The 288,358-nt window shown below is 41.5% G+C and overlaps 2 protein-coding genes, 1 non-coding gene and 1 pseudogene across 3 annotated transcripts; 1 reads left to right on the top strand and 3 right to left on the bottom strand.

Moving 5' to 3' along the window:
* Positions 1-54,795: 54,795 nt before the first annotated feature.
* LOC134384371 (NEDD8-conjugating enzyme UBE2F-like) lies at positions 54,796-109,247 on the bottom strand (annotated as a pseudogene).
* A 1,461-nt stretch (positions 109,248-110,708) lies between these two features.
* UCK2 (uridine-cytidine kinase 2) lies at positions 110,709-192,255 on the bottom strand. Its single transcript, XM_063106042.1, has 7 exons — positions 191,928-192,255; positions 130,639-130,798; positions 129,687-129,783; positions 124,807-124,949; positions 118,683-118,780; positions 116,158-116,206; positions 110,709-114,668 (listed from the first exon to the last, which is right to left on the bottom strand). The coding sequence occupies exons 1-7, from the start codon at positions 192,024-192,026 to the stop codon at positions 114,529-114,531; spliced, it is 786 nt and encodes a 261-aa protein (XP_062962112.1). The 5' UTR covers positions 192,027-192,255; the 3' UTR covers positions 110,709-114,528.
* Positions 117,704-117,845, bottom strand: LOC134385359 (small nucleolar RNA SNORA66). The gene has a single exon (XR_010024340.1). It is a non-coding gene; the product is annotated as a small nucleolar RNA SNORA66 (small nucleolar RNA).
* Positions 192,256-241,239: 48,984 nt separating the features above from the next.
* Positions 241,240-279,572, top strand: TMCO1 (transmembrane and coiled-coil domains 1). Its single transcript, XM_063105973.1, has 7 exons — positions 241,240-241,414; positions 241,804-241,881; positions 248,231-248,290; positions 255,748-255,794; positions 257,154-257,221; positions 264,346-264,490; positions 278,973-279,572. The coding sequence occupies exons 1-7, from the start codon at positions 241,345-241,347 to the stop codon at positions 279,069-279,071; spliced, it is 567 nt and encodes a 188-aa protein (XP_062962043.1). The 5' UTR covers positions 241,240-241,344; the 3' UTR covers positions 279,072-279,572.
* The last annotated feature ends 8,786 nt before the right edge of the window (positions 279,573-288,358 follow it).

Raw genomic sequence — 288,358 nt, 5'->3', positions numbered from 1 at the left:
CTTAAAGTAACTGTAAAGTTCCACGTTAAACTCTGTAACAATTTGGAAGAGGGAACAAGGATGTTTGATTAAAAAAAAAAAAAACAAATTTCACATTTAAAGAAAACACGTGGGGAAGCAAAGACAGACGATTCATCCAAAAGTATGCATATGTTGTTACCTACATGAAGACATGGTATAGCCTTGCCTATTCAACTTGGGCTACAAATATGATCACATTTCTTCTACTTTCAGATTAATTTCTTGAACCCTCTCACATCCTGTTAGCAGTGAGCACAGTAATCCCTTTTTGAAGTTTCCCCAGACTACCCACTTCCAATTTCGCAAAAACCCTGGGTCCTGAACTCAGTCCAAAGAGGGTCAAAACACCAGGCAGAAAGAATGGGATTGTACTAACCTGTTCCTGCCTTCCCCGCCCACTGCCTGGGGGAAGATCGCAGTTCACTGCAGCAGGGATGCCCAGGACACAAGCCTTGGTTCAGCTTTGGGCATGATACTATGCCCATTCACTGCTGTCAAAGCACAGTGATGTCAAGTGGGCTGGGACCGGAGGCCCTTCGAGAATCAGTCCTTTGTTGTGCTGAAACTGCCTTCCTCACAAATCCCTAAGCCTCTTCATTACACCCAGGTCAACGAGCTAAACCCCTGTGCTTCCCAAGTCAGTGACTTCATCACTTTTCCTGGGCTCTGAGCCCAGGTCTGGGCCCCTTTGGAGATCCCAATGGGCATCCCAATTTCATACCTTGGGGAAGAGGAGTTGAGCTATCATTCCTTGCCTTACAGAGTCCCAGGTTCCCTTTGCAAGTTAATCCACTTCTTTCATACTCTGTATGCCCTTCTTCTCCCTGAAACTCAACATTTGCATAACTAAAGAGACCACTGGAGTGATCTGCAGAGCAAAAGGATTTATTATTTCACAAACTCTTACTGACTGCTATGTGCCAGATTATTCTAGATGCCAGGAATTCCTCAGTGAACTAAATAGACAAAAGTGTGTCCCTCCTGGAACTTCCATTCTAGTGGGAGGAAAGGTGGACAATAGATATAATAAGGAAATTGTATAATATGTTAGGCAGTGAGAAGTACTATGAGAGAGAGGAAAAAGAATAGATAAGGGGTACAAAGGGCTGGGAGAGTTGCTTCCACTTGGTTTTCTGTCTGAGCTATACCAAGAAGCAGCTGTCAATTGCATTTACTCTCCAGGCACCCCCTTTAATCTCTGCACAAACGGGCATCCTGTTCCATTGAAGGTTTCAGATCTATGCTTTATACATTCCAAAGCAGAATCAGGTTTATTGTCTCCTATCTTTATAGCAACCCATGGAGACTTCATTTACTGCAGCTGCAAGAGGTGAGTGACTTCCCCAAGGTCACATGGCTGCTAAGTGTCAGATTGAGGATCCCAGTAGAGCTCTTTTGACTCCATTGTATGATTTTCTCAGTACACTTATAAAGAGCACAAACCATGAAACCAGAAGATCTAAAATTAAGACACAGCATTGCCTCTTACTAGGTGTACAAAACCTTGAAAAGTTCCCTGCAAACATAAGATTAAGACTGGATGTAAAATTGCATAAGTCATAGGGCACAGTACAAATGTGAGACTTCTGGGCAACTCTGCAGGCTGTATCAAAACCCCACTTACCTACTATCTGTGTGATTCATTAAGTAAATAAATATAATTAAAAGGAGTTATTTTATAACATACTGCACACAACTCCCAAAACAATCCTTACTCAAGTTGGGAAAATTGAAACAGTATATACTTTCTGTCTATAAACTAATTATCTGATTCAAATAGATTCAAAGCACACCCACTTCTAAGGTGTTCTCTAAAGCATGTGTATAACTACACTAAACGTATCAGAGAAGCCCTGAGGCACGGCCCTTGTTAGGAGCCTCTGTGTGCGTACATAGCACAAGTGTGGCGGAAAGGACACTCATGAGACAGATCCCAGGGGTGTAGGTATGGCTACGAACAACCAGTTGGATTTATTGTCCTATTCCAGGCTCCTGTTCCTCTTTGTTATCCCAGTCATTGGGGAATGCCCACCAGTGAGCAGAAAGGAAGTGTTACATTGGCCTACAAGGCAGCTGGTCCTGAGTCTATCAGTTAAAGCTGTAAATAAAACTGAGTTCCACTTCTGAGAGAGCTTAGAAAACGCCAACTATATGAAGAGAAGCATGCTCTACTTTCTGAAAACGTTCTAAAATCTGGCTGCCTAATTCTTGTGCTTCTACAAAGGGAATGTTCTTGCCCTCAAAAAAATCTGTAAAAATTAGTAAAGCACACCTTCATAAAACTGCCAAATGTTGCCTGCTCTGTTTTCTGCCTGGTCAGGTGGGAGGCTTTAGAACAACAGGGAAAGACGAGCAACCTCCTCACTCATTCCTCTAGCTTGGGGATGTATTGAAGGGTCCATTCCCAGCCTCTGAAGAGAAGATAAAACCACCCAGAGGACAGAGATATCTTGATGAGCTTCTGTTCAAAATGAAGGGAGTGGGTGAGTCTCATTGTCAGGGGGAGGGACAGAGAATAAACCAAGATAGAAGATGAAAGAACTCCAGAATAAATAAGGATATGGGAGATGCTAAAATCATGATGATCATAGTTTCCAAACCATAATTTCATGGGCCAGCCCATGGCTCACTTGGCAGAGTGTGGTGCTGATAACACCAAGGCCACGGGTTTTGATCCCTATATAAGGATGGCCGGTTAGCTCACTTGGGAGAGCGTGGTGCTGACAACACCAAGTCAAGGGTTAAGATCCCCTTACCAGTCATCTTTTAAAAATAAATAAATAAATAATAAAAATAAAAAATGCATGTCCCTAGCCCAAAGAAGACACAAAATAGTTTGTCAAATCTATCCCCCAAATTCTGGAACTTTTGTTTTTGTCTCACCCCAACAGCCATGTCTGTGGTGTAGCAACTGTTCACTCTAGTGTGATTATCTGCATAGAAGATGATGGAACCCATTGCTTCCTATCACTGAGGAAAGAGAGAAAAATGGCTGCAATGGAAGCTGGAGGCATCCTTTGTTAAGGGTCTGAGAGAGTGGAAAAAATGACATCCCTCTACCATGTGGAGTAAATGAGTCCACAGCACAGTGGCAAACCCAGGACACTGGAGAGTTTGTCCCTGGGCAATTCTGAATTCACTCTGGCTCTTTCTTCTGAATTCCAAGATATAACTGATGGCTAAAAGGACCCTCAAAATCACACTTATAGAAAGCCCATCCCCTGGGGGAGCAGTGTCCCTCAGTGGAAAGTAGGAGAACTTAGAATGCTCTTGACCAGCTACATTTCGAGGTTGGCTAAAGGTGGGCTGGAATCAGATTCTCTTGAGTGTTTAGTGATGCACAAATATCTCCTCAATGTCAAATAAATAGCTACCATGAGACTGCCATCCACTTGGAGAGATAAATAATTTAGCTTGAGAGAGAAGTGAACAAGCCCAGCTCCCCAAGAGTTAAGGTCTACTATGTCCCCTGATTTCCATGTTCCTCTCTCAGATTCAGAGATTCCTAAGCGTTTTCAGTTGTATGAAGCCTGCGGTTTACAAAGTTTTGTCAAATATAGTACTTCACCTCATCCTACCAACAACTCTAGGGAGTGTTACCAGCCCTGATCTACATATGAAGAAAACAGGTTCCGAGAGGTTGAAAGACAACAAATAAATGTCAGAACTGGGACTTCAGTTGGATTTTCCCAGTCTTTAGTCCATCAAGTGTGCTTTGTATGGCTCCTGCCTGGAAAGCTGGAGGTGGGAAAGGCAGTCACGCCACTTTAGAGGTGAGAACACTGAGGTCCAAAAAGTAATTCCATTAGCTTAGCCACATCTCTTGCCCTGGGCTCAGCAGACAGAGGTGCCTTCCTCCCCAGCACTCAGTTGGCCGGGTCCCTTCCCACCAGCTCAGAGATGGAGAGACCCAACCCAAGGAAAAGGCCTTTGAGAGGTGACTCAGCGTGGGGTCAGTCTCAGCCTGGGCTTCCCTACCCTGTCCAGTGGGAGACAGGCAGGAAAGCTCCAATGTTCTTCCCATGGGCTCTGTGCCTCCCTGGCTCTGCTGCCAGGAGAAATAAGCCCTCCAGGCAAGAACTCATTGCAGCCTCTATTGCAAGAACCCAGCCCAAAGCTATAGTTCTCTCTGAACCCTGGAGCCTGGGAGGGCTGAGGGGCCTCTGAGAGGTAACAGCCAGTCACCTATTCCATGTGTGGCTTCTATTCCATGCTGAAAGCTACCATGGAAATGGGAGTCCCCCAGGAAGCCACCTCCTTTTGTGATGCAACCCCTGTGTTTCCCCCTCTCCAAACACCACTGAAGCCCCATAGAGGTCCTGCCTGCATCAGGATCAGCAGATTCACTAACTCATCCATGTGCCTGCTGGGTCAAAGATTGGGTTCCCCACCCCCACTCAAGTTTCATTCTAGCTGAAGTCTCCCCGAGGGCGAGGTTCCCTCTGCCGTGGGAAGTGGGTGCTGAGGAGACCGTGTCAGGGATCCTTCAGACTGCCTGGAAGCCCTGCCAAAGCCCTGAAAAGGGTGAAGGGCACCTCCCATCCCCAGCCCTGAGGAAATCCCCATCACCTGGCCAGTTCTAGGAAGGTTGATTTTAAGGGGATTCTAGGCTGGCTTATGCGCTTTATGAGGGAACACATTTTGGGAAAAAGGCCCAATCCCAGACCTAATTGCAGCTGGTCTCTGTCGTACTAATCTTTCCCCTTGCAGTTTGCTCCTGCATCCTCCTCTCCCACAGCTCCCGTCTCTCCTAAAGGCAGAGGAAGGGTACCGGGAGGTCTAGAGGTGAACGGAATGAAGACCAGCTTCATTCCAGTGACTGTGCACATACAGTGAGTCTGGGAGCTGAGTTACTCAGTAACCAGACAGCCCAGGATCCCAGGGGCAGGGAGGCCACCACAAAAGCATCAGGGAAAACAGTACCAAAGCTGATGGAGGACCCGTCTCTGTATTGCCTCCTTCCCTCCTAAATGAAAGATCTTCCTACTGGTGAGTTCAGGTAGACAGACGCCAGAGGCTGTGGATGAGGAAATTCTCATATCTCTGTTTAACACCTTTGTTGCCAAGTTACCCTAGGAAAATACAGCCTGTGGTAAGGCAGCCCCTCAGACGGCAGTGAGAGGGTGGCCCATTCAGTTTAACAAATATGGACAGGTACCTACAGTCCAGGGTTGCAGGTACCTACAATCCGGGGGTTGCAATGAGGGCAGGACACTGCCTTCCCAGTCCAAGGCCCCTGAATGAGCCTGTGAGGATGCCTATGACCTGGTTCTGATAGAGAGACAGACAGGAGTCCTCAAGGAAAGAGGACAATGGGCCTTAGAGTCAAGGGAGCAGGGCCTTGGAAACCAGGTAAAAGAGTTTCCCAATTATTTCTGTTGCGATCCATAACCCTTTTCCAGAACCGCCCAGCGGAGGTGATGGTGGGCCCAACTAGCTCCCTTCATTCCCATTATTCAGGCCTCAAAAATACCCATTTCTTTATTACTTATTCAACAAATATGTAGGGCACATTCACTATGTGCCAAGCACTGTTCTAGGTGCAGAGGCCACAGGAGTGAACAAAGAGATCAAAATTCTTCCTGCAGGAGTTTGCATTCTGCATGGGGACTAGAGAGTGATAGTTAACAAAACTGGCAAGTAAAATATATGCTGTGTTAGTGATAAGTGCTCTGGAGGAAAGTAAAGCAGGAAATGAGGATGGAGATTGATGAGGGATTTAAAATAAGGTGGTCAGAGAAGGTAGCACTGAAACATAGACTTAAAAGAAGGGGGTGAGTCATGCAGATACCTAGGGAAGGAGCTTACCAGGAAGAGGAAATGAGCCAGGCAAAGACCCTGAGGCTGGATTGAGCCTGATGTGATTGAGGAACTGCAGAGGCCCAGTGTGACCCGAGTGGAATAGGCCTTACCTTGAAGACCCATCTCACCAGCGGCTCATTTGAGCACCCTTCTGAGTTCAAATTGACACTGTCGACTGGTTTTCACCAGAAGTGAGGATATTCTTGCTGGCCAGCCAATTTCTCCATGAAAATAATTCAGTCCAGTAGTTCCTAGTTCACCAAAAGGATGAAAGTGAGTTTAGAACTCTTATTAGAGAAAAGAAAGAGGAGAAAAAATAAGAAGCAAGTTTAGGACACTCAGCATAGTGGACAGACCATGGATGTCTGGACAGAACTAAGTGCTGTGAACATGCTGTGCTCTTCTCTTCCTGCCTCTGCCCAAGCTGCACCCTCTGCAATGCCCCTTCCTGCCTCGCCCCGGCTCATGCTGTAGGGCTTGGTCATCCCACCTACTGTCGCATACCTCTGTACTCACACAACTTGTTCTGCAGTTTGTTTATTGTGAGTTCCTTAAGGTCAGGAGCCACACCATGTCCCCAGAACCTCAGAATAGATGTTTGTTCAGCGAATGGAAATGAGATTCCAGGATCCCTGAGCCTAGAACCTGTGCAGATGTTGCAGCCATGTAAAGGAGGCATCTACACTGGAGCAGAACAGTTCCTTTCTGGAGTTACTTCCCTTTCCCGTTGGGTCTGTGGGCTGACAAACAAGCCAAACATAAAACCCCTGAAACAGTCAGTCTGTCCCATTCCCCACAGGACTTGAAATGCCTACGGTGGAGCGGGGCCTCCACAGCTGGAATCAACTGGTCACAGCCTAGCTCCATGTCTTCATGAGAGCCCCAGCAGGAGTCATGTGGCTGGGTCTCTCCGTGGGCAGGGTGGTGGTGGTGGTAAAGAGTGGGGGATCCCATTGTTGGTACTAAGTGCCTGTAGGATAAACCCAAACAGGAATCTACATCAATGTCATTTTTAGGGGCCCAGAGGAAACACTGGCTTTGGCTGCTTATCTTCTGCTAAAGTGAGATTTGAGCTGTGGCATCCGCTACTTCAAGAGCCCAGGGGCTTGCTCTCAAATGCCCCTATCACTAAAGGCTGTTTTGCAGGAGCCAATTACCAGCCTAAGTCACACTTCAGTGGGAAGAGGCAGCTGCAGCCCCCCACGGAAGCCCACTGCCACATGGCATCTGCTTTTCACACATTATGAACTCACCGCACTGGCTTCTGCCTCTTGGCATCACACAGAAGCGCACCAGCAGCCGCTTGAGGTGCCAGCGAAGCAGATGTATTTGTCTGGGGCACCAGGGCATGGGAAAACAAATCCTTAGTAGAACAAATGATGTGGGGAATGCTTATTTACTTGTTAGACATATCAAATCATGTGTTCTGTAGAACTGGCTCTCAGGCAAGAGGAAATGCATTAAAAATCTTGGAGGTTGAAATAATTAAAGCACAAGAATGAAATAGAAGAGCTTCTGCAACACAGTCCTTCAAACAAAAGGGAGAAACCTTACCATCTTTTGGGAGAGGGGGCTTGGGAACTGGGAGTATGGGTAAGAAGGGACTTATTTTTATAGAATACCCTTTGTCATATTTGAATTCTTTCTATGTATATGTAATATCTTTTCAAAAAGTTTTTTATTTATTTTTTATTAGTGTATTCGTTGTTACAAATCATACTTGTTCTTTTTGCCTCTTATCCAATCTCTCTCCTCCCTCTCCTCCTCCACCTCCCCATCTAATAACCACAGATTTGTTCTCTCCATCTGATAGATAACTGTTCCTCTGTTGGTTTGTTGCCTAGATGATCTGTCCAGTGCTGAGACAGGTGTGATCAAGTCCTTTCCTATTATCATAAATGAGATCCTTCTTCTATTACTCTGGAGTGTGCTTTGTGGAGAGAGAGAACCTCTACTTTTTTTTTTTATCTCCACTGGTGCCTCTCCTTGTGTCACTGCAGTTGAGAGTCTGGCGTGCCACCTGCATGGTGACTGTGACTGCTGCTATAGAGGCTACCTGCTTTTGCAGCATCCATGGCAATTGTGGTGGCTATGGTGGGCTACTTGCATGGTGGAAGTGGTGTTTTGGGTGTGCTCTTTACCTGGTTGCAGCTGGGTTCACCTTCCCCTGGCTTTTCAAAAAGTTTTTAACTCATCATATTGAATATATCTAGGCTTTCTCACATTTTATAGTGATATTCATATGTTCCTATGTATTTCCTTTTCAAGAAGCAGTGAAAACTACACTTATTGAGCTTACTAAGTGCCAGCTCCTCCAACATTCCTCAGTTCATCTTCATGACAACCCTGCAAGGTAATGGAATGACCATCAGTTTTACAGGTGAGGAAACTGGGGCTCACTGACATTAACTCACCCCAGAGCACACGGTCGGTAAGTGGCAGTATTGTACTTAAACCCCAGGCCATCTGACTGCAAAGCCCATGTCTGACCATGTTCTGAACTCCTGTCTAAATCTTGAACAAAGGCAATCTGGGTGAGAGAGAATGTGGGTTCCAGAGAGGATGCTCTGTTTAGTACTGACTCAGAGGCATGAACATGAAATCCAACCATCTCCTCCCTCCTCTGGCCTAGAAATAACATTTCCTTATTTCCATCTGACATCCCCTCTAGGGTATTTGCTTCCCCCTGAGTCTCAGTAATACCTAATTCTGCGTTGTCTTCCAGACTGCTGTGGTGTGGACAAGACAGCAATTAGTGTTTCTCACCTCCTGTGAACTTCTAGTGTTGAAGTGTCTCATAATTCAAGCCTACATCCACAATCCTTTCTCTCTCTCTCTCACACACACACACACGCAAAATTTTTGCACCCACTTTCAAATCTGCCACATCAACACTCTTACACCAGAATATTAGCTCTACACTCAGAGACTGAAATTAACCCTTGATTCAAGTATAAGTAGGAGCAGAATGAATAAATTGGATCAACAGTGAAGACCTCTATACCCAAAACTACATTCTTGTGCACATGGACCTAATGACACGCTCATGGTGTCCTTCCAGGAGCCCCAGAAAACCTCACTGCCAGCAAGCACTTCCCCCCAAAACTACCCATTCCCTAGCCCCAGTCAGCAATGCCATGATTTCCTTCTGTTTGAGGCTTTGATCCTGTTAGAATGTGCCTGCCCCCTAGAAGGGCAGCCTGGTGCACTGTTTCCCATCTCCACTCGGGCTGCTGTGTGTGGTTCTGCAGTCTGTGTACAACACAACTCTAAGGGTGCCTTTTACATCATCACCATCAGTGATTTGCATATTTTTGTGACAAATTTCTGGCACATGGCAGTCAAAGTTGTAATACTGGTGCTGCCCACCACAACAGGGCAGACCCCGCTTTATCCTGACCACCTTACTGCTTGACTCATAAAAGGAGCGCAGCACCATCAACCTCTTTGCACTGCTTTCCTCTTTCCTCCAGGACTTCTGCTCCCTGATGGCTTCAATCTGCCTTCATCCCTGTGAGCTCTTTCTGCATCTTGACTGGAACCAGTGTTGAAGGGAGTCTTGTAGGGAGTGTTGAACTCCCCACAAGAGACCTTGCCTGGAGGAAAGAGAAATACTGCATGTTCTTATTTATAACAGAGTGCTAAGAAAGAAGGAAAGAAAGAAAGAAAGATGGAAGGAAAGAGAGAAAGAAAGAAAGAACCACAACAATTTGTTGACCTTTCAGGAGGAGAGAACTAACTTAAGGTTACTAGAGATGGGGGGAGGGAGGGAGGGGGTTTGGGGAGGGATAGGTCAGGTAAAGGGCATAAAGAAAATCATTATTCATGATTTGCAATAACGAATATGCTAATAATTCGAAAAAATAAGATAAAATATGAAAATTTGAAAAAGAGAGAGAGAGACCTTGCCTGAGGACTCTAGCCCAGGACTTCTCAGTTAATCAGAGTCAGGGAGAAGGGGTTGGAGAGGGGCATGGGAGTGTGTCAGAATCATGGGAGTGGAAGAAGGAGGAGTTTTTCAAAATATTCAGCGCTGGTACCCCTCACCTGAATTTCCTACTGGCCCTTAGGAGAGGAACCAGGCCCCTGCATTTTGAAAAGCTCCCCCAGCCCCCCAACTCCACTTTTAAAGTCATCTCTCTGGCCTGTGAGAAGGCAGAGTAGACACAAGCCTGAAAGTCTTCAAGGTGCCAAAGCATCTCATCCCTGCCTCCCTCAAGGCCCAGAATCTTCACATAGCTCACACCTTTGGGTTAAGACATCAAATGTCAATGTTATGTTGGAAATAGGGACACTATCATTAAGTGGCTTTTGTTTATCTCATTGTTGTTAACATTTACCACCTCTGAGCAGAACATCTTGATAGGTCATCTCACTCAATTTTCCTAGCACATGCTATCCTCATTCCCTTCTTACAGAAAAGGGAACATGCGTTTTCCCAGTCTCCCTGACTGCTCCTTCTGATTTGGTAGCCCCAGATCCCAGCATGGCTCTCTTCCTCACCTCCAAGTCTTTGGTCAAATGTTCCCTTCTCAATGAGACCTGTGCTGACCACGCTCACTAATATTGTCCTCCCCAGTGTCCTGCTCCACTTTCTCCTGGAGCACTCAGCACCTCCAACGTGCAGATACTTTGCCTGCTATGTTTACTGTTGTTATCCTCTATCTCCAGCCCCACCCCCATCCCAGCAGAAAAGGAGTTTCATAAGGAAGTCTTGTCTGTTGTATTCACTGAGTATTCAAGCTTCTAGGACAATGCCTGAGGCCCATAATTGGTACTCAGTAAATGATAGTTGAATGAATGAGAAAGAGGCTAAGTGCTTACTGGGATGATCCAGCAGGAAGCGTGGACAAAGGTCTGGGCTTGAGCTCTTATCCACACTATGCCACTATTCTGATGAGACACCTGCACCTCCTGCCCTCAGTTAGAACAGAGATTTGCTCAAGTAGCCTCAAGGAGGAGTTTACAGTAAGGAGACACACAAATGGGAACCAAAATTAGAACTGGAGATTTCTCAGTGACCAAGTTATCTATGGGGACTTCTTGTTTCACTTCGCTCATGGGCCACTTGGAATTTCTCTTTCACAGCATCTCTTCTTCCCTTCAAGTGTCTGCTCTGTTCTCTCTCCTGCTGAGTTTCTCCTCCTTTACAGGTTCAGTCTGCCCATGGACCACATGGCCTCTCTGGTTATTCTCCTTTGGTCCTCACAAGCCTTTCCGCATCAGCCCTGAATTTTCCTTTCAATTTGCTGGGAGAAGCATGATCTAACTGGCCAATGCATGTCAGTGATGGTAGACCATCCAACTGTGGCTGTCCTTGGTTTGGAGGACCCCCCACCCCCAGAGAAGCCTGAGAACTGGGGTCACATAGCACAAAGCACAGGCAATGAGCAGCCAGGGCTGTAGGTGTGACTTGGTCAATAATTTCTTCAGTAGAACTATTTACCAGATCAGTTCTTGTGGAGATGATGGTCAGAAGGCAAGGGGATAGATAGTTTTGATGGAAAAGGAGAGCTGGTGAAAGGTCTGGAAGCCACATGTGAGGTTTGTGGAATCGTGGGCAGCTTGGGGGTGTTGAGTACCCAGAAGCACCAAGGCATAGGCAAGAAATGGGCAGAGCAGGTTCCAAAGAAGAACGGAGGATTAAGAAGTCTATAACTCCTTTACTCTTACCTCAAGCTAGGCTTGTTCTAACAGTTACCCTTTGTCTTTCTTTAGCCACCTAGATTCTGATGACTTTTAAAGAAACCCAGAGGAGCAAAGATTCCACGTGGGGTGATAGAATTCAGACACTGGGAGGGGGAGGAGGGTTAGGGAGTACTTGGGTAAGGGACACAATGAATAATTACGATTTGTAATATGAACATGCTAATAATATTGATTTGATCACCACATATTATACACAAATACTGATAATCAACTATGTACTCCATAAATATATATAATGAAAAGTAAATAATTTTTTTAGAAAAAAAAGGAAAGAAAGAATTCAGACACTGAAAGGAGAAACAGGTGTAAGACAGTCCTTATCTCTTGGTTCCCCCACCTCCTTTCCAAAATTCCTCTTCCTTCCCAGGGACCTCCTCATGTTTGAAAGACCCTGGCTCAACCTCTGGAACAACCCCAGCCTCCTGTTCAAACCCCCTCTGGTGCTAAGAGCCTCTTCTTTTTACCTTGAACTCCTTCTGACCCATTAAGGAAGCCTGGCCCAGGACACTGAATGGAGAGTACCCCCTGCTTCTGCCTGAATGCCTTGACTGGGCCAAGAGCTTCACCTGAAGGAGGGGAAATACCTGTGTGTGTCCAGGGACAGCAGGAACTGTACACCCTGCTTGACCCTCGATTCACCAGGGCTAGACAAGCCTTCCAGAAACAACCAAGTGTTGTGGCTGTCCATCTCCCTGCCACACAGGTGGTAGCAGAAGAAACACTGGCTCTGAGTCCCACCTGCTGAATCTCAGTAACATAAGACCTCCAAGCCTCCTCCCTTCCTAGCAGGGTCTGAGGGAGCTCAGTCTCCTTTTGACCACCACAGTCCTCTGGCTCTCAAGTCAATCCCACTCCCCAGCCTGAATGCATTTGGCTGCTTCTGCCATGCCCCTAGTGTCCCCTGGCTCTTCTCATCACCACCAGATTTGGTGTAGTCCTCTTTGGAACCACAGTGATAACCGGAGTTATCCAACAATCGAAGTCCCAGGACACACTCAAGTCACCTCCACTCCCTGCTGTCTCACCAGCCCATCAAGGTCATCCTTTGTGAACCTAGGGTCACCTCTCAGTCAAAACATGTATATCCAGTGCCTTAGAATCTTTCATTCTCAATGTCCTTTTATATACATGGAATTTTTCTTCTTATAAGGTTTATTTTTCTATTTATTTTTAATGAAGGAAGGCACAAAACTACCCCCATCATCACCACACACTTTTTTCTGTACCTCTGCAGATAACAATATACCCCAAGCAACGCTTTGGGCTCTCCCTATAAATAGGGTCTCTAGCAGCTGCCCAGACCTACGGACACACTCCTTAGGGAGATATAAAGCCACGTTCCCCCATACACTAGGCATCCTCTCCAATAGCCCTTTTGGGGGACTTCTCCCTTTGTTTCACACACAGAGCCCCCCAAGGCGGGCTCAGCCTCTGTTTAGATGGGGCACATGCTCTGCCACAGGTTTTGGGAGATTATTATTTACGGTTCCTTAATGTCTGCTTTTCATTCCTGGCTCCTTAAGAAGCAATAAAATGGGAAACACACTTGCAGCTGCTCTAAATACTCACCTGGCTACAGACAGTGGCTTCCGGTAACTGAGTTCCCACCCTCTCAGTGGGTGCTGGCAGGGGTTTCCACACCCCTGTAATTACACTTCCTGTTCCAAAGGAATCTGAGGCCCGCCCCTTCGAATTGTCTAAAACAGCATGGTGTATTTATGTGTGAGCAAGCCAGCAAGCGAGCAAGGGCAAGCCCACTGGCCTGGGAGGGTCGGGAGGGTCCTGACTGCATGGATATATCTGGGAGCCTTTGAGCGCTCAGAGCAGGGAATCCATCAATAAAACATCAAAGGTCCGTACCATTAGAGCAGGCAAAGAGGGATATTTTATTCATGACTGTATTTTGAAGGGGCTTGTTCATGACTCACAAATTATTCATGAGCTTCTTTCTATTTTTAAATGTAAATTACAAGGGTGTTTAAAGGGGCAGAAGTCCTATACCCTCCTCCCTGGTGCTACTCTGCTATTTGGGGGAAAGGCTGTCCCATTTTGGGTAAAGTCCTATACCCCAGCACAGCCACTATTGTTTCCTCTGGGGGCCTCTACTAACCATGCTAAGGCAGGCTGAGCACCGCCCCCAGGCCCGCCTTTTTGCTGTTCATTGTACCAACAGCTCCTGGCCAGTCAGAACCAGGGGCCGTCACTGTGACAGGGACCTCAGTGGTAGTCTTCTGCAGCGTTAATGAAAGGACAATCTGTAGACCTGCTTCTGAATCTCCCAGGGTGCTTGTTCAAGGTGCAGGTTCCTGGGCCTCTCTCTGACTTTGTGAATCAGAAATTCTGGGGTGGGTGTCCAGCGATCTTCATTTTAAATAAGTTCCCTCAACCCAAATAATTCTTATACAGAGTGTAGTTTAAGGAGCATGGAGCTAGTTCAGTGGTTTTCAGCCTTTAATGTGTCTCAACATTACCTAGAAAACTTGTTAAAACACAGATCACTGGGCCCCACCCCAGAGATTCTGATCCAGTAGGTCTAGGATGGGGCCTGAGGATTGGCATTTCTAACAAGTTCCCAGGTGATGCTAATGCGCTGGTCTGGGGACCACAGTTTGAGAACCACTGATCTAGCCCTCCTGAAGTCTCTTGAAGCATGGGTTTGACAAAGGCACACACCTGGGGAAGGGAAGAGTCCCATGAGAGCCCAGATCTCCAAGCCCCCAGGTCTATAGGCCACTATTGACCACTGCCTCTCATTGCATCCCAGCTTTCCCCACTTTTGAGCCTGTTTCCAGGTCCCTCTGACCTGCTGGAATACAGCTAGAGCAATGACATCATTTAAATATTGTGACAGATTGAAAAAAAAATATGCAAAGCCCTTTTCTTCAATCCCTCATCCCAGAACTTTCCACATATATTACAGAGGCACCTACTTTATACAGTGCCCTGCCTGCATTTCTTCATCCAGCAAGCACTGGTTAAGCACTTATTATGTATCCACCAGGAATGCAAACATACGGAGTTCCTGTACTGTCAAACTGACAGTACAGAGAGGGAAATGCAAGCAGATCATCTTAACATGTTGCAGTTCTGGGCAATGATGGTGTGTATGGGGTCCCTGAGAGGGGAACATAACCCAGCCTGGGTTGGGGGTGGGGGTCCCTAAGAAGAGGCAACACTGGAGCTGAATCTTGTAGGATGTAAGGAGTCAGCCTGTCGAGAGGTGTGAGGGGGAAGGAAACTCAACCTAAGCAAAGGAACAAGATGAGAAATAGCTTTTGTGACAGGGCCAGGAGCAGGGAGGTGGGTTTCTGCCAGTCCTCAGTCTGTGGTGACAGATTCTCTGCAATTTTAGAGTGACTGTATGTTACTCATAGCAGAATACCTGAAATGGGTAATTTACAAGAAAATGAAATTTATTTCTTACTGTTTTGGAGGCTGGGAAGGCCAAGGTCCAGGGGTGCATCTGGTGAGGGCCTTCTGTTTGGTGAGGACTCTACAGATCCTGTTGCACTGCAGGGTTCACATGGCGAGGGCTGAGCAAGAGTGCTATTTAACACACTCACTTTCTCTCTTTGTAAAGCCACCGGTCTACTCCCCAATAACCTATTAAGCCCTTAACCCATTAACCCATGGATGGATTAATCCATTCTTCAGGGCACAGTGCTCACGATCCAATCACCTCCTAAAGGCCCCACCTTTCAAATACCATAGTCGGATTTCCTGCCCTCCTAACACTGTATTTCCTACCCTCCTAACACTGTTACGATATGGATCAAGCTCTAACGTGAGTTTGGGGGACTTTCAAACCACAGCAGTGACCCATCCAGCCCTTGGGGAGGGAATAGTGGGAAGTGAGGAGGTGGGAGTTGGCAGTGGGGCACTTCTCCAGCTTTTGGGAGCTGAGTCAGAAAAGAGAAGAAAGTGGAGCTGTGAGCCTATGACATGTCATGATCATGAACTTGATCTTGAGCATCAGCTTCCCGAAGAGCACTGCTCTGGTGGGGAGGGGGTGAGGATTGGAAGTGGCAGATGGGAGGTGGGCAAGGTTTTCTGGTGAGACTATGCAGCTTGCCTTGAGGAAGCCAAGATCCCCTGATTGACCTTCAGGAGAGTCCTGCAGACTCATTTGCACAATGGGCTTCTTCTGTCTCCTGCCTCCCTATGTCCAAATTAAATCCATTTTTCGGGTCCAGCTTAAATGTGTTCTTTCTCAAGAAGACTTTCCTGCTCTGCCATTTAAAAGTAAATTTCCCCACCTGTCCTCTGAACTCGTACAGCATTTGATTTTTGCCTCCCTTACAGCATATACAATTATCTTATGTGCTTATCATTTCCTCAACTACACCAAGGTTCCTGAGGGCAGAGGCTCTGTCTTATTCATTTTTGTTTCAGGCAGATAGCATCTGGCATAATACCTAGCACATAGTAGGGGCTCAAAAGATGTTGAACAGATGAAGGAATGAATTAACTAAATAATTGAATGAAATGATTTCCCATCATGGCCTCATTCCCAGGAAGCAGACTAGCCATCATGGGGTTGACTCAATTTTCTTGTGTTCTTACCCAATTGTCTTCATTCATCCAAGAAGAGCTTACTTTTGATCACTGGCTGTTACTCATAAACAACCAGCCTTAGTAAGGGATGGGGACCATTACTGAACCTCCCATATGCCAAAACCCTGAGTGAGTGTTGAAAGCTATCCAGCCAGAGCACCTAGTACCCAACCAACAGACAAGGCTTGCAGAGCCCCAGATCCATCAGAAACTGACAGATCACTCCATAGATGCTCTGCAGATAATTAGCTTACACACACTGGGGACTGCAAGCACTTTAGGAAAATAATTATAACAGGTCAAGGGCTCAGCCAAAGCAAAATCAGAATAAAATCATATGGACTGCTGAGGTCAGGAAAGGGATGCTCTGGTCTGAAATTTCACCAAGTAATTAGGAAGGGAATGTGGGGGTGAGAAGGGGAAAGGATGTGAGAGAAGAGAAGCAAAAGTCAGATTTCTGCCCCTAATTAAATTGGGGAATTCTGGGTACATGCAGACCCAGCCTGCCAGATAACATTCCATTTCTGTCTTCTCACAGTCAGGGGTGGTGCAGGTGTAGGTTTATCCGCGTGCATCATTCGTCTTCCTTCACTACATACACATGCACACACACACTCACTCACACGTGAACACTAGCTCCAATCCTTCTCCTCCTTGAAGTTGATCCGGACGGACAGTTTTAAGGGAAAAGATTGAAACTGCAATGCGTTGCTGTGGACTTACCGGCAATGGAGGATCACTCTAATTACTCACTCATGAAATCAGGCAATTATGTGTTAAGCAGCCATTGCATGCGGAGGTTTGCGCCAGGCTCAGGAAGAGTGGGTACAAATGATGACTCATCTCAGCCATCAATGATTTATCCCTCGATTGGGGGAGAAAACAAAGGCACAAGAAACAATTACAGAAGCCTTGTGGCAAGCTGTGAGTCATGTTAAACAGCGGCATGCCCAGGGGTGGGGTTCACTAGAGCATCCGTCCACCCCAGCGCAAGCAACATGGGGGTGCAGCATGCTTAGGGGATTTAGAAAGAACACAGGCTGACTCAAGGCAGGTCTGCTTTTTATTATCACATTGTCACAACTCTAAACAATAATCGGTGATAAAATATTCTTCCTCAAATGAACAGATGGCTCTACCATCCCTCCCCCCACAAGCCCCTGCTATTAAGATTGCCAAAAAAGGGGAAATAAACATAGGTCTGAATTGTTTGGAAGGACTTAGGTGAGCAGGGTCCAAGGTTAAGCCTTGACCAGTGGGGAGGAGTTGAATAGTGAGGGATAGCATAGGAATTCCCATCAAGATTACACTTCTGTGTCTGCCGCATTGAGGAACATTCCCCAAGCCGAAGACTCCTCGCTGGTTATCTAGCAATGAGTCAGTGGAGGAGGAACCTCCTGACTGGAGCTCTGGAGCTCCTGTGGGACTCTGACGGAGAAGGGAGACACGTGTCTCTACCAAGCAGGCCCTGGGATGTGCCAGGGGCACATGAGAGGGTGTAGGCAAGATTCCTGCAAGAGAAGCAGAGTGTAGTAAGAGAGCTTTGATTAGGATCCCAGGGCACTGAAATGAAAAGAGAAAGCACTTTAAGAAACAGAAAATGGAACAGACAGCAGAGTATATTTCCCGTAATTCACAGAGCCAAGAGCAAAAACTAAGAGTTTTGTCTCCAGCTCAGAATCAGTGTCATTTGTCAGCAAGGGGACCTGGGGGGACCTGAGAGGTGGCTCCAAGAACTGAAGGGCTGTCATGAAGGAGAGGAATGGGTCTCACTGTAGTGCTCCAGAGGTGGAATTAGGCTCCGTGGGTAGAAATTATAGGGAGGCAGATTTGAATACATTACTCTGTTTTCTTGCCATTAGAGATGTCCTGCAGTAGAGTACGCCGTTTGAGAGGTAGTGAGTGCCCAGTCACTGCATGTGATTAAAAAGTAGCTGGACAATCAGCTACTGGCAGGAAGAATGAGTAAAAACGACAAGACTTTTTGGAGCAATGAAGAATGCTGTAGGAGACATTCTAGCAATGAGCATGGATCTCGGAGGCCACTGGAGGTGCCTCTTTAAGTCTGAGATTCTGTGATTTCAGGTTCCATCCTTGACCAAGCTCTTGGATTTAAATCATGCTACCCAATATCCAGACTCACCGAAGCCAATTGTGGAAATAAGAATGACAATCCTCAGAGACACACCCTTCCTGTTAGCCCCCCTGGAGTCCAGCCAATGATCACTAGAGGGAGGCCAGAGAAGCATATGTGTTCTCCTGTTTATTAGGGTTAGTAAACAGGCAAACCTAGGTCTTGGAAACAGGAGACTGAGGTTCTGCTCTTAAACTGGTCATTAACTAGCTTGCTCTGGACCCTTGGGCAAATCTCTTCTCTGGTCCTTGATTTCCTTACCTATCAAATGCAAGAGATGGTTCAGAGTAGTCCTCAGATTCTCCCCAGCTCAAAGCAATTCTCTTACTCTCATCATATTTTATTAAGAAAATAAAAGCATTCAGATAGGAATCACCTGCCTGCTGCATATCCTGCCTCCTCCTCTGCTGAGGTAGAAAAATATCCCCACTCCTCTCTAAAGTCAACTTCTCTACTTATGCTCTGGACCCTGCATCCACTAGAGCACTTTAGTGCTGAAATTATCCTCTTACCTTCCTGCATCAACAACTTTCTCCTCCTTACTACATCATTCCCATTGGCATACACACCTGCCAAAATATCAACAAAATATATTGTGTGGACCTCATTAGGATCCTGATATTAAGAAATATACCCCATAAAAACATTTATGAGACAATCAGGGGAAAGTGAACTCTGACTAAATATTCAATAATATTAAGGAACTTTTAAAAATATTTAGGTACAATAATACAATTGTGACTACAGGTTTTTGTTTTTAAGTTTTTTCATTTAAAATAATAAAATAATCCAGGGGGCAGGGGGGAGGGGAAAAGAAGAATTGGTAAAGGGACATAAAAATCAACTACATTGTATATTGATAAATTAAAATAAAAATAATAAAACAATAAAAATAAAAATAAAATAACCCAGGGGGCAGGAGGAGTAGGTATAATTATGACTAAAATGAGATTAGATATGTATTGATCATTGTTGGCATTGGAGAATGGGTACATGGGGGCTCATTATACTATTTTCTCTACTTCTGTATATGTTTGAAATTCTCCAAAATAAAACTTTCAAATAATAAACAAAAGGGTCAAGGCTCTCAGCAGATTTCACACCACATCTTGGTAGGGCCCTCCGATGATTCCAGATGACTTGGCAGGAAGGAGAGATAAGTGACGTCTACAGAGAAGAGGACCCATCCCCCCAAAATGTGGTCTAACAGGCAGAAAGACAGAGGTGGGGTGGCCCAGGCTCCCATCCTATAGCCCTGAGACTGCAGGACCCCCAGATCCCAGCAGGGGGGCAGCCAGGTCTCACTGAGAGAGGTGCAAACCAGGAGGTCTCAATCAGCCTGCCCAACTCTCCACCCACCTGGTGGTCCAGGATAACCTCCATTTAACCAGTGCTTTGCTGCCTCCTTACAAAATCTCTCAGGTACCTTATCTCACCTTACACTCACCATCCCTTCGAGATTGTTCTCGTTCTCCTCCATTTTGTTGATGAGGAAATGGAAGCACAGAGTGGAAAGGTGACTGCCCAAGGTCATTCAGCTGCCAAGAGGCAGAGCTGGGACCTGAACTCAGGTCTTCTCGCTACAAAAGCTGTATTCTTTCCTTGTCTCCTCACTAACTGTAAACTCTTGAGGGTAGAGACACATTTTTATCTTTGAATCCCAAGTGCGAAAAACCATTCTGGGAACATAGTAAGAGCTCAGCAAATGTCTGCAGAATGAATGAGAATGGGAACATAGTAAGAGCTCAGCAAATGTCTGCAGAATGAATGAATGGGTGTGAGTTATGCCCCCATGTTCGTTGTAAATCTCCTCAGCAGGCGTTTATCACAGCCTTGTGTTACAGGCATAATGAGCACTCCTGCTATTTCCCCTAGTGGATTGTAAATGCCCCAGAGGCCAGGAGGATCCTGCTTTACATGCTTCTGCGGCCCCTAGCAGACCTGGGCCAAGAGGCAGTCTGAGTAAAATGACTGGAAAAGAGGGACACAAATTTTGGGGGCATGGTAATAGTAGGTGTCTCCATAAGAAGACAGCATATTTACTTTCCCGCTCAATGAAAGATTATAGTTTTATTGTCATAGAATAAATAGAACCATAATTTACTATTCACATGTTGATTTCTTAATCTGTTGAAATATATTACTTTTCTGACTTTTATAAACTATTCCCTCTCCACGGATGAAAAGTCAAATTGGGATGTTGGCAACCATACCTTTTCTCTATAGGCCCCACTCACCTCGGGTCAGACACCAGGCAGTCTAGGATCTTGTCCATGCAATAACACTGGAGTTCTCAGAGCCCGTCAATGAGCTGGCAGAGGCTCAATGGGCATCCGAGTTCACTGAGAACTCCAAGTGCCATGGTCCTGGCAAATGGCAAGACTTAGCACTCTCAGGCTCACATTGAACAGAGTCAATAAGTTAACAAGAGGTAGGGAGGGCTGGGGAAATGCAGAGTTTAATTTCCTCCTCTGGCTCCCCGCCAGCTGGATATGATGGCAGCTGCTAATATATTTCCAACAGCCAGTTTCATGTAATGCTTGTAGTGTAAAAGCCGGGAAGCTAAAATGGTGCATTGTGAAAGCCATAGCTTACAGAGTCTGGGTGGGCATGTTCACAGGCCTTGACCCTGGCAGTTCTAGCCGGTAGCTGCTTTTCTCCAGCCCTGGCCTGAGGTCCTCCCGCCCGAAGCGAGGTATCAGAGTGTCTTCCAAGAGCAGCATGTCACCAAAGCTACCATGCATTTTCAGTCAGGCTGGAAAATTCCTAAGGATTTCGGGGACAAAAGACATCAGGAGGGTTCAGACACAAGTTATGCACAGAGCAATCAGGGTTTTTAATAAACAATTACATGTCCATGTGCCTCTGACCTGTTCCTGACACATCCACAGTGTCTGTCCAGGAGGAGAGGTGAACCAGCCAGGGTTTGGTTGATCTCATTGAAACAATGACCAATCAAGATGGGCTGATATCTAACCACATCATTCTAAGAAACTCTTCCTCCACTAAGGAATCGGTGGAAACGTACCCCCAAGTCCCCTTAACACCACTGAGGAAGGAACCTATGGTAAGACAGAATCGGGTGAATGGAGAATCCTCACTCAGCCCCTCGAGGAAAGTTTGCCAGGTTTGAGAAGGGCTGGGGTTAAAAGTGATGCAAATGGAGGTAGGTATCCAGCACTTGAGGCATTGAGCACTCTGTGGACAATGACAGAAAGATAACACTCTCCTACGTCCCACCTCTGCTTCCGTGAGGAACGGAACAGCAGGAGAGGCCATTGCGCAAACAGAGAGCTGGAGCCACAGCTATTGGCCTTTCCCCAACCCAGCCCCGACCTATGTACTGCTCATCACCAACCCTAAGTGAGTTGTATTAGTGACACTCTAGAGCAGACAGTCAGATCCACTTCATTCCAGATTAAGGGGACTTTCCAGGTTTCAGTTCTGGGTCTGTTTGCCCCAACAGATAAGATCCAGCTACAATGTAATAAACACATCAGAAAAGTTTTCCTTATTAATGCATGGGTTCAATACTCTTGCCCCTTATCAGGGGTGCTCCAGGAACTAAAGTGAACTAAACTAAACAGATGCCCAAATTTACCGTGGGCCCTCAATCCCATTACAAAGTCACTGATATGCACATAAATTCTGTCTCCAAAGCAATGAAAGGAGTTCGGTGGGGGGACCACCTCGGGAAACAGACATGTGGCTCCACTCCAAAGTCCTCAACCCTGACTCTGGGAATCCTCCTAGGAAATTCTCCCTGTACATGAATGCAAACATGCTGAATGTACATTTTCCTGGGGAGAGGGTTCGTTGCTTTCAGCAGATTCTCCAAAGGGAATGTGTTCCATAAAAGGCTAAAAATCACTGATCTGTGGGTAGAAACCAGTTGGTTTACAAACAGGCCCAATGGTTTGGCAGCACTGCCCAAGTACAGATTGATACTGTTTACCTTAGATATGGAAGATAAACAAATTAGAAGGAGTTTCCAGATTTTCACTGCCTTTGTAATTCATCAAAACGACTAAACTGATCTCACAAGAAGCTCCCAGGATTTGTTTCCTCAGCCTGTTTATTACAAAGGCTGTTGACATCACATTTGCATTGCAAATAGCTCTTTCGTGTTGACATTTCATTTGGTCTTGAAGGGCCCATAATATTTTTCCACAGTTTGGGTGGGGCTCGTGGCTCCCATCCAGAAACTAGTAGATATTCATGTTCTCAAAATATAACAGATGCTTAATAACTATGATTTGAATGAATGAATAAATGAATGAATGAATTTGAAGATAAGTTTAGAACTGCACAGTAGCAACACACATTCAGTTGTCTCTAAACAATAAGCTAAAAAGTTTCGCTTTTTTTAAGATTCGATACTTGTATTCATTATTCATTTGTTCATTCAACAAATGTTTGCTTAATACCTCATTTAATTCCTGACTGAAAATTCCTGACAATAGGAAGCCTGAGACTATGTCATATTCAACTTTACAGGTCTAGTATCACCTGCTAAATATGAAATACTCAATAAATATTTGTTAGGTGAAAATAGGAATTCTGGATGTCTTTTTTTTTACAGAAGTACCAAAACACATTCGAGCTAAGCATTTGATTTATGTACCACTTCTGAAATAACAGTAGAATATTAGCAAGGAGGCGGCCTTGGTGACCCTTTGGATATTCATTGTACATAGACTTGAAAAGTTGTAGCAATCCGTTCGTATGTTAATTCAACACATATTTGTGAAGCACCGGTTGCTACATAAACACCAAGGATATAGAAGTGAGCCTGATCTGTCAGATGAGGAGTCATTTCAACAAAGCCTTATTGATTCAGGGAGAAGGTGAGGGGAGATTAACCAGCCTGACTGAGGGACGAGGTGAGGGGAGATTAACCAAGTTTTGTAGTTTGAAAAGAGGAGATAAAACATCTTTATCTGATTTCACCTCTACCTGCCTCTCCCTTTCTTCCTCAGCAATAAGATCTATAGTAAACACTGAGAAGCCACCTGACAGTAGAGACGTTTCTTTGAAGAGGGAAAATCATATGTGAGGCCTGAAGGTAAGAGACAGTGCGGCCCATCCGAGGAACCGAGAGACGCTCCAGAGGAGGAGGGGGTGGAGAGAGAGGCTGGAGAGGGGGCAGGGTCAGAGCCTGTGGAGCCCTTCAGTCCACGTAAGGAATTTGTTCCAAATCCTAGGGACAAGGGGATGTGAAGGCTAAGCAGGGACGTGACACCACTCACATCTGTACTTTGGAAATACCTCTCCAGCCGCACATTCTCCTCAGGAAGCACTTGTACAGCTGAGCAATGACGGTGACTCAGACCAGGGAGTGGCAAATGTAAAGAAGCGGGTGACATCAGGAACTATTGAGGAGATAGAATCCAAGGATCATAATGATTCTTGGAGCATTTGCTGAGCTGTTGCGGTATGCCAGGCATGGATTATCTTATTTAATTCTCCTATCCACCTTCTTAGATGGCTTCTATTATTATCTCCATTTTTACAGAAGAAAAACCTGAGACATTAAGCGGAGCTAGTTTCCAAAGACCACCCAGCTTGTGAACGGCAGAGCTGGGATTGGGGCCAGGCGCCCACCCTCCTCCCTCTTAACCATCATGTCATACATTTAGGTTTCTGGCTTGGACAATGGGGAGTATGGTGGTGCCATTTACTGAGGTGGAAAACATAGGAGGATTCAAGAATTTGGGCAAAAAGAAAGTTATGAGTTCATAGCTCACTGGCATTTTCAACATGCTTGTGAGACATGCTAGTGAAAATGAGTAGTGAACAGGCTGAAGCTCAGGAGACAGGTTGGTGGGGTGGGGGTGGGGTCAACGTATAGATTTGAAGGTCATCAGCAAGGGGCTGGCCTGTGGCTCACTCGGGAGAGTGTGGTGCTGATAACACCAAGGTCACAGGTTCGGATCCCATATAGGGCTGGCCTGTGGCTCACTTGGGAGAGCGTGGTGCTGATAACGCCAAGTCAAGGGGTTAAGATCCCCTTACCGGTCATCTTTTAAAAAAAAAAAAAAAAAAGGAAAGTCATCAGCAAATAAGCAATAATCACATTTCATTGAGGATGATGCTGAGTTTGGAGCAGACTCAATGCCTTCAAGGGAAGAAGACCCAGGAAGGCGTCAATAGTAATGAGCCCAGCTGGGCGAGGGCACTGGGAGCTCCCGCTATGTCTCAGATCAGCCCCATCCACATCTGCTCCCAGGTCATGCCCAGCTGCCACTCAAAGGGCACAATGACAGGCCACAGGTGCTCTGGAACCCCAGCCTTCCCAGGCAGCCTTTTAGCACTGTTTCATGCCTGTGCTACAGGAGCTGCTTTAATACTGATGAACTCCTCCTTTAAAAAGTCACGTTTCCACGTTGCCTGCCAAAGTGGTAACAGACAGATAATGTACTGTGTCATTAACACATCCCTGTCTATTTAAAAACCTCCAGAGAAGCAAGCAGATGAGCCTTGGAGTTAGCTCAGCGGTGGGAATTGTTGCTCAGCTAATTATAAACAGTGTTCTCAGAACTCTAGAAGACACGAAGGGGGGTACAGCCCCTGTCTTCCCTGAGGATCCGAGGGGACTATCCACACCACTCAAGACACAGGAGGTTAAGACGGGCCGTGACACCCTGGCACAATTGTGAAACCAGGAGTAGAATCTCCTCCGCGGGTCATTGTGTCAGTCAGCCTGCGGTGATCGTCATCTCCTCATATCTGTGCCCTTTTGTGGTCCCATCGCCCTGTGAATCATGGTTGGTCCCCTGTGGCCAGTTGAATACAGCAGAAGTGTGTGAGTTTCAAGGATAGATCACAAATGGTATTGCGGATTCCACCTCGGTCTCTTGGATCACTCATTCTGGGGGAATCTTATTGTGAGGACATTAAAGCAGCCCTGTGCAGAGGCCCATGTGGCCCAACTTGAATGTTCCAGCCTCAGTCAAGCCACAGCTGACATCTGACTACAACCTCATCAGAGACCCCCAAGCCAGAACCACACACCCAAGCTACTCCCAAATTCCTGATCAACAGTAACTATTAGAGATAATAATGTTATTTCAAGCCACTGTGTTTTGGTGTGATTTGTTACATAAACTAATACAGTGGATAAAAAGACTGGATCCTGAGTAGGGAGAGGAATAATATTAACTGAGTCTCCGCTATGCCCCAGAAACTCACATACATTATCTCATTTAATCCTCATGACATCTCTATGAGGTGGGGATCAGGCCCATTTTACAAATAGAAACCAAAGTATCAAATATGCAAGACTGAGGGCCAGCCCATGGCTCACTTGGAAAAGTGTGGCTGATAACACCAAGGCCATGGGTTTGGATCCCTATATAGGGATGGCCGGTTCGCTCACTTGGGAGAGCGTGGTGCTGACAACACCAAGTCAAGGATTAAGATCCCCTTACTGGTCATCTTTTTAAAACAACAACAACAACAAAAATATGCAAGACTGCAAGCCTACCTTGTCCCACAGCTAGGAAATACAGAACCAGAATTTGAATCCTGACCTGCCTGCCTTTAAACCTCCAGCTATTTCTACCACAGTGCTCTGCCTCTCTGGAAGTAAGCAGGCCAGGACCCTGGTTCTCGGTCTGTCCCTAAATAGCACAGTGATTTGGGGAAATGGCCCATTCTCTCTTGGATCAATTTTTCTCCTGGAAAGTGGGGGAGTTAGAGTCTTTGGCCTTTAAGGCCCAGTTAGCTCTAATATTCTTTGACTCTGTTGCTCCGTCTCACTGCCAACAACACCTACCCTCCTTCTAGGACAGGTTGTTCTCAAACACTTTTCTCTGGCTCTGGCTCTTCCCCACCCTTCATGAAGAGTTGACTACAATTATAGCAAGAGAGTCTTAGGTGAGCCTTAAGAAATCCCTGGAAGTTCTGGGAAAATTTTTACCAAGAAAACCTAAGAAATTTCTTTCCCTGGAGGCTTTACAGAATAGCATTACTAACTGTCGAGGAGCTTTTAGGCTAGCTGAGCAAATTAAAAAGAAATTAAGTTAAGTCTGAGAGAAATGGGGTGGTGAGCTTCTAGTAATTTTTATCTTGCACATAGTAAGTATCTGAAACAGAATTCATAGAGTAAATGAATGGGCCTTTTTTTCATTATTTATTGTATCAAGTAGAAATGAGATGTGCAACAGCAGGCAAATTACTTAACCATTCTGAGCCTCAGTTTCCTTGTCTATAAATAGTAATTAACTCAAAAGGATTGCAATAAATATAAAACATAATAGTGCATATAAAACCTTTAGCAGCATGTCTGGAAGACAGAATAATAAAAATTGCTTAATAAAAATGTCATTATTATGTTAAAGAAGAAAGGCTATATTGATTCATGAGAGGTACAGGACACGTCATCAGTATCATCAACAGTTGGAGCACAATTTCTTTTTGTTTCTGTGAGTGCTTAAAAAACATTGGCATCTGTGGAAGAAGGATGAATTTTTTTATATAAGAAAAGAAATTTACTGCTTACAGTTTCTGAGGCTGGGAAGTCCATCTGGTGGTGGCAACAGTGGCTCAGGGGTCTCAGATTGCAAGATGGTGGAAGCAGAGACAGATCCTCCTCTCCTTTTAAGGCCCTCAGAACCATGCCCTACCTCCATTTTTAATCCATTCACTACTTCATGGTCCTACAATCCAATCATCTCTTCAAGGCTCCACCTTTCAATCACCTTTATAAGATTTCCCACCCTCTTAACAGTCACCCACAGTGGGGACCAAGTTTCTAATACATAAAACTTGGGGGACACAATTCAAGCTTCAGTGAGTTTGGGGGGGATATAATTCAATCCACTACATGAACTTTGGAAGGAGAAGGCCAGATGGTAGACTTAACAGTCCCTCCTGCTGCCCTCCAGCTGCGTTGGCAGCACCTCCCCACTGGGGCTTCTCCAGCTCCAACTCCACTTTTGCCGTGTCCACCCCCAGAACCTATCTGTGACCTCATCACTCAGTACATTTAAGTGCCACCCACCTCGTTTGCCCTTTCCTGGCCCGAGACTGGGAAATATATCAACTTTACCAGTCCAATTAGGAACCTAACTCTGAATGGCGGCCCCTTCAGTAAGGACTCCATAAGTGATCAAAATCAGAACCTTCCCTTCACAAAAGGGACTTTCATCCCCACCAGCTGCATAGTGTAGCAGCCACCTACCTACATCCCACAGGGGAACTCTGGAAAGGGGCTGCTCAGCCTCCTCCCTGATGCCTATCTCCAGATCAGACCCTCCACACCCACCCACTCAGAAGCCTGATTCCTCAGTTCTGGCCACACAAAGAATTTTCCAAGAGTGTTAGATCCTCTATGGTGTTCTAGGAGGCAGACTCCTAGCTAGCAGTAATTCCATTTGGACTCTGAAGATATCATAAATGCTTTCTATCACTCACCCAGCACAGGAAAGTGAGCGTGGAAAAAGAAGGTGGCCCTGGCATGACTGTTATCGAGTTTGTGTAGTCCAAAAAGAGATCTGTCAGGTTTCATCAGGGGCTGCTGATGGGCTAAGCCAGTTAAAAACCTCTCATTTCATTTGGGGGAGGAGACCATAGACCTGCTGAAGCCCATAAGTACAGGAACATAATAGTTAAATAAGTGAGGAAGGCTCCAGAACATTCAATAACACAATCAGGTTGGGCTCGGGGAGAAAATATGATCATTGGATCAAAGATGTCAGTTGTTTTTCATTAGTCCTCACTAACATTGCCAGTGGAGATGGTTGGTTTTCCAGTCCTCTCATTTGTCTCTAAGGAGTATCCTATTTCCTTCAATATCCTGCCCTCAAAAAATACCACGAACCTCACCAAGGTTAACCCCGCCCCAAGAAAAAACAAAAAACAAACAAAAAAGTCTCCCTTTAACCATGAATCTCATACCCAATTTAGGGATAAAGAAATCAGCTCAGAGTTAATATGACTAGATCCTAGTCTTAAATCAATCCCTTTTATTCTGCATTGTTTGCCCTTTACCATTTACAAAGCCTCATCATTATCTCATTTAATTTATCCTTACAACAGCATTTTTCCACATTTTTCAGGTGTAAAAAATGAGACACGGAGATGCTCAGTTTATTGAGCAGCTACTGCCTGTTAAACAATGTCAGGTGGGAGAAGGGGGGTATCACACAGATGACTTGCCCGAGGTCATAGATCCAGTAAAGGTCAGGACTGGGACTTGAAACTTGCTCTTTTGTTTCTTGATATGGGATCCAACTGTGGCCTATATAATCCATCATTACATTAAATGTAAACAGACTCAATGCTCCAATTAAAAGACAAGATTATCCATCTGGATATAAAAAGAAAGCCCAATCATGTGCTCTCTGCAGGAGATACCTGTAGAACATAAGGAAACAGAGAAGTTGATAGTAAAGTAATAGAAGCAGCTATGCCGTACAAAGATTAACTCAAAGAAAGCTGGTGAGCGCTATCACAGAGCTGAGAGCAAAAAGCATTACTAGAGATTAAGAGGGTACTTCATTATGGTAAAAAGCTTAATTTACCAGGAAGACATAACACTTTAAATTTTTTATGTACTTAATAACTAAGTCTCAAAATAAATGAAGCAAAATCTGACTGAACTACTTAAAGACTAAACAAATCTATTAAAAGCAGTGGGAGATTTAAACACACCTCTCACAAATTGATAGAACAGGCAGGCAAAAATCAGTAAGGATACAGAAAATTTGAACAACATGTGTAACAAACCTAACCTAATTGACATATTTAGAACACTGCACCCAGCAACCGCAAATTACACATTCTTTTCAAACACACTCAGAACACTTTTTAAAAATTAACCATATGCTGTGGCATAAAACAAGTCTCAACAAATTTCAAAGGATAGAAATCAAACTGAGTATCTTTAACCACAATGCAAGTAAGCCAGAAATCCATACCAAAAAGATTACTGGAAGCTCCATATGTTTAGAAATTAATGAATACACCAACTAAATACCTAATGAAGAAATCACAATTAGAAATATAATTTAAACGATAGAAAAAAATATTACATATCAAAACTAATTTCTGGGATTCAGCTAAACCACTAATGTATTAGAAAAGAAGCTAAAAATCAATGAATTCTCAATGATACTGTACAATTGCAACTTTTGCCCTCAAAAAGCCTGTCCCAGTCTAATCTCCTGAGCTAGACTCCAGTCCTCCACAATGGACTTTGCCATTTTCCTTGGGTTGGAAATCCTGGATCCCATTTCCTTCTCTTAGTTTAGTTCTTCATTTAGATGTGGTACATTCTCAAGCAACTTCCTAAGAAAAGGTACATGGCAGATAAAAATTTCCTAGTCCTTACATGTCTAAAAATAATTCTACACTACAGTTGACTATTACTTTATCTAGGTATAGAACTTTAGGTTAAAATTATTTTTCCCCTCAGAATCCTGAAGACATTTCTCCATGGATTACCACCATTCATTCCTGCTAGGTCTGGTGCTGGGCTGTTTCTTATTTCTTTGTGGGCATCCTATTTTCATTTGTTTGTTTTCTCTTTGGAAGCTTTTAGGAGTTTTATCCTTGAGTTTTGAGTCTCACCGTACGTCAAGGTTGGAGTCATTTTGCATTCGTTATGTTGAGAATGTGGTGGGCTCTTTCAATACAGAAACCTTGCTCTTCAACTGTTGGAATTTGTTTCTATGATTTCTGTGACAATTTTCTCTCCTCAATTTTATCTGCTTCCTTCTTGTAAGGTGCCTATTAGTCAGATGTTGAACTTCCTGTATTGATCTGCCATGTAGTTCATTGAATTTCTTTAAAGATAACCCATATTTTTTGTTTTTATTTGTTTGCCTGAGTTGAGGGAAAAAGTGCTTGATGCTAGTGTTTAGGGTAAGGAGCAAGTGAGAGGCTGATGGCTCCATATAGAGTTCCAATTAATTCCTCTCTTTACAGCCCATATACGGTTTCCACCCTCCATTACACCTGATGTCTTCGGTTCCGATGCCTCCTTTTAAGTTTAACTTAACATTTAAGTTTCCTCATTAGTTGCAGCCCCTCCTTTCTTCCACTTGTCAGGTGCCACTATTCCACCTCTTTTCCCTCTTCAAGAAATGTGTTGACATTTCTCATTCTCTTCACTGGAGGGAGATTAGAACTTTTTTGCCATTTTACTATTATTTTAAAGGATCCTGCAGAGAAAGGAGATACATCTGTGTACTCAGTCTTCCATCTTTACTTGGAAGCTCAGCTTTTATTTCTTTACCTGTTTGCCCACTATAGGACACTAAGTAAAGAGCAGCATGTTTTTCATCTCTAACTTTAGTGTATAACACATACGTGGCCAGCCATTATTCCCTAAATGTTTGATAAATTGAATAGACTTGCCTAGTGCATGTTATGCACGCTCAGCCACCCTAAGATAATTGTCAAGTCCTATAATTGTCAAGAATATGCCTATAGTAACCACAGTCTTCAGACCAAAATCAGGATAAAATTTCCAACAAATTCTAATGCACTGATGAGGACCACATAAGTGAACATTTTAAATGTGGATGATCCTGAGAAATCTGGGACTTAACCTAATACCCTGTTGAATCTCCAGCACCTTATACAGTGTGCTTTACATACAGGAAACGCTGTTGGTGGTTTTGTTTGTTTGTTTTATGATAAATGAAGTTCAAGAAATGTCAAATCTTAATCTTGAGATTATCGGGCATTGCCCAAGTTGAAAGCAAGAACTGCTTCTTCTCTTAGAGTGAATAAGTGCTGAGTATTGTCCTAGACGTTGTTGCTTTTATTTTATTTGAGTTGGTGAATTCTCAAGATTTTGATCAATGAAAGGGGGGGGTCTCTCTTATCAAAGATTTAGAATCCAGCTAATAGCTGATGAAAGAGTTTAATTCACAGATTGATTTTCTAGGTATTTATAAGGAAGCAGACATTTGACTCCCAGGAAGCATGACAGCTCATTTTTCCCCCTTTGTCTGAGCTGGCTGGTAACCTGGGAGAAGCAGCCTAGATCAAAAGGTCAGGCTGGCAGCATAGACTTAATTCTGGGAGAAGAGAGAGTGGAAATCTTTGAAAGTCTTAAGATAACAAAAACCCAGTAAAATACAAATAAAATCATGTGGGTCAGAATCTGAATCTGCTAGCTGGTACAGATGCTCCACGGAATGGTAGAAAAAGCAAGAGCTCTGGAGTTGCACAGATTCATCCTCCAACTCTGCTACTTTCCAACTGTGTGATCTTGGTGAAGTTTCTTAACCTCTCTGAGCTTTGCTTTTCTCATGTATGAATTAGATGAGAGAATGAGTGTTAAAGAGCATATCCAGTGATCAGTACATAGTAGTTGCTCAGTAAATGCTAGTTTTATCTTTCCTTCTATGTCTCAGGAAAGATAACTATAGCACCTCATTGTGAAGCCATTCCCATCGATAGACTGCATTCTTAAGCATCACCCTCTGCTCTGATGATCGGAGCTTGCAACTCTTTAGTCAGACTTACTGCTGCTTTCCCATTTGGGGGCATCCCTCCACTACTCTTCTTTATATTCTTCTGTTTTTCTCTTCCTTTCTTTTCTCTTTGCCTCCCCCCCTCGCCATCTAGTCCCATGTCATCTAATAAGAAAGGACATGTAAAACAGTCAAAACATAGAGCCAAGAGTCAGGATAGGGCTGTCCAGTTAGCTCAGTTGGTTAGAGCATGGTGTTATAACACCAAGGTCAAGGGTTTGGATCTCAGGCTTCTGGACAAGATGGCAGAATAGATGTTCCCCAGCGTCACTCTCTCCCAGAAATCAACCAGTTTACAACTATATAAAAAAGCAACAACAGCCAAGCTGGGGCTGCTAGAGCTAGGGGAAGAGGAGGAGAGACCTAAGGAGTGCATGAAGGTGGGAGAAGCCATGATGAGAGAAAGAAAAACTGCTCTGACCATTTTGTGCCATGGCTGCTTTAAGGCTGGAGCTACTGAGCACATGGAGCAGGAGCCAACGAAAGCCTCAGCTGTGCCCTTCAGATGGAGTTGCTTGGAGGTGGCAGGGGAGAAGAGGGCCTTTGTGACCCCTAGGCCAGCAAGACCAGTAATAGTGTTCCCATGGATCTACACAGGAGTGAAGAGCCAGAACAACTGAAAAAATACAGCCACTCAGAGGCTGATGAGTCATTGCAAGGGAATGGTGCATGGCCCATCCCACGAGAAGTGTTGGCAGCACAGGCGGTGGGAGAGATGGGCCCACCAGGGGGAACACTGGGACACAGCAAGGACAGCTGATCTGCACCCCAATCAGCACAGGACCACTCAGAGGAGACTGGTCAGGAATATAGAATTCCATGGGGTGCAGTTTGATGAAAAGACTCAGCCCAGACCGGAGTTACTACACAACCCAGGTGCACCAAGTCTCTGGAGAGCTGGAAGTACCTATAAAGTCAACCATTAAACCCTGAGCTGCACAAAAAGCCTTCCCTAGGGAATCAGCAGCAAAGCAGCAATTTAGCTAAACCACACAGCTCAAGTACTGGTTCCAGCAGGAAGTTCCCCCACTTTAGAAGTAAGCAAAGGACAAAAAAATTAGTTCCAGCTCAGAAACACCACCAGTGCCTCAGGTTTCCCTGGGGATGTGAGGCATGGAGCTGTGGTCCAGACCCCCCTCCCACAACCAGGCACACCATGCCAGTGCCTCGAGGCCTGCTCGGAGACCCAAGGCATGGAGGCAGGGACCAGACCCCCTGCAACAATCAGGCACACCACCAGCACCAAGGAGCATGCCAAAAACATCACCTCCATGTGGGTGGCCCACCACAGCCACCACAATAACCATGGCTGCCGCGAAAGCAGCTAGACACCGCAACTACCACACAGATGGCCTGCCAGCCACTGGAGTGCATTGACCCAAGGAGAGTCACCAGCAGAGACAAAGAAAAGAAGAGGAGGTCTCTCCAGAAAGCCCATTCCAGACAGAAGAAGCATCTACTCTATGATAATATCAGGGGACCTGATCACACCTCTCAGCATTGGACAGATCATCTAGGCAACAAATCAACAGAGTAACCATTACTCTTTCACAAGGAGAGAAGAAATTTAGGGTTATCAGAGGTGAGAGGGGGAGGGAGAGGGGGGTAGGGAGGGAGAGATGGACAAGGGGTGTAAAGAATAATTATGATTTATAACAATATATATGCTAGTAATATTGATTTGATCAACATATGTCAACCTTGAACCCCAAAAATATGTATAATCAATTTTGATTCAATAAAAATTTAAAAATTAATTAAAAAAAAAAACTGAACATACACTTATGATACAACCCAGAAATCGCACTTCTGGGTATTTATCCTAGAGAAATGAAACTTATTCCACACAAAACCTGTACATGAATGTTCACAGTAGCTTTATTTGTAAGAGCCCCAAACTGAAAACAACCAAAGTATTTTTCAATAAGTGAATGGTTAAACAAACTGTGGTATATCCATACCATAGACTATTACTCAGCAATGGAAAGGAATAAACTACTGATATTTGCAACAACCTGGATGGATCTCAAAGGCATTATGTTGAGTAGGGGGGGGGAGATCTAAAAAAGGATATACTGTATGATTCAATTTATGTGACATTTCAAAATGGCAAAATTATACAAAATGGAAAATAGACTAGTGGTTGCTAGGGGTTAGGGATGGTAGGGAGACAGATCTGACTCAGTGGAAATGTTTGTGATGATGGAATAGTTCTGTATCTTGATTGTTGTGATAGTTGTATGACTCTGCATGTGTGATAAAACGTCACAAAATTACATACACACATTTTACCAACGTTAATTTCCCAGTTTTGGTAGTACACTATAATTATATAAGACCTAACTACTGAGAAAGAGTGGGTGAAGGGTAAACGGAACCTTACTGTACTATTTTGTGATTACCTGTGCCTCTATAATTATCTCAAAATAAAAAGATTTTTTTTAAAAAAGGGTTTGGATCTCCATACTAGCTAGCCACCAAAAAAAAAAAAAAAAAAAGAAAAGAAAAAAGAAAAAAGAGAGAGTGGGGATAAAAGGGGAAACAAAAGAAGAGGATGATCACACTGCCACATTGGTCCATGCAGGTTTCTTTTTCCTCTCACCCCATGCACTTTCATCTATGTCCTTTATTTCCAGGGCATTAGAGGTTGATGGTTTCCAATTCTCTGTCTCTAGCCCAGACATCTCTGCTCTGAGCTCTAGAACTACATATCCAACAACCATTCAATGCCTCCACTTGTGTATCCATAAGCTCTTCAAGCTCAATCCTTCTATTTTTTTTTTTAAAAGATGACCGGTAAGGGGATCTTAACCCTTGACTTGGTGTTGTCAGCACCACGCTCAGCCAGTGAGCGAACCGGCCATCCGTATATGGGATCCGAACCCGGGGCCTTGGTGTTATCAGCACCGCACTCTCCCGAGTGAGCCACGGGCCGGCCCAAGCTCAATCCTTCTAAACTGAATTCATCACTCCCCCCCTGCTACTCTGCCCCAAAGTAAGCGATTACCCTCCAGCGTGGCCTATTTCAGGTACAGGCACTACTGTTCATCAACTACCCAAAACAATAGCCTAGGTGACATCCTTGGCATTTCCTTTCCATCAACTCCCACTTACATACATCTTCGAACTCTCCCGAGTCTACCTCCTCTGGACTCCTATTAGTCACATGTTAGTGCTCCTGGATCTGTTCTCCAAATCTCATTTTTTATCTCATGATTTCTGTCTCTCCGTATTTTTGATCTGTGCTCTAAGATATTTCTTTTACTTGAACATCCAAGTCATTGATATGGTTTTCAATGTGATCGTCCTCTTAATTTTTAAATTTAAAAACCATAGCTGCTGTTTGTTTTGTTTTCATTTTGTTTTTTGGCTCCAGGAAGTCTTTTTTTTTTTTTTTAATGCTGTATTAAATAAGATCAATGTCTATCTTCTCTAGCAGCTGTATTCAAAGGAGTTAACTCTAGATGTTCTTGTTATTGCTCTCTGTGGCTATTGAGAACTGCTAGGTGCATTGAACTTCCTTTGTGAGCTCTTGGCTCTGTCCTGTCTTGGGACCCAGGTCAAGCTATCAAGAATGGCAATGAACTTGGGAGCATGGAAAGCACAGCAACCTCTGATCCTAGGGTCAACCCAGGTGGCATGTTGCCTCTCCCTGATGAAACCTCTGGAGGAAGTTTCTCTGCTCTTCATCTCATCAGCAACAAAGACCACATGTCTCAGGGGTGGGGGAGCCCAATGCATGCTGAAGGTATACCTCAGCACCCCTGGGAGCAAGGAGACCAGCAGGTGTCCCTAGGACAATGGCGAGCTTGCTCTGATCTTCTGTGAGCAGTGGATCTTGAAGGCTCAAGTGCAGGGGTGCTCCTGGGGTCCTCCCGAAGACCCAGAAGGAGAAGGAGCCGACAGGGTTACCCCCGGTGTTGGGACCGAGGGATCTTGGGGAAAAGTGAGCCTGCTGCCCGCCAACCCAGCCCCATGAAAGAGACACTCAGACGCGGCAGGGGTTCTGTCAGGGCAGTTCCACTTTATTGCCGTTACACTGCAATTTATATAAGCAAGCAAGTAGGGGCTTTCCATGAACTAACCAATCAATTAAAGGATCATGTGGGCATGCATTTTGTACTAACATGTTGAGCATAGCGATCACACAGGGTTCACGAGTGTGGAAATACTGGAGGACCAATAAATACCTTTTGGAGCTATCTTGGGTTACGCCTCCCCTACTTCCCACGGGCGCCATCTTCATCCTCCACCCATAGGCACCATGTGGCTCACAGATAATGTTTGCTCCTAAAAAATGGCCCAACACTCAAGCTCCCTGTAAGAACTCTAATTTTTTCCTAGGGATTTCCCCTATCTTCAGGCTCCAGTCTTGCCCAGAAGGCTGAGCACTACTCTTAGAATGCTGTAGAGCACAAACCTTCAGCTGGTGGTTGGACTGGAGCTTGGGCAGGAAGACAGCAGGATACGTGCTCCAGCCACCATCATCCCAGAAGCCCCTCTACCTCTCTCGCATCCAGTGTCATCTCCCTGGATCAGGCACCACCGTTTCTTGCCTGAACTACTGCAATAGCTTCCTAAATGTTCCTACTCCTAACTTCTTACAATCCATTCTCCCCACTGCATCCAGATATTTGACAAATAAACAAACAATAATCTGTTCATCTTATTCTCCTGCTTAAAATCTTTCAATGACTTCCCAGGGCTCTTGGAGTAAAGACCAGCACTCTGACATATCCTACCAAGCCCTGAATAATCTGGCCTTCTTTGAAGCCATTCTAGTCACAGACAAGGGAAGAAGTTGTATGAAGGGGTCTCTTTCTCAGAAAGAGGGACACTGGCTCCAGAATCTGAATACCGGGAGTCGGGTCCTACTTCCTCCACTAACCGAGTGTCCTGACGGACTTACCTCTTAGTGGACATCTGCTTTCTCGTCTGAAAAATGGTGACAAAGTCTGCCTTGCCTACTTCACAGGGTTTTGTGAGGCTCTGATAAGAAAATGTTACCAATGTGTGTTTTGTAAACCGCAAAGTAGCATAAAAATTGACTTGCTCCACTACGCTGTGTGATTTGAGGGAAGCAATAAACTTAAAACATGACTTCTACCAGCTTGTCACTGATGCCTGTAATTTCCACCGTGAGAGTTTCTCCTTTGGACTGAGGCATTAGGACTCCAGTAAGCCACCATTAAAATGCACATGATACGAGAGAAGGAAGGATAAAGCATAAAGTCATTAGGATTCACTGCTATAGAGGATTCTCATGTAATTATTGCTCAGTTTGGCTAGTTCTGAGCACATAGGAGACAGGAGAGGTAAGTTTTATAGGTGAGAGAAGAAAGGAAAATGTCCAAGGTGATGCCAGGAAGGTGACCCAGGTAGGTACACCAGTGGCGTTCCCTGGCCAATAGAGGGCAGCAAGAAGGCCTGTGTCCTTGCTGGTCTTCCTGTTAGTCTTATTTGGGGAGGTGTTTCATCCTTTCAGACAATTATCTTCCACCCACAGGGAAAAATATTTCATGTATAAGGGAGAGAAATGAGAAAAAACCATTCTAGTTCCTTGCTTCCCCTCGAAAAAGAATGTTGTATAATATTTGACTCTCAAATTTCATCTAATCTAAGATGCCATCAATTATAAGACACATCTTATGTAATTCTAAGAAAGGAAAATTATTTCCAGTTTAAACTATGACAAGATATTGATTATAAGATTTATCCCAATTTCAGAGATGATAAATGTGGAAAAAAATGTACATCTTAAAATCCATGAAATATAACATCCATACATTGATTGGGTCAATATGTCTAGTCTGCTGCCACTGCCTGACATAATACCATCCATCTGCTAGGGTGGGGATTACAATGTGGAATTCTCCACACAGTCAGAGGAGAAAATAGTTGCTCGCTGCTATGGTCTTTTTGATAATGATCATGGTGATGGTAATCTGACACTTCAGTTTCTCCTGCAGTAAAATGGGGGAAATCCTACATGCATAACAGATGTAAAGGATTTTTAGAAAGGATACAAATAGCTTTATTTTCAGTCATGAGAAACAAATTTGGTTCTGACCACTATCCTCAGATTGTGGCTCAGAGCCCATCTGCAGACCTGAAGAACCCTCTGAGGGACCCTGATTGCAGTAAGCATCCCAGACCCCATGTGAAATCCTGCAGAGGGCCCGCTTCAGCCCGCAGGTCCCAGAGACCTCACCCATCACCCTCAGGTAGGAATTCCCCTGTTCCAAGGGTCCTTGTGTACCACAGGGACATTTTAGTTCATCTATTCCTCATTGAATAATGACTATGTGCGAGGTGACTGATAGGTGGAATTGCCAAGATTCTATTTTTTGAGTCCTGTTCCCAGAACCACTACAGGTGTCAATTGCCTTAGCTTGGGTTCCTGGAAACAGACTGAGATGAACAGTTGTGTACAGAAGGTTGACTGCAGAGTTCTCCATGGGATATACTGGAAAGAAAGTGAGGAAGGCAGGAGGGGGCAGAGGGAGAAGCTGATCTTCAATGAAGCTGTAACCAAGGCTCCCACCTACTGTATAGGGAGCTCTGTCGCTGATGGCCCTGCAGAGTGAATCCACACTGAGGCAAGGAGGCTAAACCTTTGTATCCCCAACTCAGCTGGCCATTGGCTGTGAGACAACCCCTGGGAAGGGATAGGATCTTGAGGAGGCAGCTCCCTGTGGCCCAGAGTGAATCTCGGTGAGAGCTGCAGCAGTTGTAGACATTCCCGGCAGCTGGTAATGAGTGCACTGACCTTAAAGAGGGCATCTGGGCAGAGCGCCACAGTGTCCAGTGCAGAGAGGTACTGGACCCAATCAAGAGAAGGGGTCAGGAAGTCAAAAGGGAGGTGGGTGTGAGAAGGAAGGTGGGAGTATCGCAGGCAGAGGAAGGACCACGTCCCCGGTAGGAACAGCAGGTGCAAAGATCACTCCAGTGAGTCTGGAGTGATGAGTGGTGCAACTAGAAAAGGAGGCAGCAGAGAGGGAGGCGCCTGGGCTCCATCCTCCCGTGGAGCGTGGTGTGCACCGGGGTGTGGTGTGCCGACGGCAGCGTTTCACCTTTCACAGGGCGCTCCTGTTTCTCTCACTTCTAAGTTTTGGTGGCAGTGAGTCCCTATGCCCCCAAGTATTAACAAAAGAGTATCTCTTGAAAAACTAGGGCTTATGAACAAAAAACAAGTACTCGACACCTGACAGTGTAAGGATGGAATGCCCCAAGATCCTGCCCTGTAACACCCTCCATTGCCTTCTGCTGTGGTCTGTGGGAGAGGCTGCAATTATTTTCCTGCTTTAGTGCCTCCAGTTACAGCCAGAGACCAGAGGAGGGAATGTACCTTGGCTCCCCTGGACCACATGCAGTTGAAGATCAGCAGGCCACATGAAGAGAGCTGAGAACAGACAAGGGCTGCAAAGCAAGGGAGAGGGTGATATGAGTGAAGGACCTGGCTGGGGAGATGAGCGGACATCAATTCCAAGCCTGGCTCTGCAGGACTTTGGGGAAATCCTGATACCTCTCTGGAGTCCAGAGAAAACACAATTCAGCCCTTTGACTTCAATGGAACTTGGCTTCTGTATTTCTTGGTGTATATTTTATGACTTTTAGTGAAAGCGAGACATCACCCTTTGATGCCAAAATCAGTCCTGAGTCTGTCTTTCCTTCAGGTGAGGTTTGTGGTCTAAGGTCCCTTTCTGGATGGTTCCAAGGTGGCATTGCACCCCCAAAAAAGAGAGTCAAATTCACTCGCCCATCCTGACTTTCAACTCTCACATTAGCAAGCAAGCCTCCCTTTGTAATCCCACCCCAACGTCTTCCCTGGACTTTCTTCTCCACACTCTCCTCACTTCACCCCTGCCTTGCTGTACACATCGCTTAACTCACAAAAATACCACATTCCCAACCCAGGCAAGCATGTGGCAAGGCTTAGCTTAAGCAATGGTTCAGAGACTAATACTGAATTATAGATTTAACATTGTAAAACAAAGTTCCATCTATTATTTATAGCTAAGAAGAAACCTATTAATTCCCTGTCCTCAATTTGGGATAGAGTATATCTTTACCTTAAACGGGTTGGTTCTCTTAATAGACGTCAGCTTAAAATTGGCTTATTGCGTTAGGTACCAACGCACATTAGCAGCTTACACGTGTTATTTATTTAACCAATGTATTTCTTCAGTGGGTTCAACTAACGATATATTAAAACATAACATCTATTTAGCAGGTGTGCACCTGCATCAAATATTTATTCCCAATCATAAATTTGCTTTACAAAAAGCCAACCGCCTCCCACAGCGGCCATGTAATTCTGGACTGTCAGCAGCAGCAGCAGCAGCAGCAGCAGCAGCAGCAGCAGCAGCAGCAGCAGCAGCAGCAGCTGGCAGTGTCTCCTGGTCAAGCCACCCGAGAGGCTCCCACATGGAGGATTCTCTGTGTGGTGTTAATAACCATCCTTCCTCCCATCAACAAGCACGTGATGAGCATCTGTTCCATGGCCAGGCTCTGCACGGGCAGGAGATGCAGTAGGAAGCAATAGAAAGGACATGGGCTTCTGGAATCCCCAAATCTAGGTACAATCTCTTGCAGGCTGCCTAAGCTTTGACAAAACTCTTCACTTCTTTAAGCTTCGATCTCCTCACCTGAAGAACAGGGCTCCCTACAGCTCTGTCATGAGGATCGACCACCACAATGAAGTGAATGTGATTGGTAAGACTGAAAAATACCTTCTCAGAGTTGTTGTTGTTTATATAAGACAGGAGACAACTTCTGCTCTTTCAGTTTTCTATTTTCAATTATGTCACAAGTTTCTCCACGAAATAGCAGAGATTGTCTTATTCACTTTATATCTTCGGTGCTTAGCACAGTACCTTGCACATCTTGGACACAATATTTATTGAGTAAATGAATTTCTTTATTATTAGTGATCATTTAATTTTATTTTTAATTATTAAATAAGTTCCAAACAAAATAACTATAATAATATGAATGCTAATTATTAATTATTAATAGATAATCATGTGACACAATTAAAGACTAGTGAAATATCATACTACACACTCATTTATTCAATAAATATATACCAAGCCCCTGCTAAGCACTATTCTAGGTTCTGAGGAAAAAATGAGAACAAGACCCACAAAGTTCTTATTCTAATACCAGGAGCCCTATATATAAAGGGGAAGACAATAAATAAATACATAGGTAGTAAGAACATTCCGAAGGGTTGTAAGAGAGGGAAGTTACAGCTACTTTAGAGTGACCTCTCAGAGGATGTGATATTTGATCTGGGATTGGAATTTTAAAAGGGAGCTTGGTCCCTGGTGTTTTGGAGTTAGAGTGTTCCAGGCAGAAGGAGCAAGTGCAAACGGCCTTGGACAGGAGCGAGTTGGTAAGTTCAAGGCTCAGACAATAACCTAGGGCGGCTGCAGCGACGTGAAAGAAAGAATGGTAGGAGATGTGGTCAGAGCCTATACCATGTTGAAATATATTAGAGATGTGGAATCTTAAGTGGAATGGGAACCAAGCAGAGGTTTATAAAGCAGAGAAGACATCACCTACTTTACATTTTTACTTTTATTTTTTATTTTTTAATTTTTTTCTGACCGGTAAGGGGATCGCAACCCTCCGCACGGTGTTGTCTGCACCACGCTCAGCCAGTGAGCGCACCAGCCATCCCCATATAGGATCCGAACCTGCGGCCTCGGCGCTACCAGTGCCGCACTCTCCCGAGTGAGCCACGGGGCCGGCCGGCCCCCACTTTACATTTTTAGAATTTCATTCTGGCTGATGTTTGGAGAAAGATTTGTAGGGGGATAAGGGGCTATTTCTGTAAACCAGAGTCTTCATTTGGGTTCCCTCAGAAGCAAACCCTGAGACCTGGATTCAAGGGCAATTAGTGTATTTAGGAAATACAGAGAATGCCTTGGCAGAAGCGTAGGGAAGTGATTTGGGAAAGGGAAGGCAAACAACAAAGGGTATGACATTAACCCAGCTACCGCAGTGAGTGACCGGAGCTTACTCCTGCAGAGAAACGCAGGGAAATGGTTCAAAACACACCTCAGACTGGTTACACCTGGAAGGCAAGGGAGCTGGGGTATTTATACAACTCCCAAGAGTCATTGATTGAGGTTGCTGTTAGGAGGTGGTGGGTGCTAATTCCCCAGCCCTTCCAGCCAGTGGCAAGTGGTCAGGTTGGCCTCTCAAGAGTGGAGGAGAGATGCAAGTACTGGCAGTGGGAAGTTGGCAGGAACAATATGGAAAGGTCTGAGGGATGTGAGTGCACACAGACATCCCTGCTACATCCGGCCAGATGTCATGCTGACTTGAAATAGGAGGTAGTGATGGAGATGGCACGAAGTGAATGGATTTGAGGTCGAGCTGACAGGGCCTGCTGGATATATGTGCGAAGAGATGGAGAGACAGGATTCAAGGATGGCTCCCGGACTGGGGGTTGAGCTACTGGGTGGCTGGTGGGGCTATTTTACGAAATGAGAAAGATTGGAGGAAGAATCAGCTTTGGGGGCAGGGATCAAGAGACTTGCTGTGAGGTGCCTTTTAGACATTAAAATAGAAGTGTCAAGTAGACAATTGGATTTGGAAGTTGAACTCATAGAAGTTTCAGTAATGCAAGATGAATAAGTTCTAGAGATCTGCTGTATAACATTGTGCCTGTAGTTAACAGTACTCTATTGTCCACTTAAACTAAGATGGCAGATTTCATATTAAGTGTTCTTACCACAATAAAATAAAAAAATTGTGAAAAGAAGTTAAGCTCATAGACAATGTCCCTGTATTCAGCCTCTTACCCCCAACTCCAACAAGAATAGTACAGCTTGTACTCATTTTCTAACTGAATTTCCTTGAAAGATGTCATCTGAATGATTCTGTCACATTAGAAGTATTTGCAGACCACCTACAAGTGAAAACAGGTTGACAATGAAAAAAAAAGAAAGAAGAAAAAAAGAAAACGAAAACAGGCTGGCATCAGGAATTGGAGATCTGACACTTACTGAACAGCTATTACGTGCCAGGCCTTGGACTTGGCTATGTCACATACATTTTCTTATGGAAGCTTCCAATAACCCAAGATATGGGTTTTATTATTGTTGTTTCAGAGCTGGGCAAACGGCCTCAGAGAGGTTAGGTGACTTATCGAATATCACACAGCTAAGAAGAGGAGAGGAATCCAGTTCCCAGGTTCCAGATCATTCCCCTGCCCACATTGCCTGGCTCGATAATCAAGAGCTATCCATGCGCTCCAGCTTAGATCTGAGAGTTTGGTTACTGAAGGATTTTTGGCATTAGTTTTTAATCATTTGTTAGAGACAGAACCACCCACCTCCCCCGCCCCGACCATCCCGAAGAAACTAGAAAGGAATGTACCAGATGAGCAGTTCCCAGGCTGGGCCTGAGGAACAGCGTCTACCAGATAAAGATCCCATGATCATCAGTCTGAGGAAAGACTACATAGCAGATCCTTCTCTTGGAGAGCCATCCTGCACATCAGAATGTCAACAATGCTAATAACACTGTTGCTAAAAACAAACAACCCAGTTTACTTCTTTTTAATCTAGTGCTCCCGCACCTGCTCTGCCATTATACCCTGATTTTATGAGAGCCCCATTCCCACCCCAGAATGAGTGTTCAGAGGAACAACTTTGAAACTCCTATATGTAACTAAGTCAGCACAGCCTGGTTTTCATCCCATCACCTCGGTCCTCGACTGGCTCCATGACCTTGGACATTTGGTGGGGACTCTCTGGAACTCTGCCTCCCCCATTCCTGTGACGGCATTCACAACTCCTTCATCTGACTAACATCCATGGAGCTGTGCCAGGCCCTGTGCTAGGATTCAACAGTGACACCACGGTTCCTGGTGCTCGCCGTCCAGAGGAAGCGGCCACGTGCTTGTCACTACACAATCCCCAAGGCTTTCTCTTCTATAAGAATCCACTCAAGGCTTTTACCAAAGCAGACAAGAAAAATGATCACCTTTCCACAATGAATCCTATGGCCAGCTGAGAAGTTACTCTGAGAGCACAATTTGTGGGGCGAGTGCAAAATAAAAATGCTGGGTTCCTTATCCAAAAAGCAGCAGGATGGGGATGGGGGTTTGGGGAGTGCAGTTCAAGGTGCTAAAATATAAAGCTGTTTCCTTTTAAAATATTGTATTACTTATAAAACATCATAGTGATAATGTGTAACAACATAAATTCGCAATTGCAAAAAGATAATATTTTGGTATCATAGTTTTAAATAACACAATAAATAATAATATTTTATCGATGTGATATCTTGATTGACCATAGGAATTTTTGACTGGCTCTCCTGGAAGTTCATTTACTGTATTAAGTTATCAAACCTTTTGCTTTTAGCAACTTCATTTTTAATTGATATAACTGAAACCAATATGCCCCTTTTGGCAAATGCAAAATCACAAATAATTTTTGGTAATTTTTCATTTTGAGAAGAATCTTTCTGCTGATGCAACTTTTACTGGAACTGTTGAGTATTTTATAGATTGTGCCAACACTGGGATAAATTGCTAATAAATTATTTCAAAATACAAATTTTAGAACATCTAGAGCTGATGATTCTTGCAAAACACCTTTTCTAAAAAGATTGAAGTCTTCGTACAATTCAGTTTTGTGTAAGTCTGAATTTAATTTTAAATGTAAATTCCTACAATGGCATTTTAAAGTTTCCTCTGACATTTCCTATAACTTGTGGAAGATGTACAAGAAACCAAAAATGGCACCATGATTTCTATACCATTCAAAACATCTGTGTATGCATTATATGGTTGTGTCTTCAATTACCAGGAAAAATTAATTTCTAAATTGTCTTCCCCATTAATAAGTGGTTCATCCAGAGTGTCATGTGAAAATAGTGTACTTTTCCATTGAATGAGATGCTCTTTAAATTTAATTCCTATTTCTAAGCCTGTGGAATTGGCTTTGCAATGTTGCAGCAGTTTCCAAACCCAGAAATTCTTAACTCTTGGAAGAATTGCAATCACTCTCTCGCATGCTTTATCATATGCCCATGTGTACACTTTTATTTTGTTCTAATTTGCAGACAAAGTTTACTGCATGTGCACCTGCAGTTCCTGTCCTGGTACTCAGGCTGAGAGTTAGTATCTGTGCACATGCCACAGGGACAGACTCCAGGGATGGACAAGCTGACCTCCCACTGCAGGCCCCATCACTACCCCCTGTGGAGTTCCTCCTCTCTCCCACAGACACACCACTGCTGCTGCTGCTGCTGCTGCTGTTGCTGTTGCTGTTGTTGTTGCTGCCACCATCATCATCACCAAGCTGGGCCTAGGTTGTGGCGCAGCCGACCCTTTGGAATGCTGCCGCAGCCCAGACTCCTCGAGGCATGTGTGGGTGGCTGGGCTGCCGGCTGCCTGTGTGCTGAGGGCCTGGGCCTACCCTTGCACACGTACCGCCTGGCATATCTCCTCGGCTCACACACATGTTCCATCGTACCACCAGGCTTTCTCACAAAACACGAGTTCAAAGATAAAACTAGTGAGAATTTCAGGACAGTAACAGCAGAGCATTAAGCCAAGCACCCGGCTCCTGCTGAAAGTAGGGTCCTGTGTAATCGCACAGGTCTCATACCCACACAGCCAGCCCTGCTGAGAGACATTGGCATTAACATTATTCTTCAGCTTGGCCAGAAACCTGATGACATTTTTCAGCATCAATCTTGCAGATCCAACATATGAGCCTGCCCCCAAAGAACTCCGCTGACACAAATAGATTGGCCTGGGGCTGTTTGTCAGATCCCTCCCTTGCCTGGGTCAAGCCTGGGGGTTTCCCCTGCTGGATTCTTTAGGACCAACTCTTAGCCTATATTCCTTTGACTTCTAATTTATCCCCTGCCTAGTAGGGTGCTGTCTCTACTTTTGAAAGCCTCCACTGATGGGTCCATCTGATCCTAAGATTTCTCCTCACTTTGCTTTGCTGGGTTCCAATTTGGTTTTTCTAAAGGCACTAAGATTGGGTTTAAAAATAAACCAGAGAAATCATAATTCTGATAAGAATTAGCCAGGAGCGGTGACTAATGGAGGTGACTGGAGATTAAGTGACTAAGCAGTCAGTGGGCCAAGTAGCTATTATAAGACAAATTTCAGCTAAGATGAAGAAAAAACACCCTGCTTCTCTGGCCCTTTTCCCACCAGCTCTCTGCTCTCCATTCCTGTTGAAATGTTGCATTTTAAATATCTTAACCTCCCTTCCAGAAAGGCAGAGGCCAGGCATTCAGTAAGCCTGGTTCATGGTGACTCACAAGGCTGGTTAGGCTCTAGGCCTGTTGATATTCCTAAGAAGCTATCTGGCCAGCACCAAAGTGGCAGGCTAGGGTAAGGTCACCAAATCCCACTGGGCTAGCCAAGAAGAGAGATATTCAACCAAGAGGGTGAAAGGTCCAGGGGACTCCCCACAGCAGAACGTTTGATGGGCAGGATTTACATAGTGGCTATAGCTGCTCTGTGAAAGAAACTACAGGAGAGCATTCACACAAATAAGGGTTTTATCACCATTTTATAACTGAGGAAACAAAGGCTCATAAAAGTTAATTAAGTTGTCCAAGGTTATGCAGAGCTTAACTTCCAACCTGGACCTGCTACATGAAGCTTCCACCATGGACTGGATATGACATTGGAGCAAAGCGTTTGTTTTGTTAGCTTCCCCACCCACTCCCGCATCAACTAAAGTACATAAGAATATAATCCTGTACTCTGGTCTTAGCAAATGCTCCATTCACCCAGGCTAACCTGGCCAGTCTAGGATCTCTGACACTGAGTTAAGAAAAAAATTCTAGTCCAACTTACCCAACTCACAAAATGAATGAAAGTAGACCAAGTTTGTTTCTAGGGCTGCCAACAAACCTTGTTAGTCCAGTTCTTGCAAATCAGGTTTCAGAATACTGTCTCTGCTGTGGACTTAGACTCTATTGTAAAACAAAATTCTATTTTAAAACAAAACCGGCAGTGACTCCTTTGCCTAGGCTGTGTTTGTCTTCTTCCAGAAGCAATAAATACCATTGACTTAATGGGTGGGGGCCCTTGAGGCAATTAGGAACTAGGAACAACCAGGACTGAGCAAGAATGAAAAATAAATCTGTACAAAAATAAATAGTTCAAAAAAAAATTACCCCATTCCATATTTATAGGGAACCTCAATGTGCCAGGCAGTGACTAAAGAAAATAGCTGGTGAAGGAGGCAGACAGGTAAATGGAAGGAAGGATGGGGCACGGTGGCGGACAGTGGAAGGATGACATCTACCAGGGGGGACCTCTTCCGGCTCCTGCTCTTTCCTTCCACGTGCAGTTATGACACTCCTGGCATCTCCCGTCCCTCATTGCTCCTCCCCAGGAGAAAAGTAGTGGCTTACTGTGATTGGTGACACTAGGAGGAATAAACTGGGTGGTCTTATCTCAGCTGCTGCTTTTTTCTGTTAGGAGGGAGCCACCTACAGAGGGCACGCGTTCTGCTCCTCTCTCCAGGATCCCACCCTCGTCCTTGTGGCCTTGTGGCCGAATGGATAAGTCATATATTGAGGGGTTTAGTTGGCTCTCACACTAAGCTGAGTTCTCCATCTTAGCCTCTGTCAGTCATAGAGGTGATATTTTGGTTCTCATCTGCTTGCTCTTTTGTCTCCTTTCTCGGTTTGTTCAGAATGCAGATTGAGGAGGTGGGCTAAGCATGGGGCCTCCTCAGAGATCCCGCTCTCAGGCCATTTGCCAAGACACCAAGTTAAGTAGGTTGTCCATTCCAGTTAGAATGGATGCTCAACTCACCTCCCCCCAGAGGTGCCATGCGGGCGGGCCATGCTGCTTCTCAGTCACAGGTTCATTCTGAGGAAGAGTATCAACTTCCTGGCCTATGTCATGCTTCTCATCTACCAGTTAGCGCCCCCTCATGAAAAGAGCTAGTGGGGTTACCCCAACGTGCCTTGCCAAGAACTCATGCCAGTTCCAACGGGACACCATCTCCTCTGCTAAGCCTACCTCTACTTAATGATATGCTCTGGAATTTTATCAAGTGTCAATGTCAAGTCTCAGGAACTTAACCTTCTCCCTTTAGGGAAGCTGGGGAAGTACACAGCAGCGTGGCCCCTGCCTTCTCCATCACTGCGGAGTTCAGGGTGGTAGTTCTGAGTTCCAGCTCCCTTGGAAGTAATTCATCTGGGTTAGAACCATTTAGACCCCTCTGCACCATCGCCTTGCCTGTCTTAGATTTCAGTTCCCTCCTAATCATGTTTGTTCAACCCTTCCCAGTTTTAAGGTCATTCTGTTTGATAGAGAACACAGAGGCAAAATAGGACTATCCTCTCTGTCATCTGTTAACATTATCCTATCTGCCTTATAGGTCCTATCTGCCTTATAGGTCCTATTATTTGCCACAAGCAGTGGGACTATCATTTAATTCTTATCTCAGCTTATCATTTCGAAAAAAACATTTTTTTTGGTTCACAATAATTTTTGCAAGCCGCAGCTCATCCTGGGCTTTACCCATGGGGTACTATTTTGCACATCTGTACCACTCAGATTCCTCTGGTTATCTGGCCATCTTTCCATCTCTCATACATGCCTGCAACATCTGAGCTCATCCAGGATGCTTCCATGTGGTCACTTAGCTCCCCTGGGTGTCCTTCTGCCTCCAACCCACACTTCTGCTTCCTTGTCTCGGTTCTTTGTGCTGGCATATTCTCAGAGATCTTTCCTACCACATTAGTTTGTGTTAAAATCTTGACATTTCTTTACTTATCCTCCATATCCTGCATATTATTAGGCCTGTGTCAGATCCATAAGTATTATTATCTTTGTCACACTTCCCTGTTTTGTCCTGCTTAGAATAACTGGACACCTCCACTATCCCTCTTTCAATGCCAGACTCCGTGTCGTCCACAGTTAACAGCTGATAGTCTGGCATTTTTCTCCTTATTCCTGAATTCCAATTTGAAGCCACCTCAGTGAGGTGAACAATTCTCTTGCGAACCACCTCCTCCTCCACCTTCTAAGCATTCTTGCTTGCTGAGTAGGTAGCGAGCAGCTGGGTGCTCAGGGGGTAAGCCATGCACTAGGTGTTCAGGTGAACAACCCTTGCAAAGTCACCTCTCCAAAGACATCAGCTTCGTTGTCTGCAACATGTATAACTACCTACTTCCTGATGCCTATTGTTTTGTGACAATCAAATCAGGAGAAATCTATAGCAGTCTATGCAAATGCTCCCACAAGTCCATCTGTCTTTCTCTGTCATGTGCCCTGAGCAGCGGGCCTGTCAGTCCAGGTTTCATTCTACTGAGTGTGTTACTAAACCACACCCTACTCTCTGACACTGTCTACACAGCCAGAATCTAATAAAGATCTGAGGTCTAGTCATGCTCTGTTCTTATAATACCAGAGAGTAGAAGACAGGAATATGGGGTTGCCCCAGGGCCTAGACTTTTTCTGAGAGGTCCAAGGTCTAGTGTCAACTGTTATTTCGGGAAGTCCCAGTGACTCTTCTCATGGGAGAAAAAGAGAAGTAGGCCCTCTCTGTCCTTTGAACATCACCCCCCTAGGGAGAGATGGGCAGCTATTGAAAAAGGGAACACCTGGCCTGGTTCCAGAAGTTTCTGGAAATGTTCTCAGACCACATCCTAAAAGTTACTGTAATGATGTAAGGAGATAGACGTTCCAAAGACAAACATGGCATCTACGTAGAATGTTGCTGTGGTTTGAATGTGTCCTCGCAAAAGCATGTGTTGGAAATTTAATCCCCAATGCAACCATGTTGGGAGGTGGGGCCTAATGAGAGATGTTCAGACCATGAGGGCTCCACCCCCGTGAATAGATTAATGCCTTTTTAAAAGGGCTTGAGGATGTGAGTTCAACCTCTTGAGCTCTCTTGTGCTCTCTTGCCCCTCCACCTGCTGCTGTGGGATGACACAGCAAGAAGGCCGTTGGCAGATGAGGGCCCCTCAACCTTGGACTTCCCAGCCTCCAGAACTGTAAGAAATAAATCTCCATTCTTTATAAATTACCCAGTCTTGGATAATATGTAATAGCAGCATAAAACTGACTAAGAAAAATGTCTAGAGGGATGCACAGTTTCTTAACTGTTAAGGTGGGAGAGAGAGACTTACTTTTCACCCTTTACATTTCAATACTATTTGAATTTTAATCATGTTTAAGGGCAAACTTATATATATTGGTATGTTATTGTACTTGACTGTGAGTCCTTCTGGGGAGAAGAGGGTCAGTCCTGACCCAGTGCAGCAGGGTTGACATTATGATAGGCAGCTCACGCTCTCCTGTGATAACTGCTGAGATTTCTGCAAAACCGTTTACTGAATACTTAGCTATTGTGCTAAGGGCCTTACGTGTTGTAGTAGTTTGCTCAGGCTGCCATAACAAAATACCATAGACTGGTTGGCTTAAACAATAGAAATTTATTTTCTCACAGTTCTGGATGCTAGAAGTCCATGATCAAGTTTCCAGATGATTCAGTTTCTGGTGAGGGCTCTCTTCCTGGCTTGTAGACAGCTGGCTTCTCACCATGTCCTCACATGGCCATTCCTTGATGCGTGTGTATGCAAAGAGAGAGAGCAAACTCTGGGTGCCTCCTCCTCTTCTTATAAGGTCACCAATTACATCAGGTTAGGACCCCACACTTATGACCTCACTTAATCTGTATTACCTCCTTATAGGTCCTATCTACAAATACAGTCACACTGGGGGTTAGAGCTTCAACATATGAATTTGGGGAGAACACAATTCAGTCTATAACATTCTGCCCTCTGGTCCCTCAAAATTCATGCCCATTCTGCATGGAAAATACTTTTATTTCACATCAACAGTCCTAAAAGTTTTAACTCATTCTAACATCAACTCTGAAGTCCAAAGACTCATTTAAATATCATATAAATAAATAAATGAATACAAATTTTAAAAATAAATAAATATCATCTAAGTCAGGTATAGGTAAGACCCTATGTAAGAGTCATCCTGAGTCAAAATTCTTCTCCAGCTGTGAACCTGTGGAACCAGACAAGTTATGTGTTTCTAAAATACAATGGTAAGACAGGCATAGGACAGACATTTACATTTCAAAAAAGACAAGTTGGAAAGAAGGAAGGGGTGACAGGTCCCAAACAAGTTCAAAACCCAGCAGGGCAAATTGGGTTAGATGTTAAGGCTAGAGAATAATCATCTTTGGCAGGATGCTCCACCCTCCAGGCCCAATGGGGCGGCATTGTCACCCCCATAGCCCTAGGCAGTGGTCCCACCCCTGTGGCTCTGCAGAGTGGTCCTGCCCCTGTGGTTCTGCTAGGTCCTGCCCCAAGGCTCTGGATGGTTTCATTTAACCCCACTCCTGGTACCACAATTTGTATTAGTCTGTTCGGGCCACCATAACAAAATATCATAGACTGGGTTACTTAAATATCAGAAATCTTTATTCCCACAGTTCTGAAGGCTAGATGTTCAAGATCAAAGTTCTGGCCCATTTTAATCCCTAGATGTTTGCCCTTTAAGAGTTCATACAAACTAGCACACTTCCTGTGGGCAAGAAGGAAGTATCCTGCTTCTCTAGCCTCAGCAAGGCGAGGTGTCAGAGTTCTGAAGGGAGAGGTCTTTGGAGTCATAAAGACTTGTCTTCATGTCCCAGTACTGCCTCTTCCTAAATAAATGACCTCAGAAACATTATTCAAAACCTCTGAGCTCCAGCTTCCTCATCAGTAAACTGGGCATAACAATTCCTACTTCATAGACTTATTGTGAAGATTAAGTGAGAATATGCATGTAAAGTGCTTAGAGCCTGGCATGTGCACACACACACATACACATACACATGCACACACACACATGCACACACTCAACAAATTGGTAGCTGCTGTCATTCCTCACAGTACCTAGCTGGGAGCACAGCACAGGGTAGGTCTTTAATACATGTTATGCTTCTTTGATTCATTGTTGTGTTTCCAGTCCCCTGAAACCCAGTAGAGAAAGAATGTCACCAAGTATGTAACTCTGGTGAGATCTGGCCAACACTGCTGGTTCTAGAATAGAAAAGTGTGGGTAATGGGGAGGAAAGAAAGAAGCTCCCACTAGTCACTTATGCCTCTTAGTATAAGGACAGGCAGAGAAATCCCAAAATGGTTATCCACACCCCAAAAAGCAAAAATTATTGATTCAGAAACTCAACTAACAAAATGCCCCAAAGAGAGACTACTGTACATGCCAAATAGGTGAGTGATCTAAGCATATTTCGGTCTGTTCCATTACTGGAGGCCTTGGGGTCTCAACTGGACCAGCATTTCCCCAGCACAGTAGTCGTTACGTATTACTTGGGGGATGAAAAGGACACCATTAGTTTGCACAGATAGAAAGGAAGGAATGAAACCCAATGCACTGGTGTCTGCTTGGGCAGAGACCACACTGGGGGGCCATGCTTTATTATGTCCTTCAATTTATGAGACAAGCCTTGGCCTTAAATTCAGCGAGAGTGAGGAATAGCTCCACGGAGGAATATGTTGTTTGAATCCAGCTGCTGAAATATGACAATTTGTGAGTAATTAGATGATTTGCTCCAGACGATGGACTGAAAACACCCAGGATTAAAGCCCAGGTTTCACCATTTGTTACAGAGTTCCAATTCCCTCTTCCAAGCCCTCGATAATTTAATATCTATTTTTTACTAAAGTATTGCCTAGTCCTAGGAGCCTTCTCTCCTATATTATTTGGCATCCATGAATATTCTAAAGGAAAAGCAAGAAAAGTAAATAGCTACATTCTCCATTCTCCCCCATCCCTCTTCCTTTAACTCCCAAATATTTGGTCAAATGATAACTTCCAGCATTTATTGGGAATTTACCATGTGCCGGGCACTGTTCTAAGTAATTTGCAAGTACTGTCATTAATCCTCATAACAACTTTATAAGATAAGTATTATGAATAACCACATTTAATGGATGAGGAAAACTGAGGCACAGGAAGTTAAGTAACTTTCCCAAAGTCATAAGAATAGAAAGATTCAGAATTGGAACACAAGCTAACTCCAGACTTCACAGCCTTTACCATTACACCACATGCCTCTGAAAGTGTCCTGCGCTGCCACACCTTCGTGCCTTTGCCCGTACTTTTCCCTCTGTCTAAAATACACTTCTTGCTCCGATCCATCATTTAGAAAGCTACTTCTCATCCTTCAAGATCACGAAGCTTTCCCTGAGTCCACTGGGAGAGGTAGACCCGGGCTCTTCTCTTTGCTCCCACAGCCTATTGCACACAGCACGGCCACAGTTCTCTCGCACTGTTGCACTCATAGTTCATGTATCTGTCCTGGCTATACCAGATAAGGCAGGCTCCTCAGAGGTAGGTGTTTATAGTCTTCATCTTTTTACCCCAAAATCAAGCACATATGGGATTTAGAAAAATGTTGGCATTCAAAAAATTGTTGTTGAAATTAAATTAAAAAGCAGGATTTGGTAGTAAACTGAATTCAGCAAACTCAGTAAACTGCTTGAGTTCCAGGTCTGAACCTCATCATGAAAAAGCTGACATCTAATTTTCGTGCTGCAGATTTTTCAAGGATGAAATAGGATCCTGGGTCCTGTAAACTCCTCCTTAGAAATGTTTCTTCCTTTCCTTTACCATCTCCCTCCATGGCTCTTGTCTGAACAATTGCAGTGGCCCTTCTTGAACCCCCGCCTCTCATCTTACCCTTTACAATTTGTCCCCTTCAGCAAGACTGGAATAACCTTCCTAAACAGATTCAACCATGTCATTTGCTGACACCTTTTCTTTCTTTTTTTGGAAGCCAGACAAATGTTTATTTTGCATTTGTTTTCACTGGTTCAAACGTCTGAACTCTGAGTAAATCCACTTGCCTGTCTACAGGGCTCTTCCTCTGAAGTGCAGAAGTGCATTAACCTGACGAGTATGCCTATGTGCCACTGTTAATTCCTGGTCCTCCGAGGCCCAGGAGGCTCACTCTTAGAAAGGGCCCAGGCCACAGCAAACTCAAAAGGAGGCCACAGGTACACTATCAGTGTCATCAGACATTGTTTGGGCTGATTTCTGATGTGTGTCTCCTGTCTCTCAGAACAGCGAGGGTCTGGTACTCTGATAAGTAGATACTGGCTGACGGTCACATGACCACTGCAGAAACCCCAACCCCCAGTGGTCTGGGCTCCAGCCAGTTTCCTCTGGGCAGCATGTGAGAAAGGACTCCCTGCCTTTTTGTTTGTTTGTTTGTTTTTATTTTTATCATCCCAACCTAGGTTCAAAGGGCTCTAAAACGTCCTTGCCACATCTGAACCTGAAAGCAAGAGCTGATTTTTAAAAGCTAGATTCTCGTTGCATTTGGACAAAATGAACAATTTGTCTTTCATATTTCCTTTGTGTTTCTCTTCAATAGTTCAACATCTTCCTCTCTGCTCTATATAATAAAAATACAAACTAAATGAGAATAGAAAAAAAATAATTAAAGCATTAAATTGTACAAATTACAAATCTGTTCCAAAATATACTGACATTAAATAAAATATGTATTTCAGTAAGAGATCTACAGGTGAATGAATCACTCTATGCATTCTGAGAAGCTCCATAACATCTAGGCAGGGCCAATATTCATGCAAAAAGCTAAGAAAATTTGCATCCAATCACAGTTTGTAGTGGGTTTCTATTGCCAATCTGCGAGTTACACTGAACACATCATTAGCATCACTTGTGCAGGAAATCGATTTTGTTTAGGAAAAGGGTAAGCAAGTTCCTGCCTCAATTTTGAGTTCATTACAACTTCTCAAGAATTTCCCCCAACAGCCTATACAGTACAGTTTCTAAAAAGCAAACTTATTAAGGTAAGCAGACAACCCTTTAGAAACCCGAACACATTTTTTTTGTTGTATTTGAGTTGAATTCTCCATATACGAAAGGCAGTCATGAAAATGGTCTGCTTCAGGACAACATGGTCACAAGACTGGGGCAATCCAGTGGGACTGAGAGGGAGCATGAGGATAGGGGAGAGTGGGGCTACCTCTTGCTGTTTCACATTAGAAAGTCCATGGGCCTGCAATCTTCTTTTATCATCTAGCACAACACTTGATGTAGTCACCCACTTTATTCCGGAAGTCTGCCTTGTCCCACAAATGATGTTCTGCAGCTTCAAGATTGAGTGGATCATCAAAATTCAAAGGATCAGTAAACAAAGAATTTAATCCACAACCAACATCCTTTAATGTTCTCATGAGAGCCCAGCCAGTGCCATAGAACAGTCAATAGAATGTTCTCTCAGTAAGCTTAGACATATTTCACCTGTCTCTGTGATGTTGAGGTGCCAGAGCCTGGTAGAGCATTTCACTTTGGGAAACATCATGTTTAATGCATCAGGAACTTCAGTTTCAAAACTGAAGTTTTCTATCCTGGAAGTAACCCTCATCTAGGGTTACAGCTAGCTAAAAGCAGTGAAGCTTGTTTGGATCAGGAAAATGCACTTTACATGTACAAGGTAAATTAGCTTTAAGTTTTGCAACCTTTTTAGCAACTTGTCTCTCACGGAAACCCTCCAAGTGGAATCAGATACTGTGGCTGCTGACCGGGACCCTTTGAAATGGTCATCCCATTTCAGCTTGCTTGCCAGAGTTAGCTTTACTACAACATTTACCTTGGTACCTAGAGACAGGCAAGGGGGAGCCCAGAGACCCATGCATGCCCAGCCCAGGCAATGGCAGCTAGATGCAGTACCTCACAGCCACACCAGCTCCAGTGGCCTCCTGTCACCCATCCAACATGCCCACCTCCACTTTCACTTCCACACACCCAAGGGTACCCAACATACTTGTGGGTGGGTACAATCCCATTTGCCCAGCTACAGCTATGCATTTTAAAATATTTAAATATCACAATTCAACATCAGAATGCACGTTTGGGGGAAGATGCTGAAATCATCTTGCAGGCTCAAAGTGGAGAAATTTAAAACTCATTGGTTTTCCACGCTGACCAGGTTCTATTTGGCTGGAAGCAAACAAATCAATCGCATCATTTTTCACTTAATTAGCCTTGAAGCTGCTGGCGTGTACATTCTCACTGCAGAGCCAGCACAAGCACTGGTTACTTCATTCCCTCCCCATCAGTCAGCAGAGGGTGTCACCTCTCCACAGTTAACTCCCAGTCCTACAGTCACTTTCCCTGGGCTCCTGTAACCTTTGGCCCACTTCTATCCTGGAAGCTTTTGCCTCATAAAGTAGGTGTCTGTCTTCCTACTGGGCACTGAGTTCTGAAGAGGCAGAGACAACAGTCACTCATCATTTATCCCCAGGACCTGGCATAGAACCAGTATCCAATTATTTTCAATAAGTGATATCACATCCTGGAGTGAAATTCCCAAGGACCATGCTTAAGAATTAAATTTAAACTTCTTGCTCTACTCCAATAATTGACTTGGGGTCCTGCTGGCCAGCAGGGCAGGACACCCTCTCCAGCTTTTCTCTTTAGGTAGGTATGGAACATGCCTAGCTGCCAGAAGTTAAAGCCAAGCTCTGGCATCTGGTATCCTCTCCCATTCATGTGGATAAACTCCTCCTTGGGTTGTTAAAAAAAAGAAGTAACCAGCCTAATATCTTGCTAGTCTTAAAGGCACTCAAAGAGTTAGAAAACAATTATGATATGTGTGGTGAAGAACATGAGTGTTCTTTTTATGGGTCAGTGGTCTTTGGATGGTCCTAAGCAGAATGCAATCCACAGCCTCTCCTTGATCCTAACCTCACAAACACAAATGGTTGCCAACAATTATTCTATTTGTGCTCCTAAAATAAGGCCAACTCCTCCATTTACACACTGGGTCCCATTCCCTGTCACTTATGGAAGGACATCAAGCCAGTCACGATAGCAATTTTCCTTATTCTCTCCGGCATCATTATATTTTCTCTCTCAACTGGATCATTTTTACCATTATACAAATGCACTGTCATATCTCCTATATTTAAAAAAAAAGTCATATCTCCCATATTTTAAAAAAATTCATGTCAAAGCCAGTGCCATTTCTCAGTCCTATCTTACTTGACATATCAGCAGCATTTAACACAGTTGGTTACTCCCTCCTTCTCTCACTTTGTTTTTCAGATCCCATTCACTTGGTTTTCCTTCTGCCTCACTGGTCACTCCTTCTCAGTCTCATTTGCTAGCTCCTCCTCATCTCCCGTATTTGGGCATGTTGTACAGCCCCAGGGATCAATGCTTAGACCTCTCATCTTCCTTATCTACATGCATTCCCTAAGTGATTTCATTAAGTCTCATGGTTTTAAATACCATGTAGTGCTGATAATGCCCAAATTTATATGTCTCTTTCTCAAATGCCTTCCTTAAACTTCAGACTCATCCAACCAGCTGCCTACTAGACATCTCCCCTTGAATGCCCAATTAACACCTCAAACCTCACATAACTACTGGTAATTGACCTAAGCCAAATTGATCATGCACAATGTTATTTCTTTTGATAAAAAATGGAGGCTTTAAGGCAAAGGAAGGTAAGCTCCTCTCCCATGAACTTACTACAAGCTATTATCCATCATTACTAGGGTTGGTCACCATGTTATTCATAGCATCATTTAGGGCATGTGCCTATGTTTAACTTATTAATAATATAATAATTCATGTCATAATTTCCAGCTCTTCAGCCTGTACCCAGGAGGGGAATGATCTGCGTTCTAGACTCACAAATAAATGTTTGGTGACTTCTATTCCCTAGAACAAGACCTCAAGACTAAGGTCCCAAGACCTCAGTTCCCTAGTCTATAAAATGGAAATGATAAGATCAGATCTGGCAACAAGGCAGACTGCACTAATTCATCCCTCCCTCAGGGCTCTACACAGGAATGCAAGGTAAAATGTAACCGAGAAAAACATTTACACACACAGCCAAGCTGGAAAGAAAGCAAACTCCTCAAGCACAGAAGCAAAGAGGAAATTCAGAGCCAAAGCAGTACACTTCAAAAAGGCCCACAGAGAAGAGCCACAGGGACATGTACCTAGATGTGGGCTCAAGGGGCTGAGACTTGGAAACTTGAGTCCATCACAGGGATAGGAGATGAGGCTCTGTGGTGAGCCAAGTGACCACATTCAAGGTAAATTATGCCAAGTAATGAAATTCTGATACATGCTACAAATCAGGTGAACCTTGAAATCATTGTTAAGTTAAATCCACCAGACACAAAAGGACAAATTGTATGATCCACTTACATGAGGTACCTATAATAGTCAAACTCACAGAGACAGAAAGTAGAATGGTGGTTTCTAATGGCTGAGGGCAAGGGGAAATGAGGAGCTGCTGTTTAATGGGTACAAAAGTTTCAGTTTGGGCTGATGAAAAAGTGCTGGGGATGAACAGTAGTGATGGATGCACAGCATGGAGAATGTACTTAATGCCACTGAACTGTACACTTAAAAATGGTTAAAATGGTAAATTTGATGTTATGTATATTTTACCACCAAAAAAAAAAGTATTAAATACCTGAGGAGCCACTATGCCTGAGAATCAGTTGAAACAAGAAGCAATAGATTTAGTCCTCTAAGGATCCCAAGGCTGTGAGTCAGTGATATGCAGAATATTTTTTAAAAAAGCAAAATAGCTATGCATAAAAATTTTGAAGAAATAATAGATGTGATTAAAATGATAAGCATTCAATAAGAAGTTATTATAAAATGAGAAACCAGTTTGGAATAGAATGAAACTATTAATGATGAAAAATATAAAAATTTAAAACTTGATGGACTGGCTAAACAGTAGTTTTAGACTCAACTTAGAAGAGAATTAGTCAGATGGAAAAATTTATCTAAAGATTTGTCAGAATATAGCAAAGTGAAATGAAGAAGAAAATCTAAAGGAGAAGTTAAGAGGCATTGGGAATAGAATTAGACAGTCTAACATATATGTAGTCAGGATTCCAGGAGGAGAAAACAAAGAGAAGAAGGAAAGGCAATAATTAAGATAATAAGGATACCCCAGATTCTGTAGAGATAATAAAAAAGTATGAACCAAAAAATCTAGAAAAGCTTCCAGTCAAGATGGTGGAATAGATGGTCCCCAGCATCACCCTCTCCCACAGATCAACTAATTTTCAACTATTAAAAAGCAATGACAGCCAAGCTGGGGCCGCTAGAGCTCAGGGGAAGAGGAAGAGCTACAGAGTACATGAAGGTGGGAGAAGCCATGATAACAGAAAAAAAAACCACTCTGATCATTTTGAATCCCAGCCATTTCCAGGCTGGAGCTGCTGAGTGCACAGACCAAGAGCTGACAAAAGCCACAGCTGTTCCCTTCGGATGAAGTTGCTTGGAGGCAGCAGGGGGGAGGAGGGCCTCAGTGGCCCCCAGGACAGCGAGATCACTAATAGGGTTCCTGTGGCCCCACATGGGACCAAGGAGCCACAGCAACTGAAAAAAAGGAGCCACTCAGAGGCCAGTGAGTCATTGCAAGGGATGGGTGTATGGCTTGTCCCATGGGAAGTGTTTGCAGCATGGGGGATGGGGGAGACAGACCCACCAGGGGAACACTGAGACACAGCAAGGACAGCTGATCTGCCCCCCAATCAGCGAAGGACCACTCAGAGGAGACTGCTCAGGAAAATAGAATTGCATGGAGTACAGTTTGATGAAGACTCAGGCCCAGATCAGAGTTCCTACACAACCCAGGGGTACCAGATCTACAGTGAGCCAGAAGTACCCATAAAGTCAACCATTAAAACCTGAACTGCCCAAAAAGTCTTCCCTAGGGAAACAGCAGCAAAGCAGAAATTTAGCTAAACAACACAGCTCAAGTACTGCTTCTTACAGGAAGTTCCCCTGTTTTAGAAGTAAGCAAAGGACAAAAAATTAGTTCCAGCCCAGGCACACCACTAGCACCTCAGGGCCCACCAGGGGATCCAAGGCAAGAAGCCAGGGACCAGACCCCCCCGCCCACACCCAGGCATACTACCAGTGCCTTGGGGCCTGCCCAGGGACCCAGGCCATGGAGCTGTACACCGAACCCACCCCCCCCACAACCGGGCACACCATCAGTGCCAACGAGCATGCCAAAAATATCACTTCCACATGGGTAGCCCACCACAGCCACCACAATAACCGTGGCTGCTGCGAAAGTGGCTAGATGTCACAACCACACAGATGGTCCAACAGCCACTGGAGTGCATCAACACAAGGAGAATCACCAGCAGAGGCCAAAGAAAAGAAGAGGATGTCTCTCTCCACAAAGCCCATTCCAGAGTGATAGAGGAAGCATGTGCTCTATGATAATATTGGGGGACCTGAACACACCACTCAGTATTGGACAGATCATCTAGGCAACAAATCAACAGAGTAACCATTACTCTTTCAGAAGGAGAGAAGAAATCTAGGGTTATCAGTGGTAGAAGGAGGGAGGGAGAGGGGGATAGGGAGAGATTGGACAAGGGGCATAAAGAATAAGCACAATTTATAACAATATCCATACTAGAAATATTGATTTGATCAACATATGTCAACATTGAATCCCCAAAATATGAAGAAATCTAGGGCAATTAGAGGGGAGAGGGGGGGATGGATAGGGAGATGGGGAGAGATTGGACAAAGGGGCATAAAGAATAAATATGATTTTAACAATATATATACTAGTAATATTGATTTGATCAACATATGTTAATGTTGAACCCCCAAAATATGTATAATCAATTATGATTCAATGAAAAGTTTTTTGTTTTTTTTTTTTAAAAGATGACCGGTAAGGGGATCTTAACCCTTGGCTTGGTGTTGTCAGCACCACGCTCACCCAGTGAGCTAACCGGCCATCCCTATATGGGATCCGAACCTGTGGCCTTGGTGTTATCAGCACCGCACTCTCCCGAGTGAGCCACGGGCTGGCCCCAATGAAAAGTTTTTTTAAATCTAGGAAGTAAAACATCCCAGATATGATAAATAAAAAGAAATTCACACCTAGTACAATAATAAAACTGCATAACACAAAAGACACAGATCTTAAAAGCAACCTGGTAACAATGACAAATCACTTATAAAGGAGTGGCCATTAAAATTACAACTAACTTTTACATGGCAACAACAGAAACTAGAAAACAATGGAGTTACAACTTAAATGTGTTGACAGAAAATATCTGATAATTAAAATTATATACCCAGCAAAATGACCTTTTAAGAAAGAGGGTAAAATAATGTTTATGATAAACAAAAACTGAGGGACTTTACTCCCAAGAACCTGCTGTAAAGAACATACTTTGACAAAAAGGGTGGGGAGGGTTACATGAGGACAATCTGATCTGAAATATACAAAAGAATGGAGAGCAAAGAAAATGGAAAACACATGGATAAATCCAAACAGACACTGTCTAAATAATACGATAGTAATAGCGTCTTATTTGTGGGATTAAAAATAGTGTCTTACTTGCAGGATTAGAACAGAAAAAATTGAACAACAATAGTACAAACATTATGAGGGGAAGATTGGAAAAACAGTGATTCTTAGACTATTTGGAAATGGGTGTAAAGATACTGTTTAAGTTTTTCTAATGATGGAAGTGTAGGAAGACTGGACATTTGGAGGCCCATTGACAGGCTATTGCAGGAGTCCAGTGGAGAAGTGATGGTTCCCTGGACTAAGATAATTCCAAGATATATTTTGGACAGAAAAGAAATGGGAAAAACCAAGGAAACTTCTATGTTTTGGGTTGAGTAACAGGGTGGAAGGTGGAGGTAAATGAGATGGAAAGCCTGAATCAGCCTGAATCAGTAGGGTGGGTGAGAGAGAAGTCAAGTGTCCCATTTGGACATGTTAAGTTTGAAAAGTCTGTGAGCCTATCAAGAGGTAGGTGGTGGGTAATACCATAGTTTTAAATAAAGTTCTGACCTGGGGAGATCAATATGGGCATCATCAGCTTAGAGATGTCTTTTTAAATTCATGGAATTGGATAAAACCACTTAGGGAAAGAATTTGGAGAAATATTGGAAGAGGGCTCAAGGCAAGTCCTAAGGCACCCTGGCTTTTAGAGGTCAGGCAGAGTAAGAAAAGCCACCAAACAGACATGCAGAGAACAAGTAAGGTCAGAGAAAGAGAGGAGAAAGGGTGCCACTGGATCCAAGAGGGGAGAGGATTTCAAAAATGATTTTAGGATGCCAACAGGTCAGGGATGATGGGCCAGAAATAAGTACAACCCTGAGGAAAGTTCACTTAGAGAAGTGTGGTGGTGACTGGATTGAGTGGGAGAGCAGGAAGCAGAGAAGGTGCGTGAGACCTGTTATGAAGGCTGGGTATAAAATGGAACAGAGGAACGTAACAGCAGCTGGACAGAGACGGGAGGTCAATAGAGAGTGTTTTTATATTGGGAGATATCGGAGTGTTCCTGTGCAGCACAGGGATGGTCCAACAGAGGCGAGCTAGGCTGATGGTGCTGGAGAGAAAACATCATCAGAGGTGCAGACCTTGAGAGAATGAAAAGGGGTGAGATCCAGAGGATAATGGAAAGACTGGCTTTAGTGGAAACAAAGAATACATCCTCTGTTGTTAATGGGGAAGAGAAAACGTATGTAAGTTTTTGGATTTGGTGGCAGGAAGAGGAAGGAGTTCACATCTGACAGCTTCTATTCTCTCACGATAGTGCAAGTTATGATGATCACCTGGGGCTGGGGAGGAAAAGAGCTATAAGTAGTTGGGAGGGGGAGAAGGTATGAAATAGCATCCCCTTTAGTCTACATCACAGCATTCTGCTTCTTTCCTTTGTGACGGTAACAACAGTCTTTTAAGAGTTTTGTTCATTTGTCCACATACTCATTTATTATCTGCCTCCCCTACTACGATGTAAGCTTCATGAGGAGCAGGAAACAGACTTGCCTTGTCCACAGTTAGATCTGATGCCCAGCAGAGTGCCCAGCACATAGTATGCCCTGAAAACATATTTGCTGAAAATTGAATGAATAAACGTTCAATAGTATATTCAATGCTCAGTGATTATTAGTGAATAAAAAAACTCCTGAGTGGAGGTCATATTAGAGAGACCATTGTTGAGTCACCACCAGAGACACCTCTGCTCCCAGCCCATTCCCAGCCTCACCACCTACTCCATTCGGGCCCCAAGGATACCTTCAAGACCTTCTTGAAATCCACCACCCTTGGCACCCAGCACAGAGCCTCCTACACAGCCTGACACCTGGCACTGAACCACTCTCGCCTCCTACTCAGAATAACTGGCACCCAAAAAGAGGCAGAATCTAAAAATCCTCGGAACCTCCAACATCATCAAAAACTGATATTTTCCTTTCACTTAGCAAGCAGATGAAATTAAAGATGGTCATAACTGTCTGTTGTTCTTAACTAAATTAAACCAGCATCAGATGCCTCTTTCTCTGAAGAGAGACTTCTCAAAAAGAAGAAAATGTAGCAGTGACAGAATCTCTCTTAAGCTTCCTTATTTAGAAATCAAGCTGGCTTGATCTTTATGCTTCTATCAGCGTCTGAGTGAGGCAAGAGAGTTGCAATTCGATGTCACGACAGGCCTGCAACTTCTGCCCCAGGGAAGGTCATAGAGGGGTCCCGACGCCCCTTCCCCTGTCACCCCCCACCATCCTCACCACTCCCAATGCTGTGTCCACAAAGCTTGACTGGGACTGAGTTGTGAGTGACCCTCTCTGGATCTCCTCCAAGAGTCCCAGACTCTTCGAACACTTGAGGAAATTCCACCTTTAACAGAAGCCTGGAAGAAGTGCAGATGATATCTGACTGCTGCTCAGTGCTGGGTTAGAAAAGGGACAAAGGAGCAGTGGGAACCTCTTAACTATTTCATGGCTTCCTGAAACTTCCATCTGATTGCAGTTAAAAGAATTAAATAAGACTTGGCCCTGGGAAGGGAGCCATCCTTATTTTTGACAGATTCTAAAACAGCAACACACAAGAACACAAATATGTTACACACACACACACACACACACACACACACACACACACACCCCTGCTCCAGCAAGGCTAGGAGCAAGCACAGTAGTCAGAGGGCTTGACTATAACACATCATCCATCACCGGGAATGAAAACATCTTCCCTGCATTGGGGTGGAAAGGACTGCGGCTCACGTGCCATGTGGACTCCGTGCACCCCGTTGCTACTCCTCTTGCCTGAAACATCCACTCCACACTCTCCACCAAAGTCTGCTCATCCTTCAAAATTCTTTCCAAATTTGGCAGCGCTTCTATGAACTTCTCCATTACTGATCCTCATCACTGAGTAGACACTGCCTCTTGATGCTATTTAAGTGTTAGATATTTTTTTATCTCATCTGCCCAACAAGGACAGGAAAACTTTTATATTTTGCAGCCCCCCAGTGCCAATAGGGTGCTGAGCAGACTGTAGATATTTAGTAATAATTCAGTGCCTTTTTCCTGCTAGTAGTATGGTCAAACAGGTATATATTGATGGATAATCACATAATAATAATAACAGCTACCATATTTGAGCATTCGCTATAGAACAGGCACTAGGCTAAGCACTTTCTGTGTATTACCTAATTTAAATTTCTCAGCAACTCTGTGAAATAGATACTATTTTTATTTTCACTTTATAGGTGGGGAAGTTGAGTCAATCTAAATTTAGTGGTTAACTTTTAACAAGTAAATTGATTTCAGTGATGGATACATATAAATTATAAAATTTTAAATAGGGCACTGTAGGCCCTACTAATACCTTCCAAACAGATTCAGAGAATACTAACCCTGAAAGGATTTTAGAGTTCATTCGGTTCCACTCTCTTGTCTCACAGTTGAAGGAAACAAATGCCAGGGATGTGAAATGACTGGCCCAAGACTACACAGCTTGTAAGAAACAGAGGTAAGACGAGAGCTGTGAGCCCCTTACCCCCCGAGGGTGTGTTTCTACCATTCATGGTCCTACCAAAAAACGTTATCTTTTGTTATCTTTTCTCCTCCTCCACACAAGTTTAACATCCTCAGGTTCAGGGATCTCAGGCCCAGAGGCTGTTAACACACCCTGTCCGTAGTGAGCTGGGCTCTCTTCAACCCTCCTTTCCCTTTTGTCCCTTCCCTGACATCTCCCCTCTCACCCTTCTCCTCCCCCTGGCTGGACCCCTGGCCCCAGATTGCATGGTCCCTGCCTTTTCCCTTCACCAAAGCTTCTCTGTGGCCCAGCAGAACCATTAGAAAGCTGCTTGGGCTGCCAAGAAGCAGACTGTGACACAGGCAGCTCAAATAGGGCCTTTGACTTCACCGAAACCAAATTACCCTCCACATGACGCAGGAGATTTATACCCCTTCCTCCATCTGGCCCTGCATGGCAGCCTCTGCCTGCCCTGGGTGGGGAAGAGAGAGAGGCAGCTAATTGCATCGGGGTCCTCTAATCCAGTCACAATCTAATCAAGCTTAGGGCTGTCAGTAGCGATGCAGTTTTCCAAAGACAGTTTGGTCTCCTGAGTTGTTGCTTCCAGGGCTGCCCACATCAATCTCCAGACTCATGTACCCATTAGACCGAGGACTGGGAAAGGCCAGCATCCCAGACACACCAAACCAGATTGGGGCAGCCCCCAGACATTTCGCTTGATGGGGAAATCGGTCCCCTTAGGGAGAGGCATGACAAGAGGAGCAAACAGCTCTCTTCTGCTTCCAGGAAATTCATATTTTGCTTTATTTCTAATTATTAACACTGATGGTCACATACACTAGGAATAACAGAATGTTTTCCAATAGAAAGGCTGAAACAACTCTGAGGAGATCGTTTTCTTTCTTCAAAGTTAACTGGGACAAATACAATAATTGACCTCACCAAGTTTCAGTCTATCCCCTCTCCAACCCATTCTTCAAAAAATAAATTCATTTGTCTCTCTAACAAATCCTGCTTAAGCATCCAGTCTGCAGACAATTGAGGAAAAAAGATGAGTGAAACCTGGGCCCTGGGAGACCAACATGGAGCAGACCATTTCAGTGAAATATGGGCTATAATGGGCATAGGAGGCAGGTGCCCGGGAGGCTCAGAGGGTCACATGCTCTCCCATACCAAAGCTTACAAGCACACCCATGTCCTCCCTAGCTGTGGCAATCAGTGGTTCTCTTCACCAGTACTCCAGTCCTCTTTTTTCCAGGCCCATGGTGGCATTGTCTTTCTCTCCCCTTCCCATGACCATATGGCTAACCTTGGCCAATAAAATGTGAGAGGAGGTGACAAGTTACTTTTGAGTGGAAGCCATTAAGTACTAGTACTAATGTGCAAAATGTCCATGTCTCAGTCTGGCCAGTTAGCTCACTTGGGAGAGTGTGCTGACAACACCAAGGTCAAGGGTTCAAATCCTTGTACCTGCCAGCCACCAAGAGAAAAAAAGAAAGAAAAATTTCTATGTCTCCTCCCCACAAACATAGATAGTAAGAGCTCCATCAGCGTGAGCCCAGCGCAAGGAGGACAGGGAACAGGTTCCCTGCTGACCTGAGATGGACTTGGAGCATGAGTAAAAACTAAGTTTTGTTGATGTAAGCCTCTGAGATTTTAGACTTTGTGCTTGCAGCATAATGTAGCCCATCCAAACTCCTTAGGCTGGCACTCAAGGCCTTCCCATAAATAAGAGAACTTATTCTTCCAGGGTTTCTTTCATAATACTTACATGAATCCTAAAATCCAGCCAAACCTGTCTATTTATCATGTTCCAGTGATATCTGGCACCTTGTAACGCACCAGCTTTTTCTCATACTAGTCCCTTTGCCCAGAATGCTCCTTCCCATCTAAATCCTACCAACCTTTTAAGATCCATCTTAGTAATCCCTCCTCCAAGAGGCTTTCCTGAGTGACCTGAGTTGGAAATGAATCCTTCTGTAGAATATTTGGTCATTTATTTGTCTCTGTCCTTGCTAGACTGTGAGCTGCTTGAGAACAGGGTTTTGGGTCTCGTTGGTCTTTATGACCCACACTCCATGTAAGCTGTGCTTTGAGTGCCTTAGACATGGCAGTCAAATATTACTACCATGTTCCCCAGCCTAGAACATTCCCTAAAGCAGTTTTCATGAATCATTTTGTCTAATTTCTGTATAGAAAATACAGTGAGCTGTCTCAGTCACATTATGACTCTGAGCCACCGCTGAATGCAAGCTTCCAGTTTTTAATCTCTAATTTCTATTTTCTGGCCCACTTTTCTAACCCTCTTCATTTTTCCTTTCACCTACATCCTCGACACTCATTGTTGGCTTTCTTTCAGAGGCCGTTTTTCACTGAGGAACTAAGCTGTTATCATTCCACTTCTGAGAGGTTGAGGTATGGGCACTAAGTGGTCAGCAGGCCTCACTCCCAGCCAGGTAACTCCCTTCTGCACCAGCCTCAGAGTGCGTGACACAGACTCAGCCTCTGCACACTGCAGCTTGCTGCACACAGGACCTCCAGGCTGCTCGAGAAGAGTTGAAGCTGTAAGTGATACATACAGTGATTCCCACCTCGCAGGGTTCCTTTGAGGATTAGAGACTACCCTGGGCAATGCCTGGTACACAGCAGGCACTTGATAAATGACAGCCATTGCTGTGACAACATGCCTTCAGTCGGGCCACACACGGACACACGTGTGCCCTGACATAGTGGCCCAAGCGAGATCTAAGAGATGGCCACCAAGGCCTCCCCCCATCACTCCCTTCAGCCCTGGCTCACTCTCTCCCACACACACAGTCTCCCCCCACTCCCTGTACAGTGTCTGAAATCCCAACATGAAAATTCTATCTTTTATGTTTGAAAATATTATATCTATCCAAGAAAGGCCCCTAGGAAACAACATCTCACAAAAGATTCAGTAACCAGGGGCCAATCCAGGGGAGGTGGCATAGGATCAGGGCCACTATGCCATTGTTGGGATAATGTGGAGAGAAGCCCTAAAATATATAGAGAGAATTGTGGGCCTCTAGAACAGAAAAAAGAACTTGGAAGTCGTTTGGGTCAACCCCTCATCATGTAGGTGAGGATACTGAGCCCCAGAGATAGGAAGTGACCTGCCCACAACCCCAGACGCATTAACAACAATGCTGGCTCCCCATTTCAGGCCTCCTGACTCTCTGGTTACTGGTCTTTCCACACCACCCATCTCCCGGAGACAGAGGTTGTTAGACCCCAAAGACCATCTTGCTGGGACCCACCTGCACCCTGCTCCCTTCCACCCCCTCCCCTGCCTCAGGTGTCCTCATTCTACACAGGTTTACACAGCAACCCTCTTTCCTGTATCACCACCATTGATAAAAAAGTCGAGCAATGTTATTTAAGTTGGTGGGGAGGGGAGAAAGAACATAAAAGGGGGGCTACCCACTCATGTGAAGCCCCAACAGTCCCCTCAAAAATATACAGCTGCTCCAGCTTTCCGACTTGAGCTGTTAGCAGAGATTCCAGAAGCTTGGCTGCTGATAGCAGCAACCGAGTCTTGCCTGCTTGGCCTCCCACATCTGCTCCTGGACTCCAGAAGTGGGAGGGGAGGCCTAGCCCAGGAGGCCCCTGAGCAGATGGCAGCTCCACTCCCTGCAGACGACTTCACTTGGGTGATTACACCTGATGAGGAGGTTAGGAGGCCTCCTTGCCGATGATAATTAGCCAGGATAAATAAACTGAGCCCTGTGTGGAGGTCTGGGAGAACACGAAAGATTAATATTACTGGCTGCTGGTCATAGGCACCTACTGAGTGCAGGCAATTTACAGACCAGTTTTTGGTTAATCCTCCCTACAAGGCTGTGAGGCATAGGTTTTATGATCTTCATTTTACACGAATGAAAAACTAAAGCAACATGCCCAAGATTGCACCAGCAGTAGGGTAACAGCATCAAGGTTCAAACTTTAGTTCAACCGATTTGGGAGCCTATATTTTTTTCTGCGGTGCCATACATATACCCATGATATCATTGATGATCCAACAACATAGATCCCTTTAACAAATGTTAATCCATCCCCTGCTTTATGACAGACACTAAAATGGCCCTGAGCACCCAAAGACAAATAAGACACCGTCCCTCACCAGGGCCTCACAATCTAGAGGAAGAATAAACACAGAGACATCAACAAGAATTACAACACCAAATGGGAAATTCCCTTGCAGAGGCAGTAGTCGCCTGGATAACTTTCATTGTTTTTTACTTCCATTCCATTGTCCTCAAGACCCTGAAGGGCCATAGATAAATAATAAAATGTTTTTGGGAGAAAGGAAGAATGACATAATAAACACAGGAAAGAAATAAAAACAGAAGAGAAAAGGGAAGTCTATACAGTATCTACACATTAGAACAGGAATCTCCAAACCAAACTAAGAGCATACAATAGGGAATTTGTCAGGGCCACTGAGGTCCTGGGCAGGTTGGCTACCAATGACCAGCGCTTCCTTCCATGGCTCAAAGACATTTTGCTGGGTAAGAGATCACTCAGATCAGACATCTGCCTCCCTTGTTTGACAGGAGGCCCTGTGGCTTATGGCTCACCCCATATCTTCCCACCCTTGGTTTCAAAATGTCCTCAGGCCCCCCGTTGCAATCATCTTTCCCCCTGGAAAGTCAAGACAAGATTGTAGGGCTAAAGCTGGAAGTACAGCAATTCCATACTTATACCAGCTCCTAGCATCTGCAGAGGCTGGATGGTCATCTTCCAAGATGGGATAGGAGGCTTCCTGCACTGAATAAGTCAGGGAACCAAATTATCTATAAGGTCCCTTTCCACTCTGAGGGTCCTGTGCTATGTAAGTTGACCCCAGGCACAGAAAAAGATGAGGAGCTGTCCAATTAAAGCTTTGACTTACAGGAAAGCTGGACAAAGGACCAAAAATGAAAAGGTAAGGAATATAATAGGCCAATCTCAGTTGTGAATATATTTATTAAAACTCATTATTTACTAGGCAGCAGTTCCTAGGAGCAGTGAGCTATGTAGACCGTAAATCCATGCCCTCAAGGCACATACCTGCAAGTGAGAAGACACAAGAGAGTCAGCACATAAACAAAGAAATGTAATAAGGTAGTTTCAGCTACTGGTAAATTCTAAGATAATAACATTAGATAATATGATATACGAGAGATGTTGTGAGGTTGCCTAACTAGAAAGCTCAGGCACAGCCTCTCTAAGAAGGTGACATTTGAGTTGGGTTATGAATGATGACAAAGAGGTAGCCCAGAAAAGATCTGGGAGGAAAACATCGTCCTGTGACAGAGTGTAGTTGGCATTTTCCAAGCCGATGCTGCTAGATCAAGGGAGCAAGGAGGAATGCGGAAAGAGAGCTACGTGGGGGTCAGATAACACTCACAAAACGTCTTACAGGTCATGATAAGGAGTTTTATTTTATTCCCATTACAACAGTAAACCACTGGAGATGTTTAAGCAAAGGAATGACATGATCTGATTTATGCTTTCAGAAAGTAATTCTGGCTGCTGTGTGGAGTTTGGACTAAAAGAGTGGAGATGGGAGGACAAGTTAAAATATTATAAGTGGAATTCAGTACATTAAAAAATAATCTCCAATGATGAGGCAAAGTTTATCCCATAAATAAAAGACTAGTCCAACAGTAAGGAATCTATGAGTATATCTTATCACAACTTACATGCAACAAAAGCATACAATTATTTCAATAGGTACAAAAAGAGTATTTGATAAAATTTGAATGCATTCCAAATAAACAACATTTCCAAATGTGAGAACAAACAAGTTGTTTCGCAACATGATAAAGATATTCTATTTGCAATTTCTTTTGGCTGTAAAGTACTGGAGGTCCAAAACAAAGAAGCCCATCATTTCCATCACGGTTTATTATTTTCTATAAAGTTCTAAACAATTCAGTAAGAAATGAAATATAATTAAGAAGCATCAATTTAGAGAGAAGAAAATCGTCATTATTGACAGAGAGTTGGATTTATTTTCCTGCTGAGATTCTAACCCTTGATGTGGGCCTGTTCTGTGCTAGCTGTTTTCCATGTTCTACCTCACCGAATCCCACAACACACTAAGCGTGACATCTTTCTTCTCGCTTGCTGGGTGAAAATTAGTAACTTTCCTGGCTATTAAGCAGGAAGTCTGAGATCTGAATATAAGTTTGTGATTACAAAGCCTGTGTTCTTATACTATGTTGCCAAAACAAAAGAAGAAAGCCAGAGGCTGCCAGCACTCCTTCCCCATGGTCCCAGAGCTGTGGAAATTTCAGCCCGCCTCCAGGATCACGACAGGACCTAGACTTGCCAGCATCTCAAAAGTCTTGGTGCCAGAAGGTGATACGGCTGGCAGCTGCCTCCTTCCCAGCATCTCCTGGGCCACTCCAACTGCAAAGAGGCCTCAGAGCCTCTGCTGCTCTGCATAAAAAATACTAAGGAACTCTGTACTTCAGCGTGTCTTAGCCCTTCCAGGGAATATTTAAATTTTAAAGGAACTCTTTTTACCCAGTTGAATCTACAATAATTTGAATTGTGTAAATAATATTTTAACTGTAGGAGGAGCAGGTCTTTCTAGTTTCTCTTTCCTCTTCCAAGCTTCTGCACATATCACATCCCCTGTGCTAGAAGAAAGCTGGAACATTGGCCCCCCCCACTGGAAAGTGCACTGACCCTGCCCAGAAGCCATGTGTTGCTGCACTGGGTGTCTCAAAGAAAGAGCCCAGGCCCTTGAGGTATGACTGCACACCCTGATGGGTCTCTCTGGACCCAGACAAGGCTCAGCCCTACACTCAGGGATGCTGAGAGTTGTCCTGAACTGAAATCCAAGAGAGGCAAACTGTGTAACTTTTTGGGAAACCTCCAGGGATGGACTGCAGGAGCCACAGAATTCAGCTGCCTGAAGCACTGACTTCCTGCCAAGACCATGAAACTTGCTTTTTTCATTTTGAATTTCAGCATCAGAATAAATATATTTCTTCCCGTTTTCAACAAAAACCCTCAATTCAGGGAATCGAGGCCTATTGCCTCTCCGATATAAAGTGACCGACATCGCTCTACCTTTTCCTCATTACTCTTGAAATGTCAGTGTCGTGGGCAGCAGGCATCTCACCAGCTGCCTCACATCTGCCTAAATACAAAGCTGGCAAGTCCAAATTGGCCTTTTCCCAGTTGCCAGCCATTCTGAAGTTCTTTACTTTCCTGTGGATGTTTTCTTTCCTCCCACCCTGAAAACACAATACCCACCTGCAAGCAGCCTCTGCCTCCTGGCTCTTCTCCCATCTCAGCCCTCTACCATGGAGCAGGTGTGAAGCTTGGGTATGGTGGAAAGAAACGGGCAGGGGTGGAGACGACAGGAGGAGGGGAGGGAAAGAGAAGACGGAGGGACAAGAAGAGCTCCTATAAGGGCCAAGAGAGTGCCAACAGAGGGCTCTGAATCTGCAGAATGGTGGCACATGGTACCAGCTCTGTGCCTCAAAAGTGGGGGGACTAGGGGAAGTTTCTCTATCATTGCATGAAGTACCTTTAACTGCATCAGGAGGGCCACATCTTCTCTGGTTGTCTCAACTCGTATTCCAGCCACGCATCTAGGGACTGAGGAATGTGGCATTTCACTGTTCTGGAACCTTGGGAACTCTCCCTCAGGAAGGTCTCCCCTTTCCTTCTGACAAAAGCTTACCAGACGCCTTGGAAGGATGGTTTGCAGCACCTAGTGGCCACTCTACCCTTCCTCGTAGGACCCTGGACAGCTCCCTGCGGCTCCTGCAGTCCATCCCTGGAGGTTTCCAAAAAAGTTAGTTTGCCTCTCTTGGATTTCAGTCACATCAACAACAAAGACAGCTTTTAAAAAATAAATCTGGAGCCATCTAATCCACAGGCAGGGTTAGGTATTCTGCAGAACACCGAGGCTCTTTAAACATGGCTCCCACGTCCCCTTGAGTTGCCCCGTTTTTCATTTATGACAAGATGTTTATTAGCAGCAGAGCAGTAAACGGTGAGTGAACATCTGAAAACAGGGCTATAAAATCCTGTAAATCACAACTCTGCACAGGAAGCCACCAGCACAACCCCTCCCTTCATGGCTCTGGAAATCATGGTGGTCTCCGTCTGCTCAGATGCCTTGGATGCTTTTTCCTAGGTACACCCACTTTGTCCCCACCCACTACGTCTGCAGAGTTCCTACTGTCTGCCAGATGCTGCACTTGGTGCCAAGACCTGAAAAGGGGCAAGAGCCCTCTGAGCACTCACAATCCATAAGTAAGAGGGAGGGACTGAAACCACAGATGCATTCCTTGCTCTCTGAGGGACTCGGTCCCCTTTCTTTCTGTCTTTCTCCTTCCTCCTGCCACCACGCCCCTAAGCTCCTATTGCTTGTACAGAATGCAGTTTGTATGTGTCCTGAGGTGAACTTGGCCATGGATTACTATTTGGTGTTACTGAGGACCCTCCAGAAGGTCCACCTGACACTACCGCATTCTTGCAGGCCACAGGGAAGACGGTTTGGTCAGGCTGGAGAAAGATTTATTGAGCTTCAGTATTGTCTACATGGCCACGTCCTCACCTGCACAGCTAGCTGGACCCTCTGCTGCAGCTGTGTCCAATCTACCATGTTGCTCAAGCCCCCTCCAAGCCCCTAGGCACACACACTGGCTGACCCACAAGGCTTCTGCTGCAGGCAGGCAGGGAGGGTGTGCCACTGGCTCATGCCACCATCTATGTTATGGGATCTGCTTCCCCAGCAGCTGTCCAGAGGGGCCAAGTAACACAACCTGACTGATCAGAGTAGGAAGATAGGAGGGAGACCGTGGATGAATTCTCCCTTCCTCCTCCCAACTTACTGTTACCAGATGCAGTGTTTCTGCACAGCCTCTTCAGATACAGCCATTTGATGGAGCAATAGTTATGCTTCTTGGTAAACTGAAGCCGGTTTGGTGACACATCTTGGATTTGCTCTCCCTCATCCCCACCTCATTTCCCTTTTTCCCTCACTCTCACTTCCTGGGATTGCATTCCTGTGCTCCTAGACAGCATGAGCTCATAGGTTCTGCCCTAGGCTCCTTTTCCTAGGGAATCCAGGCTGAGACGCTTCTCAACCATAACTGACCTAAAATAACTTCCTCACCACCTTCTATTTCCCCTGTTCAGTTGGTCTCCACAAAGCCTGCTTCAGTTTCTGCCTGCAAACCAACTCCCTGCTTCAGGGCAGAAGAGAAAGCCAGGAAGGAACTTTTCAAAAGGAGTCACAATGGAAAGTGAAGAAAATTTACTCTTTGAAAAATGGAATGAGATCTTTTATCAGCCTGGGAGACCAGGCCCCTCATAGACTGGCAGAAGCATTTCTCAAGCTGAGAAAACTAGCTTATAATTTGCACACATTCACTGCTATCCTGAGTTCTCCAGAGATGACAGTTTGTGTGGGGGAAAAGACAAGGAAGCTATAAGGTCTCCCTCAGTTCAGAGCACCACAAGGAGCCATTTCCCAGCTGGCTTTGATGGGGCAGTTTCAGTCTCAGTGGGTGCTTCTGACATGCTTGGCACTTTGCTGGAGATACGAAAATGAATAAGATAGCTCCTGCCTTTAAAGAGCTTACATTTCAGTAGAATGCATCAGGCTTCAAAAACAGCCATTCTTTGCACACACATCCTTATCTCATCAAAACTGATTGAGACCGTAGTTACATTGAGATCTCCCCTTGTGATGAATGGCGTGCTCTTGCAATACAGCTGTCCAAGAGAAGGGTAAAGTGTCAGTCCATGAAATGGCCTTTTGATTGAGGTGGAAGGTGAAAGGCCACGTTTGCAATATGAACCTATTTTTAAAACATGCATTCTGTGCTTACTACATACAAGCAGGCTAGAGGCTAAAAATACAAAGATAAGTAAGACCCCGATTCCAACTTCAAAAAGCTTATGTCTATTCCAGGGCACCAACACATTCAAAGTTTTAACACGATGTGATCTCATAATAGGAATGTATATTAGGAGCAAATAGGAAGATATAGGCGTTCCTGGGTAGCAATGAGGGATTGGTTCCAGGACCTCCTGTGGATACCAAAATCCACAGACATTCAAGTCCCTGATATAAAATGGTGTAGTATTTGCAGCTAACCTATGCACATCCTCCTGAATACTTTAAAATCATCTCTCGATTACTTATAATACCTAATACACTGTAAATGCTATGTAAATAGTTGTCATATTGTATTGCTTTTTACTTGTATTATTTTATTGTTGTATCGTTTTTTAATATTTTATTTTATTTTAATTTGTCAATATACAATGTGGTTGATTATCGTGGCCCATCACCGAAACCTCCCTCCCTCCTCCCTCTTCCCCCTCCCTCCCAACAATGTCCTTTCTGTTTGCTTGTCGTGTCAACGTCAAGGAATTGTAATCGTTATGTCTTCTTCCCACCCCCCAGGTTCTTTGTGTGTGTGTGTATTTATTTATTTATTTATTTTTAGCTCCCACAAATAAGTGTGAACATGTGGTATTTCTCTTTCTGTGCCTGACTTGTTTCACTTAATATAATTCTCTCAAGGTCCATCTACGTCGTTGCAAATGGCAGTATTTCATTCCTTTTTATAGCTGAGTAGTATTCCATTGTGTAGATATGCCACATTTTCCATATCCACTCATCTGATGATGGACATTTGGGCTGGTTCCAACTCTTGGCTATTGTAAAGAGTGCTGCGATGAACATTGGGAAACAGGTATACCTTCGACTTGATGATTTCCATTCCTCTGGGTATATTCCCAGCAGTGGAATAGCTGGGTCATATGGTAGATCTATCTGCAATTGTTTGAGGAACCTCCATACCATTTTCCATAGAGGCTGCACCATTTTGCAGTCCCACCAACAATGTATGAGAGTTCTTTTTTCTCTGCAACCTCGCAACATTTATCGTTCAGAGTCTTTTGGATTTTAGCCATCCTAACTGGGGTTAGATGGTATCTCAGTGTGGTTTGATTTGCATTTCCCGGATGCTGAGTGATGTTGAGCAATTTTTCATATGTCTGTTGGCCATTTGTATATCTTCCTTAGAGAAATGCCTATTTGCCTCTTTTGCCCATTTTTTAATTGGGTTGCTTGTTTTTTTCTTGTAAAGTTGTTTGAGTTCCTTGTAAATTCTGGATGTTAATCCTTTTTCAGATGTATATTTTGCAAATATTTTCTCCCACTCTGTTGGTTGTCTTTTAACTCTGTTAATTGTTTCTTTTGCTGTGCAGAAGCTTTTTAGTTTGATATAATCCCATTTGTTTATTTTTCCTTTGGTTGCCCATGCTTTGGGGGTCATATTCATGAAGTCTGTGTCCAGTCCTACTTCCTGGAGTGTTTCTCCTATGTTTTCTTTAAGAAGTTTTATTGTTTCAGGGTGTACATTTAATTCTTTAATCCATTTTGAGTTGACTTTAGTGTATGGTGAAAGGTATGGGTCTAGTTTCATTCTCCTGCATATTGATATCCAGTTCTCCCAGCACCATTTGCTGAAGAGGCAGTCTCTTCCCCAGTGTATAGGCTTGGTGCCTTTGTCAAAGATCAGATGGCTGTAGGTGTGTGGGTTGATTTCTGGATTCTCTATTCTATTCCATTGGTCAGTGTGTCTGCTTTTATGCCAGTACCATACTGTTTTGGTTATTATAGCTTTGTAGTATAGTTGAAAGTCAGGCAGTATTATGCCTCCAGCTTTATTGTTTTTTCTGCTCAGTGTTGCTTTGGCTATGCATGGTCTTTTGTTATCCCATATAAATGTCTGGATAGTTCTTTCCATTTCTGAGAAAAATGTCTTTGGAATTTTGATGGGGATTGCATTGAATTTGTATATCACTTTGGGTAGTATGGACATTTTCACAATGTTGATTCTTCCAATCCAAGAGCACTTTCCTAGGATATCTTTCAATCTTCTTGTATCCTCTCTAATTTCTCTCGGGAGTGGTTTGTAGTTCTCATTATAGAGATTTTTCACCTCCTTGGTTAACTCAATTCCTAAGTATTTTATTTTTTTGGTGGCTATTATAAATGGGCAAGCTTTCTTGATTTCTCTTTCTGCATGTTCACTATTGGAGAATAGAAATGCTACTGATTTTTGTGTGTTGATTTTGTATCCTGCTACTTTGCTGAAATCCTTTATCAACTCCAAGAGTTTTTTTGTAGAGGCTTTAGGCTGTTCGATATATAAGATCATGTCATCTGCAATCAGGGACAGTTTGACTTCATCTTTTCCAATCTGGATGCCCTTTATTTCCTTCTCTTCTCTGATTGCTCTGGCTAGTACTTCCAACACTATGTTGAATAGGAGTGGTAAGAGTGGGCATCCTTGTCTAGTTCCTGTTCTTGTAGGAATAGCTTTCAGCTTTTCCCCATTCAGGATGATACTGGCAGTGGGTTTATCATATATGGCTTTAATTATGTTGAGATAATTTCCATCTATACCTAACTTATAGAGGGTCTTTGTCATGAATGAATGTTGAATTTTATCAAATGCTTTTTCAGCATCTATAGAGATGACCGTATGGTCCTTGTGTTTGATTTTATTAATATGGTGTATCACATTTATTGATTTGCATATGTTGAACCAACCTTGCATCCCTGGGATGAATCCCATTTGATCATGGTGAATAATTTTACATATGTGTTGCTGTATTCTGTTTGCTAGTATTTTATTGAGGATTTTTGCATCTACATTCATCAAGGATATTGGCCTGTAGTTTCCTTTTTTATTGGATGTTTTATTACAAATATTTCTGATCCTTGGTTGGTTGAATCTGCAGTTGCAGAATCTACATATATGGAAGTCCTACTTACTATATCTGGTCTAATCACTGGAGGAAAGCCAAGCTCAGTCTTGAAGAATGTACAAGGGTACTTCGAAATGGTCATAGAAACATAGAATTAAAAGATAATATGAACATGAACTTTTTGAAAACCCCTCATAAAAGAAACAATCTGATAAGATAAGATGATATGGGACAAAAGAAGGGCATAAGCAAAAGCTTGGAGGAATTAAGCCATTCTAAAATCTCCTGCCAAACATTCCTTCAGGTGTTGCTCATTCAGAAGTCCCTTGTTGCTGCTACTGCTGCTGCTGCTGCCACCACTACTACCACTTGCCACACCCTATAATGATGTGATCTGGAAATCTCCACATCTATTAAGGGCACTATTTACCTCTGCCTTTTCCCCCAGAGCCTTCATGAGTACTCACTCTACTTGTTATATGGAACAGTGGATTGACCAGGCAGAGGCACAAGAGGTCGCCCATGTTCCCACCAATAACAATGGCTCCCTGAAGCAGTGATTGCCAGTCTAGGAGGGATAGAGTGAGGAATTGGAGTGTGGACATTATGGAAAATAAATAAATCTTAGGGGATGTACTGGGAAGGTTATGAGGAAACTTTCTGGGAAAATGGAAAAGTTCTACATTGTGATAGGGGTATAGGTTACAGAAGCATATTCATTTGTCAAAACTGAATAGATAAAATTTATGCATTTCAATATATACAAATGTTCCCTTTTAAGAAACTGTAAAAAGATAATAAAACCGAATGGGGGGTGAAAGTGGATGGAGGGATGGATGAAACAAAAATGGAAAAATATTCATCATTGTTGAAGTTGGATGATGGATGCATATACTATTCTGTGTACTCTGTATATGGAAAGACCATCTTCTTTGTCATCTGCAGCCACTGAATTCTCTGTTCTGTTAGCTTAATGGTCAACTAGTGATTTGACAGTGATGTTCTTAAACACCTGAAGCCAAAAGAAAAATGAAAACATAATCTCCCAGTCTTTGCATATTGATTCTGTGTTGGGGAACTCCTCCAACATTTAGCCAGGCCATTTACAAGTCTGTCTTAGCCTTCACTTCCTGCTTGCATGGAATCTAAAGGTAAGCCAGAAGGGAAAGCTTTGGACCTTCTCAGGTCTTTTCTGAGCATATGTGTAGTCCTGGGCATGTGGTAGCCTTTTAGATTCCCCAGTATACACAGGAGTTTTTCAAAGTCTTTACTCCCCCCATATATCTCCTTCCCTGACCTCTTCCTTCCCATAATTTCCTGTCTGCTGCTTGCCCTGACTTTTATCCCTTGGTGAAGGTGGCTGGAGCTAGTACATTTGTCTTTAAATGCTTTCAACAAACACAGCCTGGGGAAGCAGCTTCAGCCCTGAAAAAGATCCAAGTTGGGAGAAACAAAGGCAAGCCCTTGAGTCTAACTTTCAGGGAGCCACCAAACAGGTTAAAACATACAACCACACACAATACACCACCACAACTCTTTGAAAAGAAGGTCCATGTTGCTCCCTCTGGTACCAGCAAGCTCTCCAGGATGCAGATTGCCATCTCCACAGTGGTGGCTCACAGTTGCCATCAAGCTGAAGGGTGCTCGGTAAATGGGCAAGTTAAAGCAACAGTGTTCTCTTCCCAACATTCAGCAGTTTGTTTCTTCATTGAGCATTTCCCTGGTCGTTGTAAGTTTTTAACTAGATTCCAAGGTTCTGAAAAGGCTGATTCTGACAGTTTTGCCAACTTAATCATTGCTTTAGAGAAAGGCCACAGTTTGGGGGTTTCCTACTGTCATTTTCAGTGACTTCCCCCCGTTTACTCTGTATGTGTTTCAATTTTTCTATAATAAAAAGTTTTGTAAAAGACCCAAGTAATTCTGACAACTTACAGCCACTTCCCCTCATCTAAATTTTTAAAAATCACTAGTTTACACAACAATTCCTTGAACTTAAGACAAGTGAACAGACACGACGTTGATGGGGGGGGGGAGGAAGGAGAGAAAGGAAGAATTGGTAAAGGGACATGAAAATCAACTACGTTGCGTATTGATTAATTAAAATAAAAAATGAAAATAAAAATAAAGTCACCTCCCCCCAAAAAAAGATAAAATAAATCTTTCCAAGATCTTTTTGAAGTACCCCTATATTTGCTTTTATACAAAAAGCCACTTTGTAAGGTAAAACCTAATAAAAATGTCAGAAGAAGCAAAAAAAAAGAAAATCACTAGTTTAAATGAACTCTGACTTTCCTTCTTCCAATTTGAGTAACTTTAACTCACTGTCTGCAAAGTCTTTGGAGTTAACCATCCCTGGAACGACATTTCATCAGTGTCCCCCCACATATCCAGGCACCTCATGGTATCCTCTGTATCCACCAGGGCCCCCTGTGGCAGCCAGCTCTGCTGATTCATCTCCAGCCCCCGGAGAATCCAGAGATGATGAAGCGTTACACAGAGCCTGTCCAGACTTAGTGGATGGGTGTTGGTTTTCCTCCTTCCCAATCCTAAGCATCCCCCTTTCAGTCTTTCTCTGTCCCTGCATCATTTTTCTCTTATGACAAGCAGTACATAGAGAGAAAAATGGGGAAACTGCAACCAGATAAGCGTATTTGCAGTCCTGAGGACTATTCATTGCTAAACATGGTTTGGTTTTTTTTTTTGTTTTGCTCTGATTTTAATCCCTGTGGATATTACTCACTCCCACTTCCCAGAATCTCACCAGACCCTCAGGAGACGGGCACCTACAGGATTAGGCTCTTTTCCTCCTAACATACTTCCAGGAAACTTCTTCAAATGGCCACATACGCTGTTATCCAACTGAGTCCTTGTGAATCCTTTTTGTGACCTTTTCTCTCTCTCTTTTTTTTTTTTTCATTTAACTATTTTAGGGGCTGTTTCTGGCTGCCTAGAGGAACTCTGAGTAACAAACAGATCTCCATGTGGTTGTTTTCCTAAACCAGATGCATGTAGCACCTGGCAGCTGAATGTTTTGGAAAAACAGCTTCTCGTCACACCTGTCCACACCCCACCAGCCCAGGCAATCATTGGGGGTTCAGAGCCAGCGGCACAGAACTCGGCACTGCCACGCCCCACTCTTCACAGACCTGTGGGGAATACAAAACTCTGCAGTCCCACTTTTCCTTTGCTGCAGTTTCTTGGTTTCATCTCAGAAGAACAAGATGGGGGTTCATCCTTCTCATTCACTAATACTTTGTTAATGTACAACTCTATACATCATGCTACTCCTATGCCAAAAAGAAACCTCAAACATCTCCTCACTGCCAGCAACTCAAATCCAACGTCTTTTCAAGTTTCAAAAAAGCTGAACCTGTCTATTTTTCTAATACTATTTCATATGGCGCAGGGGGCTATGTTCTAGGTAAAGTCAATCATCAGCCACTTTCCGAACTTGCCCAGTGATGCCTCCTCTGTTTTACTTATGCTGTCCCCTCTGCCTCGAGCGCCTCTCATCCCATTGTGCCTAGTCATCCTTCTGGAGGCAGCACAAACCCCAACCGACTGTCACCTTCTCTTAACTCCTACTGTGGTCTGAATGTTTGTCCCCTCCAAAGCTCATGTGGGAGTTTGATTCCCAACGTGGCAGCGTTGAAAGGTGGGGCCTTTAAGAAGTGGTTGAATCATGAGGACTATGCTCTCGTGAATGGATTAATCCATTCATAGACTAATGGGTTAATGGTTTGATGGGTTGTCATGGGTGTGGACTGGTGGCTTTATAAGGAGAGCAAGTGAGCATGTTTACAAGCACTCTTGATCATTATGTGATACTGTTGGAGTGAGCGGGACTGAAGCCATGTTGTGACCTAAAACTGCATGGGCTATATGCAAATTTTAAAACAACACAGTTTTTTTCTTGGCATGCATTTCTCTGAGTTCCCTCTTTTCCAGCAGTTATTTGATATTTTGAAACTTGGTGATGGGGCAAGATGACATTATTTACATAAATGTAAAGTTGTTTTCCAGCCAGCCTGAAGCGACAAACTTGCAGACTTGCATGTACTATCCAGCAGGACCCTGAGATAAGGATGGGAGCAGAAACCAAAGAGACCTTGCATGAAGCCCTCAATGCTCACATTCCCCTCCCTCCTGCTTTTCGTTTGCCACGTTCCATTCCCTCCGCCCCCTCTTTAAAAACCCCTCAGTAAATCTGAGTCTTTGAGATGGCTTTGGTCTGGCCGCTCTCCTCCAGGTTTACTGGAGAGATGGGTTGGTCTAACATCTCTCCTCAGGTCAGCAGTATTCCTGAATTAAAGCTGACTTCCATTTTCACCAACATTTGACTTTTGAGTGGTTTGCTTTTGTCCAGGGGCAAGCAGCTGGACCTGTGCTTGGTAACAATACCTTGTGCCACCACTGAGAAAAAGGTCCTCACCAGATGTGCCCTCTGGACCTTGTACTTCTTCCAGCCTCCAAAATTGTAAGAAATAAATTTCATTTTCTTATAAACTACCCAGTTTCAGGTATTCTGTTATAAGCAACAGAAAACAGACTAATACAGCCCCATAGCACTTTGGGGCACCTCACTGACCACATTTCTCATTCTGCTTCATATCGTAGTTATTGATCAGTGTGTCTCCTCCACTGTGTTAAAAGTTTCTTGAGGGTAGGGAAGGTGGCATGGCCACAAGAACTTTTGACAGTTCTTGTATGTCCCAAGTACTCGAGAATGTTCCCCCGAATGATCATTAAGTGAAAAGAGAGTGAAATGGCATGCCAATCATTTCTCTTGGGCATCAAGCAGCCCCCAACAAAATTAAACCAATATCTGTCTACTTGCAAGTGCTCTGTTTAGCACCTGTGAATTCTGAGTTTAGTGCCCAATATAAGTCCTGACCACCCAGTGTGGTGCTCATGGAACTGACTGATTGATGCCTAAAGGATTAGGAAAACCCCATTTCAGACACACTGCCTCTTCTCTTGCTAATTATCTTCAATGTCTCCTGAACAAATCACTCCGTAATCAGTAACTTCCCCCTCTGCACAGAACCTGGGTCTATCTCAAGATGTCTGAAAAACAGCTCCGTCCTCTCCCACTTCCAACAGGGATAAGAGGGCGTTAAATAGGAAAATGAAGGAAAATGAAGACCAAAGAAGAAGGGCTACTTCTCCAAGGTCATGTGAACCTTAAGGTAGGAATGAGACTGGAACTTTGGAGTCCTGATTTCCAGGACTGTTCTTAACCATTAATTATGCCAGTGTGTTCTCAAATCTGCCTGGTGTTTTTTGTTAAGAAGAAAGAATCATCAAGACTGTGTTACCACTGGACTATGGGAGATAAAGAATGCAGGCTCAAAGTGAATGAGGCTTCATGCTTTATGGGATGGGAAAAGGAGAAGGGCTTTAAGCAGAAAGAGGCAATCGCAGGTTGATGCTGGCATTGTGCTACGGGCAACACAGAAGTGCAACAAAGTGTTGTATGATCTCATTGGAAAACTAGACTGGGGCGCGCCACACCAGTGGCTTGGAATTAAGCACTCCTGGCATTTGCAGGAGAAGAAATTACTTTGGTTACTAAATGATTAGTAAAGCTTCTTGGAAGAGGTGGTGCTTGGCCCTCCTTGAAGGAAGAGCAGGACTTAAATGCCGCAGCAGAGGGGTGAGGAGCAAAGGCAGTTGGGAGGAGGAGTGATCGGCAAGGCATTTGAGACTAGCCATCCCCAATTAATGGACCAGCGAGACTTGAGAAAAAATGGGAGCATCAAAGCAGTTAATGATGCTTCTTCTCAGTGGTCTCTCCCACCTCCCACCTCTCAGTGCTACTTACACATCTCTGCACACTTACTTCCCTACCCATGTCATCCAGCTCCTGCTCATGAAAATACCCAAATTGGATCCGACCTGCCCTGACAGCTCCCATACTCTCACCCTTCTCAGTCCCTCTCCCTAATTCCCAGCATGAACCATACCCACCCCATTTCTGATTACCTCCCAGCCTTTCCAAATGACTGGCTCCTGAAACTAATACCAAAGCGGCAATGAGAGAGTAACTCAATTTATTACCCCAATAACAATAATTAGTTAGCAGGTACTGAGGGCTTACTATGTGCCAGGGCCTGTGCCAAACAAATGACATGCAATATCTGATTTAGTAGTCAAAGTTTAGTACTTATCACAGGTATTGTGATTATCTGCATTTAACAGAAGAGTAAATTGGATGGGGTAGGGCAAATAATGCTCCTGCCCGACCCCCAAGAAAAAAGTTCACATCCTAAAGCCTGGAACCTATGAATATGTTACCTCATGTATGTTAGAATATGTTACAAATGAACTTTGCAGGTGTGATTAAGTTAATAACCTTGAGATGGGAGATTTTTCTGGATTGACTATGTGGGGCAATGTAACTCTTGTGATTGCACAAGGATTCTTATAAGAGGAAAGCAGAAGCATCAAAGTCAGAGAGGAGATGTGAGATGGAAGCTGTGGTTAGAATCATGCACATTGAAGATGAAGGAAGGGGTTATGAGCTGAGGAATGCAGGCAGCCTCTAGAAGCTAGAATATGCAAGGAGTTTGATTCTCCCTAGAGCCTTCAGAAGGAATGCAGCCCTGCCAACACCTTGATGTTAGCCCATGAGACCTATTTCAGACTTCTGACCTCCAGACCCTCAGATAATAAATTTCTGCAGTTTTAAGGTACTGAGTCTGTGGTAATTTGTTATAGCAGCAGTAGAAAACTAAAACACTGGATTTACACAACATTTACACTTCAACAGATTTCCTTACTATGTTAATTCAGTGGAGTTTCTCCAAACAAAGGAAATTTTGTGAAATCTGGTGGGCCAGTAGGGGAAATGTCTGCGTGTGTGTGTGTGTGTGTGTGTGTGTATTTCAGGGTATGAGTGGGAGAGTGTTGTAAAGAGTTGCTGTTGGGGTACCTGGAAATTCATCATAATGACAACAATCTGTTTTAATGGAGAGAATTTCTCAAGCAGTTAATGCCACACCTGGGATGAGATTTTGACCCAGGAACCTAAAGAGACCTGGTCAGAATGGGCCACTCAGACACCTCCCTCCTTCTAGGGCTTCACATCCCCTTGGCTGACTTTATACTGGAATCAGAGGCTGCAGTCTTTGTTCTCTAGGAGCTTGCTGTCAACCTGACTAATTAGGGTGGTGCAATGATCAGAAATGGGAACCATAAAAGGGAAATTGCTGAACGGCTGGCTGCCCATTAGAGAAGGGCTATGCCTGTCATTCCCCATTAATAAAAGAAAGGTGGGACTTGTGCATCAAATCTCAGCTCTAATATTGCCTGGTCGGTTTTTATTGGCCATAGGAGACTCTGGGCAGGAGATGCTGGAACAGTTCAAAAGCACTTTATTAAGCAAGATTTACTTTGCTTTCAACAAGGCAAAGTAAAGTTGCTTTGCTGGTGGTTCGCTGGCAGTGGGATACCCAAGCATTTTGTTTTCAAGAAAATGTAATCGTTACTGGGGGAAAGAAGACTACACTGAGATGTGACGCGAATGATACTCTACCTCTCTGGCCGTCCTTCCAAAAATCCATACCCCAGTCTAATCATGAGAAAAGCATCAGACAATCCCAGTTGAGAAACTTTCTACAAAATAACTGACAAGGTCTCCTCAAAACTACTGTATGGATTGGCAGCTACCAAGATTGCCATTTCCCACAGTGTGTCAAGGCTCTGGCTTCCTGCCTCCTCTGGTCCTTTTCCTCCAAGGCCCTCCAAAAATCTCAGCCTTAGGATCCAGGTGGGCAGTGCCCCTAATTTCAGAAATAACCACAGTAAATGAACACTAAGACTTGCATGTGCAGGGTTCAGGAGACAGGAGATGTGACCTTGGGCAAGACATCCTTGTCTGGAATTCCATCTCCTCATTTGTAAAGTGAAGAGGTTGGTTTAGATCAGAGCTTGTTGATTCTAACAATATACCAGTCACCTGAGGACCTTGTTCAAATGCAGATTCTGGTTCAGTAGATTTGGGTAGGGCCCAAGGGTCTTCACTTCTAATGAATGCCTAGATGAGGCTGATGCTAGTGGACCGTGGACCACATTTTGAGAAGACTCTGGATCCATGCTTCTCAAACAGGGTCGATTTTGTACTACAGGGGGACATTTGGCAATTTCTGATGACAGTTTTGGTTGTCACAACTGGAAGGCAGATACCACTGGCATCTAGTGGGTAGAGGCCAGGGATGCTAAACATCCTACAATGCACAGAACAGCTACCACAACAAAGAATTATCTGGTCCAAAATGTCAATAGCACGGAGGTTGAGAAAACTTGCTCTAGATCAGCGGTTCTCAAACGTGAGTGTGCATCAGCATCACCCGGAGGACTTGTTTAAACATTGATTACAGGGTCCTTCCCCCAGAGTTTCTGACTCAGTGAGTCTGGAGTGGGGCCTGAGACTTTGCATTTCCATGTTCCCAGGTGATGCTGATGTCACTGGTCCAGGGCACACTTTGAGAACCACTGGTCCTGATGGTGACCAATGTTCTCACAGCTCTAGCATGGCTTGCTGCCTCCACTGCCCACACAGGACTCCTCATTCTAAAATACCCCAAACAGTCAAAACTTGTTGATTCCAGGGTAGGAACTGGCGTCACTTCCCTGTGACCACTTTAGACCAAAAGATGGGGCAAAATTAGTGGATGGAGGAACCAACTACATCTTGAAGAATATTCCTGATACATCTGGCCTCATGTTTAGGTGGGCCCTCTTTTAAAAGAAACTAACCATCCTCCTGAGGCTACAAGCAAAGTATTGGGAGGACAGCCTACCCTCAATTTTACTGCCTTCTCTCCAGTTTCTGTTCCCCACAATCAACCTGTTCGATGTCAGAGCCGTGTATAGGATACGGCTAATGGGCAAAGAAAATAGCTGTCTGTCTAGGATGATGTCTTGGCGGGCCAAGGAGATGGCAAAGTGTGACTGAACCACCCACCCTTCCAGTCCACTCATGAACAACACAGAAATGTTCCCAATCAGGGAACCAGTCAGGTGACCGAGGAATGAGTGCACACACTGTCACCTCCCAGCTTGCCTGCTCCGTGTGTGACCTGGGGCCAGCCATGTCGCCCCTCCAAGCCTCAGTTTACAGTCTGTGAGTGAGAATGATACAAACACCTCACAGGGCTATTGTGAGGATCCATGTGGGAGGCCATATGTGTCATTGGCCCTACTATGTGCCTGCACCATTTTAAGCGCTGTGGCTATAGTGGTGACCCAAACACACTAAAACCCCTGCCCTGCTGGCTCAAGGTAGAGGCCCTCAACATTTTGTGTTGAATTTACGCAGGGAAAATGAATGGGGGTTCCTCTTCCTAAGAGACCTGTCAAACACAGCCTCCAGTCCCCTCACAAAGGAAAGCTCCCACAGGCCAGGCAGCTGAAGCAGAGAAGATGGAGCCCAAAATGAGGCCTTCTCCAGGATGAATAATATTTAGCTCAATATGTACAGGGCTGCGGCTCCCTGAGCTTTAAATATTAAGGTTTTCATTACAACGATTTCACTACCCTGAGTGGTATGTTGCAGGAGACAAAGTTACTCAGTGTGACCAAGGCAGGAGGTGAGTTGGCTGGTGTCAGAAGTCCGGTCCTGTTGGGCTGGATACTGGGGGCTGGTGAACCACAGTGGACTGAGGATGCTGCACAGCAGGACTGGGTCCTGTTCATCAGTGGACGTAAGGAGAAGCCCCTTTGTGCCGGGCACTGTCCTGGACACTGGAGATGCTGAGTGATGGTCTCCGCAGTCCCACCCAGGACTGCCAAGGGCTGAAGGGTCCCTTGTGGGTGAAGGCTTTGTCTAGAAGATAGTGCTGAGCTCCCAGCTGGGCAACACACAGATTGGTTGAGAGCCTCACAGGCCCAATGTCACCAGCTCCATCCCATGGGCCAGCAGCTAAGCCAACCCTGCACTTGGTCTGCCTCCCTTTCCCCACCACGACTCACTCCTCTTTCAGAGCTCCCCCACCACACTGGCCTTCCCCTCCCCACTGCCCCTTCTGCAAGGAAATGCCCAGTGTTCTGGGTCCTTTCAATGCCCACCCAGCCTTCATCCCTTTCTCTGTGGGTCCTGCTCCCTGCTGTTTGTGTCTAACTAAATGCAATGATCTCTTTCCCAGGGCTGAGTCCAGTGGATACGGTCTTGCTAGTGTTACTCCTCCCCTGAAATATTGATTCGGTAAACATTATTTGCATTTTTCCTATAGGTCTTCTGGAGACTATTTTTTAACCCGAGGGAATGATGGATACGGATATTTGTAGCACCATGGAAAAAATGTGGGGGATGAAGGGTAAGATATGGGGGATGAAACATTTATTTCCTGCTGCTACAAACCGCTAAGGTCACAATGACCTACGAGGCAGAAATTATTTAGGCAAATTTTACAAATGATAAATATGTGGATAAGAGTCTTCTAAGGAACTTTCTTGAAGGTCACACAGCTAGTAAATGACCCAGCCAGGATTTTCTGATTCTAAAATCACATGCCCTGATGATTTCCATTCCTCTGGGCATATTCCCAGCAGTGGGATAGCTGGGTCATATGGTAGATCTATCTGCAATTGTTTGAGGAACCTCTATACCATTTTCCATAGAGGCTGCACCATTTTGCAGTCCCACCAACAGTGAATGAGAGTTCCTTTTTCTCCGCAGACAAGCGAATTGAAAGGACATTGTTGGCAGGGAGTGTGGAGAGGAAGGTGGGAGGGAGGTTTCGGTAATTGGCGACAATAATCAACCACATTGTATACTGACAAAATAAAATAAAATTTGGAAAAAAAAAGAAATAAAATCACATGCTCCATCAACCTCTCTGGGGAGGAGGGAGAAGATAGCCCTTTACCCCCGCATGCCTGGCCCCCTAATAAAATTTGGGGTTCGGGAGCCGAGAGAACCAAGGCTCCCCTAACACCTACTGAACCTACTCCCTCACTTTCCCTCCTAGCCCCCAAAGCCCTAGTCTGTGGGGTGCCACTGAGGCAATTAGGGGAAAAGTTCATGCAGTAAAGCCTAGCCTGGGCCAAGAGCAGGAAGGCAGTCAGATGTCTCCGACAGAAACCGCAGTCCAGATCCACGTGGCAGCTCTATCTGGGAGCTCAGAACGCCAAACTATCCAGCACTGACCCAGGACAGCTGGCCCTCTGTGTGCCACTCCTCCAGGCCCTGCCTGGGTGGGGGCTGACTGAAGCCAAGCTGGCCAGCTAGAGCAGGGGTCAGCCTGACAGCTGGATGTGGCTTAAAACCTTAGCCCTCCTGGGTCACACTGGCATTTTAACAGCCACCTTCAGGTTATCACCCTGGGGAGAGGGACATGTGTTTGAGAGAGAAAGGGCCTTTCCTAGACATGGAAAAGTTTTTGATTACCAAGCACTGTTTTTCTATATCTTACTTGAGCTTTGCCACCCAGGCTACTTCTCGGCTCTTTTCTATTGCCGTGGAAGGGCTTGCTAGCTTTCAGGGCCCCCTGCCTGTCTTTTCCCGCAAGGCAGCTGGGCTCCTAATTAGCAAGGGCTCCAGCAAGTGGGCTCCTGCGGCTCTTTCCCAGTGGAGGCTTCCAGTCTGGGAGGGGTCCTTCCTGCCCTTTCTTCTGCCTCCCTGACTCTGTGCCTCCTTCCCCCACCCCAGCCCCACCACACACCTCCTCAGACCTGCGATGGGTTTCTGTGCCTCAGATCCAGTGCCTTTGACTACTGCATCCCTGCCCGCTCCAGAGCTGATCTGCTGATGCCCCGCCCCTGACCCACATGGTGATCACATCATGTCCCACACACCCACACATGCCCATGTAAAATGGAAAGGGTCTGGGTTCCCAGTGAAGTCATCCAGGTGTGAATCCCAGCTCTGCCACTTGTTCACTGTCTGGCCTCACTCTGGACATCTTTAAGCCTCAGTTTACTCACCTGAGAAATGGAGAGGAATATCTGCCTACCTCACAGAGTCGTGAAATAAGATCACACATAGAGGGGCCCAGTAAATGACGCTCTCCCTGAGTTCAGAACTGATTGAGGAAAAAAACAAACATAAAACAGAGTACATTTTTAAAAATCAGTTTTATTGGTACAACTGAATTAGACAACATGGATTAGATTTGTGGTCAAGGGGAACTCCTAATATGTCCCTCCTGAATATAGATGTGAAGGTGGAAGGAATTCGTGAGTGGCACACTGGGCCAAGGGGTGTACCATTTTTATCTCCAATAATCATGCACAAGACCTGATGCAGGTGTGGCTATTACTTGTTACAGAAGAGGGCACTAAGGCCCCAAGAGATGAAGTAAGTTATCTAAAGTCACACAACCAATAAGCTGCAAAGCTGGGATCTGAACCCAATTAGTTGATTCCAAAGCCCACTGTCACCCCTAGTCGGGGGGACACCAACCAAGGCCAGTTATCAGGAAAGTGACTTTGCCGCAGATGGAGGCAGAAGCACAGGACAACTATCTCGACCAGAGAGTAACGCTTGTACTTTGCAAGGGGATTTCATATTTATTATCTCATTGCATTTGCTCATCCATTCAATTAATATTTAGTGAGCATCTCCATGTGCTAGACAGTGAGTGTGTGAGTGTCACATCCAGCAGAGACCCAAATAAAGTGAGAAAATGTGAATATCAGGGGAAGAACATTCCAGGAAGAGGAAACAGCCAATTCAAAGTTCCCAAGAAGGGAGCAATGCAGTCACCAAGTACTAGCCAAGTACTTGCAAGTAAGACATTTCCGCTGAAAAACAGCAAGAGGGAGGGCGGCAGGAGGTGAGAGCTCAGCGTTATTGGGGGGAGGGGGATATACAGCCATGGTGGCCACTAGAAAGACTTTGGGTTTTACTCTTCAGTGTGTCTAGAACTGGAGGATTATAGAACAGTGAGTGGCTTAATTTAATTTAATTTATATATATTTTAATTTGGCTATGGCTGTTATGGGGAGAATAAGCTATAAAGGGCAAAAATGGAAGCAGAGAATCCAGTCCAGCTTTGAAGCTATCATAGCATTTCATCTGACAGATAATGGCTGCTTGAACAGAGCGTAAGCTACGGAGAAGTTGAGAAGTGGCTGGATTCAGGATCTATTGTGAAGGCAGCAGAGTGTGTATTATCCTCAGAAGCAAAAAAAGGAAACCCGAGCCCAGGAGCAGGAAGGGAGGTAGAACGCACAGTGTGTGAGGTGTCCAGTTAATGAGAGCTGAGCCGGCTCTGGAAGCAGCTCTTCCGGCCCTGGCCAGGGATCTCTGCCTTGGATGCACCGGAACAACACAGACGTCCAAGCCGCAGCCCCTGCCACCGATCCATCCTGGTTCCTCACCCTTCTCCTGTCAAGATGGCAGGCCAGATGCACCACCTAACACTTGCTGTGTAGTTTTCATATGACATTTTCCTAGTAGTGCAAACACAGCATGCCACTTTAATGCAAGATGGTGGAACAAAGGAGCAACTCTGGGGGAGGCTTTTCAGATCCCTCCTATTCAGGAAGCCATGCCGAATGTCCCACAGAGAAGCTGGTGATACTTCACTTCAATAAGAGTTCCTGAGCCTGGGCTTGCCAGGTGCTTGCTGGGATACACTGCAGGATGCTGTGCTCTTAGCTTGGTGGTGGGGAGAGAGGTGTAAACTAAGGAGCCAGTGGGTCATTCACCAGGGGCTGTGGGAACACAGGAGAAGGAGTCCATAGATCAGTTTTTGGAGTTGAGATTTGCACCCAAGTCTGTTGGAATCCTGAGACCAGGATGAGGAAAAGGGTCTTCAATGTATGCCCTGAACAGGATTCAGTGAAAGTCGGGGGGGGGACAATCAGGCAGGACAATGTGTGAGCAAAGACCTGGGGGCATGAATGCAGAGTAGTCCTGTGCAGGGAGTAGTATAGCGTGGCCTGAGCAACAGGACTGCAGCAGAAACAACTCATGTTTGCTGAGCAATGTGCCAGGCCTGCACTGAGGGCTTAGTGGCACTCACTCGTTTGTTCCTCACAACACTGTGAGGCATTACCACAGCCCCACTGTGTGGCATGAGGAAGCCAGGCTCAGAGAGCTCAGCAGGCTCAGTGACTTGTCCAATCACACAATTAGTAAGAGGCAAAACTTGTATTTTTAAAAAATAAATTGTCTTTAATTGAAATATGTATATAGCAAAGATCCCAAATCCTACGTGTACAGCTTGACAAATTATCACAAAAAGAACACACTCAGTAACCCCCAACCCAGGACAAGAAACAGAATCTCACGATTCTGCAGCTCTTTGTGCTCCTCCCAAACCCTCCCCCTCTCTCCTCCCAAAAGCCAAGTACTGTCCTGACTTCTAACTCCATAGATCGTTTCTGGAGTTGAGATTTGCACCCAGGTCTGCTTGAATCCTGAGATCAGGATTTTGTGGGCACAGAAATGGGTGGATGGACTTCCCTAATGCGGTTGGATCTGCACAGGATCGCCAGTGTGTTGTCCCCAGCTGCATCCTGTTCTGTGCTGTTCTCCTGGCAGTCTCCTTGGTGGCCAGTAGGAGACAGGTGATATCTCTAAAGAGACCTCTGGAAACGAGTGTGGGAGCCATCTGCGTCCAGTGCAGAAGAAGCCCTTCCTGTGCTCAGTGAGAAGGATATGAGCTAGACTGTAGGCCAATGAGGTTTCCCACATTTATTTTTGATTTATGTTAATTTTATTTATTTATTTATTTATTATTATTTTTACATTCTAAGATGTTCTTGTGGATCAGTTGGGGGAGAGGGGAGAGGAGAAAGGGGAGGAGGACATCGTGAAAGGAGGAAGGGGACGTGGTCGAGGCCCGTGGCACTCCCCTCATTCCAGCAGGGGAGCCCAAGGGGCTTCCAGTGGCAGCTCATCCCACATCCCATCTTTATGAAAATATGATTTAATAACAAGTATGTTCTTTTTCTTAAAAAGATGACCGGTAAGGGGATCTTAACCCTTGACTTGGTGTTATCAGTACCAGACTCTCCCAAGTGAGCCACGGGCCGGCCCATGACAAGTATGTTCGTTTGGAGAGAGCAAATCAATAACCCTGAGCAGTAACCTTGAATAGATTTAACCATAATCTCAAAGTTAAAGGTCTCAACCTATGAAATGTGATGAAAACTCTATAGTCATTGTAAAATAAAACAGACTCCAGCGTGTGGACTAGATAATAAGACTCACCCCCCACTCCCCTCCCCCACCCCCTAGTCTGTGTTCTGGTACAAAAACAAAAAATAAGCACAAACTTAGCGGAGAAGGTGACTAGCTTGGGTTCCCCTGAAGCCCTAAGTAACCTAAGCCCCAACCTGTATGCTGCTCCTTCACCCCAATCACAGTTTAGACAAACCGTCGTACAGAATCCCATGGTGCAGGCCTTTGCCGACCTCTCTCCTCTCGTCGACTCTTATTTTTCATGTGTCCCTTCCCTCAGGACGAGATCCACTCCTGACACTCTCAAGCGGCATACATCAAGGGTCCCCTCTCTTCACGTGGCAGTCCTGATTAGAGAATTATTGTTCAGAAACGGCTTCATGGGTTGTCCCCCCTGAAGTAATATCCCGCCCCTAAAAAGCTTAGGGAGCAGCCACCTCAAGAGAGACTTAGGCCAAGCCACAGAGCCAGTTAAAATGAAATGTGCACGTTTCCATAGCACCTAAGTTGAGAAGTGCCTTTAATGCAGATGTGAATGATAACGTCCCAACTGGGGACGTTGGCTGGCAGGTTAGCTCAGTTCGTTAGAGCACAGCCTTGTAACACCAAGGCTGAGGGTTTGGTTCCCCATGCCGGCCAGCCAACAACAAAAAACTAAAGACAGATGGGGAGGTTATAAGAGAACATGAGGCCCAGGCTAGGGGCCAAGGTAATCATCTGAGGGTCAGGTGAACAGTGTCTTCTGGGGACTAGCTTAGAGAGCCAGGCACTGTAAAGATATCCAGGTGGGGGAGGGTGGAAGGACAGAGCTCAGTCGTTGAGACAGCATGACATAGAAGAGACAGCAGGGTGTAGGGGTGTAGGGTTTAAGCTTTGCAATCAGAAAAACAGGGGTTTAGATTCCAGCTTCTCCATGTATTGCTGACGATGTAATTTACTTAACCTCTCCTAAACCTCAACTCACATTATGGAATGAGGGGTAATATAATCTACCTCATAGGATTCAGATGAGGTTTAAAACAAAACAGTGCAATTTCAGTGACAGGCATAAAGTAGAGACTAACTAGATAAATGGTTGATGAATGAAATGAATGGAGGAAGATATCAATTATGCCTCCTGGTGGAGTTTTGAAGCCTAGCACATTGGAGAATAAAAAAAGCATTTAGGAGATGGTGTGATTATAGGGTGTGTCATGACCCCACCACACACACACACATACACACATATGCACACACAAAGTCTACTTCCACCAGATTCTCCTTGCTGCTACTGCAGCAAACAGAGGTAATCATGTGTGAGCCATTTCTTCCTGTGTTCACACATACAAAAATACAACCAAGAGAAAAATCTCCAGATCTGAGTATGTGCCGAAGCCATATCCAAGACATCTACTATAAAATATCTAATAACAAACCGGATGTTGTGGCTCTGACTGCATGATCCTTGCAGGAACAAATAAATCTCCAACATAAAACAGCAGTCAGAGAAAAGATTAGAATGCTGTCAGAGGAAATGCTTCTAAAGTAGCTTTTCCTTCTTGTGCCCATTCCTACCTCAGCTGGAATATCCTTTGGTGCCCAATTAATACACACAAACACATACACACACACAAACATACAAACATATACATACACATACAGAATGTCTGCATGGAGATCTTGCCCTAAGTAAAGATTTTAAAAAGCCAGTTGTGATCAAGTTGATAAGCAGATTGTTTTTAAATAGACTCTGAAGGAAGGGGGACCTAAGACTCTCAGTGGGGTACTCTTTGGTGCTGCAGGAAAATAAGCATGGTGGCCTCTCCAGTCTGTCCTCCTCTACCCTCTGCCTGTGGATCATGGATAAGCACTTTAAGTCTCCCATCAGCTGGAGAAGGGGTCAGTCTCCTTCCTTCAAGAGTGTGTGGGGATGAGAAAGAGGCCCTGCTAGCCTTTCAGTTCCTTTATCATGTTGGTCCTGAAGTAACGGTGGCTTTTCTTTTGGGGAGCTTGTCTCAGGCGTTAGGGCAGCATCACGCTCCATGCGTACAGCCCAATTCCATCCTCTCTCTCCTCTTCCTCAAGGTCCCTGCCTGGGGAAGGAAGGGAATCCCTCCTTCTCCCCAGGCTGAGACAGATACCTCTCACAGGGCCACCTTCTAGGATACCAGGCTGAATGTTCAGCCCGATTCTTTAATGATGCTGCTGCCTTCTCAGCTCTGAGGTTGGTCTGAACCAGCCTGGTACATATCCACCAGCTGTGGGGTCCCTCTTCTGGGAGAGTTTACATTCTAATCAACTCAATAAATGCCCACAGTGGACCCAAACTTCCTAGTCTCTAAAGGCAATTTAGGGAAATTTATATTAATGCTTCATAAATATATGGCACTTATGAATTTTCAAATTATTTTAAACTTCATTACTTCACTTAAATCTGGCACAACCACGTGAGGTGGTAAGAATTTGGTATTATCATCTCTAGTAAAGAAATTAAGGATTAGAGAATGGTTAACCCAGGGCCATGCAACTAGTCAATTGCAAATAGGCCCAGGAGGTCTCTAGCCAGGAATGATAAGACATATACATGAAACATCCATATGAAGAGGTTGGGTAAAACATAGCAGGCCAGTGACAAAGTTCCTGTAGATTTCCTTTGTACAAATTGACCCGTCTAAGTTGTACAGGAAAGACGTCAACAGTTCCTCCTTGCGACCTGCTTGATCTAGGAAGCGGTATCGTACCTTTGTGCGCATTCCATTCTGCCTTGCATGAGAGTTGAGTCTATACATGAGTGGCCAGTGGCCATTTATGAGGCCCTTGAAAGCAGGGAAGGCTTGGCACCATACCTGGCACTGGGTAGGTGTTCCCTAATGTTTTTGAACTGATTGTCCTCCAGCTGTTCTGAAGGTTAAAGTAGGACTTGACTGTGCTGTGGCTCACTGTCTCCATCTAGTGGCCATTTCTAAGAGAAACAGACCACAGATGGATCTGAGTTTCCCAAGCCAATCTAGGAGGCACAGCCACACATAGATCACAGTCCATCCTGCTAGTCAGGAACGACTCAGACACAGATATCCATGAAACACTTTAAAAATACATGTGCATCTCAAACTAACACAGTGTCTGGCTTCAAAGCAAAAGTCAAATAAGGAAATCAGTCAACTGTTTATCAAGCATTAATTATGTGAATAAGCACTCTGCAGGGACACATGAAGATACAGGAAAAGAACATTTCATAGTTCCTGACCTTAGCAGACCCTATAATTTAATTTTAAGTAACAACACTCCATGGTCCAGGCATCCCAGTACACTTCATATACCTAAAGCAAGATGGAATTAAAATACTTAGCATCACTGACATGTAAGATGGACAGATGGTCAGAGTTTGAGCTTTTTATTTTTATTTTTATTTATTTAATTTTTTAAAAGATGACCGGTAAGGGGATCTTAACCCTTGACTTGGTGTTGTCAGCACCACGCTCTCCCAAGTGAGCTAACCGGCCATCCCTATATAGGGATCCAAACCCACGACCTTGGTGTTATCAGCACCACAGTCTCCCCAAGTGAGCCATGGGCTGGCCCTCAGTTTGAGCTTTTAAAGGTCTAATATTGTTTGGAAGGAAGGTAGAGATATGGATTAAATTCATATTTTGTCAAGAATTCATGTTAATTTTAAAAGATAAACATTAAAGTAAGAAAAATACAATGTATAATTTCCAAACCTGTAAAGAGGATAAAAGTGAACACAGAAATCGCAAGAACTTTTGGTAAAACATGGTTGATTGAACCAGTATTTTCTCTCTGATCTCTCCTGAAACCACTTTAAAAATAATATTAACACTAATAAGTGATTTTAGCAAGGTTGCAGGATAAAAGACCAAGACACAAAAATCAATTGTATTTTTATATACTAGCAAAAACAATTGTAAATTTGAATTTTAAAAAATACTACTTATAATAGCATCATAAAATATGAAACATATAGGGATACATCTGATAAAATATGTACAAGACCTATACACTGAAAACACAATATTGCTGAGAAACTCAAAAATACCAAAATAAATGGACACATATACTTTGTTCATAGGTCAAAAGACAGAACACTGTTAGAATGTCAGTCCTTCACAAATTGATCTATGGATTCAACACCATCTCAATTAAAATCCCAGCAGAATTTGAAGAAATTGGCAAGCTAATTCTTTAAAATTCATATAGAAAAGGAAAAGCCTAGAACAGCCAAAGCAATTTTGAAAAAAAAAAAAGTTGGAGGGCTAACACTGTCTGATTTCAAGACTTACTATAAAACTACAGCAATCAAGACAGTGTGGTATTGACATTCAGACAGACAAACAAATCAATGGAATGGAGGATCCAGAAACAGACCCATGTACATGGACACCTGATTTTTTTTTTTAATTTTATTTTGTCAATATACATTGTGGTTGATTTTTGTTGCCCCTTACCAAAACCTCTCTCCCTCCTCTCTCTCCTCCCTCCCCCCCCCCAATGTCCTTTCTGTTTGCCTGTCGTATCAACTTCAAGTAATTGTGGTTGTTATATCTTCTTCCCGCCCTCCCCCCCCGGTTTTGTGTGTGTGTGTGTGTGTGTGTGTGTGTGTGTGTGTGTGTGAATTTATATATTAATTTTTAGCTCCCACCAATAAGTGAGAACATGGGACACCTGATTTTTTTACAAAGGTGCAAAGTCAATTCAATGGAGAAAGGTAGTCTTTTCAGCAATGATGCTAGAATACATAGATATCACATGCAAAATAATGAACTTCCACCTATATCTCACATCATAAACAAAAATTAACTCAAAATGGATCACAGATGTAAATGAAAAACCTAAAACTATAAAACGTCTAGAAGAAAATACAAGAGAATGATTTTGTGATGTTGGGTTATGTACTGGATTGAATTATGTCCCCCCAAACTCACTGAAGCTTGAATTGTGTCCCCTAAGTTTTATGTATTAGAAACTTAGCCCCCATTGTGACTGTTAAGAGGGTGGGAAATCCTATTATGGTAATTGAAAGGTGGAGCCTTGAAGAGGTGACTGGATTGTAGGACCGTGCAGTAGTGAATGGATTAAAAACGGTGGTCAGGGGCGTGGTTCTGAGGGCTTTACAAGAAGCGGAGAGTCTGTCTTTCTCTCTCTGCTTCCACCATCTTGCAATGTGAGACCCTTGGGTCACTGTCTCCACCACCAGATGGACTTTGGACTTCCCAGCCTCAGAAGCTGTAAGCAATAAATTTCATTTTTCTTTATAAATCACCCAGGCTCAGGTATTCTGTTATAGCAACACAAAACGGACTAATACAGGTTATACAAAGATTTCTTAGAAATGACACCAAATACACAATTTATAAAAGAAAAAGTTGATAATTCAGACTTCATCAAAATTTTAAACATTAGCTCTTTGAAAGACACTGTCATAGGAAAATGGAAAGACCAGCCACAGAATAAGAGAAAATACTTGCAAAGCATATACCTAAAAAAGGATTTATATCCAGAATATACAAAGGGCTCTCAAAAAATTTGATACACACAACATTGATGAATCTCAAAATCATGCTGAGTGAAAAAAGCCAGATAAAAAGAAAAGCAGTACATACTATATGATTCCTCTTATACAGAATTCTAGAAAATACACAGTAACCTACACTGAGAAGGCAGATCAGTGGTTATGTGGAGTAGGAGGGAGAATTACAAAGAAACATGAGAAAACTTTAGGAGGTGATAGATATACTCATCACCTTGATTGTGGTGATGGTGTCAGAGGTTTGAAGTATATCAAATAACCAAATTGTACATTTCAAATATGCGTAGTTTGTCATATGTCAATTATACCTCAATAAAGCTATTTTAAAAAATAAAATTATATAGACAGCCATAATTTATCGAGTGCTTGTCATGCTTGATCATTTTTTACTTATATTATCTTTGCATATTTCTTATCTTATTTAGAGTAGGAATGCACTCAGCTAAGACCACATTTCCCAATCTCCCTAGCAGGTAGATGAAGACATAGACTAAATTCTGGCCAATGAGATATCAGCAGAAGTGTCTTGTGGTACTTCTAAAAGGTCTTCCTTAACAGGAGAAGTAAGGCAAGTCCTCTTCTTTCCTGTATAGAACGAAGGTCTGTTGGCTGGAGCTCCAGCAGCCTTTTTGGATCATGAATTGATTTTGAAAATATAAATCAAGTGCTGATGATAGAAACATTGGTGACTGAGTCTCTGTGACATGATGAAACTACCATATTAGCCCTGGACTTCCAACTCCTAGACCTTGTATAAGAAAAATAAACTTCTACCTTCCTTAAACCAGTTATTTTGGGTGTTTATTAGTATATTTTTCCAATATATGCAGGTGAATCTAATCCTAACTTAAAGAGCCTCCTTCAGTGCTGCTTGGTATGGTGGAACTACTCAGACATTAGGAGGTTAGATGTTATGACAAGCTGACACTTTGACTAGAAGTAAAGAAATGAACAATCTTCTTGCTTCTGGCTAGTTCACAGATGCTGCCCTGAGCCTGGCTGATGTGGCTTTGACGCCTTGAATCCTCTTTGCTGTTCTCATCTGCTCACATCTCCTTTCTGGCTTTGTGTCGACACTTATTTTCCTCACCAATACATTGATTGGCCTGAGCCAAACTTGATCAATTCTTAATACCACTTTGGCTTAGTTGCACTTCGTACCGAAAATAAATAACACACTTTATGTTTGCACTGTATTTTTATTATTTCTAATTCACGTTTTATCTATCCGTTCACATAAACTACTAAACTACTAAATTGAGGAGGACTGGGATTACACTCTCAATTCTCAAATGAAGAGGGCTGACAGAAGCGAGTGACCTGCCAACATTCCACAGGAAGAGTGGGACGTTCAGACCAGGACACGGTTCCTGACCCTGCACTGTCCTGTGCTGCACACACGGCTTTCCCTCAGTCATGCATTCTTTTATTTGTCAAGCACCTGCTCTGGGGCAGGAACTTGGCATCCCAAATGTTGGGATACTAAGAGGAGCCAGACATGCTCTCAGCTTTCAAGGAGCTGCCAGTCCAGGCGAAGAGACCGAAACTAATAACACACACTCACATGCTGTGGACAAGCACGACAGTGGCAGAGATGTGATGAAAAAGACAATTCCCTGGTATCTTCCCTTAGTCATTTTTAGGTTTTAGGTTTTAGGTTTATTTCCTCTTCTTTTCCTTTGATTATCAATAATTTCTAACTTCCATTTCATAATCATCTCCTTTTGACCTTTGTGGAATGTTGAAATAAATGGATTTCTAATGTGTTCCCACCCTTTCAATATCATCCCAAAGATTTTGCCTTACTATATTCTTTGACAGCTTTCTTTTTATTCCCCCCAAATTTCTTTGAAGATGGTCCATTTTATCCTTATCCATTACTTCACCAGCATTTATTCCTCCTGCTGCGATGCAAACCCACCTCCCATCGCCTTCACCCTCCAGGCTGTCCTTCCTCGGCTCTTCCTTGCTGTTCTCCTGGCATCATTGTGGACTTGTGGACTAGGCTTTCAGAGGGGCTGCCCCCAAAGCCCGGGCTTCCCCTGGAGGACTAAAGGCCTTCTTGCAGCCTTAGGGCTAGAAAAATGTAACCTTTATCAGAGGGCCATATGATGGTAGAACTCCCACTAGACCAGGGCCTAATCCAAGCCCTGTTCTCAGACTTCCCCTCTCTGAGCTCCAGTATCCCCTTAGGTAAAAGAACAGCATTCACCTGGGGCCCTTTCCCAGCCTTGACACAATATGCTGTACAGTGGGTGCCCCCTCAACCTCACTGAGGCTTAATCCCTGCTATAACTGTTGAGGGTGGGAAATCCTATTACGGTAATTGAAAGGTGAGACCCTGAAGAGGTGATTAGGTTGTAGGACCATGCCATAGTGAATGGGTTAATAATGGTGGTCAGGGGCATGGTTCTGAGGGCCTTAAAAAGAAGAGCACATGAGAGGTTAGTCTTTCTCTGTTCTGCCATTTGCTACCATGTGAGACCCTTGGGTCACTGTTGCTACCACAAAGACCCTCACCAGATGTGTTCCCTAGACTTTGGACTTCCTAGCCTCAGAAACTGTAAGCAATAAATTTCATTTTCTTTACAAATCACCCAGTTCCAGGTATTTTGTTATAAGCAACAGAAACAGACTAATACAGAAAATTGGTACCAGAGAAGTGGGGTGTTGCTTGTAACAAATACTTGAAAATGTGGAAGTGGCTTTGGAACTGGGTGTTGAGGAGGCTGGAGGAATTTGGAAGAGCAGGCTAGAAAACGCCTCACTGCTGGTTAAAGTTTAGAAGACAAGAAAACCAAGGTGACAGACAGAGTTTGGATGTGTCATCCCCTCTAAAACTCATGTGGAAATTTGATCTCCAATGTGGCAGTGTTAGAAACTGATTGAGTCATAGGGACAGATCCCTCATGAATGGATTAATGCTCTCCATGGGGGAGGGGGGATTAACAAGTGAGTTCTCGCTGTTAGTTCCCATGAGAGCTGGTTGTTTAATAGACACTGGCACCTCCAATCTCTCTCTCTTGCTTCCTCTCACCCTGTGATCTGCTTGTACCCGCCAGCTGCCTGCCACTTTCCACCATGAGTAGAAGCAGCCTGAGGCCTGCGCTAGATGCAGCTGTCCCAGAATAAGCCAAATAAACCTCTTTTCCATATAAATTACCCAATTTCAGGTATTTCTGTTATAGCAAAAGAAAACAGACTAAAACAGAGGGTTTGGGTCCTCAAGTCCTCAGACAGCCCTGCTATGGCTTTCCTGGTGTCAGGCCATGCTTTAGCTTTCTCAGGCTGGCGTTGCATGCTGGTAGCTCTGCAATTCTGAGGTCTCCATGGTGGTCCCACTCGCACAGCTCCACTAGGCATATTCCTGGTGAAGGTTCTCTGCTGCAACTCCAACCCCACATTTCCACTCAGCATTGCTCTAGTGAAGGCTCTGCAGTGACTCTACCCCTGTGACAGATCTCTTCCTGGGTCCCTAGGCTTTTCCATACATCCTTTGAAATCTGGGTGTGATGCCTCCACAAGCTCTTGCATTCTGCAAGCCTGCAGACTCAACACCACAAGGACACTCAGGTAATTCTGTTATAGCAACACAAAATGGACTAAAACACAAGTAAAGTTTGAAACTTCTTAGATTCTGATTAAGTGGTGGCAAGCAGAATGCTGATAAAAAATATGGACTGAAAAGACCATTCTAAGGAGGTCTCAGATAGAAATAAGGAGTTTATTGGAAACTGGGGCAAAGATCACCCTTGCTATGAACTGGCAAGGAATCTGGCTGCATTGTGTCTATGTCCTAGGACTTTGTAGAAGATGGAACTTAAGAGTTGTGAACTAGAGAGTATTTGGTGGAAGAAATTTCTAAGAAGCAAAATATTCAGGAAGCTGCATGGCTACTTGTAACAGCCTATGCTGAGTTATGGAGGCAAAGGCATGACAGGAAGCCAGAATTTAAAAGGAAAGTAGAGTGGGAAGATTTGGAAAAATTGTAGGCTGGCTACATTGTAGAGAAGCAGTGAGCATTTTCAGGAGAAAAATTCAATGATGCATCAGAGGGACTAGTTGCCTAAGACATTAGCATGGCTATGAGACAGCCAGATGCTAATAGCCAAGACAATGGGAGAAAGGCCCTGCAGTCATTTCAGATGAAGCTGAGTCTTCCATTACAGGCCCTGAGGGATATGGTGACAGAATGGTCTCCAGGAACAGGCCCGAGACACCCTCCAAGGACTGGCTGCCCAGGACCACCTTGGGAAGCTGTTTCCAGCACCAGCACCCCAGCTGCTTTGGCTGCTCCAGCCATGGCTAAATTGGCCCCAGGTGTGGCTGGACCCACAGCTTTGAAAAATAAAAGCCAGAAGACTTGGTAGCATCCACCTGGTGTTAAGTTTGCAGGCTCACAGAATGCCAGAGCTATAGAGGCTTAGGAGCCTCCACCCCAATTTCAAAGAATATATGGAAAAGCCTGGAGCCCAGGAAGAGATCTGTCACAGGGGCGCAGTCACTGCAGCCAGCCTTCGCTAGAGCAACACCAAGCAGAAACATGGGGTCTGAGTTGCTGCTGAAAACCCCCCACAGCACCATGCCTAGTGGAGCCATGAGAGTGGGACCACCAAAGAGACCCCAGACTTGTAGAGCTGCCGGCATGCAACAACAGCCTGTGAGAACAAATGTGTTACCTGAGACCAGGAAAGCCATAGAAGTGGAGCTGCCTGAGGACCTGGGAACCCAACCCCTGCAGCAGCATGCATAAGACCTTAAACATGGAGTCAAGGTATATGATTCACCAGCTTTGAGATTTAATGACTGCCCTAATAGGTTTTTGACTTGTTTAGGACCTGTTACCCTTTCTTTTGGCCTATTTCTCCATTTTTGAGTGGGAATATGTACCCTATGCGTGTCCCACCATTGTGTCTTAGAAGTAGGTAACTTGTTTTGATTTGACAGATGGGACTCTCAACTTTGATCTTTTGAATTGAAACAAGTTAAGACTTTGGGGATGAAATGAATGTATTTGTACGTGGAAAGGACATGAGTTTGGGGGGTCCAGGGGAAGAATGCTGTAGATTGGATGCCCCCCAACCTCTTTGAAGTTTAAATCCCCACTGTAAACTGTTGAGGGTGGGAAATCCTATTACAGTAATTGAAAGGTGGGACCTTGAAGAGGTGGTTAGATTGTAGGCCTATACCATAGTGAATAGATTAATAATGGTGGTCATGGGTGTGGTTCTGAGGGCTTTAAAAGGAGAGTAAATGAGGAGGTTAGTCTCTCTCTCTCTCTCTCTCTCTCTCTCTCTGCTCTGCCTGTTTCTGCCATGTGAGACCCTGGGTCATTGTCACCACCACCAAAGCCGTCACCAGATGTGTTCCCTGGACTTTAGACTTCCCAGCCTCTGAAACTATAAGCAGTAAATTTTGTTTCTTATAAATTACCCAGTTCCAGGTATTTTGTTATAAGAAACAGAGACCAATTAATACACCCACCTTCACCCTAACTTTGTCACCAGGTGACCTGGAAGATTTAAATCTAGACCAGAGGTTCTTAATCTGAGGATTAAAGACAGAAGCCTTGGGCAGAATACACGTGGTCCATAAACTTGAAAAATGGCATCTTTATTTTCATAGCCTCTAGCCAAAATTTAGCATATTCTTCCATTATGAAGGCAATTTGTAGGCAACAAATCGCAGGAATACTAAGGGCTGGCCCGTGGCTCACTTGGGAGAGTGTGGTGCTGATAACACCAAGGCTACAGGTTCAGATCCCTATATAGGGATGACCGGTTTAAAAAAAAAATCATAGGAATATGTCAAGCTAGGGCTGGGTCTTGAGCTCACAGACCCCTCAAGCCCATTGTCCAGACTGGGTCACAAATCCCTCACACACCTGGCTGGGTCACCAGACCCCTCACATGCAAGTCTATGAGCTAGGTAACCAGTCAAAAGGTCCTTGGAGCTGCAGGTTTGAGAGCATGGCTGCGCAAGGCAGACACCCAAAGCAGTCAACACCAGCCAGGTTGGCAGTGCCACCCATGCACACCAACTCCACCCACACACAACTTATTTACAAAGAATACACTGCACCACCCCCAACCAGACCTAAAGTGAGGGGGGGCCTGATTAAATTATTCTATTTTCCCAACAGAATATTAGCTGTATTTTGTCAGCAATAGAAATCATTCTTTTCATAACACATAGAATTAAAGAATTTCAAAATATCATTTAGGCTCATCGCTATCTCACAATTGTGGTAATTATTAGACCTGCCACTGGATTTTGCTATTTGACATTAATAAAGAAACATACAAGTGACTATATCACAGATTTGTATTTATATTTTGGTAATGTATTTCAATATAACTTCCTTTGATGTCTTTTGTATATCATTTCATGTATATAAAAACATTCAGAGAAGGGATCCTTCTCCAGACTGCTAAAGGGGTCCATGGCACCAAAAAAAAAAAAAAAAAAAAAAAAATTAAAAACCGTAATTGAGAAAGATGAGGTATTTTCATCAGACAGTGTACCAGCACATCCTGAGCAGTGGGGCTGCTGGCCCTGAAGGGGTTCCAGGTGAGAGGTAGGGTGTCCCACTGAAGATTTCCAGGGCCCTTCAGCTTGTCTGACCCCCAGGCAGATTCTTCAGCTGAACAACCAGAGGACATAGTATTTGACCCCTTCATTTTGATGCCAGGACTTTTTGACATTCACTCTCTTGAGGCCGTAAAACACACATCCTTAAGTTTTAAGATCCACTTTAAATTACTAAATAGTATGTGCGGTAGGTATCCTTTCTTACTCCATCCAGAAACCCATTTTCCATCTGAGAGTCTCACTCTGGGGTGGGCATTGGCATTGGCAAGAGGCCCAGCAATGGGTTGGCCTCAGGCCTGGGAGGCTCAGATCCTCAGGGGTAGGCTGAAACCCATTAGGTATGTCTCTTCATCAAATATCCTGCTTTGGTTTTGCTAAACTCCCCTCCGCAACAGCCGAGGGTAGCCTAGGGCAGGGATCTAACAGTGGCTGCTGAGATCTTAGGGACTCCTCCTTAAGCCTGCCAGCTGCTCCCAGGCTCCCTAGGAACTCAGCCCCATCCCAGCCCAATCACTAAGGGCACACCAGGATTACAGCCACAGCCACCACTCACTGGGCAACTCTTGTGCCCAGGAGATCATACAGCTATTAAGTGAGGGAGCCAAATTTTAAATCTAGGTCTATTTAACTCCAGAGCTTTCCCCCAAACAAGCTGCCTCCCTGCTTAGCGGAGGCCAGCCAACACTGAAATCCTTGAGCAGAAGGAGAAATTCCTTTACAGACCTCAACTGACACCAACTAACCAAATGTAATTTTTAAAACATGTAACAGTTTTCTCTTTAAAGCCCTAATCTAATCCACTGCAGACCTATAGCCCAACACTTTGTCCCAGTCACTTTGCCTCTGGGCCTGTTTCCTCAACTGTGAAATGAAGAGGTTGTTCTTAAATGGTTTCCAAGAAAACCCCGAGAACTCTCAAGGGAGAGGGTAGGGTGATGTTTACGATCTACCTTGACAGCATTAGCCAAACAGCCTTGCTTTTCTCTGATTTCTACATTGAGACTTTGTTGGGAAAATATAGGAAAATGGTCATGGTCCCTCAGATGTTCAGAATCTTGCCGAGCACTTGATGTAAATAGCCATGTGCACCCAGGTGGTCCTTGGTTATTATCTAATGTAATTGGGTATGGACACCCCATTGTCCTGGGTTATGGACTTAGTATAAAGGACTAAAGGCTCTGGTACATGCTGCCGCCCCCACTTCTCGGGATGCTCTGGGAGGACACTTGGGTGGCTTGCTCGTAGCTCTGAATAAAGCCTATTAATTTTTTACCATTGTTCCCAGGATCTTTTCCTACTACCTAGCTTGTGGACCTGCATGTGAAGGGTTTGTGACCAAGTCTGTACAATGGGCTTGAGAGGTCTGAGAGCCCTATCCTTAGCAATATAGACTTCAAGTAGAATTTCATGGAATGGCTCATGATTAAAACATATTTGAAGGCCACTGGACTAGATGACTTCTAAAGGCTTGGTCAGCTGGCTGGTTAGTTCAGTTGCTTAGAATGTGGTGCTGATAACACAAGATCCAGGTTTCAATCTCTGTACTGGCTAAATAAATAAATCCTTGCCCAGCTCTGGCAAACATTCTAAGGCAGTTTCCCAGGGAAATCACAGCCCAGTGCCTATGGGGGACTGACGACCTTAGAGAGCAGGCTGGCCTTGAATGGGCTTGAGGGAAGCTTCAAAACCTGCTTTCCAGTCTCCATGCAGGCAGGGAAAGGCCTTAAACAATACATAGGAAATTTCTGGGAAAAACAAGATCCCCAGTGCTATGAACACCACAGATTTTAATAATCTACATGATTAATTTCACAAGGCACCTGGTTTCCAACCCTGCCTATGCATCTGACTCACCTATAGTTTGTTATAAGATTCCCTCCCTAGACCTAAAGAATTAGCATTCTCAGGAATGGATCCCAGTAATGTTTTTAACAAGTCTCCTACTGATTATGATGGGCAGCTTGTGGAACCACTAGAGAAAATTAGAAGAAATTAAGAGGGTCAGCTTCTATCTTCCCTAGTGAAGGCTTTCATAAAGATTTTCTAGAAAACAAATGAGAAATCACATGAGTAGTTAGACTTCTATGAGGCACGCTGACAGCTCTTAGGAACCAGGGTAGCCAAGCAAATGACGTTAGTCCCGCAACCCAAGGCAATCCTCCTGTTGCAATCTGAATCCCACCACTAGATGGCAGACACACATCAGACAACCTCACCACACAGCTTGTCCTACTTCACAGTTGTTGCTTTGGATTAAGTCCGTTTCCTCTTCAATAAAACTGGAGCGCGACCACATTCCTTACATACTTTGCAGGGCTGTTGTAAGGATAAAATGTAGCTAAGTGAAAGCACAACGAAGGCTGGAAAAGTCGAATGTGAATATTACAATGGAAATTGTGGATTTCATGAACAGGACAGAAAGTATATGGCACTGATAAAGATGAATCTTGAGAACATCACAATTATCTTCTGACAGAATCCTGGGCTTTTCAGCAAAAAAAACCCCACCATAACACGTGAGCTATTTAGGCAGAGGCCATGCTGGCATCCTCTGGACCAGGACAGTAAAAACTCATGAACACCGCACTGAATCCCTCACCATTTCATCCTGGGCACCACTGGATCTCGTCCAAACAAATCCTCAGGATAAAAAGGCAGTGCCAAAGCACGGATTCGACTCTGTGAAAAATGAGCTTGTATAAGGCACAATTTTACGTTCTCCTGCCCCTTGTCTTCATCCACTTAGTTAAGAATATATTTCTGAGTTTAGTCCTAACTCAAAGTGATTCACTAGGTCATTCTGTTATTTTAATTCATAGTTTATTGAAAATATATGTAAGTGCATGCTAAAATCTAGCAAGTGGCTTTACTTCATTCTGGGTTTAGAAAACGATCTGATTAAACTCTGCTTTAAAATAGAAATCTAAACATCCCCAGCACCAAATGACAAGAGATCCATCTCTCTGGTTCCATCCTCCCAAAGCAGACTTTCCCATATCCCACGTCTCCTTTTCCACCTCTCTTATTAAAAACATTTAAGCAGGTCCTTACAGGTTTCTGTTAATCTGCCCCAATTAATGGTTTGATTAAAGCAGCACTGGATGAACAGGTGTCTCTTCCTAGTCGTGGAGCAGAGGCTGGCTCAGAGGATGTTGTGACAGAAGGGTGGGAAGATGAGGCAAATCCACGGAGGGGCTTCCCTGGCCTGCACCACCATCCCTCCAATTACAACAAAGTTTCCAGACTGAGCTGTGAAGACTGAGTGGAGTCCCAAGTGAAGCATCGAAGTCCACAGGTGGTCTGCATGGAATAGGGAAGATGTGTTTGCACTGCAGAGGGAAACTGGACCACAGCTAAGCACCAGCTTGCAGAACCACAACCTGTGTGATATCAGGCAAGTCCCATTACTCTGTACCCACAATGACTTCACCTTGCAGATGGTAGTAATGCTTGACAGTACCAGCTCTTGTACAGGCACCTGAGTGTTATTTAAAAACACAGCAGCCTGGGTTCCAGTCAAGATGGCAGAATAGACAGTCCCCAGCGTCACTCTCTTGCAGAAATCAACCAATTTAAAACTATAAAAATATAACAACAGGGCCAGCCCGTGGCTCACTAGGGAGAGTGTGGTGCTGATAACACCAAGGCCATGGGTTCAGATCCTATATACGGATGGCTGGTTTGCTCACTGGCTGAGCGTAGTGCTGACAACACCAAGCCAAGGGTTAAGATCCCCTTACCGGTCATCTTTAAAAAAAAAAAAAAAAATGTAACAACAGCTAAGCTGGGGCTGCTAGAGCTCAGGGGAAGAGGAATAGAGACCTACAGAGTTCATGAAGGCAGGAGAAACCACGATGAGAGAAAGAAAAAACTGCTCGGAGCATTTCATGCTACAGCCGCTTTAAGGCTGGAAATGCTGAGTGCATGCAGCAGGAGCCGGCAGAAGCTGCAGTTGTGCCATTCAGATGGAGTTGCTTGGAGGTGGCATGGGAGAAAAGGTCCTTGGTGGCCCCCAGGACAGCAAGACCACTAATAGGATTCCCGTGGGGACGCATGCAGGAATGAGGAGCCAGAACAGCTGAAAAAGGGGAGCTATTCAGAGGCCTGTGAGTCATCCCAAGGGACCTGCACAAGGCCCGTCCCATGGGAAGTGTTTGGAGCAAGGGTGGTGAGAGAGACAGGCCCACCAGGAGAACATTGGGACACAGCAAGGACAGCCGATCCTCTCCCCAATCAGTGTAGGACCACTCAGAGGAGACTGGTTAGGAATACAGAATTGCATGGGGTGTAGTTTGATGAAAAAACTCGGGCCCAGATCAGTGTTTCTACACAACCCAGGTGCACCAAGTCTCTGGAGAGCCAGAAGTACCTATAAGGTCAATAATTAAATCCTGAGCTGCACAAAAAGCCTTCCCTAGGGAAAAAGCAGCAAAACAGCAATTTAGCTCAACCACACAGCTCAAGTACTGGTTCCCACAGGAAGTTCCCTCATTTTAGAAGTAAGCAAAGGACAAAAAATTAGTTCCAGCCCAGGCACACCACCAGCACCTAAGGGGCCAAGCCTCAGGAGACCTGAGGCTTGAAGCCGGGGACCAGACACCACTCCCACATCCAGGCACACCACCAGCGCCTCAGGGTCCCTCCTGGGGGCCCGGGACATGGAGCCAGGGACCAGACCCCCTGCCCACAACCAGGCACACCACCAGCACCAAGGAGCATGCCAAAAACATCACCTCTGTGTGGGTGGCCCATCACAGCCACTACAACCACAGCTGCTGCAAAAGTGGCTAGATGTCACAACCACCACGCAGATGGTCCGCCAGCCACTGGAGTGCATCAGCACATGGAGAGTCACCAGCAGAGACCAAAGAAGAGATGTCTCTCTCTATAAAGCTCATTCCAGAGTGACAGAAGAAGCATCTGCTCTATGATAATATTGGGGGAACTGATCACACCTCTCAGCATTGGACAGATCATCTAGGCAACAAATCAACAAAGTAACCAGTACTCTTTCAGAGGGAGAGAAGAAATCTAGGGTTATCAGTGGTGGGAGTGGGGAGAGAGAGGGAGATAGGGAGAGATTGGACAAAGGGCATAAGGGAAAAGTACAATTTGTAACAATATACATACTAGTAATATTGATTTGATCAACATATGTCAACATTGAATCCCAAAAATATGTATAATCAATTACGATTCAATTTTAAAAAACAAAAGCAAAACACATCAAATGTTAAAAAAAAATAAAAATACAAACACAGCAGCCTTCCGAGGGTGGATCCTGTTAAAAGATCTGCCAAACTCCTAGATGGGTTTGCCTATGTGAAAGAGGAAAGAGTAGAAGAGTACAAAAACCAATTATTTTTAAGTCCCTGGTGGTGGGTGACCACGTCTTTTAAAAACAGAGATAGACGTAAGAGGGTACTTCGAAAAGCTCACAGAAAAATGGAATTAAAAGGCAATACAAGGGCCGGCCCGTGGCTCACTTGGAGAGCGTGGTGCTGACACCACCAAGTCAAGGGTTAAGATCCCCTTACTGGTCATCTTTATATAAGAGGGTAAAAAAAAGGCAATAGAAATCTTTCCATGAATTTTTTGAAGATCCTATTTACATTTACATTCTTTCATTCCAGAGTACAAAGTGTTCCTGAACTCAACTTGAAATTGTTTACATTGTTATAACATAAACTTCCCACCATCCACTGCCCACACTTCTCAAGTTTACTCTAGGTTTTATTTTAGCTTTTAATATGAAAGTTGAGGAAGGGGCTGCGTGAGTGGCCCAGGGAAGGCAGTGGGGGAGGAGACTGTGTAAACTGGATGATATCAGGGAACACAGAGCCAGAATGTCCCAAGAACCAAAGCCTCCCAGAACCCTTGGCCCGGCTTTCCCTGTGATGAGGAGAAATGCAGGTTGGCTACTCTTTACCAGCATCCGAACCTAGCTGAGGTCTGGGGTTGGCCCCACACATGCCCCAGGCTCCTGCTTAACAGCAGCAGGTAAGTGAGCACATCTACTCCGCAAATGCAAGGCACTACCCCTCCCTGAGACACTCCAGCCTCCATGAGGCCACCGGCCTCGGCTGCTGCTCACGACCAAGCACCACAGACAAGGCAAGAATTGGATCTTTTTTGTTCAGTCTTTATTTACAGCAAAGTACATAATATATGGTCATTTTTAAACTACTAACAGTAAAGGAAGAGCAGTAAAAAAGAAAAGGGGTGGGGAGGTATGGGGAGCATATTAAAGAGGGGGAAAAAAGCCTAAGTCTCTATTTAGCTACTCACCCTGTTCCTGAGGCAGGACGGGGTAGGCACTCACTGCCCCTAAGAGCAGCAAACAAGCTGATCTGTAATACAGTCCCCTGGCACAGGAGGGCAGCAGAAGAGTAAAGGGGACTATGAGCTCCAGATTCATCCCAATCATGCCTTTCCCAGCCTGTCTCTTCCTTGTTTTGTCTGAAACCAAGAATGTTTTCCTCACTCCACTCTGAGAAAAGTGGAAAGGGCAAGTACAGCTGGTCCTTCTCAGAAGCAGTCCTGTTCCCCAGACCCTACCCTAGCCTCGCCTGAGCCGGCCCACGCCCTGGGATCTGTGACAGGAACATAGGTGACTCCAGGGCAGAGGAAAGTATTTCCCTACAAGGGGCTACTTCCCTCCAGTACCCTTGGGTGCTAGTGCAGGTCAAGGGTGCTAATCAAGGGAAGTGCACAAGGACAGCCAGGGAGGTCATATACGAACCAACCCGGCTCAACCCCTCCTGCTTTCCAACTGCTCTGCAAGCCTCCAGCCTAACCCAGTGGCCTAATGAGATAGTGGCAATCCCCACATGGGCACGGTGACAAGTATCCAATTCCCAGCCCAGGACGGCCCCATGAGTCTGAGCAGCCAAGATCAGGGGCGGGGATGATTAGGTTAGTTCTCAGGAAAGGTGAACTGGAGATTCCTCCCTTCCCCTCCTCTCCTGGCCTGTTCTACAGAGATCCCATCCTTTAATCCACTGCCTCTTTAAGGGTCTATCCTATCCACTCCGAATCAAAGGACACCTGAGGTCACAACACTTGCATCCTTCTTAGACAGACCCCCGTCTCTCTGCGCAGACTGGTCTCAGGCTGCCTGACAGTAAGAAACCTGGGCCAGCGGAAGTCCCTTGAGTGTGGAGGAGTGTGAGGCCAGACCTTCCCACAGCACCACGCGTGGATGTGTGTTTCCTGAACACTGGGTGCACAGACCGTCCCTGAGCAGGGAGAGAGAAGCAAGCACCGCTGAGTGGCTCTAAAGCCAAGGGACTCCATGCACAAAGAACCAACACTGCCCCACTCTGCCCATCTGTGCCTCCTCCCTGAACAGCAAACAGTATCTAGATGACAAATGTCATGGTTTCTGGTCTAATAATTACACCCCTGACTCTCCAATGGAATCAGAAATTCAGAGGTTCCTAAAAAGCTAAGACCACGATTTGTCCTACAGAAAGCTCAAAGTTCCGATACACAAATTGGCTAAATACTGGGTTGCCACAGAGGAGTAGAGACCCTCATCCCTTTCCTGCCCCAGACGCATGTGTCACAGAACCCAGCAGGCACTGCCCAGTGCCCCAGACAAGCCACCAAGAACCAGTGATCACTGTACAAGGGGGCAGGGCAGCCCTGGAGCTGTTTCCAAGCTAGGAGTGGGCTACTCAGAGATACTGGAGCCTTGGTCCCAACACCACAGGTAGATGAGGAAGCGGTGAAGTAAGTAAAGGCTCAGAGATGAGAAGAATCCATCTTCCGAGGCAGTGGAACAGACAGCCAAGGCACTAAATGGTTTGGCACCTGGGAGCTTCAAGTAAAGTTGAGCGTGCTGCCCATGGAAAGGCCGAGGCTCTCCCAGACAGGGATGGGCTTCACCTGAGCACACGAAGACCCCATCAAGGCCAGGGGCCCCTGTGCCCTCAGGATCCTAACCCAGGCCTGCCATCCACCCTTCATCTCAGAACTGTACAAGGTATGACTACAGAGATAATAAAGACTGATCCTGAAACACACTCCGGAACTTACCCATCCCGGTGAGTACCAGCTTTCAAAGAAGGCACCTTGGGGGCCCCTTTCCTTGCTCTCAGCGGACGATTGCTGTCATTGGGAGCACCCTTCGGAGCCTGCAGTGCACTCTCCTGAATGTCTCAGGGGTGGCAAGGCTCTGTCGGGGATGAGATTTTACTTTTTTGAGACAACAAAACAAAAAAGATTTAGAGTCAAATTAAGCCCAGAAAAAGGGAGTCAGACTAGATGGTGCTGAGTCTGAGGGGGAGATTTGGTGTAACTAGATAGTAACGGAGTCAGATTTACCTGAATGGCTCAAACAGGCTCTGAGAGCAGTGGAAGAAGGTTCTCCAAAATGTTCCAGACAGTGGCAGCCACAGGGAAGTAACGAGGGGCATGGCCCCCCCAGCATTGCGAGATGAAAACCTCTGGCTCTTCTGCGGTTAGGAACCGAGGCTTCGCCCTCTCTGTGTAACTCCTCTGTCTTGCCTGGTCCCCCCCTTCCTCCACTCTCCCACCCAGGAGGTCAGGAATCTGTCCTTTTTCTAGAGATGTTTCCACCAAGAGGAAGCTCTTAGGAGAGCTGGAAATCTCCACCCCATGTTCTCAACCTGAGATTCCAACTCAGGTACCCATGATTTAAATACTCTCCTTTTAAATACTTTTAAAAAAATATTTTCCTTTCCCTCACCCCTTAATGCTCAGCTGCTGCCATCTGCACTCAGCCATACTGTAAGTCAGTCAGTCCTCCTGGCTGGGATGCTGCCAGAGAGAATTCCAGACAAAAGGTGCATGTTATCCTTGTCTCACTGCAAACCCCCATGTTTTGGTGAATAAAAGCAACTACCCCTACGCAGGCAGAGCTCTCTTGCCACCCTGTGAGGGGCTGCCAGCTGGCAGTTACCAGAAGTCCTCGACCAAAGCCCAGCCTGCAAGGGGCTACACTGTATTCCTCCCCGAAAGAAAAGCCCAAGGGATCTGACCAGTTACTTCCCTGGGAGGCAGAAGTCACCAGCGCTTCCTCAGTCACTAGAGCAGGCACAGTTCTACTCCCTCCTTTTCTATTTCTACCAGGAAGTGATCCCATAAAGTCCCTGCCAGGGAGGGAGAAAGAGGCAGCTCTGGCTTCGTGGAGAGGCAGAGAAGCAGGAGAGTCAGGGAGGAGGCACCAAGCTAGCCAAGCAGCCAGGGATGGGGAGCAGGGCAAGAACAAAATGCAGAAGGCTTGTTCTTCTCAGTGGGCCTCTTCCCTGAGTTTGATTTTTGAGTTGAGGTCTTGCCTAATCTCAACTCAAAAAAAGACAAGAGACGCATGATTAAGCTCCAGCATCTGACAGGCGAGGCAGTCGAGGGTCTCAAATCCCATTCCCATTGAGCTCTGCAGGTACTCAGAGCAATGGGACAGTAGCCACCGTCCTGCACTCTGTCCCCTACAGATGCCTGAGCCTGCCCCACCTCAAACACAACAGGCAGTTTCCCCTTGGTGAAACTCCAGCTCCAGTCACAAAACACTCAAGTACAGGCCCTCCTGCAAAATACTTACGGCAAACAGCTTTACAGTTTTTGTACATTTACGCAAAAATAGATCCTTTATATATATATATATATATATATATATGTATGTATGTATGTATGTATGTATGTATTTATAACCGGTTACACATTGGAGTCATAATTAGGCATCACCAGTAGTAGTTGGCACAGTCTGTCATGTAAGCTCGGGGTCAAGTTCTGTTTCATTTCGCTGTTCCAAAGTACAAAAAGAAAAAGAAAAAAAAAAAAAACAAAGGCATTTCATCTTCACGGTGTTTTCTTAAATACAGTAATGTCATAGGAAACATTATGTACAGATGAACGGGGCCTCCTGACCTCTCCTCTGTCTCTTGGAGTTAGGGGCTGGGGTCTGAAGGAGACAAGGGTCAATGCGGCCGGCTGCTGGACTCCGAGGCCTGCCTCTTGCGTGAAGGGGTGTAGCCATTGAGATAGCCGTTGGTCTGCCGTTTGGAGAGCCCTCCATTCAAGATGTCCTGGATGTGCTGCACAATGAGGTTGATGGCCACTGTGGGGCAGAGACCAGCAGAGTGTTAAGGGTGTGAGGAGAGAGGGGTGGAACACAGGTGCAGGGCTGTGGTGGCCTGTGTCTGTCTGGGAGGAAGGGCACGCAGGAACCAGGGGTAAAGTCAGTCACTCAACATCCCAGTGCCTCCAACTGGAATAGCATGATTTCCCTCGCAAAAGAGTTCTAAGGAGTGGGAGAGGCAATGCCCAGCAACAGAGTAAGCCCTTAATGAATGGGCTTATTATCAGGAGATGATCAGAATCAGCCCTAGATAAGGCAATCAATCAACATTCTGCAGACCTAATGACCAGCTATGGTTCTGACACCACCAATTAGCTCTGAGACCTTTCCACTAGGGCACCTGCCAGTTTCCCATCCCGAGATAGAACGTCATAAAGGCCCTCTCCTCCACTCAAAAATAGAAGTGGAGCTATCTTTTATTAGCATTAGAAATAAACTCTACACTTCAAACAAATGATCAGTGTTAACATCACCAAAAATGGAATAAACATCAAGTGCTTTCTGATGTGGTACACGAAGAGGAACACAATACAGCATCTCTCCTAGAGCATTCCTCCAGACCGTATGAACTGAATCCAATCACAAGGAAACAGGGGACAAACCCAAGTTGAGGGCCATTCTACCAAACAGTGGGTCTGTTCTCTTCAAAAACGTTGATGCTATGAAAAACAAAAAAAGGCTGAGGAACATCTCCAGGTGAAAGGAGAATATATCATGTAAGTTTCCTGAATCTGATAACTGCACTGTGATTATAAATGAGAATGTCCTTGATCTTAAAAAATATACAGTGAGGGCTGGCCAGTTAGCTCAGCTGGTTAGAGTGAAGTGTTGTAACAACAAGGTCAAGGGTTTGGATCCCCTTAGCAAACAAAAAGAAAAAATATAGTGAAATATTCACCGCTGTGACTTACTCCCAAACAGCTCAGAAAATAAAGAAGCTTTTTAAATGGAGGAAAATAAAATAAATTAGGGTGAGAAGACAGAGTCCTATCCTACAGATCAACTCTACCATATCATGCTAGTTCAGAGATATTCCTATTTCCCAGACAAGCCAAAACAAAGAAATAAATACAATAATGGTAGCAACCAGCTCCCTTAAGGGCTAACGTGATGGCAGGTTATTCCGAATTTGAGATCAAAGGAAGAAATCTGCTTTTGTTCAAAGGTGGCCTCAGATATAAGGTATCCAAGTGTCATCATTGGGGACTGACAGAAGGTAGCCTACAGCCCTCTATTTCTGCTAGAGAAGTACAAGTATGCATCAGTTGCAGTACATACACGTCCACAGGCCCAGAGGCCTATCCCCAAGGCCACACGTGTAGGTGGCAATGCTTTTCTGGCTCACAATCGCACTCTAGTGGTGCAGCCAGGTCTACAGAGCCCTGTTTATCACCCCATCCTGCTCCAAATTATGACTGACAAACGGCAGAAATTATGCACCACAGGATGACACCCCAGTGGGACTCACCTAGATTATCTGCACCTCTAGGAATTATCACATCAGCGTATTTCTTTGTCTGCAGAGAAAGATATTTACAGTGTGTTAACAGAGGAGTTCATAGACAAACTGCTCCAAGCCCCTCTAGAAGGGAACATTAGTCTTCCTACTACTGATCCCACAGGGCACAACTTGAGACTTCAAATATAATAGTGTTTAAAACTTCACGGTGAAGACATCCAGAAACTTGGGAAAACCAAGGAAATACCTTGTTTAGCTGAAATGTGAATGGAAGAAGGGAGGCAGGAAAATGAGGGATGGGGACTTTTAGCTATCAGTGAGGGAACGTGGTCCAGACTGAGTGGTTAACTCAAAACCAATTCATTATTCAATTTTTAATTATCTACCATGGGTTTTTATCCACTTTATCTACATTATAATCTATCAGCTTTTTCTTGAGTTCTTAATGTTTAACACTGTTTCCACTTATAACCTGCACAGAGAACCTCTTTGAAACCAAACGCATAATTGCTTCTACACCACTAGGGAAAATACGAATGAGAAAAACCCAAACTTAAAAGCGGACTAGTTTGCCTTGGACTTTTACACACGGTCTGAAAGGTGACACTATTCAATCCTGGCACAAGGCTAAATCCAGAAAATGTAATCCCCCTTGACAACCAGTTTCACTGGCTGTTATTACACTATTTAAAAAAAAAAAAAAAAAAAAAAAAAAAGTCAGGCCACAATTAGACACATTCCTTTTTTATTTTTTTAAATTTACTGAGATTTTGTGGACCATTCTACAAATAACTGCATCCTGGAATAAAACCTAAGTTTAGGGGCGACATAAACAATGCCCTAAGTGTGTGCGCATCTTCACTCTGTGCAGCTTCCATGCTCGAACTGTTGAAATGCAGCTGTGTCAGGCCAAACCCTATTGAACTAAACAGACATTTATCAGGTCCAAGTTCTTGGCTTACAGGGGAACAAGCTGGTCTTCCCTGAGTGGCTGGACAGTGGGAACAGCCAGAAACAACTCAGAAAATGTTGGTCCAGAACATTGAGCTCCATTACAACTAGGTTAAGCAGCAGAAAACTGGCAACTGACCCTAACTGATGTCCAATAAACAATTCACTTTGTGTTATTATTAGGTTAAAAAGAGCAGGAAAGGTCCTCGGACAGATAAGTCGATGGGAAGGATATCATGGCTCCTTGGCCTACTCTGACCTCTTCTCAGAAACCTAATCTTGTAGTCCAGTCCTCTCCAGGGCAATGAAAAGTGCATCAACGTTACTCAGACTGACTCAGAAAGTCCACCTGTCCTGATCTGAAGAAAAAGTCAAGTCTATACCTACTAACAGATTTAAAATTAACAAAGACAGTTTGGGACCATATTTTCCCAGGAGAGGAAAGAAGTTCATTATTAGGATAAACAGAGAAATTCCCAAACCCAGCTTTACTCTAAACCTATTCTCAATGCCATCACAGATTCAAGTCTCCTCAAAAGATCTCACCCAAGATCAGGCTAAGTCCCAATCTCTCCCTCCCTCTCAGAGATTAATTTTTTCTCCACAGTGTCCTAGGATAGAATGGGCCACCTCAGTAGCTTCTGAGGCTGATACATTTCTATCCCCACAATTACTTCAGCAAACCTGGTTCGCTTCACTTCTGCCACATCATGCAGAGAGCAGAGAGCTAGTGAACGAGTCTGCACAGAGCTTAATTATAATAATTATAAGGAGTCAGGCATGGTTTGGCCAAACTAGAGAAGACACAATGACTGAGGTAGAGGACTCTCCCGAGTTAAGTACTTCTTCCAAACCTAGGTTCTCTCTCAAGTCTTCCCCACCACAACACACCACACCTTGTCTCTGGGGGCCTTCTTACAACATTCGCCTTTCTGTCTTTCTCAAGAAGCAGAGGGTGCTTCCTTGGCTGAGGACTGCTTCACTAAAAGCTGAGAATTTACCCTCTTTTCCCCCTTCCTTCTCTGAAAGCCACCTCACTAAAGAATTCCCGGCTGCCACAGGAAGGACTCATAAGTCTGTGCCAGGACGGAAGTAAGGAAGTTTATTCCAGTACAGCACAAGTCCAATGGGACTTACACAGGGGGCAAAGACAAGCTGAAAGCAGGGCTCACCTGTGGTGGCAGGAGAGGTTCAAAAAGGAACACCTTGTGGCAGAGCCCTCACTGAACCAACACTCCAATCATCATGGACCTTCTGAAGACCCATCCTTAGATATGACACATCCTCACTGAAGTGTCTCATGCCACGATCACATGTACAACTTGCTGGGAATTAAACGAACAGCTTATGCACTGGCAGGACCCTACAGAGCTACTCTATGAAAGAACAGCAGGACAGAGCTCCTGGAGAACACAGGACGCAAGGGCCAAAGTCTGCTCTCTCTTGGGTCTTCAGAATAGAGACTCACTCAGTGAGAGGAGTGAGATTCAAGCCAGGGAGCTTCATCAACTTACATACCTTTGTATGTATCATTCAATTTTAAATTCTACATTCAACAAAAACAAACCAAGAACAAAACTCACTGGCAAGCAGAATTCCTCAAAGGCAGGCTTGACGAACGTAATGTACTGAGATAAAATCTGTTCCAGGTCCCTCCCTCTTTCGCTGATGTCCCTTAACACTGCAAGAGAAGGAAAAACAAGAATCAAGAAAACAGTTCATGAGCCAATAACGTAACTGTCCTTCATGAGGCAGACCAGGCTCACAAAGCTCCATAGTTACTCTGGATAATTCACAAGCTGGACTCCTGAGAGACTTGACCAAAAGCAGATCAGCAGCAGCTTCAGAAAAAACAAGTTACCTTTTCACATCTTACTATGGTCAAATCCTGCTACGACAAAATGCTCTGGGAAACAAAAGGCTGCCGGGCCAAGGCCAACAGCCTTATTTCAAGCAATACTTGACCCAAACAAAATTTCAGTGTGAAGCAAAAAAGAAAAAAAGCCAGGAAGCCCTAGAGAGCTCGTTATAACACTAAGCAGCCTGGCTCAGAGAGATGGCCAGATGTCAACCTGTCCCCTCGCACTGACTCATCTGTGTTCAGAAGCCCACCAACCTACTGCTGAAGCATCAGCTTGTGATTCCTGGTTCCCACCCATGCTCCCCGGGGATGGAGGGCAGGCAGAGGGTCCAGCTGTGGTGAGCTGTCCCCACATCCCTCAAGCACTGGAGATTTGCAAAGAGAAAAATCACTTCATGAAAGATGAGAAAACTGTGCTCTAGCAAACTGGGGTTGGGGCTATGAGGAAGCCCAGGTGGACTCAAACTCACCGTCTTCTGTTTTCTACCTCCTTGCCCCTGGTCAGTTTTATTCAGGGACTTTCATCACTTTTTTTTAAATAGCGTCTTTTATCCAAAAAATGGAAAGTGGACTGATCATCCTGGTTCTGATGCTGTATACTAACCTCCCTGAGCCTAAGTTCCCATAAGTAAGTTTGGAAGAAGAGTCTCTCAATCAAAGCAGCCCCTCCTTACTGATGTCATTTTAAATCTTATCATCTGAACTGCTTAATCTTCCACCCACACCCAAAAGCTTGGTTGGATCTGTCTACAATCATTTGCAATGGCCCCTCGGCTCCTTCACAACCACTTCTCATTTAACAGACTCAATCGTGGGGTGAAACTCACTATAAACAAATATGGGGAATATCTGTGAGTGAATTTCTGGAAAGCCAGGCCTCTAGATAATTATTATATACACACACACTTGCTTGCATGCACAGTTGAGGGCAGAGAAGGAGGGAGGATGTTACTATTATGATCCAGACACACATGAAGTAAGATGAGAAGGCCAATAAGCTGTCAGGAAGACCACATTCCAGAGAGCTGGGTACTAATGTTACCACCATCAGACCCTTATGCCAGCTCCATGATTTACAAAGTGTTTTTCCACACGAGCCCTGTAATAAAATGGTTGGTCCCTAATGTGTCAGGGCTTGCCTCCCAGGCCCTCCTGACTGCCTGCCCAGCCCAGCAGTTGAGCCTTCTCCAGCCAGGAAATGTTTTCTGCAGTGTTGCAACACCAGGCCTTGCTCCTGCTGCCACCCCAGCAGACCTGCTGGGGAAACCAGCCAAGAAGGAGCCCAAAGGGCTGCCACATCACTCAGCCCCAGAAGCCCTCAGAGCTCATGGTTAATGAGCTCAACACGGCCAAAACACACAGCGAATGTGGCCTCCCATTCTTCACACAAACCCAGATAAAGACCAAAGAATAAAGGAAGCCAGCTCAAAAGGGTATCGGAGCTGGGGAAAAACAAACACATGGCCACAGTAGAGCAGCTTTTACTCACAAGCCTGATGGCCAGTTTCACGAGGCAGGATTTTCACAAGTGCTGAGGCTAAGCACTGTAGGAAGCTTTGTCACTCTCCCAGCGCACACGTGCACGCACACATGCACGTACACACGTACACACACACACTCCTTCATGCAGCCCTCCTACTATCCTCAGCCCAGGCCTCCACTCCCTTGTATCTTGTGGACCAGGTAGCTTCATCTGTTATGTCACTGGAGAGGAGAAACTGGTTGTGCAGAAGGCAGGTGGAGAAGGTGAGTCACAGTGAATCTGCTCTACAGCCCCAAAGCTGCTTCTTGCTCTACTGTTAGTGGGTAAGGGCCTTGGGGGTTAAACTCATCTGGACTTGAATCCTGACCCCAATCACTCCTATCGCTGTGACCGTGGACAAGTTACTTGACCACTTTGACTCTCAGTCTCCTCACCTGTAAGATAAGGACAATAATAGTACCCTCCTCATAAAGTTATTATTTAGGAATACAGGGAGATGTGCATAAAACTCTTCAGCACAGCAGCAGCACATAGTACATGTTCAATAATATGGGTTTCTATGATGAATGCAACAAAAACGGGACCTGGGGAAACTTCAGGAGAGCAACGGCCCCTGGTAGAGCTAATCTGTGCAGCTGGAGGGCGGGCGCCACCAACTCAGGTAAGCCGGCCAGACCCAGCGGGGAGCAGAGCAGTGAATGGAAGGAGTCCTGCAGAGCAGCTGGGGGTGGGGGGTGGGGTGCGGTGTGGGAGGGGGCAGCGGGACACACGCACACATGGAAAGACACAAGTGAAGAGGGAGAAGCAGGGAAGACAGGGAGTTGTCACACTACAGTTTCTGCTCTGGAAAAAGGAAATGATTCAGACATCAGAAACATGCAAAATCAAAAGACACTGCCCACCACTGCTCCCCAAGAGCCTTTGACAAGAATTATCATTTTAAGCAGACCAGGACCCTGCCTTGAGCCAAGGACAACACAGGCCCAGCCAGTTCCCTGCACCGAAACGCCCTGCTCCACAGGCACAGGCAGGAAACAGGGCCAAGCCGAGCACTGAGTCAGAACAAGGTCTTGGCACAAACTAGCAACTCCAGGGACTCAAAACCAGCTCCCCCATCATCACTCTGACCCCAGCACATTTGCTGGGCCAGGGCACGTCCTTCCAGAGGACACAGCAAAGGGCAGAAAGCTGCAAGTCTATCCACATTTCCTGTCTGGCCTTCCACTTCAGCCCTTCCCTATCCAGTCATGCTTTTTCTGGTCAGCCAAGACCAAGAACAAAATTTAGAAAGACCCCCAAAAAGACAATTCTTCAATGGTTAAGTCTATTCACTTTAAAAATTAGATGAAGAGAAACAAGCTACCCTATGGCTAAAGAACAGACTGAATATCCCATAAGGCCCACTGCAGCCCTATGTGAGCCAGGCACAGAGATGATGGCAGGAGAGAGACTAGGTATCAGCAGTCCTGAATCCCCTGCCCCACCCCCTCCCTGTCCCTGCATTTAAGGAGGATTTAGGATAGAGTGCACATAGAGGAAGGAGAAGGCTAGCACTGCTGGCCACCAATTCCCTAGAAGGACAAGGGGTTCCAGCGGGAAAGAGGCAAGTCTCCCCAGGGCTGCACTGCTCAAAGGCAGGTCCCTCCCACACAACAGTCAGCTTGGAATGCAAGGGTGACATGCCCAGACAGAGTGACACACAGACGGGTAAAATCATGGAGCTAACTCAGGTCTCCAGGAATGTTCTCAAGCCCAACAGCTGCTTCTCACTAACCCACCCCTACCCTGCAGCACCTCTACAGAGCACATGCCAGGCTTGGTTTTTGTCCCATGTGGAGAGAGAATGAATTTGCAGAAATAGCACATAGAAAAGTCCCATGAGTCCAGCAGGAGAGTGACGTGCCAGTGGGTGGCATGTGGCGACAGCAGATCTGAAATGAGAAAGCGGCCACGTGCCCAGGCAGCACTGAAGAAGGCAGGGGGTGGCAGAACCAGCCCTAAGAAACCACAGAGAGGGCCACCGTCACTGCAGGGATTGTCCCCTTTTCATGGAAGGGTCCCAGTACAAGAAAGAAAGGGAGAATGTTCTGTTTGACCCACACTGTGATGATGTTTGAATTAGACATCAAGATTCACTTTATTTCCAAGGACATCGTCACTACTCAAAACTTGGCCCTAATTTCCACGCGTCTTCTCACACTTCATGGCTTCCCAAGCATCACTGTGTCCCCGGGACTGAGTTCCACCTGCTGGGCTACTGATTGCATCAGCCTGGTATCACCAGCTCCTGAGGACATGACCTCACCAGACCCACTCAGAGACCCTGACCAATCCTCACAGGAAACACAGGGAAACAGAACAACATCGACTGCCACAGCAGAAGCAGACTTCTGATCTGCCCCACAGATCTCTATCGCCTCCTAACGGGCCATCTGGTATCTTACCTGTACTACCTCTCATCTTCACAACAAAGAACCTGGCAGTGGTAATCATTAGACAATCTTCTAACATGAAAATGAGGTATGAAGAGGTTAAAACACAATTTGTCCGAGATCATACATCTTGTAAGTGGTGAAACCAGGATCTCAGCCCAGTTCACCTGACTCCAAATTTTACTTTTCTCAATGCATCATCCTGCGCCTCTAATTTGGCAAGCTAATGTGGACATGGAGCAGAACAACAAGACCTGGGCTTATGGATTAAGGCAACAAGCCAAGTCCTGTGGCAGAAGCATGGGGGTTGCCAGGCTCAAGCTTCAATAATCTATCCAAAAAGACCATGTAACTCTTATCTGACCACAGTCATGATGCTAAAACAGGCCTGTCTCCCCACACTACCCAGAAAGAAACCCAAGCCTAGAGTGTCACAAAGCTAGCTGGGTGCTCTGCTGGGACTAAATATAGGCCACCCCTTCCCATTCTTCTTTCCATCACAAAATACTCCCTGTCACCCACCCCACCTGTGAGCACAAATGTATCTCCAACCAATAGAGTGTGAACCATGTCACTGCTTAGACAGGCAAAACTCAGCACTTGCCTCTGTCTGTTCTATTGGTTCCATGAACAGCTCTGGCAATGATAGTACTCAACTGGATAAGTTTCATGAATCTAAAAGGGCAGATTACCCAGACGTCAAGGTCAGAAGGCTCTGGGCTGGAGCTTACAAAATTTGGATGTGCCAGTGATTTGCTCTGTGACTAAGAGCTAACCTCAGTATTTTATGTGTCTCCCTCTCTCTTTCACACAGAAAAGACTCAAACTTTAAGTCACCTTTCCTCCCTCCGTTTAGCCACCACCCCCACCCCACTGCCCTTGCTGGGTTAATGCCCTTTTCACCTCTCCCCAGCTCTGTATTCCCTCTCCCACCACCTAACGGCGGCCCTACCTCTAGTCCAGATTAGCAAAACAGTCTCCAAACAGCCTCCCCAGCTACAGTCTTCACTCACATATCCTCGCATCAGAATAGTCATCCAACACAGAGCAGTGGCCTTTTCACCTGCCCTGCTCAGAACCCTGTGGTAGCTCTCCCCTGCCTACCACCAGCCAAACTCGAAGTCTCAATCCCCACAACTTGGCCCCAAGCTACTCTCCGATGTGTCTTTGTACAACCCTCTATATCCTCCAGCCACCTGCCACTCTCGTGACAAGCCATTATCTGTCTTCATTTGAGCTGTGCATCTTCATGGGCTGCTGCGTCATCACCCTACCCCATCACATCTAAGTCCTGACCCCTCTTCCTCCATGAAGTCTCATGATGTCTCTCAGTGGAAGCAAACTCTCTGCTCAGTGTCCTGGAGAGTTTAATTCACAGGTTCAGATCCCCAACCCATGGGCATTTCTGCACCTTCAGCACCATCAGGCGTGGGGCCTCAGCACAGCCCCACACTCCACAGGCCTGCAGGAGGAACAGCCCTGAGCTGGCTAGAGAGAGTGACAAAGCCTGCATGAAGTTTTCTGGAAAATAAAGGGCTAGAGAAGCAGTTTGCTAGGACAAGCTGCCCAGTGCTACAGGCACGGTTGGATTCTATCCCCAGAAGTCCTACAGTGAGTTCCCCAAAATCAAGTCATCTTGATATTGATGACTTTTAGAAAAATCACAAGGAACTAAGCATTTCACCAAACTTTTTTCCAGCAAAACCAGAACGTCACCTTCTTATTTCATCTCAGTGACCTCAGGAGTCTTTCATTATGTGCAACGGTAAGTGACTAATCCCTTCTCAAATGTCACCAAACATTTGGGCAGCAGGATATCCTGGGGCCAAACTGACAGGCCACAACACAGCTGCCCCGGGAAAGTCAAAGCTCCCAGCCCCCTACCCCCAAGGTGGCCGCCAACAGGGCCACCTGAGGCTTCTAGAACGCACCTCTGCGGGAGAGCCGGGTGTCCGCATCTGTATCCACAAAAAGCTTCATCTGAAACAGGTCTCGTACCTCCTGGGAGTAGAAGGCCAGGATCCCTTCAAAGAGCACCACGTCTGCGGGATAGACAGTAACTGTCTCCTCCTTCCTGCAAAGCACAGGACTGATGTTAGCGAGGAAGAGGGGACCAGGAGCCAGAGCCTCTGGCGGGGCTGTCAGTTCTGGTTCCTTCTCCCTCAGACTTCAAGCAGGGGCAAAAGACTTGGACAGCACAGCCTTACAGAGCCTTTGGCCCACCACCGAAAAGCCAGAAGAGGGGCAAAGATGGCTGGAACAAAGGTCTCCCATGCTAGTTCTTCTGAGCCTTCACCATAAACCAGAAATAGAGGGCAGACATCCTCCTTGGAATAAAAAACCTACTGTTGAATGAAGAATAAAGAGACAAAAGCAGATGTGATTTCTTTTCTCTCCTAAGGTGTCTCCAGTAATGCTCTCATGCCTAGCATTTATGGAACCTAACACTCTGAACTTTAAAAAACAGCAACTCACAGTTTTCTCTCAACAATCGCATCCCCCACCCCCCAGTCTTGAGGCAACTGAAAGGAGAGAGAAAAGGATAGAGGAGGAGAGAGAGTGAGGGGAGAAAAAGTTTTGGAAAAGAGGATATAGAAGAGAAAGCATTTGCATGGAAGTAGGGTCCCGAGTTCTGTCTGGTCTGGCACCACCACAAGCTAGTGTGGTGGCCACGGTCAGCACCTAGCTCCCTAGGAGTCCCCTTCCTTATCAATCAGGCAGAGATACACATTACCTCATCCACCTACCCCACAGGGTTGGGGAGCCCAGGGCAGATGTTAGTGCTGGGCCTCTTTCAGCTCTGCCCTGCCCCGACTTTCCCTGTATTCTTAGCCTTTGATTCCATCCTGTAACTACCTTATCGGTGATTCTGTCACCCACTGCCTCCAACTCAAAATTTACTGAAAGGGAAGTAATGATCACTGCAAGGTTTATGACTCACCCTGACTAGCGGATTAGCAAATATTTGTGAATAAAACCAAATAAAATAAATTTTTGAAAAGCTCCTTAATACAATAGTTCTATCGGTACAAACATAGGGAGGGTCAGTAGTAATTGCCAACTAGAGAGGATGCTGTTATTATTTCCCTCCCATAAATACTCTCTGGTTCCTTATTAGATCAGACCCTTGGGGTTGTGCCTGATTTAAGGCAAGCACTGCTGGGATAACCACCAAGTGGCTGAACGCAGGGTGTGCAAGATAGCAGAAAAGGGCCAGGTTAGTAAGATTAGGAGGTTCTCTAGTTCCATAGTATAGCTTGAATGCATATTAGAATCATCTGGGGAGCTTTTAAAAATATTTATACTTGGACCCTCTCTCCCCCGAGGGGCTCTGATTTAATTAATCTGGGGTGGTGCTAGAGCATCGACACTGTTTAAAAGCTCCCCAGATATTTCTAAGTGTAGCCAGGGTTGAGAAGCACCAGCCTATAGGAATGTCAGCTGCCAGAAAACAGGGTATGCTGTTGTGGTTTAGGATAAAGAAACAACCAGGCAGAGCTCAGAAGGGAAGTGGATAGAAAAGACAATCAATGGCTGCGTGAAAGAATGAGCCACTCTAGGCAAATGCCCTACCTACATGGAGGAGAGGGTGGGAGGGCTCTGTTGGGAAACAAAGAGAGTGTGTTTGTGGGATTCCTAGCATTCCATCTGAAAAACACACTGACTGTGCTAGGTTTACATGTACTGACACTACATCAAGTGCTTATCAGGATGACTAAAACTCATAAATACTGAAAAGAAATAAGTGGTATTCCAGGAAGGAGAAAAGAACTGCCTGCTTTGTTACTGATGCCCTAAGAAGTTGGAATTAATCATTTCCCAAGTCCACATGTGGTTCTAAGTGGGAGCAATTTTCAAAACAGCTCAGAGCTAAAAAACATTTATTGAGCAAGTACTAGCCCAGACTGTGCAAGGAACCATACTTGGCATAATACACCATTTAGGAGTTTAGAGTCTAGCTGGGAAGTACCAAAAAGAAACCTAGATTATTAAGTCATATGATATAACTTAACCCCATTGTCTCATTTGGCTTATGGGGAAAGAGAAGACCAGAGAAGGGTATTTGCAGCAAATAGGTGTCTTCTTAATCTTAGTCCAACAAGTTTTCATACATTATCAAAGGCCCATGGGTGGGATGGGATCAGTTAACCCTGGACAACTAGATGCCTAACAAGTGGCCCTTGAGATTTGGGAGGGAGGGTTGCTGTGACCTAGGGTGATCAGGAAAAGTTTCGCAGAAGAGATGGGCTCTGGGCCAATAAAGAATAAGGTTTTAAAATATAAGGTATGAGACATAGCAGGAGAAAAAGTGGAAAAATTATCAGTACTGGGAATTCTGCTGGGGTGTTCTTTGGTTTATACGTAAACTTGATGCAACTCATCCGCATGAATCATCCGCATGAGGTATTCAACCTCCCCTCCCTCATTCCTGACTCCACACTGGTCAAGCCTGACTCTGTCCGCAACCCTCACTTCCACCACTTTATGTCAGGCCCTCATCAGTCTCTCACCTGGGCTACTCCAAAGGCTTCTTCATAAAAGGAGCTGTGGATCCTTTCTTCCTGCCACCAGAATGATCTTTCCACTCCTGTGTTAAAGCCATCTGTAGCTCCTCACTGGCAACACGTTTGTGCCCTAGTCCTGACATCTATCGCCCTTCATGATGAGGCCTGCCTACCTTCCCAGCCTCCTTCTCCTGTCGCTGCCTACATACACCGACCCCATCCCTCCACACCTACCTGACTGCAGCTCCCCGAGAAGCCTGTCCATGCCTATCCTTGAAATGCCTCCCTATCTATCACCTTGAAAATCCCTTTCCCCAACAACTTCCTTCTTTTTTTTTTTTTTAAAGATGACCGGTAAGGGGATCTTAACCCTTGACTTGGTGTTGTCAGCACCACACTCTCCCAAGTGAGCTAACTGGCCATCCCTATATAGGGATCCGAACCCATGGCCTTGGTGTTATCAACACCACACTCTCCCAAGAGGAGGCATGGGCTGGCCCTCTACAACAATTTCTTATCTTTTCCAATACACAGCTTCAACATCACCTCCTCTGTACAACCTACCCTAAATACTCCAGCCTCCTTCCCTGCTTTATACTGTTCCATGGGCTCTTGCCTTAGTTGTCATGCTGCATTTTAATTCTTTAGCTGGTGCTCACCCAAATCTTGGGATGTGGTGGAGCAGACTGTCTCTTGTCAACTTGACAACACCACCACTTCCCTCTGAGGCAAGACTACAATTCCCAGGATCCCATTCCCTATATGGTTCCAGGTTACTTTGCCAATGAAAGACTTAAGGGTCAAAGTGAAGCAACATCCATCATGTTCAGGAGATAGTAACAATGAGACAAGGAACTCTGCAAACATTTCACAAGCTCCCATATTGAGGCTGTGGGCTCAGACGTGGTTGTTTCTTGGACTTTTCCATGAACTCCAGCTTCTGCTCTGGGCCTTGGGCCAGAGTCAGTGGGGACTATTGTCTCTGATTCTCTGGTTTCAGCCTTCCAGGTCTTCGCTCTATCAGCCCCCAACATTTGTGTTAGCCCCAATTCCTATACTAAACCCCTTTATTCTTGCATGTAGTGGTTTGTTTAGGAAAACAGACTGACACAGGAGGTGTGGTGTACAGAATCTTGATCTTTGACTCTCCTGCACAGTAGAATCTGGCCCAGGATAGAGGTGCTTCAGAAGATACTGGTGAGGGGTGAAGGTTAGTACTAGGGCATCTCTGAATTTCAATGAGTGCCTCCCACCCACCCCAGCTTCATCCCCCAACCAAATAATTCCCACATCCTCAAGTTCTGGCTCATAAGAAAGACACAGGATGTACATGTGCTGCATTAAAGGCTGACAGAGATGTGTACTGAAAGAGAATGCAGGGAGATAAAGATTGGGTTTGTAATTATAGGAACATCTAGTAATAAAAAACATGTATGAGATCTAATTCCTCACTTAAAAAAAATTTTCAACTCAACAAAAAATGGGATAAAGGAACCGGGAAGGAAGAATGAAAAGCAGATGGAAGAAACATTCAAAAGAACCTATAGGTAAGAATAACATTTACTACCCCAGAATATAAAAGGCACCACACTTGGTGTGATATACCATTTAGGAGTTCTGTGTTTGGCTACAGCATCCCAAGAGGTTTTATGTTAAAACGAAGACAGAGGGAGTAGAGAGCTCTGCATAGTCCTGAAGGAGCATGGGGGTCTGGCCAGCAGGAGTGCAGTCCTCCAGGAGCCCAGTCCCATCACTCGGCAGGGAGGGGAAGGAGCTGGAAGTCTCACCACTCCTCTATTCCCACTCAGGATCATTAAACTGGAAGCTTCCTGGAGAGGACTGGTTTGATTTGATTGAAAAGCATTCTGGAGGGCTTGGTTCATTCTGAGATCAGCATCCGGTGATCTCAAACCCTCACACCTCTCCAAAAGGTCAAATCCCAGAGAGCAGAAAGAACAGTTTTCTTTGTTGTTCTTCCTGCATCTTTTTTCATGAACAACCACTCAGGGATATGGATCAGAACAAATGTGCAGTCCCTTGCCCAAGCCCAAATCATGAACCTGCTTCAGAGTTAACAAAACATGATGACCAGTCTGTTCCAGGAAGCACCTAGCTGAACTCGCCAGCCCTGCAACCCTACGGTGCATGCTGCAGCCACTGCCCCTCCACTGATAGTCAGCAGTGGCATCAGGCAGGGATAGATCAGGAGCCACAAGTGCAAGAGATGGGGCAGGGGGTCTCAGTACAGACCAGAGATGCTCTGAGTTGCAACAGATGGCAATCCTGGCCCAAAACAGCTCACTTACCGGGAGTGGGAGACAAAGTCATACACAGGGATCTGGACTGTTTTCCCTTCAGTGATTTCTTTGAGTGTTTTGAAGATGAGTTCATTGTCAAAGGCATCTGAAGGAAATCAAACTGTTAAAATGTTTCTACATTTTAAAATGATTTCTCCTATAATCACGCACAGAGCATCCCCACAAAAGGTGCACCACAACCTAGAGAAGCGTATGGCACCCCCAAAGCCAGATTTCTACCCAAAGCAGAATGAAAGCTCCCTGTTTCTCAAAACAGGATGTATGAATGAGTTCTAACAAACTCATTTCTTTTTTTCTCCTTTGACATTCCGTTGCTGGCCTCAGATAGCTCTGTGCTCCCTCCAAGTTCAACTGTTATCTTAGGATTACATGTTAACCTGGAAAGCACACTCATGACTGGGGAGTATAATAGACACTATGCCAAGAAGGTTTGGTTCCAGCAATTATAAGAAGCCCAACCAGCTAAAGGAGCAGTGTGCTAATCTGGGGCTCTCAGGGCAAAAACCATTCAGGCAGCCACCCTGAGCCCTCCATCTCCCTTACTGCTGTCAGTGAGTTCAACACATGTGCCATGTGTACCCATGTATGGGGTGGGGGAGAGTGTGTGACACAGGCTGCTTCAGATCAGAGGAGGTAGAGGGACCAGCTGTGAATGTTCAATCTAATATCTGGGCCCATCTCAAGTCATAGGCTCACATGGAATCACCCTTGTTTAAACAAAGATTCAATCAGTATTTAATGAGCCAAGTGCTACATGAAGCATTTCAAAGTTCCTTCTTTTATATAATCTCCACAATAATTCTGTGAGGTAGTTATCTGTCCCCTATTTTATATTTATACATGGAAACAGACTCAAGAGAGGTTAAGCAACTTCCTCATGGGCAAAACAAAATACTCTCCCTAACCCCAATACGCGCACACCCTTCATTTCCCAACTCACCTGGGTGATCAAAGTTGAACTGGCCCTTCAGGGCTTTGGCCTTCTGCTCTGAGGTGAGAACACGGTAGAAGCTATCCTGGCTCAGGATGACAACCTGCTTCTGGTGATAGTCCACCTCATTCTGTCCCAGAAGCTGCACAATCTTAGCACACACGGAAGACTGTAGGGAGAGAAGAAAACACCATGGAATAAGAGAAAGAAGGCATATGTGGTAGAAGGGAGGGCCAGAGTCTCTGATCTGATGCATACCCCCTAAGAGAGGACTTTAGAAGTTAGAATCCAAAGGCTAGCATTTGTATGATGAATTAGAGGGCTAAGGGAGGAACAAAATACACCTGATGGAAGTCTAGGGTCCTCACAAGTTCCTCCCTCCCTCCCCTTAACACAACCTACTATACTCAGGTGTGTCTGCAGTGAAGGTGGGGGAGGATGGCAGTGAGTTCTACCTCCTCTTCTATAAAAGCCTTTCTCAAAGCCACTGATAAAAGGTAACACTGTCAGTTGGTTAGAGCGAGGTGTTATAACACCAAGGTCAAGGGTTCAGATCCACGTTATCAGCCAGCTGCAAAAAAAAAGGGGGGGGGTAAAAAGGGTAACACTAATTTATGCTGCCTGCTTGTACCCTGGTATAGATACTCAAAAAAGGAAGCAGTAAGTGGAACAAGGACACACTAGGATGTGCTGCTGACAAGCCAAAGGGTTTCAGGATCAGGAAATGACTGTGCATCCATGGGATGTCCCTCAGCCCCTGCACGTCTCTTTCTGTCAACGAAATCAAAGACCACAGCCAGAGAGCTCAGCTGGTTAGCAGTAAGGCCAAGATCACAGCTTTGACCCTACTTCTGTTAGTTACTTTTGCTCTAGTCCATAGCCATGGTCTTCACCCTTAAAGTAAACCAGGTGGCCTTTGCACGAGTGTGCCACCACTTATGAAGTGGTGTGGGACACTAATATCAACAACACCTAAAACAACCTGGCGATATCTCAGCTAAGAATGGAGAAGCCAGTTCCAAATGAACTCAAACCTACATGCTTTGTGTTGTGTTGTTAGTAATACATACCATCTACCCCTTTTCCTCACCAGAATATTCTTTGAAAAAGGAAAATTATAAAAACAAGTGAATTCAAAAGACTGAGGTAGTGAAGTATTGTATTTATCAAATAACTCATTCTTTTTTAATGATAAATTTAAAAATAGGAATATCTATATTACAAAAACTCTAGAAGCCATAACCCAAAGCCTGCTTATGTAGTTGGTTGACCTAATTATAAGACATGAAAGAAAAGAAGAGCATATTTAGAGGTTTCTTGGACTTGATCTTAGAAGACTTACTATTGAACTTATTTTACCAACTGATTTTAACAAAGAAAAACCACAAAATTTTTTCAAGTTACAATTCTTATAAAGTTGTGTATTTGATGTGTCCAAGTACAAGGGAAACTGGCCATTCCTGTTGCACTCGCCAATGCAAATTCAACCATTCTGCACAGTATGTCCTGTTACACAACCAAATAAGGATCTTCAGAGGGGCAATAATATTTTGACTCTGTTAATTATTTGAAAACAATTTCTTCTACTTTCATGACACTTTTGCATATTAACATAGAAAAAGCATTTAAAACTACTTTGGTGGTGCTGATAACACCAAGGTCAAGGGTTCAGATCCCCTTACTGGTGAGCTGCCAATAAAATAAAATAAAATAAAACTACATTGGACTTATTGACTGCAGATTTGCTCCCACTCCCACCCCTAAAAAATCACAGGAAGGCAAAAACTTGCACATGACTTAAACTAGATTCAAAAATGAAAATGCTACAACAAAATCAAAGGCTCTATACATTTATAAACTATAAGTTTTTAAATGCCTGTAGGCCCAAAATTTCCTTTTCCTAACTGGCATCTGTTTCTTACATCGTAAGGTTGTAGGAGAGTCTATACCCATAAGCCTTTACTCATACACAGAATTCCTTCTGGAAGTCCAAAGAAAAACAAAATGAAAAAGAGGGATCGTGGAACCAGTTGAATATAATCTATCTGGTTATTAAAACCATGGTATTTTTTATTTATAGTTAAAACCTATTAAATGTTTTTAATGTAACTAGTAATCCCATCACCACTTAAAAAGAAAAAAAAGCATATTTAAAAGTTGCACTACCCAATTTTGCAGACAATCATTTCCCTTAACCCAGGCAAAAACCTGAACAGAACCTGAGCAATGGCCAATAAAACTGGGTTAACGAACACATAGTAGGTGCAATTTTGAAAAATTAGTCTTTATCACAATTTCTCTTTTTGTTGTTTTGTTTTGGATTTTTAATTATGTTTATTTTGTTTTTTCTTATTTCTTTTAATCACAATCTTGGTCAAGGATAAAGCAAGGCTATTTTCTTGGTCATAGTTGCATGTCTCTGTCCTGTGTTTTCAAAGACCTGGCTGGTGATCCTTCTTTTCTGCAAACACCACCACTGATAATAACAGCTGACACTGTAACTGATTACTGAGTAGGTGGCAGGTCATGCCAAATGCTCCATTACAACCACCCTTAGAAGTCACTTGTGCTCCTCTGTAGGTGGGGGAACCCAGTTAAATGACTTACCTACAACCATACAGTCCTAGCTCCTCTTTACCTCATCCTAAAGGTAGAAAGAAATCCCCCAAGGCAGAAGAAACCCTTTATCATCCAGGAGGACAGAAATACGACTGCATGAATAAGCTGAGAAACACCTGCCTCTAATTTAATCTAGACTTTTCAGGTGTTTTCTTCCTCCTAGACCATATTAGAAATGGGCCCTAAAAAATCTATATAACTGTTGGATCTGGGTGACAGATACACAGGAGTTAGTTACACTATTCTCTCTAATTTTGTGTAGGTTTGAATTTTTTAGATGATAGGAAGGCAGGGAGGGAGAGAGGAGCCGTACATGGGATCCACTCTGCCATGAGTATCTTTACCTCACTTAATGCTGCCCAGCTCTTTAGATCTCTTTGCTTTCATTTCAGTGTTCCCCTTTTCCCTAATCCTGCTCCCCTCCCCAAAAGGATGAAATGGAGCTTTAAGGTATCATCTTGTTTCCTTAAGAAAAGAAATAATTCCTCTAATGAGTGAATTAAGAATGCAGGAAAGCATGAACGAGACTATAGAAAGCTAAAAATGGGACAGGATGCAATTATGATGGTGGGCTAATACTTAAAATAACTAAAGTAACAAAAAGACAAATACTGTGTGGTTCCACTCACATGAGCTGGGTAAAGTAGTCAAATTCACAGAAGCAAAAAGTTGAATGGTGGTTGCCAGAGGCCAAGGAGATGGGGAAATGGGAGTTATTGTTTAATGGATGTAGTTTCAGTTTTACGTGATGGAAAGGTTCTGGAGATTGGGTGTCCAACAATGTGAATATACTCAGCAATATTGAAACATACACTTAAAAAAAAAAAGAAAGAAACATACACTTAAAAATGGTTAAGGTGGTAAATTTTATGTAATGTGTATTTTACCAAGATATTTTTTGTTATACAAAGAGCCTAGTTTCTTTCTTTCCTTTTTTTTTTTTTTTTTTTTTGCGACTGGCCAGTACAGGCATCAGAACCTGTGACCTTGGAGTTATAAGTGCTCTACCAACTGAGCTAACCAGCCAGCCCCTATATGGTATTTTGAAGATACTATCTCATTTAATTCCATTACAAGATATTATTTTGTCTTTTTTTTCTCTAATGAGGAAATTGAAGCTTAGAGAATCAATCAAGTTAAATAATTGATCACGGTCACAGAGCTGAGTCTCAAACCACAGATCTTCTAACTCCAAATGCACAATTCTTTTCACTATTCCAGAACTGAAGGAGCTTTGTCATCTGCCAAAATGTTCTCCATAAATTTACTCCCCTTCTGGAGAACAATGGTAGGGGAAGGGAGATAGGAAGGGAATTGGTTAGAAATATAATATTGTTTTGTCCCACTGTATCATTAAAAGCAACATTTATGTTAAAAGTTTCATACATCTAAAGATAGTGATCTGTATATCAAAAATAAGGTAAAAGTCCACTAAAAAAAAAAATCCAAAAAAACCTGTTCTCAAAATTTTTATTATGCTCAAAATAATCCAGCTGTTAGCAGCCAGTAACCATGGGGCTCAGAGTCCACCAGCCATGCAGAACAATGAACTCTTTCCTCAGAGACTTCCCATTAGGGAAACCCCAAGAGCAGTCAACAGCTCATCAACAGGCCCCTCCAGCTGGCAGCTGTCGAGCCCGTGCAGCTTCCTGTACTGCTACAGACAGGATATTTCTCTAAACTCATTTTCACATGGGAGGTGGCCCAGAGAGCCTAGACACCATCTTACTATGCAATTCCAAGTGTGTGTGTGTCTTCCAGGATCCCATTCTTAAGATCCTCTTCTCCAGTTCCAACAAGGCTGGATGAGTAAAACAAAACAAATAGGGCAATAGAGCTCTCCTAGCCTCTTTGTCAACTCTGAACTGCTCAGGACTTGGATGGAGCCCACGGCTGGACACAGCTCAGAGCAGATCAGCCCGCGGGAGGGCTTCAGACTGGGCGTGTCCCTTGGGAAATGGGCTGGCATTTCTCACAGACAACCTTACAGAGGAGTACAGGCTAAGGGCCATCTGCCCAACATTTCTGCATCCCATCAAGCTGCCTGTCACACTCTGGGTGAGCTGCTTCAGAATAAGAGGGAGGGCCATTCAGATGGAGGAAAACCACTTCGCTCTTCAGAATGGGTTGTGGACTTCAGTTAACACCTGCCCTGAACTCAATACCACAGCAGCTAATAGTGTAAGACAGCCAGATGCTTTACCTCCTCAGGCAGGAAGACCCCATTTAGCTCCTAGACTCTGGGACTATATGCAAATCACATCAATTACTCGACAGCAGCTTTTCCTGTCACTACTGTTAAGAAGCACACCACGAACTTACATGGCATCCATCTCAGAGGAATACCACCACAGCCCCCAGACATTACATCACTCCTTTGGGGGCAACATTGCTCCCCATGCAGCTCAGACACTCTAATTTACAGGCATGAGAAAACCAAAGCACCAGTAATTTGCCCTGGGTGAAACTGAGAACAAAGTTCAAACCTGCTGACTTGACTTCCAATCAAAGCTACTGTGTGGCAGCAACAGGGAAATGTCACTCAAATGCTTCCCTGGAATACCCACCCGCAAAGCCATATGGTCTTGAGATTCATGGATGGCTCCAAAACCCATGCACTGCTGAGTGGGCTCTTCTAGCTACAGAACAATTGTGTGTCCACACACACACACATACACATACACACAAATAAAAAAGATATAAATTAGAAACTCACTAAATTACTATTTAGTACAAGCGTTTCCCGGACCAAAAAGCAGCCACAGGTCAATCCAATAACCTAAGAACTTATGGAGCACAAGGACCAATTATGACTCATCTTTTATTCATAGGACCTGGTAGGACCTGGCACTGGGAGGGCTCACCCAAAATGTCTGTTAAACAGATTACCATGGGAAAATGTCTGAATTCATCAGAAGTCTTTTTTCTTCAGACCTAGAATTTTAAAAATATAGTTTGCCCTGCTCATTCTTAGCAACAGCCTTGATTTGGGCTACTCTCCCAAGGATTCCATCTCAAAGTACATGAGACACTTGGCAGAGATGGCTGGTTGTGTACCTAGATCTCAGTCCCTGAGTTTTAGCTGGACACATGACTACATTTCCCAGCCTCCCCTGCAGCTCCTTGTGACCATGCTAAGTTCTGGACAATTAGATAAGCAGAAGAGTTAAGTGGCAGCTTCCTGAAACCTCCTTAAAGAATTAACTGTCCCTTCTTTTGACCTTCCTTCCTGTTGGCCAGAATGAAGACTGGATCGCTAGAGCCCAAGCAGCCACCCTGTGCCACTGATATCATATGAAGTAAGGATGAGAAGGCAGCTAAATTAAAAGAAGCCCAAGATTCAAAGGATCACAGAGCTGAAAGAGGAATGACAGTGAGTGCTAAGGTCTGGACATGTCCCCCAGATTCATTATGTTGAAACTTACTGGCCAATGTGATAATGTTAGAAGATGGGGCCTGTGGAGGTGATTAAGCCATGAGGTCGGAGTCCTCGTGGACAGGATCAGAGCCCTCATGAAAGGGTTTAAGGGAGTAGGTTCATTCTCATCTGCTCCTCTACCATGTAAGGATACCATGTTCGTCACCTCTGGAGGACACAGTAATAAGGTGCCATCCTGGAAGCAGACAGCAGCCCTTACCAGACACCAAACCTGCCAGCACCATGATCTTAGAATTCCCAGATTCCAGAACTGTGAGAAATAAATTTCTATTCTTTATAAATTATACAGAATCAGATATTTTGTTATAGAAACACAGTCTGAGACAGTGAGGTAAACTATCTTGTCTGCTATTTGATGTTTTCTGTCACTTTCAAAGGAAGTGATCCTAATACTGATATCAACACTCACATACCCAGTATATGGTAGTGTAAGGCTCTTGGTGTAAATGTTCTCTTGAAAGCTGGGTAATTCTCTTGTCCTGGTCCAATAGGCTGCCTCGATCTTACAGAAGCCACAAGTAACTCACCAGCCAAGTCATTTCCATGTGAGTTTTAAAAGGTAGAGTGAGAAGCATTTTTCAGGACCAATGTCCCCAGAACTCTGGACGCCTCTCTGCCACCTGCCAGTTCTATGTATTAATCCAGAAGTGTCAGAACAGAGTTAAATATCCTTCCCCCTTTCAGCATTTGCTTGTCTGCAGACCAGGCTCTTCACAGAGGAAGCAGTGACCAGGAGGGGGAAACCCAAAAGATTGCAAACAGTACTAGATGAAAAATTCCCCAGTTTTAATTCCTGACCCATATGCTAGAGCTGCAAAGGTAGTCCAGCCTAGAAAGACCCAGATGTTTGACTGTTATCTGAGAAAAATTCTAGCTGATCAACAGTCACCAACATAAATGTTCCCAGGAATTTTCAGTAAATTGCCAATCTCATAAAGTTCCACTGCTTGGAAAGACACTTTAGTGATTTCTGGGTTCATAAAATTACATGTTCAGTTCTGCTCTCTCTAGAGCACCAGCACTTACAAATTAAACTGGTTCGTAATCAAATGAGGGATAATAAACAATAGCTAACACAAAGAACATAATATGTCAGGAACTATTCTAAGGACTTTACATATATGTGCTATGTTACTTCAATTGCAAACCAACCCAATGAAGTGGGTAATCTTATTATCCCTATTTTATATAACAGGAAACTGAGTCACAAAGAGGCAGATTAAGTTTCTTGGCCCAAGAGCATACAGCTTGAAAACAGCTGAGAGCAAGTCTTCAAAGTCAGGCAGGCTGGCTTCAGGACGCATGCTCTTAACCACAACACACGCTGCATTGCCTTGCTACCCTATCAGAAGGGGATGGAAACCTCTTGCCATCCCAAGAACCATGATGACCCCTACAAACAAGGGTGTTATGCCAACACATTTAAACTGAATATGCAGGAACTGCCAGAAGCAAAATATTCTCAGCAAGCCTCCATAGTTTACTCTCTACAGGCTCTGCAAAGTACATACTTGTTGGGCTTCCTTAGAAGTTCATTTTTCTGGTGAATATTTTACTAGGAAAAGACAAAGATAAGTCACTTCTGACCTCCTACGATTCATTCTTTGGTAGAAAAAAGTTTCTAGCACTGACTGGTTAGCTCATTTGGGCAAGCATGGCGCTGATAACACCAAGATCAAGGGTTCTGATCCCCCTACTGGCCAGCTGCCAAGAAAAAAACAACAAAAAAACAAGCAAGCAAAAAATCCCAGTGTTTAAGTACAAGGGTTCTTCAAAAAGTTCATGGAAAGATTCATAGTATCCTGGGGGGAGGGAGGGGAGGGCTGGCTGGTACAGGGATCCGAACCTTTGACCTTGGTGTTGTAACACCATACTCTAACCAACCAAGCTAACCAGTCAGCCCCATATTATCTTTTACTTCCATTTTTCCACAAACTATGTGGAGTACCCTTGTACATGCTTAAGGGGACTGGGATTGATGTTGTGGGAAACAAGGGAGCCTATGCAAGCTGTCTGGGAGCAGAAACAAAAAAACCAACTGTTAAAACCATACCACATTAAAACTAGCTGTTGCGCTATGAACTGGCAAACACTTTTTAGAAAGCAGGACAGAGTAAGAAACAAAACAGCATTCCTACCCTCTTACCAAGTAACAAACTTACAATGAGATCAATGAAGGTTAAATGAAAATTGTACTTCTTCTACACCATCTTAAACAAAAGCAGGGAGTGTCCATACTCCCCACATGAAACCAAGCTCTAGGCTCATCCATAGCCTGATTAATAGCTACCACCAACCAAGGGCAAAACATCAGGCAAGACAGGGCTGTGCTTGGTATTAGAATGGCCATGCAGACCTCACAGCAGAATTTAAATGATTCTGTATGAAACAATGATTAATTTCAGCCTCATCTTGCTTATTCTGAGCCTGAATATGGAGTTTGTGGATAGTGCTTTGTATTCTCTACAGGGCAAACACAAACGGCACCTCCCCACACACCCCCAAAAAGAAAGAAAGAAAGAGAGAAAGAGAGAAAGAGAGAGAGAAAGAAAGAAAGAAAGAAAGAAAGAAAGAAAGAAAGAAAGAAAGAAAGAAAGAAAGAAAGAAAGAAAGAAAGAAAAGAAAGAAATAATCTAGACTTGCCACCTTTGTTGAACTTGCTGCTTATGAAGCTCTCTCTAAGAGCAGAAGCAAAGAGAACACCTGCAGGAGAATCAACTACCACTGACTTGTTGGGGCAAGTGAAATTTGGTCTATTTCCTTCCCCTTTTACTTGAGCATTAGGAGCAAGTGGGATAGTAAAACCCAACAAACTGAGCCCCCGGTCCTGTGAGGCACACCAAAACCCACCCACTTGCTACAGTCTGGCTTACTGAGCAAAGGCAATATGCCTGCTACAGAAATTACATACTAATTGTTGGTGGGACTGCAAAATGGTGCAGCCTCTATGGAAAATGGTATGGAGGTTCCTCAAACAATTACAGATAGATCTACCATACGACCCAGCTATCCCACTGTTGGGAATATACCCAGAGGAATGGAAATCATCAAGTCGAAGGTATACCTGTTTCCCAATGTTCATCGCAGCACTCTTTACAATAGCCAAGAGTTGGAACCAGCCCAAATGCCCATCATCAGATGAGTGGATACGGAAAATGTGGTACATCTACACAATGGAATACTACTCAGCTATAAAAACGAATGAAATACTGCCATTTGCAACAACATGGATGGACCTTGAGAGAATTATATTAAGTGAAACAAGTCAGGCACAGAAAGAGAAATACCACATGTTCTCACTTATTGGTGGGAGCTAAAAATTAATATATAAATTCACACACACACACACACACACACACACAAACCGGGGGGGGGGGGAAGAAGATATAACAACCACAATTATTTGAAGTTGATACGACAAGCAAACAGAAAGGACATTGTTGGGGGGGAGGGGGGAGGGAGAAGGGAGGGAGGTTTTGGTGATGGGGAGCAATAATCAGCCACAATGTATATCGACAAAATAAAATTAAAAAAAAAAAAAAATATTAAAAAAAAAAAAAAAGAAATTACATACTAAAGAAAGACTTGAGTACTTCTGGGTAAGACACACACAAAAAACTGACATTCCTCCCTCTATTTCTTAAAAAATGAATGGATAAAGGAGACCACAATGTGCCAATTGGCTCCTCTGCTTAATCTTTCCAAACTGAAGGCCACACATGGGTAAACATTTAATGTGGACTTAATAGCACAGCATGGCTTTGTTGTGCAAAATAGATTTTAGTCAACTCTTCCATTCCAATAATCCTTATCCAAACTGTGGAAAATCAGAAATCAGATTATCTGGTTATCAGGTTTTTTTTTTTTTTTTTAATGTCCTCTTTAGTTCTCCTCCAGCACCCCCTTCTAATGCCTGACTACAAAGCAGAAGGGGAGGAAACAGAAAGCATGTGCCAGGCACCCACTTCTCTTCCTTCTGAGAGTCTCTTTTACTATCTTTGAACACTCAACTTATTATTTATTCCTCATAGCATTTGAAGAAAAAGATTGAAATCCTCTATTAGCAGTCTCAATTCCTTGAATGTTTCCTTCTAGATTTTGCTGGATTCTTCATTCATCACCAACTCAAGGGCCCCAAAACTCCTTCTGAAATAAAAAAATAAAACTCCCAAAGCTACACAGACCATGTTACTGTATAAAGAATACAGTGTGTTTACCACATTGGAAGTCATCATAAATTATTAAGGCTAATCTACTGTGGCCCAAAAAAAGAGGCATTAAAGCAAATATCCCTTGATTATAATAATTTTCTTCTATTAATTTGTAAAACTGAAGCAACTATCAGTAGATACAGGCCAGACTTTTGGTTTAGACCCACATAAATGTGATCAACTGGTAATGACAAAGGTACAAATGCAATTCAGTGGAGAAAGAGTCACCTCTTCAAGAAATGATGCTGGAGCAACTGGATGTCCACAGACCAAAAAAATGAATCTCAAGCTACACCTTACATCTGTTTAAAAATTAACTCAAAATAGATCATGGACTTACATAAAATATAAAACTACAAAACTTATTAGAAAGAAAAACATATGAAAAAGTCTTCAGGACTTTGCCTAGTACTAAGCAAAGATGTTTTAGACTTGACACCAAAAGCATGATCCATAAAAGGAAAAGCTGATAAAATCAATTTTGTCAAAATTAAAACTTGCAATGCAAACTCCCTTTTAAGAGGATGAAAAGACAAGCTACGAACTGAGAAAAATACTTGGAAACCACTTATCCAACAAGTGACTAGTATCTAAAATATATAAAGAATTCTCAAAACTCAACAGTAAGAAAACAACACAATTAGAATATGGGCAAAAGACATGAAGAAGTATTTCACCGAGAAGGGTACACAGATGGCAAACAGCACATGAAAAGATGTTCATCATTAGCCTTTAGGAAAATGTAAATTAAAGCCAGGATGAGATATCACTACATATCTACATACGTACATACAGAATGACTAAAGTAAAAAATAGTAATAACACCAAATGATGGTGATGATGGGGAGAAATTGGATCACTCATACAATGCTGGTAGAATGTAAATTGTTCATCTACTCAAGAAACAGTTTGGCATTTTATTTAAAAACTAAACATGTCAGGAACAAGGCAAGGATGTCTCCTCTTACTATTCCTTTTCAACAACATACTGGAAGTTTTAGCTAATGCAGTAAGACAAGAAAGTGAAATAAAAGGTATACTAATTGGACTTCTTGTGTTTTTTGTTTGTTTGTTTTTGCAGCTGGCCAGTACAGAAACAGAACCCTAACCTTGGTATTACAAGGCTGCACTTTAACCAACTGAGCTAATTGGCCAGCCCTAAAGGTATACTAATTGGAAAGGAAGAAATAAAATTGTCTTAGTTTGCAGATGACATGATTGCCTATGTAAAAAAATCCAAAAGAACTGCCAAAAAATCTGCTGGAATAAGTGATTATAACAAGGATGTAAGATACAATGTTAAAATACAAGACTCAGTTGGTTTCCTATATACCAGCAACAAACAAGAGGAATCTGAAATTTAAAATACAATACCATTTATACTGGCACCCACAAAAATGAAATACTTACACATATCTTATCAGATTTATACCTAAAATATATGAAAAAACTACAAAACTCTAAGAAATCACAGAACTAAAATAAATGAAGAGATATTCCATGTTCATAGATAGAAAGACTCATTATTGTCAAGACAGTCCTTCCCAACTTGATCCATAGATTCAATGAAATCTCAATCAAAATCCCAGCAAGTTATTTTGTGGATATCAACAAAATGATTCTAAAGTTTATACGGAGAGGCAAAAGACCCGAAACAGCCAACATAATACTGAAGAAGAACAAAGATTTGTTGGAAGACTGACATGACCTAACCTCAGACTTACTCTAAAAGCTGCAGTAATCAAGATAGTGTGGTAATGGCAAAAACTCAGACAGATCAATGGAACAGAATATAGCCCAGAAACAGACCCACATAAAAATAGTCAAATGATCTTTGACAAAGAAGCAAAGGCAATACAATGGAGAAAACAGTCTTTTCAGCAAACAGGGCTGGAACAACTGGACATGCACATGCAAAAAACATGAATCTAGACACAAAGCTTACACCCTTCACAAAAAAACTCAAAATGAATCAGAGACTTAAACGTAAAACACAAAACTATAAAGCTCCTAGAAAATAACACAATAGAAAATCTAGATGACCTTGAGTTTGGCAATGACTTTTCCGATACAACACACTAAAGGGATTGTCCATGAAAGAAATAATTGATAAGCTGGACTTTATTAAAATTAAAAACTTCCGCTCTGCAAAGGATACCATCAAGAGAATGAAAAGACAAGCCAAGTCTGAGAGAAAATATTTGCAAAAGACGTATCTGATAAAGGACTGCTAATGTGAAATAAAAAAACAAAAATTCTTAAAAACTCAACAGTAAGAAAACAAACAAGCTCTCTCTCCCTTTCCCCACACATGCTTGACTCTATTCCTCGTCATGTCTTCTCAACAAGACTTTCAGAATCAAGTGATTCCAGGATAAGAAATAAAAGCAAAATTGTCCCATTCTCCAGTGGATTCGGATGAAAGCTGGTAATAAAATCCGGTACAATTCTAAGAGGAGACACTGAAGAACAAAGCTGGGTCTCTAAAGAATTGCAGACAAGATGGCACACACTATTTATGCTGTACCAATGCCACTATCATCTTACCATATCAAGCTGAAAATGTCACCACTATCTGGACAGTTGGACATTGTTTATTGGGAGAATTCTTTGTTTCTGTGTTCTGCACTAATAGATTGGTTCAGTAATAAATATGTGAAACCCTTTATTAGGAAAAAAGAAAACAAAACAAACAACCCAACCAGAAAATAGGCTAAAGACTTTAACAGACTCTTCACAAAAGAAGACATATGGATGGCAAATAAACATATGAGAAGATGCTCCTCATTATATGTCACCAGGAAAATATAAGTTAAAACAATGAGATACCACTGCACACCTATTATAATGGCCAAAATCTAGAACACTGACACCTCCAAATGACGGAGAGGATGTAGGGCAACAGGAACGCTCACTCATGGATGGTGGGAATACAAAACGTTACAGCCATTTTGAAAGACGGTTTGGCAGTTTCTTACAAAACTAAACATATTATTACCATATGATCCAGCAATCACACTCCTTTGTATTTACCCCAAAGAGTTGAAAACTTATGTCCACACAAAAACCTGTACACGATGTTTACAGAAGCTTTACTTATAACTGCCACAACTTGGCAGTAAGTGAATGAATGAATAAACTGTGGTACATCCAGACAACGGAATTATGATTAAGTGATAAAAAGAAATGAGCTAGCAAGCCATGAAGACATCAAGGAATCTTAAATGCATATTACTAGGTGAAAGAAGCCAATCTGAAAAGTTCATACTGTATGATTCAACAATCTAACATTGTGCATACAGTGGTTGCCAGGGGTTAGGAACAAGGAAGGGATGAACAAGGGGAACACGCGGGATTTGTAGGGCAGTGAAAATACTCTGTATGATACCTAAATGATGAATACACGTCATTACACATTTATCCAAACACACATAAAGTACACCACTAAGAGTGAACCCTAATGTAAACTACGGACTTTGGTAATAATGCTGTATCAATGTAGGTTCATAATTGTAACAAATGGCTACAAATTGATATGCAATAACTATATGTAACAAGTTGTAACAGATTAGTGATAATGATGTATTGGTGTAGGTTCATGATTGTAAAAATGTAGACAGGCACTTCAAAAAGTTCACAGAAAAATAGAATTGAAATATAATACCGATCTTTCTATGAACTTTTTGAAGTGCCCTCATACCTCTCTGGTGGGGGGTGTTGATAATAGGGGAGGCTATGCATGTATGGGGCCAGGGACAGGGAAAATCTTTGTACCTTTTGCTCAATTTAACTGTGCTCCTAAAACTTCTCTAAAAAATAAAGTCTATTAAAAAAACAAAAAAACATGGAATTACCACATGATCCAGCGATTATACTCGGGCATTTATCTCAGAGAAATGAAAAGATGTTCACGCAGAAATATATACACAAATGTTCACAGAAGCTTTATTTGTAATATCCAAACATTAGAAACCAGCCAGGTGTCCTTCAATAGGTGAGTGGTTAAACACTGTAATACATCCATACCACAGAATACTACTCAGCAATAACAGGGAACGAACTACTAACACACGCAACAACCTGTATGAATCTCCAGAGAACTACGCTGAGTTAAAAAAAAAAAAAAAAGCAATCCCATTTATATAAAATTCTAGATATAACAAAATTTTGGAAATCAAGAGCAGATGAATGATTTGATTGGGGTTAGGGACAAGGAGGATGTGGCGTGAGAGGGCAGGATGGTTCATAAACAACACAAAGGATCATGTGGCGATGGAAATGTTCTGTATCTTCACTGCATCAAGTGTCAATTCCCTGATGTGTTCTGTATGATGTTAACATGGGGGAGACTAAGTACAGGATACACAGGATCTCTCCACATTACATCTTACAAGCACATGTGAATCCATAATTATCTCAAAATAAAAATCTTATCTAAAAAGAAATATTAAGGGACCGGCCTGTGACTCACTTGGGAGAGTGTGGTGCTGATAACACCAAGGCCATGGGTTCGGATCCGATATAGGGATGGCCAGTTAGTTCACTGGGTGAGTGTGGTGCTGACAACACCAAGTCAAGGGTTAAGATCTCCTTACCGGTCATCTTTTAAATAAATAAATAAAAAGAAATATTAATATCCATCTTCTGCTATTTGTCTTTTTAATTTCAGAAATTTAGCCTCTTACCTTTCAAAATTCCTTTTTCTTCACAAAGCACTGTTAATTAATAATTAATTGGAATGAGATGAGTTTATTTTGTACACGGGATAGATATGAAGTTTGCAGGCACCAGGACAGGCTGTAGTAGGTTGAACTGTTGTCCCCAAAATATATGACCATGTCTTAACTCCCAGAACCTCAGAATGTGGCCTTACTTGAAAAAAAGGTTTTTGTGGATATAAATACAATAAAGATCTTGAAATGAGATCATCCTAGTTAGGGTGGGCCCTAAATTCAATTTGAAACAGAAACGGTAAAGATGGATATACAGGGGGAAAGCCATGTGAAGACAGAGTTAGAGACTGGAGTGATGCAAGGAACCAGAAGCTAGAAGAAAAGCATGGGAGAGATTCTCCTCCAGATCTTCAATCCTGCTGACACCTAGACTTTGGTCTTCTAGCCTCCAAAATGTTAAGAGAATAAATTTCCATGGTTTTAAGCCACCAAGTTTATGGTAACTTGTTACTGCAGACTTAGTAAACTAATATACCTGTCATTTGTTTAATGGGTGGGCTCAACTTTTTTTTTTTTTTTTTTTTTAAATCACAGAGGGTGTGAGCACTTTCTTCTACTTCTATTCACACTGGTTTTGTCTGTTTGTTGTTTTTGTTTTTTCTTGCTGGTAAGGAAGGGGATCAACTTTTATTTACATATGCGCTTGTACACAGATTGTTTTTCTCTCCTTCCAGAAGAATTATGCCATAAAGATGTATCATTTCATTTTAGAATCTTTTCCTGCCGAAGTTTTCCTGGTGTTTTCTGTTTGCTCTGATAGTAAATTGTTGCTATCTGGAATATGGGAATATCTACTTCGTCAAATATCCTGGCTAGTAATTATCATACATACTAAACAGACAACTTAAAAGTAAAACTACACTGAGCACTGGACTTAATCACTATTTCCTTTGTGACTAGAAAGTTGATTCCAAATTCAGCAGTGGGTTTCAGGGTCTTCCAAATGAATAGCAATCATTAGGTTGCACGGGCATGAAAGTGCCACTTAACAAAGCTTTTGTGTTTTCACAGAAATGCCCAGTAATCTTCTGAGCAAGATGGATTTTTAAAAAGCAAGATGGATGAAAACTACCCCCGTACTACAATATCCTAAAAAGCAAAATATGGGTCCTTTAGAATCAAGCTGGGCACACAGGACCCGGCTTGATTCCTGATTCCATCACACCAGTGACATCTCAGGCAACCCAACCTCTTAAGTTAGCACCCTTATTGTGAACTGTGACTACAATACCCATGCCACAAATGGGCTACAAAGTAATGGGCTAATATGCATGACACTGGTTAGCACAAAATACATGTTCAGTAAAAATTATACTCTTCCTTAAGGCCCCTCAAATTTTCATTTATACAAATCATTCCTGGAAAGTCCGTTAGAAAGTTTTCTTAGTTTTTGGTTTTTTTAGTAACTCAGTTGAAAACTTCACCATGATCATACTCATTTGTTTTACTTCCTTCACATCTGTAAAACAGTTCATACTGCTGAACCACACTACACAATTAAAACAACATACCAGTGATTATATATTATGTTCCAGGAAAGAAAAACCTTCTACTCCCTTATATTCAGTGTTCTTGCCACAACCACCTGAGAAGACAAGACCGGCCCTCTCTTGAAATGCCATTTCTACCAAACAACTGCAATGATATTCAGATCCTTGGTAAAAATCCTCCACGTAACAATTTGTAGTGGGAAGAAAAGGAATTCCTATGCAAAAAAAGAGATCTTTCTGTACATTATCAAATCACAAAGCATTCCCTCAAGAAGCAGCTGGGTGCCCAGAAGATGGCCCTAGGCAATTCTGAAGCACAGTAGAGTAAGAAACAGTGCTTAGGGTAGAATTTATGTTCTCAACCACCCCCATCTTTAAAAAAAAAGACAAAACTAAAGATAGTAAAGAAGTAAGCTGATAAGATAAAAGGTTGTCCTCAGAGAAGGAATGCATAAAATTAAGGTATGGATTGCAGTTATTTGTAATGATAAGGTCTAATGTGAGAAAGTTAACATCTTATATTTACCCTGAAATTGTCAAGAACTAAAGAGATGACTGATATTTGGAAAGAAAGACAATAAAGTAGGAGAAAATCATGGAGAAATAAATTACTCAGGAGTAATGAGCAAGTCTTTCATCAACAGTCCGATGATCTGAGACCCAAAACTGAGGGTTTAGGCAGGAGGGAGGGAGAATGGTCTGGAAGTAATAAAAAGCAAGGAGAGAACACCAGGCACTAAGGCCTAAAGGTAAGAAGCGTATGAGAAAAGTTTCTCCTAAAGCCTGGCTGCAAGGGAACACGGAAATCAGGAAAAAGCAGGGTTTTGGTAGTGTATTAATCCATTTTGTGTTGCTATAACAGAACTACCTGAGACTGGGTAATTTATAAAGAACAGAGGTTTATTTGGCTTACGATTCTGGGACAGCTGCATCTGGCATGGGCCTCAGGCTGCTTCTACTCATGGTGGAAAGCGGCAGGCAGCTGATGGGTACAAGCAGATCACATGGCGAGAATGGAAGCAAGGGGGCGGGGGGAGCCAGAGTCTTTTAAACAACCAGCTCTCATAGGAACTAATAGAGCAAGAACTCACTCATTACTCCCGGCACCCAGGCAGAGCATTAATCCATTCATGAGGGATCTGCCCCCATGACAAAATCAGTTTCCAACACTGCCACATTGGGAATCAGATTTCCACATGAGTTTTGGTGGGGACAACACATCGAAACTCTATCAGGTAGAAAAGGTAAAGGACACTCAAAAGAAGGGGTTGAGAATATGGGGGTTTTACTGATGATGAATCAAGAGGGCCCAATGGAAGGAAGGGTTTTCACAGCTGGAGAAGTGGGAGAAGAGGTCAGGAAGATACTAAGAATTCCATGGAAGTGGGTAGGTTTATTTTTTTCTCATTTAAAAAAATGATTCATGATAATTTTTTTTTAAAGTACAAATAAGTAAATGAAAGAAAGAAACAAGTGGCTAAGCCCTATCACCAGAGATAAATATGGTTGCCATTTGGCCAGCATTTTTCCAGACATCTGTATGCTGTATGCATGTGCAGCAGCTTGTCTCCAAGATGACCACCATCAACTCCTTCCCTCGCAGGACTTCAGGCCTCTCCTCCAGGGAGGGATGAGCCTAGTCCATCAATCGCATATTGATTTCTTTTATGGTAACTAAGTTTTACTCTTTTTCTCTATACCAAAATTCTGTAATCTGTCCCTGCTTCATTATTAAATCTTGGTGATCTAAAACCAGACATAAAATTCTGGGTTTGGGTTTTTGAGCTTTTTTGTATAGTTCTTACCCTGATCTTTCTACTTACTTTACTTTTTACAATTAACCTTATCCTCTTACGATTATCTTATTCTACTTATCTCTATTATCCTTTCCAAGGTAGTTAACTTTTTAAAAAGTATCTCCAACATAGTATAAAATTGATGAAGTACAAAATAGAATAGGGCGCAAAGTCAGTCTCCTTCCCACCCCATCTCCAGCCACCTTGCTGACCACTTCTCTGGCAACCACTGTTTTCAGTTTCATGCACATCTTTTCAGAGGTAATACCTGCATATAACTCTATGAGTGAGTATAAACATTTCCTACAAAAACTAACAGATGCTCTCTGCACCTTCACTCAAATGTTGAAAATGATCCCATTAGTACTTTTAAGACTCTTCAAAGTATTTCATTGTATAAAGGAACTGCAGCTAGTCCTCCATTGGTGGGCATTTAAATTATGTCCACATTTTCCTAAAACAGACTATATATAGGAATGTATATACTTGTAGGATAGATTTCCAGTAGTGGATCAGCTAGGGCAAAGAATCTGAGTTTTTTTCATTCCCATACATAAGCCTATATAGCCCCCACCATCAACATTCTACATGTACTATTTCCCCATATTCCTGGTGATATCTAACTTTTCGATCTGTTTAATTTGCCTTCCTATTTTAAGTGAAGATAAATTTCTTTTACATGGCTAGAAGCCTTTTGATTTTCTAAAACTAGTCTGTTGATCCTCACTTCTGTGTTAAGTTATTGGTCTTTTGTTTCTTACTGATTTATGAAAGCCCTTTATATATTAAGAAAACTAGCCTTTTTTTCACTTCTATCACAAATTCATTCCAGTTAACTTTTTAATGTTTCCTAAAGAAAATTTTTATTGATGTAAATTGATTAATCTAACTTTTTTTACCATGTTATATTTATTTATTTGTTTATATGTATATTTTTAAAGACGACCAGTAAGGGGATCTTAACCCTTGACTTGGTGTTGTCAGCATCATGCTCAACCAGTGAGCTAACTGGCCATCCAGGATCTGAACCCATGGCCTTGGTGTTATCAGCATGACACTCTCCCAAGTAAGCCACGGGCCGGCCCATCCATGTTATATTTAGAAACATCTTCTTTACCCAGAGATTTTTTTGTTGTTGTTGATTTCCCCAGGTTTTCTTCTCAATTTCATGCTTTCTTTACTTCTCAGTGGCTCTCTCATTCTTTGCCTTCAACTTCCAAGATCCCAAATACATCAAAGGAGGACCACAAGAGGGCACCAATCCAGCACCTCCCAAAACCCTGAAAAGACAGGCCAGACACCCAAGGAACACAGAGGGCCAACAACTGAAAGGAAATGAAATCTGACAGAGTGGGTTGTAAGGAACTTCCTGTGCACAGACAAAGAGCTACAGAAAGACCTGCAGCTGTGTCCCTGTGGAGTCAAGGCACAGGATCTGCTTTCCACCCCCTGGCCCACAGCTGCACACAAGCTAAAGAGTCAGGCTTTCTGGCACCACTTGAAGAGCAGAAACCCACAGCAAGTATGGAGAACATCATAGGTGAAGGCCACTTGCGAAGCTAGTTTTCTTTAAAATACATGGTATGTTTTCCCACCCCATGCAAAGTATTCTGCTAAAAATGTGAAATCCTGTTTTGCACTACGATGACAAATAGCTAAAACACATGCACACACACACAACAGCACATACTAAATATAAATATAAAAATATAAATATAAGGGCCGGCCCGTGGCTCACTTGGGAGAGTGTGGTGCTGATAACACCAAGTCCATGGGTTCGGATCCCTATATGGGGATGGCCGGTTAGCTCACTTGGGAGAGCCTGGTGCTGAAACCACCAAGTCAAGGGTTAAGATCCCCTTACCGGTCATCTTTAAAAAAAAAAAAAAGTGTGTGTGTGTGTGTGTATATAAAATAGCACGTGCACACACATACAAAACACCACATACTAAAGTCTAATGGGAAGTTCTGTCCAAACAAGTCTTCTGTAAAATAATACATATATAACAGAAGACAGGAAATTAAGCAGCACATAAATACTATGTGTTTCTAATCCTACCTTGATAATCTCCTTCTCCTTCCCCCATCTCACATGAAATGGTTCCTGCAGATTTCTAGGAAACAGTACACAGAGAGTTCCCTCGGGGAAGTTCCCTGCACTGTGCTGTCATCCATAATGGAGTGAGAGGGTGGAATCTTCCTCCTGTGTCATTCAAGCAGAACCCCTCTTGCCAGTCACTATGGCTCAACAACATCTGTGAGTAGCAGCTAAGCATCTTCTTTCATATATTACAATTATCTACAGGCCTGGCTGGTTAGATCAGTTGGTTAAAGTGCAGTGTTATAACACCAAGGTCAAGGGTTCACATCTCTGTACCAGCCAGCTGCAAAAAATATATATATACATATATATTATCTTTCAAACAAATGGCATTGGGAACACTGGATATCCATATGCGAAATAAATAAAGTTGGACCCTTCCTTATACAATATTTAAGACTCACTCAAAGGGGATCAAAGACCTAAACTTAAGAGCTAAAACTGTAACTCTTAGAACAAAACATAGGGATAAAGCATTGTGACACTGAATTTGACAATGACTTTTTGGATATCATACCAAAAGCACAAGTAACAACAAAAAAAAACAGTAAGATAAACTTCATCAAAATTTAAAACTTTTGTGCACCAAAGGTTGCTATCAACAGAGTGAAAATGGGAGAAAATATTTGCAAGTCACATATCTGATAAGTGACTGATATCCTTAATAACACGTAAAGGCCTCCTACAACTCAACAACAAAAAAACAAACATCCCTATTAAAAAATGGGCAAAAGACTTGAACAGACATTTCTCCAAGGAAGTACATAAATGGCCAATAAGCACACAAAAAGGTGCTAAACAACACAAACCATTACAGAAATGCAAATCAAAACCACAGTGAGATACCCTTTCATACCCATTAGGATGGCAATTATTTAAAATAAAACAGTAAATAAGTGTTATCAAGGACGTGAAGTTGGACGTCTTGTACATTGTTAGAGGGAACATAAAATGGTGCAGCCACTGTGGAAAACAATATGGCAATTCCTCAAAAAACAAAACAGAATTTCCATATGGTCCAGCAATTCCATTTCTGGGTATGTACCCAAAAGAATTGAAAGCAGGGACTCAAATAGATATTTGTACACTCAAATTCGCAGCAGAACCATTCACAATAGCTAAAAGGTGGAAGCAACCCAAGTGTTAATCAACAGATGGAAAAACAAAATGTGGTACATACAATGGAATGTAGGCTTTAAAAGGAAGGAAATTCTGACACACAATACAATATGGATGAACCTTGAAGAATTGTGCAAAAGTAAAATAAGCCAGTCACAAAAAGATAAACACTTTACGATTCTAGTTACATGAGGTACCTAGAACAGTCAAATTCAGAGACAGAAAATAGAATAGTGGCTGCCAGAGGCTGGGTAGAGGTGAAAATGAGGGGTTATTGTTTAATAGGTACAGAGTTTAAGTTGGAGAAGATGAAAAAGTTCTAGAGATAGATGGCGGTGATGATTGCACAACAATGTGAGCTTAATATCACAGAACGGTAAACTTTAAAATGTATATTTATATAACTAGTTCTCTCTTCCACTAAACTATATAGATCAAGGGTGGGGATCTTATGTTATCAATCTCTGTACACCCATCCCAGTGCCAAACCCTCACTAAAAGTATATGGAACCTAAATCACCTGTCTCAGGTACAGCCTCTAAAACCAAGACATCCGCCAGGTTCAGAGTGCTGAAAAGCAGCACCTGCAACCAGGACTGAGCAGGGGAGACCTTGTCCTATAACCCTTTTCTCAGTCATAGAAATCAATTTTACTCATTAATAAATACTTAATTTAAAAATAAAATCAATAGCTTGAATTACTAATTACCAACTTCAAGCTAGGTCCTGATATGCTAAAAGCACAGCATAGACTCCAATCTCCCAAACTTGACTTCCTCTTCCAGGAAGACTTAAAACACTGCTCCCCGAAAGTAACATTGCTCCGGATGCCTCCTTTTCTTCCTCTCCCTAATCCCCCATACTAAGCCTATCACTCAATTTTAAGCAACCCTTCCCCAGCCACACACCAAATAACTGTTAACAAAACCCAGGTCTGGGAAGGAGAATTAGATCTTTCTGCTAAGCCAGTGATAAGCAATAGGTTTGGTCTCACACTTTTATAGAATTAAGAATCCTGGCCTGAGTTCTGTCACTGTGGAAGAAAGTAAAGTCTGGTTAAATGAGTGTTCTTCTGTAACTGGTTGTTATAACCAACCAGTTTTCTCTTCTTTATACTATTCTAATTACTTTTTATATGCCCAATGATAAGGCTCAATCAGAAAATGTCAAACCCTAAACCCCATAAATAAGATGCTAATACCCATAAAAATAATAAAACATTTGTTTCTGAAATGTCATTTTTAAAAACCTGTTCTCACTTGGTACCCTGGGTGTGACCACCACAAAAGCCAAACAAAAGCAAATAGGTGGCAGGTCCAGGACACTGATATGGGGTCACTTATCCAGAAGTTGAAAAATAAGTCAGAAACTACTAAAAGCTAATGATTTTTAACAAAACACGTTAAAACACCAAGATCAAGGGCTCGTATCCCCACACTAGCCAGCTGATGATAAAAAAAAAAAAAAAAAAAAAAAGGCTTGCAGGTTAGCTCAGTTGGTTAGAGCACGGTGTTATAAAATATGTAATAAGGTGGTTGCCACATTAACAAATACATAATGTAATTGATATATATGATATATGCTTTCTATATAAATTTCAGAGAATTTAATCTTCATCACAGACCAAACCAGTCTGCAAACCAGCAGTCAGGAACCACTAGATGATCTCCATGACTCTACTATTTCTATTCTGTATTGCTAGAATACACTGCTGGAGGTTATTCAGGCTCCACTGTACTAAGGTCAAGTCAAAACTAATTTCCAGTATGCTGTTTTAGCATCTGGTTCCAATGACAACTCTCTCCCTACGGAAGCCCTTGACTTGAAAAGAATGTTTCATTTTTAATAAAATATCCTACAGGCAGTCCCCAACTTATAAACACATTGCCATCGGAAAGTTCACTCACTGTGCAAAACTGGGAAAACATTTTCCCATACAAATGAGGGAGGATTAGGTTCCCAGCATAGCTTCTAATGCCAATTTCACCCATACTACTGATGAAATACTGAAGACTTGTTTAACAAAATAGAGAAAACAATACTGCTGCAAATCTAAAACTTAAAAAAAAAAAAAAAAGTCAAAACTGCAGGTGCCTGTGGATATAGAAAAGCCTATATTTCTGAAGCTTTTTTCTTCATGCCGTTCACAGCAAATGGCCAATGTGGCTTGTTCTCCAACACACAGCCTGCCCGCCCACCTCCAGACTTCTCTACTCCAAATCTCTCTGCCCTGCTAATTTTCTGGGTGTCTCAGAGAGGAGCCCTCAAGTACATACAACCCTCTTAGAGTCAATCCACAAAGCAGATCTTTAGTACACCTGGGCATCTGGCACTGGGGAAGTCAGTGCCCCCTGAACAGACATCACAATAGCTGTATGCCTCTTCTCTGGACCCATAGGATCACACATAATTACACGTTTCCTATGCTCCCCATCTGGCTGCAGGCAAATGAGAACCAAACAGTAAAAATGATCTTTTGTAGCCAAATGTCTATCAAAATCTCGGATTTAAAGTTTAGCTTTTCTCCATGGGAAAGTCCTATTATTTATTCTTTATTTTCACATACAAGCCTAACAAACTTCTTTTCCAGATTTCAAAGTCATAAGGGGAAGTGTAGGGGAAGGTACCTAACATTTGTTGAGTGCCTCTCTCTGTGTAAGGCACTTTTTCAATTCTCATTTACAAGAAGAAACTAAGGGTTTCAGTGTCCCATCAAGGTCACTCAGCAATGACATAAGATCTGTGAGCTGAAACTAAACCCACCTAGCTGGCTCTAAAGTCAATGAAATGATCCCAAACAGCAGCCAGTACTAGATTGTCTAGTAAGAAGTCAAAAAAGCTGACATCAGACTCAGCCTGCAGCAGTTCCATTCACTCACTGCCTCTTAAAGAAACAAACCAATGCTTGGAATACTTTCCAATCATTTTTCTCTAAAATTAACTTTTCCCCAGTGCTGGTACTTAAGAGAGGCTATCTGAGACTACTGAGCTCAGGGTTCCAGGCGGATGAGTTTAACATCAATGGGTCTCGAGTCACTTCTGTTCACCTTCACCTCGTGCATCATGGCTCTGAACCAGACTACACCTATGGATGCTTGCTGGGTGGATGTGGCACTGTGCTGGCCCTGGCTGCCTTGGCAAGAGCACCTGGGCTCTTCAGTTGTTGGTACTGCAGCATGAAGAGACACTACTCCAGAGCACAGGTAAAGGGATGTGCTTCAGAGGATTTTATCATCTGAGACTACATTTGCTCCTCAACTTAACATGGGCTTACACCCCAATAAACCCATCATAAGTGGAATATATCATAAGTCAAAAATGCATTTACCACACCAAACCTTCCGAACATCACAGCCTATCCTAGTCTACCTTAAATGTGCTCAGAACATTTACATTAGCCTACAGCTGGGCAAAATCATCTAACACAAAGCCTATTTTATAATAAAGTGTCGACTATCTCACGTAACTTATTGAATACTGTACTGAAAATGAAAAACAGAATGGTCGTACAGGCACTCAAAGTAGGGTCTCTATTGAATGCTTATCGCTTTCATAAAGTCGAAAAATAGTAAATGGAACCATCATAAATCAGGGCCACCAGTACTCAAATGGAAGAGAAAACAGAGATTAAGAGACTATGCATATGAACAAAGAGATTGATGAGAGCCAAACTAGGTAACTTTGATGTTTTCAGTCAAATATTTAGCAAGGGTTTCTATCAAGAGTAATAAGCAAGGACCTTCAAGTAGGAATTATAAAAGAATAAAAAATGATGAGGACCTCCATCAGAACCCCTTCTGGGAGTATAGCTCAGGAGTAGAGCAGTTGACTGCAGAATGCCTTCTATCTCAAGGACCACCCAATAATTATCAAGCAGTCAAATGACAATGATCAAATAATTTGCTGAAATGACAAAAGCTGTATTATGAAATGGGTATGTATTTTGCTAGAGGATGGCATGGTGAAGGGAAAAATAGGCTTGAGTCACATACACCTGTGTTTGAATCTAGATTTGGCCATCTGCCCTTGGACAAGGTTGCTAACCTCTCTCAACTTGAGTTTCTTAATCTGTAAGATGGCCAGGTAAGGGACACCTATGTTATATAGGCATGTAGTAAGAATTCAATAAACTGGAGTTAACTAGTTTTACTGCTGTTAAGACAAAAATTGTATTTGACAAGTTGCTTCTATGGCCTGCATGTTTGTGTCCCCTAAAATTCCTATGTTGAAACCTAATCCCCAATGCAAAAGTATTAAGAGGTAGGACCTTGGGGAGGTGACTAGGTCATGAGTGCTGCACCCTTACAAATGGGATTAGTGCCCTTGTAAAAGAGGCGTGGAGGAGCCCTTTTGCCCTTTTACCATGTGAGGACACATAAAAGGCACCATCTAGGAAGCAAAGAACAAGCCTTCACTGAATCTGCTGGCACCTTGATCTTGAACTTCACAGCCTCCAGAACTGAGCAACACATTTCTACTGTTTATAAATTACCCAGTCTAAGGAATTTTGTTGTAGCAGCCCAAACAGAATAAGACACAGTTGGTTTCATTTCTTTCTTTTTCTTTTTTTCCAACAAAGAGCAGTTTCAGGCACCTACTTACTCATGGTAAAGTATCAAGCATTTAGGGCCAGCCTGTGGCTCACTTGGGAGAGTGTGGTGTGATAACACCAAGGCCACAGGTTCAGATCCCTACGTAGGGATGGACGGTTAGCTCACTTGGGAGAGCGGTTAGCTCACTTGGGAGAGCGTGGTGCTAACAACACCAAGTCAAGGGTTAAGATCCGCTTACCAATCATCTTTATATAAATAAATAATCAAGCATTTAGGCAAATCATACAGATTTAGTCCCTACAGTTCCAAGAAACAAGGAAGTAAAAAATAGTGAATAAATAAGAATTTGATAAGGTTAAGAACAAGATAAGATTTAAAATTTACTAACGAATTGTGCATATTTACACAACTGCAGGGTGTGTGAGTGTGGGAAACACACTTTTTTTTTTTTTAGTGTTTTTCCCTCTATGCTCTTACTCAACAACAAGCAACACAGAAGAGAGGCTTCTGACTCCTGTGACCAAGTGTGGGGATTTCTCCCCACTGACAAGCCAGCCAGCAACCCTTCAGCAGACACCAGCTAGCTATCTTTCAATTTAACTCTGACGCTATCTACCTGAAGATCCCACAGACTACTCCACCCCACTTCTTCAGTTGCCAGTCATAAGTCTAGGACTCTAGAACTTCTGATCAACTACCTACAAATCAGGGTTCCCACAATCTCTTCCTTGGGTTTGATTAGTTTAATTGAGCGGCTCACAGAACTCAGGGAGACATGTACTTAGGTTTATTGGTTTAGTATAAAGGATATTATAAAGGATACAGATGAAGAGATGCAATGGGCAAGGCATGGGGGAAGGGGCATGGCGCTTCCATGCCCTCCTCAGATGAGTCAACCTTCAGGAACTTCCACGTGTTCACTATCCGGAAGTTCTTTGAACCCAAGCCTCTTGGGTTTTTATGAAGGCTTCATTACATAGGCATGATTGATTAAATCATTGGCCACTTGTGACCAACTTAACCTTCAGCCCCTCTCCTCTCTATGGAGGTTGAGGGGTGGGACTGAAAGTCCTGCCTTGGTCTTTCCTGTGACCAGCTCTCATCCTGAAGCTACCTAGGGGCTGCCAGTCACCATTAGCATACGAAAAAACTCTTATCACTTCAGAGAGTCTAAGGACTTTAGGAGTTGTATGTCAGGAGACAGGGATGAAGACCAAATGTATATTTTCACAATATCGCACAGGGAGAATTTTCACAGTATCATGCAGGGAAATAGCTAGAGTCCTTCCATCATAGTTCCTTCTTTTATCAACAGTGGAAAGCAAGAGAAGACTTAAATAGAGGGAAAAAAGCAGCTCAAAAGCGATGGTGTGTGGCCATAGAGACAAGCCTGAGGGAGAGGAAGACAAAGGTTGATAAAAAGAGCGACTAAGAAGGGGATCCTAACAGGCTTCAGGCAGGTGGTCAGCACAGACTGAAGAGGCACTGGGATACAGGAGGGGCATCTCAAATGTGCCCTGCAGGGAAAGAGGTGTGCCTGGAGTTAAGACGGGGATGGGGTATTGATCAAAGCCCAGGGGTCTGAACTAAAATGGTGATTTCAGCCTGCTTCAAAGCTGTGAGCAATGAACATCGAGGGCCCTCACCCTAAGCAGCAACCCAAAGAAAAAGTCGGCAGGGAGGGCAGCAGTGTCCAGAAGAGGAGGCAAGGGCTCCTTCCCCAGATCTGAGATTGAGAAGGGTCTTTCACTCTCAATTGATATTGTTGACAGGGTGCTAGTTAGGTTGGAAAGGCAGGGGGAGGTTCAGGGATCTAGGCCCAGTGGGCAGAATGTCACTTCACTAACAGCTGAAACACATACCAGGGTACTACAAAAAGTTCACGGGAAGACTTATATTATCTTTCCATTCTATTTTTCCACAATCTTTCTGAAGTACCCTCATATAACAATGAGAGTACGTAAGAGGCCATGGCAGAGGTTCAATGCAGTTCAGTTACAGTTAACCAATTCAGAAAGTCGCCAAGGATGGTCAGTGGGTCTCCGACGCAGAAGGAAGATGACAGCTCTGAGAGGGGCTCTTTCCCTAGACATGCATAAAATTCAGGGATAGCAACTGGTGTCAACTCTATTCCCAGTGTTGTGTGTTGTGAGGCACCCTCCTACAAGAAATGCACTTATACGCCACTTGTGCAGAAAAGGGCAGTTTATTTACTTTAGCTGGCCAGCGACCGTTTCCCAAGGAGCAAAGGAAGAGTGGCATCAGGCCTTGGTTTTGTGGGGTCTTTAAAGGCAAAAACTATATCCCGTTGGCACACGGGTTTGTTTAGGTGCACAAAGCAAGCTAGGGAGCTAGGTTACAGAGGCCAGGAATGAGCCGTTAGAGCAATTAAGCATATAACTTTTTTTTTTTTAATTTTATTTTGTCGATATACATTGTGGCTGATAAGCATATAACTTTTTATTGTGTATGGCTTTTGTTTTTAAGCAATGTTTTTTGTTTTTATGACAAGGTTAACAGTTTTTTATATAGAAGGTGGGGTAGTTTGCAGGTTAGACAGGAGGCAAAATGGAGTTACTTAGGTTAAGCAAGCAATTTTATAGAAGCAGATAGCTTATGTTATGAGGGTGTAGGGAGCTTTATTTTATTCCCAACTCTTTTTTAGGAAGGAATTAAGTTATTGATTTATTGGTATTTAATTTGTTATACGTAGTATGTAAAATAAGGAGTTTGATTGATTGTTAACCAAGGTGACCAGGAAAAAGATTTTTAAACTAATTTTTATTATTACTATATGACTTTTTTTTAAAATATATTTTTTGACTAATGCAAGGCTGTTTTTAATAACACCTGAATGGTTGGTATAGAAACAACAGGGTTTTTTTTTAGAGCCATATATAATCCACCTTGTTAGTCTGATCGTGTGGATTATATATGGGTGCAGCTGCTGTTGTGCATTTAGATAGGTTTAGTCTTTGTGTGGGACACTATGACCACAGCAAAGAGGAAAAAAATTAACTTTTTACAACATTGTTAGATTGACCATTTGGTGTAAATTTTTTTATTAAAGCACTTTACATTTTAAAATTGTTATTTAATTGGAAAAACTTTTAATAAACTAGGAATAGAAAGCACCTTTTTAATTTAATAAAGTGCATTTACAAAAAGCCCATAGCTAACGTTATATTTAATGGTGAAAAATTGGGTGTTTTTCCCATAAACTGAGGAATAAGGCAAGCATGCGCATTCTTGCCATTTTTATGCAGCATTGTATGGGGCCAGCATTGTATGCTAGCCAGTTTGTTTATGACAAAGAAGGTTTAGATTGGAAAGGAACAAGTAAAACTGTTTTTATTTATAGAATGTATGGTTTTGTGTGTAGAAAATACTGGGGGATTTATACAAAAAGCTACTAGAACTAAACATGTTTGGCAAGTTTGAGGACCTGAGATTAAAATGGAAAAAGCAATTTTACTTTTATATACTAGCAATGAACAGTCTGAACTTAATTTTATTTATAATAGCATTGAAGAGAATAAAATGTTTAGGAACAAATTTAACCAAAGCATGCAAGATTTGTTTGTTGAAAAATACAAAATACTTCTAACAGAAATTAAAGACAATTTAAATAAATGCAGAGACATTTTATGTTTATGGATTAGAAGACAATATTGATAAGATGTTAATTTTTTAAAAATTGATTGATAGATTTAATGTAACCCCTTTTAAATTCCGGGAGGCCTTTTTGCAGAATTAACCAATTGCTTCTGTTGGTGGGTAGGCCTCTCTGACCAAGAGGTGAATTTGGCATACACTGAAGAAGGTTATGGTTAGTGATTTTAGCAAGTTTATTATCTTTGAGGCGGGGCAATGGAGAGGGTGTAATTTCTTGTATGTAGGGGGATGCATTTAGTCCTTAGGAGGGCAAAAGGAAGGAGGCTCACCCAGTTCTTGCCAGTTTTTAGTTTTAATCTGGTAAGTGTTCTTTTTTTTAAAGTTTGATTTATTTGTTTTACCTATCCTGAACTTTGTGGCCTATAAATATAATGTAAATTTTAATTTATTTTTTAATATTTTAGCTAATAATTGGTAAATTTGGGCTGTGAAAGCCAGGCCATTGTTAGACCCCAAGTTTACAAGTAGGCTAAATTTGGGGACAATTTTTTTAGTGTTATTTGAGCAGTTTTAGTTTTGGTAGGAAAGGCTTTTACCCATTTAGAAAAAGTGTTTATGAACAACAAAAGGTAGCGATACCTATATTGTTCAGGTTTTACCTTGGTGAAGTTAATTTCCCAGTGTTCACCAGGGTTGGTTTTTTATGTTTTGGTTTTAATGGGCAGCTTTGATTTTGGCCCTGGATTTACTTGTGAACAAATTTTATACTTCAACAATGTTTTTTGTTATTTTGTTAAGATCTTGGATGTAATAATATTTTTTAAAAGTTTAGTTAATTTTGTGGATCCAAGGTGTGTTTTTTGATGTATTTGTTTAATCATCAATTTGCCTAGAGCCTGTGGCAAATAAATCCTGTGGACTGGCAGAATTTTTTAATTTATGGCATTCTTGGTGGCTTTTAAGATTTTAGCATGTTTTTCTTTTTTTTTTTAGTATGATGGGGAGTTGGCAGCAATTGAAGTGCCGGAACGACTATTAAAGAGTTAAATGGCCCCACTGGTTTTAATGTGGCCTCTTTGGCAGTTTAATTTGTAGCAGCCTTGCCTTGGGTTTTAAATGAGTTATTTTTTTGGTGCCCCAGACAATGTATGATGGCCACTTTTTTTGGATACCATATGGCCTAAAGTAGGGCTAGTATTTTTGATTTTTTTTTTATGCTGTAAAGCCTACGTTAGGGCTATGAGTTTAGCATTTTGAGCAGATGTTTTTTGGCTTAAAGCTTGAGCCCAAATGACCCAATTTAAAGTTACCATGGCTGTCCTGGCATACCTGATTCCATTGGAGATGAAACTGCTTTTATTAGGTTTTGTTCAGGGCACATTAGTTAGGTCTGGCTGGAGGCCTTGGAGAGTTTTGATTGTTTTGAGGCAGTTATGGGCAGGCTCAATTGGGTTGTTATCTGGGAAGAGGGTAGCCGGATTTAGAGCCACGGTTTTTAAGGGCTGATTTAGAAGTAAAGCCTGATACTGGGTGAAGTGGGAGTTGGTGAACCAATGTTCAGGTGCACTTTGTAAGAGGGTTTGTACAGAGTAGGGGGCCACTAAGCATATGTCCTTGTTGGACTCTTTTACCAGTAAAGCAGTTGCCATTATGGCTCAGAGACAGGTTGGCCATCATGTGGCTACACTGTTCAACCTCTTGGAGAGGTAGGTGATAGGCCTCTTTCATGGTTACAGGGCTTGGGTGAGCACCCCCTTGGCAATGCCTCACATCTCGGCAACAAACAGGGTGAAGGGCTTCATTAAATAAGGTTGGGGAATTTTTAAATCCTTGGAGGAGGTGAGTTTAAGTTAATTGTCCGAGTATCCTTCTGCAGGGTTAGTCCATTTAAAGTCAAACAGAGGATGGCTTACTTTTGCCAGCAGGAGGCTGAAGAAAGCATCTTTAAGATTTAGCTTTTTGGTTTGGGTTTTTTTTTGGGGGGGGGGACTATTTGTTGTTAAAGACCCTCTAGGCAATTTTAACCAGCTTAGATAACAATTTTTTTTTAAATCCTTCCTGTTTTTGAAGCTTTTTCTTAATGTTTGGAGCTGACTGGGTAACAAAGGCAATATTTATTGCCTGCCAGTTTTTTGGGTTTTTAGGGTCCACAGGAGTATAGGTCCTGTAAGCCTCCATAAGGTGTCCCAGGAAAGCGGCGAGGGTTTCGTTTGGTCCCTGAATAGTTTTACTTACTTTTGATAGGTTAGTGGGCTTCCAGGCTGCTGTGTGGAGTCTTCTAAGAAGAGTCTGGCGATACAGGTTGAGAGCCCCCTTATCTTGGTCCGTGTTTGGGTTCCACCCAGGTTTGTTAGAGGGGAACATGCGTTCGAGGCGAATGGGGTTATCAGAGGGTTAGCCATCATGACCGGTAACAGTTTTCAGGGCCTCCCTCCGGATCCACTTACGTTCTTCTGACGTGAAGAGAGTTTGCAGGAGCTACTGACAATCATCCCATGTAGGCTGGTGGGTAAAGAAAAACAGTCTCCAGGAGGGAGATGAGGCCCTAAGGTTTTTCTGAGCAAGAAGGATTTTGATTTTTCCAGTTGTAAACCATGAAGGGAGCCTGGTTTTGAGGAGTTCCAGGAGGCAAGGGAGCCTGTTGGAGCGAGAGGGGGGTTTGGAGGGACAGCAGGGAGAGGACTGATATGCAGTGCCACTCCAAGTATGCAGAGGTAAAGATTAAGTGGGGGAGCGAGAGGGGGGTTTGGGAGGACGTTAGGGAGAGGCAGTGCCACTCCAAGTATGGGAAACAGGCAAAGAAAGTCCAGAAATACACCCATAGTTTTGGTTAATTGTTTTTTAACAAAGTTGCCAGAGCAATTTTTTAGGAAAAAGCTATGTGTATGTCCTGTAAACTATTTACAATACCATTTAAATATTTTATTTATATCTACCTAAATGTTGACTCTGACAACTGTTACAGTGTGGAGTTAATAAGGCTGTATATTTTTTTAAAGTAATGAACAGAGTATGCTTTCTTAGTTGCCTAATTTACATTTTTCTGAAGTGTTTTGTTAGTTAATGCTTTTAACCAATTTAAAAGTAATGTTTTCCCCATTTTCTCCATGAGTGGAAAGAATGCAAAAAAACCTGTGTTTAACCATAAAGTTAGCATGACATAAAGTAACAAAAGCCAATAAATCGAAAATGAGGTTGACATTCTGGGACTAATTTGGCAGACCTACAAGTTTTTTAAATTCTTTTCTTTGGTTACAGTATATTCAGAGATTAAATCATTGCTGTTATAAACTACTGCTGTTTAACTTATCATCAACCTTCCCCAAATTTTTAAATCTTCTCCAGTGTCAGGAGAATAAATTATTAAAGGAAATATTCTTAGCTTATTTTCAGTTTTTAAAGCTACCTTGGGTCTTCAGATGCGTCAGAGAGTATAGGAGGCGCTGTGGGAGAGGCGCTCTTCTTCAGAGAAGCTGGAAGAGAAGGCTTAGTTAAAAGCACAGATGGTGTTCTATTTCCATTCACCTTGGGACATTTTTTTAAGGCACCTTTTTAGTCATTATGGCTTGTTAGAGATTATATCAATCCAAACCTGTATGTAAGGGGGTTGTCCCACAGACCAGTTTGGAGGAATTTTATCCCATTTGTTATATGAGACCACAGTTAATGACACACAAAAACACACAACTGGCAACACACAAAAGACAGACAAGTGGCCACATCCAAAATTACTCTGAGAAATCCACAGACACAACAATCACAATGACAAAGATGAACAAGAAACACAGAAACACAATTCCTATCGACTTACAAGTCCCAAACCCAAATCCAAATTACCAATGGGCCCAGCGACGTCTCAGGAGCCCAAGGACTAGGGGAGTTAATGCTGCATCCAGCCTCCCACTAAGTCCAACCATTGTTGCACTGTCCCTTACTGAGACCTCACCTAGCTGGGGAGAGAGTAAAGTGCACCATCTGTCTCCAGGGAGAAGAAGAACAGCTTCTCTATCTTCTCCTAGGAGATAAGTGCAGGGAGGGATATACTCACGAGAGAAAGAATCTCGCTGGGCCTCCAAAATGTTGTGAGGCACCCTCCTGCAAGAAATGCACTGACACACCACTTATGCAGAAAAGGGCAGTTTATTCACTCCAGCCAGCCAGTGACTGTCTCCCCAGGAGCAACCAAGGAAGAGCGGCATCGGGCCTTGGTTTTGTGGGGTTTTTAAAGGCAAAAACTACACTGGCACATGGGTTTGTTCAGGTGCACAAAGCAAGCTGGGGAGCTAGGTTACAGAGGTCAGGAATGAGCCATTAAAGCAATCAAGCATACAACTTTTTATTGAGTATGGTTCCTGTTCACACATAATAATTTACTGTGTATGGCTCCTGTTTCTATGCAATGTTTTTGTTTTTATGAGGTTAACGGTTTTTTATGCAGAAGGGGGGGTAGTTTGCAGGTTAGACAGGGGGCAAAATGGAGTTACTTAGGTTAAGCAAGCAATTCTACAGAAGCAGATAGCGTATATTATGAGGGTGTAGGGAGCTTTATTTTACCAGGTTGTCAGCAGCCTCTTCTGCAGCAGATGAAAGATAACCCCCACTCAGAACACCTGTCCCAGGAAGTTCAAAGTACACAAGGAAAATGTGGCCTTTTTATGGAGGTTTAATTACAATCCTCCATTCCCTTTGTCATAAATGCTGCAACTCAATGACCTGTCTTATCTTTTTCATTCTTCAAAACACGTGGTTATTAAACATGTTGTAGCAACAAAAAGCAATCTCAGCAGAGGATTTATCCAACAGATGCCAACCTGGAGAATTTGATTCATTGTTTACCCAGCCCTTTCAACACTCACATTGCTAACCAAAGAGTCCCTTAAGGCCTCAGAATGATGAATATATAAAACATCACCCACTCCCACAGTCACTGTCCCTGCTCTGAACATAGCTGAAATGCCTGGTCTCCTATTCACCACTGCCTCACCAGCAATTCATCTTTGTTCTTGCAAGACGGTTCCTGGCCAGGTCATTGTGAACATCTTCTCAGAAATAAGGACAAGAAGAGAAGAGAAAGTTCCTATGGTACAGATGCCAAAGTCACTGAACTCTTCCTCTTCCTCTTGGGCCTCCTCCTGGTTCTGAGGGGTGCGTACCAAGGCAGGGAGCCAGCGCAGGGGCCATATAGAAAGGGATGTGGAGCAGGCACTGCTGGCTCAGCAGACTCTGAGGCATGTCTAGACACTTCTGCTGCAAGGCCTAGCATAACCTCCCTTGACTTGACCTCCCTCTCCAGGGACAAGTTCCCAGGCCTATCAGAGCAGCTGGCTGCTGTCTTGTTCACCTGTCAGCAAATCAAGCTAATGTAGGCAAGGCTGCCAAGGGGACAGACTGAGAACCACAGCCACTCTGCATGACACCCAGTGCAGTACTGATAGACCCACTTACACGTGTAGGAGGCACAGGGCACAGAGGAACAGCTGGACAAATCACATATGCATCTTGGTTCCATCCCTTATTGGCTGAGCAACCTTGGGCAGGTTACTTAACCCCTCTGAGCCTCTATTCGCTCCCCTGTAACAGAGAACCAGTACCACATGCCCCAAGATGGAAGTACATGGCTATCAATTTTTATGTGCCCCTTGCACAGTGGCTAGAACACTCAGTACATGCTAGTGGTGCCTTACACACCCACCTTATGCACACACCTGATACACTCTGAACTCATGAGTTATTGTAATGGTCTGGAAGAACAAACCTTTCTCCAATCCTACTACCATGCTCACCTTCCCAACTTTCTCTAGATGCTATGATCAGCAAAACGCCATCTGTACCACTCCCTCATTCTCTCCAGCAGATACAGTCATAGGGAAATCTCTCCTAGAAGACAGATCAAGCCTGGTGCAAGTATCTAACCTTTTAAAGGGTGAGGTTAACACTCACAGCCTAAGCTGAGAGAGGTAAAAAAGAGAATGTTAGGCAACAGGATGGAGACAGAAGATAATCAGATGTCAGCTAGAGCCACAGGGAAGGACATGTGGTATACGGTGGCAATGGGACATCATTCAAATGCCTTGTTTGGCACACGGCTGTCAAGCTGGCCTTAAACTACCATTCCTGCCTCTCACTACATACCCAGTGTGAGCACATACTGCCGTTCCGAGCCCTCCGATTCTGCCCGGAATGCCACCCTGTGCCTGCCCACACCACTCCCTCTTCCAATCTGGCTGACTCCTGCTCATCCTTCCAACTCCAGCTCAGTCATCACCTCCTGTTGTCTGCCTTCTCCAATTCCCCACCCCAAGCAATTATGTCTCTGTCATACTGACTCAACTGCACTGTCATCAGTTACATCAGTTATCTGTCTATTGCCTTACTCATCTTTGCATGCTAGGTACTAGGCATACAAAAGGCACTCAATGGTTGCTGGATAAAATTAATAACTCAGGTGGTATTTAGTGCCTTAGGCTGCCTACTACCTCGATGGACCCTGATCAGCTTAGTAGAAAGCAGGATTCAGAGAAATTAGGGTTCAAGTCCTGACTATGCCACTGATGAGCTGTGTGTGCTTGGAGAAGACACTTTCCTTTCTGAGCCTTAGTTTTATCATGTATTACAAGAAGGGATGAATAACACCACCTGCCTCACAAGAGAGTGGCTAGCTCAGGATTACTTGAGAGAGCAGGTGGGAATTCTAGTAATTATGTGTGCTCTCAGAGTTCAAAGGCTTTCCCAAGCCCCTTAAAATGTTCTTTCTGCAGAGAATGAAGCCACAGCACGTGTATGACTGCCTTCAGAGTCTGTGTGTCAACATGTTAGCAAACATTAAAAAGAAAACCCTGGGGTCTGCGGGGCTGTTTTTAACACATACCCTTAATTCTCAGGCTCTGAATATGTATCCCAGTTGACATCTGCAGCTGCCAAAGTGACATTTGACTCTGGAAGTATGCTTCAAATAATTTATCTACTAAAGCTTTCCAGCTCCCACTAGATAAACTCTTCAGCTAAAGAGTTAAGAAGGTTAACAGTTTGCCTCCTGGCAGAGTAAACACAAGCAATTTGATATGTGTATCACAACTCCTAGTTCACTTACTGAAATCATTCTAAGTCTCTTTTCCTAATAGATACCCCTCTGACCAATTGCAGGATAAATATACACAGGAATGTCAACTGAGAATTTAAGACTAAGAACCAGGGATGCAGTAGTTAAAAAGAAGTTGTTTTCTTTTTTTTAAAGCTAAATGCCTCTGAAGCTCATTACAAGTTACTTACGGGAAAAAGTTTTAAAGACAACCAACAAGCAAAATTCACCTAACACCTGAAATGCCACGTACTAGGGATACAGCAAGCACTTAAGGTTTACTGAATAAATTAACTTATCAGATGGTACTTAGTACTGTAAGTTGCCTACTGCTTTCATGCACCTTGATCAGTTTAGAAACCAGGATTCAAAGAGAATATTCAAGTTCTGGCTACACCACTGACCAACCATTTGAACTTGGAAGACACTTCTATTTCTGAGCCTTGGTTTTATTATCTATTATAAGTGGGGGTGGATATATCTTATATAATATGTAACATTATATGTAACATATGTGATATATATTATATGTAACATTTTATGTATAGAAAGATATTTTTAAAACATACAATAAATACATAATGCCCTCTACACTGGAAGACACATACCACTTTATCATGGAGAGTTCTTTATGTTTTAAAAACATTTTCATAACTATATTCACATTTAATTCTCATAACACCTAGGTGCCAGAGACAAAACAGATTCCCTTCCACTTGATGATCAAAGAGATGAAATGATCAAAAATCAGGGAGGTGAGTCAGCTTGCACAGCGCACAGAGCAGATTCAGAATTATTTCAGCTTCTCTACTCTGTGACTCTTCGCAACGTTCCATGCTAGCCAGGACAAGGACACAGAGCTCCCAGTCTCCATCCTGCCTGGCTGGCTCTGTGATGTGGCACTAGCTCTCTATCCCCACCCCATACCCGCCCACACTTTCTACATCCCAGGCGGCCCCAGCATCTCTGGCACAGGACTTCCAGTGAATCACAGCACATATTCAACTGCCCTGCACGTGCTCAATGTCAACGAAAACCCTGGAATTTGCAACTCTGCTGACAGAGGTTACATAGGGTCCGGGTTACACAGGACAGAATGAGCTTGCAAGAATATATATGTAAAAACAGCTTTACTTCCCTCCATGGTAGATTCTGTGCCTGTTGAAATGAAATGTGTTAAACTGTGTGAGCTATTCTGAAACAAAATGTAAGGAAGCAGGATCTGTTGCTATATATAAGCACCCTATTTGAGGATATCTTTGCTGCGTAATAAATGGAGATTCAGACAAGGACTAGGAATAGGTGTTTATGGAGTGAATTCAGAAAGCTTGACACATTGCAACTACCCTTCACATATTAAGGCCAACTACTTCTGGAAAGAAGTCCTGAAGAGAGCTAGTTGAACCCTGTCAATTATAATTTATGTCATTCCAAAGATAAAGTCCTTTTCACTTATTTTACAAGCATCCATCCCTACAGGGTAGAACAGTTATAACAGGGAGGAGAAAAACACAAGCAACAACTATTCTGCACAACTTACTACTTAAGGCTGAAAAAAAGGCAATGGTAACTTTCCCCAGTGAGCTACTGTCCCTTCTGTTTTCAGTGTCCATGTGTAAAAGATATCTAGGAAATTATTAATTATACCTTCATAAGGGAACTTACTTAATTTTTCAAACCCAGTTAAAATCTTCTCAATGACATTCTTCTAAAGTACAGTGCTGTAAGTGTTGGGGATCTGTAGGAAAAACAGAAGTATAAAGGAAAGAGTTCAAGGACCAGAATAAAGAATGTATGCAGGGACTTCAAAAAGTTCATGGACAATGGAACTAAAAGATAATACAAGTCTTTCCATAAACTTTTTGAAGTATCCTCGTAACAGAGTATTTACAGACTAGAAAAGATAGATGGTCAAGAAAAAGCTAAGTGTAGGGGGTGGGGACAAGAAGTTGCTTCAAAATCAGGACATAAATGTAGTAAGATCAAATACAGATTTTTTTAAAATCTAAAGAGATTCAAAAGACACTTTTTTTTTTTAAAGGAAGGAAACTAATTGGCAATGTACAGTCTAACTCTAAGAGATGAGATTGAGGCTAGGGAGGGGACCCGGTTCCCTGCTACACTGGTAACACTGATCGGGTTGGTAATGTGGCCTTACACCACCTGTGGGTTCTCTGCATTACCTGAGTGACCAGGTACCACCAGGAAATCAGAGAGAGCACAGTGTACTTTCCCATGGGACATCTGGGAATCACTAGAATGAAGTAAACTAATACCCAAGAAGCAGACACCATTTGTTTTCAATCCCTCCCTATTGTACACCACGAAATACCAGACACACTTCCAGCAACAGCAGAGAACACAAAGAAGGGATGGTTTCCAAAACCCAGCCAAGTCTTTTTGTGTGGAATCACACAGACATTCTCATGCTGCCACTGCACTGCAAAGTGACTGGGTGAAGCCATTCCAGAGTCCACTGCTTGACTCCTTACTGCCCTCTCCCTCACAACCTGAACCCCCAAATGAAGGGAGATATGAATGGCATCCTAACTTTCAGACTACATAGCTCTAGTTGAAAAGGCTGGCAAAAATTCAGCATCCGAGAATGTAAAGCTGTTAAATGTAAATATTCAACATCCGAGAATGTAAAGCTGAAGAAACTTTGAAAGATGAGATCTTTATATTCAAGTAACTAAATACAACTGTTCCCATGAGTGGATATTCCAAAAGCCCTGCGTGTCCACCCAGAGCCTTACCCTTAGTGCAAATTAAGAGTTCCCAAAAAGATAACTCACTTGTCTCCAGTTGTGGAATACTCAAGAAAGGAAACACAATTAGGGCATAGAAATAAGAGTTAAAAAGTTCTAGGATATCACTCATACCTAAAGATGGTAATACTAAGGACCCAAAACAAATATTCTCCATTACTTGCACGGATAATAAGCATCAAGAGGAGGAGAGAGTGAAAAAGAAAAGAAACACTCTGAAATGCATTCTGGCTAAGGGATGACATTCAGGGAAGAAGGCACTGAGGTTTGTATGAAATTCTTTTTTGGATAATGATATTTTCAGCAAACACCTGGTTGCAAGGCGGGAGGGTCAGAGACTGGATTTATTAGCAAACAGACATAATACTTAGCTTATTTTTTAAAAAATATTTAGTATATTTGGCATGTTTTGTTTATTTTTCATGAAGACAAAGAAATCTCAAGTATGCCTGACAAGTTAAAGGTCAGAAATGCAATAGGAGGATATCTTTTTCCTTTTACTTTACAAATACAGATGGGCATTAAAATCAGAGGGGCGGGCTGGCTAGCTCAGTTGGTTAGAATGTGGTGCTGATAACACCAAGGTCTGGGTTTCAAACTCTGTATGTTTTCAAAACACCAAAAAATAAACAAATAAATAAAATCACTGAGATGATCTGTTCTACACTGAGTTGTTCCCCAGCACCCACATTTTCCCATTCCCCCCCCCCCCCCCGGTTTCTAATCAGATCTAGGAGAGAGACATCCTCAGAAGGGCCAGCTCTTCCTGGTGCCTGGCGGTACTAGCATGAAAGCCTGACTCACAGCAGCCCATAGCCACAGAAAGCCTGTTCCCGATGACCCATGTTGTTCTGCAAAACTGCTGGAACACAGCCCCTCAGAACTCACAGAGGCAGGATTGCGATGCTAGTATTCACATGACAAGAAACTCACAACAAAAGAGGCAACCTGGAAGAAATGCAACCAGAGCCAAGGCACTAGAAGGAGGATAACCTTGGGAACAATAACCTTTAGGAGGTGGTCTCACTCTGATATTTGAGAGATGTCTGACTATCCATTAATCATACACAATATCCCAGTAGTTTCCATAGAGCTGTGGTAACACTGCCCATGCCATCTATTTCCCAGCCCAATTTGTCCATGTATCCATCCATTCTTTCTCCTTCCTACCCACAGAACAAGCCTCCCCCTGTCAGGAGTCCAAGAGAAACAACTTACAAAGACAGATGAGATGTGAAGAGAAAGGTTAAGGGTTCTGGGATCTAATGGGACTAAACACATGGGTCTTCTGCCCTAAGAGCCTTTTAAAAAACCACGAGCAGCTTCAAGCCTATCCTGAGAGGGTTACGTTTTAATAAATATGTGGGGGCGGGGGAGTGGAGTACAAAGAATAGCAGCAGCTTTACCAGCTTGACTTTGATTCTCATAGGGGAACTTTCAGAATGTCCAGATTTAGCCAGACCGTACCAGGTATCCAGTTTGGACTCTGAGGTCACGCCTGAGAACCACGACCAAACCCAGGGAAAAGAACAGAGGTACAAAATGAGAGTTTCCAAATGTTCAAAAAGAAACTAAGACAAAGGCCAAAAGGCTGAGAATCTATGCTTGTGGGTGAAGCCAGGAGGCAAAAAGATAAACCACGGAGAGAAAAACCACCATGACAAAGCTGCCTTTCACACACCCTTTATCTTCCTCCTGCTACGCTGTGGGGTATGGGGGGCATAATCTCAGAGATACCCAGGTGCACTGGGCCAGCTCCACAGATGAGACACAGATAACAGGGGGGAACAGGATCTTGCCTTACCAAAGACTCAGACTATGTGAACTGGAGGGGACTTTAAAGGCTGCTTAATCCAGTCCCCTCAATTCATACCTAAAGAAGGGGACTGCTCCAGAACACATAGTGATCTCAGGTTTGTTTTGCTATTCCATACCATTTCTGGGTCACTCCAGTCAAATCTATTACCTGTCAATCTAGTCAATCTCTGAGTAATAGGTGTTATTAATTATAACTACTTTACATAGAAGGTGACCAAGTTACAGAAGCTTATGAGTTGCCATAGCCACTTAGCAAAACCTGGTTAAAGGCTGGAGTTAAACATGGAGCTAGGACACCAAGAACAGGATGGGAGGAAAAACCACCTTGAACACGAACACCCATTGCTACCCATTCCAAGATATAGGTTTTGCTGTATAAAACCCAGCTTTTCCGGTTTTTACAGGTTTTCCAGATTCCCTTACTACAATCGGTCTACAAAATCAGTCCCTAACTCCCAACACAAAAAGTTTAGAGCTAAAGATGGAAAAAGGAACTAAATTTTCTGTGCTTCTCTATCCCTGCTGGATCTTGTCATCTGGTGTAAAACTGTAAGTAGTACCCAAGTGCTGGCTTCCTCAGGAGAAAAAGGCTTGGCCTTCCTCATCTCACTTTGTCTCTGCACCCCCACCATCCTGTTCTCCTCCCACAGAAAGCTGCAGAGCAGGATCACTTTGGAACTATTTCATTAACTGCAGCCCCAGGAAGAAATTCTGCTTTGGTTCTGGGTTTCCCATCCTCCTTCCCAGATCCAGAACCCACAATCTTGCCACGCATCACACAATGTTTTGCCTCTAGTACTTCGGATTTGCACAGCAGACACTCTCCCCATCTGACCTCCCCCATCTGGTTCATTATAAACACTCGAGATCCACAAAACCACAACTCCCCTTTTTTCCTTATCCTCTGACCCTCCCCCCACTCTGGGTAAACTAAACCAAGTAAAAAAGTAAACCAGTATTGACATTCCAACTATACGATCTGCCTAATCCTTCTGCTGAGTGCACTTTTAAGAAACCTCTAATCTTCCCTACTGTCATTCTCAGTTACTTTGCATAATCATATTAATTTGTCTTTTCCCACAATGGGCTCATTTTGTACCACACCCAACTAGGCAGGCCCATCTTTGTGCTTTCCTGTGACCTGCCATATTTTCTAACAGTAGTTAAGGCTTTCTCCCCAGAGATGACATCAGTCTAATGACAAAGACATGAAGGGCAGTTAGTATCAAAAGCTGACACAGACCGACAGGTCATTCATTTCTGCCCCAAACTCTTCATCTATCTAAAACCCAATGTTTTTTCAAGAAGTTTAACCTCCACTGATTCTTTATAAGATTTCAGACCAGTGGTAAAAGTCAACGAGGTAAAACTTAGCATCTGAGGAGAAAATGAGTAAATCACAAAATAAACCTAAAAAGACCACAACCACATGACAACCTTTAATTTCACTCATAATTAAAGGTCAATCAACAATACTCTGTTCATTTTTCCAACTCAGATTAGCAGTTAATAATGTCCAATAAATGTAACTTTTTAAAAAATATGGAGATAAATAAAAGAAGTAACCTGAAAAGTTGAAAATGGTTGCCTCTGAGAAATGGGATGGGGTGAGGTAAAAAGAACTACTGAATTTTGGTTGTAAGCCTTGCAGGAGGAGTAGCTGTCACAACCACCACCACCACCATCATCAGAACTAACATTTATTGTCTGTCTACCATATACCAGGCCACATTTCAATTGCCTTCTCTGTATTATTTTATGTGATCTGTACCATCCTCATAGCAGAGGCAAGCATTGTTTTGGTACCCATTTTACAGATGATGAAAATGAGGCACAGCAAGTAACTTTGCCCAATATCACTGCACTACAAAGTGACAGAGCAGAGATAGATAGTACATTTTGTCTTTTTATATCATATACTTTTTTTTTTTAACTTTTACCAAGGTAATAATTTATAGGTTAAGTGTTTGATAATGTACATTCACACACATCCCCCAGAGCAGCACCATTTGGAAATTAAAATGGCCAATTAAATACAAGTGCGCAAGCTACATGTACACGATATAAGGCTCAGGAGAGGTCAAGAGCAGTGGTATGATTTGTGGTGTGACACTGCCATCACACCACAATGAATTATTTAATCTGAACAGGTGCCCCTTGTGTACCCACACATCCACCTGATGAGTAAGAACCCCTGTGCTTTAATATAGAACAGTCTAAACTTCCCTCTCTGGTTTTATTCCCCTCCCCCATTTCGTTTTCCAGGACTATTAAGAAAAATTTCTAATCCTTAAGCCAAGTCAGCTTCCAAGATCCCTGTCGCCATGAAGACTAAGAGTTATGATGCTACCCATAACAAAAAGGGCTCCTGAATGTCCTCATACTGGGATCTGGGACGGAACACTCTCCCCAGTAAAATGTACACACGTAACAAAATTCTACATGAAGTTTCAGGAGATTGATGGCTCTTCGGAAGCCCATCCACGGACCCCAGGCTAAACTAAGAACTCAAGGAAAAGAGAGGGAAAGACAAGACTTAACCATCTCCCAAATGTTTTTTTTTTTTTTTAAAAAAAGCACTCTATTTTTTCTCATCAGCACAGTTACAGAGGCTAGCAAAGACCACAGTCAGTAATCAGATGGTCAAAATTCCAAAGGTATATTCTTAGGAATTCAGAAAAACTGACTTTCAGGGATGACATCCTCTAGTAAAACTCAACAGAAAATGGCTGGCTGGTTAGTTCAGTTGGTTAGAGCACAGTGTTATAACACCAGGGTCAAGGGTTTGGATCCCCATACCAGCCAGCAGGCAAAAAAAAAAAAAAAAAAAAAAAAGGATCACAGAAAATGGATGGCAGCAGCCATCTGCAGGAGTGCCCCCTTTCCCCAGGATATTGCTGATAAGACTAAAACATTTCCCAAATACCAAGGAGAGTGACATTTAGCTAATGTAAAACAACCTCAGATCCCATTAATTGTTACACAGACAAGATAATGTCACATCTCAAGAGACATGATCTCCAAGGAGTCATGGAGGAAAAAAAATGTGTTTCCCAAGAGTGGTAACACATAAAAAGTACTGTATCAGTGCATAAATGCATATTTGTAATTGAAAAAAAAAAAAAAAAACTTTATGAAGAAAACAATCAAATTGTAGTAACTAATCTTTGAGAAAAGGCACTCAAGTAGATACAGGAAAAACCCAATTACCCTTCTTACTCTCTATTCTCCAGAATATTTCACCTCTGGTCACCAAAATGTGTGGGGATTTCTCCCCATCAGTAACCAATCACTTCTCCAGCAGACACCAGCTAGATGTTTTACAATTCAGTTCTGACACTATCTACCTGGAGATAGCCTCAGATCCCACAGGTTGAGGGTCCAGTCCCACAAGACTGCCCCCACTTCAAATACCACTTGCAAGTCCCAGGCTGTGACCTGTGCTTCTGACCAACTGGCTATAAACTGGGGTTCCCATGACCTTTCCTTCTGTTAATTTGCTAGAGCAGCTCACAGAATGCAGGGCAACACTTTACCTACGTTTACCCATTTATTATAAGGATACTACAAAGGCTACAGATGAACAGCCAGATCAAAGAGATGCACAGGACAAGGTATGCGAAAAAGGGGCTCTGAGCTTCCAGGCCCCACTTGGGCATGCCACCCTCCAGGCATGTCCACATGTTGAGTTATCCAGAATTTTATCCAAACTGTTTTGGGGGTTTTTATGGAAATTTCATCACATAGGCATGATTGATTACATTATTGGCCATTGGTAATCAACTCAAACTTTAGCCCTTGTCCTTTCCCAGGAGGTGGGGGTGGGGGCTGAAAGTTCTAACCCTCTAATCACCTGGTTGCTTCCCCTAACAACTAGCCCTCACCCTGAGGCTATCCAGGAGCCCACCAAAAGTTCTCTTGTTAGAAAAGATGCTTCTATCACCCTGGAAATTCCAAGAGATTCAGGAGTTCTGTTATTGCTCAGGAAACTACAGAAGTCTAGGGGCTGCGTGTCAGGAACTGGGGATCAAAGACCATATATTAGAACAAAAGATTCTCCTACTGCCCCTATCTATAAAGATTTTAGAAGCTCTGTGCCAGGAACCAGGAAGCAGAGACCAAATACATATTTCTTATTTTATCACAGTATCACAGGTGCTGATTTTATTCCTACCATTTACTTGGGACATTTCATGTTCATTCCACTCTGGGGCCAACTATGAGGAGCATGTGGTTCTAGGTGCTACAGATACTGTAGGAGCAAGCATACTTGCCCTATCAAACTTGCACTCAGCAGAGCAGAGTGGGTTTCTGAACTCTGGAGCCCGGCTGCTTGGGTTTAAATTCTAGCCCCACCACTTACTGGCTATGGCACTTGAGATACTTAACTTTTCTGTGCTGCAGTCTCCTCATGTGGAAATAAGAGAGAATTACAGTAAGTTACCTTATAGGGCTCTAAGACGGACTAAAGGACTTAGTACATGTAAAACTCTTCGAACAGCACTTAGCCTATGAGTATAATTAGTGCTCAGAAAATATTAGCTATTATTAGTAGAAGTATACTGAAAAGAAATAGATAATAAACATACACATAAATAATTTCAGATTAAATGATGTAAGGAAAATAAGATAAGGCAGTGGACTAGAGAGTGGCAGTAGGCACGCCAATAATATAGTATTATGTCAATGTTTTACAGGAGCCTGTATTATTCCTGATTAACAACAACAAAAATGTGGCAAAACAAGATAAAAGTTGTTCTTTCTAATTAAGTTAAAAGCTTGTGCCAGCTCTCAAAAAACCTGTGGTCCAACAACTTCTTGAAACTCAAACATCTGCCTAGGAGTTCAACAGAAAAGCAGTTTTTTTTTTTTGCTATAAATGCTTCACTCAAGGCTAACTTTTTCAAGTACTATACATGTGAGACTAACTTTTCAGAATCCAAATTCCAGTGTTAGAACGGGGAAAAAAATGTCCCAGATGAACCCCCACGTAAACCAACCCCACATTCATGGCAAAAAAATTCTTCAGTACATTCACGCAAGTACTTTTAACCACCTACTGTATTCTAGGAATAATGAATAGAGATAAAGGCACTGTTCTTAAAACTCAGTCTACTGGAAAGCTAGAATATAAACAAGTAAGTGGATGGCAGCACAGAGTGTTAGAGGGAGAAGAGCACAGGATGGGAACCTCAATTCAGATTGCAGTGGACCCACAGAGAACACTTCCTAAGGGAGGTGACAGCTGAAGTAGATTTTGAAGGATGAGTTAAAGTGACCAGACAAAAGGGAAGGGACCACATAAGGGCAACAACCCATGCAAAGGTGTGGAGGTGAGCTCTCCAGAGAGCTGAAACTGCACAGTAGCTGCCAATTAGGGGCAAAGGGACAGGTATGGCGAAGGGGGAGACTAAGCCTCCTATGGCTTGGCTAGGAGGAAATGCTGACAGCAAGACTGAAGGTGAAGGAGAGCCATTAAAGAATTCTAGGGAGTGACAGGCAATGATCAGACGTGTGTTTTTTAAAAGATCGCTCCAGCAGCAGTGTGGAGAATGTTTTGGAAGAGGTCCAGACTGGCAGCCAGGAAATCAGCCACTGGAGAGTTATCCAGGCAAGAAATGATGGATGCAGACTGGCAAAAAAAAGTAGTTTCCAGAACAATTCAGAGAGTTGGAACTGACACACCAGGAGACAGGGAGGAAGTGAGAGGATGTGGAAGTGCAGGAGGGTGACAGAGATGGCTGTAAAGTTTTTGTCCTGTGCATTTGTGTGCACAGAACACACAGACGGTGCAGCAGGTCTGTGGCTGGGAGCAGGAGGAGGCCAGGCATTATCAGGAGTCTGGTTCGGGATCAACTAGTCCAAGAACATCAAGTGGAAATGCCCAGTGACAGCTGAATATAATTGAGAATGAAACCCAGGAAACAACTCAGGGCAGAAAATAACCAACAGAGAGAAATGAAGTATAAAGAGGGAGAAAACCAGTGATCCAAGAAGGGGATTCTGAGGCATGACACATCCACAGGCAGAAAAGCACCCACAGAGATGACTGATTAAGAATGGTGAGAGGCAGAAAGCAAACCAGACAAGAGTGCTTGTGAAACCAAACAAAGTTTCCCAGAGGCGAAGGGCATTGCCAAACGTTACAGAAAAGTAAGATATGGAATCAACAGCTTTAAAGGGATTTAGAGACTGGGTGATTATTGGTGACTTTAGCAAGAAAAGCTTTACTATAGCCATTAACACTTTCCAACCTCTCTTGACCCATGACAGCACTCAATGACTAGACCACTTACCTGGCACTTATCACACCTTCAACAATCAGACTGAAGCCCTCCTTATACAAGAGGCTAGGGATACACAACCAGATAACCTGTGATTCAGGATCCTGGAATCTAGAAGTCAGAGGTGCAAACAGACGACCATGATACAAGAGGATGAATACTACAGGAGAGCAATGAATGGAAATAATTATTTAGTTCAGTCTGGCAGACACTTACTATAACACCTGCCTTGTGGTCAAGTACAAGGCACTGGGTTAACACAGACAAGTTAGACCTAGACATGTAAGCTCACTGAGGTCCGGGGCTTTCTCTAAGGTACTGTTGTATTCCCAGCACCTCACAGAGTGCCTGACACACTGTAAGAAATCAATACACATTTACTGAATGAACAACGGTATGAACGGTAAGAACGAGGACACAGACCTTTTCTTTCAGGAGCAGGAAAGGGGGAAAGCTGCAGAAGACAATTTGTGATCTGGTTTAAAGAAGCAGTAGCATTTTCTAGGCACATGGAGACTTTATTTTTGTATTTCTGTATCTGCTACACAGGCTAAGTTCCTAAAGTCACACAGGTCGTAGCAAACTACAGCTGTAAAATGCTGCCTTGTCTCTAGTAGGTAATTAAAAAATAGTTGATAGAAAGGGTAGTGATGGGTGGGGGGGGCCTTCTGTGGTACTGGTAATAATCTATTTCTTGACTTGGCTGGTACTTAACACAGCTGTGTTCACTTTGTGATAATTCATTGAACCTACATTTATAATCTGTAGGCTTTGCTGTGTGTTTCTTTTTTTTTTTTTTTTTTGTGACCGGCTGCACTGCGCTCAGCCAGTGAGCGCACCGGCCATCCCTATATAGGAGCCGAACCCGTGGCGAGAGCATCGCTGCGCTCCCAGCGCCGCACCCTCCCGAGTGCGCCACGGGGTCAGCCCTGTGTGTTCTATTTTTAAAAGGTTTTTGTTGTTGTTGTTGTTGTTGTTGTTGTTGTTGTTGTTGTTGTTTTGTCTTTTTGTGACCAGTAAGGGGATCGCAACCCTCGGCTTGGTGTCGTCTGCACTGCGCTCAGCCAGTGAGCTCACCGGCCATTCCTATATAGGATCCGAACCCCCGGCGGGAGCGCCGGCACTCTCCCGAGTGCGCCACGGGGCCGACCCAAAAGGGTCTTTTTTTTTTAAAAAAAGGTAATGCTAATAAACTGCTTTTTCTTCCCCTAACTATCCATTTTAAAACAAGTCACCTTAACTCTTTTGGGGGAAAAAAAAAAAAAAAAGGTCCAACTTGACTACTGAAAATGATAGATAAAGCCTACAGCAAGCTGGTAACACGAGAATAAGAAAACAGGTCAACCCTGGAAGAGGGTGCCCAACATGACTAGTTATGGGCCTTATCAGCAAAAAAGAAAGGCTACTGCCTTAAGTAACTAACATCATATTAGTTGGTGCAAATCAAACTGTAATTAGTAGGTCCATATCACTGTCAATGCCACCATACCAGGACACCCACCAGCTGAGGTACCAGGGATCTGTGCTGGTTAGAACTGGACAGCAAGGGCCGGCCCATGGCTCACGCGGGAGAGTGCGGTGCTGATAACAACAAGGCCACAGGTTCAGATCCCATATAGGGATGGCTGGTTAGCTCACTGGCTGAGCGTGGTGCTGACAACACCACTTCAAGGGTTAAGATCCCCTTACCGGTCATCTTTTAAAAAAAAAAAAAAAACTGGACAGCAAGACTGGCCAAAAACAGGCAGGAGGAATAAGTTCAAGAGATCTACTGTCCCGCATGGTGACTACAGTTAATAACAATGTACAGTATATTTGTCTTTGGTGAGGAGGGGCAGCTGGCCGGTATGGGGATCTGAACCTGTGACCTTGGTGTTATAAGCCTGTGCTCTAGCCAACTGAACTAACCAGACAGCCCAGTATTAAATATTTGAAAATTGATAAAAAAGTAGATTTTAAGTGTTCTCACCACAAAAATATAAGTGAGGTAATTGATATGTTAATAAGTTTGATTTAGCCATTCCACAATGTATACATATATCAAAACATCAATCTTATTAGTCAATTTTTAAAAATATATATTTAAAAATTTTTTTTAAAAAAAAGACTGGCCCAGGACCGGCCCATGGCTCACTTGGGAGAGTGTGGTGCTGATAACACCAAAGCCACGGATTCGAATCTCTATATAGGGATAGCCAGTTAGCTCACTTGGGAGAGTGTGGTGCTGACAACACCAAGTCAAGGGTTAAGATCCCCTTACTGGTCATCTTTTGGGGGTGAAAAAAAAGACTGGCCCAAGAGCCTGTTCCAACAAGCACATCTGCCATAGAACCTAAATGGTAGTACAGAGAGTGACTTTCCTCACTGCAGAAGCATTGCTATGCAGTTTTTTTTGCATGCATTTTCTCATGTAATATTAGCAACTGCCCAAACTAGACATTATCTCCTTTTCACAGGTATAGGGATGGGTTCAGAAGAAACAGATTAAAAGTGGTCCAACGTGGATGTTAACATGAGCCTGGTTACCTGGCCAACACCAAAGCCCATGTTTTTTCTACCATGTCAAGCTATCTGGGCTAACTTCAATAAGCAAGCATCTTCCAAACAAACCAGGGATTCTCAATCCTAACTTGAAGTAGAGACATCATACAGGTTCAATTCTATCACACCAAAAAGACCTTAGGGCTGGCCAGTTAGCTCAGTTGGTTAGATTGGTTACAGCACAGTGTTATAACAGCAAGTTCAAGGGTTTGGACCCCAGCCAGCCACCAAAAAAAAAAAAAGAAGACCTTAAATCCCACCAAGACCCAGCAGAGCCTCATGACAGACCTGGGATTGAGCTCTTCCCAGAGGACATGTCCAAAACAAGCTTTACCACCTCCAAGGCAGCTGTCTCCAGACCACTTTTCCTCCAGAAACCAAGTGTCCACTTCAGTTTACGTCCTCTGGAGTCACACAAGAAGGGCTCACCCAGCTTGCACTCCTTCCAGAAGAGTATTCGGTATTCACTGTCTCTCTTGTTCAAACACTATGTATCACTCAATATTCTGTTCCTTCTGCTCTCAAATGTTTACTTTCTCTACAAAAGTGGTGGAGAAAAACGTAGCCATTGCTTAATCAAAAAACATGACTTACCTCAACAGAAAAATCAACAGGTCACCAGGAGATGCACCTCACCCAAAACAGCAAGGCTCTTAGTCAATCTCCTCACCAAACGTGGCCTTCTGGAGAAATTCCAGACAAAGTCCTTTCACACAACCAATATGCCATACAATAGAAACAGAACCTCACAAATCCTCTACTGAGATGGGACAGTCACGCCACAGCTGCTTCAATAAATGTCACACCAATCCCAACATACCTGTTAGCAGATGCCAATCTGTGAACCACACAGAAGGGGCAGGCCACCTGCAGGCGCCAGTATTTGCTCTGTGGTCTGAGTCCAAGTACTGCTCAGAACTACTTCTTATCAATCTTATGATAAATTTACTAGAATGGAAAAGTAAAGACCATAACTGCTTCACAATTTGCAGACTGCTTCTTTTGTCAAAAAAAGATGTTTTAAATAGCACTGTCTCAGATCTTCACACTGCTCTTTTACAGGAGAAACTTTAAAGCTTGTAATACATATAATTATGTCTCCTCTCTGCTGATGAAAGGAAGAACACTGATCATCCAAATGAGACAATATAAAATTACACATATAGCACTGCAAAGTGTCTTTGTCACATCTTTCGATAGTCTCTCTGATTCACTGAGGACATGCCCTAGTCCCAAAAAGCACACTAAACGCAGAAGATAAAAAAACTACCAGACTTCCCCCACATATAACTCTGTTCAGCACTCTCCCAATTCCAATCCATGCGAGAACAGGCCTATACTGACACTACTGCTGCAAGCTGCCCAAAACAGAGATGGTTTTCTCTAAACATGTTGGATATATCTTTCCCGAAGAGATCAAAGATAATAATTTGGTTTAAAAGGTCTACTCTTATAGTATTTGAGTTAAAGATCAAGTTCACATCAAAAAGCATTCAATTAAACAAAACAGGTGACAAACTCTAGTAAGAACTTGACAACAAGAGTTAAGAGTCACTCTCCAGCTGATTTTTTTTTTTTTAATGCATCATTAAACAGCCATCTAGCATGTACACTTCCACCCAGCTCCGTGACTAACAATGTGCCAGCAATCCTATCCAGGTAAAGGGACCCCAAGAGGAAATACAAATGTGAATGGCAAAGAGACAACTATCCATATCTCCCAGCAACAGCCAAAGCAACCAGGTTTAAATGCTTAAAACCGATAATGTAAGAGGCAACTGAGCAAAGAAGTACAATAATGCATCCTTCAACCATTTGTTCGACAGATATTTGAGTGTCTACTGTGTGCAATTTTAAAGAGGGTGGTCATGAGCAGTCGTGTGAGCAAACAATTGAAGGAGGCAAAAGTGTTAACCATACTGATATCTGGGGGAAGAGATGTCCTGGCAGAATGAACAACCTGTTCCAAGGACCCATTTGTAGGGCTTTGTGGATCTTTCTAAGGACTTCGGCTTTTACTGGGATTAAAAATGGGAAGCCATTGTTAGGGTTTTGAGCAGAGTAGGGAATGATCCAACTTTCATTTTAAAAGGATCAGTCTGGCTGCTATGATGAAAATGGAATGTACAGAGACAAGGGCAGAAGAGGGAAATGAGTCATGAAGTTACTGCAGTGTCCCAACCGATAATGGTGGCCTTGATGGAGGTGGAAGTGGTCAGACTGTGGCAAAGTTGTGAAGGTAGTGCCAATAAGATTTCTTCATGAACTGGATGTAAGTGAGAGAGCGTAGTCAAGGATGATCCCAAGGTTTTAGGCCTGAGCAACTGGAAGGATGAAGCTGTCATCAACTGAGATGGAGAAGGCTGCACATTGTGCATGTTTTCAGGGTACAATCAGGAGATAAATATTGGACATGTTCAGATTCCTATTATACATGGAGTTTGAGAAAGAGGTCCTTAATATTTGGTTATTCAACAAACATTTGAGAACCTACTTACACCTATTTTTAGACCATGTGTTAACCTCAGGCAACAGCGAAGAAAAACTTAGTCTCTGATCCTGAGAGCTCAGTCTACAGAAGACAGACTGAACAAGCAAGGGCCACACAGGGTGGGGAAAAATCCTACAACTGAGGTCTGTTTAGGATGCTTCAGCAACACAGAAGAGGATCACCCAACCATGCTAGGGAAGACTTCCCAGGACAGGCCATGACAGAACGCATGTGGAAAGATCATCAGTGGTTACTTATGTGAGAAAAAGGAAAGCGGATGAAGACAAGGACTCTAGGAAAAAGGAGCAACATCTGCAAAGTTTTCCTAGTGAGAGTGAGCACACAGGGTCCCAGGATCCATGAGAAATCTATCTGGTATCCAGTTCAAATGAATGTTGACAAGAGGAAGGGGATGTCAGTTTTCAGAACCCTGCCAAAGGAAGCTTAAAAATGCCTACTACACACATTAGGTTCAGACTCAAGAAGTACTTGGTACATGGGATCACTGGTGAGAAAACAATTATGGGATATACAAGGCTAGTTACAGAATTGGGAAATTTTAAGAGCTGAAAAAAATCTATAGATGAATATACAAATAGTAAGTAAGGGGCAAAGGTAGGCTGGAACTCTAGTACTATGGTTCCAAAGTTCATGCATTGGAAACCTGATCCCCATGAGCCATATTGGAAGGTGGGACCTAACGGGAGGGGTTGGGGACATGGGGACACTGCTCTCATGAATGGATTAATGCCGTTATCGCAGAAGTAGGTTCCTTATAAAAGAACCTTTTCCTCTCCCTCACTCACACACTCTCTCTCTTTCTCTCTCTCTCAAGTATTCTGTTATAGCAGCACAAAACAAACTAGGATACCAATTTTCTTAAATGAGTTGGGTACCTGAAGACTTCAAACTAGGGTACCTGAAGACTTCCCATGGCATGTAAGGGCAAGGACAGATTTAGGGGAATCCAATAATCAAGTCCCAGATCTTCAACATTCCCTAAAAGGAGTCTTTCCCAAGATCATGTATGGGAGGTTTCTCCTTTCCCACTTCCCCTTTCACAGTCAGGCTTCTTCCACTTTACAAAACTCCTCCACTCCTGAATTCATGCAAAGGAGTGATTTTAAATACTAATGCTGATACCAGAAAATGACTTAATCACTAGATAACAAATCTAGAAGTTTCCAGTTTTCCACTTTCAACAAAATTACAGGAGGCAAATGGCAAGCTGGTTATACATAAAAACTCACAGGTTCTGACATATAATTTGAAAGGTAAACACTGAGTGACCTTCAAATAATCAAATTCCTTCCATTCCCATCTACTTATTTATATCAACAGGTTCCTCAAAGTTTAGATCTACACAAAAGCAAAATCTTACTTTAGAGTTATGTAGCAAGCATCCCCACAATCATGAAATAACTGGGAGTGGAGGTCTCCATCAATCTCAAGATGTTTTCTTCAAAATGGGTAATATATCTATTTATTTTGATTAATTTTGTACTGGTGAGTGTAGTAAAAATGTAATCCAAAAGAAATTAACACTTAAGATCGGAGAACAGGAAGTAAAATTTCAATATATGTATACATCTTTTGTTGCATAAGCATGACAGAATGACCGATAGTCTGGCTGGTTAGCTCAATTGGTTAGAGCGTGGTGCTGGTAACACCAAAGTCCAGGGTTCTATCCCTGTACTGGCCAGCCACCAAAATAAAAATAAATAAATAAATAATGATTTTCAAGCAGAAATATTAACGAAATTAAATTAACATTTTGTGACAGAAGTAGAATTGAAATATGAGTTTTTTCAAGGAGGAAAAATGAATGAAATAACATTTTTTTTTTGAGTCAGAAATACTCGAGAGCTTGTTCGTGTATATTTATTTATTTGTTTATTTAATTTATTTATTTACTTTAAAAGATGACTGGTAAGGGGATCTTAACCCTTGACTTGGTATTGTCAGCACCACGCTCACCCAGTGAGCAACCGGCCATCCCTATATGGGATCCGAACCCGTGGCCTTGGTGTTATCAGCACCACACTCTTCCGAGTGAGCCACGGGCCAGCCCATTATTCATGTATTTTTAAATGGTTAACAATAGGTCAAATTATTAAAGTATTTAGAGCCCACCAGAAACATTTAAAAGAATAACGAAACAATATTTATGTCAATACAGCATTTACAATATATCAATTTACTTCCCCCATAATTCTTTTTTTGTTTGTTTGTTTTTGGCAGGGCTGGCTGGTTCAGGGATCTCATCCCTTGATCTTGGTGTTACAAGGTGGCACTCTAACCAACTGAGCTAACCAGCCAGCTCTCCTTTACAACTCTTTATTCATATGGTGCAAAAAGTTCATGTCAAAATATTCAAGAGGATAAAGACCTCTCCAAAATTCTCTTAGCAGTTATGAATGCAAATGTATTTGAAGACCATAGCCCAAAAGCAGCACTCTTGGGGTCTTTTAGGAAATCCTACCTTTCCTTCTTTATTTTCATGTAAATTTTGCAATTATTTGCTCATATGAAAATATTTCACTTTTAAAAAGTTTGGACTTGCTATTGTTTTACGTAAGATGAAAGAAAATTAGAATATTTATTAAAAATCAAATTATCTGTTAAAAAGATATTTGAAAATGTTTCCACTGTTAAGCAACTTTGTTACCAAAAACTACCTCTGTACACCTATAAAAGTCATAAACAGAAACTTGTAAAACCTTGTACAGTAAATAGAAATTTCTAACCTACTTTGACATATTCCAAATGAGGATCTTCAATGGGTTTTGAATCTATTAGTTAAAAAACTTTAAATGTAGCACCTTGGTTTGCAAAAACAACTGACTGACAACAGAACATAAAAAAAATTTTAGTTGGTTTTCAACAAAAGCCACTGCATAATTGGGGGATGGGAACATTACAATTTAGCAAGCATTGCAAATGATGAGTTTCTTCTGCTTGGATCTTTTTACAGGGTAACTGTTTCAAATATGACGGTCATTATATCAAGATTCAAAAAATTATACCTTAGAACCAAACTTTCGGCCTTGTATTATCAGCAAAACTAATATCACCAAGGTCATCCAAGAATCACCATGCATTAAGATTTTTAAAAATAAAACATTCCTTAATCACAAATAGTTTTTAATAAGATCAAAAGGTATGACACCATTAAAATAAATCATGTTTCTAAATGTTTGTTTCATTTTTCTTATCCTTTTATAATTCCTATTTTCGTATCTTATAATTACATATGGGTTATACTTACATAACTCATATATACATTTATGATACATACGATAAAAAGATGACCAAATACTTTAACGATAAATCAGCTTGATAAAAAGCGCACACACACACACACACACACAGAGTACACTCTCAAACCTTTTTTATTGATTTTAAAAATTGAGACACATCAAAAGATTTAGAGACTTTGAGCAGTTCCAACAGCAAGCACCATCACAGAGACCACTAGCAAAAAAGGTCAGGTCTTCAGCAGCGGAATTCCCAAATACAATCTTTCTCCATCATAGAACCTCAAAAAAAGAAATCAGACTTAACAAAGAAATGACATCAAGCAGAAGACCCAAGCAAATGCTATGCAGTGTGCTGCAGTTAAGTGACCACAGACAGAGTGAGCATCAGAAACCATACTTCAAAGACACTCAAGGAATAAAGGAGTACAGCCTAAGGAAAGGCACCGGCAGGAGAGGAACTACTGGAGCTGCAAGACCTGTTGTTTCTTCTCCATTCAACCAGACACTGTGCTAGGCATGGCACAATGAACAAGACAGGAAAATTTCAGGCAGAGTAAAAAGAAAGCATGGGCATCCTTGGGAAGGGGGCAGCATGGCATGTCAAGCAGCCGGTGTGGCTGTACTAGCAAGATCAAGCAGGAGAGTGGCAGGAGGCCAGCAGGCCAGATCATACCAGGCCTTCACGGCCACGGCAGCAGTTTGGTGATGGAAAATACACAACACAAGCTCAGCAAAACAGAGCAGAAGGACCAAACCAGTCCCAAGGTCCTAGGAGCACCTGATAGAAACAGGGTGTAGGATAAGTGATCTGGCCGGATGGGGATGGCTGCTGAGGTTCCAGGAACAGGGCAATGGGAGTCAAGGAGATATGGGTCCAGAGCACACTCCAAAGCACTTCAAAAGTGGATGCTGACTCATGGTCAATCTGAGCTAAGGTGACAGCAATTTCATCTCTTGTCCTTTATTACTCATCCACAGACCAATCTCCCAAAAATACCTACAAGCAGTGGTCGCTGCTTGCGATAAGTTCAGAATGAGACTAGATTTAGAAAAGGAAAAATCCAGATCACAATCCCAGTTCTACCACTAAGTCAAAAGTTCTCCTAACCTCATCTTTGGTTGTCATCCACCAAAGGGGAAGACCATGGCCTGTTATATCTTAAGTCCTGAATACTTAATACAGTATTCTTTTATAGAACTTATATTCTGAAGCAGTCAACAAATAAGCACAGTACAAGGCATAATGTGGTAAATATATATGGAAGCAGAAGAGAGAAAAAATAATTATGATTAAGAAAATGGATAGTAAAGCTCTCTGGAGGAAGCATTAACAGAGATGAGTCTAGACTAAAAGGACTAGAGGCCATTCCAATCATAAGACTATGAGCAAAAGTATAAGCAAAGGCAGTTCAGTAAGATATGTCTTTGTGCATTTGGCTACGTGGAAAAATAAAACAACCTGGGGCCACATTTGGGGGCCAAGGGGATTTGCACTGTGCTGAAGTATTTGACCTGAACTCTGGGAAATGGGGAGTAATCCAAGGTTTCCAAAAAGGAGAATGACACAACCAGAGCTATACCTACAGAAGACCACTCTGATGGCAGTGTGAAGGAGCAGATTTATAGTCTACTTTAATTGACCAAGGAAGAGGTCACAAGGACAGAAACAGCAAAAATGAAGAGGGGAGGGAATGGTACCTAAAAGCCATGTATGTACATGCAGGCAAAAAAGTTTAGATTGTTTTTTTTTTTTTTTCCTGCTAATGTTATTTCTTGCTATCTCTAAACCTGTCTTTTAGGAGGAAATACGAGAATACAGTTTTTAATGTGGATCAGAATAACTTTCTCAACCCACCAAAATTTTAATATGAGTTTTTAACAACAATTTGCCATATCAGCCTAGCAGTTTACTTTAACGTTCTAATTCAGTGCTGTCCTGTAAGTCAGCTCACTTGGGAGAATGTGGTGCTGGTAACATCAAGGTCATGGGTTAGAATCCCTATATCCTCCAGCTGCCAACAACAACAAAAAATAAAGTTCTAACTCATTTTCATTTATAAAACAAACTAAAAAATGTGATACATGGAGCTATAATCACTATTCTTGCCTTTTACAACCAAAATAATTTAGTCTGAGATAAAATACTGTACTCTGCGCAGCCAAAACATTGAGACAAATTAGAACCCACACAGGAAAAGGCCTCCTATTCCTTAAGAGAAGTTGTTTTTTCTTATGAAGGAGGGATGGGGAAGGGGAGAAAACTTTTAAGATCTATAGTGCTGGGCTAGATTGTACAAAGCAATCTGCATTTCCATTTCCTTTGGGTTAAGTACCGCTGATACACAACATTCTGGAAACCTACATATCTTTTTTTTTTTTTTTTTTAAAGATGACCGGTAAGGGGATCTTAACCCTTGACTTGGTGTTGTCAGCACCACGCTCAGCCAGTTAGCGAACCAGCCATCGGTATATGGGATCCGAACCCGGGGCCTTGGTGTTATCAGCACCGCACTCTCCCGAGTGAGCCACGGGCCGGCCCTGGAAACCTACCTTTCTAAGTTAGCCCTTTTCCAAGTTGACAGTGGAAAGCATGTGCTCTCTCCACATGTCTTAGTCAATTCTTCCTAAGGCAACAGCAGGGACTAAGTAGCACTGGTCTAGTCTGCCACCAAAGATATGATTTGAAAAACATTATTAACTCTATCAACTCAGGCTTCATTTTTCTAATCTAAAAGTGATGCAACTAACCGTTTGGATTCCAGAGGCTCTGAGATTCTTTCTAGCTCTAAAATTGTTATTTTTGATGATGCTCTAAGGCCCTTTGCCTTCTCCCAAACTCCTTTAAGAAGCAAAGAGTATCAACCTGCCTTGCTACCAGACAGTACAGCACCACAATGTTTAGGTTTGAGACTTCCAAAGAAGGTCCAGTTTGTTAATGCTGACCATCCAAAAAATAATAATAATAATAACCACTTCTAATCTCTTAGAGGAAAGCCACTCAGGACTGGAATAATAGAATCAAGATATAATTACTGCAAACTGGCTACAATATGGAATTTTAGAAGTCCAATACTCCTTTGGACTTTTTTTAGCAAAAAAAATTTATGAAATAATCTTAAACGATGGCAAGCTATCATATGACCAAAATGCACAACATGCGTTTTGCAAGCTGCATGAAAACAGACCCCTTCTTTCTTGGGAGTTTCTTTTTTTTTTTTTTTTTTTTTTAATTTTATTTTGTCGATATACATTGTAGCTGATTATTGCTCCCCATCACCAAAACCTCCCTCCCTTCTCCCTCCCCCCCTCCCCCCCAACAATGTCCTTTCTGTTTGCTTGTTGTATCAACTTCAAATAATTGTGGTTGTTATATCTTCTCCCCCCCCCCCCCGGTTTGTGTGTGTGTGTGTGTGTGTGTGTGTGTGTGAGTTTCTATACTGTTCCTCCTTAATGAGAAATAGGGACAACAGAGAACTAGCTTGTCCCATAAGGGCTCACTACTATCTCCCATTCCACACGTTACCTAAGTAACACAAACTTATACTGATTACCAACTAAGAACAGGTGATGACTGAGCAGCAAGAATAATAAGTTATTTCACAGTTTTCACCTCTGTTGTAACTAAATTATTTGGATGATTACCAAGGTCATTTTTTTTCTAAATACTCTATTCATCTTCAAGTTTAAGTCTCCTTTCCCCTTTACCAGGACTAGACTTCAGGTGAAAATTTGGACCCAAACTATATGCAAGGTGTCATGCTAGGAGCACTGGAAATACAGCCATGTACAAAAAAGGCCCCAATGCAACAGAAATATGCTATGGAAACAAGAGGGTAAGAATAATTCTAAAAGAACAGGTAAAGCTTCCTGAAAGGGCTGGCATCCTGATTTTGTTTTGAATTACTAGGAGAAGCACTAGTAAAGAACACATTTTAAAATTACGAATGAAAAAAGCATTCAGTTAGCCAGTGAGCTCAGTTGGTTAGAGCGGGATGCTGACAACACCAAGGTCCAGGGCTCGATCCCTGTACCGGAGAGCAAGAAAAAAAAAAAAAAAAAAAAGCATTCAATCAGGGCGCAAAAAGAACATAAACTTTAGAGACCTAAAGCAGGCAGATTCCTAGCCCTGGGAGTTAACTGACGAGATTAACTTAATCAATAAATAAGTTCCACAGCGCCAGCTGCCGTGCAGGGCCCCAGGCGTCAAAGTAGTCCGGACCTGGAGGAAAAAACGTAAAAGCAAAATGGAGGAGGGGCCAGGGAAGAGTCGGCTCGGGAGGGGAAAACCTCGTGGCTCGCTTCTCATGGCGCCAGCCAGCCTTCCTGCTCTGCTCTGCTCTCCCCGGCCCTAGGAGGCATCATCCTGCCTCGCCAGACCAGCTCGCAGCACCCAGCTTTCGCAGGCTCCCCTGGAGGAGCCGGTGCCCCAAATGAAGTTGGAGGCTGTTGAACAGTAAGGGAAACGAGTAGCTACATCTTACAAGCAGTTAAGGGAGCAAAGAAAGAACCATCTGGGAGGACTCCACCCTTCTCCACCTGCAGAGAAAGCCCGGGGCAAAACTAGGAAGTCATTTTCCTTGTCTCCTTGCCTTGCTGGTAAAGCAAAGAAAACAGGCTCCCAGGGAAGTCAGGAAACCCAGAGGATGACCCCACTTCATAGATCCAAAACGCGTACGCCCCGGGCACCGAAGATCATGGAGCCAGTACAACTTTCTTATTGAAGCCGACCACGTTTCCTCTCATAACTATAAGAAAACAGGCTCCCCTACTATTCTCATTTCACTGATGTCAACACACCTACTTTGCTCTCGGGCTTTTACCTGGAAACCCCTGCAATCCCCAGCTCTTGCGTCCAGCCCCAGATGGAGCTCCCCTTCCCCGGGACGCCGACGCGTGCGTTCCCGCCACCCTCGCAGCCCTCCTGGTTTGCGTCCGGGCTCGCTTCGCCCTTGGCACCCGGGCTGCACCGCTGAGCGAGCACGTCTGAAGGCCAGGGGAAGGGGGTACATAGGGCACTCATGGGGGATCCTGCTTAAAGCCCTCTCCCCCAATCCTGGACTTGCAAAACAATAAGCATCCGCTTTCTCCGCCCCTCCCCCACAGGACCCCGGCCACGAGTTACCGCCGCCGGGGAAAAAAAGCAAGAGGCAGCGCGCCCGCTCCGCGATCGTGACCGGGTACCCGCGGACCTTCGATGATCCGAGTCTCTGCCCCCCACCGCGCGCCCAGAGCCCGCGCGGGGCAGACTCGGCGCCGGAGCGTGGCCGGGAGCGGAGGCGCGCGGGCCACGCGGTGACTGCAGCAACTGACATGGCCCGCGGCCGCCGGCCACACGCGCCGCCGCGGGGACCCGGCCAGGAGGGGAACGCAGCCACGCCGTACCTTGCCGCTGGCCGTGCCGCCGCTGACGCCGATCAGAAAGGGCTCGCCGCCGTTGGGCTGCTGGTGGTTCTGCAGGGTCTGCTCGCTGTCCCCGGCCATGGCTCGCGCCGCCCCTCCTCCCGCTGCTTGTGCGAACGGACGCACGCTCCGCGCCCGCGCCCGCGTCAGGCTCCCTCCCTCCCCGCAGCCGGGGCTGGGCGCCGGTGGGCCGAGGCTGCAGCCGCTCGGAGCCCGATGAAGGGGCTGGGTTCCCCGGAGGAGCCGAGAGTCTTGCTCTGCCCGCAGCGCCCGGCCCGGTTTACATCCCAGGCCGAGGTCAGCGTGATGCTGCTGCTCCAATCGGGGCGGGCAGCGCGCTGCTATTCGCCGAGGCGGAGACTGCGAAGCGTCTGGCCCCAGCCCCCGCCCCTCCCGGGCCCCGCCGCCGCCCGCGGTCTCTGGGAAAGGTGTGAGCCCGACCCTCCGCCCCACCCGCCGATTAACCCCTTCCCCAACGCGCTCCGGCGGACCCGGGGAAAAGGAACAGGTTCTTCTGTTTTAATTTGGTATGCTACCACCTATTTGAAAAGGGATAAATGGCTAGAAGGGATTGATAGGCTTAATAATTGAGAGAATGCTCCAGGTTTGAGAAGTAAAATTCGAACCAGCTTGGAAAATTGAGCTGAAACAAAGAGTTAACGTCATTGACCCATTATCCAGACTAAAAACTTGTGTTTTCAGAAAATGAGATATTTCTCCCCCTCCCGTTTGCCAAAATAATGTCAGCCGCTGGCTTTATGTATTTCCTATCTTGGAAACCCCCAAGCCCTCTTTAGAATGCCTGTCCTCGTGAGACTCCCTAGAGGAGTGATTTCAGGGGCTTATCTTAAGGGTGCCCTCTCTCCGAAAATCAATGTACTTCCAAACCACCATACCTGAAATACGAGGTTCCTGTGGAGTTAGGTTTGTGGAAACATTAAAATAACAATGCCATTTTGATCCATTAATACCTTTAGTTGAACTGATTTTCAGAGATTGGCAAATAGTCACTTGGTTATAAAGGCAGCACCAACTCGTGACTAAGCAGCCTCCAACTCTGCAGCCAGATTTCTGCATTCACATCTAGGGCCATAAGCAAGTTATTTAATCTCCCTGTGCTTCAGTGTTCCTATGTGTTAAATGGGAATAATAATGCCAATTATATTGTAGGATATTTGTGAAAACTGTATGTCAAGTTCTTAGAATAGTGCCTGGTACAGTCTAGGCCCTATGTTAGTGTTTGAAGAGAACACAAACATTCTTTTCACTTTTGAGATATTTTATGTCACTATCCAGCACCAAACTCTGCAGCAGCTCAGACAGGAAACTGATGGGGAGAGTGACTCCCTGGTACCCAGAGGTAGGCATTTGGGACAGGCTTGCTAGTTGGAGGATGCCTTACCAAATAGCTATGGAATTGAATGGATTTTAGCTGGTCCTTGAGTCTGCTTCTTCCAAAAGGCTTTTCTTTACTAAAGAGTCTTCAAGGATTTTGCAGAACTCTTTATAGACCAAGCTAAGGCCCATTGGAATTTGGAACCTAATGAACCCATAGCTAAGGGTTAATATGGGGATATTAGGTAGCTGAGGGGAAAGAGGATAAAAGAATGCCACATCCTCCATGAACTCTTCCAGACCCCCACTGCTACGGTTTGAATATCCCCCCAAAATTCACTGAAGCTTGATCCCCATTGTAACACAGGGTGGGAAATCAGACTGTGGTATTTGAAAGGTGGGGCCTTTGGGAGGTGATAGGATGGTGAGAACTCTGTCCTCATGAATGAATTAATCCATTCATGGATTAATGGGTTAAGGGTTTAATGGGTTATCAGGGAGTGTGCTGGGGGCTTTAAAAGGAGAGCCAGCGAGCACTTTAAAAACACTCTTGCTCAGCCCTCACTATGTGATACCTGCACTGCCACAGGACTTTATAGAAAGTCCCCACCAAGAAGGCCACTATCAGGACCTTGGACTTTCCAGCCTCTAAAACTGTAAGAAATAGTTTCTTTTAAAATTACTCAGTTTCAGGTATTCTGTTACAACCAACAGAAAACTAACACACTCACCTTCTTTGTCACTCCTATAGTTATTTTCCCATAATATTTTACCATAAAAATTTTCAAACATAAAGATGAAAGATTTTATAGTAAACACCAATATATCTATCACCTAGACTCTACTATTAACATTGTACAATAGTCCCTCTGTATCCATGGAGGATTGGTTCCAGGACTTCCCCACAGATAACAAAATCCGATGATTCTCAAGTCTCTCCTATAAAATGGTATAGTATTTGCATATAACCTACACAGATACATATTACTTATAATACTACAATGTAAATGCTATGTAAGTAGTTGTTACACTGTATTTTTATATTTGTATTATTTTTTGTTGTTGTTTTTTCTGAATATATTTGATCCATGGTTGGTTGAATTCATGGATGCAGAACCCACAGATATGAAGGGCTGACTGTACTGTACTTGCTTTATGTAACTAACCATCAAGACATTTTTACATAGTATGTATTTATTTCCCTTTGCTTTGTTAGTTTTAATTGGCTTATTTTGAAGTGGTTTATACATTTTTTGCTTTTTTTTTTTTTTTTTTTTAATTACTGTATCCCAAACACCTAAAACAATTTCTGGCACATAGTAAGGCCTCAATAAATATTTGTTGAATGCCTGAAGAGACACTGTGTCTCATTTCTGCATTTCCAAGGCCCACTTAACAGAATGATAGGCAAGTAGGAAGCATGCCATAAGTGACTGTTGAATGAAAGGATAACGAATTAATATGGAAGAGATATGAAGGCATTACAAGTAAACTTAATTTCCACCATTAAGGAAGGAAAGGTGCAATCCCTTGATTGTATTTCTGTGGTTACTATTCTTATTTCTGAATGTTTTGTTTTCCTGGCATTCCAGAATAACTGTCTACATGTAGTCCTAGTACATCCATCACCTAGTTGAGCTAACTCATTAACTGAGCTAACTCACTACACTTCTCTGCACCTTGTTTAATAATATTTGACCTCTGTGCATGAATTAATATCCATAAAAGTAGTCTGAAAAAATCAAAAGCATTCTATATAAATGTAAGGCCTAATTAGCAAAGGACAGACAGCTGCACTCTACATTCCATTTTCACTTTGCCACTTTCCTTTCTCTTTTCTATCCCTAGGGCTGGCTTGCCTACATATAAGGAAGTTACTGGTGTCCACTTAAATTATTAAGATTACTTTCAGCACCGGTGACCTCAACAAGGACTTTCACATCTCTGCTCTAAACAAAGCAAGGCAAGCTTCCTGTGCTATTCCCTGTGCTGTGTCATTCTCTCTTGGGAGCCTGGTCACTAAATCCCCTAGCTAGGGATGCTCAAATCACATTTGAGCCTACTGTAGCAATTACACTGCAGATTCTGAATTAAGTGATTTCAAGCTGTCCTCCTTCCCCTCCCACTAAGAAAATAATCAAATAGTTTTAATAAAATCCAGAGTTAGGATAGATTTAGGGAAATACATTTTGTCAGTATCTGTGATTATTTTGTTTGCTTATGCAGATTTCAGTCTGATCAAGTTCTGGTCTAGTTAACATTTGGAGATGAAATCAGCATGAGTATGCAACTGTAGCTGTAGCCAAAGAACAATAAGAGACATTGCTGTTGACAATCCTTTGCTTGCCTTCTCTCCTTAAGTACCACAGCTCTGAACTAGACAAGGAATAGTACATTTTGCATCCAACTGAAATGTTCTACCACTAGGTTCTTCATGCACCATGATCAATTCTCTATTTGCTTATCTCATTCCCCAGCCAGAAAAATAGTTGTTCTCTCACTTCAGTATGTATCCAAAGCATTTTAATACTCTGTTTTACCTTTCTAACTACTATCAACTTTTTAACTAACAGCAATTGCTTTGACAGATCATAAGAACTACTCTGAAAAGATGACTGGATGATGTTAAATATACTTCAACATCTAGCTCTGTGACCTTAATCAATCACGTTCTCAGATACCGTTCGGCAGCGCAGTGTAATGCAGTCTCAGACCAGCAGCAGCCACAGCATCTGGCAATGCAAATGCTTGGGCCCTACCCCAGAATTAATGAATGGGAAACTCTGTGGGTGTAGCCCAGAAATCTGTCTTATATAGGTCTTCCAGGTGATTCTAACACCCACCAAAGTTTGAGAACTAGTGATCTAGTGCAAAGATCATAAATAAGCTCTAGTCACAAAAGCAAGGTTTATATCCTTGCTTTGTCACTAATTTTGTAATCTTTGACAAGTTACTTAATTTCTTTAAACCTCAGTTTCTTCGACTGTTAAATGATACCTGGATTACAGGATGACTGTGAAAATAATGAAAGCTGTATACATTAGCATATAGTAGTTGTTAAATATCATTTCCCTCCTATTATGATCATAGCTCTCCAATTTATCACAGAAATCCACCATGTAGGGATTAGGAGTTCCAAAAGTAAGAACTCCTAATCCCCAAGGGCACTTTTCTTTTTTTGTTTTGTTTTGTTTCTTTTGGCCAGGGATTGAGCCCTGGACCTTGATGTTATCAGCACCACTCCAAGGCACTTTCGAATAAAAATTAAAAGATAATGTCCAGAATAGGCAAATCTATAGGAAGAATTAGACTACAGTCTAATTCTATTCTATTAGTCAGTGGTTGCCTACAGCTAGAGAGGTTAGGAAAGCAAAAGGGGAGTGACTGCTAATATGTCCAGGATTTTTGGGAGGCTGAGGGAAATGTTCTAAAATTGACTGTTGTTTACTTTGTGGTTTTTTTGTCTTTCATTTTTTGTTTTGTTGTCTTGCCAGTATGGGGTCTGAACCCGATACCCTGGTGTTATATGTTTACTTTGAATATAGTAAAAATTATTGAATTATATAATTTATTTTTTATTGTTGTTTTTTCTCTTTATTTTTGTTTTTTTGAATTGTACAATTTAAATTGGTGAATTGTATAGCATGTGAATTATATCTCAATAAAGTTGTTTAAAAAATAGGTACTGTGGGCCGGCCCGTGGCTCACTCGGGAGAGTGTGGTGCTGATAACACCAAGGCCATGGGTTCGGATCCCATATAGGGATGGCCGGTTGCTCACTGGCTGAGCGTGGTGCTGACAACACCAAGTCAAGGGTTAAGATCCCCTTACCGGTCATCTTTAAAAAAAAAAAAAAAAAAAAAAAAAATAGGTACTGACCAGCAGTCTAGGAGGGAAAAGAGATTTTTAGAAATTGGGAACAGAAATGGGTAAAAGCACAGAGAAAATACTGAGAATTGAAAGGACAATGTATTAATCCATTCCTGTTGCTTATAACAAAATACCTGAAACTGGATAATTTATAAAGAAAAACGAAATTTATTGCTTATAGTTTCTGAGGCTGAGAAGTCCAAAGTCCATCTGGGGTGGCGACAGTGACCCAGGAGTCTCACATTGCGAGATGGTGGAAGCAGAGAGAGCAGAGAGCAAGAGAGACTCTTCTTTTAAAGCCTTCAGAACCACACCCCTGACCACCATTATTAATCCATTCACTACTGCAAGGTCCTACAATCCAATCACCTCTTCAAGACTCCACCTTTCTTTTTTTTTTTTTTTTTTTTTTTTTTAAGATGACCGGTAAGGGGATCTTAACCCTTGACTTGGTGTTGTCAGCACCACGCTCAGCCAGTGAGCGAACCGGCCATCCGTATATGGGATCCGAACCCGGGGCCTTGGTGTTATCAGCACCGCACTCTACCGAGTGAGCCACAGGCCGGCCCGAGACTCCACCTTTCAATTACCATAAATTTCCCACCCTCTTAACAGTCACAGTGGGGGCTAAATTTCTTTCTTTCTTTTTTTTTAAAGATGACTGGTAAGGGGATCTTAACCCTTGACTTGGTGTTGTCAGCACCGTGCTTTCCCAAGTGAGCTAACCGGCCATCCCTATGTAGGGATCCGAACTCGTGGTCTTGGTGTTATCAGCACCATGCTCTCCCAAATGAGCCACGGGCTGGCCCCTGGGGGTTTAAGTTTCTAATACATAAAACTTGGGGGACACAATCCAAGCTTCAATGAGTTTTGGGGGGACATAAGTCAATCCACTATAGGCAATGTCAGAGAACTTTGTAACACCTATATAACATTACACAAATGCAAGTTTTTAATTTTTTGGAATTCAACACATATCCTCCCTCAGAAAAGATAATAGTCATACAAGGGCCCTTAAATTTTAGTTGACTCAACTTTAGAAATCCTATATGCCCCAAGAAGCCTTCCCAGAGACTGAAAAGTTTATTTCAAGGAGATTTTAGTTCTATAGAGATATTTTTATTTTCTCTCCCCTCTCCATGTCAGGATATACTCTCTAATGTGATTGTATGAAAACAGGCTGAGATAAAGTCAAGAGTTCAGCAGTCTTGCCCAGCCAGCTACTAGCACCCAATAAGAGCAGGTCCCAGCATCCTCATTTCATTCACTCTGTGCTAAGCTGTTCAGCTCCATCCTTATTCTAAACCCATAACTGACCCCTTGCTTCTTTTCCTGTCCCCAGACTAAATCCTTGGTTTAAATCCCACTTTTCTTTTTTTTTTTTTTTCAAAAGATGACCGGTAAGGGGATCTTAACCCTTGACTTGGTGTTGTCAGCACCACACTCACCCAGTGAGCAAACCGGCCATCCCTATATGGGATCCGAACCCGCGGCCTTGGCGCTCCCAGCGCCGCACTCTCCCGAGTGAGCCACGGGCTCGGCCCATAAATCCCACTTTTCTGCAATGCCTTTATCTTCCCCAATTAGCTCCAAAGAGTCACCTTCTCCATAAATAATCTTCTACTTCTTCCCTTCCTCTGGGGCTGATGCTCTTTCCATCATGCCATAATGTATGCATTATAGTTAGTGATACAGGGCTGCTGTGACTAGGGTGAGACAAGGGAGATGCCTAGGGTACAAAAAGTAAAGAGGCACTGACTCTCCTGAGCAAGTGCAGGGTGAGCCTTAAAAAGGAGCATTTCCTCAAACATTATGCCCTAGGTACCTCCCTTGCCTCACCCTGGTCCCAGTTCTGGTGATTGTTTATTAACAAGAGAAGCAGAGGATGACAGCTGATGGCATCAACCTCAGGGGAGTAGTTACATTCAGCCAGGTGGCTTGTATTTAGACTGATGGCCAAGGATGGCAGGTTTGACTGTCCTCGAGATGACGGGCTGCGGTGCCAGCAGGTGTTGGAGGCCAAATGAGATTAGCAAAATTAGCAGAATTAGTTGTGCTCGGTGTTCATGGTACGTTGCTGAAAAGTTATTTTTGGGTCTTGAAATGAACTCTCCCCAGGTTATTAGGAGACAAGATTAGTTCAGTTTGCCTTTGTAATAAAATTGCAGCTGCTCCTGGTAGCAAGGAGGTCTAAGGCTTTGAGTGATGGAACCTAGTGTTTCAGAAATATTTTTATAGTCAGAGACACTTTGAGAAACTAACAAAAGCAAGACTGCAGGAAAACACATGGACATGCACACACAAGTAGAATTTTAGATATGTAGTAGACCCCCATACCCATGGGGGATCCATTCCAAGACCCCCAGTGGATACCTGAAACTGCAGACAGTACTGAACCCTATACGTACTATGTTTTTTCCTATACATACATGGTGCTTAATTTATAAGTTAGGCACAGCAAGAAACTGACAACAATAATAAAATAGGACATTATAACAATATACTGTAATAAAAGTTATATGAATGTGTGTGCGCTCTCTCTCTCTCTCTCTCTCTATCTCTATCTCTCAAAATACTGTAATATTTTCGGCCACCACTGACTGCAGTGGTGAAACTTGGAAAGTGAAACTTCGGATAAGAGAGGGGACTACTGTAATTCAAAAGGGTCCAGAGCCCTCCAGAAGCTCATCTGTGGAGAGCTCCAGAGATCCCTGATAAAGAAAATCTGATGTAACTGGAAAGAGTTAGTACTGCAGGGAGAGGGGGAAAGTCAAGCAAGTCCTCCTTTCAGGGTGGCAGAAGAGCCTGGTTTGATCCCTGCATGCCTCTCTTAAGGTTAGGTCATCAGAGCTGGAGAAATAAGATACAAAAAAAAATTATGTGTGTGTATTTGTAGCTCTATATATAGATTATATTTTTTATTTTTGTCTTTTTCGTGACCGGCACTCAGCCAGTGAGTGCACCGGCCATTCCTATATGGGATCCGAACCCGCAGCGGGAGCGTTGCTGTGCTCCCAGCGCTGCACTCTCCCGAGTGCGCCACAGGCTCGGCCCTACATATAGATTATACATATAGATTGTATGATATATATCTTAATATAATTTATATCTTTTTTGGGGGGCAGGTGCTGGCTGGTATGGGGATCCGAACCCTTGACGTTGGTATTACCAACACCACACTCAAACTGACTGAGCTAGCCAGCCAGGCTATAATTTATATCTTAAGATAGAAAAGAGGTTAAAGGGATAAAAAAAAATTTTTTTTAAAGACATATATTAAACATTATAAATGTTATTATAGCCAAAAGAGCATGATATGTTTGATTAACTTCTAAATAAAAGCATTAGGACATCATTTCAACATTTTTTCTAGCCCCAGACTGGAAGTTAATAAATAGAATACAGGGGCCAGCCCATGGCTCACTTGGGAGAGTGTAGTGCTGATAACACCAAGGCCATGGGGTTCAGATCCCTATATATAAGGATGGCCAGTTAGCTCACATGGGAGAGTGTCATGCTGACAGCACCAAGCCGAGGGTTAAGATCCCCTTACCAGTCATCTTTTAAAAAAATAAAATAAAAGGGCCAGCCCGTGGCTCACCTGGGACAGTGTGGTGCTGATATCACCAAAGCCACGGGTTCGAATCCCTATATAGGGATGGCCGGTTAGCTCACTTGGGAGAGCGTGGTGCTGACAACACCAAGTCAAGGGTTAAGATCCCCTTACTGGTCATCTTTTTTAAAAAAAAATAAAAAAATTTTTAAAAATATATAAATTCAATTAAATAAGTAGAATACAAGAAAGGATAAATTCAATATGACACTAAATTATTATAAGAATATAATAGAATAAAAGAATCCCTCAGCTTTTGAATAAATAATAAATAGCTTAATCAGGTCTAGTCAGAAGTTAAACACTTCTGCTAAAGACTATCCCTATTTTTCTCCAGATTTCCTTTTTTTCCCCCTATTCAACTTTCAGAATATGTAACTAATTAATGATATCACCAAAAAGAAATAAAAAAAGGGGGCTCACTCCTCCATTCCATTCCTTAAAGCACACACCTCTCCTAATTTGGGGCCCTATCACTCCCCTGGATGAGCCCAGCTCTGTGACCTCTCCTACTATCAGCCCTGGCCTGCATTTGGAAAATACCAAATTTATTATGGTTATTGGTACCTTTCTGTCCAACTCATTCCTGATGGCCTTAGAAAATAAATGGTGTGTCCTCTACGCCTTCCAGTGGAACATAATTCTTGGGCGGTCTTCTTGCCTTACCTAATATATCACTTTCAGCATGCCCACCTCCCTCTACTGTTTGTCAGGGAAAACCAGGTATTTCCACTTCTCTGAGATTTGGCCATTATTTTGTCCAGGCTTCTAAAAGCACAGCAGCAAGTTTGCAGTAAAAACACTTATCTTTGTTTAAACCAGTGTTTTACCAAAGTTACCAAATCACAGAATCTTTTTTCTGGTATACCTATGACTAAGCAACAGAACTAGTGTTCTGTAGAGCTCACCCTGAGTAGCACTTCTGTATAGTAATAGTAACCAAGTGTTCACATAGCAATTGAATCTTTCTTTTCTTTTTTGGTGGCTGGCCTGTGTGGGGATTCGAACCCATGACCTCAGTAGCAAATTATTTCTTACAAGGAAACAGACGGTATTCTGCTATCTTGGGCTAGGTCCTAAGAGATGTATTTATATTGATAAGCATATTTATTGACTTTAGCTTTCTCTTAGATAGATGTCTCATGTTTAATATTCAGTTATTAAATAATTTATTATAATTGTTTTCTGACTTAAAAAGTTACAGATGCTTGGTGTAAAAAAATGCAGAAAAAATTTATGTAAAATGTGAAATTCCCCATTAATCCCCTCCCTTAGAGATCATCATTATTAGCAGTTTAATGCAGGGGGATAGGAGCAGGCTGTGGGGGGGCCCAGCACACCTTGCCCCCGCATGACCAGAAATGGCAAGTCCCAGAAGCAGGGGTTGTAGGGGCCTTAACATCCAGGCTCTCTGCTTCCAGTGCAGGCTGCAGCAATTACAACTTCCATCAATTTGAGTAGATTCGTCTCTGCAGCCAAACCATGTCTGTCAGCCCAGAAGTTATTTTGCCATTGATAAACCAGTTTCACATCAGATCTAATATATACATTTTTTTCTCTTAAAAATCAGAAAAACACACAGCCTCTCCCCTGGCAGGAACAGTGGAGGTAGCCCAGGCTGTCCTCAACACTATTCACTCACTCCTGTTTTGATGTTGGAAGCCAGGGCCCAGGCCTGCTCCTCATTTTCTGCTCTCCCCTCCAACCCCAGTCTCCAGTAGAGCAGGAGGAGAATACCATTTAGAGAAATAAAAACTTTTTTTTTTTTTTTTTTTTTCAAAAGATGACCAGTAAGGGGATCTTAACCCTTGACTTGGTGTTGTCAGCACCACGCTCTCCCAAGTGAGCTAACTGGCCATCCCTATACAGGGATCCAAACCTGTGGCCTTGGTGTTATCAGCACCATACTCTCCCAAGTGAGCCATGGGCTTGCCCTGAGAAATTAAAACTTTTTCAACAACAACAAAATTAGCAGTTTAGAGTTATTATTCAGTTTTTAATATTTCATACTTGCAAAGTTTTTAAAGAATAACTGCTCACTAGCATCTAATGAAAAATGTACACATTAATAATATAAAAACATTTAAGCTTGCAAATGTGAAAACATATTAGCATGCAAAAAAATATTTGGGAAAAGAGAATGTCAAAAGTTAAACACAAAAAAGATTAAAGAAGAAACAAACAAACCTCAGGAAAAGAAAGCTGAAGACTGAAATCTGGTAACTTCAAACAAGAAATTGAATACACCAAAGACATGAAACAAAGAAATAATTTGTTTATTTTAGCACACAGAAAACACTTATTCTTTCAATGTTCTGACAGTATCATTAAAAAGTTTCTTCTATGGCTATTATAAATCGAGATACACTTACACAGGAAAATATTCAGAGGTATAAAACTATCGTTTATGTTGAAAAGAGAAAATGAACAAACTATATCATTAGCTGATAGTTATGACTGAGGGGATGTGTCCCATTTATGCCAATCCAGGATTGGTAATAAAACTAGCAACAGAAGAGGAGCTCCAGATAACTGTCATCCTGTTGACACCTGCAGCACCACCAATGGTCACTAGAGAAAAAACTAGGCATTCATTTCCTCCTCTTTTTTAATGGTGTTCTGGGGGACCACGTAGAGTTTTAAATTACAACACAAAGAGTTTCTGTAAACAAGGTCATATGAATTATGAGACTAGATCAGTCTTATGGGTCATTTAATGCAGGATAGAACATCTGGCAATGGCATCCAGGGCTATTTATGGGAAGAGTCCGATTGCTCTCTAGGTGACAATTTGACAAGGTTCAGGTGCAGTTCCAACTGTATTTTCTTTTAACATCTCTGGCTGAAAGAATGCTTTCTTTCTATTCTCAATCCTTCATCTCTCAAATCAGTTTCATTTCCTCCTGTGGCCCTTCCCTAGCTTTAGTATATCTTTCCTTAGGTGTCATAGAAATATATACAGTATTCCAGATGTGACTCTTATTTTGTTCCCATTACAATGCCGTTCCTAATGATCCAAAATTGTTGTTGGTCTTTGTGGCTGAGGAAGCGATCTGGACCAGCGTGTTCGAAGAGCATGCTGACCCTCCTTTCCTGGACTTAGGTAATATCCAAACCTTCTTTAAGTTTAGTGGAAAGAGAACTAGACCAGCAAGTCAGGAGGTCTGGCTCAAGGCCTATTTCTGCCAATAACTAGCTGTGTGATCTTACAAGTTATTTAAATTGCCTTGTCTACAATTTATTCATCTATAAAATTGGGGCCAGCCAGTTAGCTCAGTTGGTTAGAATGCAGTGTTATAACACAAAGGTCAAGGCTGCAGATCCCCACCCCCCACCCCCTGTACTGGCCAGCCGCCCAAAAAAAAAAAAAAAAAAAGAACAAAAAACAATTGACTTCATATCAGAACGGCGGAGGCCAGAAGGGGTTGACTTTTAGATGTTCCGAGATCCCTCCCAGCTCTGAATTTATATGATTATGACATTGTAGATTATCTGACACTTTTCTCTACATTCTTACAACTGATGGGAACTTTCATCTTTAGGTTCACATTTCATTTACTAGAATTGATTAGTGTCAATTATAAACTTAAACATTTCACCTTAAAATCTCAAGTCTTAAATGTAACATACATTTCTGTGTACATCAATGAATAATGTACATATCTGCATTGTACTTTTTAAAACTCCTACCCTTTCTTTCCTAGCTTAAATAAGATCTCTATCCCTTGACTTATTTCTATAATATTACATTAAATATAAAGTTTCTATTATGTGCCAGTAAGTCAAATATCATCCCTACTCTGGGCCGGCCTGTGGCTCACTTGGGAGAGTGTGGTGCTGATAACACCAAGGCCACGGGTTCGGATCCCTATATAGGGATGGCCAGTTAGCTAACTTGGGAGAGCGTGGTGCTGACAACACCAAGTCAAGGGTTAAGACCCCCTTACCAGTCATCTTTAAAAATAAATAAATAAAAATAAATAAAATCATCCTTACTCCTATTAAGCTTACAATGCAGAAAGAAAGACAGGCTATTTTTTTTTTTTTTCCTCCTACTGGTACTTCTTCCATGAGAAAAACAGGCATTCATAAAAGCAATGACAATAAAATGTAATGCTATGGAAAGTACCAGGGAATTAAAGCAGAGACATCTAACCAAGTACCAGATAAATTTCAGTTTTTAAAAATAACCTCTTGGCTTGGTTATTTGAAATGTGGAAATTTTAAATGTTATATCTATAGCTCTTCTTTATTTAAAATAATTAAGCTAAGTAATAACATTTAGAAATTCTCCTTTCCCTAAAAAGTAGGTATCTTCAAACACCACTCTATGTAAATAACACCTTACAACCAAGGAAAGTATTTGCCAAATGGATTAATATCTCCTAGTAGTTGGAAGTACTGTTTCCTTTCCTTTGTATAGTTCTTGATAAACAACCCAGCATTTTTTCAAAGTATTGTGCAAAAGTGGCCTTGCATAGGTGAAATGAGTCAAACCTAATATAAATTATTCATTGTTCACAGAAATGTTTCAGCTATATTCTACATGGAATGCCCCACAAATCAGTGTAATGCACTACAAAGGAACATAACTGGTCAGCACATACAATAGTGATTTGTGTATTTAAGAGTAAGGCTTCACTGTTGTTACTGTTTAGTATTTTTTATCTTAAATTTTATGGATTTTGACTTTTATTATTTCCCCATTATATAAGTAATATAGAATTGTAGATAAATTAGAAATTCTGAATAAAAAATAAAAGAAAAAGATACAATAACCTTTAAGGCTCTAGTCAGCAATAACGTACTCTTAATACTTTAGAGTATAAGCACCTAGATCTTTTTTTCCCATTCCTCTTTTATTTTTAAGTGGACTTCAATCATGCAGATTTGAACTAACCATAACCCTTATTTTGTAATTCTTTCTCATCATTGACCCCTCTACTATTATTTATTTAATAGTCTAATAAACGTCAGCCACATGATACAAGATCTAGAATATTGACAACAAATTACAGGTTATTGTGAATATTCTAGATGTTTTTCTATGTATAATATAATTTTTTTAAAAAAATTCTTTTCTATATTACTTATAAAATGAGGGGAAAAAGTTCTTTTTTTAAAAAAAATAAACTCTCATATATGAGTATATGTGCAATTGATTTTTTTCCTTTTTACTGTGGTGAAAAACACATAGCATAAAATTTACCAGCTTAACAATTTTTAAGTGTACAGTTCAGTACTGTTGAGTATTTTCATATTGTCATGAAACAGATCTCCAGAACTTTTTCATCTTGCAAATCTGAAACTCTACACCCATTAAACTCCCCTTTTCTCCCTTCCCCCACCCCCTATTAACCACCATTCTACTTTCTGTTTCTATAAATTTGACTACTTTACATATCTCATCTAAGTAGAATCATATAGTATCTGTCTTCTTGTGACTGGCTTATTTCACTTAGCATAATGTCTTCAAGATTCATTCGTGCTGCAACATGTGAAAGGATTTCCTTCCTTTTTAAAGCTGAATAATATTTTATTTAGCATAATGTCCTCAAGATTCATTCGTGTTACGTGAAAGGATTTCCTTCTTTTTTAAAGCTGTGTGTGAGTGTCTGTGTGTGTATCACACTTTGTTTATCCATTCATCTGTCAATAGACATTTAGGTTGTTTCCACCTCTTGGCTATTGTGAATAGTGCTGCAATGAACATGAATGTGTAAATATCTCTTTGAGACCCTTCTTTAAATTCTTTTGGATATATACCCAGAAGTGGAATTGCTGGATCATATGGTCATTCTATTTTTAACTTTATCTTTAACCATTTTTCATACCAATTGCACCATTTTACAATCTCACCAATAGTTCACAAGAGTTCCAATTTCTTCACGTACTCACCCACACTTGTTGTTTTCTGTTTTTTGACAGTAGATATACTAATGGGTGTGAGGTAATATCTCATTGTGGCTTTCATTTGAATTTCTCTGTTGATTGTGATGTTGAGCATCTTTTCATACTCTTAGTGACCATTTGTATATCACCTTTAGAGAAATATCTATTCAAGTCCTTTGTCTATTTTTAAAAGGGGTTATTTGATTTTTTGTTGATGAGTTGTAGGAGTTCTTTATATATTCTAAATATCACCTTCTGATAGATACATGATTTGCAAATATTTGCTCTTAATCTGAAGGTTACCTTTTCACTCTTTTTATTGTGTCCTTTGATACATGAAAGTTTGTTTGTTTGTTTTTAATTTGATGTAGTGCCATTTGTCTATTTTGCTTTTGTTACCTAGGCTTTTAGAGTCATATCTCAAAAATCATTGCCAAATCCCATATCATGATGATTTACCCTTACATTTTCTTCTAGGATTTTATTAGTTTTAGGTCTTACATATAGGTCTCTAATCCATTTTGAGTTAATTTTTGTGTATGGTGTAAGATAGAAGTCCAACTTCATTCTTTTGCATCTGTATATTCAGTATTCCAAACACCATTTGTTGAAGACTCTGTATTTTCTGCCATGTCATGGGAGAGTTTATTTCTGGGTTCTCTATTTTATTCCATTGGTATATTTGTCTGATTTTATGCTAATACCACACTGTTTTGATAATTATAGCTTTGAAATATGTTTTGAAGTCAGGATGTGTGAGTCCTCCAACTTTGTTCTTTTTCAAAATTGTTTTGGATATTCAGGGTCCCTTGAAAGTCCATATGGATTTTAGGATAAATTTTTCTGTTTTTGAAAAAAATGCCATTGGAATTATGACAGGAATTATGTTGAATCATGCATGAAGATCATTTTGAGTTAAAAGAGGTCTTTTTTAGCCAAGTTTTTATTAGGGAAGTCTCCGCAATTAAGAGATTGTATTAAGAAGCGAAGTTTGTCCTAATACATGTTTACCAATGAACCATATTTACCAATGAACCAAGATCACACAGTGTATGGTGAACTTTTAATCCAATCAATACAGATTTATATCATTCTGAATGCTGAATAGTATCTCATTCTGTAGTACAATTTATTTGACCAGTCCTTTTTGTTTTATTTGGTGGCTGGCCATTATGGGGATCTGAACCTGTGACCTTGGTGTTACAAGGCTGTGTTCTAAGCAACTGATGACCATCGTTTTTTGAAAACACACTTAAATATGCCTCTCAACCCATCTGACTGTTTTCTTTTATTGGATCAAAGGGTATGTATGTTTTTAAGGCCTCGATATATCCTGTAAAATTGCTTTTAGAAGTTTAAACCATATAGGCTCCAAACAGCAGTATGTGAAAGCATCTACAGTCCTTTATCTTGCTGATAATGAGTGTTGTTATTTTTTAGAACTTTGACTTGGCTTCTCTTGCTCATGCTCCAGAACAGCACCACCACTGTCATAAACTCCGGTTCCACTGTTTAGTCCCAGAGTCATTACCCATCTTGCTGCACAAGAGTTCATCTCACCCGCTGGCCTCACCCCTGCCGCACAGCCCCCACCAGTCACCAAATGCCCACTAGCCACAGCCCAGATGCCACCAACTCCACCATTCCCCGATCCAGGTGTTCCTGTGTTTTTCCAGACAGGAGGAAAGAGAAAAGACTTGAGCAAGGACTGCCCATTGACCCAGTAGCCCAACCCACCGGAAAAATTATGCTGCCACTGAGGGTGCACACCAGGGGGTAAGAACTACTTGCACAGCCAATGCAACTGCTTTGACCCAGGGAGAAACACATGTGGAGTGGTTGGTGAGTGCAGAAAACTAAGGATATATAAATAGTGTACTGAAGAAAATACCCATCCACCACCAACACATTCCCCAACCAGAAGAAGTAAGGACCCAGGAAGAGCTTTTGCCTGCAGGGAAAAGGAAAGAGTAATCCCACCCAGGATCACCCATATAAGTTGAAGAGCTTCAGTATACCCCAGTGCACCTATCAGGGTCACAGGGCCAGTCCACCCAGGGTCACCCACCTCAGCCTAGGAGCAACAGGGCACACAGTTCTCCTAGGAACTTGAGAGCTCACCCATGTCCTTGACAACCCAATACAGTGTCGCTTACTTCAGCAAGGAACCCCAGTGCCTAGGCCACGGAGGCACTCACAGAAAACTCTGACATTGAATACAGCCGAAGTAACCACACGAAGACTATGCTATTGAGTCTGCTTGGAACCAAAACTATAACACCTCACCCAAGAGTCAATATAAAATTCATCTACTGGAGGGAGTCTCTCACCTCAAAAGCCACTCCAGAGTAATAGAAGAAGCAACTGCTCTACTGATGACCAGACATCAATATACAAATACTAGCAATACAAAAAATAAGAAAATATGACACCACCAAAGGAATAGAATAATTTCCAAGCACCAGACCCCAAATAGCAGGAAACCTTTGAAATAACCAAAAAGGAATTCTGAACAACTATTGTAAAGAAACTCAATGACAGGCCGGCCCGTGGCTCACTCAGGAGAGTGTGGTGCTGATAACACCAAGGCCATGGGTTCAGATCCCATATAGGGATGGCCGGTTAGCTCACTTGGGAAAGCATGGTGCTGACAACACCAAATCAAGGGTTAAGATCCCCTTACCAGTCATCTTTAAAAAAAAAAAAAAAAAGAAACTCAATGAGATACAAGAAGACTCAGATGACACAATGAAATGAGGTAAACAATCCAGGATATGAAGGAGGAAATTTACAAAGAGACAGATACCTTAAAAAATAATGTAGCATGGCTCCTAGAACTGAAGGACTCATTCAATGAAATAAAAACTACACCTGACAGCTTAAGCAGCAGCTAGAGCAAGCAAAATAAAGAATGTGTGATCTCAAAGACAGTCTTTTCATCATATAATGATAAGAAAAGTATCCAGCAAGAAGAAATAACAAGCATACATATAGATGCACTCAACACTGGAGCACCCAAATATATAAAGCAAACACTATTAGACTTAAAGAGAGAGATAGACCCCCAATATAATAATAGTTGGGGACTTCAACACACTTCTCTCTACATTGGACAGATCATCTATGTGACAAATCAACAGAGAAACAGGATTTAAACTACACTTTAAGCCAACTAGGTTTGGCAAGCATCTATAGAACATTTCATCCAACAACTAGAGAATATACATTCTTCTCATCAGCGGGACATTCTCTAAGATAAATCACACACCAGGTCACAAATCAAGTCTCAACAAATTTTTAAAAAGTGAAATCATTTCAAGTATTTTCTCAGGCCACAACAGATTAAAACTAGAAATCAATAACAAGCAAAACTTTAGAAACTATACAAATATATGGAAATTAAACAACATGCTTCTGAATTACCCATGGGTAAAAGAAGAAATTAAAAAGGAAATTTAAAAATATCTCGAAACTAATGATAATAAAGACACATCATACAAAAACCTTTGGGATACTGCACAAACAGTACTAAATGCAGTACTAAGAGTACTAAGCAAACTAAGTTTATTGCAATAAATGATCACATCAAAAGAATAGAAAGACTTCAAATAAACAACTTAATATTATACCTCAAAGAACTAGAAAAACAAGAACAATCTAATCCAGAAATTAGAGAACAGAAAAAAATAATTAAGATCAGAGCAGAACTGAATGAAATAGAGACAAAAAATATATATATATAAAGATCAATGAAAGAAAAACTTTTTTTTAGAAGATACACAAAATAAACAAACTATTAACCAGACTAATTTTAAAAAGGAGAAGACCCAAATAACAAAAATCAGAAATGAAAAAGGAGACATTAAAATTGATACCACAGAAATACAAAGAATCGTTAGAGACTATTATTAACAACTATATGCCAACAAATTTGAAAACCTGGAGGAAATGGATAAATTTCTGGACACATACAATCTACGAAGACTGAACCAAGAAGAAATAGACAACCTGAACAAACCAATAATGAGCAATGATATGGAAGCAGTAATAAGCAGTCTGCCAACAAAGAAAAACCCAGGACTGGATGGCTTCACTGTTTGATAGAGTTTGGATGTGTTGTCCCCCCAAAAGTTATGTAGAGATCTGATCTCCAATGTGGCAGTGTTGGTAGCTGAGTTGTGGGGGCGGATCCCACATGAATGGGTTAACACTCTTCCCAGAGGGTAAGTATAGTTAGTGAGTTCTCACACTGTTAGTTCCAGTGAAAGCTGTTTATTTATTTATTTATTTATTTATTTATTTATTTATTTATTTATTTATTTTTTTTTAATTTTATTTTGTCGATATACATTGTAGCTGATTATTGCTCCCCATCACCAAAACCTCCCTCCCTTCTCCCTCCCCCCCTCCCCCCCAACAATCTCCTTTCTGTTTGCTTGTTGTATCAACTTCAAATAATTGTGGTTGTTATATCTTCTTCCCCCCCCCCCCCGGTTTGTGTGTGTGTGTGTGTGTGTGTATGTGTGTGTGTGAATTTATATATTAATTTTTAGCTCCCTCCAATAAGTGAGAACATGTGGTATTTCTCTTTCTGTGCCTGACTTGTTTCACTTAATATAATTCTCTCAAGGTCCATCCATGTTGTTGCAAATGGCAGTATTTCATTCGTTTTTATAGCTGAGTAGTATTCCATTGTGTAGATGTACCACATTTTCCGTATCCACTCATCTGATGATGGGCATTTGGGCTGGTTCCAACTCTTGGCTATTGTAAAGAGTGCTGCGATGAACATTGGGGAACAGGTATACCTTCGACTTGATGATTTCCATTCCTCTGGGTATATTCCCAACAGTGGGATGGCTGGGTCGTATGGTAGATCTATTTGCAATTGTTTAAGGAACCTCCATACCATTTTCCATAGAGGCTGCACCATTTTGCAGTCCCACCAACAATGTATGAGAGTTCCTTTTTCTCCGCAGCCTCGCCAGCATTTATCATTCATAGTCTTTTGGATTTTAGCCATCCTAACTGGGGTTAGATGGTATCTCAATGTGGTTTTGATTTGCATTTCCCGGATGCTGAGTGATGTTGAGCATTTTTTCATATGTCTGTTGGCCATTTGGATATCTTCCTTAGAGAAATGCCTACTTAGCTCTTTTGCCCATTTTTTAATTGGGTTGCTTGTTTTCTTCTTGTAAAGTTGTTTGAGTTCCTTATATATTCTGGATATTAATCCTTTGTCAGATGTATATTTTGCAAATATTTTCTCCCACTCTGTTGGTTGTCTTTTAACTCTTTTAATTGTTTCTTTTGCTGTGCAGAAGCTTTTTAGTTTGATATAATCCCATTTGTTTATTTTTCCTTTGGTTGCCCGTGCTTTTGGGGTCGTATTCATGAAGTCTGTGCCCAGTCCTATTTCCTGAAGTGTTTCTCCTATGTTTTCTTTAAGAAGTTTTATTGTCTCAGGGTGTATATTTAAATCCTTAATCCATTTTGAGTTGATTTTAGTATACGGTGAGAGGTATGGATCTAGTTTCATTCTCCTGCATATCGATATCCAGTTATCCCAGCACCACTTGCTGAAGAGGCAGTCCCTTCCCCAGTGAATAGGCTTGGTGCCTTTGTCGAAGATCAGATGGCAGTAAGTGTGTGGGTTGATTTCTGGATTCTCTATTCTATTCCATTGGTCAGTGTGTCTGTTTTTATGCCAGTACCATACTGTTTTGGTTATTATAGCTTTGTAGTATAGCTTAAAGTCAGGTAGTGTTATGCCTCCAGCTTTATTTTTTTTGCTGAGCATTGCTTTGGCTATTCGTGGTCTTTTATTGTTCCATATAAATGTCTGAATAGTTTTTTCCATTTCTGAGAAAAATGTCTTTGGAATTTTGATGGGGATTGCATTGAATTTGTATATCACTTTGGGTAGTATGGACATTTTCACTATGTTGATTCTTCCAATCCAAGAGCATGGAATATCTTTCCATCTTCTTGTATCCTCTCTAATTTCTCTCAGCAGTGGTTTGTAGTTCTCATTATAGAGATTTTTCACCTCCTTGGTTAACTCAATTCCTAAGTATTTTATTTTTTTGGTGGCTATTGTAAATGGGCAGGCTTTCTTGATTTCTCCTTCTGCATGTTCACTATTGGAGAAAAGAAATGCTACTGATTTTTGTGTGTTGATTTTGTATCCTGCTACTGTGCTGAAATCATTTATCAATTCCAAGAGTTTTTTTGTAGAGGTTTTAGGCTGTTCGATATATAGGATCATGTCATCTGCAAACAGGGACAGTTTGACTTCATCTTTTCCAATCTGGATGCCCTTTATTTCCTTCTCTTCTCTGATTGCTCTGGCTAGTACTTCCAACACTATGTTGAATAGGAGTAGTGAGAGTGGGCATCCTTGTCTAGTGCCTGTTCTTAAAGGAAAAGCTTTCAGCTTTTCCCCATTCAGGATGATACTGGCAGTGGGTTTGGCATATATGGCTTTAATTATGTTGAGATACTTTCCCTCTATACCTAACTTATAGAGGGTCTTTGTCATGAATGAGTGCTGAACTTTATCAAATGCTTTTTCAGCATCTATAGAGATGATCATATGGTCCTTGTGTTTGAGTTTATTAATATGGTGTATCACATTTATTGATTTGCATATGTTGAACCAACCTTACATCCCTGGGATGAATCCCACTTGATCGTGATGAATAATTTTTCGTATGTGTTGCTGTATTCTGTTTGCTAGTATTTTAGTGAGGATTTTTGCATCTATATTCATCAAGGATATCGGCCTGTAGTTTTCTTTTTTGGTTATATCTTTACCTGGTTTTGGTATCAGGATGATGTTTGCTTCATAGAATGAGTTTGGGAGATTTGCGTCCGTTTCAATCTTTTGGAATAGTTTGTAAAGAATCGGTGTCAATTCCTCTTTGAATGTTTGGTAAAATTCTGCTGTGAATCCATCTGGTCCTGGGCTTTTCTTTGTTGGGAGCCTTCTGATAACAGCTTCAATCTCCTTTATTGTTATTGGTCTGTTCAAATTTTCTACGTCTTCACGGTTCAGTTTTGGGAGCTTGTGTGTGTCCAGAAATTTATCCATTTCCTCCAGATTTTCAAATTTGTTGGCGTATAGTTGTTTATAGTAGTCTCGAATGATTCCTTGTATTTCAGATGAATCAGTTGTAATATCGCCTTTTTCATTTCTAATTTTTGTTATTTGAGTCTTCTCTCTTCTTTTTTTTGTTAGCCATGCTAATGGTTTGTCAATTTTATTTATCTTTTCAAAAAACCAACTTTTTGATTCATTGATCTTTTGAATTGTTTTTTGGTTTTCAATTTCATTCAGTTCTGCTCTGATCTTAATGATTTCTTTCCGTCTGCTAACTTTAGGATTGGATTGTTCTTGTTTTTCTAGTTCTTTAAGGTGAAGTGTTAGGTTGTTTACTTGCCATCTTTCCATTCTTCTGAAGTGAGCATTTAATGCAATAAATTTTCCCCTCAATACTGCTTTTGCAGTATCCCACAGGTTTTGGTATGATGTATCATTGTTTTCATTAGTTTCAATAAACTTTTTGATTTCCTGCTTGATTTCTTCTTGGACCCATATGTCATTAAGTAGAATGCTGTTTAATTTCCATGTGTTTGTATAGTTTCCAGAGTTTCGTTTGTTATTAATTTCTAGTTTTAATCCATTGTGGTCTGAGAAGATACATGGGATAATTCCAATTTTTTTGAATTTATTGAGACTTGATTTGTGACCTAATATGTGATCTATCCTGGAGAATGATCCATGTGCTGATGAGAAGAATGAATATTCTGAGGTTGTTGGGTGGAATGTTCTGTAGATATCTGCCAATTCCAATTGGTCTAGAGTCTTGTTTAGATCTTGTGTTTCTCTACCGATTCTTTGCCTAGATGATCTGTCTAATATTGACAGTGGAGTGTTCAGGTCCCCTGCTATTATGGTATTAGTGTCTATTTCCTTCTTTAGGTCTAATAGAGTTTGTTTTATAAATCTGGCTGCTCCAACATTGGGTGCGTACATATTTATGATTGTTATGTCTTCTTGATGGATCAGTCCTTTTATCATTAAGTAGTGTCCCTCATTGTCTCTTTTTATGGTTTTTAGTTTAAAGTCTATTTTGTCAGATATAAGAATAGCCACTCCAGCTCGTTTTTCTTTTCTGTTTGCATGGTAAATCTTTTTCCATCCTTTCACTCTTAGTCTCTGTGAATCTTTATGGGTGAGGTGGGTCACTTGTAGGCAGCATATAGTTGGGTCCTGCTTTTTGATCCAGTCAGCCAGTCTGTGTCTTTTAATTGGGGAATTTAAGCCTTTAACATTAAGAGTTGTTATTGAAAGGTGTTGATTTAGTCCTAGCATTTTATTGGTTGTTTGGTTGTCTTAGGTGTCTTTTGTTCCTTGCTTTCTGATTTACTGTTTGGTTTCTTTGTTTGTTGGTTCCTTAGGTTGTAGATAGTGTTTTTGTTAGCTTGTTTTCTCTTCATGAATGCCATTTTTATTGTACTAGCGGGTGTAGATTTTTCTTAGGTTTTTATGGCAGTGGTAGTTATTTTTCAGGAACCAAACCCAGTACTCCCTTGAGGATTTCTTGTAAGGGTGGTCTTGTGGTAGTGAACTCCCGCAGTTTTTGTTTGTCTGAGAAATATACTATTTGCCCCTCATTTTGGAAGGATAGCCTTGCAGGGTAGAGTATTCTTGGCTGGCAATCTTTGTCTTTTAGTATTTTGAAAATATCATCCCATTCCTTTCTAGCTTTTAGGGTTTGTGATGAAAAGTCTGATGTTAACCTGATTGGGGCTCCCTTATAGGTGATTTGACGCTTCTCTCTTGCCGCTTTTAAGATTCTCTCTTTGTCTCTGAGTTTTGCCAATTTGACTATGACATGTCTTGGAGAAGGCCTTTTTGGGTTGAATACGTTTGGAGATCGTTGAGCTTCCTGGATCTGAAGATCTGTGATTTTTCCTATACCTGGGAAGTTTTCTGCCACTATTTTGTTGAATATGTTTTCAATGGAATCTCCATTTTCCTCCCCTTCTGGAATACCCATGACTCGGATATTTGAGCGCTTGAGGTTGTCTGATATCTCTCTCAGATTTTCTTCCATGTCCTTGATTCTTTTTTCTTTCTTTTTGTCTGCTTGTGTTATTTCAAACAGCCCATCTTCAAGTTCAGAGGTTCTCTCTTCAACTTCGACAAGCCTGCTGGTTAAACTCTCCGTTGTGTTTTTTATTTCGCTGAATAACTTCTTCAGTTCAGGAAGTTCTGCTACATTTTTTTTCAGGACATTGATTTCCTTGTATATTTCCTCTTTCAGATCCTGTATACTTTTCCTCATTTCATCATGATGTCTAGCTGAGTTTTCTTGTATCTCATTCAGTTTCCTTAGAATTATCACTCGAAATTCCTTGCCAGTTATTTCAAGGGCTTCTTGTTCTATAGGATCTAGAGTATGAGATTTATTAACTTTTGGTGGTGTACTTTCTTGATTTTTTGTATTTCTGGTGTCTTTTTTTTGGTGTTTATTCATTGTGGCAGGGGGTTTCACAGTCCACCGGTTTGAGACTAATGACTAACTAGGATGTTGCTGTGGTTGCCAATTTGGTATGGCTCCCGCCGTGACTGCTCAGTTGGCCTCTAGTGTCTTGTGTGTGTGGTTGCCTCGGGTCTTGGGCTTCTCCGGGGATCCACCTTTCTGGTCAGCTTGTACTCTGCTGGGCTGGTGGATCACGTACCACAGGGTGTGTGATCTGTGTTGAGCTTTCACTTTCTGTACAGGACTTCTCCCCGTTCCGTGTGTTCTGGCCCAGGCTGTTAGATCATGCAGTGGCGACCCCACCGGGTGTACGGTTTCTGTCGAGTCTCCGCCTCCCTGGCCGCACGTCTCCCCCCTCTGTGCACACTGTGCTGGGCTGGGGTGTGTCTTCTGCACCCCTTGTCTATCAGCTGGGCCTTCAAGACCCTGCTCAGCACCGCCTCGCCCAGGAAGTCTACCAGGTTTCTGCTAGGCACAGACGACCGGTCTCTCTGGGTGCCTTTGTAGCACTGTGTAGATCTTTCTCGGGTCTTGTTCACCTTTGTATCCCCCCGGTATAAACCGAGTCTAGTGCCCGCCTGCAGCCTGGTCTCCGGCAGGTTCAAGCGGACCTGGGAACTCTCCTACCACACTATTCCCAACCAGAAATTCGTTAGGCTTTTTTCCAAACTGGTGGTCGCAGAGATGGTATCTGCCTCCCAGTAACAGGAAGTTTACCGGGGCCGGAGTCCAGGGTGTGGTGGAGTGACAGTCGGCCCGCCCGTACTTGCTAGCCCTCCCAACACTGGTCGGGACGCCCCACACCCCCAGCCCCGCCAGAGAACCACGGAGGGAGTGGGAGAGGAGGCCGGCCGCAGGGTCCGGAAAGCCCCGCGCCAGGCCAAGCAAATGGGCTCAGTGATGGCCGAGCAGGGCGGAGCTGCCCGCACCTGGGAAAATGGAGGCAGCACCGTGGCAGTGAGTGGCCTGGTGGTGCAGGCGAGAGCCGCATGGGCATCCACCCCCCGAACAGAGCTGTGCCAGGGATCACTCACAGTGCTGTGCCAGGTCGGGCGCTCGGTCTGTCTCTGGTTTGTTGCCTTCCGTGTTCTCGGCACTGCCGCCTCGGGCTGTTCAGTCGCGGCGCCGCTCGGGCGCTCCCAGGAATCTTCTTTAATGCCGGCCTGAAACCTCGAATCCTGAATAGGGCAGCTGGCCGCCTTCAGTGCGGCCCCAGCCTCCGGGATCCTGGCTGCATCCACAGCAGCCCTGGCGCCGTGTTCCCTGTTTCAAGACTCGCTTTTGCAGCTAAGAATCAGTTCTTTTCCTGCTCCACACTTCAAAGCTGTTGCCTGTAAATGAGGCAGCCTCTCCTGCCGGGGGCAAAGTGGCGTTGAGCCCCTACGACCGGCCAGCAGCAGCAGTCCTCCCTTAAGAGATGGCCAGAGGAAGGTCCACAAGTTTCCCGGCTGCCTGAGGCCCAGTGGCCACCTTTTCCACCTCAGCTACTCCGCGCCAGCCGCCGCAGCCGCCGCCATCTTGAAACTCCGAAAGCTGTTTATTTAAAAGACCCTGCCACCTCCCCCTTTCTCTTTTGCTTCCTCTCACCATGTGATCTGCTTGTACCCACCAGCTGCCTGCAGCTTTCTGCCATGAGTAGAAGCAGCCTGAGGCCCATGACAGATGCAGCTGTCCCAGAATCATAAGCCAAATAAACCTCTGTTCTTTATAAATTACCCAGTTTCAGGTATTCTGTTATAGCAACACAAAACAGACTAATACACTGCTGAATTCTACCAAACCTTTAAAGACGAATTAACACCAATTGTTTTCAAACTATTCCAAAAAATTCAGAGTCCATTCTCCAAAGTCATTCTATGAGGCCAGCATCACCATGATACCAAAATCAGACAAGATACAACAAAAAAAGAAAACTATAGGCCAATATCCTTCATCAACATAGATGCAAAAATCTTCAACAAAATATTAGCAATCAGAATACAGCAACACATCGGGCCGGCCCGTGGCTCACTCGGGAGAGTGTGGTGCTGATAACACCAAGGCCCCGGGTTCGGATCCCATATACGGATGGCCAGTTCGCTCACTGGCTGAGTGTGGTGCTGACAACACCAAGTCAAGGGTTTAGATCCCCTTACCGGTCATCTAAAAAAAAAAAAAAAAAAAGAATACAGCAACACATCAAAAAAACTGTACATCATGATCAAGTGCAATTTATCCCAGGGATGCAAGGATGGTTCAACATATGCAAATAAATACATGTGATACACCACATCAACAAAATCAAGGACAAAACCCATATCATTATCTCAATAGATACACAAAAAGCACTTGACTAAATTCAACATCCTTTCATGATAAAGATTCTCAACAAAATAGGTACAGAAGGAAAGTATCTCAACACAATAAAAGCCATATATGAGAAACCCACTACCAATATCATCCTGAATGGGGAAAAGCTGAAAGCTTTCCCTTTAAGAATAGGAATAAGGCAAGGATGCCCACTCTCACCACTCCCATTTAACATACTATTGGAAGTACTAGACGGAGCAATCAGTCAAGAGAAAAAAAATAAAGGACATCCAAACTGGAAAAGATGAAATCAAATTGTCCCTGTTTGCAGATGACATGATCCTATATAGTTTTATAGAAAAACCTAAAGGCTCTATGAAGAAATTCTTACAGTTGATAAATGAATTCAGTAAAGTAGCCAGATATAAAATCAATATACAAAAATCAGTAACATTTTTATACTCCAACAATAAACTAGCAGAAAAAGAAATCAAGAAAGCAAACCCACTTACAATAGCTACCAAAAAAATTAAGTGCCTAAGAATAAATGTATTTAAGGAGGTGAAAGAGCTCTACAATGAGAACTACAAACCACTGCCAAAAGAAATTAAAGAGGACACAAAAATGAATGACATCCCATGCTTATGAAGTGGAAGAATTAATGCTGTGAAAATGTGCATATTACCCAAAGCAATCTACAGATTCAACGCAATCCCCATCAATACCAATAACATTCTTCACAGAAACAGAAAAAACAATCCTAGTATTTGTATAGAACAACAAAGACCCCAAATAGCCATAGTAACACTGGCAAAAAAAAGGCATTACACTACATGACTTCAAGTTATGCTACAAAGCTATAGTAACCAAAACAGAATGGTACTGACATAAAAACAGGCATTGGACCAATGGAACAGAATAGAGAATCAGGAAATCAATCTCACATTTACAGCCAAAGGCACCAAGAACATACAATGGGGAAAGGACAACCTCTTCAATAAATGGTGCTGGAAAAACTGGATAACCACACGTACAATGAATGAAATTAGACCTGTACCTCTCACCATATCCCAAAATCAACTCAAAATGGTTTAAATACTTAAATATTAGCCCTGAAACTATAAAACCATAGTTCTGGACAAAGACTTTATGAATAAGACCTTAAAAGCACAGGCAACAAAAGAAAAAATAAAGAAATGGTATTAGACTTCCAGTCAAGATGGCAGAATAGACGGTCCCCAGTATCACTCTCTTCCACAAATCAACCAATTTACAACTATAAAAAAGCAACAACAGCCAAACTGGGGCCACTAGAGCTCAGGGAAGGAGGAGGAGAGACCTACAGAGTGCGTGAATGTGGGAGAAGCCGTGATGAGACAAAGAAAAAAACTACTAGGAATGTTTTGAGCCCTGGCCACTTCCAGGCTGGAGCTGCTGAGTGCACAGAGCAGGAACTGGCAAAAGCTGCAGCTGTGCCCTTCAGATGAAGTTGCTTGGAGGCAGCAGAAGAGAAGAGGGCCTTGGTGGTGGCCCCCAGGACAGCAAGACCATTAATAGGGTTCCTGTGGACCCACATTGGAGCGAGGAGCCACAACAACTGAAAAAAAGGAGCCTCTCAGAGGCCAGTGAGTCATCACAAGGGACCGGAGCATGGCCTGTTCCATGGGAAGTGTTTGCAGCACAAGTGGTGGGGGAGACGGGCCTACCAGGAGAACACTGGGGTACAGCAAAGACAACTGATCTGCACCCCGATCAGTGTAGGACCACTCAGAGGAGACTGGTCAGGAATACAGAATTGCATAGGGTGCAGTTTGATGAAAAAACTCAGGCCAAGACCACAGTTTCTACACAACCCAGGTGCACCAAATTTCACTAGATCTGGAAGTACCTATGAAGTCAACCATTAAAACCTAAGCTGCACATAAAAGCCTTTCCTAAGGAACCAGCACGCAAAGCAGCAATTTAGCTCAACCACACAGCTCAAGTACTGGTTCTCACAGGAAGTTCCCATATTTTAGAAGTAAGCAAAGGACAACAGATTAGTTCCAGCACGGAGTTTAAGTGGTAGAACAGCAAATAATCCAACACAGAACTAAAAGAAAAAACAAAGTACCTGCAACCAGAGACAAAGTTTCATATTAACTAGTAAAGGTCTCATTTCACCAAAGAACACCCACAACACCTATAACACTGAAGGACTGGAAGTCCCCTGTGCTACCAAGGCAGTAATGGAGGTGGCCCAGGGGCCTCAGCAATGCCCCCGACACCCACAACCAATCCTGAAGGTGGGGGATGAGGGCCTCAGCTATGCCCCCCCCAACACGCATAGCCAGCCCAGCAACAACCACTATGCTGCCTCAGGAAGCACAGGCTCTCCTAAGCTGGGGCAGTGGGGAGCCAAGGGCCTCAGCCAGGCCCCCACGACACGTGCTCCCAGCCCAGCAATGACTACCAAGCCACAGCAAGAAGGGCCCTGAGTTCACAAGCTGGGGTGGTGGGGGGCAAGGGCTTTTGCCACACTCCCCTGACATCTGCATCCAGCCCAGCAATGACCAAACCACCACTGGAAGCCCCCCATTGTCCCCCGTGGGATTGAGGGGGGGTGCCACAGACCTCAATCCCACCCCTCCTCCTTCTTCCTTCTTCTATCACATTTCCTTCCCCTTTCCCTTCTCCCCCTCCCTCCCAACTGCTCCACAACAACATCCTAGAATGTAAAAAAATAATATTAATAAAATTACATTCTCTTGAAAGAAAGAAAGAAAGAAAGAAAGAAAGATAGACAGAAAGAAATGGGACTATATGAAACTGAAGGGTGTCTGCATAGCATAGAAAACAATCAACAGAGTAAAAAGACACCCTACAGAATGGAAGAAAATATTTGTAAACTATACATCCAACAAGGGATTAATATCCAGAATACACAAGGAACTCAAACAACTTCATGAGAAAACCAAATAATTCAATTTAAAAAATGAGCAAATGAGCTGAATAGACATTTCTCAAAGGAAGACATACAAATGGCCAACAGGCACGTGAAAAATGCTCAGCCTCAATAAGCATCATGGAAATGCAAAACAAAACCACATTAAAATATTATTCCACCCCAGTAAGACTGGCTAGTACCAAAAAGACAGAGAATAACAACTGCTGACAAGGATGCAGAAAAAGGGGAACCCTTATACACTGTTGGGGGGACTGTAAATTAGTGCAGCCATTACAGAAAACAATACGGAGGTTTCTCAGACAACTACAGATAGAACTGCCATATGATCCAGCATTCCCACTACTGGGTATACACCCAAAGGAATGGAAATTATCATGTCAAAGGGATACGTGCATTCCCATGTTCATCACAGCTCTATTTACAATAACTAAGATATGGAACCAACCTAAATGTCCACCAACAGATGACTGGATAAGGAAACTGTTGTATATATACACAATGGAATACTAGTCAGCTGTAAAAAGGAATGAAATTCTCCCATTTGCAGCAACATGGATGGATGAGCTTAGGGAAAATTATGTTAAGTGAAATAAGATAGGCACAGAAAGAGAAATATCACATGTCCTCACTCATAAGTGGGAGCTAAAAAAAATAAAGAAATAAAGGAATAAAGAAAGAAGGAAAGAAAGAAGAAACAATCATAATAATATGCTGAAATTTTAAAAGGAGAGAACAGAACAGTAGTAACTAGAGGTGGGAAAGGGGGGGGAGTGGGTTTAGTGAGAAATTAGTTAAGGGTCACAAAGAATGATTATATTTTATAATGATGAATGTACTGCTTATCCTGATTTGATCATCACATATAGTATACAGATATTGACACTCAACTCTGAACCCCACAAATATGTATAATCAATTCTGTTTCCATAAAAACAAACAAAAAGAAACAACAAAGAATAGTTGTTTTTTTTTCCTAAAAAGATGACCAGTAAGAGGATCTTAACCCTTGGCTTGGTGTTGTCAGCACCATGCTCTCCCAAGTGAGCCACGGGCCGGTCCTAAAGAATAGTTTCTGTAAGAGGTAAAAATAGTAACTACAATGGAGAGACCTGGCAGACTCTAGCTTAACCAGGTGATCAAAGTTAACATAAACAGAGATACGTCATGTTGATGTCATGTATCCTCTAATATGTGATGAGCAAAGTACCTTACCTCTGTGGCATTCTTCCCCAAAACATAATCAGAGTCTAACCATGAGAAAAAGAAGCAAACCTAAATTAATGGACATTCTACAAAATAAATGCACAACTGTCAAAGTTATGAAAAGCAAGGAAAGACCAAAAATTCTCAGAGACTGGAGGAGACATAACAACCAAATGTGTATTGGATCCTGGAACAACAACAAAAACATTAGTGGAAAAAGTGCTGAAATCCAATTAAGTGTAAAGTTTAGTTGATAGTAATGTGCCAGTGTTAACATATTAGCTTTGAGAAATGTACCATGATTACGTAAAATGTTAACATTAGGGAGAATCTGAGCGAAGAGTACGAACTCTGAACTATCTTTGCGTCTCTTGTGTAAATCTAAAATTATTTCAAACTATAAAGTTTTCCAAACTAAACAATGTTATTAAAATATGGAAAATAATTATTAACGAGTATTCCAAACTTTAAAAAATACAATAAAATAAAGTTTGGAAAAAAGTAAAAATCAAATCAAACCTTTGTCTCAGTTATTTTTCAGTGCTTTACTTTAAGCAAACTTAGTTACACATCCCCAAACCCATATTAACACAGAAGAATATTAAAAGATTTCTATTCAAATTAAGGAGTGTTGACTAAGTTCTTTCAATTACTTGGTAGAGAGTAGAGAATTTCAAGCTTTCTGTAGATGTTCATCCAGTTTTTCTTCTGTTATTTTCAAAATTTGTAACTGCTCTCTACCATTCCCTTTTTCCAATCCACCAGGCACTCTAATGACTTTTTTCCAAGTAAGTTCTGATGGCCTTCGAAACTTAGCAAATCAAGGCCAGACTTCTTAGTCTGGTATTCAAGCCTTTCCAGTTTTATCTTTCACTTCTTCTGTATATACACCAACTCCTCAGCCAGTGAGGTACTCTTACCATTTCCTAAACACACCTAGTGCTTCCCTGCACCTGCTTTCATGTTGCTACCCTGGTCAAAAGGGCCTTCATATCATCACAACCTATTCAAATTAAAACTTATACGCGACCTCCTTCATGATTCTTTCCTTCTTAGAATACCAATAACCTTTTGTTTGCACCTCTGAGTATTCTGCCTTGCAGAATTTTTTCCCCAACACTAGCCTATGAATGTTCTCAGGAAAAGAGGTCATCTAATTAATCTTTGTATACTTTGTAGAGCCTTACAGGACACCCTACTTATAGTAGTCCCACACTGATATATATATTTGTTGAATTAATGGATGAAGACAAAGTGTTACATCTCAAAGTTAAAAACAACAAACAAAAGAAAAAGAAAATGCAAGTCCACCAGAAATAATCATCTGCTTATAAAAATTCAGTATATAAACAATTATTTTTGAACATGGTTTGATTAGAATAAACAATCTTTAAGGCCTCCTTCACTTCTGATATTACATAGCTCTAAAAACATCTGGGATTCTGTAATATTCACCTGATTTAAGTGCTTATGTCTTAGTTGGATTCCCCCCAAACAGCCCTGAGACAAAGATTTGAATATAAATAGTTTATTTAGGTGATTCTAGAAAATACCAATAGGGGAGTGGGAAAGTGAAAAAGGGAAGGGAAGGCCACCAAGCTATGAACCCACTTTTGTTGTAGATAAATGGAACTCTGGGAGTCAGTAAAAAATGTTTCTCTGAGTTATCACACCTGGGAAGACAGCTGGGGTATTTATTTATCAACACTGTCAGTCGCTTGTTCAGAACTGCTCTCAAAAGGGCTTAATTCTCTATATTTCTCGATAGCCTCACTAGAGGGGCAAGGCTTGTGTTGCCAAAAGACCTCAGCAGCTGCAAGGTGGTGGCATAAATATAAAAGTCAGACCTGATGATGAGCCGGGCACTGACTTTGGGAAGAAATCTTAAATTACATACAGTTTTTAAAATTTGGGATATTTTGGTATAATTTCAGATTATATATATAATAAGCAAGAGTAACAGCAAAACTCATGTTGGAATAAAAAGTCACAGAAACAAAACTCGTTGTGGCCAGAAATGCAAAGTTGTAACAGAAAAACCAAATTACATGATGAAGAGTGTGGAAATAATTTAGAAAAACAAAGAGTATAACTCTTCAATCTGATCCAATTTTTATTTCTCTGTAACCCTTAGGCCAATTTGAAATGTGCAATATAGGGCCAGCCTGTGGCTCACTCGGGAGAGTGCGGTGCTGATAACACCAAGGCCATGGGTTCGGATCCCATATAGGGATGGCCGGTTTGCTCACTGGGTGAGCGTGGTGCTGACAACACCAAGTCAAGAGTTAAGATCCCCTTACCGGTTATCTTTAAAAAAAAAAAAAAAAAATGAAATGTGCAATATATAAGCCTTTAGGTAAATGAAGACTAGAAAAAATATTTTTAAACTCTTTACTTTTACATGCTCCTATACATGCACATAACAAATCCATATTTAAGTACTTCTCTAACCTGAATTTATAGTCTTTCAACTTCATCTCAGTCCTCCCATTTATATTATTTTAGGTTTCATTTTTATTTTTTTATTTTTTGGCAGCTGACTGGTATGGAGAACTAAATCCTTGACCATGGTGTTATCAACACCACGCTCTAACCAGCTGAGTCATCCAGCCAGCCTTAGGTTTTAGAAATCTTAAAAGATCTGTAAAGTGAAATTTTATATTTATATATATACACACACACACAGAATAGGTAATATGTCTACAGGTAAGAAAATTAAATAGTATTAAAGAGTATATAGCAAAAAAGTAAATCTTCACCATGTGTTTCCCAGTGTTCCTCCCCAACAGGAGTCACCCTTCCTGGTTTCTCATGTATCTTTAAAACAGTCTATGTATATAACATACACACACTTTTATATTCTCTCTCATTTTAAAAAAAAATAGTAGCATATGCTACAGACTATTCTACATTTTTAAAAAGCCACTATATCTTGGAAAATATTTCATATCAGTATAGAGGTATTTGCCTCCACCCCCAAAATTAACTTTTAGGGCTGACCAGTTAGCTCAATTGGTTAGAGTGTGGTGCTGATAAAACCAAGGTCCACAGTTCAATCCCTGTACCGGCCAGCCACTCCCTCCCCCTGCAAAAAAGAACTTTTAATTTAAAAGCATAAAAAAAAATTGTTTCAGGGCCTAGAAGAAATTACTTTTAAGGAAGGCTAAGTAGATATTCTGAGATATGTTACTTTAACAAGAAAAAGAAGAGGGAGAGATTTATTCATTCATTCCTCACTTACCCATTCAACATGCTTTGAATATTTACTATATATGAGTGTGATACACTGGGTATCAGGAGTACAAAGATGATTTAGAAACCATTTTTACCTTTTAGGAGTCAAAGACTCTTAGGAAATATAGCCATAAACAATTAAGCAATTGTAATACTGTGTGATATGGTGTTATGACACAAAGCAGCAACACAAAGAATTAAATAATTCCGCTTGTGCCAGGAACAAAAACTAAGCAGTTCATGGGCATTAGCTCATGTAAGACTCACCACAGCTCTACTAAATACCTGCAGGGGGCCCTTATTAGTCAAGTCTCATTAGCCAAGTGCCCACAGTTAAGAGATCGCACTAAGAAGCAAAAGTTGCCCTAACATGTTTACCAGTGAACGAATCATTCATAAAACTAGTTCTCAACCATCCCTCTTCATTTAACATATATTTCTGTCCCCATTTGTCTACTTGCTAATTCATTTCAAACTGTTTGCAAAGTGAAATTGCAAATCTCTTGCGAAAGATATAGGACTTTCATAAAGTCATGGAAAAAAATAGTTGAGAACTGCTTAAGTTGTAAGCAAAGCCACTGACAAAAATAAGAATGTTGTGGAAGTAAACTAGTTAATAATTGAAGAAGAGAAAATCAACGAGACTAGTGGCAGAAAGTGACACTTCACAAGAAAATTATTTGAAAGGAAAATAATTCAAAAGTAAAACATCTTTCAAAAATGACTCTTTGGGGCCAAGATGGCAAACTAACATGTCTCCTTCCTTAAACGAACTGCAAAGATGCCACAGAAGCAAGAGGGATGTTGATAGATACACAACCTTAACACAATTGCTTTAAGAAATACCTGGGGATAAAAAAAAAGTATATCCATTCCTGAATGGAAAGAAATGGCAGACTGAATAAGTAAGAGAGCCAGTAGCATGAACAGAGATATTCTGGGTGAGAGTTTAGTTGTGTCTTTTTCATTTCCCCAACATTAGACTGGGCACATTATTGCTTGCTGCTGTGGTGTGAATGTCCCCCCAAAATTCACTGAAGCTTGATCCTTATTGTAACAGTGTTAAGAGGGTGGGAAATCAGACTATGGTATTTGAAATGTGGGGCCTTTGGGAGGTGATCAGATTGAATCAATTCATTCTTGGATTAATGGATTAATGGTTTAATGGGTTATTAGGGTTTTTATAAGGAGAGGAAGAAAGCATATGGAGACACACTCTTGCTCAGCCCTTGCTATGTGAAAGATACCCTACGTCAACACAGGATTCTGTGGAGCCCCCACCAAGATGTGCCCTCACCAGATGTGCCCCCTAAACCTTGGACTTCCCAGCCTCCAATACTGTAAGTAATACAATTTATTTTCTCATAAATTACCCAGTTTGAGGTATGTTATAAGCAACAGAAAATGGACTAATACACTTACCTTTTTTCTACTGTGGGGTAGTATCAGCACCACCACCAGCATCAGTCTAGTTCCAGGGCAATATTGGGGCAGTGTTAGACACTGGAGGAGGTAATTACAGGTGCAGGCAGACTAGTTCACTCCAATTTTTTCCTCTGGATCCCACTCCACTTCCCAATACCTTCAGTGACTGCAAGAAGAAGGCAGCTTTTAGGAGAGAGCAGAGCAGAGGTGCAAGATTCCACGAAGGACAGAGTTCCCTAATTGGGGGTAAAATGGAAATGATGGGCAGATAAAAGGAGATGATCTAGTACAGACATCTGATGAGTACAGGCACTGTATAGGCAAGACAAAACTTAACATCTTACTCCAGAGAATTAACAGACCAAGCAGAACAAGAATTTAAAATAAACATAGACAGGCACACCTCGCCAGAGCCTTGGGGCCCACCCAGAGTCCCGGAGCATGGAGAAGAGGACTGGACCCCCCTGCCACAACCAGGCACACCACACCAGTGCCTCAGGGACTGCCTGGGGACCCAGGACATGGAGAAGGGGACCAGACCCCCCTGCCACAACCAGGCTCACTGCATCAGTGCCTTGGGGCCTGCCTGGGGACCCGGGGTATGGTGAAGGGGACTGGAACCCCCTCCTGCAATTCACTGTGCCAGTGCCTTGGGGCCCACCCAGGGTCCTGGAGCATAGTGAAGGGGACTGGAGCCCCCTCCCACAACCAGGCTCACTGCACCAGTGCCTCGGGGCCTTCCTGGGGTCCCAGAGCATGGAGAAGGGGACCAGACCCCGTCCCACAACCAGGCTCATGGCATGAGTGCCTCAGGGCCTGCCCAGGGACTCGGGGTATGGAGCTGGGGATCGGACACTCTCCACAGCCAGGCACACCACCAGCACCATGGAGCATGCCAAAATCATCTCCTCCATGTGGGTGGCCCACCACAGCCACCATGATATCCATAGCTGCCGCGAAGATGGCTAGATGCCACAACCACCATGCAGATGGTCCATCAGCCACTGGAGTATATTAACACAAGAAGAGTCACCAGCAGAGATAAAGAAAGGAAGAAGATATCTCTCTCCACAGAGCCCATTTCAGAGTGATGGAAGAGGCATCTGCTCTATGATTGTATTGGGGGACCTGATCACACCTCTCAGCATTGGACAGATCATTTGTGCAGCAAATCAACAGAGGAACCATTATTCTTTCAGAGGGAGAGAAGAAATCTAGGGTGATTAGAGGGGGGAGGGGGAGGGCGAAGAGGGGGGAGGGATTGGACAAGGGGCATAAAGAATAATTATGATTTGTAACAATATATAGGCTAGTAATATTGATTTGATCAACATATTTCAATGTTGAGCCCAAAAATATGTATAATCAATTTTGATTCAATAAAAATTTTTAAAAATTAAATAAATAAATTAATTAAACAAACATAGAGTGCACTGTTATAACACCAAAATCAAGGATTCGGATCCCCATACTGGCCAGCCACCAAAAAATAAAATAAAATGAAATAAACATATTAAATATCCTCAAAGAGATAAGGGAGGATATTGGAAAAAGGAAGCAAGAACAAGAAATTATGCTGGGAGTCAAAAATATAATGACTGAAGGAAAAAATCTCAATGAAAGGATTAATGTGAAAAATGAATGAATCCAAAGAATAAACTGGTGAGCTGGAAGATAAGGTAAGTAAAAAAGTTTTTAAAAATTTTAAAAAGTAAAAATATAAGAGGAAAGTCAAACCATATGGAGACAGGAAATGATAATTTTAAAATCTATACAACACGAGTCCAATAAGAAAGAAATAAATGAATGGGAGGAGGTAATACCCAGAGAAATGACAAGATTTTCCTAAGACTGAAGAAAAGTGAAGTCCTCAGATTAAAAGGGTTTACAGAGTGCCAGTAGGGTAGAGAAGAAAAAACTTCCACTTAGATGAATTATAGCAAAAATTTTCCAATATTTTTACAAAAATGTTCAAACAGAGAAGCTTAAAGAATAGTACAATGATCATTTGTATATCACCTAGATTCAACAATTATTACCATTTTTTGCAATATCTGCTTTTCTTACTTTTTTGGAATCATTTTAAGATAAGTTGCAGATATCAACTTCACCCTAAATACTATAATACGCATGTTCTAAGGAAAAGAACATTCTCCCTCATAATTATAATAATAGTATCATAGCTAAAAAATTAATAATAATTCCCTAATATCACCTAATTTTCTTTTTTCCCCCCTTTTTCTTTTTTTCCTGCAGCTGGCTGGTATGGGGATCTGAACCCCTGACCTTTCAAAAACGTTGTCTTGCTATCTCGTGACATGCATATGTTCTAAGAAGAAAGCTGCTGTTGGTTTAATATTTGTTGCTCTGTGCATAATGTGTTTTTTTTTCTTCTGATTGTTGTTTACTTTTCTCTTTATTAGTGGTTTTCAGCAATGTGATTATAGTGTGCCTTGATGTGGTTTTCTTTTTGCATTTATCATGCTTGGGGTTAGTAGAGATTCTTGGCTCTAGAGAGGTAGTAAAAACAGTATAAACCAGTATCATGGCTATATTCCATATGGCCAAGAAGCTTGAGGAAAGACTAAAAAGTCACAAATTGAACTGCTGGAAATGAAAACTACAGTGTCTTAGATGAAAAATACACTGAATAGAAATAATAACATATTAGTGAATTTGAAGACAAAGCACTAGAAACTGTCCAAAATGAAACACCTAAGGAAGAGAGAAAATTTATCACAGATTACCTTAAATTCTGAAGAAGAAAGAGGTGAGGTTATTGAATAAGAATGAGATGAGCTCCAATGTAATAAAAGATGTCAGAGAGTTGGGAAAGATTCCAAAAACGGAATGGAACAGAAATTTAACAAAGGGAATAAATAAAAAGATTGGTAAAGAGCAAACAAGACCATGGTTTTTGTTATGGATCCATTCTGTCACTCTACGAACACCAGAGCAATTTTTACCATTTCTCTCCTTTCTCTAGTCTCCAAACCAGGTCAAACTAGTCTCATGTATTGCTTTACTGGTTTCTCATGTTTATCTTTCTTTTTAATGATAACACCCCCATTCTGGCTCTTATTTCTGCATGTCTATACTTCAATAATAGTCTGCTAACCTGCCATCCATCCCGAACTGTACTGCCAAATTAATTTTCCTAAGGCACCACTTTGATCATGTCACTTTTTTTGGCTCTAAAATCTTCAAAGGCCTCACTCCCACTGTCTTCTGAATAATGTTTAGGTTTGTGTTTGAATCTGCAATTCAAACTCCTACCTATTTTTTCCAGCTTTTAAAAAGACTTATAGGTGGTGAGGTGAAAAAAAATGCCTTATATTTATACTAAATTACCTGTTAGCTCCAACTAACTTTTACTTTATTGCTTCTTACTTAAGTCATTAATTTAACAAATACTTACTGAGCACCTACTATGTGGCAAGCATTGGTCTAACTGCCAGTGATAAAGTAACTTTCTTTCAACTAAGTTTCATGGAGGCTGATCACCATCATATGAAACCATACGATCAATTTTCTGAACTTTCAAAGTGAAGATCAGATCTCAGAGAGAGGTAAAATCATTATGGTATAGTCACTTCAGGAAGTTTTACCTGAAATAGTCAACTGGCCTCTCCCCATGTTTAAAACCTATAGAATGAATTATTCACATGGGGTTCAACAGAGAATACTGAAAACAGACCACAGGAAAATGAGAGACTCATAGTAAGGTAAATGAAAGAAGTCTGACTAGTTCCGTTAAGAGCAATTCCTCTTTGCCTGGGAAGGATAAGTGATCTGTACCACACTAATGGGAAGTGAAAGATCCCCTGTGCTTTGGTGTAGTGCTTTGTATGCAGAACATGTATTTCATTTATTTGAGTATCTACTATAGAACAGGCTCTATGCTAGTTGTACAAGTCAGTTTGAGACTGAGCTCCTGAAAAGACCTAGTGTGAGGGACCTGAAGCTATGGACATTCAACAGTATCACTTATGGGATTTATGTCTCTCTGTGAATAAAATCAATGTCTTTTGGGCAGCAGAGTAAATAAAATCACTAAGGTCCAGGGTAAGATCTAAATAGTGAGTAAAAGTGAATTATTGGCCAGCAATGTATCATGGGAATACTGAGTAAGCATGACAGTGTGTATCTGTAACGAGCAAAGTCACCTCAGATTTTAGTCTTCCATTGAGACTGCCCAGACTTACTCATGAGAAAAAGAATGTGAATTTGTTTAGGTATTTAAGGATTTTCCAATTCCCAACTCTAACATCACAGAAGTTTACTGTCAAATTGAAGTTTTTATATTTTCCTCTCCTGATAAAAGGGGCCTTCCCAACTACTCTATGACAGGTTTGTCATGATATCAGGTTAAAAATGCAAAGACAAATTTACACGAAGTTAATGAAATGTAAGTTTCTAAGCTCCTCACTTGCACTGGCCTCTTCTAAATAAATATTCACTTTTGTACCTTATATTGACTCATAATTTTGTATTTTTTCTGGGGGGAGGCTTACGGGTGGTAGCGGGGCTCTGAACCCTTGACCTTGCTGTTATCAGCACCAGACTCTAACCAACTGAGCTAACCGTCCAGCCCGTATTTTTTTTTTTTTTAAAGGAGAATTGTATAACCTTCAGGTCACATAAGACCTAGAAATGCCATGATAGAAACCTTAGAACTATTCACATATTCTTCTTCTTCACGCCATCTTATTTAATTCAAAGGACTACCATTTCATTCTTCAAAGTGCTCTTGGATTTTCTCTTTCTTCTCAATTACTGCTGATACCACTTACTTGGCTCAGGCCTTCCTCACTGAACATTGCATCACAGTGACAATCTGATAGCTGGTTTTCCTGACTGCAGTGTCTCTCCCAAATGAATCTGTCCTATAAGGCTGCCAGACTAATTTTTTAAAGAAACACTGCTTATTTTATAAAATTCTCATCAAGAATATTTTACAAAATTCTCACCAAGCTAAAGATATTTTATTGACTTTCCACTATCACTGATCTTCTAAAGTTAGGATGCTTGAATGTGCAGGCAAATGTGGCAATCAGTCAGAAGATACTTGAAGCCACATGAGAAATGTGACACACTTCCCCAGAGTATCAGTTTTACCTGATGGCAGGTAACTTAAAACATTACTTTCTTCCTGACCCCCAGGTCTTCCCCTTACTTATAATCAAAGAGGTTGAATATTTAAAAAAAAAATTTTTTTGGAGCTCAGATGCATAGAATTAGAGTCATCACTACTCTTGGTAAATGACACATTCTTTTTGTTGTTATTTTGGCACATGAAGCATTATCACTGGTGCATTCAAGGCCCTCAAGCATTAATTTGTTTACTCATTTAAAAAAAAATACAATAAAATACTCATGAAATTACCACCGATATGAAAACTAGGACATGAATTTCCCTTTACATTCACCTCTTCCATCATCCATCACATCACCCAGCCAATTCCCGTTTAAGGTAATGCTATCAAAATCATCATTCTCTTGCTTTCCCTTTTAATATCACATGTAAATACGACTATATTCCAAAACAGTATTTTGGAGGATTTTAGATGTTATTAACTTTATAAAAAGTCTACCACATGCCATATGTAATCCTTAAGGACATACTCTTTTCACTTAATATTGTAGGATTAGTCCACATTCTGGCATATAATTATAGTACATTCATCTGGAGTGCTGTATAAATATATCCTAACTTATTTATCTATCCCCCTGACTGTTAATGAGCATTTGAGTTGTTTTCAGGTTTCGGTATTAAAGAGAATGCTCAGGTGAACACTTGTATGCATGTCCTGGTACTTGTTCAGAAGTTTCTTTTGGGTAAATACCTAGGAGCAAAATGGCAGGTCAAAGGGCATGCAAGTGTTTATTTTCATTGGAGAATGCCAAACTGTTCTAAAGGGGCTGTACCAATTTACATGAGGAATAATTAAGAGACTCTGCTGATTGACATTCTCTAGATATGGCACAACTTAAAAAAATTTTTTTGAATTGCGGTAAGGTATACATAACACCAAGTTTACCATTTTAACCATTTTTAAGTGTGTAGTTCAATGGCATTAAGTACATTCACATTGTTGTGCAACCATCACCACCATCCATCTCCAGAGCTTTTTCTTCCTAAACTAAAATTCCATAGCCATTAAACAAAAATAACTCTCCATTCTCCCCTACCCCCAGCAATCATGATTCTACCTTTTGTCTCTATGGATATGACTACTCTAGATACCTGACATAAATGAAATCATACAATATTTGTCCTTTTGGCTTATTTCACTTAACATAATATCTTCAAGGTTTATCCATTTGGAGCATGTGTTAGAATTTCCTTCTTTTTTAAAGGCTGAATATTTCATTATGTGTATATACCACATTTTGTTTATCCATTCATTCATCAACGGACACTTGGGTTATTTCCACATTTTGGCTATTGTGAATAATACTGCTATGAACTTGGGTATACAAGGATGTGTTGGAGCCCCTGGTTTCAATTCTTTTGGGTATACACCAAGAAGTGAAATTGCCAAATGATATGGTAATTCTTTTTAGTTTTTTGAGAAATCACCATTCTGTTTTCCACAGTGGCTGCATCATCTTACATTGCCCCCAGGAATGCACAAGGTTCCAATTTCTTTGCATTCCCATGGAAACTTATTTTCTGTTTTTTTTGGTTTGTTTTTTTGATAATTGCCATCCTAACGGGTGTGAAGTGGTATCACGTAGTGGTTTTAATTTGCATTTCCCTAATGAGTATATGTTGAGCATCTTTTTATGTGCTTATTGACCATTTGTATATGAGGGTACTTCAAAAAGTTCGTGGAAAAATAGAATTGAAAAATAATACAAATACAGATCTTTCCATGACCTTCTTGAAGTACCCTTGCACATTCTTTGGAGAAATGTCTATTCAAGTCCTTCACTCATTTTTGAATTGGGTTTTTCTGTTTATATAGGAGTTCTTTATATAGTCTGCATTTTAATTCCTTATCAGATATATACTTTGCAAATATTTCTATTACATGGATTGCCTTTTTACTCTGTTCATTGTGTCCTTTGATGAACAAAAGTTTTAAATTCTGATGAAGTCCAATTTATCTATTTTTTTGTTACCTGTGCTTTTGGTGTCATATTCAATCATTGCCAAATCCAATGTCCTGAAGCTTTTCCTGTTTTCATCTAAGAGTTTTATAGTTTTAGCACTCACATTTTACTCTTTGATACATTTTTAGTTAATTTTTTGCATGTGAACATCCAGTTTTCCCAGCATCATTTATTGAAAAGACTGTCCTTTCCCAATTACATGGGCTTTAGATCCTTGTTGAAAAAACATTTGACCACATATGCAAGAGTTTACTTCTGGGTTCCCTATTCTATGTCTGTCTTTGTACCACTACTACATTTCTTTGATTACTGTAGCTCTATAGTAAGTTTTGGAATCAAGAAGTGTGACACCTTCAACTTTGTTCTTTTTCAAGATTCTTTTGGCTATCTTTGAGGTTCCATATGAGGTGGGGTTTTTGTTGTTGTTTTTATTTACCATATGGGGTTAGAGTAGGGATCAAACATTGGACCTTGGTGTTGTCATCACCATGCTCTACCCAACTGAGCTAACTGACGAGCCCCCATATGAATTTTAGGATAAATTTTTCTTCTTCTGAAAAAAAATGGGTTGGTTTTTTTTGGCAGCTGGCCAGTAAGGGGACCCAAACCCTTGACCTTGGTCTTATAAGGCTGTGCTCTAACCAACTGAGCTAACCAGCCTACTCCTCACTGGGGTTTTGGTAGGGATTACAGATTGAATCTGTAGATCACTCTGGGTAGACATCTTAATATTAAGTGTTTCAATCCTTGAAGAGATGTCTTTCCATTTATTTGTATCTTCTCTAATTTCTTTCAGCAACATTTTTTAGTCTTCAGTGTAGAAGTTTTTTGCCTTCTTGGTTAAGTTTATTTGTAAGTATTTTATTTTTGATGGCATTGTAAATGGAATTCTAAAAATCTCCTTTTTAAATTGTTCATTGAGACAAATAATTTTTGTGTGTTGATTTTGTATCCTGCAACTTTGCTGAGTTTTTAATTTTACAGGTTTTTTTGTGTGTGGAATCTTTAGGGTTTTCTACATATAAGATTATGTCTTCAAAGAGATAATTTTACTTCTTCATTTCCAATTTGATGGCCCAAATTTTTAATTTTTGCGAACTGAATGGGTTGATCCTGAATAGAGGTTCCCTGATCACTAATAGAGGTAGAATATCTTTTTATATGGAAGCATTAATACCAACCCCTTAATGTAAAATTTACATATGATGTTAAGATAAATATGAAATCTTAAGCTTCAGACTCTTTCTCCAGATCTTAGGCTCTCATTCCCTCTCTTCCACTCCTGATGAGTGCTGTAGCATAAAATTTTTGAGAACTAACTGGCTTCAGCATCAAGTTTAAGCCTTTTTATCAGTCTCTCAAATGTACAACATAAATGATTTTTTTGTGTGTGTGTGTCTTTTTCTGACTGGCCGCACCGCGCTCAGCCAGTGAGCGCACAGGCCATCCTTATATAGGATCCGAACCCGTCACGGGAGCACTGCTGCGCTGCCAGCGCCACACTCACCCGAGTGTGCCACGGGCCGGCCCAACATAAATGATTTTTAATCTTTATTGGTTTATAAATGCCTTTGAGAATTTGATAAATACTATGAGTCCCTGACTCAGAAAAAAAAATGCACATATGAAGTTTTGCATTAGGAAGTATTAGATAGAGACTTATGGATTTCCTGAAGTTCAGCCATGGATCTCTTACAGATATAATCTGAATTCACTTTAGTCAATCCTATTTCTATTGAATACATATCCTCTTCAGACATATTAGTCTTCTGCTACACACCAGCTCCCATGTCCTACCTCTTTTTTGCTCCCAGCTCAATGCTTTTGATCACTGCTTCTCTTGAGTCCTAATTAAATTTTACCTTTTCTTCAAGGTCCATCTAGAATTTCCAACTCTTCCAATATATTTCTCCAACCCATTGTCCTCTCTCCTGAAAGTATTATTCATTCATTCATGCAATAAATACATATTGAGCAGTTTCTATGTCACAGGCCATATTCCAAAAGGTAGGGATGTCACAAGGAACAAGATAGGCTCTATCCTCAAAAACAGTGCTGGATCACCCAAAAAGCAGATTAAACATGTACTGAGGGCACACACGAACACATACACATACACACACAGTCTCAGAGAGAGAAAATGATTTGAAAATTAAAAAAAGATATTTCAAAAATAATAAAGTAATATTTCACTTTAGTATTATTTTTTAAAATTACATTTTGTAAGGTACCTTATAACCTTTTCAGTGCTCAAGGTTTCTGAACGTCTTCATCTAGTCCTACTAGCCTAGTGGGGAAAAAAAATCATCCTTTCTTAAAACTTTTTCTTCTGCTTTCTCTGATGTGAATCTATTCAGGTGTCCAAGAAAAAAACCTGGGAGCTACCCTCAACTCCTTACTCTTCCCAATTTTCCATATTCAGTCATGTATGCATTTGAAAAAGATCACTATCGCCTATATGAGAAGAATGGCATGGAGGGATCAGAACTAAGTACAAAGCTAGAGACTAGTTTCAAGGCTGTAATACAAATAAAGACATGTTGGCCTCAACTAAAGTGTAGTAGAGAGAATCGAAAGATGTGGGGAAGAAAAGATATGAGAGGGCCGGCCCGTGGCTCACTCGGTAGAGTGCGGTGCTGATAACACCAAGGCCCCGGGTTCGGATCCCATATACGGATGGCCGGTTCGCTCACTGGCTGAGTGTGGTGCTGACAGCACCAAGTCAAGGGTTGAGATCCCCTTACCGGTCATCTTTTAAAAAAAAAAAAAAAAAGAAAAGATATGAGAAAGGGGGGATTTATCAAACTTTGTATGCAGACATGTGGGATAAAGAGGGAGTTATTGAAGATGGTTCCCTTATTTCTGGCTTGAAAAACTACGAGATGGTCTCTCATTAAGAGACCAAGGGGAGAAGAGAAGATTGGAGTTTGAAAAAAAGAACATGATGGGTTCAGTTTGGGATATCCAAATGGAAATGCCCTAGGGGCAGTTAAATACAAGGTTTGAAACTCAGGAAAGAAACTTGGGGTACAGATACTATTTTATGAATCATCACTGGATAGACAGTAATTGTAGCTATTAAAGAGAACAAGATCACAGAGAAAATGAACAGAATGTGAAGAAAATTAGTTCAAGGATTATGTGCTCAGTGGTTTAATAGAACTAGTAACAATAACAGTTAACACTTATTGTGCCCTTACTATGAACCATGTACCGTTCTAAACACTTTACTCATGTATTCTTTAAAATAATCAATAAAATCCTTTGGACTTAGGGATCATTATTATTATTATTGTTATTATTATTATGCCATTTTACATCCAAGGAACCCAAGGTATAGTATGGTGAAGTTATTTGCCTAAAATTGCACATCTAGTTGGGTAGTGAAGCCAGGATTTGAAGATAGGTAGTCTTTGAACTTTGCTCTCTATCCTATATGAACCTCACAATAATTCTGGAAGATAGGTATTTTTACATCTACTTTACAGATTTAAAAAATGAGGCTCAGAGAAATTAAATAAATTGCTGAAGTAAAACAGCTTGTGTGAAGTGGGGCTAGGATTGACATCTAACGCCCATAGTGTCATATCTTAGAATGTAAGCAGGGATTTATAATCCTCTTATAATCTTTTACAATACTTAGCCTAGTACTACATGTTTATTTAAATAAATAAGTGTTATTATCACCAATTCTACTAATAATGTAAGAATGTTGAAGATTAGCTCCCATTCACCTTTCACAGGAAGTTACTCAAGAATGTATCACAGCATAAAGAAAGTGTAAACTAAGGAGGAAGATGTGGGTCCAGGAAATAATGAATCCCACGAGAGATTAGTAAAAGGAAGTCCCAGGGCAAAAACTTTGTTGTAGTCCTAGAGACTGGAGTAGGACAGTGAGCTCTGGGAGAGTGGTCTTCATGTGTGTAGTGAATTAAATTACGTACCCACCAAACTCCCTGAAGCTTGAATTGTGTCCCCCAAGTTTCATGTATTAGAAACGTAGCCCCCATTGTGACTGTTAAGAGGGTGGGAAATCCTATTATGGTAATTAAAAGGTGGAGCCTTGAAGAGGTGATTGGATTGTAGGACCACGCCATAGTGAACTGATTAAAAATGGTGGTCAGCGGTGTGGTTCTGAGGGTTTTAAAAGAAGAGGAGAGTCTCTCTCTCTCTGCTTCCACCATCTTGCAATGGGAGCCTCCTGGGTCACTGTTGCCACCACCAGGTAGACTTTGGACTTCCCAGCCTCAGAAACTGTAAGAAATAAATTTCTTTTTTTTAAAATAAATCATCCAGTTCCATGTATTTTGTTATAAGCAATGGAAACGGACTAATACAATGGGGAAAACTTTGAGATCTAAAAATGAGATAGTACAACTGAGAGCTTACAGAATTTGGGAATGTGATAAAGAAGACTGGTAGAATGTAGAAAAGATGTTATTTGACCTTGCTTGCCTATAGCACTGTTCTTCAACAAAGGGGCACAGTGTCATGATATCATTGCCCTGGAAAAGGAAATGTTATCCTAGCAGTCCCTGGCTCTGTATTAAACAGATAGTTGAATGCTTTTTATTAATTTAGTTCATTGATTCTGAGACATATTTTTGCACATTTTAACATCTCTGAATGGGATGCTTAACAATCAATGGTGTTTCATGGTTTAACAGGTTTTTTTTTTGTTTTTTTTTTTTTGTAGTATATAAAATAATGGTGCCTAGCAGCATGTTGGATTTGATGAACGCTGTGTGCCAAGCACAGCTTTGAATGCTTTACAGTATATTCTTTCTCATTCAATCTCCGTAACAGCTTTATGCAGCTGGTGCTATTATCATCATTTTACAAATAAAGAAACTGAGGCTCAAAGACGTAAAACAATACGTTCTAGGATTGCTGTCAAATAAGTGGCAGAGCCAGAATTGAAAATCAGGTCTGACCTCAAAATTCATGCTCTTATTGTATCTCAACATTTACTGGGCTGAGCCCGTGGTGCACTCGGTAGCGTGCTGCGCGCTAGCAGCGCAGCGACGCTCCCGCCGCGGGTTCAGATCCTATATACGACTGACCGGTGCACTCCCTGGCTGAGCGCCCGTCACGAGAAAAAAAAAAAAAAAAAAAAAAAAAAATTTGTATAAAAAACAACAACAACAACAACAACAAAAAACATTTACCTTGGGTGATAAAAAGTTGAATAAAAACTTAACCTTGTCTGAACTACTACTCAAATCAAGGTCTAGTTCAAATGTGATCTTTTTTTGAAGCCTTCCCAGAAAGAACCAATCTTGTTTTCCTCTGTGCTCGCATAACATGTTAAGAATATCTCTATCATACCTTATAGTGTATAATCTCCCTGCGGAATGTTGAATGTCAGGAATATTATCTTAATCGTCCTTTTGACACTACAGTGCCCACCACTGTTCCTGACACATAGTAGAAGCTCAGTAATGTCTGTTAAAAGGAGATAGGGTCTTTGCTGCTGAGTCTAGAAGAGGAGACAAAAAATGTACATATAAGGGCCGGTCCGTGGCTCACTTGGGAGAGTGTGGTGCTGATCACACCAAGGCCACGGGTCCGGATCCCTATATGGGGATGGCCGGTTGGCTCACTTGGGAGAGAGTGATCCCCTTGCTGGTCATCTTTAAAAAAAAAGAAAAGAAAAGAAAAGAAATGCACATATAACTAGAAAAGGTCAAAAGTAGTGGTACAGGAGAACTATAAATTAAGTGAAAAGAATCAATGATAGAAAGTTTAAATCAGGAGGAGACAGCTCAGCCAGCTTTCTGATTTTCACCCACACACACAATATCAATCTGAAAAAGCTGAAAAACTCTACACAGGCTGAAGCCAAGCTGCTGAGACATTTTCTTTGACCTACACAACATTTAAAAAATTTTAATGAGTTACCAGCACTTTTAATTGAACTTTCACAAAAAAATCAGGATTTCTGTATTTTCCTGAAAAATGGAAAGATCTCACAGAGAAATTGGTTGGATTCCACTATTGAACGCTCGTTTTGGATGATATTAGTGCTCCCTTATCCATCACAGTACCATTTTCTTAGACCCAGCTTGAATAAGGTGTTTATATTCTCTCACCACCGTAGGCTTTTTAGTTTATGACCCCTTCCCTAGACACACCACTCGCCGCTCTATTACACACCTTGCATTTTCAAGCATCCGTGTCTTTCCTTTCACTATGCCTAGAAAGTCCTTTGCTTTCTCCAAAAGCACTCCGACTCCTCTAAGTTACTGCTTCACCTCCCGTTACTAACTTCCTCGGACCACCCTCAACCGTGTCACCGCAACATTCTGGTCATACCTCTATTAAAACCCTAATCGCACCGTATGCACGAGTTCCTCTCCTTCGCTAAGACGTGAGCTCCGTGGAGCCAGCGACCCACGACTAACCCATTTTCGCGTCCCCAGCTCCACCTTCGCGGCCTGGCACCTAAACCCAGGCGTTCAGCACGCATTTCCGGAAGTCAGTCTTTCTACTTTACGGCAAACCCAGGCTAACCTAGCTAATATGCAGGCCCACAAAGGTGGGGCTGAGATAGACGCCCAGACGAGCCCAAATAACTGAATTCCCTCCGAAAAGGATGAACGCGCCAACACCACCGATAGTAAAACCACCAAGCAAACTCGCCACCGGTGCAATTCTCGTCAGGGGCCCAAACTGCAATTCTCGCGATAGTTGGCCCAAGAGCCTTCAGCCTAGAGGCTTCCGGGTTGGTTTCCTCTAGATTCGTACAGCCACTCAGCTTCCTGAGCGAACCTTTCCGGTGCTAGGCCCCGGAAGCGGAAGTTTGAGTCCGGTCTGTCAGAGTCCGTGTCAGTGGTTGCGGAGTCCAGGGAAATCATTTTTGCTTCATTTTCCCGGGCGCTTCCCCCCAAGCGGGTGGGAGTACAGGGACAGAGGTGCGAGATGAGCACCATGTTCGCCGACACTCTACTCATCGTTTTTATCTCCGTGTGCACGGCTCTGCTCGCCGAGGGTGAGAGCGGCTAATTCTCACACTGGTCGGTCCCCGAGAGGAAGGGCCTGGGGTCCCTCGCGCAACCAGGGTAAAGGTCGCGAGCCTCGCTCAGGGGAAAGGTCGCGAGCCTCGCTTGCTTGGCGGCTCGTCTACTCTGTTCCGGGAATCCCTGGGCAACTCGTGACAGGAGCGGGAGGGGTAGTGCGGAATCGATTGCCGAAGACACCTTCACATCGTGTTACAGTTGTTTTGGCTGAAAAGTCAGTACTGTTAACATTTGAAACAGTTAACCACGGGTAAATATAAAGCAAAAAATTGGATTCCCTTTTAGTTCAATAGTAACGCTAATAGTTTGTTGTGACTATTCCAAACATTTCTTAATTAGTATGTTGCTTTTAATGTTTTAGGCATAACCTGGGTCCTGGTTTACAGAACAGACAAGTACAAGAGACTGAAGGCGGAAGTGGAAAAACAGAGTAAAAAATGTGAGTATGGCAACACGTTAGAAATAATTTCAACACATCAAGCTCATTCAGTGCATGTTCACAGTAAATATTTTAGGAGCTCCAAATGATACTTTATGGGAATACAAAGATGAATCCGATTTGAATTAAAGTCTATTTAGAAATAGAGGACTTTTATGCAAAATGTATAATACCAACAAAGGGGAGTGAGAGACACGGCAGGTACACGTAATGTGCTGTGGTAGTTTTCAGGAAGCGGTCTCATTCAGTTGTGAGGGACCATAGAAGCCTTCCTGATGCAGACAGCCTTGCAGTCCCTGGTGGATAGTTGGAATTTGGATAGAGAATGAGGTGGGGGAAGGAAAGTCCAGGTAAAGAAAATATTGTATGAGCTAAAATGTGGAAATTTTAACCCGTAAAGTGTGTTCAGAGAATGACAGGTCTTTATAACTGGTGTCAAGGTAAATGGTGTCTTCAGGGATAAGCCAAGTTTCAGCTGAGTGAGAAGGCTGAAGAGGTGCTTGAGGAAAAGATCGAGAATAAATAGAGTTTGTTGTCTTTGAAATAAAGCAGGAATTCCACCGGACACAGCTGAGGGTACAATGTAAATGGTTCCATATAGGCCCAATTTGACTTTCAGTGTTCTTTTCTTCCTTATAAGGATTAAATATAACTTTTGCTTCTTAGAATTCCTACAATTTTCTGTATTCTATGACTTTTCTTTATGTCATAATAAGAGTTTGAAGTTTTTTTTCTGAAATTATTTTATTTGATCACCACAGCAACCATTTGTGGTCAGTTGTATATTACCACCTCATTATAGGAAAGGAGACTGAGACTCAGAAAGGTAATGACATACTTATGTCACAGAGCAAACATAGAATTAGAGACTGAACTCAGACTTTTAAAATTACAGTTTACCATTCCTTCACTTATTCAGTGTTGATAATGCACCTCAATATGTTTAAAACCAAACTCATTATATCTTTGCCTTCACAAACATGATCCTCTTCCAGGATTTTCCTATCATAGTGACTGGTACATTCATGCTTCTAGAAGTACAGGCCAGAAACCTTGAACACTTTATTTATTTGGCTTCCAGGATACCACACTCTCTTGGTTTTGCTGTCATCTTACTGGCCATTCTTTTGCAATTTTCTTGTTACTTCCTCTTCTTGACCTCTTGTTATTGGGAGTGACACAAAATTTAGGTTTTTTTCTCTATACTCACTCCTTTGGCGAACTTATTTTTGTGCTCTATTTGCCAATGACTCCCAAATTTATGTCTACAGTTCTCTCTCCTTAATGCAAGATTCATATATTCAGCTATCAATTTGTCATCTCCACTTGAATGTCTAATAGGCATCTCAAACCCAACGTATCCAAAATAGAACACCTGTTCCTCGCTTCCAAGCCTGCTTCATTTGTAGCCTTGATCTTGGTTGATGGCAATTACATCCTTCCAGTTGCTCACTCCATAATCCTTGTGAAGTTATCTTTGACTCTTCTCTTACAACCCACATCTAATCTGTCAGTAAATGCTGTTGGGCTACATTTAAATATATCCAGAATCTGATTACTTTTCCCAACCTCCACTGTTAACCACCGTGGTCCAAGCACCATGATCTTTTGTATGATTATTGCAATAGCCTCCAACAGGTGTTCCTATCTCCTTGCAGTCTATTGTCAAAATAATAGCCGGAATAATCCTTTTAAAAGCCTATCAGATTATGTCCCTCTTTTGCTTATAACCCTGTGATGGTGTCTCACTTTCACTCAGAGGAAAAGTCAAAGTCCTTAGTGGCCTGCAGAGCTTCCCCTGTTATCAATCTGATACTCTCCTTCTCTGCACCACCCATACTGGCCTGCTTGCATACTGGTCTCACAGACACTAGCCACACTCCTGTACTGGAAACTTCCTAGTGGTTGTTCCCATTGCTTGGGAATGTTCTTCCCTATGATATATGTGCTTGGCTAACCATCTTACCTTCTTCAAATCTGTGTTCAAAGCTCACCTCTGAATCTTAACTTGACCATCCTATTTAAAAATGCAAGCCTGCCCACCTCCCCTGTCATTGCTACTCCTAATTTCTCTTACCTGTTCTTTTTTTTTCCTCCCATGGCTCTTAACACTCTCTGTATAATATATGATTTCCATGTTTATCATGTTATTGCTTAATGTTTATTTCTGCTTGCTAGAATAAAAAGCTCTACTAGCACAGGGTTCTTTGTTCCCTTCCTTATGTGTTCGATGTGCCTAGAACAATGATGGCACTTAGGAAGTGTTTAATAAACATTTGTTGATTTGAATACTTTCTTCTCTCACTTCTTACTGTTGTCTTCCTGAATAGTTTTCACATCACTTCATGTCTCTATTTCTACCACCATCCCCTAGTATAAACTTCTGTTATGTTTCATTTGATCTGCTGCAATAGCCTCCTCATTGGTCTACCTGCAGCCACTCAAATGTGTTCTCTACAGTATATGCAGGTAATTCTCAAAACATAAATCTGATTGTGTTACTTGCGCTTCTTAAAATCTTTCATTTTCTTTATGTTGTTTTGAGGATAAAGATGTGGCCTGTAAAGTCCAGCGTGGTCAGTCACCACCCTCCCTTTCTTCTTTGGCTACGTCTTGTATCATGTTCTCCTGTGCTATCAGTTCTCTAGCCACTCAGGCCTTTTTTCCATCCTTTGGTGTAGTCTTGCATTTTCCTACTATGGGGCCTTTCTATCTGCTGTTACCTCTACCTGGAATAATTTTCCCTTCTCATTTTGTCTAGTAAACTTCTACTCAGTCTTCAGATCTCAAAGTCTTATCTAGTCTCCCAGATAAGGTCAAATCTTTGGATCATAGTTTCTAATTTTTTCATATACCTCTCAGAGCACATGTCACAATTTCAGCCTTACCTATGGTTATTAAGGTAATGTCTCTCTTCCCAACTGAACTGTAATTTCTATGAGGGCAAAGGCCATTGTATCCCCCGTACTTAACACAGTGCCTGGATAGATTAGCTACTTGATAAAAGTCTGTTGAATAGATTAAAGAATACATTATCTTTATAGTATAACATGACGTAAATTCTTTGTGACAAATTGTTCTGCTATGATCATATACTAGTTAGCAGCATGCAATGGCATCCAAATACAACTTTTTTCATATCACATATATCATTGAGTAGTTCTACAAAATAATAAATTGTGCTTCAGATTTGTTTAAATGAATAGTCTCATACCATAATTTTTTTTTTATTTTTGGCAGCTGGATGGTACAGGGATCCGAATTCTAGGCCTTTAAATATTTATATAATATGGATTTGCCCTGTAGATTTGGGCTTCATAGTTTCTTCAATATTCACTTTGTCTTTAATTATTTGCATTATAGAAATAAATGAAAAGTCTCCTTCACTTTACACCTAAATTCACAGTAGTACAGTTGCCAGGCAACATTTCCATAGTTGTAATTTTTATATAATTCCTTCATATGTGTGCTTGGAAGATAAGTATGAGGTAGGTTGATGATTGGAATAACTCATGGTGTTTATTGTGCTATTAGATTCTCTACTTTGGATAATCTGTCAAAGTTCAGGAAGCATGTATTGTTTTTATATGATCAATTGACTTATTTGATTGCTTTCTATATATTTTAACATGATAAGTGCAATATGAAATGAATGGGCATAGATTCCGTCCTTTGTAATTTATAATTAAATGCACAACTATTATATTTAGCATGAAGGATATTTAAAAAGAATACTATAAGGTAAATTCCCTCTTTAAATAAATGTCTTTTTTGTTTGTTTTTTGGTTTTGGGGGGGGTTTGTTTGTTTTTTTTTGGTGGCTGGCTGGTATGGGGATCTGAACCCTTGACCTTGGTGTTAATAAAAATGAATGTCTTAATTGCAAATATATAATCCCTTCTGCACCTTGGATTCAGAATTTGGTATGGATCTAGGCAAGAGAAGGTTGTAGGGTTTTTGAAGAATACAAAAAAATATAAATAGGTTTGAATCAGAATTAGATGTAGGTTTGTTTTCTTGTGCTGATCTTCTCCTTGGCATTATTTGGAAAATACTAGTATTCATAAAGCAGTTCTACTGAGGTGGGGCCTTTGACAAAAGATATGCTCTCTTAAAGGTAGTGAGTTGGTTGTTTCAGGTGATCTCTTGGCTAGGTGTGGTCTAAATATCAGTAAGCTCCTTTCATTGTGTTCCTGTTGTAATACAGACTAATGAAAGAACATATCAGTAAACAAGATTAGAGTATATATAACTTGATTCTTTAACCGAAAGTGTTTATTTGAGAGCATTTATTAAGTATAAATTATTGTGAAGTATGAGGTATTTCTGTTGTTTACAGTGAAACAGGATAAAACTTAGAATATTGGTCTGGCTGGTTAGCTCAGGTGGTTAGAGCACAGCCTTATAACACCATGGTCAGAGGTTTGGATCCCTATACTGACCAGTTGCAAAAAAAAAAAAAGGAAAGAATAATTTATAAACTGGCAGAACTCTGGAATCAAGAATGCAGGAGTACCAGTTCATGGACCAAAAAAAAAAAGGGTTTCATAGTAGAAGACACCTTTTATTTTTCTCAGTTCTGACATTCTGACTTCATGTTATGGGTGAGCTTCTGGTAAATAAATATCAACACACCAGGATTTTTGCTCAACCTCATGAAGTTTGAAAAACATATTAATTTGTTTTATTCCTAGAAAAGATTTACTAGTCTTAATCTGGTCTGCTAGGTTAATGTTTATAGTATCATCTTATGTTTCTATTCTTTAGCCTTCTGCCTTCTTTATTCCTTTTTTATGCAATCATGGTTAAATGCCAAGTAGTTGTATTACAGTGCTTCTGGGATGGGAAAGAAATATTTTTGTTTCTCCAATTAATAATAATAATAAAAAGTAAAACATTCTATGTTTTTTCTCCATTTTGTTTTTTAAAATGTTATTTCTAAAACATCTTGTGGAGCAGGCTGGTGTTGCCATCGGAAGACTGTGTGAAAAACGTGACAGCAAGTGTGTGATCTGTGACTCCTATGTGTGTTCCTGCACCCCGTTGCGTGCGCATATGTGATGAATGTGAATGTGGCTCTTACCAGGGGCGCTGTGTGATCTGTGCAGGCCCTGGCGTCTCCGATCCCTATTATTGTAAGGAGTGCACCATCTAGGAGAAGGATAGAGGTGGTTGCCCAAAGATTGTCAATTTGGGGAGCTCTAAGGCAGACCTCTTCTATGAATGAAAAAAATATGGCTTCAAGAAGAGGTGATTGGTGGGTGGCCCCTTCTGTCCGCCATCAAGCTGCTGCAGCTGCCAGGAGACATGCCTACTATTACCAGCAGAAATGGAGCAGAGCCCAGAACATCTTTAGAACTGCCTGCCAGTGTCCCAGCACCGTGCTATCCTATCCTTTCCACTCACCCAGATGTGTGGTAGGAATGGAAAAGGATTCTTCCTAGTGCACTCTGGCAGACTGTATCCCGAAAATTGATAGATTAGTTAGTTTTAATTGAATTCAATATGCAAGGCTCTGTTCTCCACATTGATATGTTCTCTCTACTTCAAGATCCTCTAAACAGGAATAATATCATTTCATTTCAGTCTTCTGTTTGAGGAGTTGACGTGAAGCTACCCACAGTGAAAAATGGGTTTTTACTGCAGCTCTGATGGCAGTTGTCCTTGATGAACCTTCAGTGTGTGGTGGGGAGCTATCAGAACAATAAATGTGGGCATGTAATATTGTAATGCTTAAAAAAAAAATTAAAAAATAAAAAATATAAAACATCTTGTGGAATTTGACTTAATTTCCTTTTTTGATTTCACAATAGTCTCTTTCTTTTTCTCTATATGTATGATGTTTTATCTTTTTGTCTACCTAGAATAGTACTTGTTACTTAGATACCCAATATACACAAACACACACATTTTATTTTGGTCAGCACTTTAAATTTCATTTGCAATATTAGAGTCAAATTGAATTTTGCATCTCTTTGATAAAGCATCAATACCAATTTTACCAGTTGTCTGAGAGAGCAGAATTTGAAAATTGTGCTTTGACGCTAGCTAAGGTAATCATCCTTAGCTGATAGTCTGAAAATCATCTCTTTTGATTCTGATTGTGTCTTAATACAATCCTTTATGAATACTTAATTAATGATGCTTACAATTGTTTTATTCTTAGAATGTGTCTACTTTTTACTGTCAGTAGTTGTGAGAGCAGGCCAATTAACTTAACTTAGTCATGACCATAATCAAAGTCAGTGTGTAACTTTCTTGTAAGCTTCTTTCATTGGTTCAACTATGATAAAGAATTCTTTGTTTCTTTAGTGTAATGCATAATTTTTACTATGTTATATTGTTTACAGTGGAAAAGAAGAAGGAAACAATAACAGAGTCAGCTGGTCGCCAACAAAAAAAGAAAATAGGTAAGATGAGATATTAGTCTAAACAAAATTTAGGTATTGGAAAAACAAATTCTTAGGTAATGAAAATATAACAGAGTTGTTAATAGTGATAACTCACATTTGAATACTTTTACAGTTCATAAAGCACTTGCTTATTCTCAACCATTTTGTGAAGTGGGTAGGACAAATTTAAGCAGTTGCTCTTTTTTCCTCTTAGCTTGGAAATTTGGATTTTAGTAAAATGACAATTGTGGATTTGAATTTGGCTAAGGGTTCTTGGCAGAGTTTGTAAAAGTGTATAGTTTTTCACATCCAAGATGATTATTTCCAGTTAAGTCTGAGTTACTTGTATTTTTGCCATGGCTTCCTTACTGAGAATTGACTAGTGAAGGAAATTCACCAAGGAGTAGGAAGTTTTCTGCTGAGTAATTTTTATCTACTCCGAAAAATAATGACCATATGTTTTTGGTTTTTCAAAACAAAGATTTCTTTTTTTTTTTTTTTTTTTTTTAAAAAAGATGAACGGAGGGCCGGCCCGTGGCTCACTTGGGAGAGTGTAGTGCTGATAATACCAAGGCCAAGGGTTCGGATCCCTATATAGGGATGGCCGATTAGCTCACTTGGGAGAACATGGTGCTGACTTTCCTCTTACCGGTCATCTTTTAAAAGACTGTTTTTTTTTTTTTTTTAAAGATGACCGGTAAGGGGATCTTAACCAATAACCTCCATTTCTCAGACATTTAATATCAATAATCAGACCCTTCTTGCTCTTGGAAACTCTCCCCTCAACTGCTGTGATACAACTCCTTTCCAACTTCTCTGGCAATACTTTGAGCTCCACTTCTTCTGCTACCCCTTAAATTTCTGTGTTTCTCAAGACTCTCTCCATCCTCAGCCCTCTGCTTTTCTTGTCCTATATGGTATCCCTGTGTGATCTCATTTACCTTGTGGATTCAATTACTACTTACAAGCATATAATTCTGAAATCCATTTGTAGTGCTTATCTCTCTGCCAGCTCCCAAATTGTACATCCAACCATGTGCCAAGCATTCCTGTCCTACTGTCACACAGGCACTTCAAATCCAGTACGTTCAAACTTGAAATCATCTTCTCTTTTCTTCCTCATCCCAGTCTGCTACTACTTTCAGTGGCATGATGGGGGACAGAAGCCAGATTGTATACACAAGGACATAATGCACAGTGAGGAAGTGAAGACATTGAACACGGACAGCTCTTTCAGGTACTTTTGCTAGAAAGGATAGGAAAGATATAAAAATGGAAGGCAGATTACCCTCTGCCCTTAAATTGACAACACAGAGTATCTAAACTCAAATTTTCTTAACATGGAATACAACCTTGAGTTGTTTGCTCACCAAAAAAAGCTCATCAGAAGAAATAATATTTATGAAGAGTTGCTTAGCAAAGTCTTAGCAGTTACAAGATATGATATTTATGAGGAGTTGCTTGAAACTATCAGAAATCTGTAAATCTAAAGTGCATTGTTTTGAACTTAATAAAATTGCCTCTTTCACCTTGGTATCTGCACTGTTAGGCATATTATGAAAAACCCAGCCAGGTACAATTTGTTGTATGAGGATACTTCAAAAAGTTCATAGAAAGATTTGTATTTTAATTCCGTTTTTTTCCATGAACCTTTTGAAGTACGCTCTTAGGACTATTATGGAATATTTTTGAGACCATTATCCACAACATCACACAATGCTTTTTTGATGAGCAATTGTGAAAACTATATTAGTTTTCAGTGTTGGGAAAAGCAGTGATTCTCATAAACAAGTGGTTTATTTTTCTCTTACGGACACCATGCTTGAACTGATTTTTTTCCCCTTTGAATTGCCTGCTAATAAGCCTATACTCAGATTTACTTTTCATCTCCAGCAACTTTATAGTACCAATTAAATTTATTTATTTATTTATTTATTTTTCTTTTGGTGGCTTGCCAATGTAAATACATTTCTACAAATCGATCCTATCTACAGTTTTATTATTATCTAACCCTTACTCTTCCCTTTGCTCAGATTCCCTGACTGGGGAATCCCTATATAGTGATGGCCGGTTAGCTCACTTGGGACAGCATGGTGCTGACAACACCAAGTCAAGGGTTAAGATCCCCTTATCAGTCATCTTTGAGGAAAAAGAAAAAGAAAAAAAAAATATATATATATATATATATAAAATATTTGTGGAGAGAGAAGCTATAAAGAGTGATGCTGCTGCACTGAAAGAAGGGAGTTTTCAGTAAAAGGGAAATGTCTACAGTATTTAGTGTTTCGGAGAAAGAAAGGGTCATTGATTTCACTGGGTGAAATGAAGCTCTTCAATAATGATCCTGGATAGAGCCATTAATTTGAAATGGAGATATCTTTTGCATTTTAACTGAGGATTTTATGTTCTCCATTCTTAATTTCGGGAGATGTTTTGACTATTTTATATTTCCCTCTAATAGAGGAGAAACTAATTTATTTTTGGTATATGAAGTTTATTTAGCTTTTTTGGCTGCATTCAAGTTACCTCAAGTCATAAGGGATTTGTTTTAAGGATGTATATGATCAGAAGCTCAGGAAAAGCTGAACTAACTGGTTACTAGAAGACAGGAACTGTGATAAGCCAAGTCCTGTTAGCAGAGCAAGCCCTGAGGAAAAGCCAAACAGTGGCTTCAGGTTTTACTGTTAATATATACATTTTTCTCCTCTATTGTTCAACTTCCCCACTTTATCTATAGTGTTTTTCTAGCATTTGACTTTTGTATTCATATAACTTTGGCTTTTATCCTTAGGTTCTTTTCTATCTCAGTATTTTCATTGTGTGATCTGTAGACTTCCTACATCACTATTACTTAAGATACTTGTTAAAAGGGAAGGGTTCCAAGTCTTACTCCCAGATTTTACTGAATAAGAATCACTGAATGAGCGACCAGGGGGACTGCTTTTTTAACAAGCTACCCAGATAATTTTTTATACTGAAAGTTTAAGAGAGAGTACTGTATTATAATTTTTCTATTTCTGCTCCCACAGTTAATTAATTTATTTTCCCAAGATATACTGGTTTAAATTCCTCAGAGAAGGAATTGAATTGGCTCAGCTCTTCTTTTATGCTATAGGTAATAGGAGAGCTTATGGATTGGCTGTCTCATTGAGTCAGCAGTGGCAGGACTGGGGGTGTTATGAATCTTCATGAGGCTGACCCTTCAACAAGGACTGGTAAGAGGCAGATATCCCCAGAAGGTGGCTGGGGAAGAGAGGACAGGCTTTCTGAAGCTTAACTGAGTGAGATGGTATATTAGTTCATTTTGTGTTGCTGTAACAGAATACCTGAGACTGGGTCATTTATAAAGAACAGAGGTTTATTTGGCTTACAATTCTGGGACAGCTGCATCTGGTGCAGGCCTCAGGCTGCTTCTACTCATGGCAGAAAGTGGCAGGCAACCAGCGGGTACAAGCAGATCACATGGCAAGAGGAAGCAAAAGAGAGAGATGGGAGGTGCCAGGGACTTTTAAATAACCGGCTCTCACGGGAACTAATAGAGCGAGATCTCACTCAGGACCCCCAGTAGAAAGAGCATTAATCCATTCATGAGGGATCCACCCCATGACTCAAACAGCTTCCGGCACTGCCGCATTGGGGATCAGATTTCCACATGAGTTTTGGTAGGGACAACACATCCAAACTCTATCAGATGGGTATCTCCTTTCTTACTGACTTGGAAATATGGGAGGACATTTTTGAAATTTAATATATTTTAGGCCCTAAATTCTTTTCTTTCATTCTAGGCCTTTATGTTACTTGGTTTTTTGTTTTTTGGGTTTTTTTGCAGCTGGCTGGTACAGGGATCGAACCTTGGACCTTGCTGTTATTAGCACCGTGCTCTAAACAACTGAGCTAATTGGCTAGCCCCCGTTTATGCTATTTGGATTGGCTTGAGTCTTTTCATTCTGTAGTCAGAATGGATATCATCAATGCTACTAGTTTATTCCAATAGCTAGAAGAAATGTAGCCTCTTTTTAAATGCAGTATTCCCTTTTGGGATTTTAATTTTTCCTTTTGTCTGTCATTTTGAATAATAAATCATTCTAGAATATAAGTAGGTCTTCTGCATGTTTCCAGATTCTTTTCTCCATGAAATTTTCACCTATTTCATAGAGGTTGTATTCTGAAAATTTGCTAGTAAGAGGGTGCATAGAATTCCTTCCAAAAGGAATGACTTTCCCTTTGGAAACATGATTGTTCCCTGTATTAAATCCTGAGGTTCTGGATGAAATAAGGTAAAGAATAATTCATATTGGGCAAGTGAACACTAAATGACATATACTTTTTATTTCCAGTACTTGGTACCCTTAAATTCTAGATCTTCAAGGGAGATATAGAAAGTTTTTTCTTTTTTAATTAAAACATAATTGATTATGCATATTTGTGGGGTACAGAGTTGAATATCAATACCTATTTACAATATGTGATGATCAAATCAGGATAATTAGTATATTCATCATTGCAAAATGTAATCATTTTTTGTGACCCTTTACCAATTTGTTAATGCCCCCTTCCCTTTCCCACCTAGATATAGAATATTGAGTTGCATACTTTCACCATCCTGATTTCACCATAACAGATGAAAGAAATTGGGACGTACAACCATCTTGAAAGTCTTGGGCTCCCAGGTGCTGAGTTGTCTTTCTACCTTGGGAGAGAGGTCCACTAGCTGTAGTTCTTTAAGAAATACACCACCAAGATAAAAATAACACAAGACTGAGATAGTGACTTTCCTTATTTATTGAGGCCGAAAGACAAATTTTTGAGAGAATTTATGCTATTTAACTGATGTCAGTTAAGGGCTAAGTTGCACCTAGAGCAATAGAGAGAGCCAGTCCATTTTACTTATTTTAATATATTCTTAACTATTTTGCTTACTAGAACACTCTAGTTTCAAGCAGTAGAGTCACTAGGGTCTATTGCATCATCTCAGCCAAAACTACTTTCATAATTATTTGAATTGTTATGCTCAAATATTCGATTTCTGCTAAGAAACAATTTAAATCATCATTTCAAAGTAAATTGTTTTACTTATTTTACTTATTAATGTGACTTTCCTAGAAATTATTCACCTGGGGAAACAAAGTTTCTTGTTTGGGGAAAAGCAGGTTCTTTAAAAGATTTTTTTTTTAAATACAGTTTATTAGAACTTGGATTGTTATCATATAAAGCAAGTATTACATGGTGGTTATATTGACAAACCAGACTTGATAAATTTATTTAACCCATCATGTAACATAAATAAAGACTTTTTATTTTGGGGGACAATCATTTGTTTATAACATTTAAAAATTTATTTAAGTCACTGAGGCTTAAATGAAAGTAGATTTATTTGTAAGATGAGAGGTTGAAACTCTAAAAGGGAGTTTTAATGACAAGTGAACAGATATGATGTTTTTGGGGTGGGAGGAAAGAGGAATTGGTAAAGGGACACGAAAATCAACTACATTGTATATTGATAAATAAAAATAAAAATAAAAGGGAGTTTTAAGTACTTTTTGGGGGGAGGGGGGATCTGAACCCTTGACCTTGGTATTATCAACACCTCGCTCTAACCAAATGAGCTAACTGGCCAGCTGGTTAAGTACTTTAAGGACTTAAAGTTTTACTTCTCATATGTCTAACAGAATATCCCTGTAAAACTTTAACCTTGTATTTTTAAGTAATGAGTGATTATATTTTTAAATAATGAGAATTAGAACATATCTTTCCCTAGTAAGTATTATAGTCACAGTTTGGTGGTCATAATGGAAGACAGAGAGAGGAGGAGTTTAATAATTTTCTAAGAGTTGAAAGAAAAATGGAGGTAAAAGAGAATGTGGGTACTGAGATAGAATGTGAGCATCTGAGATGCAATTAACTGAGTTGGGAATGGAGAAAAATAAAAATGGAAAGACTAGGGCATTTCCTCCTGTAGCCATTTAAAGGTGTTATCAGTTTTGGCGGTTAGTGGGAGACGGGAAGGTATATAAAGCTAATTGTGGCTGTGTGGGGATATTTATAAGATTATTATTTGTAACTTGGGGAGTACCTGAAAAACTTTCCCCATGGGTAACATTTCCACTAGATCAGATTTGTTCGATCCCAAATGGGCATTTTGTGGATTTCTGAAGACCTCTCATATTATCTGAGATTGCTCAGGTAGAAAAGGAATTCCAGCCCCTAAGATGAACCATAACTCCATTCCTTTTTCTTCACTTTCTTCTAAATATCTGCAGCATCCCCACTCTCCTGCCTGCATCCTTTCCTCCCAGGGAGAACAAACTGGATAGTTCAGTGCAAGGGATCATATATTCATTTGCTGTTTACTGGAAACCGCAGTCCAGTCTGTAAGCTTATCTTTCTGTAGGCCTGTTCTTGTTCCTTCCTTTCATTTACCTGCCTGAATTTGCCAGGCCTCACACTGGTTTAATCTATCCGCATGCCATACTTTTTGTTTTAGAGGACATTTTTTGTATTATTATATTTTTATTTCATAATCTTTTAATGAAGGTAGGGATTTTCATATGTTTTGTTCATTTAGTTATCCTCAGTGCTCAGAAGAGTGCCTTGCATGTCATAGGCAATCATCTATAAGTATTTGTAGAATTAATTAATCCTGGTGATAAACATATGATCAAAGAAGGAAGTAGTATAGTGCATATACAGATCATTGGGTTGGGAGTTTGGAAACTTGGATTCTAGTTCTGGCTTTACCATAAAATAACCTATGTCGTCTCTGACTAGTCACTGCCCCTTTGGTGGGCCTCAGCTTCTTCAAAGATACAACAGTGAAGTCCTTTATGTTGATGGAGCAGTAAATATGGCATTAATGTACAATTGAGGCCTCTTTAGCAGTTTGGGTTCTTTAGTCATTGCTGTGTATATAGCACTTTTCTTAAAATATAGGCTGCATTTCCTAGCTTTATAAATGACTTACTTATAAGACTCTGCTTATTTTTAGATTGATTACACTGTAATATAAAAGAACCTAGTTCTAAATTCATCTTATCAACCAGCTTGTTATTCTTAGATTATATGTTCTTTTAGAGAAATTGAAAAAGAAGAGTAAATGTAAGGGATGGGTAATTAATATTTTAGACACCTAGTTACAATGATATGTTACACTTATGAATTAACTGATTGGCAATTACCATTGGTGTTTATGTCAGAGTGCTGTGTGTATGTTAATGTATAGAGTTAAGACATTTAATACCAGAGGTAATCTTTTAAAAAGTTAAACTGTGAAGATTTTTATTTATTTAAATTAAAATATTTTGGCATTCTGTTCCGTTTTAGTTTTCTCTTAGTACAAAGTATGTAATATTCCAGTTATTCAGTTCATCTTATTAAGTGATAGAGTGCTTTTGTAACCACCAATCAGTGACAGTTTATTTAACAACTGCTTTGTGCTGAATAATATATGAGTTAACTATTTCATTAATTCTTTTCAGAGAGGCAGGAAGAGAAACTGAAGAATAACAACAGAGATCTATCAATGGTAAAAGTCCTAAATATAACTTCATGGTAAACCACATAATGTTAGCAAATGATTCTGATTTGCATCAAGTGCGTTGCTCTTACCTTTACAGAAATTTATCACCTGTCAAGGCTATAAATAATATCGTGAATATTCCTGGACAACCATGAGAGTAGCCAAACGGAAGTGAAAATATGCTACTGCTCTTAAGCTTCACTTTAATAATAGAAATAGCTTTTTAAGGCTGTCTTAGAGGTTATAATTTGTCCCCTTCACACAGTTCTTGTTTATTTTCAAATAAATAGCTCGTTTTCTTTTTTTTTCCTTATGTTAATGCTGAGTCTTTGTTTTTATGGTGTAATCACAGTATAGGAGTTTGTACATTATAGATGGATTTTATATCTTGTCCTTTGTTCTTTGAGAGGCTGTTTGTTCTGAGTGTCAGACACACCATAAAGTATGAGGAAAAGTGATTTCATTATCCATGTACTCATTATTTATAAAGAGTAAACTTTGTTCAAGCATGTCTTCCTAAAGCATAGATAGGCTAGTTATATGGCTTGACTAATTTTTCTATTTAACTTTATACATTTATCACAGGACATCTGAACTATGTGATAATTCTCTTTCACTTAACTGAGAGACCTTTGCTATATTTCTTTATTTAAGAAGAAAAATACAGCAAAGAAAGATTATAATTTAGAAGTACATGTTTTAAAAAATGGCTTTTCTTCTGTGTTGGCACGATTATTACATGTTCACTGTAGCAAATTTTCAGACTCCAAAAGACGAGAGAAAAATTGTCTATATGCATCTGTTAATCTTACATCTTCATAAACTTTTGTTTATTTATATATTTATAGAATAGGTAGTTAAGAAAGAATTAAGTTGCAAATAACAGAATACCTAACAATGGCTTAAAACAGATAAAAGTTTTTTTTCTTGCTCGAGGAATCCAAAGGTTGGTAGCCTCAGACTAGTATAGCAGTTCAGTAATGCCCTCAAACACTCAGGTCCTTAGCTAAACGTTGCTTGATTGTTTGATGGCTGCTTTGCTTCAGGTATTATGTTTTCCATTCTAGGCAAGAAGAATGGGCAAAAGACCTAAGGGAATGCTAGCCAAGTTTGTACGTTTTAAAAGTCCCTTTCAATACTTGTACTTATAACTCATTGGCTAGAATTGGGTCACATAACTACCACAATATTATATCACAGAGTGGTAAGGAGAAGAGGAGTTAGAGGTGGAAGGTGGGTTGGCCAACAAACAGCCTTTTGTTAAGGAGTGCTTTTTAAAAAATGACATGAAACCAAAACTTTTGGTGTATGCTTTAGTGGCAGTTTTCTTGCGTGTGAAATGACAATTTGTTGGTCTTCTTACAGGTTCGAATGAAATCCATGTTTGCAATTGGCTTTTGTTTTACTGCCCTAATGGGAATGTTCAATTCCATGTGAGTATTCTTTTGTATGGTTTTGCCTAATAACTGTTACTCTATGTTTGTATGTATGTGAGCATAAACTTTCTGGTAATATTTTATTTTGATATAATTTCAAACTTACAGTAAAGTTGCAAGAATAATATGTCCATTGTCCCAATTCACAATTGTTAACATTTTGCCCTATTTGTTTTCTTTTTTCCTCTCTTTCCATATCATATATGTACTTATACATACATCATTTATGTATTTTTCTTAATCATTTGAGAGTATGGTATAGGTTTTAGGTCCCTTTACCCATAACTACTTCAGTGTGTGTTTACAAGAACAAAAACATTTTTTTATATAGCCTCAGAACAATTGTCAATATCAGGGGAATTTAATCTTGATAGAATGCAATTATATAATACCTTTTTTACCCTTGTATTGAAGATGTTTTATGTGCCAGGTAAAGGTTTAGACATTATGAGGTCTTTAATAAATAAAGAATTTAATATGTTCCCTCTGTTTTTAAGTTGTTTACTTGTATGCTGCTTCAAATGAAAGTAGTCATATAAATATGTTTTGACTCTTAAAATAGAATCTTAACAACTATAATCTTGTTTAATGATAAGGTAACTTACTGTTGTCTAAACTAGCAAATAGCAGACCTGAGTAATTATGGAACTGCTTTTGAAAGAAGTTAGGAAATTGTCCAGATGACAGTCATTTATTACCTTTTCAAAGTTCACCTGACATGTTAGTGAGGGAAACCTCAACTCTCTCTTTTCCTTCCCTTCTTCTTATTCTTCTTCCCCCACTTTCTGTCTGTCTGTCTCTCTTCCCTGTGCCTCCTCTCCAAGTTTATCCTTTCCCTTCCTACCTGTTAAGTGTGTTCTTTGTGCCAGGCACTATGGTAGGTATCAGAATATAACAAATAAGATGTGACCCCCTCCTCTTGGTAGTATCAAAATTTTTTCGGAAGAAAAGACAGATAAACAAATGAGTATGCTTATGAATGCTGTATAAGAAATATATAATGCTCTATATATAGAAATATAGATGAGATACAGTAGGAGAGAAGAAAGGGAGTGGTCATTTTTATCTACGTAAGGGATTAGAGAAGATGTCCAAGATGGTTTTAATATAAAATTTCCACTTAACTAATCATTATTAGAATCATAGACCTTTGGAACAAGAAAGGATCTTTGCAAGATTAAATAACTTGCCCAATGTATCTAGTAGTCCCATGATTTCTATCTTATAATTCTAAAACCAATACCCTTTCCCTCTGTCATGCTTTCTCTCATTTCGTGGGTCCATATTATCGTGAATTACCAGGCAAACCTAACACTAAAAGGTTTTATAGTTAAATAGTAAGCTTCACTGGTACAACTTAAACTACTCAAATATTCTTCTTAAATTTGTTACATTCTGGACAATATAGAGCTGGCTCAGTACTTACCTGTACTTTTTCTATTTGATGCTTAACTTCTACTTACTTTTCTCATACTTCTGATTTTCTTGATAATAATACTTTTATAAGTTATTGTAGTGTGTGTGTGAAATAGCTGTTCTTGTTGGCCTTGTCTTTATTGTGTGATTACTACAACAGATTTGAGTTCTGCTTTGCTTAAAGTTCAGCATTAGATTCTATTCCTTAATCATAGGTACAGATGAGTTCTAATGAAATAGCCTGGGTAAGAAATAACTGTGGCAGTTTCTACCAGTAATAATGCTGCTTTATATTCATGTGATTTCTTTTTTTAATATTGAACATATTATGGTAAAGTCTTCTAATCTCCCCTGACACACACACATCTGAAAGACAGTTTTATGGGAGGGGCATCTGCTTTAAAATATAATTTTTCTCCCACTGCCATGTATTTTCCCAAAGGCGGAACTGCCTTTATTACCTTTTTTAATCTAATTATTAAAGTAATATATTCTCACTGGAAAAATTCCAATAATACATAAATGTATAAAATAAAGTAAAAATTACTCCTCCTTCCTCAAATGTAGTGAATATCCTTCAAGACTTGTACTTTTTCTATATGTATACAACATTTATATACTTATATATATATATATATATATATATATATATATACATTTTTATGTACAAGAATAGTTGTTTTAGGGCTGGCCTATTAGCTCACTGAGTTAGAGCATGGTATTAATAACACAAAGTTCAAAGGTTTGGATCTCCTTACCTGTCAGCTGCAAAAAAAAAAAGAATGGCTGTTTTATAACCTGCTATATTTATCTGTGACAGTGTTTTAAATACAGTTCATGTAGCTCTAGCATATTCTTTTTTAAATGTCTGTATAGTGTTCTATTGAGTGGATGTACCCTAATTTATTTAACTAATTTTCTATTAAACTTCATGTAGAATATTTTCAGGTACAATATAGATATCAGTGTACATTTATTATTTCCTTAGAGTATATCCTAAAAGTATTGCTTAGGTAAAATTTGGGTACAAATTGTTTTCAAAGAAAGTTTTTTTTAAATTATATTTTTAAATTATTGCCATTATTACTTGTGAGTGGATCTTTCTCCATAGACTTATCACTGGGAATTATGTATCTGTTTTAATATTTGCCAATCTAATAGTTGAAAAATAGCATTTTTTAAAATGTTCATTTCTTTGATGACTTGTAAGATTTAGCATCTTTTCATATAATTATGTTTTTCTATTTCTAAATTTCTAGTTCATGTCCTCCCCCTCTTTTATTTTTGGTATTTGCTTTTTATTTTCTTATTTGCAAGAGTTCTTTACATATTGAAGCTATTAAACTCTCTTTTTGGAGGTATATGAAAAATATTAATTTTTTTGTTAAAGCTGTTACTCTTTTTCATTATATAAGCAATGCCGCCCTCATACCAGATTATGTAATCTTTTTCCTATTTTTAATATTTAAATATTTGCCAGTACACAACTGTATTTTTTCTCTATCATGGTATTTGTACTGTTGAGTCAGAATTTGATCCCATATGAAACATGAATCAAAAATTTTAAATGATAACTAATTTTCAAGATGCCAACTTTTTTAATGAAGATACTAGCAAACCAATTACAATGGAACCAGATTCTCATACTATGAGAGTCTGAGTCTAGTTGATAAAAAGTCTTCTGCTGACTCTTACATCATAGTTTATTTTAGCCTGTGATAACTCAGAGTCTTGTAGTACAACAGACTAATCCCAGCAATAAAATATTGAGAGTATGGGTGTTTCAGTATTAACCCATGAGCAGTACTGGGGGGAAAAATGCAAAATTGTGCATCCTATTGACAGGTAAGTAATATAAATTTAATTTGCAGAGGCTATGATTTTAATGATGGGAGAGGGTGTTGACATTACATTTTAGTAGGGGGAAGTCTTGACTTATAAACTAAGTTGTGAAACATGGGAATGAATAATCAATGGCAAGTATTGATTATTATAGGTAGGAGGTAATGTTTGGTTACCTTTTTAGAAGATTTTGCCAGTTCTTTGATATTTTTCTGTGGTTAAAACCAGACTTTGGGGCCAGCCCGTGGTTCACTCGGGAGAGTGTGGTGCTGATAACACCAAGGCCTGGGTTTGGATCCCCTTACCGGTCATCTTTTTAAAAAAATGGACTTTGGGCCGGCCCGTGGCTCACTCGGGAGAGTGCGGTGCTGATAACACCAAGGCCCCGGGTTCGGATCCCATATACGGATGGCCGGTTCGCTCACTGGCTGAGCGTGGTGCTGACAACACCAAGTCAAGGGTTAAGATCCCCTTACCGGTCATCTTTTAAATAAATAAATAAATAAATAAAAATAAATAAAAAAATAAATTTAAAAAAAATGGACTTTGACATAGTTTTTTGTTCTTTTGTTACTTTTTGGTGGCTGGCCATTGCGGGGATCGATACCATGCTCTGACCAACTGAGCTAACCAGCCAGCCCTGATATGTAGTTTTGATCTGAATTTATACTTGGTTTAGTTATTAAATGAAGCTAATATATTTGATTAAAATCATGGAATCACTCAACCACAAATACATTAATATACTTTATGTGGTTTTTTCCTTTGTCAATAGTCATTCTCATCTACCTCTCTTCCCTTGATTTTCAGCACCATGCTCTCCCAAGTGAGCTAACCAGCCAGGCTCTTCCCTTGATTTTCTCCCTCCAGTTTTCAATTTTCTGTGAGCGTTCTCCATGAATATTAGATGTCAACTATACTCACTCAGTCCAAAAAGCTGCATGCCATTTTTTGTGTGTGCCTAATATTGTGTGAAAGGTAAAAGAAAATTGCCCTAAGCTCTTAAGGTGCTTACCTCTTTAAATAGAATAGACATCTGTACAGGATGATTTACTAGTTAAAAATTTACTGTTCTTTTCCATATAGGAGTTAATGTAATTGTAGAAGATTTGTTATAGGCATTTGTAAACAAGAGAAACCCTGTAACAATAACACCCTACCCCTGCTATATTTTGTCTTTTTCTTGGTCTACAGAACAGCCTCTTTCTGGGTCTTGGAGAGGCTTATTTTTATTTGTTTTTGAGACTGACTTGGAACTCATTGTCTTCCCTGCCAAAGCAGCACTCATCTCTGATATTTATGTGTCTTTCAGTGGTGCTCAGTTCTAGTCAGCTGGAATTGAAAACTCTGTTTTTTCCCTCCCTCTCCCCCTTCCTTTCACCATACATTATTCCAGGTCCACCTTGTTCCAAGTTTAATGTTAGGTACTGAGTTATCTCTAACCCTATTGACCCTCTTTTCTTCTCAGTGAACAGTTCCTGTTTATCTCTCTATGTCTGTTCCGACATCCATTCATTCATCGTTCCCTCCTCTCTCTACATCTATCTATCCTAGCACCAGTTCCCATCCTAGTTTCCACACTCCTTTCCTTTTTCCCCCTCTGTAATTCCTTCTTACCTGGGTATCACAATAGCTTCCTAACTGCTGTTCCTTCTTTATGTATCTCCCCTCTCAACAGCATTGTTGACCATCCTCAAAAGCCTAATAATATCATTTACTACTGATTGAATAGTAACCATGTGTAGATCTTTAAATATTTTTGTTAGATACAGGTAAAGTCACCTCATGATCGAGCCCTTTCTCTATTTAATATATGCTAGGAAAGTCATTGGAAGTATAGGTGACCCTTGAACAACATGGAGGGTTAGGGGCAACAACCCCTTTGTGGTCAAAAATCCTCCTATAACTTTCCCCAGGGTTGGCAGCACTGCACTGTGTGCCCCAAGCATGGAAGTGGGGGGATGGGGCAACAGATAACTCCACATTATAACTTAAGCAGTAGTTATGTGGTTACCTCCTATTAAGTAACAGCCAATTGTTAGGTAAGCTACTTAACTGTTTGGTTAGGTAAGTCATTGATTCATGATACATCTTACCAAAAATTTCCCAATGTACTGTATTTATTGACAAAAATCCATGCATAAGTTGACCTTCACAGTTCAAACCAGTGTTGTTCAAAGGTTTGCTGTATGGTATTAGGTGAACAACCATACAGATAAGAGATGTCAAATTCAGTCTATTTTATATCCTTTTTTTTTTTTGGCAGCTGGCCGATAAGGGCATCTACCTTGACCTTGGTGTTATCAGCACCATGCTCTAACCAAGTGAGCTAACCAGTCAGTCCTATTTTATGTTCTTTGTAGTACAGTTTTTTTTTTTTTTTTTAAAGATGACCGGTAAGGGGATCTTAACCCTTGACTTGGTGTTGTCAGCACCACACTCAGCCAGTGAGCGAACCGGCCATCCGTATATGGGATCCGAACCCGGGGCCTTGGTGTTATCAGCACCGCACTCTCCCGAGTGAGCCACGGGCCGGCCCTGTAGTACAGTTATACAAGCATTTAAGAACCACACAATAGGTGATCTGTTTAATTAAGATTTTTTTCCCAAAGCAAAAGATATATTGCTAGCTCTCCTTTCCCCCCAGGAAACATTCTGCATATCAAGTGTTTTTCTAAGAGTTTTCTAGCCATTTTAACTGGAATTAAAGACTTTATTTGGGTAATTTGGCTGATGCTGTCATATTTTTCTTTAATATTGTAGTTTAAATAATTACCAGTATCCTTAATCACATTAATTTTTATGATTTTCATTATTGTCTGATTATACAACTTACTCATAGAAAAATATAAGTTTGTATCCCCAGCACCTTAACATATACACTGATATGTATTTCCTTCTAAGCTTTTCCATTTTAGAAACATTTCTCTTTTCTATTTTAGAAAACATAAAAGGAATTATTTTCAAACCCTAAGAGCTATTTAGTAAAAGTAAGTCATCTCAGAATATTGTGTATACAATTTAGTAATCTACTTTTTTCATTCACCACTGTACAAATTTGTATTCTACAAATTCCTATTCAAAAATGTGTATCATGCTTAATGTACATAGTGGGGATTTTGGAGTCTCAGAAAAGAGTGTTCTTAAAATCTCATAGGTGCTATGGTTTTTAGAATGGTGGTTCTCCAAGTGTTGGTCTGGGGATCTCTGGAGGTTGTTGAGACTCTTTCAGTAAGATGTTACTTGCCTATTTTATTCTTGTTCTCTCATGAATGTACAGTCGAGTTTTCCAGGGGCCTTCATGACGTGTGATGTTTCAACAGCCAGAAGACTGAGGGCCATGAGAATCCAGCTGTTTTCTATTAAGCCGTACATTAAAGAGATTGCAAAAATAAAGCAATGCCTCTCTTCTCACTAATTTCTTTGTTTTGGAATATATTTTCCAAAAAGTTATTTTTTATGAAAATATTTATTTAACATGTAGTGAATTCATTGCTGTTTTTTAAAAGAATTAATAAGTATTTTAACATTTCTGTTTCAGTTTCTAATATAGTAAATATTAATAACTATAACTTATACAAAAAAAGCTTTTTAGGGTCCTCAGTAATTTGTTGGTATGTAAAGGGGTCTTGATACCAAAAAAATTGAGAACCACCAATTTAGAAAAACATTGGTGGGAATGATCTAGGCCCCTCCTTACATCCCTGTACTTCAGTTTCATGTCTCTTTTTGGCATGTCACCCTTTCTTTGTTTTTCAAAGATCAAGAGACTTAAAGTTCTGTTTTTGTCCCAGATTCTTCTCTGGAAGTAAGAAGCTTGTCAGTCTTCCAAAAATAACAGTTCTTTGTTTTTTCCCTTTTAGATTTGATGGTAGAGTCGTGGCAAAGCTCCCTTTCACTCCCCTTTCCTACATCCAAGGACTGTCTCATCGAAACCTGCTGGGGGATGACACCACAGACTGTTCCTTCATCTTCCTGTATATTCTCTGTACTATGTCAATTCGACAGGTGAGTGATCACATCCACCATTTAATACATATTTATATCCTTCCTTGCTCCAATAACCTAAATTAGCTTTTACTTCTGTAATACTGGAAATGTTTACCTGTTGCTACTGAAAGCTTTCAGTTGCTTGTTTTAAAATTCCAGTGTATTGGGCCGAGCCCGTGGCACACTCGGGAGAGTGCGGCGCTGGGAGTGCGGCGACGCTCCCGCTGCGGGTTCGGATCCTATATAGGAATGGCTGGTGCACTCACTGGCTGAGTACTGGTCACGAAAAAGACAAAAATAAATAAATAAATAAATAAAATAAAATAAAATTCCAGTGTATCATCCTAAAGCTATTTTAAATTCATGTAAGTCTAGATTACTGATTGTTAGGGATAAGAATTAGTGATAAATCCAGACATGGTTTCCACATCCTATTCTTAGAGCTCTCAGGTTCTTTCTTTATTGAACTATGTAAAGCTACAAAAGTAAAGAGTGGGTTTAGTCTTTACAGTATCATTTCTTCATTATACACCACCACCTTTTGGCAATTTAGGGACACAAGTGTAATAATTGTGTAATAAGTTGGTTTAATAATTTGGTGATTTTAGGTTATCCAGTTGAGATAAAGTCTGGGTTATAGAATTTACATTTGGCTAACTTGATGATTGCTTAATAATTTGGTGATTTTAGGTTATTCAGTTGAGATAAAGTCTGGGTTATAGACTTTATATTTGGCTGACTTGATGATTGAACATTCATAGTGAAAAAGAGTGAGAGCTAAGAGGGAAATATAAAGGGTTATGAGGGCCCAGAACAGAGGTATAACATCCATTGGTGGGGAAATATATTAATCAGTTTCCTATTGCTTATAACAATACCTGAAACTAAGTAATTTATAAAGAAATAAAATTTATTTTTTACAGTTTTGGAGGCTTGGAAGTCCAGAGTCCAGGGAACACATCTGGTGAGGGCCTTCTTGATGGTAGTGACTCTCCCCAGAGATGCAGGGTATCACATGGCAAATTGCTTAAGCAAGAGAGTGCTAACCTGCTGACTCGATCTCTTTATAAAGCTATCATAACCACATCCATTACCACCCATTAAACCATCAACTTTCTACTCTGTGAATGAATCAATCCATTCACCAGAGCATGGACCTCATAACCTAATCACCTCTTAAAAGCCCCACCTTTCAATTATTGTAATAGAATTTCCCACTCTCAACACTGTTATGGTGGGGATTAATACATGAACCTTTGGGGGACACAATTCAACCCATGGCAGGAAAGGTTCAAACAGAAAGATTTAGAGAATCAAGTGGCCTTTGAAGTGGGACATTAAAAGTGAAAGGAGTGATTAAAGTTTCTTGCTCAAGAACTGGTTTGCAAATGCAGTAAATATAAATGTAATTCTTTCAATATTTGTCACATAAGTGATCCCTTCAGAGTTTTCTTTCTTTTTTTTTTTCTTTTCCCCTTCTGAATACTGTCTGTGTCAGCAGATTTTTGGTTGGCCTGATATGTGAGAATCTGCAATACAAAAAGCCACAAAATCTGAGACTTTTTGAGTGTCTACATGACACTCAAAGGTCATGCTCAAAGGAAACACTTACTGGAGCATTTTGGATTTCAGGTTTTGGGATTAGGGGTGCTCAACCAGTAAGTATAGTGCAAATATTCCAAAATCTGAAAAAATCCAAAATCAAAAACATTTCTGGTTCCAAGTATTTCAAATAAGGGATACTCAACCTGTATTAAACCTTTCGAAAAGTCTCTATAGTAGAGCTTATCCACAGGTTAAAGAAAAGGCAATGACAACATAGATCTCTTTTTTGATTTAGCAGAAATTCTTTGATCTCTATGGAATATTGCTCTTTAATTTGATTGTCTGAAATTTTAAAATTGCAGCTTGGGTCAACATCTTAATAAAACAATGCTGTACACATTTTACTTGAAGCAACAAAGAGCAGTTCTGTTTTAATTACATGTAGAGTTTACTACTTATGACGGCTCAAATAGTCATTTTATGTGCACCATTCACATTGCTACTGATAAGTCACCTTTTGAAACTAGAGTTTTGAAAATGAAATAAATGTTAAGAATTATCCTTTAGGAAGCTCAAATCAAGCTTGTCTTTATACTTTTTTCAGTTATTTCAGAAGGTATATGAGGTATATATCTAGCCTAATTTATTTATATTTATTTCATGTATTAGGAATGCAACGCTCATTTACAATGAAGATTGGCAAACTTTTTCTGTAAAGGTCTAAATAGTAAATATTTTGGGCTTTGTGGGCTATTGAGTCTCTATCTCAACTACTCAACTCCACCATTATAGTATGAAAGCAGCCATAGACAATATGTAAATGAATGACTGAAATTTGTGTTCCAATAAAACTTTATTTACAAAAATAGGCAGTGGGCCAGCCTTGGTTTTCTTAACCCCAAGAAACTAAGTGTTTGATATGTGCTATAAAGTTAAAATAGGAACAGTCCTGGGGCATGGAGAAGGGGACCGGACCACCCTCCCACAATCAGACACACCATGCCAGCACCTCAGAGCCCACCCAGGGACCCAGGGCATGGAGAAGGGGACCGGACCTCTCTCCCACAACCAGGCACACCAAGCCAGCGCCTTGGATCCCACCCAGTGACCTGAGGCATGGAGCCAGGAACCAGACCCTCCTCCCACAATGAGGCACACCATGCCAGTACCTTGGGGCCCACCCAGGGACCTGAGGCAAGGAGAAGGGGACTGGACCCTCCTCCCACACCAAGCACAAAATGCCAGCACCTCGGGGCCCACTTGGGTACCCGAGGCATGGAGAAGAGGACCATACCTTCCTCCCACAACCAGGCACACTGTGCCAGTACCTCGGGGCCCACCCAGGGACCCAGGACATGGAGAAGGGGACTGGACCCCTCTCCCACAACCAGGCACGTGGCACCAGCCCCTTGGGGCCTGCCCAGGGACCAGAGGCATGGAGAAGGGGACCAAACACACCCCACAACCAGGCATACTGCCAGTGCCAAGGAGCATGCCAAAAACAGCACCTCCACGTGGGTGGCCCACCACAGCTACCACAGTAACCATGGCTGCTGCAAAAGCAGCTAGACACCACAGCCACCACGCCGATGGTCCACCAACCACTGTAGTGCGTTCAAACAAGAAGGGTCACCAGCAGAGACAAAAAAAAGAAGAGGATGTCACTTTCCACAAAACCCATTTCAGAGTGACAGAAGAAGCATCTGCTCTATGATAATATTGGGGGACCTGAACACATCTCTCAGCATTGGACAGATCATCTAGTCAATAAGTTAAAAGAGTAACCATTATTCTTTCAGAAAGAGAGAAGAAATCTAGGGCAATTAGAGGAGGGAGGGGGAGGAAATGGGGGAAGGGGAGAAGTTGGAAAAGGGGTGTAAAGAATACTTATGATTTGTAACAATATATATGCTATAATATTGACTTAATCAACATATCTCAATGTTCAGCCCCCAAAATATGTATAATCGATTTTGATTCAATAAAAAAAAAAAAAAAAAAAGTTAAAATAGGAAAATCTGCAGATCCTAGACTGGTATAACCTAATGAAGTAAATATTTTTAAATACAAAACCAGGAGTGAAAAGACAGGAAAAACAAAAAATTCGATGTGTTTGTTTTCAGTCAAGGAGGAGATGTATACTAATATTTTTTATTGCCACTTCTATGTACTAAGTGCATAAGAGCTGTAGTATTCCATAGCTAATGCAAAACTGTTGTATTTGGAGGATTTATTTTTTTGGTATACACTGATCTTTTCCCAGATCAAGGTTGAGTTCTAACTACTTCTTGGAGAGTCCTGAGTGATTGTTATCTTTAGCAGATAATTTTATTTTATTTTGTATATTTACTTTTTTATGGCTGTTCAGTACTGGGATCAGAACCTTTCTGGCAGATAATTTTATTACCTAAATTCTAAAACTAGATGTTCTAAAATACTAAAAATCTTGGAAAAATCACTGAAATGACCTACTTTTATACTTTTTATTTTATTAGCTGCAAATTGTTTCTGTGCTTATTATTCACTGGTTGTTAGTTTATGCACTAGAGGATTATGAACATATATCTAGTATGAAATGCCTTTGCATTTGAAGTATTACTATGGAATACAGGCCTTGAATGAAAATTCTTATTAGCCTGCTATTTTCATGTTTTGTTGTGTATTTTATTTGCTTTTTAGGATTTTAGGTTACATAAAAGTTGACTATGTGGATGTCTGTGAAGTGAGTAGGGAAAATATGAGAGTTTCAGAAACTCAAATTATAGACTGTACTATGATTTCCCCACTGAGGCCATAGGCAAAGGAATAGGCCACTTTGTTTCAGATACTCACTGTAGCATAAAGTCATTTTAAGAGAACAGTGAATTGTTTTTCAGATTGTAAAGCTGAATGAGTGATGGGAAGACTAAAATAGAATGATTCAAATTACAATAATGATTGGTCATATTCTGTCTTTTATTAGAGGGGGTTTTATTTGTTTTTGTCTACTTATTTTCTTCTGTATTCTTTGCTTTTTGTCTTTTATGGTAGTGATTTCTTAATTGTCTTTGTATACCTTAAAGTACCTATGTATAGTGTGTTGTACACAACTGAAAAGCATATGTTAAACAAATAGTATATACTATATCAAAATATAAACTTATAAATTTGGAAGATTGGAGTTATACCATTTTTTATTCTGAAGAACAATGAATGAAAATGCATACGTGCCCCATCCTCACCAGTAGAAATTGTTAAACGTTTGGGTTTTTGCCAATTTGATAGATAAGAATTGCTATCTTGTACTTTTAATTTGCATTTGGGTTGAGCATATCTTTATTTGTTTAAGAGATGTTTGTTTGTTTTTTAATTTTGAGGGGTAGGGGTACATTTGTGTGCTGTTTTTTGCCCATTTCTCTATTGGGTTGTTGGTCTTTTTTCTTAATTTTTAGCTTTTATTTAGGGAGATTAGCCCAACTTGTCATTTGTGCTTCAGTTTTGAGATGCAAAATTTTGTTTGCTGAGATTTCTTTTTTTTTTTTAATTTATCAGTCTTTTATCACTTTTGGATTTTGTTTCATGGTTAGGTCTTCTCAACTCCGAAGTTATAAAGAAATTCATCCTTGTTTGCTTCTCTAGTATTTTGTGGTTACATTCTCTTTTTGCTTGTTTGGGGTTTTGTTTTGTTTGTTTTGGTGACTGGCCTGTACCCTTGACCTTGTGGTGTGTCATTATATTCTTTACATTTAAATCATGGATCCATTCATTTGGAGTTTATCCTGCTGTACCTCTTTTACTCTTTCTTGGCCCTCTTGTACTTTGCCAAGTCTTACGTGATTTTTAGGAGGGAAACAAGAAAACATGGATTCATTTTAGATCACAGGTTGTCTACCCCCTTTTTCAGAGACTAAGAAGCCAGAGACTGGAGATAATGTGATGAGCTGAGTAATTGTTCTTGAATCTGGTGTGTTGTTGAATACTCGGAATTCCTGTCAGTAGCCTAGCATTAGTCTTTTCTCTGGAATGCTTATATAAAATCATCTTTCAAAAGTAAAACTCTGTGCAGATCTCAATGACAGGTGTTCAGTTGGGGGTGCTCTTTCTTTCTGTCCACACCTTGTTTGGCAAATCCGGCCTTTTGGCATGTCCTAGTGTCATAGAGTGAGCTAAGCAGTGTGATCTGAACCTCTAGAATAAAAGAATATGGAGGAGTGCATCCAAACATTTATGTCACACTTAGAGAGGCTTAAGGGTCTAAACTTGTCACTGTTTCTGCCCATGACAGCAGCTTTCCCGTGGAACTCTCAAGTCAGTCTCCTCTTAAGCCTAGAAACTATTTTCTGACTATTTATATTTGGTAATTCCAATGCTGTTAATTTTTTTCTTTTTAATTGTGGTAAAATATACATAACATAAAACTTATCATTTTTAAGTGTGCAGTTCTGTGGCATTAAGTACATTGACATTGTTATGCAACCATTACCACCATCCATTCCAGAACTTTTTCATCTTTCCAAACTGAAACTCTGTACCTGTTAAACACTAACTCTCCATTCTCCCCCTCCCTCCAGCTCCTGGGAACCACCATTCTACTTTCTAGCTATGAATTTGACTACTCATATTTTTTAATTTGCCTTACATAAGTGGAATCATACAATATTTGTCTTTTTGTGACTGGCTTAAGTCTCCAAGTGTGATCCATGTTGTAGCATGAATTTCCTTCCTTTTTAAGGCCAAATAATATTTTACTGTATGTATATACTGCATTTTGTTTATCCATTCATCCATTGATGGACACTTGGGTTGCTTCCACCTTTTTGGCTATTGTGTGTGATGCTGCTTTGAACACTGGTGTACAGATATCTATTTGAGTCCCTATTTTTACCTCTTTTGAGCGTATACCCAGAAGGCAAATTTCTGGATCATATGGTAATTTTAATGTTTTATTAACATTAAAATATGATGATATGTCCTATCAACTGAAAATAAATCTAATTACTTTTTAAAATTTTATCTTTCTCCTTAACTTTTGTTTACTTTTTTTTGTTTATTTAGTGACTAGCTGCCTTGACCTTCACATCACAACAATTTCCTTTGTGTTAATTTTTAGTAGTGGAAATGGTAGGCTTGCCAGCTTCACCAGAGGTGTTAATTTAGTCAAAGGGTGGGGGGAAATGGGGAGATGTTGTCAATGGGTGTAAAGTTTCAATTATGCAGTATGAATAAGTTCTAGAGATCTAATATATGGCATGGTAATTGTATTGAATACTTGAAATTTGCCAAGAGAGTAGATATTGAATGTTGTTACCACACACCAAAAAAAAGTTGACTCTGTGAGGTGATGGATATGTTAATTAACTTGGTTGTGGCAGTCATTTCACAATGTATACATATATCAAAACGTCATGTTGTATACCTTAAATATATACAGTTTTAATTTGTAAATTAAATTTTCATACCTCAATAATCCTGGAAAAAATAAAAATTAAAGAATTTTGATATGCCTTTTGTATGTATAAAAACTGGTTCTAATTATGTCAGTATCGGCCTATCTTGAAGTCATCAAAATGATAGAAAGACCAGATGCCTGTATCTCCTGTGCCTTATCATTTATTTATGTCACATTATTTAAGGCATAGAACTTAATTTGTTGATGACAGTATAGCTTATTTACAAGCAGGGTGTTTTTATTTATAGTATTTAACTTCAGACTAGTTAGACAATGCATGTTGTTGAGAAAATGATAGCTAACTAATTAAGAAAAACAAGTTATTCAGGCACCATCTTAATCTGATCTCTTTGTGAATTCAGTGCCTGGATTCAAGGCACTGAAGATTGATTTCCATAGATAGAGTGGTTGGTGCCCTTTGTGTGTGGTATGTGTGCATATACAAAATGCTGTAGGAGGAAAAAAAACATGCTGTGGAAGCACAATGGCCAAAGGGATTAATTCTGTGAAACTAAGATTTTGTTTAAGAGGACCATTTGAGTTGAATCTTGAAGGATGAGTAGGGGCTTTCCAATCTTATTAGTGTTCTTGCCATAGGAAACAGTATGAGTAAAAGCGTGGAGGCATGAAAGTGTGTTAGATATAGGAACCACTGAGTCTAGAGTTGTTGGTGGGATGTAACAGGAGGTAAAGCATTTTGCTGAGGAGGAGTGCCTTAATGTCTTTACTTCTCAGTACAGCATTAAGTGATTTCTTTTTTGCATTTCTTATACTGCAAGTCTGTTGGTGATGAATTCTCTTAATTTTCATTTTTCTGAAAATATCTTTATTTTATCTTCATCCCTGAAGGATATTTTCACTGGATATAGAATTCTGGGTTGACTCTTTTTTTGTTTATTTCATATCTTTGTGTCCCTGTAGGTAATGTTAACTTTACTCTGACTGATTTTAGATTTTCTCTAAGTTTGAGTCTCAGAAACTTGACTATGATGTGCCTAATGTATTTAAAAATTCTTTTTTTATTTTGCTGCAGTTTATGGTTTTTATTAAATTTGGAGAAATTTCAACCATTATTCAAATATTTTCTGCCTCATTCTTACTCTCTGCTTTGGGAACTCCAGTTACTTATGCATTAGTCTTTTTGGTATTGTCCACCAGGACAGTGAAGCTTCATTCAATTTTTCAAAATGTTTTTCTTTCTGTTCTTTAGATAGAATAATTTTTATTGATCTGTCTTCAAGTTCACTGACTCCTCCGTCATCTCTAATCTGTGTTAACACTAAGCTCATCCAGTGATTTTAAAATTTCAGATTTTTTTCAATTCCAGAATGTTCACTTTTTTTTCCTGCTGAGATTTCCTATTGATTTATTGTGAGCATATTTTCTTTTATGTCCTTAACTATAGGTACATAGCTGCTTTAAAAACCTTGTCTGCTAATCCCAACATTTGGCATGTGGACTCTCTCTGTTACCTGTTCTTTTAAGTAAGCGTCATGTTTTCCTGTATTTTGATATATCTAGTAATTTTGGGTTGTATACTGGACAGTGTAAATGAACAGTTACAGACACTCTGTATTCTTTTAGTTGTTTAGGCTGCTGTAGCAAAATACCATAAACTGGACAGCTTATAAACAACAGAAATTTATTTCTCACAGTTCTGGAGGCTGGGAAGTCTGAAATCAAGGTACCAGCAGATTCAGTGTCTGCTGAGGGCCTCTTTCCTGCCTGATTCGTAGATAGCACCTTCTTAACTGTTTCCTCACATGGTGAAAGGGGACAAGGTAACTTCTGGAGCCTCTTTTATAAAGGCTCTAATCCCATTCGTGAGGGCAGAGCCCTCATGACCTAATTAACTCCTCAAAGGCCCAACCTTCTGATACCACCACCTTGGTAATTAAAATTCAGTGTGTGAATTTTGAGGGGACACAAACATTGAGTTTGTAGCAGTGCTCACATTCCAAACTCTGTCTCCTTTATGATAGATAGCAGCTGAAATCTCAGTTCAGTTATTTTAGTCTTAGCTGAGCTGCTTGGAGGCTGTGTCACATATGCATAGTTTAAGAGTCAAACCAAGATTTAGGCAGAGTTTATATGCAAAATTTGGACCTTCACCTCCTCCATATTCATTTATTTCTGTATTGGGTGTTTGCGTGAGATTTTGTTTAAAGAAAGGATTATGTAGTTTAAAGAGTTTGAACTATTGATGTACGCAGCCCCCCTTTTTTTAAGGATAAGGAAATTGAGATTTGGTAAAGTGGAAATGTATTACCTATTATTTTTTTGCTTAGTTTGTCAGCACTGGAACCCAAGTTTTCTCACTGCTAACCCAATAATATTACAGCTACACCAAGGTCATACTGTCATTTTTTTTTTTTTTCCAGTAAATATGAGGGTACTTCAAAAGGTTCATGGGAAAATAGATTTAAAAGATAATATGAATCTTTCCGTGAACTTTTTTTTTTTTTTTTTTTTGTCTTTTTCGTGACCGGTACTCAGCCAGTGAGTGCACCGGCCATTCCTATGTAGGATCCGAACCCGCGGCGGGAATGTCGCCGCACTCCCAGCGCCGCACTCTCCCGAGTGCGCCACGGGCTCGGCCCTTTCCGTGAACTTTTTGAAGTACCCTTGTATTTAATCTCTATGTTATTCTCCCAAATTGTCTATTCAGATATAAGATGACATACTGGCCAGCTGCCAAAAACAAAAAACAGATATAATGTGAGAGCCCTGTTGAAAGGGGTCATTTGAAGTGATTGGATTTTACATTCAGCTTTGTTGCTATAGTAAAGATTATGTTATGGGAACTAATGAGAATTCGTGATTAATTGGAAGTGAAAGCTGGTTGCCAGATGCTGGAGAAACTAACAGAGAGTAAATTGAGGATTGATTGAGCGTTGCTATAGCTGAGGTATTTTAGCTAAATCACTAAGGAATAAGATTTAGCAGAATATGCTTATTGTAATGCCCTGGGTCTTTCCAGAATATCTGTTTGCAACCAACAACTTCCTTTTTTTGATCACTAGTTCTTAACCTTTGCAAAGAGGAAGGAACACAAATCCTGTAGTTTCTCTGGGTTTCCTGCTGATAGATGACATGAATACGGGAAAATGTTTTTCCTTTGTTTTTCCCTTCTGACATATACACTCTTCAGTTGTTATCCTATTGTGCATGACTGGAAAGAAATTAAAGGTAATTGTTTTATATTTTTCCAAAACCTGATCATATCTTAACAATATTTTACATTTGTGTTTTCTTCCATGGTATCTTCTTTATATGTTAAAACTCCCATCTTTTAATAAAATGCGTATTTCTAAACTAAATCTTGCTAATTAAGAAGGCCTAAAACTTGACCTCAAGAAGGAGAATTGAGAGATTATAGGAAAGCAGTCAGGTCAAGTTTAATGGATGAGGTTGTTGAAAGATATAAAGGAGATAATATGTACAAAAATATGTGTACATCTGCTACACAATGTGCTGCTCAGTATTTATTGAATTATACCCTGACAGCTGGTATCTTCTTTTTCTTATTTGCATGTAAGGATGATAATAATAATGCTTGCTTCATTCAGTTCTTATGAGGATTTAAATGAGAACATACATGTGTTTAGAACAATGCCTAGAGCATTGTAAGTACTCAGTAACTCTTAACCATTATTATTGTTATTCTTCTTTTGGCTTTATGTTGTGACATTCACTTTGAGATAGCACCCACAGAAAAATTTTTCTTTATTTTAAAATATCCTGTTTAGCAATATTTTTAAAAGTTGGGGAAGGCAACGTATGAGAAAAAGGCATACAACTATTATTAGTACAACTATTTTGCTGTATATTCTTATAGTCTTTACATTCATTTTTTATATACTTTATTTGGTAGAGAAGTTTTAGGTTCACAGCAAAATTGAGTGGAAGGTACAGAGACTTCTATACCCCCTCCACCCACAATTCTATACCCCTCCACCCACATATCCACAGCCTCCCCCACTATCAACATCCCCCACCAGGGTGGGACATTTGTTACAATTGCTAAACCTACATTCATATATCATTATTACCCCAATCCATAGTTTACATTAGGCCTCATTTTTGGTGTTATACATTCCATGGGTTTTGACATATATGCATTTTTTACATAGTTATGATATAACATTTATATTTTATATGTGTGTATGTATAGAGAGAATTTATTTACTTAGCAATATAACATGTATTTTTTTTTACTGTGTGCTTATACAGTCTTTGTAATTGTGATTTTTTTATAGACCTGTTATGATTTCTTATTCCTAAAATAAAAATCTGTTGCAGAGAGGTGGGTTAGTAGAGGAAAACTACTTTGAGTTTTATGTCAGTTCACTTCCTGATTTGTAACCTCTCTCTGCCTCACTTTCTCATCTCAAAAGCAGGGATAACTAAGGGCTGTTATCTAGTGCTTAGAGCTATTTGCAGATGTTAAAGTGCATAGGCACCAAGGTCCAGAGTTCAATCCCCATTACTAGCCAGTGCCAAAAAACCCCCAAAACAAAAAAAAAAACAACAAAAAACTGCATAGAAATGTAGGATGTTATTATTACTGTGGAGAGATAAGTGACCTCTAGTCTTTTTTATCCAGGTCTCTTGCATCTTGACACCATCAGTTAGTTCCTACATGTATTTTAGAGGAAAAGATTTCCCTGACAGGGAAATGGGAAATTTTATCTAAGAAAAACAGAAAAAGAAAAATGAAAAAAAAAAAAAAGAAAGAAAGAAAGAACAGCTGAAGACCTAGGTTTCATTTGTGAGACTGTAGGAATATAAACAGATTGTTTAGAATTTCACAAAGGATAAGATTGCATGCAGTGAAGGCAGAGCATCTGTGTTAAAGTATAATATAACATTGATACATTTAATTTGGTGTTACCAAAGAAAGCCTGTGACAAGCAAAAAGGAAAACAATGTATAGAGCTGCCTGAATTTCCATGAAGTTTGGCTATGGCTACTAAAGTGTCTCGGTTTTAACACTTTTTGTTGTTGTTGCTCTTCAGACTACCTATCTAGAGCAGTGGTTTACATTGAGTAGCCATATATATGTTTTGTTTTGTTTTTGGCAGCTAGCTCCTGGACCTTGGTGTTATCAGCACCATGCTCTAACCAGCTGAGCTAACTGGCCAGCCTATGTTTTGAGTTAGTAAATGAAATTGTTAGCAGTCTACTCATTCAGTGTCTTGTTTCTTCAAAATATTTTAAATTTATCTTCGTTTCATTTGTTTTCTTTAAGTCACAGTAAACCTGTAATTTAAAGGGCACCAGATATATATATATATATATATTTTTTTTTTAATAAGATGACCGGTAAGAGGATCTCAACCCTTGACTTGGTGTTGTCAGTACCATGCTCTCCCAAGTGAGCTAACTGGCCATCCCTATATAGGGATCTGAACCCATGGCCTTGGTGGTATTAGTACCACACTCTCCCAAGTGAGCCACAGGCTGGCCCCAGGGCACCAGAGATTTTTACACTGGTTTTTGTCTCTAAAATGATAAGGACTCATTTAATTGACCCCTGTCTTTGCAGAGTAACCAAGCAAGGATTCCTTGGATATTTTGTCTAGACTGTATTACTGTATTTGTTAACTGGACAAATGAGTTTATCAGCAGTCAATTCTATAATGTCTTATTATTTCAAATTTTATCTTTTTTTTTAAATGGCTTAAAACATCAGTGATTTTTTAATTTTATTTTTAAATGTTTTTATTTATTATTAGCATATTCATTCTTATAAATTGTGATATTTCTTTATGCCCTTTGCCCTACCTATCATTTCCCAAACTCTAATTTTATCTTTAGAGGAATTTCCCATAATGCCTAGTTTAGTACCTTGTAGGTGCTTAGGAAATACTTATTGATTAAATGAAGGAAATTGGAAACTGGTGACATTTGGTCTTTTTATTGCTTTATGCAATAGGTTCCTTAGAGGTGGGCATAAAAGAGCTATTTTTATTATAAAAGTAATGTAAACTCAGATAATTTCATCTTTACTAAGGAGAAATAGCCTGATGTATTAATGATGGATTTTTCTTCTTAACCTGTTTTCAGATTTCATATATGTATTGAAATATTTTATGGCAAATATAATTTAAATGAATTCTTAAAGTTGTGTTCTCCAGATTTAACTATTTCATTATATTGTGATAGAGTGTTATCTCAGAAATATATACACTCATATCTGTAGTAGTCATCATTCTTCATGATGAAAGATTAGTATATACTTCCAGAGAAGCCTGGGTATAGGTATTCTCATAGTGCTTTAGGTCCAGTAGGTACTCAGTAACTGCTGAATGAATAGTTCAGCACTTGCAAACCTGCCTACCACAGGGTGGCATTTTCTCTAAAGACCGGAACTTTAACAAAGAAAATTCTGTGTAAGAGAACCCTTTAGACTACGAATCAAAACACATGGGTTTAAATTCTAACTCTGCTATTAATTTAACTTTAACAAAGAAAATACTGTGTAAGAGAACCCTTTAGACCAAGAATCAAAACACATGGGTTTAAATTCTAACTCTGCTATTAATTTAGCTTTGTAATTTTAGATAAGCCATCATACCTTTCCAGGTTTTAGTTTCCACAAATATAGAATGAAGAAGTTGAGCAAGAATAAGCAGATGATCTCTATGGTTTTTCCCCTTTCTAAACTGCTGTATAAGCGTTTAACAACTGGCCCTTACCTTTGCACATTCATTAACAACCCTCTCCCTTCCCTCTTTAAAGTGTACCGAGTGATCCCCTTTTCACACTGTTCACTGATGAGTTCTGTTTAGTATGTCTGTGCTGGTCTGCTTCCACCAGTTGTCATTACTTTCCAAGAGTCAATTGTGTTTATTCCAAACCTATTTATGCTTATTTAACTTGTTACTATATTTATGTAATTTAATTAAATGTTATGTTAACAATGAAATCTGAGTGTAAAAATAGTTGAGAACTAAATACGTTTTAGAAAACTGAGTAAAGATGAGTTTCTAAAAAAACAAAAATAGTGTTGCATTAAATACATGTGAGACCACAGAAAAAGATGGAGGGATGCTGAAAATCTAGGAGAATTCTGGGCTCAGATTGCTTTGCAAGTCTCTAAGGTCTTTCACCACTTTATTGAAACTGAAAACTGTATACAGTGCAATCATGACTAAATCCAGCCAACAGACCCATATTCAAAGAAAAGGCCCTGTCACAAGAAATAGCTCACGAATGGCATTTTTCTTCATGTTAAAAAAAAAAAAAAAAAAAAAGATTATCCCTTATGATTCTCTACTTGAAAAAAACCAGCATCTTTGATTAGTAGACTAAGGTCCCATCACCAGGTAAAGAGGGTTTTTACTGTTCAGTGATCTTCATTATATTGCAGGCCTTTAAAAAAAATAACACAGCGATAATCACCTTATTGCAGGTCATAATGATACTTTTAATTTGTGAGTTCTCTTTGCTTGAGCTCTACGTAAAACACTTCTTCTGTATATCTTATATTAAAACTCAGTTCTTACTATGTTTTCTTCACAGAACATCCAGAAGATTCTTGGCCTTGCCCCTTCACGAGCTGCCACCAAGCAGGCAGGTGGATTTCTGGGCCCTCCACCTCCTTCTGGGAAGTTCTCTTGAACTCAAGCAGAACTCTTTAATTCTTGTCATTCTTTTTAGACACTCAAATCAGACTGGCAACTATTCTGCAGCAAGAGCCATAGGCAGCCTTATGACTTGGGCCACCTTCTGGTTTTGAGTTATTTCTAGGTCATTTGTATATGACTAGAATGAGAATGGCACCCAACAAATATGATAGCGCTTCAGTCATAGATGATTTTTAAAAAAAATAAATGGATTGATTAGTTAAGTTCAGGTGATGTTTATGTGATGAGAATAAATAGCATGTTTCTTGTTTCATTTACATATGTATTGTCTGTGGGACCGACTCTCAAGGCTGTATGTGTGCCATGTACCATGGAAGTTGGCCCTCCATGAGCATTTAGAGATCTAGAAGAAAAATTTAGTTTGTGTAACTCTTAATTGGAACTGTTTGTTGTGTTGGGTTTTTTCCCAAGCCAAATATATGACTTGAGATCAATAAAGAGGCCAAATTTTTTAACTATTTTATCTACAAAGAGATCTGTTTCATTTCATTTTGCCATATTTCCATACTTGATGTTAGACAAAAGGCTGAGAAGCGATTGACATATTTCTAGATACATGTTTTTAGTAATCTCAATATAGAGGTAAGCATTGGCCAGGAAGTGTTAAAAGTTTTTATACTTTATACTTTTTACCATACTTGCCTCATATGCTCAAAATATAGAGTTGTCTTAGTGTTGGAATTAGAAAGCAAAAGTTGAAAGGAAAGTAATGATCTGTGGGAGTTTCAAAAGGAGGGTCCTCAGCGGTTCCCTTCATACCCTGTTAGAGTCTGTTGGATTCTTGTGAGGGTACTCTTAGGTCTCCCTTGGAGGCAAGGTTATAGTTATATGTAGTTAATCTTGCAGAGCTTCCTTTTAGTCACAATGACCTTCAGTTCCTGCCATGTAAGGGAGGAGGATGCTTATACTATGATCCTCTCCAATTATCCATGGAATTAGAAGTGCTGTGTGGAGTAATAACTCTGTCAATAAATATATACATTTATCAGTAGTCTCCTTAGATGTCGGTGTTCTACCATTGAGAAAAAACACACAGTTTGCAAAGTAATAACTGTTAAACTGACAGCAAACTTCTCATCAGCAACCATAAAGTCCAGAAGCCAGTGGAATAATATCTTCAAAGTGCTGAGGAAAATAAGTATCAACTCAGAATTATCTGTACAGCTAAACCATAATAAGATTGGAGGGAAAATAAAGATAATTTTGAGACATAAAAAACTAAGATAATTGAATTATTAAAAGATATATTTCAGGGACAAAAAAGAAGACCCATCCAAAGGGAAGGTGTAGGATACAAGAAACAATGGTCAACACAGAAATTGATAAAATATATGGATAAGGGCCGGCCGTGGCTCACTTGGGAGAGTGTGGTGCTGATAACACCAAGGCCACGGGGTTCAGATCCCTATATAGGGATGGCCGATTGGCTCACTTGGGAGAGCGTGGTGCTGACAGCACCAGGTCAAGGGTTAAGATCCCCTTACCGGTCATCTTTAAAAATAAAAAGTAAAATATATATGGATAAATTTAAATGTCTTAAGGATTGTCTAGTTTAAGTATTGTCTCAGGACAACTCTAAAAGGTAATTACTGTTCTTACCCTCATTTAATAGAGGAAGATACTGAGGTAGGAGAAGTTAAGTAACTTGCACAACGTCACAAAGTGAGAATTTAAACCAAGCAGTGTAAAGCCATTTAATCCAGGCTCTCAAGCTCTGTGTTATATTATAGCCTCCCCATAGGTATGTGATAATTCGCTTCCCATCACCTTCCCTTATCTCCTCAGCTAGAGTGTGTAAGCTCTCTAAAGTTGGGCATTGTATTTTTGTTCTTATTTTTGCAAAGCAGTCAGCATGGGTGGGAACAGTAGGAGCTTAATAAAAGCAGGTGAAAGGGAACAGAAATCCTTGTTTTGAGGTTATTTTTATCAGAAGGGTGTCTGATAATGGATGGAGATGACTTTTAATGGCCTTTCTCTATGTCATTGACTACTCCAAGCAAAATAATAGTGAGAAGAATGATAATGAAGAAACAATACTCATGACAATGACAGATATGATAGAAAATAAAGCATAAAAAGACAAGGAACCATCCTCAAAATAAGAAAAGTTAATAGAGAGAGGAAGGAGAGAGAAAATCTATTCACCCTATTCGGAAAAGAGCACAATAGCAAGGATCTATTCCAGAAAAAATAAAGCCATCATCTCACAAGGATTAAATTTAAGGACATATTAAGGGTTATTGTAGCCTCATAATTAGTCCTGAGAAAATTTCGAGACTAGTCATTTGGATGACACTCTAGATCCAGAGCATCATTGAATCATTGGAGGTTACTTTAAAGCCAGAGAGGCCTCTGAACATCTCAAAACACATGATTTGGCTACTTTCCTTGGGGATAGATTGTCTCCTTTCTACGGAAAAAAAAAAAAAAACAAAAACCAAAATCAGCCATTGTTAATATCTACATTATGGTACTCAGGGTGCACTCATAATATGCTATGGTGTAAACTTCTAAAAATGCAGGTAAACTTGAGTTTATTGAAAGATTGCATTCCAAAAGCTAAGCTAAGCTAGTTTGGAAATTGGAAAGCAAATGTGGTAGGTACTCATATACCCTTGACCAGGCTGTGGTCTCTTTCCTACCAGGTGAGTCATTCTCTTCAATGGGGTCAGAGACTTAAAATGACATCAGAGGATTGATAGAGCATTCGGATCCCTCTTACATCCAAAGCCACGTACTAGTATATAGTAAGTTTTTTCCACCATATTTACACTTATTTTGTGTATTTCAACACTGCCCTTTAAGAAAAGTACCATATAGTTTCTCCTTTGTTGGGTTAATTCTGCTTAAATTACAATCTTTTTAAAAAATTATTCTTTGAGGTTTTTTTTTTTAAAGATGACTGATAAGGGGATCTTAACCCTTGACTTGGTGTTATTATCACCACACTCTCCCAAGTGAGCCATGAGCCAGCCCTATTCTTTGAGTTTTTTTAAAGAAACTTTTTAGAATGGAAAAATTTTAAAAATATGCTAAAAATTTTTAAACAGTATAGTATAAAGAACATCCAGGTACCGATCATCCGCCTTCAGTAACTATTAACTCTTGCCCAATCTTGTGTCCTCTGTACCCCCACCTGCTTCTACCCTTTCTATATTATTTTGAAGCAAATCTCAGGCATCATATTATTTATCTGTAAATATTTCAGGACTTTTAAAAATACGTATAATCTCAATCCCATTTTCACACCTAAGAAATTTGACAATTCCTTGATATCATAAGTTGTCTTTAGATGTCAAAATTTTTAATAATTTTTTAGAATCAGGAGCCAGACAAGGTACCCCATATTGCAGTTGGTCGATAGACATCCTAAATCGCTTCTAACCTATTGTAGTGGTTCTCAAACTGGACTGCATCAGAATCACCGAGAGGACTTGTTAAAACACAAACTGCTGGGCTCCACCCCAGAGTTTCTGATTCTGTAAGTCTGTGGTAAAGCCTGAGAATCTGCATATCTTTTTAAAAATTTATTTATTTATTTATTTATTTATTTATTTTTATTATAATTTTTTAAAATTTTATTTTGTCGATATACATTGTGGCTGATTATTGCTCCCCATCACCAAAACCTCCCTCCCTTCTCCCTCTCCCCCTCCCCAGAATCTGCATCTCTAACAAATTCCCAGGTGATACTGATGCTGCATGTTTGGGGTCCACTCACCTATTTTTTCCCCATCATCTGTCTCTCTTTTCCCCTCTTACAATTTATTTGTTGAAGAAACTGTTATTTACCCTGTAGGGTTTCCCTGATTTTGCTGATTCCATGCCTGTTTTACATACTGTTAGTTTTCTCTTTTTGAAACATTAGCAGCTTTTGATCCGTTAGTTAGTATCAAAAATATTGTAATTCTAATATTCCTTCATTTATTAATTAAAATACTTATATAGATAGAAACTTTTCCTCATCTACCGTTTGGGGAAAAGTGGTGAAGTTTTTTAGGAAAGGCAGAATAAATGTCTGATTCCCTAATCTTCAAAATAATGAGTTGTTCACTAGTATCCTCCAATGATGAACAGTTAATGTGTGTGTTCATAGATTTAAATACTCTTGATGTTCTTTAATCCACTGAAATTATTAATCTTTTGAATGCTCAAGTTGTCCCATTTTTGGCCAGTGAAAACTTCTTTAATTTGACTCCTTAGTCCATCTGCATCACCCTAGTTGGTAGCATCCTTGCTAAGTGATATGACTAGATGTTCCAGGCTCGTCTTTTCCTGCCTGACTTGAAGGCAACAATTTCTCCAAAGACGCCTGGTTCCTCTTTACTGGGAAATGGTATTTGGAGATTGTAATCAGAGTACTAGGGATGCTCACTGAGACTAGGTTACTAGGTTTCTAGGCCTTTCTTTGAGGATAGGTAATATTTGATGTTATTTTAATGTAAAATACCTCATGAATTTATACTGATACTCAAGGCTACAGAATTTTTACTTAATTTCTTCTGTGTCTCCTTTATCAAACCATACTAAGAATGCCAATATTTAGCATCAGGTGTGATAGAATATCACATAATTACTTATTAGCATTATCTCATAATATACACCCAAAAGTCTGAGAATATCAATATAAACATTACTACCAAAAATATGGGTACTAAAAATCGTTTAATGTTTTTGGTTTTGGTGGGGCAGGAAGCATTGTGTAAGATGCATCCCACTAGGGATTCAGTTAGATAACAGATTTCAAGTTACCTGGGATGTTTTCTTTGAGGTTATGCCAACAGGTTATACATTTACATTCACTTGTTGGTTTTATTTTCAATTTTTAGAAATTGCTCTTTAATTTTTATGTTTTAATAGTTTTCTAGGCTAGCCCACAAAATCGTAGTTAACCTACATAGATACAGGCACCTAACCACTCATTATCACACTTCTTTTATGATATAACCACACTTATAAGCCCCATATTGTGTAGAAAGATGGGCAGCTACAGAATATTACCAGAAACAATTTTGTGTAATTTTTTTTCAATATTATCTAATTTTAAGCCAATAGTGGGGCTGGCAGGAACACTGCCTGCAATGACATTGCCCTCTTATTCTTCCTCACACTTGTCAGCTAAAGTGAGGAGATCCAGTGAGGCTGTCACCAACACTGATTCATTCTGGTCCTCATCACTGTCCCCTTAATTTCCCTGCAATTTCCTCCTAGGAGGCTCCTTTACTCTGGTCTCACCTGGTTCCAGTCCATTCTCCATCCTGCCATAGCAATGATCTTTGTAAAATATAAATCTGATTTTGTTACTCCTCTAATGAAAGTTGTTCAGCGACTCCCAATAGCCTTTAAATTTAAACTAGTTAGCACACAAAATCATCCCAATCGGCATCTCCAGCCTTTCCCCACCCTTGAACCTCCCCTACATCCTAGGCTCTCGTCAAGCAGACTTATTATACAAATTCTGCATTTTTCGTGTTCTTTTTGGACTTTGCCACTTTTGTTTTCTCTGCCTGGAGTGTTCTTCCTCTTATTTACCTGCCCGTTACTACCTTTTCAACTCAGAATCACATTCTCATGAAAGCTTTCTTTGACCTTTACATGGTTGGATTAGATTTCCACTGCCTGTAGTTCTACTTGAGCTTTTCATGTATGAGTTATTTGTTTTAAAATGGGCAGTTATCTTTCTAAACCTCAATTGCCTCATCTGGAAAATGGGATTGATAACCCAGTTAAAGCTTCCTTACCAATTTCCACTTACCTGAGTCTTCAGATGGATCTTCTCAGTTCCCTCTGAAAAGCTTGCTGACTGATGCACACATCACATTGAATGCTCTCAACCGTGCTAATACACTTCAGCTCCCACCAATGAATTAAATAACATAACTTGTTTTACTTGTTATTTTAGTGGAATAAATTAATTAAATACATAAGTTAATGAAATATGAAAACAAAAAGATACTACTTGTATGATAACTAAGCTGAATGGTTTGGAATGACAAAAAAGCAAATTGCTAAAAATAATTGCTATTGACTTATATATGTATGAAATAACAGAATAAAAAAAATTTAGAAAGATTCAGCACTCATATTTGTTTGTAGTCTTTTAGTACATTCTTTAAAGAAACCTAAAGTGAAAATCATAGGTGAGAAATTTTGGGTTTGGTTTATGCAGAAAAATAATAATGTGACTCTCATCAATAGACTCATACTTAAGGAAAAGCCTTGTCCTACATCAAAAGTGAATGGAGGAGCCTGTCCAGAGCAGCCACCAAAAAAAAGTGGGGGGCAGGGAGTGGGAAATGGGTATATACAGGGGGTATTCAAAAAGTTCATGGAAAAATTTGTGTTATTTTTTAATTCTATTTTTCTACAAACCTTTTGAAGTACTCTTCATATTTTGATGTTTTAGGTTAACATAAATGTGTTTAAAGTATGTATGTATTATTTTCATGACCCCACACTGTAATTGACTTTTTAGATTAAGCTACAAATTCATTACTGGTCTAGTCACATCAGATAAATAGGTTTTTACCTCGTAGTGTTTTTGATGGATTATATAAAGCAATTGATATTATGCCTGGCCTATTGAAAGCATTTGATCTTCAAATACAATAATCCTGTAAGGGAGATAGGATATCTTTTTATTATCTGCATTTTGCAGATGACAGGTCAAGTTCAGAGATTTTTTTTTTTTTTTTTTTCTTTTTTTTTCTTTTTCGTGACCGGCACTCAGCCAGTGAGTGTACCGGCCATTCCTATATAGGATCCGAACCCGCGGCCGCTGGGAGCGTCGCCGCGCTCCCAGCGCAGCACCCTCCCGAGTGCGCCACAGGCTCGGCCCTAAGTTCAGAGATTTTAAGTGATTTGTCCAAGATCACACACCAGTAAGTGGCAGAACCAGGGAGAAAACAGACTGTTAGGGTTCAGGGTCCATGCTCTTTCTACTGTAGCACCCAGTAGAGCTGACTCCATTAGACCTGCAATGTAAAACTGATGAACCTGAATACCATTACCCTGTATGCAAAATGTCTTCATGTAAGTAAGGGAAGGGATCTGCAAAGTGTATCATTTAAATGATTATCACTGTCTCTATTCCATTTTTTAAAAGACTTTCCCACATTTCTGTCTCACCATCTAAATAGTATATATTAACAAAACTTTCAGTCTTAGGAGAAATTTTTTTAAAATTTCAGCTGTCACCAGATGGGTAAGGAAGAAGATAAATACAAGTCTACTCAGAAGTGATATTTCAACCGGCTTTCTTCTGCAGATGGAGGTAAAACACATTTTTTAATCCAGAAACATATTTGGATCCAATGTTCATCTGGCTGCTCAAGAAATTCTTCAGTATAATCAAAGGCCTTTTTTTTACACAAAAATGAATTTTTAAGTTTAAAATTATTCTGGCCATTTGCTGAGCAGTCAATTTGATCTTAAACAGATTATATCAAGAAAGTTGAAAAAGTCTGAGACCTCCTGATTATTGTTCCCTTCTAGAAAAAATTTTAACATGTTTAAGCAAGACGGGGAAATATTTTAGTGTGGTGGTTTTCAAACATTTTTGGACCACAACTCATGGTGAAGTTTTTATTATTATAACTCAGATACAGAAGTTTCATGAAATAATATTTACCTCATATGCACTCTGGTATTTTATTCTATTTCATTTCTCAAAAAAATTGGTTATAATCCACTTATTTTACCATCCACTAATGGGTTGCACCAGGTAGTTTGAAAAAAAAAAAAAAAAACAGTTATGGAGAGGGGAAGGTAAGAGATCTCTTTGGAACTCAAGAATGAGGAAATTTGACTGAAGTCAAGTTGGGGGCACTAGAGAACACTGCTCAAATTAGACGTGGTGGACAATCTAAGATTTTGACTTCATTATATTAAAGGATAACAGTGAAAAAAATCAAGAATACCAATTTTCTAGAAAGTCATTAGCTAGGAGTGTGACTCCTTTCCTCAAATATGCTGGAATATACTTTCTAGAAGACTAGAAAGTACCAAGAACCTGACATTAGCATAATTATATAATTGCCTACACTCATTTACACGAAGCACATTTAGAGCACCACTTTTGTGCAAGACCCTGTGCTGGGGCCATTGCAGACACAAAGGTGAATGGAGTAGAAACCTGTGCTCAAAAATCTTAAAACTAGTGGCTACTGTGAGCATCAATTTCCTCCCCCAACAAAAGAGGACAGTAATTCCTGCAGTGACCTTCATACTCATAAAATTGTTACAAAGGTGAAGTAAGAATAATATGTATAAAGATACTTTGTAAATTATTAGGGGACGTTACTAAAAAAAGTTGAACAGTAAAATATTAAAAAAATTTAGAAAGATTCAACTCACATCCTTTCTGTGTATAATATATATACATTTGACAATTTGTTTTCCTTTTTTTTCCCTTTCATCATCAATTTATAATGACTAGTTTGGAGCTACATTATGTTTCTAAAGTTCATTTGTCGGAAAGCTTTAACTTTATCTAGAAAAATCTTGCTGATAAAGTGCTAGACTTGTGGATGAACAAGTTTCATTTCCTTCTAGTCTTTGCTGCACCCTGTGTTCACTGGATAATTTAAAGTATGCCATTTAATTAAAAACCTTATCTTCTCCAATAAATAATAAAACCCATTCCCTGCTTATCTTGGTAGATAGGATTTATTGATGCACAATAAAGATTAAAACACCCAGAAGACTTCAAAATAACATGAAGTACTATTATGACTACTCTCAAATTACATGATTACAGATAAAATGATTATCTCTATAACTCTGATATGACTCAATCCTTAAAAGTTTTAGCAATATGAATATAACCTTCCCATTGTGATTCTTCTTAGACATGTTGGAGCAACTTAACAAGACTAGGCTAGGTGCAGGTATTAATAACACAGTCAATATCCTCTAGGAGCAAGGAAGCATAAATGTTAATGATTGTGATGTATACTGCCATAGAGGTAGATACACAGAAAAGGAAATCATTGATTCTTTTGGGGGAGGATTTGGGGTACTGTGTCAGCAAAAGTATAACAAAACCCTTGCCTTCAAGGAGCTTAAAGTATAGATGGGATAGTATTTGAATGAACCAATAAAGTATGGTAAGTAGAGGTGAGCACTATGTGTCATAGGAACATAGGTGAAGATATCTAACACAGGTCCAGGCAGAGTTTCTGAGAGAGGTAACAAAAGCCAAATTCTTAAGGGTTTATTGGAGTTGGCTGGAGAAAAAGTTGGGAGGAAAAGCATTTCAGA

This window comes from Cynocephalus volans, chromosome 8, assembly GCF_027409185.1.
Source record: "Cynocephalus volans isolate mCynVol1 chromosome 8, mCynVol1.pri, whole genome shotgun sequence".
Lineage (NCBI taxonomy): Eukaryota > Metazoa > Chordata > Mammalia > Dermoptera > Cynocephalidae > Cynocephalus > Cynocephalus volans.
This window is presented reverse-complemented; position numbering and strand designations above follow the sequence as displayed.

Bases quoted from the DNA above. Each gene is read 5' to 3' on its own strand.
- UCK2 (XM_063106042.1), bottom strand. From the start codon at position 192,026: ATGGCCGGGGACAGCGAGCAGACCCTGCAGAACCACCAGCAGCCCAAC. The intron at 118,781-124,806 runs GTGCGTTCTAGA...CTTCTCTTGCAG, and splicing joins CACCCGGCTCTCCCGCAGAG to TGTTAAGGGACATCAGCGAA. The intron at 116,207-118,682 runs GTGAGTTTTGTT...CTTTCTCTGCAG, and splicing joins TTGAGGAATTCTGCTTGCCA to ACAAAGAAATACGCTGATGT.
- TMCO1 (XM_063105973.1), top strand. From the start codon at position 241,345: ATGAGCACCATGTTCGCCGACACTCTACTCATCGTTTTTATCTCCGTG. The intron at 248,291-255,747 runs GTAAGATGAGAT...AATTCTTTTCAG, and splicing joins CCAACAAAAAAAGAAAATAG to AGAGGCAGGAAGAGAAACTG. The intron at 257,222-264,345 runs GTGAGTATTCTT...TTTCCCTTTTAG, and splicing joins ATGGGAATGTTCAATTCCAT to ATTTGATGGTAGAGTCGTGG.